The sequence below is a fragment of the Dromiciops gliroides genome, chromosome 4 (assembly GCF_019393635.1).
Source record: "Dromiciops gliroides isolate mDroGli1 chromosome 4, mDroGli1.pri, whole genome shotgun sequence".
Lineage (NCBI taxonomy): Eukaryota > Metazoa > Chordata > Mammalia > Microbiotheria > Microbiotheriidae > Dromiciops > Dromiciops gliroides.
The window spans coordinates 395,487,400-395,775,757 of NC_057864.1; the positions used below are offsets into that span (position 1 = coordinate 395,487,400).

Consider the following 288,358-nt stretch of genomic DNA (forward strand, 5'->3'; position numbering starts at 1 on the left):
ACATCATTGCTGGCAAAAAAATTAATTGGTAGTCATTGCTGAGATATTTTATATATTTAAAAGAAATAACAGAAGTCAAAGTAATTTTTATAGTAAAGATTGTTACCATCTTCTGGTTGGAGGTCTCTAATGATGGTGTAAGTGTTATGATCATGGGCCCTCAATTTTCCTTCCCTTAAACTAATACTTATGGTAAGCTAACACTTTTAAATGACAAAATATTGGTTAACCCCCTACCACCATCCCCCGCCGCCCACCACATCCAAGGTTTAGACACAAGGATAAGCCTTTTTGCTCCTTTAAAGAAATTTTATGAAGATGGTCATACAGAAGTGGAATGGGATGCCTCAAAAGATAGAGAGTTTCACTCTACTCAATGGACTTCTTCAAGCACAGGCTAGACTATATTGCCATTTTCCAAATACATTGTCATGGGAACTATTTTGGAAGTATGTATTAAACTAGATGACCATTGAAATCCTTTTCAGCTTTGAAATTCTGTGATCCAGTTATGTTCCCAGTAGGAGTTCAAACATAGTTGTTCTGCAATGTGAGACCTCATGAAGCCAGCTGGCTTTCTTCCCAGTGTCTTGTGAAACCAGAAGGTATCTGTATACATGACTGACCTAGTCAAGAAAGGACTTTTCAGAGACTAGTTCTGGCTCCTGATTGTACTTTGGAATTTGGCAGCTCTGATTTTGTCCTTCATTTTAGTGTGTCTTCATTGCAGAGCCCTGGAATAACTTTGCCAACTTGTATTTAGAATGATGACCTAATGCCTACTTTATTTTTATTTTTATTTTTTATTTTTTTGGCAAGGCAATGAGAGTTAAGTGACTTGCCCAAGGTCACACAGGTAGTAAGTGTCAAGTGTCTGAGACTGGATTTGAACTCAGGTCTTCCTGAATCCAGGGCTGGTGCTTTATGCACTGCGCCACCTAGCTGCCCCTGCCTACTTCATTTTTAATCAGTGACTGGGAACTGTTTATTCTCTGAGTTAATTCACTTATATTTTGAATGAATGGCCTCATCAAATGTGATATTTGTAAAGTGCTTAGCACAGTGCACAGCACATAGTAGGTGCTTAATAAATGCTTGTTTCCCTCCCCCTTCCCTACACGTCAGTTTTTTTGTTTGTTTTGTTTTGTTTTTACTGTAATAGTCTTTTATTATCATTCAACAGATAGATTTAGCTGTTCAGTAATGAGCCATTCTGGTTTTTCTCTCAGAAAGTTGGAGAATAGATGCTCTTGCTTGTTCAGGCTACCTTACTTCAACATTAGATTAAAGATACTTTGGGAAGCTGGTCTTAGAATCATGAAGACCTAGGTTCAAATCTTGCCTCTGACATATACTAATTGTATGACCTTGGGCACATCACTTAACCCCTCAGTGTCTTAGACAATTCAAGATGGTGAGTTGCCAATCTGTACCAGTGGAGGATATGTCCACATTAGGTGTTCCCTATACTTAGTAATTTGCACTAAAAAAAAAGAAGATATTTCGAAGAAGGAGGGAAAAGCATGCTTGGGCTGCCAACCCCAAATCCTGATCCCTACTTCTCAGACTGTAATGCAAATCAAATCCCCAAATGAATTTGTAACCATCTCTAAGCCTACGTGAAAGAAAACAAAAAAGCATTCAGTTTGTATTATCTCAGGAAAGAGATTTGGAGTCAAAATACATAGTTTCTAATCCTGGCTTCATTGCCTGCTATCTCTGTGACCTTGGACAAACCATATCATTTTTCTGAACTTCATTTCCCTCATGTGTTAAAGGAGGGTGTTAGAATAGATATCCTCCAAGGTCCCTTTTATAGCTCTAAATCCTATGATTCTGTGAACTAACTAAATTTCTCTTTTTGTCTCTGTTTCTTTCCCTCTCTGCCAAATAAAGTGTCGTCAGTAGCAAAGGGACCATCAAACTGTGTGACCTGTGTTTTGACATTTGGAAATGACATTAGAAAAAGCTGACCAATCAAAATAAGTTGAAGTCTTTTGGCACAAATATTTCCTATTTTTTCCTAAACTTACAAACAGGCTGATATAAAAGTGACATACATAGCATTTCCATCTCAGACTAACTACTGCTGACTCAAAAGGAAATAAGAGGTGAACACTGATGGATGGGGTCAGTGGCTGTAAACTCTGGTCTGGTGGTGGCTCCCTTGCTCTTAAAATTTCACATAGCTGCTTTATTTAAAATATGTATATTTACTTTCAGAAAATAGGGAAGCAAATCCCTGATCAAGAGCAGTAATGTAAACAGTATTGCACCTACTCTCAGCAGGAATCGTTTGCACACCTGTCTTTCTTGGAAATGTTTCAATGGTTGTTTTTTTTTTTCCTTGTCTATGTATGAACTCATTAGACTTTGGAAACATCTATTCTATGTCAATTTTGCCTGCTATTTAAAACTTTTTAAAAGCTTTTTAAAAAGTAGGGTGCTTCAAGCTGAGGTGGGGGCAAGTCAAACACTGAGTCTGAGGCTATAGTATTTGACTAATTATGGTTCTTTCTCAAAAGGCAATTGCTGAGTTTCTCTGATAAAGGCTTCATTTCTCAAATGTATAGAGAATTGAGTCAAATTTATAAAAGTAAGAGCCATTCACCTATAGATAAATGGTCAAAGGATATGAACTGGAAGTTTTCAAAGTAATAAAAGTTATCTATAATCATTTGAAAAAAGTTCTTAATCACTATTGATTAGAGAAATGCAAATTAAATCATCTCTAAGGTACCACTTATTAGATTGACTATGACAGAAAAGGAAAATGACAAATGTGGGAAAATTGAGACACTAATGCATGGTTGGTGGAATTAGTGGCACTGATCAAATCATTCTGGGGAGCAATTTGGAACTACGCCCAAAGGGCTACAAAGATGTGCATACCCATTGATCCAGCAATACCACTACTAAGTCTGAATCCCAAAGAGACAAAAAACAAAATGAAAAGGACCTATATGTAAAAAAAATATTTATAGCATCTCTTTTAATGGTGGCAAAGAGCTGGAAATTGAGGGGATGTCCCACAGTTGGGGAATGGCTGAACAATTTGTGGTTTATGATTGTGATAGAATACTACTGTGCTATAAGAAATGATGAGCAGGGGGGTAGCTAGGTGGCACAGTGGACAGAGCACTGGCCCTGGAGTCAGGAGAACCTGAGTTCAAATCCAGTTTCAGATACTTAACACTTACTAGCTGTGTGACCCTAGGCAAGTCACTTAACCCCAGTTGCCTAACCAAAAAAAAAAAAAAAGAAAAGAAAAAAAAAGAAAGAAAGAAAAGAAAAGAAATGTTGAGCAGGCAAATTTCAGAAAAACCTAGAACTTCTACCCTAAGTCATTTTGATCAGTGGTATGAGATATTGGCCATCACAAAAAGCATGAGTAGTGGGTGTTCGTTCTTGAATGGTACTCTATAACCTTTTATATCTGCTGTTTCTGTCTTTGTTCTCATTGCATTACTGCCGGCCTGCTTCAATTTGTGATGATGACCACCATGGGTATCCCACAAAATCATAGGAACTCAGAGTAGGAAGGGACTTCAGAAGTTACTCTGTCTAAACTGTACTTGAATAAAAATCCTCTCTCCAACATAACTAGCAGTCCAGGTTTTGCTTGAAGACCTCTAAGTGACAGAGAATCCACTACTTCCCAAAGCTGCCCATTCTACTTCTGAATACCTTTCATTGTTAAGAAGTTTCCCTTTACATTGAGGCTCCAAATGACTCTTTGCAACCTCCACCAATTGCTTTAAGTTCTGCCCTTTGGGATAAAGAAGAGTGAGACTAATCCTTCTTCCACAGGACAGTTCCTAACTAATAGGGTTCTTCCAGAAATTATAAAAAACAGTGTCCACTGGGGCACATATCTTACAGTAGATCTAATACTTAACACTACAGTAGGATGGTAGAATGAATTCCTGAGTGCCAACAATTTAATACTTATTAAAGTAGACTCAAGGTAGCTTACCTTACAAATTCAATTTACTTCTAAAATATCCCTGGAACACTTCTGCCTAGTATTTAATCTGAAAAGATTAAAGAATTTTGTCTATAGCAAAGCTTCTTAAACTGTGGGTTTTGACCCTTTATGGGGAGAGGTCGCATAACTGAATGTGGGGGTTACAAAAAATTTGGCAACAGTAAAAGGTTATGAAGGGGCAGCTAGGTGGCCCAGTGGATAAAGCACCGGCCCTGGATTCAGGAGGACCTGAGTTCAAATTTGACCTCAGACACTTTCTAGCTGTGTGACCTTGGGCAAGTCACTTAACACTCATTGCCTTGCCCCCCACAAAAGGTTATATATATCTATTTTATATACCTATATATATGGGGTCACATAAAATTTCCTCAGGTGAAAAGGGATCTCAAGTGGAAAAAGCTTTAGAAGCCCTGGTCTCTAGTGGAGAGTGAATAAGATGCTATTTTTGAAAAGAACCTCAAAGTTTTAGTTTTCATTGGACAAGTAAATCAAGAAATAATCATAAAATAGTATGGTCTATGGAAAAATCAGAATGAAATTGTGTACTTTTCTGGCTATATGGTGGAAAGAAAATAGAAATGTAGCAATAATCCTAAAGGATGTAATATGGAAAGTTGGAAGGGAGGGAAGGATTTCATATTGGAATATGGAAAAATAGAGAAGGGAAAAATTTTGATAGATGTCTTTCCTCCCTTTTTATGCTTGGATTTTTCTTTCTTCCATTCAGGTTCTTTATTTCTTAAAAATATTTAAGGGCTTCAAGATCACTCAATGTTGGGATGATCGAGGTAATAGTTTCTTTTCTCAACAATAATGAATGGAAAGTAAGGGAAAACAGTTCTGTGGCAATCTAACAAAGCCTTACTATTCAATAAAGGTGATTTATTATTATTAGTCACCTTTTCATCACATTTCCTGACTTTTTTCCTAACATTCCAAATATGCTTCCCTCTATTACATTATTTCCTACTTTTTTTTCAAGACCTATAAATTCAGAGCTAATAGCAAATTTGTCAAATATATAAGTAAAGTAAAATACCAAGCCAAAGGCTCTCCTTTCGTAGGTTGTCTCTCTATGCATATGTTAAGATCATGGAGGATTCCTTGAGAAACACAACCACAAAGATATATTGGTTTGACCCTTCTCTGATGATCATTATCAAGAAAGGTATAAAACAGGGAGACATGAACTCACCAAAGGTCTTAGCAACTCTCATGATAAATGTTTCTGTTTGTGGATGACAATTTTCTTAGTTTATTGAGGATCTTCTCAATTGGATCCATGACCACTTACTAGTGGGGGAAAATGGATAAAGAATGCATATTGTGTGCAGCTAGGTGGCGCAGTGGAGAAAGCACCAGCCCTGGATTCAGGAGTACCTGAGTTCAAATCCGGCCTCCGACACTTGACACTTACTAGCTGTGTGACCCTGGGCAAGTCACTTAACCCTCATTGCCCTGCAAAAAACAAAAAACAACAACAACAAAAAAAACAAAGAATGCATATTGCACAAATTAGCATGCAGTAGATAAGAACTGATTTATTTCATAAATTGATTTAGTCCAGTGATGTCAAACTCAAATAGAAACAGGAGCCACTAACTTGTTCATGTGGATCCCTGTGGACCACATATTGACTTTAAAAAACCACATATTAATATTACCTATATTCTATTGTATGTTTATTTATTTTGTTAAATATTTCCCAATTCCATTTTAGTCTGGTAGCAGCAGCTCTCAGGAGGGTTGTAGCTACTAGGCCACATGTTTGAAAATCTGTGGTTTAGACCAAAGCTTCTTAAACTGTGGGCCAAGGCCCTATAGGGGGTCATGTAACTGAATGTGGGGGCTGCAAAAAATTTGGTAACAGTAAAAGGTTATGTAGGGGCAGCTAGGTGGCGCAGTGGATAGAGCACCAGCCCTGGAGTCAGGAATACCTGAGTTTGAATCCGGCCTCAGACACTTAGGCATGTGACCCTGGGCAAGTCACTTAACCCCAATTGCCTTACCAAAACAACAACAACAACAACAACAAAGGTTATGTATACCCATTTTACATACCTATATGCCCAGGGTCTTATAAAAATTTCTCGGGTAAAAAGGGATGGCAAGTGGAAAAAGTTTAAGAACCCCTGATTTAGACTACCAGTGGATATATCTTGGATAGGCACTGAAAATAGCCAGTGAGCTAGGTTGATAATTGAATAGGAAGAAAAGAGAATGTTGAAGCCTCCTTAATGGCACCAAGGAATATCTTTTTAACATAGCTCCTTGGTGATGCAATATGGCTGCTTCAAAATGAGATAGCTGGCAAATAAATGAGGGACCACTCATTAGGGTATATACTGATTTGCCCTTCTTCAAGGGTTATACAGTTCATGCTCAATATTATCAGTCGGCTGTCAAGCCAACAAGTTGAATTTTGGAAGCCATTTTCAAGTTATAAGTGATAGTGTTTTGTGATGATGAAAAATCTTCAGGTTGACTGAAGAGTTGGAAGGGTTAGTGATTCAGTAGAGGCAGCTAGGTGGATAGAGCACTGGGCCTAGAGTTAGGAAGGTCTGAGTTTAAATCTGGCCCCAGATCTTTGTTAACTGCATGACACTGGAGTTGACCTCTGTCTCAGTTTCTTCAACTGTAAAATGAAGATGATAATAGCATATATCTTGCAAGGGTGTTATGAGAATCAATTGAGATATTATTTGTGAAGTACTTAATACAGTGTATGGTACATAGTAGGCCTTAAATAAATGTTGGAATGGAGCAGCATACAAAAGGTTTGAGCAGATAATGTCTTGCCTTTTTTCCCTGCAAACTTTTGAGTGAGGAAGGACTCCCAGGGCCAGAAGACTTGGGGTACCCCTTGGCCCCTACATGTTCCCTAAATTTATAATTTGTTCCTCAATATCTTTGTGTTTGAAGTTTGTATCCACTCTGCCCAGGGACTATGAGTATATAGAGAGGAGAGTATACTTCAGATTTGGGGTGATGTTTTTGTAACTTCTGTCCTTTTTAAACATTCTCAATAAATATCCCTTTGGAAAATCTAGTTGATGTCAATTGGTTTATAGATATAGGGGAACACACTGGAAGGGGACTTATAAGCAACAGCATTAGAAATTAAAACCTATCAGAGTTACCCTATGATAGGCAGTAGTGATATAGAGTAGTAAGCTGCCTTCTGCGGATCCAACTTCAATGCAAGTAGAGATTGAGAAAGTGAGTCCACCAGGAGGTGCTACATATGGAAAGTCATAATCTCAGAAGAATCAGGGTTACAAATGAATAAAGGGACAGAGGGAAGATTATGATGGGTATAAAATGAATAGAACGTTTTATCAACAATTGCTTGCATGCAGAAAACAGAGCAAGAAAGAGAGGCTCAGTATGAATAGAAAAAGATGTGGGCATGTCATGAGAACAAAGGATAATAGGATGTGTTATATTGGTAATCAAACATTTATTAAGTGCCTACTATGTACCAAGCACTGTGTTGAGTGCTGAGGTTGCCCATATAGAGGTAAGATAGTTCCTTTTTTTAAAGGACTTACTACTAATGTTCATGGTATACATGAAATATTAAAATCCCCAGAGGAAAATCTCAAGAGCATTTGGTAGATGTGCTATGGAGGATTTATGGAAGCTCTGGAAAATAATTGCCCAGGGTGAGAAGGCACAGATATGTCACAAATCTGCTTGAAGCATCGCTAATACCGGTGAGATCACACATGCCTTTATATAAGTACAGAATTATCCAAAACAAAAAGGGTATCTGATATAGTAGATGGGGGCAGATACAGTTTTTTGTCTCTTTTTGTCCAACACTTCATATAATGCCTGGCACATAGTGGGTACTTAATAAATGTTTATTGAGTGAACGAATGCTGGACTAGGAATTAAGAAGACAGGTTTAAATCCTATTTTGTGTACTTACTAGTCATAATTACATACACAATAAATAAATTAGACTTAGAGGGGAAGACAAGGGGTGGTTGAAGGAGGAAGGTTTCTAGGTATGTGATCTTCAACTTTGAATCATAATGAATTCTGTGTCTTCCTATTTCTTGTTCAAACTTACTCCTAACCTAATTTTTTGTTGTTTTTAAATTTTTTTTAAGTGAGACAATTGGGGTTAAGTGACTTGCCCAGGGTCACACAACTAGTAAGTGTTAAGTGTCTGAGGCCGGATTTGAACTCAGGTACTCCTGACTCCAGGGCTGGTGCTCTATCCACTGCACCACCTAGATGCCCCTGTTTTTTTAATTTTTAAAAATAAACTTAGGGGGCAGCTAGGTGGTGCAGTGGATAAAGCACTGGCCTTGTATTCAGGAAGACCTGAGTTCAAATCTGACCTCAGACACTTGACACTAGCTGTGTGACCCTGGGCAAGTCACTTAACTCCCATTGCCCTGCAAAAAAAATTAAAAAATTAAAATAAACTTGAACAATAATTCATATATTTCTTCCTTTCCTTTCCACCTCTTTTCCTACCAGGCCTATAATCTTCGGTATTAGCTCCCTTTCCTCCACCCCCACTCACAAACATAGAGGTCTCCAATTGAGAAAATGAAACTGTTCTAAGTCCAAGTGGACATGATGAATGGATGAGCCTGATTATGTAAAATAAAATAAAAATGAGCACATCTACATTCTCTAGACTCTAAGTAGGTTGTTTTTATTCCCCCTTCTTTTAGCCAAACTGGAAAAAGAATTTCTCTGGACCTAATGCTTCAAAACGAAACAATGAACAATGCCTCAAAGATAATGGCTCCAAAATTGCCTGTGTTCATGTCCTTCACATCTAGGCCTTGGCCACTGTCATATCAAGACTTTTTTTTCCTTGGGGTTGGAAAGAATAGTGAAGGCTTCACTAATGGTTTTGAATTTCTTCTCTTTCTTCAGCACTGGTCCCGTAGTTCCCATTTGAATGGTGCATCAAGGCCCTCTTCTGAAGGCATTTCATCTTCAGAGGCATTCTTGTCCACACCTGGGATCTTACTGTAATATCTCCTCTTGCTCTCCTTAAGCGCCAGCAATACATTTTTTCAGGAGCTGCTTGTGGTGGTGGTGTTTTTTTTTCTCTGCCTGATATATTTTCTCATTGTCTTGCATTGCTTCCTCATACTTTTCTGTATCCATGGAACATCAAGTTCTTCTCAGGTAGGCTTTGATGTGTCATCCCGTTTCACCCATTCATGCAGTTAACTCTTCTGGTTATAGTGGTGCTTGGCTTTTATTTTTATATTGTTGGCTTCTGTCCTCAGGACCTCTGTGTATACTACATATGCTAGTTTATAATTCCTTTCTTTAAATGCTTTGTTTCTTCCAACCTCCCCACCCATGCTTTAATGGAGCACAACAAACCTTCTCATGGTCTGGGACCATCCTGTGGGTCCATACAAAACAACAACAACAACAAACCTGCTTTCTCAAAACAGTCATCCTAATAAAGGCTGAGGCCTCTCACAGGTTGTATCTGCATTGGTAGACTCTAACATAACATATCACTATGTCTCTGGATAGTGACCCAACAATGCTAAACACTCTGTTTTGATGATTTTTGAAGTAATGATGGACAGGGGGCAAATACCAGGGCACTATTCAGTCAAAAGATCATCTTCCAATAGTTCTATTTTTCAAAACCCACTTCAGCTATTTTCTCATATTCTAAGGCAGTCCTAGAATTCTCAAACTCAAATTGCATCTGGATATTTTTGTGAGTCAGTTCTAGAGCTTTCTGGAAGCAATAACAGGCAATCCTAGAATTCAGCTAGAGGTAGCATTTGCCTTCTCATAGGAGTTATACAGCCTCATTAACTGGAAGGTATTTTTCAGTACTTACCAGAAGTTCCTTAGCATCATTAATATTGCAGCTTGATTATCATATTTTTAGGGCTCATGTTGGTCGCTTTGTTTAATAATTGTAAGCTTCATTGTAATCTCTCTTGGTGTCATAATCATTTCCTTGTTCTTTGAAAGACTCTGCTTCTAACCTATTCTTCATCCTCACCACAACCTCTTAAGCCTCCAACCTTCTTATTTCTCCAAGTTCATTTCTCCTGCTCTCTTCACTTTCCTCCTTTCAGTCTTTTTTTTTTTTTTTTGCGGGGCAATGGGGGTTAAGTGACTTGCCCAGGGTCACATAGCTAGTAAGTGTCAAGTGTCTGAGGCCGGACTTGAACTCAGGTACTCCTGAATCCAGGGCTGGTGCTTTATCCACTGCACCACCTAGCCGCCCCCAACCCTCCTTCTTTCAGTCTTGATCCTATGGTTAAGCAGTTCAACAATATACTATCCTCTCTCCTGGAATGACATTCCCTTGTCCTAACAATTATTTATAATTTTAAACCTTTCTCCAATCATCTCCCTTTGCTATTTCATTCCTTGAACTGCTGAACATTGCTAGAAAAAGTCAGGAATCTGATCGTTGGGTCCATTACAAATTCATATTATCTTAATTCCAACTGGGTCCTCAGTGTTCCGTGGAAATCCTTTTATTCTTTTCTATTTTATTCTCTGTTAGGCTCCTTAAAACAAAGCTTCTTAAACTGTGGGTTTTACCCTATATGGGGTCATGTAACTAGATATGGGGGTTGTGAGAAATTTGGCAGTAAATGTTTGATTTGTAAACCTATATTATATACCTAGATACCAGGGGTAGGATACAAATTTCTCCGTCGAAAGGGGTCACAAGTGGAAAAAGTTTAAGAAGCCCTGCCTTAAAGCACTTGTTCTGAATGCTTTCCTCTGTCTTCAAATGCCTGTATCTCCAACCCCACCACCATTTCTCCACTTCTAAACAGATAATATTGAAGCTATCCAGTCTTAGCTAAGTGGCCCAGCAGATAAAAGACTCTGAGAGAAGTCTGAGTTTTCTGAAAACCCTGAGTTCATATCCAGCCTCAGACATTTCCTAGTCATGTGAACCTGAGCAAGTCACCTGATATCAGTCCGCCTCAGATTCCTCAACTGTAAAATGAAAATAATAATAGCACCTAGCTCACAGAGTTATTGTAAGGATCAATCGAGATAGTTGTAAAATGCTTAACATAGTGAGTCTGCTGCATAGTAGGTGGTTTAATAAATGCTTGTTCCTTTCCATTCTCCCGTTAGCTCTCTCAGATCCTCTGCTCTTCTCAAAAAAACCCTCTGACACTATGACTTGTTATCTCTTCCTTTGCTCTGGTCTTAGAGGATGAGATTGCACTTCTTGCCAAGGCTAGCCTCTTGCCTTAGATTACAGCACCTCCCTTCTCTTTTTTAAGAATGTCCCATTGAGTTGAGGGATTCATGGGAAAGTTAGGACAGTAATGCATTGTTGGTGGAGTTGTGAACTGATACAACCATTCTGAAGAGCGATTTGGAACTATGTCCAAAAGGCTATAAAACTGTGCATCCCCTTTGATGCAGAGATACTACTAGTGGGTCTGTATACCAAAGAGATTTTTTAAAGGGGGGAGGGGAGAGAGAAGGACCTATTTGTATAAAGATATTTATAGCAACTCCTTTTTTGTGGTGGCAAAGAATTGGAAATCGATGGGATGTCCATTAATAAGGGAATGGCCAAATAAGTTGTGGTATATGATTGCAATAGAATATTATTGTGCTTTAAGAAATGACAAGCAAGATGATTTCAGAAAAACCTGGAAAGACTTACATGAAGTGATGCAAAATGAACTGAACAGAAGAACACAGTAACAGCAATATTATATGATGATCAACTACGAATGACTTAGCTATTTTCAGCAATACAATGATCCAAGACAATTCCAAAGGATTCATGATGAAAAATGCCTTCCATATCCAGAAAAAGAACTGACAGAGTCTAAATACAGATCAAAGCATGTTATTTTTAAACTTTTTTTATTCATTTTTTTGGTCTGCATTTTCTTTCACAACATGACTAATATGGAAATATGTTTTACATGATTGCACATGTATAACCTATATCAAATTGCTTGCCTTGTCAACGAGGGAGAGGGGAGGAAGAGAGGGAGAGAATTTGGAACTCAAAATTTTAAAAAACAAATGTTCAAAAGTGTTTTATGTGTAATTGGGGAAAATATTATTTTTTAAAAATACCTCATTGAACGTTTCTTTTCTCTCTTATCATTAGTCTCTTTCCCTACCTACTGGATCCTTTCTTGTGATGTACAAACATGCTCAGGTCTCCCCTAACCTTTAACCTGTCCCTATCAGGTATGAGGTATTTTGTCTCTTCAAGGTCATGCCCTGTCTACACTCTAGAAGAAGTTGTCTACACTCACTGCTTTTAATTCCTCACTAACCACTCCCTCATTTGGATCGAAGTGCCATGACTCCAAATTCAGTCCATTGTACATGACACCACTGCAACAGCTCTGCCTCCCCTCAGGGCACAAGTCAGGTGAAATTAGGCAGGTCACTTAACCTCTGAGCCTCTGTTTCCTCATCTGTCAAATGAGGGGATTGAACTAGATGGTCTCTAAGGACTCTTCATTTTAGTTCTATGTCTATGATCCTATGAGCTGTGAAATGAAGACCAGCAGGGACATTATTTATGAAATGTGGGGGGGTTTCCTTTTCAGGTGTAGGACCCATGATATCCATTCTAGTCTCCCCCTGTGAGGCAGAATTAACTAAAAACAGGGTCATAAGTCTTGAGGAACCATCCTGAAATATAAATTCAGGAGTGCCTCAGGGTTGTTGGGTTTCCATATTCCAGTATCTTTGAATCTTTTGCAGGTGGTTATTTGTAAACATTAATTTTGTTGATCTTTTATTTTTAGTTCACTTTTATTTACCCATATATCCTTCCCATTCACTTACCCAGAGAGCCATCCCTTATAGTGAAAAAAAATTTAAAAGACAAAAAAGCTGATCAATATGTCAATCAAGCCTGACAATACCTGTAGTATTCTACCTTTAGGATATATAAATGTGTGTATATTTATATATGTGGAGAGAGGGGGGGAGGGAGAGAGAGAGAGAGAGAGAGAGAGAGAGAGAGAAATGTTGTTGAGTCATTTCAGTCATGTCTGACATTTTGTGAACCCATTTGGAGTTTTCTTGGAAAACATACTGGACTGGTTAGCTCATTTTACAGATGAGGAACTGAGGCAAACAGGGTTAAGTGACCTGCCTAGCATCACATAGCTAATAAGCGTCTGAGGTCAGATTCGAATTCAGGTCTTTCTGACTACAGGCCCAGTGTTACCTAGCTGCTCACATACACATACGCATACACACACACATAGACACCCACGTATACGCCCCTTTTTCTTGGATATATGTATATGTGTATATACACATGTCTATGTATATGTGTATATACACACATATATGTATACACATATGTCTATGTGTATGTGTGTATACACATATTTACAAATGTGTACATAACATATATCCACACACTAGTTGATATAGTGGATAGAGTTCTAGACTTGGAGCTAGGAAGACCTGAATTCAAATATGGTCTGAGACACTTAGTAGCTTTGTGACCCTGGTCAAGTCACTTAATGTCTGTCAGCCTCAGTTATCTCATCTGTATGATGGGGGAAATAATAGCACCTAACCCTGAGGAGTGTTGTGAGAATCAAGGGAGTTAATATTTGTAAAGTGCTTTGCAAACCTTAAAGCACTGTATAAATTCTGGCCATTGCTATTATTATTATTATCCTCATTCATATTCCTCCCATCTGTCATAAATGATTTTGATAACTGTGATTTTGTTTGCTAAAAACAGCCATCAGAAAACCCACAAAACACATAAACAAGAATGACAACGCAAAGACTCTCTTTCATAGGGCTTTTTTGTCATTGTCACGAATTCCTGATGTTCTCATGTGCCTTGTTAATATAAAACACCATGCCTCATTTAACTGTCAGGCACCTGGCACACATTTAAAAAACAAGCCAAGAAAAAAACCCAAAACCCAAACATTCGAGAGAGTCAAGGATATTCTTGGCTTCTTGAACAGTCATAAGGGAAAATAATAAAAACTATTTGCTTTAGGTGATGTCAATTAAAAAGGCGTACTTTCCAATGGAAAAGAGAATGCCAGGAAGAGTCCCTGAAATTACCACTGTTGTTTTGTTCTGGGCTTCATGGAAAAGTACAGGAGTGCGAAAGGAAATGCCCATTCAGAAGTACTCCCTGTGTCAGTGGCAGGTGGTGCCATAGCTCTTGGCTCTCATAGATGTCAGTCCAGATCAAAGACTCCATTTCTCCCCTGTCTGCAAGAGGAGTGAGAAACTTTAACTGTGAAAAACCATTCCAACCTCATTCCTGTTCTGGGCAGTGTTTGCTCTGAAAACAGAAGATGAAAAGAGAGCTTTCAAAAATGTTCTAGTCCAGGAGACAGATTCACCTAAATTTAACTTGGGCTGGGGGAGTAGAGAAGTGTGAATTCGAGAAGCCAGATTACTGCTGACAGCTGCCTGAATGAGTGCTGGGGGGAACCAGAGGGAGGTCCTCTCCTCTCTGTTCTGAGGGGCACGTGTGTTTAACAAAGGCAGAACAGACCATTGCCTTCATTGTCATTGAACACACTGCAACCACTACCACCACCACCTATCAAGAGAAAAAATTCAGAAAGAAGAGAATACTACAAAAGACTTAGGTCCATTTCTGGGTCTGATCTGCCCTCACATGTGAGGGATGAGTGAGTTGTTAAAAGTGTGGATTCCTAAGAATTTAAAAGACTGGTGATGACATAAACTTCCCAGTTCTTGGATTAGAGGTGAATTGGAGATGATCAGACATAGTTTATGTGTTGATTTGTTTTCCTTGCATATGCATATTTCTTTTTTCTTTTTTTTCTTTTTTTGCAGGGCAATGGGTGTTAAGTGACTTGCCCAGGGTCACACAGGTAGTAAGTGTCAAGTGTCTGAGGCCAGATTTGAACTCAGGTACTCCTGAATCCAGGGCTGGTGCTTTATCTACTGCACCACCTAGCCACCCCCACATCTGCATATTTCTTATGAGGGGGAATCTTCTATTTAACAGGTAGTTATAAATATGAAGAAAGAAAATATCAAAGAAAGGAGAGGCAAAGTGTCAAAGTGGATAGAAAGCTGGCCTAAGAGCCTGGATGTCTAGGTTCAAAAGCCTTGCCTCTGTACCTGTGTGACTCTGTATAAATCACTTAACTTCTCAATGCTCTGGGCAGCTGTGTTGGTCAATAGCATTTAAATTTTTTTAAATTTTATTTTATTTTTAATATCTGGAATAAAACAAGAATTTCCATAACAGTATATAATTTTTTAAAAAAAATAGACAATTTATCGTTTGACCCAGTAATACCACTACTAGGTCTGTATCCCAAAGAGATCATAAAAAAGGGAAAAGGACCCACATGTACAAAAATATTTATAGCAGCTCTCTTCGTGGTGGCAAAGAATTGGAAATTGAGGGGACACAGGCAATTGGGGAATGACTAAACAAGTTGTGGTATATGAATATGATGGAATACTATTGTGCTGTAAGAAATGATGAGCAGGCAGATTTTAGGAAAACCTGGAAAGACTTAAGTGGACTGATTCTGAGTGAAGTTAGCAGAACCTGGAGAACACTGTACACAGTATCAACAACATTGTGTGATGATCAGCTGTGATAGACTTAGCTCTTCTCAGCAATACAATGATCCAAGATGATTCCAAAGGACTGATGGTGGAAAATGCTCTCCACATCCAGAAAAAGAACTGTGGAATCTGAATACTATTTTTACTTTATTGTTTTTTCTTTCTTGAGTTTTTTTCCTTTTGTTCTTATTCTTCTTTCATAACATGACTAATTTGGAAATGTGTTTAATGTGATTGTACATATATAACCCACATCAGGTTGCTTGCTGTCTTGGGGAGGGGGGAAGAAAGGGGGGAGGGAGAAAAATTTGGAAGTCAAAATCTTATAAAAAGAGATGTACTGGGGCAGCTAGGTGGTGCAGTGGATAGAGCACCGGCCATGGAGTCAGGAGTACCTGAGTTCAAATCCGGCCTCAGACCCTTAACACTTACTAGCTGTGTGACCCTGGGCAAGTCACTTAACCCCAATTGCTTCACTAAAAAAACAAAAACAAAAATAAACAGATATCCAAAACTATATTTGCATGTAACTGGAAAAAATAAAATACTATTAAGATTTGAAAAAAAAAGAGATGATTGCATATGAAACTTTAAGTCTTCTATGTAAACTGGCTATTCTTTTAAAGTATACAACATCATGCAAATTTCTTTTTCTTTTTTCTTCCCTCCTTCCCCTCTCCCTCCACCCTTGCCCTAGAGATAATCACCATTAGACACAAATACGTATGTAAAATTATTCTATATATACTTCTATTTATCAGTTCTTTTTCCAGATGCAGATAATGTCTCTTCATATGTGCATTATAGTTAATTTGAGTATCTATAATAGTTAAAATAACTTATTCACTCAAAGTCATTCTTAAAACAATATTGCTGTTACTATATACAATGTTCTTTTGCTTTTGCTCATTTTGTTCTTCACTATTTCTTTCAAGTCTTCCCATGTTTTTCTAAGATCATTGAGCTCATCATTTCTTAAAGCACAGTAGTATTCCATCGTAATCATATACCACAACCTGTTCATCCATTCCCCAACTGATGAGCATCCCTGCAATTTTCAGTTAAGCATTTACTATAAGCCAGGTACTACTCAAAGAATTCACATCTAATGAAGGAAACAACTTGAATAAAAGAATGAATGAATGAATAGGTATTTATGAAGTGCTTACTATGAACAAAGCCCTTGGCTCAGTACTAGGGATACGAACAGAAAAGGAAGACAGCAGATGCTCTCAAAGAGTCACATTCTAATGGACACAGAACATGAGGTACCAAGGGTCTCGAAGGTGCTGCAGTAATGCAAAAGATAATGCATATTCTTTACTTTCAACTGGTAAGAATCCATATCCATTTATGGTATGGAGCCATTTGAGAGGGTTTAGGACTTTGGTGGTGAGAGATTTCTTTCCCAAAATGAGGTTGCAGGACTTGCAGAAGCAAGTCCCAGATTCCATGTTCATAGATGTTGTTTCCTGGAGTGATGGAAGGGGGTGTCCTAGAAGCAGGACCTGGGATCTGGGAGACTGCCACTCCTGGAACTCTTGGGCTTATGTGTTGATAGTGACAGTTGGTCAGCAGTCAGAGGTGAAGAAGGGAGGTCCTTCTCCATAGTTGTTGCCTTCCTTGGTGATGGCTGTGGGGTTGGAAGCAAGACCAGTTATCTGAGGTGGTGGCAGAGGGAGAACTGCTATGTCCAGTGTTCTTGGACTCAGGGTCCTTGGTTATTATCATCTAAATCTGAGGGCATGTGGTGGTGGAGGTCATGGCAGTGATTTATTTTGCTTGGCACATGCTTCCTCCCTGCTCTCCCTCAGGGTGCATCATTACTTCAGCTACATGCAAATAGCCATTCATGTTAAAGATATAGACAGTGTGAATGGAAGGTAATCTCAGGGAGAAGGGACTTTGGGGTGGAGACTGAGAAAGTTCTATAGAAGGTGGGATTCTAAATAAGTCTAATAGGAATCCAGGGAAGCTAAGATGAGGGGGGAGAGAGGGAGAGCTTTCCCTTAATGCATGGAGGACAGCCAGTGCAAAGCTATTGATGTGGGAGGTGGAATATCTTGTGTGAGGAAAAGCAAGTCGATGTATCACAAAGTATATGGTGGGCAATAAAGTGAAAGAAATTTGGAAAGGCAAGAAGGGACCAGATTGTAAAGGGTTTTAAATACCAAACAAGTGATTTTATTTTTGATCCTGGAGGTAATAGGGAGCAGCTGGAGATTCTTGAGGGGGTTCTGGGGGAGACTTGTCCAGACCTTTATTTTTAAGAAGACCTTTGAAAACTGAGTAGAAGATGGATTAGTGTGAGGAGAAACTTGAAGTCAGAAGACTAATCAGAAGGCTATTTCAATAGTCCAGGAGAGAGGTGATGAAGGATTGTACAAGGAGGGTGGCTGTGTGAGAGATGTTGTGAAGGAAAACTTGCCAAGATTTGAGGAGGCATGAAGAATTTTGTAATAGCTGTTGCAGTGAGATAGGAAATCAATTAGGGAGGTGTAGAAAGAGTGCCCTGCTACAGTGAAAGTCTAATCAAATTGATGTAACAAATTTGTAGTGGACCCAATAAGAATGCTTTTGTGATTTTTCTCCATCTCCATTGGTAGCAGATGAATGAGAATGAAAGAAGTGTATGGTGAGAGTAATTCAAGGTTGAAGCTTGATAATGGATAGGGACAGGATAAGGGAGAATGGGATTTGAGTGTTGAGGACAGAGTAGCATTGAACTCAGTCATCAGGTAGCCGAGATATGGAAAAGAAGAGTGTGTAACTAGAGTAAGGGAAAGAACTGAGGGATGGAAGAATTGGAGGTCTTGGTAAGGATGAAGAAAATTGTTAGGGGTTTTAAGGCATAGAAGAAGATGGAATGATAAGTTGCAGAGAAGAGACCTACCTCTTTGATAGAGGGAGTTCCCTCATCTGGGAGTTTCTTATACCAATGAAATGACAGATGCAAAACAAAACAACAGGACTCCAGAAGGAGATAAAAATAAAACAATTTTGTTACTACATTTTAATTTTTTATGTAGTCTTTATATGTGTCCTTAACAAGCCAAACCAAATGTTAAGAGAGGTTCATATTTTCTTAAACAATTCTTTTCTGTTCTTTATATACCAAAATGTTTGTGATTATTGATCATTAAGACACAATAAAAAAGAAAAAAATTTTAAAAGTTGAGTATCCCAAAGAACGGATTGTCTGAACTGCCCATTTGGCATTTAGATTTGGTTTTGTAGTTATTTATGTTTAAACTAAAGTCCTGCTCTGATGTCTTATTGAGATGTGGAAATGGCCCTGTGTCCTTGGAAGACTATGCCAACATGGTACCTTTTTTTTTTTTGGCAAGTTCTTACCAAACTAGAAAGGTTTCAACTACCTTCTCAGTGACATAATGCTTACTTATCCTCTGGGAACCAGCCTAGCTATATACAGAGAGACCTAATGTGAAATGGTTGAATGATACTGATGATGATGATAACTTTATTCTTATAACTGGCATTTAAACAATGCTCTCAGGTGTCAAAAGCTCTTTGTACAGGGCAGCTAGGTGGCACAGTGGATAGAGCACCGGCCCTGGAGTCAGGAGGACCTGAGTTCAAATCCGGCCTCAGACACTTAACACTTACTAGCTGTGTGACCCTGGGCAAGTCACTTAACCCCGATTGCCTCACTTAAAACAAAAAAAAACAAAAAAAACAAAAAAAAGCTCTTTGTACACCGTATCTTTGATCCTCCCAACAACCATGCAAAGTATGTGCTACAGTTATTAACATCATATTAAAATGAAGAAACTGAGGCTGAGGTTAAGTAATTTTTCAGAGGTCACACAGCCAGTTTATGTTTGAAGTGGGATTTGAACCCAGATTTTTCTGATTTCCAGGCCTAACATTCTATATTATGCCCTAATGCCTACTCTAGATGATACTTTTATTTGACCACAGCAACCTGAGAAATGGATTAAATACAAAATGGCCCCCAAGTCTTGAGTGACTCTACTTTTTCCATAAGAGTGGCAGAATGATAGAAAAGGTAAAAAAGGGTGATAAAAACCAGTTCTTAGACAGTCTACAAACATTAATTTAACTATTAGTGTACAATTTCTATTCATTGATCAACAACTTGGCATGGGAGCAGAGGAGCTGAACTTGACCGTATGTTTTGATAGTCAAATCATATTATGACTAGTCTTCAATTTGTTGATATTGAGATTTTCACTACAAATGAAACTAGAGGATAATAAAGAATTCACAGCTAAATGGAAAGATAGCTCACAGACTCTTCTCAGCTCTGTGAGTAACAACCCTGGAGGAACATTATGTTCCCAGTGGCTACATTTCATGGGATACTTGGTGGTGTTGACAAGCAGTCCTCATGATGAGCATAAGGACAGAGAAACTCATGGATATAACTACAGACTAAATACCATCAGCTGCTGCAGAAGATGAAGTAATGAGATTCTATGAAGAAAGTGATAAGATCTTTCAAACTGCATCAACATAGACTTTGACACTCACCAAAATCAACACAAAAATGGGTATGAGGAAAATGGCAAAAATTACTTAGGAAATCATAGTTTGGAATCAAGAGATGAAGGAAGCCTGAAGCTTATACTATATGGTTTGTCATGCATATCTTATTAAAGAAGAAAATTGGAGGGCACTTTATATAACCAGCACTGAACAATATGATTTTTTAAAAGTGAAACTGACTATATTTGACTGGGAAAAAATGTACAACTTGTCTGTGCTCAAGTTGCGTCTTTTCTCAGCTTCTGTTCCTACTGTTCTTTGTTATTTTCAGAATCAGTTAGTTCTCCTACATAGAACTGCTAACTCGAAACACCCCTTTGCTGCTTATTAGCTGGGTGACATTGGGCAAATCAATTTCTGAATCTCAGTTTTCTTATATTCAAAATGGGGATGTTAATGCTTACTTGGATAGAGGTAGTGTGGTATAAAGACAGAGAGTCAGGAAGGCTCAGGTTCAAATTCTTTATCTTACACACACTTACTGTTTGATTGCCTGCAAGGCACTTAACCTCTGAGAGGTTAAGACAACCTTTTAATACCTTAAGTTCCTGGAATGTGCTGATCTTGTATTGATAGAGGAATTTCCTCACCAAGAGCTTCCTATACCAAAGAAACCACAGGGCTGGTTAGAACTAAACAAAACAAAAAACCCAGCTTGTCCTACATTCACAAGATCACTTGATATAATGGATGGGGAAGGGCTTTGTGACCAAGTGCTGTATGAATCTAAGCTATTTAATCCAATAAAGTTGATTTATGGTTTAAAAAAATACAAAATAACTATTGGAACACAGAGTCTTTCATTCAAAAAGAAACACTTTAATCTTTTTTTTTGTACTCCACACCAGTGATATCATTGGTGAGAAAAGTTCTTGGGGATGGAATTGTCTCTTTCCCTTCCTCCCTCCCTCTTTCCCTTCCTCCCTCCCTCTTTCCCTCCCTCCCTTTGTCTGTCTGTCTATCTCTGTCTCTCTCTATCTCTGTCTCTCTCTCTCCCTGTCTCTCTCTCTCATCTCTGCCTCTCCCTCTCTCTCCACTCATGCAGAAACTGGCTACTTGTCAATAATTTACAGCCTTAGAGCACTGCTGGGAAGATTGAAATATTAAGTGACTTACCTAGACAATATATGTCAAAGGCAGGACTGGATCTTCCTGGTTCTATCACCTACACCAGAGATTCTCCAACGTTTGGGTCTCAGGACACTTTAATACTCTTAAAAATTATTGAGGATTCCCCCCACAAAGAGCTTTGGTTTGTGTGGGTTATATCTATTAACATTTAACATATTAGAAATTAAACCATCTCAGTATTATAAAGAGAGTTTTGAATTTGTGAACCTGGGGAAAGGCTCCTAGGGACCCCCAAGGGTGCCCAGGTTACACTTTGAGAATCACTTTATTACACCATGCTATATCCCTATAGTTTATATACATCTGATAAAGAGACAGATTGTCAAACACGTGCTTTAAATGCATGTTGTATAAAAAAGGTCTTTGTATTGGAATATTCATGGGATACAAAAATAAACAATAGGAATAAATTCTTTTTTTTAAGGAAAGAAAAGATCTGAGAAGTTTCAAAAATTTCATTAAATTCACCAATCTGCTTGAGATCTTAAGGGTGGGTGGGGAGGGAAGGAGATAGAGAATTTGGAACACAAAGTTTTTAAAAATCGATGTTAAAATTTGTTTTTACATGTAATTTGGGAAAAAATAAGACTCTAAATAAAACAAAAAAAAATCGCCAATCTAAGGTTTTGTCAATTTTCTCTTTCAGCTATGTTTCTGCACACATGTTATTTCTCGAGAAACTGCCTTCTGTTTTAGGTTCTGGCATTCAGCTTTTTTTAAAGGTGGGAATTTGAGCAATTTAATTATACTTATCTCCAAGTATACAATGGCAGATGATCCGGATTAGGAAGATTTGGGCCCCTTGCTTCCCCTCCTAGTTGTTTCTGCTCCCCATGAACAGAGATTCACTAACACCTCTTAAGAGAGAGTAAAGAGGGGGCAGCTAGGTGGTGGCTAGGTGGCACAGTGGATAAAGCACCGGCCCTGGAGTCAGGAGGACTTGAGTTCAAATCTGGCCTTGGACACTTGACACTTACTAGTTGTGTGACAAGTCACTTAACCCTCATTTCCCTGGCCCCTCCCCCCCAAAAAAAGAGAGAGTAAAAAGGGAAAGTTGGGAAAGTGTTTGCATCATTGGTGTTTTTCATATTTTCTAATTCCTCCAATAGTACAAGACTCATCATTTCATAACTGAACTATTTAAACAGCTTAGTCTCCTTGTCTCCAATACCACCTGCACACAGTCACTAGATTAATTCTCCTAAAGCATCATTTTCATCGTATTTTGCTAAACTAAGAACCTACAATTACTTTCTATAAGATAACACCTTAATCTGGTACTCAAAACTGTCCAAAGTCTGACCCCAACTATATTACTCAAATAATCCCCCCATACCTCCTTAATGAACCTTCCTCTCCAGCCAGATTTGTTTACTCACTGTCTTCCCCAAAAATGTACCTTTTCACCTCTGTTCCATTGTTCTTATTAACCCCATTACCTGATTCGTTCTCATAAAGGACTGAGAAGTCAGTAGGCCAGTATGGTTAGAATGTAAAGTGCAAGGAAGGGAATAAAGTCTAACTAGATTTAAAAATAAAAGAAAGGGGCCAGGTTATGAAAAGCATTAAATGTTAGAGTTTATATTTTCTCCTGGAAGGAAGGAGGTGGGGAGAATGGCTGGAAAGAAGGAAGGAAAAAAGGAAAGAAGGAAATTAAGCATCTATATGCCACCTACTACATGCCAGTTATTGTGCTAAATACTTTACAAATATTCTCATTCTCACCCTTGGTGGAAGCTGCTATAATTATCCCATTTTACAATTAAGAAAGCTGAGGCAAACAGAGGTTCAGTGACTTGCTCAGGGTCACAATTGTAGTCCCTGGTGTGTGTTCAGTGTGACATGATTTGATCTGCATTTTAGGAAAATTACTTCTGCAACTGGGCCTAGGATGGATTACAGTAGGAAGAGGCAGGGGGTCCAGATAGAAGGTTCCTCCCAAATGGAAGACTTATGTAAAGGAATGACCAAGAATCACACAGTATAAGAAGGCATAAATGGTTTATGATCTGTAGTGGTGGTGGAATGGGGAACTCACAAAGATGAAATAATGAATTCGTCCATCCTCTAACACATATATTGGCATTGTAACCCCAGTCAAGTCACTTAATTTTTCATTGCCCAGGCACCTCTTTATGACTAGAAGATGCCTGCCTTCATTATTAGAGGAAGGTCCTTATTAGAAACCCTGCCTCCCCCATGATGAAATCATAGGTTCAATACAAATTTTTAAAAAGAGGGGTTATATTATTAAATAAAAACTAATATGGGGACAGCTAGGTGGCTCAGTGCATAGAGCACTGGCCCTGGATTCAGGAGGACCTGAGTTCAAATCCAGCCTCAGACACTTAACACTAGCTGTGTGACCCTGGGCAAGTCACTTAACCCCAATTGCCTCACAAACCCCCCCCCAAAACCAAAAAAACCTAATATGAAACCATTAAATCAGGTTTTTTAAATGATTTCCCCCAATTACATATAATAATAACTTTGAACAATAATTTTCTTTTAAATTTTGAGTTCCAAATTCTCTCCCTTTCTCCCTTCTCCCCTCCCGGAGGCAATAAGTAATCCGAGAGGTTATACATATACAATTATATAAAACATATTTTTATATTAGTCATGTGGTGAAAGAAAACACAGACCAAACACACACACACACACACACACACACACACACACACATACACAAGTAAAAAATAGCATGCTTCCATCTGTGTTCAGACTCCATGAATTCTTCCTCTGAAGGTGGATAGCATTTTTCATCAGGAGTCCTTTGGAATTGTCTTGGATCATTGTACTGCTGAAAAGCTAAGTCATTCAGTTGATCATGATAAAATTTTGCTATTACTGTGTACAGTGTTCTCCTGGTTCTGTTTACTTCACTTTGTATCAGTAAATTTAAGTCTTTCCAGGCTTTTCTGAAATCATCCCACTCATGCCACCACAAAAGAGCTGCTATGAATATTTTTGTATGAATAGGTCCTAATACAGACCTAGTAGTGGCATTGTTGGGTCAAAGGGTATGCATGGATTTATAGCCCTTTGGGCATAGTTCCAAATTGCTCCCCAGAATTGTTGAATCAATTCACAACTCCACCAACTATGCATCAGTGTCTCAATATTCTCATATCCTCTCCAAATTTATCATTTTCCTTTTCTTTCATATTAGCCAATCTGTATGTCAGGTCTTTAGCAACACAAAATAATTTCTATACACCCAGATACATTTTGGTCTGATCAATAATCTAGGGCATGCAAACCATCTGCCAAGTTTTAGCAGCACTAAAACTGACTGCTTGTGACACAACTGTCTCCCTGCTGACTTGGAGAGTAGCGCTGCTGCTACTGAATGGTACCCAATCATGCTGCCTTGCCTTCTCCTCTCACTTCTTTTTTTCTTCTTTTTTCCTCCTCACTTCTAATGAGATTCAATATGGTAACACCTGCTCTAATCTTCTATATGACCTATAACTAAAAAATACTGTTCTGCCCTCCCTCTTTGAAAGCTGGTGTTTGATTTCCAGTCCTACCCCACCCCCACTTCCAGTAGTCCCAGAACAAGAATCTGAATCTGAGCAAAGAACTTCTGAAAATTAGTAATCCCTAATATGAAGATCTCAGCCACATATCACATCCTTTCCTTTCAACTGTAGGACAAGAAATCAGATCCTAACGGGAGAACTTCTCCTAATGTTTTCTTTTTTTTTTCTCCCTATAAAGGTTGCGCTTCTAAATCAGATACATGCTTCTGTCCTTTGTAACCCAGCTGGGTTTGCAAATTTCCCTCTGTTGCCCTATCAGTTTCATGCCAACCAGTCAAGAAGGCCACAAGTGGGCTCCCTTTGCTGTCGGCTTAGATCTGTTTATTCTTAATCATTTGCCAGAGACATGTCGACCATACTGTGTGGAATCCAGACTCATCAAAGCAGCATTGCAAATATTTACATCAGTTTTCAAACTTAATTTCTTGGTGTGGAGGAGAAACCATGTAGTTACGGAATGTTTTCATTTCGTGAGCTCAGAATTTATATTTATATTATAATAGCTTTTTATTCTGGCTGTGGTGAAAGATGCCTCCCTGTTTTACCAGCCAAACAACAAATACCTCCTTTGACTTCCTGAATAAGAAGATAATTATGATCCCTAAAAAACGTCATGATCGTGCACTCTGTTTTCTAATATATCTGTAGACATTGGTTAGTACATTCAGCACCTGCCAACATGAAAGAATGCATTGAGGTGAATGGCTGTTTGCCCAACATTCCACTCCTGTATCCCAGAGATCAGTCTAACAGTTAAGCATCAGCAGGGGCAAAGGTATAACCTAGGCTGCTGGTGGAGGAGTAACTGAGGGTCTTGCCTAACTCTGGGTCATTATCCCTAGAACAAAACATTCCATTGAAACCAAGTCAGTTAAGAGACTGAATGAACACAAAGTAAAATCACAGTTGCCAGTTGCTAGTCAATAAGCAAGTATTTAATAAACACTTCATGCCAGGCACTATGCTAAACACTGCAGATACAAGGAAATACAAAATTAGTCCCTACCCTCCAGGAGTTTCTGGCATCAAAGCAGCACAGTGGCCAGGCCTAGAGTCAAGAAGATTCATCTTCCTGGGTTCAAATCTGGCCTTAGACACTTCCTAACTGTGTGACCCTGGGTAAGTCACTTCACTGTGTTTGTCTCAGTTTCTTCATCTGTAAAATGAGCTAGAGAAGGAAATGGCAAATCACTCCAGGATTTTTGCCAAGAAAACTGCAAATGGGGTTATGAAGAGTTGGACATAACTGAAAATCACTGAACAACTCAGGGAGCTTACAATCTAAAGGAGGAGATAACGTATATAAATAGGAACCTACAAAATGCATGCAGAATAAATGGATGGTAATTTTATTTATTTGTTTGTTTATTTGTTTATTTATCTATCTGTTTATCTAACTATCTATTTATTTATTTAGCAGGGCAATGAAGGTTAAGTGACTTGCCCAGGGTCACACAGCTAGTAAGTGTCAAGTATCTGAGGCCAGATTTGAACTCAGGTACTCCTGACTCCAGGGTCGGTGCTCTATCCACTGCGCCACCTAGCTGCCCCGCCTCATTGCCTTCTAATCCAAAATCTGAATCACCAGATTGGCCAGAATTGGGCCTGGTCCAGAATAGTCCCCACGATTGACCTTAATACTTATCAGCCCACAGCTGATCTTTTGGGATTGTCTTAGATTAATGTATTGTTCAGAATAGTCAAGTCATTCGCAGTTCTTCATCAAACAATATTGTTGTCTCTGTGTACAGTATTCTCTTGGTTCTGCTCACTTCCCAATACAGCATTTCAAACATGTCTTTCCAGGCTTTTCTGAAGTCATGCTATTTGTCATTTCTTACTGAACAGTAATATTCCATCACCATCATATACCACAGGTTGTTTAGCCATTTCCCAATTGATGGGCATACCTTTGATTTCTAATTTTTAGCCACTACAAAAAAGAGCTGCTATAAATATGTTTCTACAAGTACGTCTTTTTCTCTTTTGGGGGATGTCTTTGGGATATAAACCAAGTAATGGTATTGCTGGATCAAAGGGTATGCACAATTCTATAGCCCTTTGGGCATAAGTCCAAATTGCTCCAACCAGAATGGTTGGATCTTTTCACAATTCCATCAAGAGTGGATTAGCATCCCAGTTTTTCCACCATCCCTCCAACAACCAATATTTTCCATTTTTGTTGTATTTGCCACTCTAATAGGTGTAAGGTGATATCTCAGAGTTGTTTTAATTTGTATTTCTCTGATCAATAATGATCTAGAGCATTTTTCATATGATTATTGATCATTTTGATTTCTTTATCTGAAAACTGTCTGTTCAAATCCTTTGACCATTTATCAATTGGGGAATAACTTGCATTTTAAAAAATTTGATTCAGTTCTTTGCATATTTGAGAAATGAGGCCTTTATTAGAGATATTTGTTTCAAAATTCTTTCCCAGTTTTCTACTTGCTTGTAATCTTGGTTACATTAGTTCTGTTTTTGCAAAAGCTTTTTAATTTTATATAATCAAAATTATCTATTTTACACTTAATTTTATTCTCTATATCTTCTTTGGTTCTAAATTCTCCCCCCATTCATAAATCTGACATATAGACAATTCCAAGTCCTTTAATTTTCTTATGGTATTATCCTTTATGTATAAATCATGTACCCATTTTGACCTTATTTTAGTATATGGTGTGAGATGTTGGTCTATACCTAATTTCTTCCATACTGTTTTCCAGTTTCCCCAACAGTTTTTGTTAAATAATGAGTTTTTGTTCCAAAAACTTGAATCTTTGGGTATATCATATACTAGATTACTATAGTCATTTACTATAATATAGTTTTTATCTATTCTATTCCACTGATTTTCCTCTCTATTTCTTAGCCAGTACCAGATTGTTTTGATAATTACTGCTTTATAGTACAGTTTGAGATCTGGTACTGCTAGACCACCTTCTTTTGTATTTTTTTTTCCATTGATTCCCATGATATCCTTGAACTTTTGTTTTTCCAGATGAATTTTGTTACTACTTTTTCTAGCTCTATAAAATATTTTTGATAGTTTGATATAGCACTAAATAAATTAATTAATTTAGGTAGAATTGCTATTTTAATTATATTGACTCTGCCTACCCATGAGCAATTAATATTTTTCCAATTATTTAGACCTGACTTTATTTTTTTGAAAAGTGTTTTGTAGTTCTGGTCATATAGTTGCTGTGTTTGTCTTGGAAGGTAGACTCCCAAGTATTTTATGATGGCAGTAGTTATTTTAAATGGAATTTCTCTTTCTATCTGTTGTTGCTATACTTTATTAGTAATATATAGAAATGTTGATGATCCTTTACATTCTTAAAAAATTAACTCCAAAGAACTTTGTTTACCTAAATATGATGGTGATGGAATATTATTGTGCTATAAGACATAACAAGTAGGATGATTTCAGAAAGTCCTGGAAAGACTTGTATGAACTGATGCATAATGAAGTGAGTAGAACCAGGAGAATGTTGTGCACAGTGCAACAATATTGTTTGATGAAGAACTGTGAATGACTTGACTATTCTCAACAATACAATGATCCAAGACAATCCCAAAGGACTAATGATAAAGCATACTATGCACCTCCAAAGAAAGAACTGATATTGATGGAACACAGACTGAAGCATGCTCTTTTTCACTTTCTTTCATTTTTTCTTTTATTCAAGTTTTCTTATACAAAATGACTAATAAGGTAATGTTTTACATAATTGCACATATATAGCCTATATATGATTGCTTGCTGCCTTAGGGAGGGGTAGGGGGAAGGAGGGATAGAATTTGAAACTCAAAACTTTAAACAAAAATGTCTATTATGATTAAAAAATATTTACCTGACCCCTTCTTACATCTTATTCCCCACCCACCCTCCACTCCGAGATCTAGAGATACAACAGATCCAGAAGATAGTATTGGTCCCTTAGTTCAATATTGAAAATGCAAATGGGGCTCCTGGCTGTTCCTCAATCAAGAAATTCCATCTCCAGAATCTGGCCATTTTCACTGGCTGTTCCCCTGCCTGGAATTCTCTCTCTCCCTATCAATATCCCCGGCTTCCCTGACTTTCTTCAAGTCCCAACAGGACTTCCAACAGGAAGTCTTTCCCAACTCCCTTTAATGTTGGTGCCTTCTTTCTATTAATTCTCTCTAATTATCCTGTATATAGTTTGTACATCATTCTTTTACCCCATTAGACTATGAGTTCCTTGAGAGCAGTCACTGTCTTTTGCCTTTCTTTGTGCTCAGCACAGGGTGTAGCATGTGTTAGGCACTTAATGAATGTTTATTTAATAACTGACCAAAAATATTAGAAATTAAAACTGATCAAATATTAAAATGTTTATTAGTTAATTTAACACAACAAATCAATGTGATATTAATATGTTTTAATGAAAATAATTATATTTTACAAAACAAGAAAATAGTGAGAAGAGTAACATTGTTTTACAAATTTTTGCAAGTCTCTTTAGTGTCTCGCATAATGGAAGATCCCTGAAATTTCATGTCTGCTTCTGTATTGAATGTGTAGCTATATATTGATTGACTGAAGAATATGGCCTTATTCAGAGAAGTTATTGGAAAAGAGAGGAGCTTTTTAATAGGCAAATAGCATGTTAGTATTATTATGAAAATAGTTTTGGTCTCATAGACCACCTAAAAGGATCTTGGAGACCCCTGGGGGGGGTCTATGCCCCATACTTTGAGACCCTCTGGTGTTGAAAGACACAAAGCAAGAACCTAGGAGAGCTGGGATCAAATTCTTACTCTGTCTCTTACTAGCTATGTGACTTTAGACAAGTTACTTTCTATAAGACTCAGTTTCCTTATATGTAAAATGGAGAAAGTAATGTCTTCCCTTCCTACTTCAAAGGATTCTTGTGAGGATAAAATGGGATAATGAATATGAAAGTGCTTTTTACACTGTAAAGCATTATGCAAATAGAAGGTATTTTTATTATCCATTACAGAAAGTTTGATAGAAAAAAAGAATTCATAGTTTCACTTTTGTGCTAAGGGACCAATACTGTCTTCTGGATACATGATGGATTAGTCTTTGAAAATCAATAGATATTATAGTGTAATATGAGGCATTATGATTTCCCTTTCTTGATGGAGAAAGAAAAAAGGAAATGATAGTATGATTCAGGAATAATTTGGTTTAAAGGAAAGAATGCTAGATTTGGGGTCATGGGATTATTGACCTAGAGCTGGAACAGAGCTCAGATGTCTTCTAACCCAATCTTATTTTATAGATGAAGAAACTGAAGTCTATAGAGGTTAAGTGCTTTGTCTCACACCAGCCATCCACCTTCTCACAATAAACTGTATACTCCTGCTCACCCTTCTCCTTCCTCCCCCCACTGCTTTTTTTCAGGAAGCCATTATACAATCATTACTAGCACTGCTTCTGGAAAGGACATGATAATTAGTTCCTTTAAGACTCTACTCATAATCCCTGAGACTTCCCAGACCTATACACTCTTTCTTGGCCATCATTCTCCTATATGTTTTTTCTACCATTAGAATATGTTCTTAAGTTGTTCTTCAGTTACTTTTCAGTCATGTCTGACTCTTCACGATCCCATTTGAGGTGTTCTTGACAAAGATACTGGAGTGACTTGCCATTTCCTTCTATAGCTCATTTTACAGATGAAGAACTGAAGCAAACAGGCTGAAGTGATTTGCCCAGGGTCACACAGCTTAGTACCTTCTGAGACTAGATTTGAACTCAGGACTTCTCCAGGCTTGGCACTCTATCCACCACCTAACTGCCCCAGGAGCTCCTCTAGGGCTTTTGTATTTGTACCTGCAGAGTTTAAAACAGTAGTCAGAATATAATAAGCCTTTATTAAATGTTTCTCATTCATTCTTTCATTGCCTAATGCCCCATAGTTCATAAGTAGCAGAACTCAGATTTGAATTTGAGTCCCATGATTCCAAGTTTATTATTCTAAGTTCAGCAAACTTAACTATTCTTTCTCAGAGTACTAGGGTTCAAATCCTGGTTTTTCTACTTAACAAAAGCAACACCTGTGAGACCTTGCATAAATCACTTAACCTCTTGGTATCTTAGTTTCATCAAATGTGAAATGAGGTAGTTTTACCGAATGATCTGTAATGGCCCTTTTGCAGTAAAATCTATTCTTCTATGATCTATGAGCCTATGATACTAGGGTTAGTGGAAGAACAGGGGAGTTATCTTAGAAATTTGTCCTTCTGAGGGCACAGTGGATAAAGCACCAGCCCTGGATTCAGGAGGACCTGAATTCAAAGCCGGCCTCAGACACTTGACACTTACTAGCTGTGTGACCCTGGGCAAGTCAATTAACCCTCATTGCCCTGGAAAGAAAGAAAAGAAAGGGGAAGAGGGGGGAAGGAAGAGGGGAAGGAAGGGAGGAAGGGGGGGAGAGAGAGAGAAAGAGAAAGAAAGAGAGAAAGAGAGAGAAAGAGAGAGAGAGAGAAAGAGAGAAAGAGAGAGAGAGAAAGAGAAAGAGAGAAAGAGAGAAAGAAATTTGTCCTTCTTTCTTTCTCCTTAATTTAGTACTTTAAAGTATCCATTGAATAGGATTAGGAGGCAGATTGTCTCAGCCATCACTTGTTTTTTGTTTGTTTTTTTGGCAGTGCAATGAGGGTTAAGTGACTTGCCCAGGGTTACACAGCTAGTAAGTGTCAAGTGTCTGAGGTCAAATTTGAACTCAGGCCCTCCTGAATCCAAGGCTGGTGCTTTATCCATTATGCCACCTAGCTGCTCAAGCCATCACTTGTTGTTATAGCATTTGGGCCAAAACTTCCAGAAGAATATGTTATAATGGGACAATGCAATTCCATTGCTGTGTCCCCTAACTAGAAAAATCACTATACCATGATTTAACTGATTAAATTAACCCTAACCTTAAAACAGCTTTTATTAATTTTTAATAGGTTCCTTAAATTAAAAAAAAATTAACCACCTTGAAGCATGTAAAGGAAACGCATCTTGGACTGGCCTGGAAATAGCATCAGCCATATCCATGGCAGCTGTAAACACTATAGAATTCACCCTGTGGTCAGAGAATAAGGGTGAGGTGGTGTCAAAGGCCCCAAACTAAAAAACAAAATCAAGGTAGAATGTTGTTGTGTTTTTTGTTTTGTTTTGTTTTTTAAGGTAGAATGTTGTTAAAGAATTTCAATATAAGTTGGAATTCTGATGAGGTTGTTGTTTGTCTTTCATTTTCAAAGAGGGCCAATGACAGCACAAGTAATGTCTTGTCTTGACTTGTTCGTGGCTTGGATTTAAGTGAAACATATAGCCCAAAGCCATCAGACTCACACTCTCTTCCCGAGTCATGGAAGTCCAGTGACAAGACAAAAGCCAAGACTATTGATGATGACTTGGGATGCTGCGGATGACCATGGTATCTGAGATGCCCAACCAAACTAAGAACTCCACAGTGCTTTCCTCAGCTGACTTCCTGAAACAAATTATTCTCATCCATCCATTCTGCCTGGGAAGTCTTCATATGCTTGGGTAGACATCCCCCTAATTAACTTTTAGGTTTGGGGCCTGTCAGTTATCCTCAACCTGTTTTAGCCCATCTCCTGAGATCATTTTCCAGGGTGTGGCCACTGTATGTGCTATGGCTCCTTGGAGTCACAGGTGAGATTTGGATGAATCAGAATCAGGTGGACACTAAAAGTGGAATAGCAGCCCTGAAAAGGGCTGACCAAAGCCTCACATCAAAAGTGCTAGTCCTCCTGAACACCCCATCCATCTGATGAGGTAGTGGAAAGAACACTGGTATTAAGAGTCAGAAGATGGGGGTTTCTAATTCTAGAACCATCATATCATTTGTGTGATTATGAAAAAAAAGTGTTTCCTGTTTCTCTCATCAGCCTCAAGCTCCCCATTTGAAAAACAAGTCATAAGACCCCAGCAGGCTCTAAATACTATGATTCTATAATCTATGAATTGTCCTTCAGATCATTACATGTAACTTGTTCTTGTGCATACCCCCACAGGTGAATTGGGTGAGGATTGGCATGAGGAGGGCTGTTAAATTAAGGTAAAAGGAAAAGGGGAAGATAACCAATAATATGAGATATTTAATATGGGCATAACATGTTCTTTTCTATGTCTGGGCCTCTGTTCATGCTGATTCCTGAGGAATACCTTCCTTCCCCCTCTTCATCTGTTAAATTTGTATTTATCCTTTAAAGGATTATTCAGAAAGTTGTCCATTCCTAGAATCACCCTATACTTTTATAAACCAGCAATGACCTCTGTATAGTACCTGGAACATAGTGTTTAATAAATGCTCTGTCTGTCCATCCATCCTTCCATTCATCTACCTACCTACCTATCTATAGCCCTACTTAGATACCTATTTTTTTTTTTTGGTGAGGCAATTGGGGTTAAGTGACTTGCCCAGGATCACACAGCTAATAAGTGTTAAGTATCTGAGGCCAGATTTGAACTCAGGTCCTCCTGAATCCAGGGCCAGTGCTCTATCCACTGCGCCACTTAGCTACCCTGGATACCTATCTTTTTAATAAAAATTTCTTGATTCCTACCCATCTGAATTCACACAGCAATTCATTTTTTTTTTTTTGGTGAGGCAATTGGGGTTAAGTGACTTGCCCAGGGTCACACAGCTAGTAAGTGTTAAGTGTCTGAGGCCGGATTTGAACTCAGGTCCTTCTGAATCCAGGGCCAGTGCTGTATCCACTGCACCACCTAGCTGCCCCAGCAATTCATTTTAATGTACTTATTATATTAATTTTAGGAGTCAAGGATGGAGCAAATCTGTGATTTCATCAGCATAAGAAACTTCTGGTGTGGGAACTTCTTCTACTGATACATTGCAATCAATCAGTGAATAAACATTCATTAAGTACCTACTATATTCCAAGAACTGTGTTAAGCACTGGAGATACAAAAAGAAGTTTAAAACCCCTGCCCTCAAGGAGCTCACAATCTAATGGGAGAAACAATAAACAAATATGTCCAAACAAGCCATATAGGAGATAAATAGGAAATGATTAAGAGAAGGAAGACACTAGGATTAAGAGTGTTTGAGAAAGGCTTTTTTAAAAGTATGAAGTCAGAGAAGACAGGAAGTAGAGAGGGAAAAAAATCCCAGAGATGAAGGGTGGAATGTCTTGTTCTTCCAACAGTCAGGAGGCCAGTATCACTGGATCAGAGTATGTGGCAGGGTGTGAATATAAAGAGACTGGAAAGGTGGAGGTGGGATTGGTCATGAAAGACTTTAAATACCAAGTTGAGGACTTTATATTTAATCTTGAAGCCAATAGGAAGCCACTGGAGTTTACTGAGTAAGGAGTTGCACCTGTGCTTTAGTAATAACCCTTTGGTGGGCAAATGGAGGATGGATTAGAGTGGAAAGAGACCCTAAGCCAGCAGACCTAACAGCAGGCTATTGCAATAGCCTGGTATAACCAGGTGTGAGGTGATGAGGGCCTGCACTAGGGTGGTGACAGTGTCAGAGGAGAGAAAGGGAATATTCAGAGGTATCACAATGGTGAAATGGATAGGCATTGGCAGCGTATTGAGTTTGGTAAGGAAAGGCAGAGGAGAAGTGGAAAGCCAATAGCTTATGATGAGATGGGGGCATTTCAGAATTCTTGAACATGGAATGGAGTTGGTGGATTTGCAGGTGATGGTAAGATCAAGGATATGGCCATGTTGGTGTGTTGCTAAAATGGGGTCAGGGAATAGGTTATGGAAAAACAAGCAGGTTGAGGAACTGAGTGGTTATGCTGTTTAAGGGAGAGTCAAAATGTATGTTGAGGGACAGCTAGGTGGCACAGTAGATAAAGAACTGGCCCTGGAATCAGGAGGACCTGAGTTCAAATTTGACTTCAGACATTTACTAGCTGTGTGACCTTGGGCAAGTCACTTAACACCGATTGACTCCCCTCAAAATGTATGTTGAAATCCCTTTGTTTCAGGCAAGAGTTGAGGAGGAAAGAGAAGTAGTGAGCAAGATATTTATTGAGGAAGGAAGAGCAGTCTGCAGACAAGAGCTATCAGGATTTTGATTGGGTGGTAGGTACACATTTCATGAACCTCAAAGAAGGAGAGGCTACAGAGTGAATGGACATAGAGGGAAGTGTCAGTGGGGAGCAAGGAATACTCCAGCTTTCCTACTTCAACCGATGAGCTGAGGGGAATAAGTGAAAGTACATCCAGTACAGGAAAGGGTGGCCAGGAAAGCTGTGTCATCACAGGGGAACCAAGCTTCAGTTATTGCTAGAAGACAGGAGTGGGAGAGGAAAAGATTTAGGATGAAGGGAAGCATGTTGCCTATGAACAGGTATTCCAGAAGGTACAACGGAAGGGGTAGGCACTATTTGGTTGGAATTTTGAGGCAGGAAGATTGAAGAGGACTAGAATTAGGAATCAGGTGGTGGTGGAATGAGGAATGGAGTTTGGATGATGGTCTACAGGGGATCAGAACCACTGGGATGTGTGGGATTTGACCAGATGTGAGGATGCTCATCACTGATTGGAAGGTGCCCTTCCTATTCCCAGAGAATGCTGGAAACAATGTCTGTTATTTATCCTCTTGGAGAATTTCCTTAGCATACTAAGAAATTAAGTGACTTGCACATGGTGACACAGCTAGTATGTGTCAGAGGCAAAGTTTGATTTCCAGGTCTTCCTGCCTCTGAGGCAGGTGACCATTTGCACAAAAAGAGGTGATAGATGAGTCTAGGAAACAGGTCAGGAGCTTGACATAGAGGCATAATATAGTAGTGATGGGTGAGAGCAATTATTATTCAGACATCTGCTGGAGTTCTCTCTTCTGTTTACTAGCTGATACTACCTCTTTAACATGTAATATCATGAAATACAGTTTTCTCTGCTTACGTCTCATTCTTTGTTCTAGGCTTTAAGGTCCATGAGGGTCAGGATCATGTTATCTAAATTTTGTATCTCTCCCAGCACCTAGAACAGAGTAATACGTATTTGATAAATGCTTGTTTGATGAATAAAATACCTTATGGGATATTCATATAGAAAGATAATGCCACTGGCACATAATTTATAGAATTTGGACATCTTTTCAATAAAGATAGATAGAGGGGCAGCTAGGTGGTGCAGTGGATAAAGCACCGGCCCTGGATTCAGGAGGACCTGAGTTCAAATCCGGCCTCAGACACTTGACACTTACTAGCTGTGTGACCCTGGGCAAGTCATTTAACCCCAATTGCCTCACCAAAAAAAAAAAAAAAGATAGAGGCATTAGTCCATCTACAGATTCCTTTGAAGTCAATGTAAAAAAAAAAATGGTGGGGGGGACAATTCAAATTTCAATCCAGATACTAGCTGTGTGATCCTGGCAAGTTATTTGACTTCTTTCTGTGTCCCAGTTTTCTCATCTATAAAATGGGAGAATTGAGCTAGATCTCCTCTAAGATCACTTCCAGCTCTAAATCGATGCTCATATGATCCTTTAACATGAATTGAATTGAGCAATACTGAAATAGTAGTTAGAGTAGGAGGAGGGACATTGAAATCTGAGAATCAGAAACAACAGTATCAATCAACACTTATTATGTTCTATGCACTATCTATCTAGTCCAACTCTATCAACAAAATAACCCCTTCTAAGGGGAGTTAGGATTGGTAAGTAATCATTCATCTCTTATTTTTCCTAAATCAAGACTGCTTTTTACTTTTGTCAGGGTAAAGGATGGAAAAGAAACTAAATGAACCCACGGAAAGGAAATATGTAGAAAACGAAAAGGAAGATAGATGTTTAATCCCAAGTATAGATTATTTTCTTTTCTACCACTAAACTGGAGTCTTTGGAGTGAGTTGGTAGTGTGGATGGACTCATCTTTGGGGATAACCCTGTAAAAATATTTTTTAATTGACTGGGCCTGATTTGGGGAGAACTGATCTATGGATGACTAAACTGGGGTCTTTTGACTATTTGGCTATCTGACTTCGTTAATTTAATATGGGCCGTTTATAAAGTTCCACCACACTGCTCCCAAACTGATAGACTAAAGATTAAGAAGGCTTTTAACTAAATAATCAAAGCAGAATTTATGAGATACTATTTCAAATTAGGAATACAGGGAAATAAAGTGTACAACCTGACTGCTTTCCTGCGTCTCTTTCCCACCTGCTGTGCCTTAAACTTCTTGAATACAATAAGGGCCTTAGCCGCCTCTGGTCTCAGGGCACGTTACACTTTCCCTGGTTTGTATTGAGGCCTGTGACCTTGTCAGCCACTCTCCTTTTCCTAACCGAACTCTCCTCCGTCCTTGTCTGTGCTCCCCTCTAGTCAGCCCCTCTATCTAGTGCATCCTCACTCCTTCTTTATCTAGTCTGTCTCCTCCCTCCTGTCTCACTCCCAGGTCTATATACTCCTTTTCCTAACCAAACTCTCCTCCGTCCTTGTCTGTCCTCCCCTCTAGTCAGCCCCTCTATCTAGTGCATCCTCACTCCTTCTTTATCTAGTCTGTCTCCTCCCTCCTGTCTCACTCCCAGGTCTATATATACCTTTTCTTCTCTCCACTCAAATCTCGGGGCTTCCTTCGCCCCCACAGACCAAGCTAATCCGCCAGCCAGAGCTGCAGCTGGTGGGGGGGGGGTGCTCTTGAGCCTCATGCCTCACAGGCTATCTTTCAGATAGCTCCACTCGGGTCAGAGGGAGCTGGGGGCTTTTTCTTTTCCCCCAGCTATCTGACCTGGCATCTTGTATAGCCCATGGGGCTTTTTTGCTCAGCCAAAGCCGAGGAGGAGGGGGAGAGACCCCGAGGGCCCAAGGCTTTCCAATCTCAGCCTAAAGGGAGGGTCCACAAATCAAAACAAATTTCCACAACCCATTCCTCCTTTAAACTGTCAGTTTCCAGGAAGTTCTTCCTCACATCATCTTTGAAATCTCTACCCATTGTTCCAGATCTTTCCTCTGAGATCAAGCAGATCATTGTAGTTAGTCCTTCCCCCACATGACAGTACCTAAGTACTTAAAGACAGCTATAGTAAATACTACCTGCCCTGCCCAGTCTTCTCTCCTCTAGGCTAAATATCCTCATTTCCTGTTACTGATCCTGACATAGTTTTGAACTGATTATAATGATGACGATGATAACAATGATAGCTAATATTTATACAGCACCTCCTTTGTGCCAGGCACTGTGCTTTATAATTATTGTCTCATTTGATCCTCCACCACAACCCATGTGGGAAGTAGGTACTATTTTTACCTCCATTTTACAGTCAAGGAAATTAAGGCAAACAGAGGTTAAGCAATTTGCCCAGAGTCACACAGGTAGTAAGTGTCTAAGGGCAAATTGGAACTCAGGTTTCTCTGACTGCATATCTGACATTCTATCTACTGCACCATCTAGGCACAACCAAAGAACCAAAGTGACAAAAAAAACCACAAGAAGATCCAAAAGAAAGCTTTTTCCCCTCACAATTCTACCTAGAGACAGCACTGACTCACGACCATATGGACCATTGTCATTGATTATAATCCATTGTCATTTGAGTTTACTACAGCCATTTGCACAAAAAGAGGAGATAGATGAGTCTGGGAAACAGGTTAGGAGCTTGACAGAGGTATAATATTAGGAGCTTGACATAGAGGTATAATAGTGATGGGTGAGAGCAATTATTATTCAGACATCTGCTTGAATTCTCTCTCTACTGAAAGCAGAGCAGCTATAATTTCTTGACTTTGCCTTAAGCAATAATTTTTTCCTTCAAAAGGTGGAGGGAAATACTATTTTGGATCTTTGAATCTCACAAACAGGGTGGAACTGGTTGCTGTGGTAAAAATGAATGGAACCCTGCAGGAAGTGACCACTCCCTCCCAGACTTTGTGAGAGTATAAAGTCAGGGGAGGGTTCGGGTAGGAAATATAATGATATCTGCAATCCAGATCACAATCTATCCATGCCTGCTCATCCTGTATGATTCATTCTGTCCCGCCCAAATGCAAAGGGGGAAAGAGGGTTCTTATTTACCTGTTATGGCTTTTAAACATGGATTCAGTCCTCCAAGAGATGCTTGCTATAGCTACAAGGTGATCTATTGCAGGGCTTCTTTAATTTTTTCCACTCACAACCCCTTTTCACCTGAGAAATTTTTACATGACCCCAGGTATACAGGTACATAAAATAGGTACACATAACCTTTTACTGTTGCTAAATTTTTCACCACCCCCACATTCAGTTATGCAACCCCATATGGGGTCAACTCATGGTTTAAGAAGTTAGGATCTATTGGAGCAGGAATTTTCCCAAATGCATCCTGTGCAGCAGAAGCAGAAGGAGGGGACAGAGTTGGGGAACAATGGAGGATGAGGGTAAATAGATGTGGATATGTTGGAAACAAATCCTATAACTGGCTATTATATAGAGGATGGTATGTGTGACTGGGGGGGGGGCAGTTAGGTGGCACAGTAGATAGAGTGCTGAGCCTGGAGTCAGGAAAACTCACCTTCCCAAGTTCAAATCCAGCCTCAGACACATACCAGCTGTGGAACCTTAGGCAAGTCATTTAACCCTATTTGCCTCCATTTCCTCATCTGTAAAATGAGCTGGAGAAGGAAATGGCAAACCATTCCAGTATCTTTGCCAAGAAAAACCCAAATGGGGTCACAGAGAGTCGGACAAGACTGAAATGACCAAACAATATAGAGTAACCAGGAGAAACATTCTATGTTCCCAAGAGCCTCTTACTTCAGAGTAGGCTGATCTTTTCCACCTATTCTGCTCAGTAGCAATACAGTCGGTGGGTGTCTTTGAGTTAGCAGCTCTCAGTGACAGCAGGTCTGTCTCTACAGTGGGCTCATGACCTTGCTTACTCACCCAAACATGTAGGTGGATTCCCTCTGAATCAGCACAAAAATTCTTTCTCTACTAGATAGGGGCCCCACCCATTTAAATATCATGTAAGGAGGCTGAGCCCCAGAACAAAACCTGATTCCTGGGGTGACTTTCCATGGGTGACTTTCTATGATCACACCATCACCCTCTTTCAGTCAGAAGCTGTCTGTGAACCAGAAACAATGAACCTTACACTGTCAAACTACCCATTCTGGTGACAGGATATTAGTTTCGCCTGATCTTTGTTCTTACTCCCACTCCCAGCTAAAGCTTCCAAATCACCCTCCCTGATTTACCTCATCATCTCCGCCTCCCCACTTCCACCCCCTTACTACTGCAGCTGTGCTGGTGACAGAATAGGGAGTGGGCATAGGTGATTTCATTACATACACTGCTACCAATTGTGCCATGACCCCAACCCTAATCTATTATTCATGCTCCCTCTCTTCCTCCCTTCCCTTTTTAGAAAAGGGAAACTGTACCTCTCATTCAGAGAATTAAGAGAATCTGAAAGGAACCTTAGGGCTAACCTAAGCCCAACCTCTAGCTAAAGTATGAATTCTATCTACAACTTTCCCAACAAATCATCATGAAATTTCTCCTTGAGGACTTTCTATGATATGAAGCTTAATACTTTGCGAGGCTATAAATTCTATGGTGGTGGAAGTTTCTTTTTTAAAGTTTTTTTTAAAGCGTTGCAGTTGTTTTTCAATGTCTAATCAACATCATCTATATAGCACTTTAAGGTTTGCAAAGCATTTTACAAATATTACCTTATATTATGTCAGCATACTGCAAATATCTTATATCAAATATAAAATATTTTACATGTATTACAAATATGTTGTCCTCACAAGAACCCTGGAAGTGGTATTATCATTATTCTTCCCATTTTACAGACGATAAAACTGAGGAAGATAGAAGTTAAGTGACTTTACCCAGCTAGTAATCCTAGTAATGTACTGCTGGTTCAAAGGGGTTATGTGCAGCTCCATGATTCTTTAGATAGAGTTCCAAACTGCTTTTCAAAATGGTTGGATCACTTAGCTCCACCAACATCAAAGCAGCATGCCTGTCTTCCCACAAGCCCTCTAACTTTTTTTTTTTGGTCATTTTCCAATCTGATCCATATGAGATAGAACCCTGGAGTTGTTTTAATTTGCATTTTTCTTATTTTAGTGATTTGGAGCATTTTCTACATAGTAAAGCCTTGATTTTACATCACAGTCATATCTAATTATCTTTCCTCTTTCCCCTACCAATTGAGAATTTCCTCATAACAGAGTTAAAAAAAAAACAGCTAAGTAAAACCAACCAATTTATTAAGTGTGTCTAACAACATATATAACATTATACCCCAGTAGTCCTCTGCCTCTCAAACTCAAGGCAGGAAATAGATTTCCTCATCTCTTCTCAGGGACAAGTTTTTTTTTTTTAAATTGTAATTAAGTAGTAATTGGTTTCTTTCTTTCCGTTTCCATTATTGTCATTGTGGATAGCATTTTCCTGGTTTTGTTTACTTCAATAAATTTCCCCATGTTTTGTGGTATTCCTCATATTCATCATTTCTTACTGAGCAATAATAGTCTATTGATTCATGTACTGTGATTTGTTTAGCACATCTCTAATTGATAGACATTTATTGTTACCAGTTCTTTGCTACATAAAAGGTGCTGCTATTAAGATTTGGGGATTTGGGGGAGAGGGGGCTTTTTTTCTGTCATTGATCTCCTTGGGATATACACATGCCTAGCAGTGTGATCTCTGGATTAAAGGGTATGGCCATTTTATTGGCTTTATCTCAAATAATTCCAAATTGTTTTCCAGATTGGTTGGGTGGACTGATTCACAGATCTAGCAACAGTTCATCATTTGTCATTTTCACCAATTTGCTGGGTGTGAAAGTTACTTTAATTTACACTTCTCTCATCTTTAATGATATACAGTAATCTTGCATAAGGTTGTTCATAGTTTGCAGTTCTTCTTTTGAAAGCTAGTTATCCATGTCCTTTGACCACTTATCTATTGTGGAATGGCACTTGGTTTGCATTTCACTTCTGAATACAAATGATTGGCACACATACTCTGAGATCCAGTGACAAAGGCCTTCTTTCTGTTCCTCACACAAGATACTCCCTTCTCTAGATTCCGGACATTTTCATTAGCTGTCCTCCATGAATGAAATTCTTTCCCTGACCTCCCAGCTAAAATATCACTTTCCAAAGGAAGCCTTTCCTGATTCCCCTCAATGCTAGTGCCTTCCCCTGAGATTATCCCCAAGTTTTCCTATACATATCTTGCTTATACATGGTTATTTGCATCCCCTCCCCTTATTAGACTGTGAGCTCTTTGAGAACAAGGTTGCTGTCCTTCATCCCTCTCTAGCTGAACTTCCAACTGAAGAAGTTTTGAATTCCATTAGTCTCCTCTTGTGTGTGGCAAAGTACTGCTGCTGGTTCTGATTCTATTCTAGCTGAGATTTACAAGGCCAGCAGTCCGCTGCTCATACAAAGCTGACTGAAATCTTCTGGGTTATATGGCAAGACGAGGTTATCCCCCAGGAGTTCAAGGATGACTCCATTGTCCATCTCTATAAAGGAAAAGGAAATAGGCTGTCCTGTGACAATCACAGGAGGGATCTCTCTCTAAGTCATTGCTAGCAAGATTCTTGCCAGAGTCCTTCTTAATAGACTGATCCTTCACCAGGAAGGTGCTCATCTACCTGAGAGCCAGTTTGGCTTCAGAAAGGGCTGAGGAACAGTAGACATGGGGCGTGCTGCCCAACAACTCCAGGAGAAATTCCAGGAGCAGAACAGAGATCTGTATACAATGTTTGTCAATCTGACCAAGGCCTTTGATACTATTAGTCATGGGGGCTTATGGAGGAAGATCATTTCAAAATTTGGTTGCCCAGTGAAGTTCATGAGTATTAGGCAACTGTTTCACGATGGCATGTTTACATGGGTTCTGAATAATGGACAATGCTCTCATGCTTTCCCAGTAACCACTGGAGTGAAACAGGGCTAGGTGTTTGCTCCTACACTTTTTATCACGATGTTTTCAGCAATATTATCAAGGATGACAAGGATGAAAACAGCTCCAAGGTCAGCTACTGCACTGATGGTAAATTATTTAACTTGAAAGGACCACAAGTCAAGAATAAAGTGGAGAGTTGATGCATGACTTTTTGTTCACAGATGATTGTACACTCAATGAAGCCTCTGAGACCGAAATACAACACAATAGAGATTGCTTTGCCGCCATTTTGCTCATTTTAGCCTGACAATTAACACCAAGAAAACAGAGGTTCTCCACTAGCCAGCACCACACCACCCATATGTGGAACCATTGGTTACAGCAAATGGAGACATTTTGAATGCTGTGATTAAGAACACAGACCTTGGTGGTATACTTTTCAGGCATGTGCACATAGATGATGAAGTTGACACACATATTGCTTGAGCTAGCTCAGTGTTTGGAAGGCTTCTAAGAAAACTGTGGGAGAGAAGAGGTATTAGGCTGCCCACCAAGCTGAAGATCTACACAGCCATTGTTCCAACCTCATTGTTGTGTACCTGTGAAACCAGGACAGTATACCAGCACCATGCCAGAAAATGGAATCATTTCCATTTGAATTGTCTTAGGGAGATTCTGAAGATCACCTGGCAATATAAGATACCAGTCACTGAGGTCCATTCTCAAGCTGAAATGCCAAGTATTTAAACTCTACTGAAGAGAACACAATTCGGATGGGCTGGCCACATTGTTTGCATACCAAATATGTTTGCCTAAAAGACTATTTTACCAAAAACTCACACAAGGCAAATGCTCACATGGAAGTCAGAAGAAGCAATACAAAGACACTCTCAAGGTCTCTTTGACAAACTTTGGAATTGACTGTGAGACATACGAGACACTGACACAGGACCACCTAGCATGATGTGCCCATATCAAAGAAGGCTCTATGCTCTATGAGCAAAGCAGAATTGAGTACAGGACTATTTACGAATCCACATAACCACCAGCACACTTCAGTCACTCACCACCTCTTACCTGAACTATTACAATAGCTTTCTCATTGATCTCCCTGCTTCAGCTCTCTCCCTGTTCTATTCCATTGTCCATGCAGCTAACAAAATGATTTTCATAAAGTTCAGATGTGACCATGTCTCTCCCTCTGCTCTACAAACTCCTATGACTCCCTATTACCTCCAGGATAAAATGGAAATTCTATTGTTTGTCATAACCTAGCTCCTTCCAGCCTTTCCAGTCTTTTTTATACTTCCCTGTCTTCCACACATGGTATGATTCAGCTACACTGACCCACTTGCTGCTCCTTAGTCACCACAGCGGTCTTCCATGGCTTTGCATTAGCTGTCCTCCTGTGCCTGGAATTCTCAGCCTCCTTATCTCTGTCTTTTCATTTCCTTGTCTTCCTTCCGGACTCTGCTCAAATCCTACTATCTTCAGAAGACCTTCTCTGGCCCCCGCTCTCCCCGCAACTAGCACCTTCCCCTCTCGGAAGACCTTCCATCTTCTTCTTGTTCAGTCATTTTTCAGTTGTATCCTACTCTTTGTAGGACCCCATTTTGGGGTTTTCTTGCTGAAGGTACTGGCACAATTTGCCATTTACTTCTCCAGCTCATTTTACAGATGAGGAAACTGAGGCAGAGTGAAGTGACTTGCCCAGGGTCATACTGCTAGTGTCTGAGGTTGGATTTGAATTCAAGTTTTCCTGACTCGAGCACCAGCATGCCAGCTGGCTGTTCTGACCTATCTACCCTGTATATATCTTGTATGTACATAGTTATTTATAGAGTTTCTCCTCTATTAGAGTATGCCCAGCACTTAGCACAGTACCTGGAACTCAGTAAGCCCTTAATAAATTCTTGGTGACTGAGCAACATCTACCTGTTTTACCTATGTACTCTCTTAGTAAAGACATAGTATGTCGTAGTGGTTAGTGTGATAGCCCTGGTGCTAGGAAAACTTGTGTTCAAATAATGCTTCTGGTACTTACTAGCTTTATGATCGTGGAAGGGCAAATCACCTAACTTCTCTGAGCTTTAGTTCCTCATCTGTAAACTGGGTAAAATAATACCTAATGTATCACTCAATCAGTGTTTATTAAGCACTTTCCATGTGACAAGCACCTGTACTAAACAGCTAAGGATTCAAAGAAAAGGCCAAAACAGTCCCTGCCTATAAGGAGCTCACATTCTAATGTAGGAGATAACATGATTATAAATGGATATATATGGATAAATACAGAGTGAATGAGAGGTGACCTTAGAGTGGAAGGCATGTAGGGGCACCAGGAAAGACCTCTTGCTGAAGGAATTGTCGGAGCTGAGTCTTAAAGGAAGTCAAGGATTTTGAAATGGAGGAGTGGGCTGGGAAGTGAGATCATTGCAGGTATGAAGGAGACAGCCCATAGAAAAGCAGAAAGATGAGAAGTGAAGCATCATGGGTGGGTAACAGAAAGGAGGACAGTATGACTGGAAGATAGAATACATGAAAGAAAATAATGGGTAAGACTGAAAAGATATGAAGGAACCAGACTGTGGCTCCAAGGAGAGAATGTACATGAAGCACTCTGAAAACTTTAAAGTATTCTACAGATGTCAGGATTATGGTCTGAGACAGATTTCATCTCAGTCTAACAATGCAAACTCAAAAAATTTTAATATAGGCCCCTATGGACGAGAGACAGTGCTAGGTATCATGAGTAATACAAAGGAGAATCACATACAGCCCATGCCTTCTTGATCTCTCAATCTACATGGGGCCTCATATGCATTAACTGGTATTATAGTCATTTGTCTGGTCAGAGCTAGGAATAGGTAGTATTGAGGAATTTAGAATAAGCCTCAGGAAGAAAACAATTGTGAAAGATAAGTGGGAATTTGACAAGTGGAGTTGGTGATGGAAGAGGAAAAGAGGACAGCAAAACATTAGCTTTTTTGCCTAAGTGAGCCAAATGAGGCCTAGAAAAGCCAAGTCAGTGGTCACATAGCTAGTAACCGGTGAAAGAAGGATCCGGTCTCCTGCTGCTTAGTACAGGATTTTTTTTTTACTGCACCAATAAATAATAATAAATTCCAGTAACTCCCTATTGCCTCCAGGATCAAATACAAAATCCTCTGTTTTATGTTCAAAGCCTTTCATGCCCCTTGCTACCTTTTGAGTCGTCTTTTGCTTTATTCCTCTTCAGTCCAGTGACACTGGTCTCCTGGCTGTCGGCAAGAAGATACTTCATTCCTCGGCTCACAGCATTTTCTCTGGCTGGCTTCCATGCCTACAATACTCTCCCCGCTCATCTCCACCTACTTCTTGGCTTCCCTGTCATCCTTTCAATTCCAATTCATCTTCTACAAAAAGCATTTCCCCCCTTCTCAATTCTAATACCTTCTCCCTTTAAATTATTTCCTTTTTCCTGTATATACTTTGTATACACATATGTGTTTGTTTGTTGTCTCCCCTCCCCTCCCACTTAGATTATGAGCTCTTCCAGGGCTCTTTTCTTCTCATTTCCAGAATTTTGCACAGTACCTAGCACATAGTAGGTGCTTAATAAATGCTTATTGGTGGATTGTTTACCCCACACCGAAGCTCTGACTCTATAACCTGACTATTGGCAGGAATTCTTAACTTGGGGTTCTGAACTTTTTTTTTAAAGCATTTTTGATATCTATTACTTCAAAATAATTAGCTTCCTTTGTAATCTAAAATCTTTTATTTAATTTTTTAAAATTTAAAATATTATTCTGGCGAAACAAGCTGTGGTATATGATGGTGATAGAAATATTATTGTGCTATAAGAAATGACAAGCAGGATGATTTCAGAAAGGTCTGGAAAGACTTATATGAACTGATGTATAGTGAAGTGAGCAGAACCAGGAGACAGCAATATTGTTTGATGAAGAATTGTTAATGACTTAACTATTCTCAGTAATACAATGATCTAAGACAGTCCCAAATGACTTTTGATGAAACATACTATCTACCTCCAAAGAAAGAAGTGATACTGATTGAACAGACTGAAGCACACTATTCTTTACTTTCTTTCATTTTTTCTTTTATTCAAGTTTTCCTATACAAAATGACTAATAGGATAATGTTTTACATAATTGTACACGAATATCCTATATCTGCTTATCACCTCAGGGAGGGGAGCAAAGGGAAGGAGGGATAAAAATTGGAACCCAAAATTATAAATAAAAATGTTTATTACTTGAAAAATAAATAAATAAAGTCATGCTAGCTCTTTGAAAAAAAAAAGAACATTTACTTATACCGATATTCTTACTAAATTATAGAATTTAAACAAAATATATATGTAAAAACTATTATTCTGAGAAAGGGTCCATTGCTTACACCAGAAATCCATACAACATAAAAAGTTAAGATCCCCTGCTCTAGGAAGAATACAACAGGGTAACTTGGTAATGAGTCAGACTTTGCAGATAATGATAATGATACTAGTTAATATTTGTATAGTGCTTGGGCAGCTAGTTGGCACAGAGGATAGAGCGGTGGGCTTGGAATCAGGAAGACTCATTTTTCTGAGTTCAAATCTGGCCTTAGACTCTTAGTAGCTATGTGACCCTGGGCAAATCATTTAAGCCTGTTTGCCTCACTTCCTCATCTGTAAAATAAGCTGGTGAAAGAAATGGCAAATCATTCCAGTATCTTTGCCAAGAAAACCCCAAAATCAGGTCACAAAGAGTAGGACATGACTAAAATGACTAAACAACAAAAATATAGTGCTTACAACACATCAGGCATTGTGCTAAATACTTTACAATTATGATCTCATTTAATGCTCATAACAACCCTAGAAGGTAGATACTATTATGATAGTCATTTTACTGTTGAGGAAACTGAGGCAGATAGAAGTTAAGTGACTTGCCCATGGTCACACAGCTACTAAGAGTCACCTAAGTTTGAACTCAGGTCTTCCTGACTCCAGGACTTCCTGATGCGCCACTTAGCTGCTGCATCAGTTAGAACATTTTCAAAGAGTGACTTAAAACAGAAAGCAGAGGCATCTGTAATTGAAAAAGGAGGTCCTTTCTTCCTAGACAGATTTAGCAGCAAGGGACCAGAGAAGCAAAATTCCTTTGTTTTGGCTGCTTCCTCTACATCTTCTTCAGAGATATTCTTTTCAACTCTGTCTATTTGGGGGGGGGGGCGGGGCAATGGGGGTTAAGTGACTTGCCCAGGGTCACACAGCTAGTAAGTGCCAAGTGTCTCTGGCCGGATTTGAACTACTCCTGAATCCAGGGCCAGTGCTTTACCCACTGCGCCACCTTGCTGCCCCCCAACTCTGTCTATTTTGAGAAAGGAGAATCCCCAAAACAAAAGTCCAAAAGAGTTCGCATTAGTGCTTTCCTTTTAGTATTACCTGGACCTTTCAAGAAAATTCTGAAAGTTTGGTTTCTTTTCTCTCCCTTCTTTTCCACAGATTGCTCCCTTTTCCCCCAGAGAAAGCAGGTAAGGGAAGCAAGTGCCCACATTTATCTTTTATCCGTGCTTTCTTGTGACTGAATCTACTTCGAGTGGAGCAGAAGAATAGATTCCAAATCCTTTTGCTTTGTTTTTCTTTCCTGTTACTTTTTCCATATGTGGTGGTTTCTGTTAAATCAGTAAAGCAGCCATTTGCAGATGTCTTGACATTCTTTCCCCCATGTCATAAAATATTTTATGCTACTAACAAGCTTAACTTCATCCATTTGATACTTTCATTGGGCATATATATTTTAGTTCTGAGTCATCTGAAAATAATACAGCAGGCAAAAGGTACATTCCCTAAGGCAAATTATTAGTGAGTTTTGAAATTCCCAATTTATTTTGATTTGGGCAGTCCTACAATAGACGTTTATAATTCCCTTCTGTGGAATTTAAAAGCTTCTTTTCCCGATGACTATGTTGTTCTGCAATCATACTCTTGGGTACATAATTCTAGTTAGCTGCAAAATTTATTGGCAATAGGATCAACAATACATTTGGTTGGTGCACACAAACCTGATTCTTTCTGCCTAACTATGTCTTGGGGTGGGGTGGGGGGTGGGCAGGAAAAAGGGAAGGGAATAAGCATTTATTAAGCACTTACTATGTTCCAGGCACTATGCTAAACGCTTTTACATACATTATCTTATTGATCTTCACAACAACCCTGGGAGGCAGGTGCTATTATGACATCCATTTTACAGTTGAAGAAACTGAGGCAGACAGAGAAAAAGCAATTTGCCCAGGCTCACACAGTCATTAAGTGTCAGAGATCAGATATGAACTCAGGTCTTTCTGTCAGCAGATGTGAAGCTCCATCTACTGTGCCAGCTAGCCGTCTCCTTTAAGGAGATGGTGTAGTATTGTACAAAGTACTAGATTTGGACTGAGAGGGCTTGGGTTCAGATCCTCACTCTGCCACTTAATACTTGTGTGAAATTGGGCGAGTCACTTGGGCAAGCCTCTCTGCAATACCAATGCCTCCATCCTTCATTTACCTCCATAGAGGAAGTGGACAGAGCACTAGGCCTAGAGTTAGGAAGATCTGAGTTCAAATTCAGCTTCAGACACCACCTAGCTCTGTGACATAACATCTGTCTGCCTCATTTTCCTTAGTTATAAAATGGAGATCATAATATTAACTATCTCACAGGGCTGTCATAAAGATAGAATGAGATAATTTCTAAAAAGTATTTAGCACAATCCTTAGCATATAGTAGTAGGTTTTCGCCAGTTGTGGACAACCATGGATCAGTGCCTTGAAGAGCCACAGGCCACAGTGTGGCTGTGCAGTCCGATTTGGGAGCCTCAGTTCCTGCAGCAACGAAGACATCGGAAAACTGCACTCTCTGGTGCCTGTCGGTTCCTGCGTCTCATTTGTTATTCTTCCTCCTGAGCTTGAAGGCCCATCTCAGCTGCACACAAGCTGCTCCTGAGTACTGAACTCCATCGGGCTTGGTCCTTGGCCATCTCCTCCCAGCTGCCGATGTCAATTCCCAGAGCCCTCAAGTCTTGCTTGCATACATCTCTGTAGCGAAGCTGGGGTCTTTGGCCTGAGGCTAACTCACCATAGAGTAGGTCTTTAGGAATGTGGCCATCTTGCATGCGGTGCACATGACCAAGCCAGCGCAGCCGTCTTTGTCTCAGTAGTGTGTAGATGCTTGGAAGTGGCGTGTGTTGGAGCATTTCTGTGTTGGTGATCCTATCTAACCAAGATATGCCAAGGATGTGCCAAAGGCAGCACTACATAAATACATATTCTTTTCCCCCTTCCATTCCTTCATCTGTATGAGAAAAGAGTCTGACTAAAGGAGGTCTAAGGTCCCTTTCAGCTCCAATCCTATGATCTGTTTATCCTTCACATGATAGCTGAGAGCCTATTCATCTCCTTGAAACTTTCCTGGATATGGGAAGAGGAGTTAGTGAATTCAGTGTTCAGTTGATCATTGATTAGAGCAATATCCTTAGGAGCATATGTGTAGATTCTGTACACACCTGTCTCAATGTGTAGATACACACCTGCCTGCATACCCAGATTCACTATAAAGATCTGGCCACTAAGGGAGGAATGAAATACCGAGTCTAATTCAAGCATGATCAAGGGAGTAAAGTGACAAAAATAAATAAAAACCACAGAATGTACTCATCTAAAGGAGGATGATCACCTTTAAAAGCTATGTACTGGGGCAGCTAGGTGGCGCAGTGGATAAAGCACTGGCCCTGGATTCAGGACTCCCTGAGTTCAAATCCGGCCTCAGACACCTGACACTTAACTAGTTGTGTGACCCTGGGCAAGTCATTTAACCCTCATTGTCCTGCCCCCCCCCCCAAAAAAAGCTATGTACTTTTCTCCACATACACTGCCATTGGTTGGAACACCTAAGAGCTGATACCAGAATGTCTGGGCCACATAACAAAACCCAGTCTTATAACAGAAACAACACGTTGTTGTTCGTGGGATCTCAGATTTGGGGCTTCCCAAACTGCTACAATCCATCTATTACAAACTTCTACGTTTTTATTCAGTAGCATCAGACTTTTTGTGACTCTATTTGGGGTCTTCTTGGCAGAGATACTAGAACGGTTTGCCATTTCCTTCTCCAGCTCATTTTACAGATGAGGAAACTGAGTCAAATAAGGGTAAATGACTTGCCCAGGGTTACACAGCTAGGAAGCATCTTCTTCATTTTAGAGATGAGCAAACTGAGACCTAGAAAGTTGAAATGACTTGCCCAAGATAATATAGCCAGCAATCACTTAGTGAATGGCAGAGCCAGGATTTGAAACCAGGCAGATATTCTGACCCCAGATCTAGCTCTCTTTCCACTCTAACATGTTTCGTTTTGGTTTTTCTTAACCTAAAACCATATATGCACTTTGATCATCCATTTCTTATCTCAGACGTGGTTCCAAATGACTCCTGGTTATTTCTAAAAATAAAACCTACCCTGACAAGATGAAGGTTTGCCTTCATTAAGGACACTCGGGGAATGTGCCATGGGTTCTAATGATACAACCAAAATAGAAGGCCTAAATTGTACATATATGGTAGAACCACAGGATAATAATATATGTAATGTATGTGATATATACAAGTATATATAAAACCCTGATATATAGGCATGTGTGTGTATGTAAAACCCTATGATATGAATATAATTTACCCTGTGATCAATTTATAGATCTTGTATAATTCACCCTGTGACAGATACATAGATATAGACCTGGGTCTATAGAGATTAAGAACAAACCAGGACCATGAGGTAATAATTTCTCACACTGTCTTCTAACATGATGTCATGTTTCTTTCCCTCAATAATTTTTTATGTTCTTGTCTGAGAAGTTTATATGCTCTGGGATTTATTTTAAAATCAAGACATGGTCTGAAAACAATAATAAAATTAACCCCTAATGTTTACGTTTCTGCTATTTTTATTATTAATATTTTACATTAAACACCCATAATAAGTATAATAAGCCCAATTTTTCAAAGAGATAAAAAACTTCCAGAGTTCTCATTTTAAGGATAACCAAACGAAATATCAGAGAAGCAGAGTGTCTAAAACTGAACAATTTAAATGAATATTTAATCATCATCCACAACAAATGCTTCTAATACCTTTTATGTACTGGGCACAGAGAAGACAGCCTCTACCCTCGAGGTTCTTACAATCTAATCGGTAAAAAAAAAAGTAAGTAACAATATAAGTTGGTATTTGCTAGATCCCCAGTGAGCAACATAATGAATGTGTCACAGTAATTCAAAGGATGCTGTGACCGTGGAAGGTGAGAAAAGGAGAGGTAGTAAGGAAGAACTGGACTGTACTCTCTTATGGATGATCAGCTGCCTTTGTGGCCAGAGCTTGTGAGACTGGACCTTGGAGCTACTGTTTCCTTTCTGTTTCTGATCTTAACATATTCTTGACCTTGGCTGGGCAGGCTGACTCAGACTTTCTGTGTTCCTGATTTTATTTCCTTTTTGCTCCAAAGCCCAGATCAGTGACCTGATCCCAACAGTTGATGACTCCCTTTGTTTGGTTGCATGTTTTTGGCCTTCTCCACCCTGGACCATCCCCAGAGGTTAACAACCCATACACAGTGGCTCAGCAGGAAGAACCTGTGTTCCTGTTTCCAATATCTTCCCCTTTCTCTCCACCAAATGCTGACCACATACCCTTCAAGACCTTATTCAAACATTCCATCTTTCCAGAAAACTTCCCTAGCTCTATACCATTTCCTCATACCCCTTTATTTGTCAAGTTCAACCATTTTCCTACTTCCAGATGAGTTTACTTTTTTACCCCACCCCTAACCCAGAGCATTCCTTCCTCTCCCCCTCCTCTTCTACCCCTACTCTAGTCAAAGGAACAAGTATTGTAAATACTCCATAAATGCCTGTGATGAATGGGCATTGAGGGGCCTAATTAGTCTAGTAAAGCACTTTGAGCGCCTCAGATGAAAGGGGTCATAAAATTGCAAACCTTTATTATTAAAGAATGAATCACCCTTTAAAAATTCATTAAAAGGATTTTGATAAGAGGTCATCCCTCAACCCTTAAAGTGCCAAAGAATAACAGTCTTCAACCAACTTTATAGAGAACAACACCCTTCATTTAACTATCATTTTATTTAAGTAGGGCATGTGTTTAATTAGTCTCAATTTAAACACCAATGAGAAGGGTTTCAAACATTAGACAACACGATCAAGGTCAGTTTCACATTTCCTTGGCAATCGAGTCATCTCTGATGTTTCTGTTTTGATGGAATCTGCACTCTACTTGAACTTTTTTATAACCAACTACTGGAGTCTTTATAGGACCTGGTCCTGTTCCTCTCATCCACTGTATTTCATACTCTTCTCTTAGGTCTTAATTGCTTATTGCCCTCAAGAGACATGTCTAGGTAGACATTCAACTTCAATCAGTCAATTGATTCCATTTGTCTTACTCGATGACTGTGTTGGCAAGACAAAGCACCTGCATATTTCTGGTGATACGTAGATTAGCTTTAGGTACAGTGAAGCAATGAACTTTTTTTTTTTCTAAGATAATATATCTGTTCCTTAGAACACAGAGACTATATTGCCTTCAAGGGATCCTTCAGTTAGTTCTAAGATTCCAGGCTTCATAATGACTTCATAGATTCAAAATACTTTTCATACATAACTTCATTTGATCCTCCCAATAAATCTGGGAGGTAGGTAGTATGAAGATTATTACCCTACTTTTTCAGATAAGGAAACTGAAAAACATGGTGACTTCTGTGGATATTGGCTGGACTTGGAGTGAAGCTCTGGTTTTGAAGTCTACCTTAGATGCATGCTAGCTGTCTAACCTTGGGAAAGTCAGTCATTTGCTCTCAGTCTTCTTATCTTCAGTTTTCTTATCTAAAAAATCAAAGGGGAAAGGACACTTAATGGCCTCTGTCTCCATCCTTCCTTTTTTCTTTTCTTTCTTTCTCCCTCCCTCCCCTTCATCTCTCTCTCTCTCTTCTTTTCTCCCTCCTTCTCTTTTCCCTCTTTTTCTATCCCTCCCCCTTTCCCCTTTCTCCTGATGTAGTACTTTATCTACTACATTTCATTGTGTCTCTCATGTATGAAGAAGAATTTGGGAAGAAGTGAGATTATGATAGTTCTCTTCAAACATTTGAAGAACTGTCTTGTGGAAGAGGGATTAAACTTGTTCTTAGCTCCAGAGGGTAGTACAAAGTATGAATCCAAGCAAAATGTTATATGATATTTGTGGAGGGAGAGAAAACTTTCAGCAAGGACAGAGGCTCTCAACTTAAAGGGTTCAGAAAATTGGATAGGGAAAAAATTATATCTTTATTTCAATAGAAATGGTTTTCTTTCCAACCCTATGTATTTTATTTTATGCATTTAAAAACATTCTGAGAAGGGGTCTCTAGGTTTTCCTATGCTGCCAAAGGAGCCACAGAAAAGTTTAAGAGCTCCTGAGCTATGGAGAATTAAGGGAAGTAGATCAGTAAAGGCACCTACATGGAGCTTCAGATTTGTTCTGTTTGTCTGCTTGTTAATAAATGGTGTTTGAATGAAATACTTATTCACTCTCCCTGAGCTTATTACAAAGTTGCTCTGGATAAACAGTCATTTCTTTCTAGAAACATAAACAGTGCTTCTACACTAGAAGGCAAGTTCATTTCCCTTCTCCCTTTTTCCTCCATAGATCTTGCTTTGGATACTGCTTCCTTACTGTTTCTAGGTGCAACTTTCACATTTATGATACTGAGTTTACTTTTCCATTCTTTCTGTCATAGCAAGAGGCCAACTCTTGGCTCAGATTTCATTTCCAAGATAGGAAAAGTAGCAGGTCAATAAATATTTTATCATATAAACTGAGTGACTGGGAAAGTGATACTAATTCTCCTCTTGATGGACTCATCTCTCCAGTAGCTCTATGTTCTAAAGACTGGAAAGTAGGAAAGAGTGAGATTTGAAGAGCTTTAAATGCCAAAGGACTTTGTATATAATCCTGGAAGAAATAAGAAGCCATTCATAACATGGTTATACATGCTTTAGGAGAATCATTTTAACAGCTGAATGGAAAATGAAGTAGAGGCAGGAAGATCAGATAGAAGGCTATTTGAATAGTTTGGATGAGATGAACAAGGATCTGAATTAGAGTGGTGCCTTTTTGATTGGAAAGAAGGTATGTGAGGTGAATATGAGGAAGGAGTCAAAACTTATACTGAAATTGTGAGGGAGGTTTTGAAAATGAAAGAGTTGGGGAGTAGTGGATAATGAGTTCTGTTTTGGACATGTTGCATTTGAGATACTTATAAGACATTCAGTCTGAAGGCAGTTAGTGATATAGACCTGTAGCTAAGGAAAGAGACTAGAGTTGGATATAAAAATTCTGGAAATCATCTTCATAGAGAAAACTAGACCTGTGAGTGGATAAAAATCATCAAGTGAGAGAATATGGGGAGAAAAGAGAAGAAGGCCTAAGATACAGTCTTGGAGAACAGTTATGCATAGTGGGCATGACCTACAGACAGAACCAGCAAAGGGAGCTGAGGAGTATTCAGATAAATAAGAGAAAGAAGAGAGAATCACTTCACGAAAAGTGAGAGAGAAAAGAGTACCTAGAAGGTGATAAACAGTGTCAAATGCTGAAGAGAGGCCAAAAAGGATGAGGATTGAGAAAGGCCCATTATATCTGGCAATTTGGATATTTTTGGTATCTTTTAAAAAAAAGAATAAACACTTTTATTTATAGTTCTGGGTTCCAATTTTTATCCCTTTTTCCCTCCCTCCTGTTTCCCCTCCCTGAGGCGACAGTCATATATGGTTTATACATGTATGATTATGTAAAACATTACCATATTTGTCATTTTGTATAAGAAAACTTGATTGAAAGAAAAAAATGAAAGAAAGTGAAAAATAGCATGAGTCAGTCTGTTCCATCAATATCAGTTCTTTCTTTGGAGGTGGATAGTATGTTTCATCAATAGTCCTTTTGGATTGTCTTGGATTATTGTATTGTTGAGAATAGTCAAGTCATTCACTAGAACTCTTCATTATTTTTGGTATCTTTAAGTGATCTTTCAGTTGGAAGAGATTGGAAACCAGAATGCAGAGCATTTAGAAGAGAATGAAAGAAATGGAAGTCCTGATGCTTTTTTCTAGGAGCTTAGCCAAGAAAAGCAAGAGACACATAGGACAATAGCTAGCAGGAATGATCTGATCAAGTAGGGTTTTTTGCTTTTGTTTTTAGGGATGGGTGAGACATGGGTATGTTTCTAGGAAGCAGGGAAGGAGTCAGTAGATAAGGAGAGCCTAAAGAAAAGAGTGATTATAATGGGGACTATCTGCTGAACAATATGGGAGAGGATGGATCAGGTCACCTCTTTAACTGAGATCAGAGTGTAGAAGGAGATAATGGTGGAAAATGTTGGATTGATGTAAGATAAGATGTGAGAAGGGTGAACGTTCAGAGAATGGCCTCAATTTTTTGGTAAACTGCTGAGAGGAGGGGCAGCTAGGTGGCATTATGAACAGAATGATGGCCTGGAGACAATAAGACTCATATTCCTGAGTTCAAATCTGGCCTCAGACACTTACTAGCTATGAGACACTGGGTAAGTCACTTAACCCTGTTTGCCTCAGTTTCCTCATGTGTAAAATGAGCTGAAGAAGAAAATGTCAAACCATTCCTTGCCAAGAAAACCCTAAATGGAGTCAAACAACAACTGGGAGGTGTGTGGGGGGGGTGCCAATGGAGGATGTAGGAAAGAGGAGAGTAGGAATAATAATAATGCTGTTGTTTTTTTTACTCTGAGAGGTCTTTATTACCTAATAATAATGCTTTAAGGGTTGCAAAGTTCTTTACAAATGTTAACTTATTTTACCCTCACAATAACCCTGGGAGGTTTGTGCTATTATCATTCCCATTTTACAGATGAGGAAATTGATGGAGAGAGATTAAATGGCTTGCTCAAGGTCCAATAATAGCTAGTAAGTGTCTGAAGCAGGATTCAAAGTCAGGTCTTCCTCATTCAAAGGCTTGTACTAGCTATCTAATATCTCTACTATAGAGAGTGGAATAGAAACTTGCTTAGGAAGAAGTAAAATGATTCCCTTGCTTTAGTGAGATACAAATGAGATTATGTAACACAAATTTGTAGTGGACACAATAGCATGATTTTGTGATTTTCTCCTGCTCAATTTAGCAGCATATGAATGGGAACAAAGGAGATGAATGGTGAGAATAATGCAGGGTTGGGGCTTAACAAGCCATGACTGGTGAGAGGACAAGAGCACAAGGGATTTGAGAATAGATGTTAGAGTAGAGTTGAAACAGTTCACTAGATAGGTAATAGAGGAGAGTATAGTGACTTCAGGGGCATTTTCTTTGAATGAACTAAGGACTGGAAAGATTAGAGGCATGGTGAGGGTAAAGAAAAAGATTAAGGATCTCAAAGCATAGGAAAAGATGGATTGATGAAAGATTATGATTAGATAAGGGAATATTGATAAACATGGAAGTAAAACATTTGCAAGATGATGATAGCAAGATCATCATCTATTTCCATAGGCAGCTAAGGTGGAGTAGATCATAAGAATTGAATAGATTGAGGAACTTGGAAGCTAAGGTTGGTTGTGCCCTCAAACTGGTGGAAATTTGAGAGTATATAAGTTTGAATGTTGAAGTCCCTTTATATAAAGGTAAGAGTTTGGATAGAGACGAAGAATGTAAGTCAAGCCCTGATTTCATTGAGGAAGGAAAGAGCGTTGTTGTTTAGTCCTTTTCAGTTGTGTCTGACAATTTGTGACCCCATTTAGGGTTATCTTGGCAAAGATACTAGAGTGGTTTGCCCTTTCCTTCTCTACCTCATTTTACAGATGAGGAAACTGAGGCAAACAAGGTTAAGTGACTTACCCAGGGTCACACAACTAGTAAGTGTCTGAGTCCAGATTTGAACTCAAGAAGATGAGTTTTCCTGACTCCAGGCACAGCACTCTATCTACTGTACCACCTAGCTGTCTAAGAGTTTATTTATACTGGGGAGGGGCAGCTAGGTGGCACAGTGGATAAAGCACCAGCCCTGGATTCAGGAGTATCTGAGTTCAAATCTGACCTCAGACACTTGACACTTACTAGCTGTGTGACCCTGGGCAAGTCACTTAATCCCCATTGCCCCACAAAAAAAAAAAAAAGAGTTTATCCTAGGAGTCAAAAGATAATTGCCAGGAATCTCTATTGAGTGATAAATTTGGATAACATGAACCTCAAAGAAAGAATGACTCTGGGCCAAGCTTGATCTCTTCAACCTTCAGTTTCCTCTTCTTTAAAATAGGGAAGAGGGGGAGGGGTTGCACTAACTGATTTATATGGCCTTTTTAAGCTCTAAATCTATAATCCTAAAGAATATTGCTCGCATTTTACAGGAGGCAAAATAAAAGTTTGAAAAGGTTGTGACGTTTCCAATATCTCAGAGCAGGTAGTCAAATCCAGTGGTTCTGATTTCCCAATGTTCCTTCCTGAATATCACAGCCCACTGATTTAGATCATCTCTGAATTCCCTTCCAACTCTAAAAATTCTGTGACTTTGATGATCCTATGTATCAAATGATAAGCAAACACTGATTTGTTTTAAAGAGGGATGGAAACAATTTAAGCTGCAGCTAAAGTCAGTTTAAAAAAACACAAATAGCCTTCCAAAATAAGGGGTTTTTTTTGTTGTTGTTGTTTTTTTAATCCAATAACTTGGAGGATCTTTGATGGTACAAGGCTCTAAGCCCTGACCTTCTTTCTCTCAAGGGCATCAATTTCAAGATGCTGCTGTTTCTGTCTCTTACTTTGCCCTTGAGGCACATAGAACTTCTTCTTCCTTGACCATATCTTATATCCGGTGACCCTTCCTTCCACATCTTGCATCCCTGCTGTGAGGAATTCAGCTTTCTGATCACCTGCCAAATGAGACAATTCACCATCTCTCTATATAACTATAGTAGATTCCTGTTTGTAAGTGAACCCTTTAGCTCCTGTGTACTTGATTTGGGGCCAAAATCTGCCTTCACATCATATAAAGAAAGTACCAATTTCAGCCTGAAGAAAACAGCCAGGCTGTTGTTTTGTCTGTCAGGATGAAGACTCTGTGACACTGTGAGATTCAGGACAATTTTACCTAAAGTTATTTTTTTAAACCAAAATCTAGGGAAAGCATGAAAAACCACAGGGATGAAATTATTCAGCTCCCTTTCTTCTTTTTACTCATAAAACAACCTGGATACATATTTTGACTGTCCTTGGCCAATATTCACATAATGAAGAGACAACTGCATTTTTTTTAAAGCAGTCAATTTTGAGGTCTTGCCAAGACAGTTTCTCAATTCTGTGAGGCTAGTTATATTTTCTTTATCCAAAAATAGTTTCCTTGGCAGTGTATTCTGGGTAAAAGTACTCTTTGGAAATTCCCACGTGTTAAAAAACAATACTTGATATAATGGATTACTTGACTTGTTGAGGAGGGAATAGTGAGAGATCTATTTGGAAATGAATGTGATATATTTTTAAAAAAATCAGGGGGCAGCTAGGTGGCACAGTGGATAAAGCACTGGCCTTGGATTCAGGAGGACCTGAGTTCTTATCTGGCCTCAGACACTTGACACTTACTAACTGTGTGACTCTGGGCAAGTCACTTAACCCTCATTGCCTTGCCAAAAAAAAAAAAAATCAAATAAGTCGTATAAAAATTTTTTGAACTTTAGAAAACCCAAAATATTTTTCCTTCTCTACCACACCCATATATACTCTAAGGTATAATTAATCTCTATGTTTACATAATTCTGTTTTATGAGAAAATAGTTTGGGGTTGGTTTTTTTTTTTTGCAATGAAAAGAAAATTGGGTTGATTTTTTTTTTACCATGAAAAAGATAAAGCAGAATTGAAATATGCCTCTTACACCATACCAGGAGGAATATATTTAATTCTGGGTACTACATATGCTTGTGGGCTGATAGCCTGAAACATATCTAAAAGAGGGTGAACACGAAGGGAATGAATGTAAGCTTCTTGAGGGCATGACTTGTTTGTGATTTTTGTCTTTAGAGTTCTAGCTTCTACCAACTTACCTTCCATGTACATGGTAGGCATTTAATAAATACTTATTAAGTGAAAGAATGAATTTATGCCATGTTACAGGAGAATTGGTTGAAAGAACTTGATTTCCTCCCCTGAAAATAGGGAGGTATACTTGATAAAATCTAAGGTTCTTACCAGTTCTAAATTCTATGATCCATAATCCTATGAACTAGGCATGTTTTTCTTTAGAGAAAAGACAACTTTGGTGACATGTGATAGCCAAACTAAAGTATCTAAAAGGTTACCACATGCAATAAGAATACACTTACTTTGCTTGGATTCATATGGTAGAACTAGGAGCAAGTGGACGTTCCAGAGAGGGAGATAACAATTTATTATAAGAAGAAAAGAAAACTTGGTAGAAGTATAATGGACTTCCTTAACAGGTAGTGGATTCTCCTTCTATATAATTCTTAGTAAAAAGCTTGAATAAGCACTTGTTAGAGAGAGGTCCTGGTGAGGGGATTCCTATTTAAGAAAGTTATAGACTAGATGTCTCTTAAACTCCTCTCTACCTCTGAGAGTTTATGATTTTGTGAATTAAAAAAGAGATGGTAAGAGAGTACCTAGTTGGGTTCAATGAGTTAAACTAATTTGTACATCCACATGAGTATTCTGTCCTTCAGAAATAATCGTCATAGGCTATAGGTCACTTATTCCAAAGATACTGCCATCACTCAGATATATTTAAATCCATTTCTTTGTTCGTGACTATACATAATGGAGTCAGCTCAGTCAGAGAGGGGAAACTAGTCTATACCTAGACAACAAGGTAGGAGCAGGTGTATGTCCATATGGATACTACCAGTTGTACTCAGATGGTGCATTTGGTTAAATCACTCAAGAGTGAAGCACAAGTTATCTTGATTCTAGAGCCAATTCTCCTTGCTACTCCCTAGTCAGTATTGGGACAGGATTGAGCTCTAGAGATATATTAGTCTTTGAAAAGTGACCAGGTTTGTGACTCCTATAGTCCTCTGGTATAGTTAATTTTATCCTTATCTAGGTGGTACAGTGGATAGAATCACAACGTGGCTTTCGAGCAGGGAGGTCAACTATAGATATGATTTTTTTGCTTCGCCAACTGCAAGAAAAGTGCAGAGAACAAAGAAAATCCCTCTTCATTGCCTTCATAGACCTGACCAAAGCATTTGATATGGTTAACAGAGAAGGTCTTTTCAAAATTCTCTCGAGAATTGGTTGCCCTCCTAAACTCCATAGCCTCATTCGCTCCTTTCATTGCAACATGCAGGGTGTTGTACAGTTCGAAGGCAACACCTCTGAAGCATTCAGCATAAACAGTGGAGTCAAGCAAGGATGAGTGCTTGCTCCCACACTGTTTGGAATTTTCTTCTCCATGCTGTTGCGTCATGCTTTTGGTTCGTCAACTGATGGCATTTATCTGCATTGCTGGTTGGACGGAGGCCTGTTCAACGTTTCACATCTGAGATCCAAAACCAGTGAGAGGTAGCACCCTTAGAGACCTGCTTTTCACCGATGATGCTGCACTTGCCTGTCACTCAGAGCGTGAATTGCAGACCTTGATGGATCGCTTCTCCCAAACTTGCACAGACTTTGGCCTAACCATAAATCTTAAAAAGACGAAAGTCATGTGTCAGAATTCTATGTCGCCTCCATTGATACACATTGGTAGCTACCAGTTGGATGTTGTAAGCCAATTCTTGTATCTTGGCTCTATTGTCAATGACAATTTGTCACTTGATTCTGAGATCAATCAGAAGATTGGGAAAGCTACTTCAACCATGGCTAAGCTTGCCAAGCGTGTCTGGGCAAACAGTAAACTGACAAGACAAACCAAATTTGCCGTCTATAGAGCATGCATCCTGAGTACCTTACTGTATGGCAGCGAAACATGGACTATGTATACTAGACAAGAGAAGAAGCTTAACAGCTTCCACATGTGCTGCCTTCGGCGCATCCTTGACATATCTTGGTCAGATAGGATCACCAACACAGAAGTGCTCCAATGCGCGCAACTTCCCGAGCATCTACACGCTACTGAAACAAAGATGGCTGTGCTGGCTCAGTCATGTGCACCACATGCAAGACGGTCACATTCCTAAAGACCTACTCTATGGTGAGTTAGCCTCAGGCCAAAGACCTGCTGGACACCCCCAGCTTCGCTACAGAGATGTATGCAAGCAAGACTTGAGGGCTCTGGGAATAGACATCGGCAGCTGGGAGGAGATGGCCAAGGACCTCGCCTGATGGAGTTCAGTACTCAGGAGCAGCTTTTGTGCAGCTGAGATGGGCCTCCAAGCTCTGGAGGAAGAAAAATGAATGAGATGCAGGAACCAACAGGCAACAGAGAGCGCAGTTTTCCAATGTCCTCATTGTGGTAGGAACTGAGGCTCCTGTATCGGACTGCACAGCCACACTGTGGCCTGTGGCTCTTCAAGGCACTGATCCATGGTGGCCCACAACTGGTGGAGGCCTACTACTACCACTACTACAGTGGATAGAGCACTGGGCCTGGAATCAGGAAGACCAGAGTTCAAATCCAACCTTAGATAACTTATTAGCTATGTGATCCTAGGCAAGTCACTCTGTCTTACTTTTCTTATCTAGAAAAATGAGAATACCATCTACCTCCCAGGGTTGTTGTGAGGATCAAATGACTTAAATGAGATCAAATGAGATTTCTAAAGCACTTGGCACAGTGCCTGGCATGCAGTAGGTGCTTAATAAATGCCTGTTCTCTTATCTAGGTGGTAACTGGAGGTAAGACGCAGTGAGGCAGCTTTTGGAAGAGAAGTCCATGATCTAGCAGTTCTATGGCTTGCTAAAAGTGCTAGTGCTTGCTATATCAGGAAGGTATTCCTAGGATCCCTTTTTTAATGATCTCATGTGCATTTGGGTAGAGTATAGAATCCAAAAAGCTTTGCACAGAATAATGAATAGTAAGTGGTCAGCCACCTTCTGGGGACCTAATCTGTCAGGATTAGTAGGAGTTGGAAGAAAGACCTCAGAGGGAGACTTACATTCAAAAAAGGAAAAATGGTGATCTTTAAATTATAGGGCATGAAGCTTGACTTCAATTTCTGGTAAAACTCTGGAATGAATTGCTGGTTGGTTGGTGAGCAATTAGAAAGGGAAGCAAGGATGGGGGAGGTTTACATGATATATATCTTTAGGTATTAGAAGTGCAGTCATACAGGGGCAGCTAGGTGGCGCAGTGGATAGAGCACCAGCCCTGGAGTCAGGAGTACCTGAGTTCAAATCCGGCCTCAGACACTTAACACTTACTAGCTGTGTGACCCTGGGCAAGTCACTTAACCCCAATTGCCTCACTAAAAAAAAAAAAAAGTGCAATCATATGGAAAAGGAATTAAAAGTTCTCTACTTGGCTCTAGAGGGCAGACAAAAGAACAAAAGTTTAAAGAGAGGCAAGTTTCAGTGAAATGTAAGCCAAAAAAAACCCCTCCTAATAATCAGAACTGTTTAAATGTGGAAAGGACTATGTAAGGATGCAGTGAATTTTCCATCACTGAAGGCTCCCAGGGTGAAGCTTTGAGGGATATTATTTCTGAAAAGTCATACCTATTCATATGCATATTAAATTAGGACTATTAGAGACTCCTAATGTGAAGAACACTCTAACTTTTTTGGCTCATTGTCCCCACCCAGGTGTAACTCTGGAATTTTTTTTTTTTGCAGGGCAATGAGGGTTAAGTGACTTGCCCAGGGTCACATAGCTAGTGTCAAGTGTCTGAGGCCAGATTTGAACTCAGGTCCTCCTGAATCCAGGGCTGGTGTTTTATCCACTGTACCACCTAGCTGCCCCCTGGAATTTTAATTTTGGGCATTTTTCCAAGGGCAACCACAAGCTCCCCTTATAAGCAATGACACTCACAAGGTTCAAATCATAAAACAGGACTCAGAAAAGATTTGCTCTAATACCATAGTCAACCTCCCAGTTGGATCTGGTGGTGTATATCTGTACTCTTTACAATTGGGGGAGGCTGAAGCTAGTGATTTGCTTGTGATTGAGAACTCTGAGCTATAGTAGGGTAAAAGCTGATTTAATGTATGTAATAAGTCTAGTGTCAGTATGATGAGCTTCTAGGAATAGGGGAGGAAGGAATCAGGTTGCCTAAAGAGGGGTTAATTGGTCCAGGTTAGAAATATAGTGGGTCAAGGGGAAGCTAGGTGGCACAGTGGATAAAGCACCAGCCCTGGATTCAGGAGGACCTGAGTTCAAATCTAGCCTCAGACACTTGACACTTATTAGCTGTGTGACCCCATGGGCAAGTCACTTAACCCTCATTGTCCTCCAAAAAGAAAAGAAAAGAAAAGAAAAAAGAAATATAGTGGGTCAAAGCTTCCATGCTGATTAGCAGTGGACTCAGGATGGTAAGGAATTACTGTACTTCCAGACTATGCAAGATGGTGAGAAGCTGTCCTTCCCCCCACCCCAAGAAAAAAGAGTCAATCTTTCCCCACCACCTCTACCTTTGGAGGGTCACCTTACCTCTCATAAATATGTACTGTCCTTTTGACTTATAATCCTACCCTTTCCTTTAACCCTCATTGCCAGCAAAAAAACCCAAAAACCAAACCAAAACAAAACCAAACCCCAATACTACCCTTGGTAGGGCCCCAGCACAGAAGAAATCTGAACTTTCTATTCCATGTCAGTGACTCGCACCTTGCTATTTTAATAACACTTCTTTTATTGCTTCACCTCTCTCCTGTTGATCAATATGCTTTCAGCTCTTTTTTTCAGAAAAGCCTCAGCCATACCAGGCTGATAGCTAAAAGGGTCATTTGGATTATTGTCAAAGCTATTGACAATATTGACTATTGTCAACCTTTTCTACTTGACTCATTTCCCCTTCTTCTCATATCATGGAAAGTGTCCCAGTACTCTCTCCCAGATGGGCCAGTATGAGTAAACTCCTCTCCATTGTCCCTCATATCCTTGATAGTCACACAAATTAGCATGAAGCTTCAAGCGTTGCTAAATGCCTCCTTTATTTGAAAGATCACTGGACCGGGGAGGGAGATGCTGGCAAACTTTGCTAGCCTTACTGCTGCTCTAGAAAGTCCTTGTCTTCCTTCTGAGAATTACTATCCCTATTTTCTGGATGAGAAAACGGAAGCTCAGAGTAGGCCTGCATAGATTCCTCTTATGTATCTGAGGCTTCTGCAAACAGACCTCATAGACATTCAAGTGTATCAACAAGTCCTAAATGTTATGTCCCTGTTATATCCCATTTGTAATCATTTGTGTTTACACCCCTAACCATAATCAAGTTTGATCACTTCTTTGGAATGCCCAAACAGGAAGTACAGAGAGCATGGAGAAAAAGTCAGCCTTTTGGCAATCCCTTGCTATTTGATGCTATCAGTGTATCAGGGCTGGTTGGCTGGGGCAGGGGGTGGGGAGCGGATAAGCCAAGAAACATATACTGGCCTTCTATGTGTTTCAGTATTTCATAAGTGAAAGAAAGACACTTCCCTCACCCTCCCTTACTTTATTGGGCCTGTGAAAGGTTAGGTTTACAAGTGTGTGACAAATCTCCTATATAAAAATTGTCATTCAGTGCCACATCTTCAATTGGATTTGGAGACACTGATATATCAAGCCCTAATCATTTGAACAGAGTCCTGAATGTATTTGCTGCTTGTTTGTAGATGACAAGAGACTCATTTCAAATTGATTAGTTTCACAGTCCCCACCAGAACACTGCAGTATCAGTAGCTATGTATGGTTTAATATTATTTAAAGCTCTAGACTAGAGAAAACAGAATCTTATTCCTATGGGGCTTTTAAAAAAATACTACTTAGAAAAAAAACCACAGTTGAACTTATTACAAACATTCCCCTTGCCACCCCCCCCCTTTATTTTGTAGTTTAACTCTAGTATAGGTTACAATCCATTATAAGGAACTCCAGATGACTTTTCAAATTCCTTCACTGTCTGGGAATTTCTTTCAGATTGAAATATATAGGCCAGCAGGTGGGATTTAGAAATCTTAGAGTCACAGAATCATAGAATGTGAGAATTGGAAGAGACTTCAGAGATCATCTAGGCCAGGGAATTTGGATGGGGGAAAAATACATCATTATTTTCACTAACATCTAACTCGAATTAAGTATTTCCTTCAATTATTAATTTCTTTAAGAAATTATTCTGAGTAGTCCCTAGTCTGTACCAGGCTGCCAAAGGGGTCTATGACCAAAAAAAAAATGTTAAGAACCCTTGATTTAGCCCTCCTTTTACAAATGAGGAATCTAAAGTTGAGAAAGGAAGATGAAGAGATTTGTCCAAGATAACATGGCTAGCAGGTAGGCCTGTTTACCAACCCAATGTTCTTTTTCATTGTGGCAAAAATAGCATACCCCACCTTTCCCAACCACAGTGATTCAGCTGTATGGACTCCAGTCTCCTTGTAGTCCTTCAGTTAGAATAGCCCAAACTTCAGAAGGAACTTCTGGTTTAACCCTAGAGCATGGGTTCTTTTTTTTTTTTTAATCAAATGGGGCAATGAGGGTTAAGTGACTTGCCCAGGGTCACACAGCAAGTAAGTGTCAAATGTCTGAGGCTGGATTTGAACTCAGGATCTCCTGAATTCAGGGCCAGTGCGTTATCCAGTGTGCCACCTAGCTGCCCCTGTAGAGCATGGGTTGTTAAGCTGGGATCCATGAACTTATCTTGTTTTTCTTTTAGATTGTGACAATTTTTAAACATATAATTGATTACTTTTGTAATGCTATATATTTTACATGTATATGCATATAGAAACATTATTATAAGGAGGAGTCCATAGGAATCTCCAGACTTTCAAAGGTATCCATGATGCAAAAAGTATGTTAATAAAGTAAGTTAATAATAGGTAAGAGTTACTTGATGTTGCTCTTCTTCTGCTTTCCCTGTCAGGCTCCTTAATCATCCATTGAGCTGCGCCAATAGGATAAATAGGAGCTTCATCTTTATCTGACTTAGAGTATACCACTAATACTCTAGCCATAGGATTCCAGGGTCCTATATCCGGCCATCCAGTTACTCAAGGCTCCATTTCTTCTGTACCACCTTTCTCCTTTTTCAACAAAGAATTTAACTCAAAAGTCACTGAAAACATCCTCTAAAGATGTCAAACATTCTGGGAGGACCTAATTCAGGTCAGTCTAGTGATTCAGAGTCAGCATTTGAAAGCAGTTAGGCACTTGTCGACCCAAAAATGCATTAAAATTCTTTATGGATTCCATATTATTTACTGATAAGGATGTTAAAAAAGGATAAAATTCCTGTATAAAATAGAATATTACTTCTCTCTACCTCTGCATTCACCACAACAATATATAATAGTAGGAAGAGGTACTTATCCTATCATACAAGTATAAAGGGGGAATCATGGTGAGATTGCCATTGGGCTAAAAAAAATCAGGGAATTTTAATGAATTGTAAGGTCCATATAAGTATGATGTCAATTAAGGCTAAGGCAGTCTTGGGCTGCATTCATAAAGACATAGTGTTCAGCACTAGGGAGATAATAATTCTGTGGTACCCCAATCTTAGGTGGTACGGTAGATAGAGAGAGCATCAGGTCTGGAGTCAGGAGGACCTGAGTTCAAATCTGCTATTTGACCCTGAGCAAGTCACTTAACCCTGTTTTCCTCAATTCCTCATTTGTAAAATGAGCTCAAGAAAGAAATGGCAAACCATTCCAGTATCTTTGCCAAGAAAACTCCTAATGGGGGACAGCTAGGTAGCGCAGTAGATAAAGCACAGGCCCTGGACTCAGGAAGATCTGAGTTCAAATCCAGCCTTAGACACTTGACACTTACTAGCTGTGTGACCCTGGGCAAGTCACTTAACCCACGTTGCCCCGCCCAACCCAACCCCCCCCCTGAAAAAAAAAGAAAACTCCTAATGGAGTCACAGGGAGTCAGACATGACTAAAATGACTGAACAACTACACCCTTGTCAAACCAAACCACACCTGGAATATTGCATCTAGTTTTGGGAGTCACATTTTAGGGAGAACATTGATCCATATGTGTACAGAAGGGAGCAAACAGGATATTGAAAGGCTTTGAGTTCATGCCATAAGAGAACTGGTTGGAGGAATTTGGGGATTTTTAACCTCAAGATATTAAAAGTTGGTGGGGAGCAGGGAGAAAATGGGAAGGGACATGATTATTTTCTTCAAGTATTTAGGTACAAGAAGAATTTCATGTAATGCTTGGACCCCACTAGCAAAACCAGAAACATAGAGTGGAAGTTGCAAAAAAAGCCAATGTAGGCTTGAGATAAGGTTAAAACTGCCTGATAATTAGAGCTATCAAAAAATTAAATGAGCTGCCTTGGGGGGTAGGAAGCTATCCCTCACTGAAAGTCTTCAAGCAAAGATTAGATAATAATAATACTAATAGCGGGCATTTATATAAAACACTTCACAGATATCTCATTTTTTTCCCCTCACAACAACCCTGCAAGATCCCCACTTTACAGATGAGGAAGGCAAACTGAGGCAGACAAAAGTCAACTTACTTACCCAGAGTCACACAGATAGAAAGTTGTCTGAGGTGAGATTGGAATACAGTTCTTCCTGATTCCAAGGCCAGCTCTTTAATCCACTATGCCACCTACCTGCCTCTAATGATAGCTGAGGTAAGTTTTAAAGGGAATTCCTGTTCAGGTATTGATTTAAACTAGATAGCCACTGAGGGTTTTATACCTCTGCCATATCTTTGGTCTTTACCACAGATTCTTCTTATCACCAGTCATGCAAATCAATATCCTAAACAAGTTTCTTTATCTAAGATTGCCCTAATGGGAAGCTCTTGGTACTCTGTGAATTACCCTCCATTTTTAAGGTAACCACTTCTCAATTTTCCCTTATGCAATTGATAGTACCTTTAAAAGCATGCTTAAGTCTCCAAATGTTTATATGATTGCTCTTTTTTTTTAAAAAGATTTTTTTTAATTAAAAAAAAATTTTGCCCTCACTAGTCAAAAAATAGTTATATGCAAAAAGATCAAAAGGCTTCAAACTTGGCCTTTAATCACTTTTATGACCTTGAACTAGGTTTCTTTGCACTCACATTTTCTTCATTTTTTAATAAATAAAATTTTTCTCTCAGCCCCTTTAAACCAGGAGTTATTAATTTTTTTGTGTCATGGATTTCTTTGACAGTCTGGTGAAGAATAATACTACTGTGGTATAAATAATAATGTGGTCATAATTGAAGAAAATGCTATACTTTAGTTAGAGATTAGTGAAAATAAAGATGTATTTTTTTTCCTATCTCAGTTCACACACCCCATGAAATCTGTCAATCTTTGGGGGCGGGGGGATAGGGGAGTAGTATGTAAGGAACCCCGTTTGAACCATAAAACTGTTCATATATAAGTAAGTCATTATTCTACATTGTTCACAAGGTGATTTGAGACTTTATATTTCTGCCATGACTCATTTTTTATCCAAAAATCACTTTAAAAATACCTGAACGCTATATTTCTTCACCTATATATGTTAACAGTCTTTATTAAAACAAAATGCTTTTTCTAGTTTTGTTAGGCATCCTTCAAAGCTGTGGAAGTATTTTATATCTTTTCGCAGCTGATATAAATCTTTTGTTTTATGTAAAAATACTTTCCCTTTCCTTTCAGCACTAAGCTGCTCCATATGAATAGATCAGTATCTTAAATCTACCCCATACATGGCTGTGTGCCAGACTTGTGATATATTTTTTCACACAGCTAGTAAGTGTCAAGTATCTGAGGCCGGACTTGAACTCAGGTCCTCCTGAACCCAGGGCCGGGGTTTTATCCATTGCGCCACCTAGCTGCCCCTGTGATATATTTCTTGAACTCATTTATTTCATTCTTTTCTCCAGTTGGTCTATAATATACTCCAATGACAATATGTTTTTGTCTTCATTGACCTCTGCCCAAATCCTCTGCACTTCACGTCCTCACTCTGGACACTGCATTTTCTTGAATAAGTGTGCTTTTTTAATATAAATGCTACTACATACTCTTCTATCCCATTATTTCTATCTGATTTCTTTTGAATAATATATATCCACCCAGGTCCATAATCAAGTCTTGATTCTTATACCAGTAAGGTTCTGTGTTACCTATGAGTTCAAAATGTTCTAGTGTGCATTAGGAATTCTAGTTTATCTTACCCGTTATCTATAGTTCTTTGATTTTGTGTGCTAATCTAAAACTTTGTGCTTACTTATTGATTCCTTTCTTAGATTTTGTCTCCCACCAACTTCTGGGTGTCTCTACTACCTATAAATAAACTCATATTAGCAGCTCCTATTAAATTGCTGCATTTCACCTTCCTAAAAGGTTATAAGCTATCTAAAAAACACAAGGTACTTTTTAATTCAATAGCTAAAAATTGGTTCCTTGATTAAATTCTATCTGTTCCTGTTACTACCATTGTCTTGTCTCTCTCAAATCTCCCTATTCTTTTCCCCTGCTATTGGATGAAAATGGGACCAAGTAGATTCTTTCAGAGAGATTATGCATGGATAACAGAACAGAAGACTTGGCTAGAACTTGGACAGACTGTCTTTGTTTCTCAACACTGAATTATTTGGGTATCTTGCCCCACCTTGAACACCTGGAATAGTTCCTTCCTGTGTTTGCACAACTCAGGTGTTTCCTCACCTGAGGGGTACTGGGCAGACTGATACATCAGAGCATTGCATTGCATGCTTCTATCAATGGCATGCATAGAGGTTATCCAAGCTCAGTTTCTATCAATTAACAAACATTCACTAAGCACCTACTATATGCCAGGCACTGTGCTAAGTACTGGATGGTTAACTAGAATTAGACTTAGGTATTTAGATCACTCACTTTGGCTTTTTATTCCTAATTAGTAGCATCTACACTACATATCTGTAAGCCAAACATGTCATTTTAGAGAGCTATTGGTCCAAGTTCTCTTTCCATTTGCTGAGTGTGAGTGATAGATACAGTGTTAAGAACAAGAGGAACAAAGTCAGAAGATCTGAGTTCTAGTTCTGGAACCCTTCCTTAGTAGTTGCCTAATGTGGAACAAATCACAACGTCAGTGTTGTGTAGAGTATATATTTGACCATCTTTCTTTGCTTCCTTGTAGAACTGTTATGAAGATCAGATGTTAAATTGAAAGTGGTTTGAAAATTATTCAGGCTTTGTGTCAGGCACCAACATCTTCCAGAGGCTTGCCAAAATGATTAACACAAAAAGGAAAGCGAGAGACATGGTACCTGTTCTGTAGGCCCTTGTAGAAATCCAGAGTTGTCTTTTGAGCTACATATATTCAAATCAACAAGAAAAGTGACATTGTAGATATAAAGAGTATGGGGATAATTCAACAGGGAATATCCCCAAAATGTTATCATGGTAAGACTGGATGAGTCTAAAATGTTACTCAGCATATTGCAGCCATTGTTGTAAACAAACTTAAGGGCAAGATTTGAGTCAAGTGAATTAATGTGCATGCTAAGCATGTTAAGCCTTCTAAGGAGAAGAGAGAGCTTCCAGAATGATGTGAAGGAAAATGATCAGAATGAAGATAAAGGCACTTAGGTTCAGATGAAGTCTCAACCACCCTTACCCAGAGTAACTCTCCCTATGATGATGAATGGCAAGCAGACTGATCTGTTGGGACAAATCCCCTATGAATTCTTAGTTAAAATGACATAAAATAGGGGGCAGCTAGGTGGTGCAATGGACAAAGCACCAGCCCTGGGTTCAGGAGGACCTGAGTTCAAATCCTACCTCAGACACTTGACACTTACTAGCTGTGTGACCCTGGGCAAGTCACTCAACCCTCATTGCCCCCACAAAAAATGGCATAAAATAAATAATAAAGATTTGGGGATCGAGAGGGGGAAAAGAAAACTATTTCAATATCTTTGTCACCAACAATATCACCAAAAGGCTGGCCACCTGGTGATAAATTTGAGGGAGTCAAAGAACATCATGAAGACTGTATACTTAAGTGAAGAAGGATTGTGCCCTGTATTAGAAGAGAGAGTATCCCCTCTTATGACATCATAGATCTTTGAAGAAGTCACTGGCAAAAGTAACCAAACTTCATAATTTTTGACCCAATGATACCACTACTGGGCATTTACCAGAGTCCAAAAACAGAGAGAAAGGTTTTATACATGTATGCGTGCATGTATCTATATATGTTTATGTGTGTGGTGTCATCAAAGTCTTACTGTACGTTTAAGCTATTCAAGCTATCAAAACTTAAAACAGCACTAAGAATTTTGGGGACACCGTGTGTGTGTGTATGTGAACATATATCTACACACACATATGTAAACATAATAATAATTAGCATTTATATAGAACTTAAAGACTTTCAAAGTACTTTATAAAAAGTTCACTTTTCTCAAAACAACTCTGGGAGGTAAGTGCTATTATTATCCCCATTTATCAGACAAAGAAACTGAGACATACACAGATTAAGTGACTGGGCCAATGTTAGCTAGTAAATGTCTGAGAAGGAAATTAAACTCAAGTCTTCTTGAGACTAGTTCTAGGGCTCTATCCACTATACTACCTAGCTACCTCACCCCCTCTTAGTATATGTATATGTATACATATATAGACATATACATATGCACACATATAGACACACAACTTATCAATCCCTTTTTGTGGCAGCAACCGTGGCCCCTGTATTTAAAATTGTATCTTATTTTGGTTCTCTTGATCACACAGACACTCTCTGTCTCTGTGTCTCTGTCTCTCTCTGTGTCTCTGTCTCTGTCTCTCCTAATTAGTATAGTAAATATATAAGTAGCCCTTATAAAGTAACAGTAGCAAGAAGATTGCAAAGTCGAACCTAGAAGACATGTACAGATGGTCCCAAAGATCAAAGGAACATAATTTGCAAACTGTATCATATATTAACCAAAAATCACTTCCTAAGACTATAAACATTTTTTTTAAGTCCTTAACAACAAGGGGACCATAGGACTTCTAAGACTTCTACTAGGTAACCAGGTGGCACAGTGGATAGAGTGCAGCTCCTGGAGTCAGAAGAACTGAGTTCAAATCCCTTCTCAGACACTTACAAGCTCTGTGACCCTGTGCAAGTCACTTAACATTTGGTTGCCTCAACTATTAAATAGAGATCAGAATAGGACCAACCTTTCAGGATTTTTTGTGAAGATCAAATAACATAATATTCATAAAGCACCTGGCACATAGAAAGCACTATATAAATGCTTATTCCCTTCCCTCCTTCCCCCTACCCCCAGCCCTATTGGAAATACAGAAAGCTAGATACAAATTGTGAGGTAGAGAAAATTTGTCTTTACCTTCTTTTCACTCTTTTAGTACCTTGTTCTCTCTTATTGTTGCTTCTTCTCCCACCCTGTCAAGCGCCCAGTACTTGCATGATGATCAGTTCACCTCCCTAAAGAGCCCCACAAAGCCTATCCTCTCTAGATAGTGAGTCCCCTATGCTTTAAAACTTTACCTAGGAAAGAGATCTGGTGAATCTTATTAATTCAATGGTAACAATAACTGATAGATAAATGTCTTACTCCAACCCCAAGGGGGTATATCTGGTTTAAAAAAAAAGTCTTAACTGTTCCAAAGACTAACGATAAAAAATTCTATTCACTTCCAGAGAGAGAACTGATGAACTCTGAGTGCAGATTTAAACAATTTTTCCACTTTATTTATCTTGCCCTCCCCCTCCACCCATGGGTTAATGTGGAAACATGTTTTGCATAACTTCATATGTATAATAAGTATCATATTTCTTGCCTTCTCAATGGGTTGGGGTTGGGGTGAAGTGTATGTGGGGGGAGAGAGAATTTGGAACTAAAACCAAAAATGTTTTTTGTTTGTTTGTTTGTTTTTTTGTTTTTTTGGCGGGGCAGTGGGGGTTAAGTGACTTACCCAGGGTCACACAGCTAGTAATTGTCAAGTGTCTGAGGCCGGATTTGAACTCAGGTACTCCTGAATCCAGGGCCGGTGCTTATCCACTGCGCCACCTAGCCGCCCCCATCCAAAAATGTTTTTAATTTTTAAATAAAAAAAATTTAATTGTCTTAATTCAAAGGAATGAGTAGAATGATGAAAGACCCAGCTTCTTAATGAGTAGTAATTGGGACTGATTTTAAAACCTGCTCCAGTCAACACACATGACTTTTCTTCATTCAGGATAACTATGTAGATGTAAGAAATTAATTTGTAGACAGGAATAAATCTTGTCCAAATAGAAACATGCATCCAGTATCATCCAAGTTATAGTTCACACTCTCCACAAGTGCCTCAAAGAGTTTATATTCTTCTGGGAGCAGAGGGGAGAGAGGAAGCCAGGCACAGATACAACACACAAATAAGTAAATAGAAGTTAATTCAAAGAGAATTAGACTTAACTAGACCAATCAGGAACAGCTTCATAGAGGAGACAGCACCTCAGCCAAAGATGAATCTTGAAAGAAGAAAAGACTCAGAATGTGCATCCTAGGCATAGAAAGTAGGAGAAGAAATGCTAGGTTCGTAGAAATGCTTGTAGTATATAGTTTGTTTAGACAATAGTCCATAAGGGGAATAATGTGAAATAAAGGTAGGTTTGAAGAGCACTTGGAGAGGCTCTTCAATGTCAGGCCAAGGAGTTTATATTTTATCCTAAAGATAATACTTGAAGATACATACTAGAATACCATAATATATGAACATTTTTAAATTGTGGGTTACCCAAAGACCAGTGGAGCAATACATGATGGTTGGAATAGGCTGAAATGTATAATAAATGAGGAATTCTGTACCAAACACAGTATAAAAGATTATTTATGAACAAAAGGGAAGATGGGTCAGTGACCTTTAAAGAGTAAAAAAAAAGAATAGATAGACATGCCATGTTCTCCACTGGTATTTGTGTAATTTCAAGAGAGATAATGGAAGGTTCCCCAGCACATTGGGTAGACCACCTTGTGAAGTCTTTATGGGAAGACACAGAGAAGAGTAGCACAGGATAAAAAGGCACGGATATGTTGTGGTCTACACTATGGAGAGGAGGGTCGATATTGTTGATATCATTGATCTATTGCTTTTCGCCGATGATGCCACACTTGCCTGTCACTCAGAGCGTGAATTGCAGACCTTGATGGATCACTTTTCCCAAGCTTGCACAGATTTTGGCCTAACCATTAATCTTAAAAAGACAAAAGTCATGTGTCAGAGTGCTATGTCACCTCCATTGATACACATTGGTAGCTACCAGTTGGATGTCGTAAGCCAATTCTCGTATCTTGGCTCTATTGTCAATGACAATTTGTCACTTGATTCTGAGATCAATCAGAGGATTGGGAAAGCTACTTCAACCATGGCTAAGCTTGCCAAGTGTGTCTGGGCAAACAGTAAACTGACAAGACAAACCAAATTTGCCGTCTATAGAGCATGTATCCTGAGTACTTTACTGTATGGCAGCGAAACATGGACTACATATACTAGACAAGAGAAGAAGCTTAACAGCTTCCACATGCGCTGCCTTCAGCGCATCCTTGGCATATCTTGGTCAGATAGGATCACCAACACAGAAGTGTTCCAATGCGTACAACTTCCAAGCATCTACACACTACTGAAACAAAGACAGCTGCACTGGCTCGGTTATGTGCACCGCATGCAAGGCAGGCGCAATCCTAAAGACCTACTCTATGGTGAGTTAGCCTCAGGCCAAAGACCTGCTGGACACCCCCAGATTCGCTACAGAGATGTATGCAAGCGAGACTTGAGGGCTCTGGGAATAGACATCAGCAGCTGGGAGGAGATGGCCAAGGACCTCGCCTGATGGAGTTCAGTACTCAGGAGCAGCTTTTGTGCAGCTGAGATGGGCCTCCAAGCTCTGGAGGAAGAAAAACAAATGAGATGCAGGAACCAACAGGCAACAGAGAGTGCAGTTTTCCAATGTTCTCCTTGCGGCAGGAGCTGCGGCTCCCGTATCAGACTGCACAGCCACACTGTGGCCTGTGGCTCTTCAAGGTGCTGATCCATGGTGATCTGTGACTTGTGGAAGCCTACTACTACTACTATTGAATTATCAAGATATTAGTCTTTCTGTACATTTTCTACCATCATCTTTGATACTTCTGTATTTATGTTGACAAGCCCTTAAATAGACATCTTAACCACATAATTTACCAGTCTCTTCAACTCCAACAACCTTCTTCCCAAGCCCACTTCAGACCCATGTCTTTAAATGCCTTTCCCACCAGGATATGAAATTCAATATGTTCAAAGCTTAGTTTATCATTCATATTTCCCCTGAACCTTCTATTCCTTCTGGTTCTGCCTATTTCACTCTGCATTAGTTCATATGTCTTCTCATACTTCTCTGAATTCTACTTATTTATAGTTTCTTATAGGGAAATCATATTCTATTACATTTGTGTTTCACCATTTATTTAGCCATTCACCCATTTATGGGCATCTACTTTGTTTCCATTTCTTTACTACCACAAAAAGTGCTGCTAAGAATTTTAGTATATTACAGGACCTTCCTCTAGGTCAAATGGTATGACATGTTAAGTCTCTTTTAAAAACATTATTGCAATTTGCTTTCCATAGGGTTGGACCAATTTATAACTCTCCCAACAATACATTAGTATACTGGTTTTTCCACAACTTCCTTCAATAGAATATTCACATCTGTACTCTGCAAATTTTCTGAGTAAGAGGTAAAATCTCAGAATTGTTTAAATTTGCATTTCCCTTAGTAGTAGTGATTTGTAACATTATTCATCTTATTGCTAATAGTTTGCCATTCTCCCTTTGAGAGCTTTTGGTTCATGTTCTTTGATTCCTTATCCATTGGGGAATGGCCCATATCTATTTCTTTAGTTCCTGTATCTTGAGTATTTGACTTTTGGAGATATTTGATGCAAAGATTTGTTCCCCCAGTCAATGACTAACTGCCCTTCTTATTGTCCTTATATTAACTGCCCTGCTCCATTGATTTTTTTTTTCATGGGAACCCTTTTTCTATTTATATCTTTTGTTTTTCTATCATCTTCATTTTCAAATAGACCCTTCCCCATCCCTAAGAGAACCATTCTAAGTAACATAAAGTGTGAAAAGGAAAGAAACAGAGGAAAAAAGCAAGATAGATGAACGAAGAAACACAGCAACTACTTCTGACTGTATGTATAACGTTCCACACCGAAATCCCATATCTCTCCAAAAAAGGGAGAGATTTGCATTTTTTCCTTTCTTCTTTGGCAAAGCTTAATGATTATAATTATGTAGCATTTAATTCTGTTCTTTCCATTTATATTGTTGCTGTTATTATGTATATTGATCCATTGATTTACATTTCTATTTATTAACTAGTACCACATATTTTTAATGATCATTCTTTTATAATATAATTTGAAGCCTAGAAGAGCTATTTCTTCTTTATTCATAATTTCATCCTCATTCATATCTTGCCACTGGATCCAGATGGCTCCGGAGGAGAGAATGAGGCTGCTGACTTTGCACAGCCCTCCCTCACTTAAATCCAATTCACTGCAAGTCATGACATCACCTCTGGATGTCATGGTCCTCTTTGAGAACCAAGGACAAACAACAACAATTTTGACTATTTTCCTTGAAATTCTAAACCTTTTGATTCTTCAAATGAATTTTGTTATTGCTTTGTAGAGCTTTATAAAATGCCTACCTGGTAGTTTAATTGGTATGACATTATGTTTATAAATTAATTTAGGTAGTTTTATTATTTTTATAATATTATCTTGGACCAACCATGAGCAATGTCTATTCCTCCAGTTATTTAAATCATCTTTTATTTCTTTAAGGAGCATTTCATAATTGTAATTATATGAGCTTTGACTGCTTGCTTTTGGTTCCAGATATACTTCCTTATCACTTTAAAAATGTTCCTTCTATATCTATGCTTTGTAGTGTATTTGGTGTAACTTAATGTTATCTTTTGTCAACATTTTGGATGAATATATAAATGTAATTGTGTGGATTTGACTATTTTTGGTTTTTATATGATTGATTATGTTAACTGTTTTTCTAAGGTTGAATAATTTTGGGATGCCTGGTATAAATCTGAAATTTTTTTCTATAATTTTATTTAGAATTTTTACCTCAATTTTCATCAGTGATATTGGTCTGAATGTTGGTATCAAATATGGTATAAAATAGAAATATTTATACATCCAAGTTGCTCACTGGTATCACAGAAAATATCCAACAGAGAGTCCAAAAAAAAATCTACTTATAAGAAGGAGCTCCAAATGCTCTTTTTTGCATATAGTATTGTACTAATTGCATTATTACATATTACCTATAAGATCAAAAACAAAACTTAGCATTTAAAGCTCTTCATTACCCAGCCCTTTCCTACCTTTCCAGCCTTCTTATGTATTACTCCCTTCCCCTGATTCTACAATCTAGCTCCAGTTGCCTACTTGCAATAACTTTCGTACAATGCTCCATCTCTATCTCATCTATGCCTTTGTACTGGATGGCCCCCATCTCTGTCATTCTCTGCCCCTTCACCTCTACCTCTTCATTTCTCTGGCTTCCTTCAAGATGGTTCAAATTCCACCTTCTCTGGGAGGCCTGTCCCAGTCTTCTCAGTTGCTAATGCCTTCCTCTCTCATACTGCCTTCCACTTGCCTTTTAAATATCTAGTTATTTAAATGTTGTCTCCAGAATTAGAATGTGAGCTTCTTCAGGCCTAGGCCTATTTTTACCTCGCTTTTATTTATAGCCTTAGTGATTATCATGGTGCATGGCACATAGTAAACACTTCATAAATATTTGTTCATTGACTTCATTGAATCCTGAAATATTACAAAGCTTCTTCAGGGAAATTTGCAACAAGGTAAAACAGGGCAGGTCAGTGGCACAGTGGGTAGAGTGCTGGGCCTGAAGTCAGGAAGACTTCAAATATTATTCAAATTTGGTTTCAAACATTTACTAGCTGTGTTTTCCCGGCCAAGTCACTTAATTCTGTTTGCCTCAGTTTCCTCATCTGTAAAGTGAGGTGAAGGAATAGTATCTTTGCCAAGAAAATTCTCCAAAGGGATCATGAAGTCTGACACAACTGAAAAAGACTAAACAACAACCACAAACAGATTGGTATAGCAATTCATATTGACACATCAAAGCGGATGAAAAACATTTTTTGAAATTATGACTTTTAGTTGAACAAATAATAACACATATAACTTGGACAGGTAAGGAAGGTAAATTGTAAATCTTCATAACTAAGGAGATTGGGCTTGAACATATTTAGGAAATGTACATTACTTTCAATGAACTTAACCCTCTCATTGCCAAAAACAAAAACAAAAATTCTACCTCTTTTATGTAGATATTCTTAAAGTGATATTTTTGCATGGAACACCGAAATCCTCAAAGAATCAGAATTATAATTAATTGAAATGGCAATGGAAAATGCATGGGACAAATAGTGAGCTGCAACAAGATATTACCCTTAGTGACTTGAGTAGAAGAAGTGGTATATACAACATTATCAGTTACTTGTAAGATCAGAAGAAGAAATATATTAGTTAAGAAAAACAACAGCTAACCAGCCCAAGTTATACTGTGGTAGCTTAGAGATATGAAAGGACCTGAAAAGGGCTTCAGTATGCCTATGGGGAGATAGATATGCTGTGGGAAACATATGGAAAATGTGGACAAGAATTTCACAGATATGGAGAAGTTTTTATTTGTGTAGGTAGAGAAAGTTTCCACATGGGTGAAATAATGAATGCACCAAAGTAAGAAAATATTATTTGTATATATTTCACATTCCCCTATAAGACTATAAGGTCTATAAAAGTATAGACTGTATCTTATCTAAATTTTGTATCTATCTTGGCATAGTAAGGGTTTAATAAAACATGAATTCAATAAATGAATGAATATAAGAAAAGCTACAATTCTAGATACAAATATCCCTGGAAAGGGAGAAAATTTTCAAGGAAAAGTAAGAAAAGCAGTAATATATTTTCCTCCCCATAAAAGCATTTTATTATTTTCTAGTTACATGTAGAGATAGTTTTCAACATTCTGGGGGGGGGAGGCAATTGGGGTTAAGTGACTTGCCCAGGGTCACACAGCTAGTAAGTGTTAAGTATCTGAGGCCAGATTTGAACTCAGGTCCTCCTGACTCCAGGGCTGGTACTCTATCCACTGTGCCATCTAGCTGCCCCTCAACATTTGTTTTTATAAGATTTCTAGTTTCAAATTTTTCTCCCTCCCTCCCCTCTCCCCAAGACAGCAAGTAATCTGATATAGGTTATATTTGTGCAATCATATTACTAAACATATTTCTGCATTAGTCATGCTGTGAAAGAAGAATCAGAGCAAAAGGAAAAACCTCAAAAAAGAAAAACAACAACAACAAAAACAATAGAAATAGTATGGTTCAATGTGCATCTATATTCCACAGTTGTTTTTTTCTGGATTTGGAGAGCATTTTCCATCATGAGTCTTTTGGAACTATCTTGGACCATTGTATTGCTGAGAAAAATCAAGTCTATCACAGTATCAGCATATAATGTTGATACCGTGTACAATGTTCTCTTGGTTCTTCTCATCTCACTCAGTATCAGTTCATGTAAGTCCTTCCAGGTTTCTCTGAAATCTGCCTGCACATCATTTCATACAGCACAATAGTATTCCATTACATTCATATACTACAACTTGTTTAACCATTCCCCAGTTGATGGGCAACCCCTCAATTTCCAACTCCTTGCCGCCACAAAAAGAGCAGCTATAAATATTTTTGTACATGTGGGTCCTTTTCCCTTTTTTATGATCTCTCTTGGGGAAAAGACCTAATAGTGGTATTTCTGGGTCAAAGGGTATGTACAGCTTTATAGCCCTTTTGGCACAATTCCAAATTGCTCTCCAGAATGGTTGGATCAGTTCACAGCTCTACCAACAATGCATTAGTGTTCCATTTTTTCCACAGCTTCTCCAACACTTATTATTTTCCTTTTTTTGTCATATTAGCCAATCTGATAGGTGTCAGGTGGTACCTCAGAGTTGTTTTAATTTGCATTTCTCTAATCAATAGTGATTTAGAGCATTTTTTCATATGGCAAGTGTGAGATTTAAAATTGGATATTAGATCATAAATCTCCCCTACTTAACCTTTCCCTTAATTTATTACCAAAAGCTTCTTCCATTCCAGCCATCGTGACATTCACACAAGAGATAGCTTTGATTTCTTCATCAGAAAACTACCTGTTCATATCCTTTGACCATTTCTCAATTGGGGAATGACTTGGATTCTTATAAATTTGATTTAGTTCCCAATATATTTTAGAAATGAGGCCTTTATCAGAAATACTGGCTATAAAAATTGTTTCCTAGCTTTCTGTCTCCCTTCTAATTTTGGATGCATTGCTTCTGTTTGTACAAAAACTTTTTAATTTAATGTAATCAAAATCATCCATGTTGCATTTCATAATATTCTCTGTCTCTTGTTTGGTCATAAACTGTTCTCTTTTCTAAAGATCTGAGAGATAAACTATTCCTTCCTCTCCTAATTTACCTAGAGTATCACCTTTTATGTCTAAATCATGTACCCATTTTGACCTTATTTTAGTCTATGCATAGTTTCAAAGCAGTAATATCTTTTAAAAAATATTTAAGGAAACATAGTTCAGCAGAAAGGGCACTGGACTAAAAGTCAGGAGGCCTTGGTTCTAATCTTAGTCCTGCTTCTAACTAACACTATTTTCCTTTGGGCAAGTCATGAATTCAATTTCTTCAGCTGTAGAATGATCAACTAACTTAACTAACCTCATTTTCTTTTAGGAGAGTGGCATTAAGGGGAAAGTTCCTAAGAATTCAAGCTCTCCAAAAATGGAATGTATTGCCTTAGTGGGTAGGTTCTTCCTCATTTGAGGACTTCAAGAAAAAACTGGATGACCACTTCTCTGGAATACTTTAGAGAGGATTCTTCAGCTAAGTATAAGACAAAAATGGCTTCTTCAGCGACCTTCCAACTCTGAGATTTTGTGAAAGAACAAAGTTGAACAACATGATATCTAAAATTCCTTTTAGTGTCTAATTGCTCAAAATATTAGTTAGAACTTGACTTTTTTGCATCTATTTCCTCATATTCCTTTGGAAAGGAAGTGACTTAGCTAATACCAGCGAATTCCAGCTAATTCCTTATCTTTCAAAGCAAAACCTCTTCATTACAAACGCTATTTTTGTTTTTTAGAGTATTATTTTTGGAACACCAGCGCTGCTCAATTCATGCCAGTTATGTCTGAATATCTGAAAGATGCAAGCGATATGGCATGTGATACCCTATAAGCTATATTATTTGTCTGAATTGCCTCTAAATCCAAATCCTCCCTAACTTTGCCAAGAGACTTGGACACAGTCACTCTGGCTGCTCTCAGTAAAGTTGTGTGTGAAGAGAAACCATTCCTCCACCCCCAAACCCTCCAGGTCCAGGTCTTTGCACATTCCTGGTCTTAGTAAAGAGCACCTCCTTTCTGACATACAGCTTATTTTCAGTACTTACATTTGATTCACCCAGCTCTTTCTTTAATGAAAATGGAGGTCATTGCCAGAAGTTCCATTTCACTGATTTACTTTTTTAGTTAATGAGATTTGAGCAAGTCATAGAATAATATTGCTGCTGCTGATAATAATAATAACAATAATAATTGTAATAATAATAATACAGTTCCCTACAGTCACAGGCCACACATTTGAGAAAGACTAACACTCCAAACTTTATTAAATTCTGATTTTTGTTTTTTAAATCTTCTTCTCTTCCTTGCAATTTAACACCCCTAAAAGAAGGAAAAACACAGGAAGGTTTTCTGGCGGGTGATCAGTAATCTGAGTTGTTGGTTAGATAAAAGCCATCCAGAAGAACTCTGTCCAAGGATTTTCAGGGTGCTCTCAAATTCCTTACTCTATCTCAAGTCAAGTTGTTTTATAAAATATGTTTGGAAAAACTGGCTCAGGAGTCAAATTAAAAAACAACAACAACAGCAATTTCCTCATTTTCCAAAAGCAATCACTCACGCACATTGGACCTATATTCAATCCATGTTAATACATCTTTTCCTTAATCACAAGCTATTACAAATTCCTGAAATGAAGAACTCCTTTTCCCCAGATGTGCGGCACTAAGCCAGGGATTCTCAATCTATGATTGTTCATGAAGCATTTTTATAGTGCAAAAGGTTTCCCAGACCACCTATACTGACTTGAACTCCTTGAATTTAAGAGCCAGAAGAGTCTTGGAGATCTTTTCATTCAATGTCTTTTTTATACTAATGATTCTGGCTAAGGTAATGAAACTGGTTATTGGAAAGGTCCAAATTAATGTTCCAACGTCCTGACTCCAAGGCCCATGCACTTGCCACTACATAAGCCAGTCTCTCAAGACAGCGTTTTGCATCTCTTTTCAGCATTTCTTTTTTTGGGGGAAGGGGGGGGGGCAAAGCAATGAGGGTTAAGTGACTTGCCCAGAGTCACACAGCTAGTAAGCGTCAAGTGTCTGAGGCTGGATTTGAACTCAGGTCCTCTTGAATCCAGGGCCAGTGCTTTATCCACTGTGCCACCTAGCTGCCCCCTTGCATCTCTTTCCGATAAAAAATGAGACATTTTATCCTCACGACAACCCTGGGAGGTAGATGTTATTATTATTCCCATCTTACATGTGAGAAAAATGAGAAAGATAGGTCAAGTGACTTGTCCATGGTCCCATAATTTGTCTAAAGTCAGATTTGAATGCAGATCTTCTTAACCCCAGGTCCCACACTCTATCTACTGAACCAGTCGACTGCCTCTAAAGTGGGTCTTATCAGTGGTACTTTCATAAGTCTGATGAGTTGAGTTAGCTCCCCCATCCCTTCTCCTAACCCATAAGAGACAAAGGATCTTTATCTAAGAACTCTTCCATCTAGGGAAATAGCAACACAAGAACCAGCCCCAGGTGGTCAGATTCTTGCCAGGACAACATTGATTCATATGAATGAATGGAGAGCCAGTCTCCCAACAGTGTAGGTCTAGAGGTTTCTGAGTCACCTACCCTCTGGGCACTTCTGCAACTCAGCCCATCATATCTTTCTCAATATATTGCCTTGTGAGAATGGGATAAGGGCCAGGCCAGCTTTCTACCCTTGGTACCAGCCACAGCGGCCCTTTATGAGTTACTGGCTCAGGGCAAGGGAGGGAACTTCATTTGTTTGTAAATATTTGTTTGAATGTTGTTCCCCATATTGGACCTTGAGCTCCTGGAGAAAAGGATTGCTTTTCTTTGTAACCTCCAGTGCTTAGCAGAGTTCCTAGCATATAATAGGTGCTTAGTTTATTGCCTTACTGACTGAATTAGGACTCACAAAAGCCATTTGCCTGGATTTTTACCTCATCTGACTTGGGCCTTACTGTTTCCCTTTCAGCTCAGAGTTTAAGGGCAAACCCCTCTTTGGGTTCAGCCTCTATCCTTCAAGTCCTGCTTTTCCATATCCCTTACCATACCTCTTGTTGAACAGGACTAGACCCAGATGGTTCTGGGGGAGAGAGTGAGGCTGGTAACTTTGCACAGTCCTGCCTCACTTAAATCCAATTCTCTGCAAGTCATGACATCACCTCCCTGATGTCATGGTCCTCTTCAAGAACAAAGGACAAACAACCTCTTCTTGACCACAGTCAGGCATCCCCACTTCACTGTCAATACTAAGGCCACAATAGGGTTACAGGACGCCTTGGTGAGATGCCTTCAGTCTAGACCAGGGTTTCTCAACCTTCTTATGTCACAGACACTTCTGGCAATCTGGTAAAGTGTATGGATCTCTCCTCAGAATACAGGTACCCCTATACATTACAGGGTGGGAGGGATGGCTGTTAGGGGCATGGTGCCACTTCGATCTGGAAAATCCCCCTAACATTTTTTGGCCCTCCCTTCGTACCAGAGAAGAAATCTGAATTTTTAAAAAATTTTTTCTTTTATGGGGTATTTACAGTACTTTGTTATAAAATTTGGGTTGATATTATATAATGTTATATATATATATATATGTATGTATGTATTTTATTCATTTCCAAGTTTCTAAATTTTTTTCTCTATGTCATCTGCTGGCTTTTGAGTGTCATCCCCGGCTTCCACAAAACTCCCCCAAATTCCCATTTAATTTCTTATGCCAACTTACAATATATCAAAACCTCAATAAGGAAAGTCATGATGTAGAAGGGATAACTGTAGTGTTTTTAAATGCATAAAATAGAATACACAGGATTACAAAGGAAACTAATGATATTTAAATAGAGTTGTCTTTTTTTTTTGTAGGGCAATGAGGGTTAAGTGACTTGCCCAGGGTCACACAGCTAGTAAGTGTCTAGTGTCTGAGACCAGATTTGAACTCAGGTCCTCCTGAATCCAGGGCCAGTGCTTTATCCACTGCACCACCTAGCTGCCCCCAATTTTTTTAAAAACAAGTTCATAGATACCAGGTTAAGAACCCCATGTCTAGAATCATATAGGAGACCAGTTCCAGGTTTGTTTTTTTTAATTATTATTTCATTTTATTTTGAACTTCACAAATGTCACATGAGATAAGCATTAGAGGCAAATAGGGCAGTGGATAGAGTACTGGACCTGGAGTCAGGAAAACCTGAGTTCAAGTCCGGCTCCAGACATTTAACTAGCTATGTGATCCTAGCCAAGTAAATCATTTATTTGTCTTCCTCAACATCTTCATCTGTAAATTGCAACTACCTCCCAGGGTTGTTGTGAGGATTAAATGAGATATATTTATAAGGTGCTTTGCAAACCTTAAAGCACTGGATAAATGCTAGCTATTACTTTTATTGTTATTATTATTATTTCTATATGTAACAGTGTCTACCTCAGCCCCTACTGTCTGAAGGCCAGATGTGTTGCTCCTTCCCCCTAGGATTCTCCAATACTTTTTTTAATAAAGTATTTTATTTTATATTTTCCTGTTACATGTAAAGATAGTTCTCAACTTTTGTTTATACAAGCTTTCCAGTTTCAGATTTTTCTCCCTCCCTCCCCTCCCTCCCCCCCTCCCCTAGACAGCACATAATCTGATATAGGTTTTATATATATATACACATATACATATACATACACACATAATAACATCAAACATATTTCTGCATTAGTCATGTTATAAGAGAAAAGAGCAATGATGAAAAACCTCAAAATAGAAAAACAACAGTACCCAAAACAAAAGAAATAGTATGGTTCATTCAGCATCTATACTCCACAGTTCTTTTTTTTTTCCCTGGATTTGGAGATCCTCTTCTATCATGAGTTCCCCGGAACTCTTCTGTATCATTGCATTGGTGAGAAGAATATAGTCCATTACAGTAGATCAACACACAATGTTGATGATACTGTGTACAATGTTCTTCTGGTTCTGCTCATCTCACTCATCATCAGCCCATGCAAGACCCTCCAGGTTTCTCTGAGCTCCTCCTGCTCATCGTTTCTTACAGCACAATAGTATTCCATTGCATTCATATACCACAACTTGTCCAGCCATCCCCCAATTGATGGGCATCACCTCAACTTCCAATTCCTTGCCACCACATAAAGAGCAGCTATAAATATTTTTGTACATGTGGGTCCCTCTCCCCTTTCCATGATCTCTTTGGGAAAAAGACCCAAACGTTCTCCAATACTTTTAAGGGAGTTAGAGACTTACTGACCCCTCTGCTATTGGCCCCAGTCCCCACATCGTGTCTTCCCTCAATTTTAGGGGTCCCTTGCACCCCAGTTATAGTTAACCATCGGGCAGATAAATTAACTTTTCTATACAAAGGGACATTTTACTCCAAAGCTGTAACTAAAATAAACATACAAACACCCCTACCCCCCCAACCCCTCCACTGAGACAATATCTGGAGGGAATACTCTCTCCCTACACCATTCCAAGCTCTGGGGAGGGGAAGGGGATTAACTTCATCATTTAGCTCAATTCATACGTAGCACAATCCCAGCGAGGCCAAAGCTCACCTTCGGTTTGAGTCCTGGGCACTCTAGCTTCTTGGGGCTTCCCTGCTAGAGCTGGATGAAACATCTTGCTTGGAACCCTCCAAAGTCACCATGGCTTGATTCCAGGTTTGAGGATTCCAGCGCCCATTTCTTGGGGCTGTGGACCCTAAAAGAGAGGAGGGCGAGGTAGTCGTTCCCCTCACCAGCTCATGCTGAACATGAGCTATTTCTCACATACTGATATGAATATGAATCATATGCAACTTACTTCTTCCTCCAATTATACAACCAATTCAATGTTATCTTTAAAACTATCTTGCTTGTCTGTGTTTCCTATTGAACTTCCTTCTGTTCTAATCTGTTCATTTTTTTAAAAAATTCTTCAATGACCATCTTTCTGTCCTTTTTTGTAATCCTATCACTTGTTCAGTTCTCCCCCACAATTCCCACTACCTAAACTGAAAGAAAAACAAAATCCTCCTTATCAAATATGCATAGTCAAATAAAACAAATCCCCACATTTTCCACGTCTATAAATAAATGGCTTATTCTGCACTTCGAGTTCATCACCTCTCTGTCCAGAAGTGAGTAGAATGTTTCATCTCCAGTTCTCTGAAATGGTAATTGGTCATTGCATTGAGTAGAATTCTTAAGTTCTTCTAGTTGTTATTATATACATTCATCTTTGCATTCTGCTCACTTCATCTTGCATCAGTTCATACAAATCTCCCCAGGTTTATCTGAAACTGTGTTTCATAATTTCTTATAGTACAACAATATTCAGAGTCCAAATAAAAGAGGGAATCTCTGTAGGTGGTGAGGAGGTAATGCAGATGTTCTTTTTTGACTACAACATGGTGATGACTATAGCAAGCCACTTACTATGTACCAGGCACTGTGCTAGGCACTGTAAATATAAAAAGAAACATTTCGTACTTAGAAAGGGATCAGTATTTTAATAGAGAGTCTCAAGTAGATAAAGAATGCCCATAATCCAGACTATGATATGCAGTTAAATGGAAAGTCCATAGAGCTTATCAACTATTCTATATATCTTAAACAAGCACTATGAATAAACTATAAACTGGGCTCAGAATTGAAGAGAAAGAGGAAGAACAAACTGGATTACAACTGGGAAATTGCAGAGTGCATTTAATGAACCCAAGCTTATCCCTGAAACAAAGACCCATGTTTTAAATACCAGTATCATCCAATGACACCGTATGGCTATGAAACATATTAATAACAGTCTTTTCAAAGAATTAAAGTTGTGAGCAACCCAAAGGACATCTGAGAGGCCTGCAGTGAGTGTGAATGGGGTGCCACATTTTTCTAATAAAGAACTGCACAGGAGAAGTGGCATAAAGGATGCCATTTTGTAGATATATAACCAGAAAAAGAGATGGACTGGCCATGTAATGATAATCAGGCATACTTTTTAAAATTAATTTTTTTCAAATAACAAAAATTGATTTTCTCTTCCTCCCAACCCCCTCTACCATTGGGAGAAAAATAAAAACAAAATCCTCATAATAAATATGCACACTCAAGCCAAAAAATTTCCCTATTGGCTACATCCAACAAAAATAAGTCTCATTCTGCACCCTGAATCCATCACCTCTTTCAGGAGGTGGGTAGCATGCTTCATTATTAGTTCTCTGGAATTATGGTTTATCATTGTATTGATTAAAGTCTTTAAGGTTTTCAAAGTTGTTTGTTTTTATAGTGTTGTTTCTACTGTATAAATCATTTTCCTTGTTCTTCTCACTTCACTCTGCATTAAGTCATATGAGTCTTCCCTTATTTCACTATTTCTCCTATTTTACTGAAATCATCTTTTTCAACATTTCTTATGGCAATATAGTACCTTCATTTATCATAAAATGTGTTTAGCAGTTCCCCGACTGATGGGTACCCTCTTTGGTTTCTAGTTCTTTACTGTAACAAAAAGATCTGCTATAAATATTTTTTAATCTATGGGTCCTTTTCCTTTGATCTATTTGAGGTATAAGCCTAGTAATGGTATCTCTGGAGTCAAAGAGTAGGTATAGTTTAGTAAATTTGGGGGCATTGTTTCTAAATTACTTTCTAGAATGACTGGACCAAGTTGTATCTCCACAAAATTCATTAATGTACCTGTGTTCCCACAGACTCATTGAAATAATCTCTTTTTTCTATTTATTATTTTATTTTTTCCCAATTACATGTAAAAATAATTTTTAATATTTTTTTAACTTGGAGTTCCAAATTTTCTTTGTCTTTCCCCTTGCCCCTCCTTGAGAAGGCAAGCAAATTTGATATAGGTTATACATATGCAGTAATACAAAATATATTTCCATATTGGTCATGTTGTGAAAGAAAACACAGACAAGAGGGAGACATAGAGGGCATAAATGTGAGTTGACTATAATGGGATGCATTTTTTTTAATTAGGAGGAAATGAGAAAAATGAGAAAGGGATGCACAAGGAGAAGGGGGAACAGAGAGGCAGAATGGGGTAAATTATTTCACATTAAAAAGGTACAAAGGAGTTTTTACCATGGAGGGGAAGATGGGGGACATGGTGAGTAGGAGAAATAATTGAATATTACTCTCACCAGGATTGCCAAAGAAGAAATAACATACACATTCAGTTGGGCATAGAAATCTATCTAACTCTACAGGAAAGTAGAAGGGGAAGGGGATAAGAGAAGGTTCAGGGACCTGATAGAAGGAAGGGTGGATTGGGGAAAGTGGTAGTCAGAAGCAAAACACTTTTGAGGATAAAAGGAAATAAACAGTAATCATAACTTTGGGGAAAATATGCAGCAAGTTTCTCTGATAAAGGCCTCATTCTCAGATATATACAGAGATCTGAGTCAAATTTATAAAAATAAAAGCCATTCCCCTATTACTAAATGGTCAAAGGATATGAAAAGGCAGTTTTCAGATGAATTCATCAAAGCTATATATAGTCATATAAAAATATTCTAAATTGCTATTGATTAGAGAAATGCAAATTAAAACAACTCTGAAGTACCACACCACAACTATCAGATTGACTAATATGACAGGAAAAAAATGACAAATGTTGGAGGGGATGTGGGGAAAGTGAGACACTAATGCACTGTTGGTGGAGTTGTGAATTAATTCAGCTATTCTGGAGAGTAATTTGGAACTGTGACCCAGAAATACTACTGCTAGGTCTGTATCCCAAAGATATAAAAAAGTAAAAGGACCTATATGCATAAAATTATTTATAGAAGCTCTTTTTTTGTGGTAGCAAAGAATTGGAAATTGAAGGAATGCCCAGTAATTGGGGGATAGGTGAAGAAGTTGTGGTATATGATTGTGATGGAATACTATTGTGCTATAAGAAATGATGAGCAGGGTGCTCTCAGAAAAACCTAGAATGACTTACATGAACTTATTATACAAAGTGAAATGAGCAGAACCTGGAGAACATTATACATAGTAACAGTAATATTATATGATGATCAACTGTTAATGACTTATCTATTCTCAGCAATACAATGATCCAAGCCAATTCTGAAGGATTTATGATGAAAAATGCTCCAGAGAAAGAACTGATGGAGTCTGAATGCAGATCAAAGCATAATTCATCCCATCACAGTCAACTCACATCTGTGCCCTCTGTCTTTGTATACTCCTTCTAAATGCATTTAATAATGATAAAGTTCTCAGGAATTACAAGTATCATCTTCCCATGTAGGAATGTAAACAGTTTAACTTTATTGAATCCCTTATCATTTTTCTTTCCTGTTTACCTTTTTATACTTCTCTTCAGTCATGTATTTGAAAGTCAAATTTCCTATTCGGCTCAGGTCTTTTTATCAGGAATGCTTGAAAATCAACTTTTAATTAAATGTCTATTTTGCCCCCCGAAGGATTATCTTCTTTCCCTGGGACCATGATCCAGTACCGCAACCCAGATCCATGTTTAGGCAATGCAGTAGAGTCCTACATCCAGTGCCAGTAAAGAGACCCCTTCTGACCACTTGTTGAACCTCCTTACCATCTGTAGGTCAAAAGCTCTGGAAGCCGCGGCTGCTGATTCAGTTGCTCCACAAGGCCTACTGCTATCTTGCTGACCTGCGGTCTCCTCCTGCCTTCCCGGGGTGTTGCCTGTGCTATATTGTGCTCTACTTTCACCTGGGTGCAACAGAAGTTCCCTGCTTATCTTCTAAGTTGTCTTATGCCAGAAAAGTATTTTACTCTATCCTTTTGTGGGCTCTACCACTCCAGAATTCATTTTGACACATTTTTTTAAAGTTGTTTTGGGGGGAAATTTGGGAGAGCTCAGGTGCATCCCTGTCTTTTCTCAGTCATCTTAACTCCACCCCTCAAAAATCTATCTTTTTTAACACTATTTTCCTAGTGATGGTATATGAATTAGGAAACGCAATGATGAAAACACAAAGTGAAGGTGATAATAGAATTCAAAAGTACAGTGGGTACAAGGAGACTGCAGCATATTGCCAGGAATGACCTATGTATGGTTAGTAATGGAGAAGGAATTAACAAGGGTGTGTATGATCAGACAAGAAGGTAAACAAGAGTGAGGGGTAGCAGTTATATAGCTTGCCTGTTTTGCTTACACTTGCAAAGACCATCAATGGAAGGGGTATGAGAAGACACCCAATAAAAATAGCTCAGAATGAGGTGTGAAAGGATTTTGGTTTGCATAGTTTGAGGGAGCATTCATACAAATTGAATGAACAAAAGGACAAATAAAGGAAAGAAGGAAGGAAGCTTTTATTAAACACTTATTTTGTGCCAAGCTCTTTGAGGAGCATTAAAGATACAAATGCAAAGGTAAAAATGTTCCCTGCCTTCAAGGAGCTTACATTCTAACAATGGAAGATGAAACATACAGGGAATTGATGGTGAGGGATGGGTATCTTGGTTTGGAGAGTTTATAGTGATGTTCAATGTCAGACTGATTTAATTACAGTTCTAGAACTGAAAGTGGTGCAGGTTGTTTTCCTTTTTTTTAAATAACACATAGCATTTTTTTCTTAAATAACACACAGTATTTTGTCAGGCTTGCTAAATTGCACCAAATGAAAGACCTTTCTTTACCTCCATAACTTCCTGAAGCCTTTCCTTATTAGTGGCAAGCATCTTAATAGAGCAAAATCTTCACCCTACTTAATGGCCAATGATTTTGAATCATGGGCTTATGGACTTGGGCCTAAATTCTCTGCCATATTGTTACGGCATGTTCTATGTGCTTTTAAAGGCTGTAAGAAATCCTGGCTTACAGGATTTTCCTCAAAGCCATTCTTTCTACTTGAGCAGATCATATAATCTTCTTCCCTTTGAACTGTACCTAAATATAATAACCTTATTATTACAACCATATAATAATGATGATAATTTGGCCACAGCTAGTATATAAAATGCATCTGAGGTAAGTAGCCAATGTTGCAAGAGAGGATATTCATCAATTAAAAACAAAATCACTGTTGCAATTATTCTGTCCGAAGCCCTTACTGGGCATAAGTAACAGTGGCATCACAGAGTGAGAGTGGACATCAGGAAATTTTCCCTTCACTGTGGTGCAATGAGGACAAGACTGTGAGGTCTGTTTTTCTGGACACAAAGTTCACATTTCATTGGCCCTAAATACTTAGAGAAAGCTTTCCTTCAGTATTTCATCCACAGACATGGCTTGAGGGAATGGCAGCACTTCAGTCATTGGAAGCCTCTTTCAAATTTATCTAATAAATGAGTGACTAAGTATGAATAAATGAATGAATTAAGCATTTATTAAGCACTGTTCTAAGTTCTAGGGATACAAATAGAAATGTAAGATGGTCCCTGGTCTTAGGAAGCTCACATTCTCATGGGTGAGATAACATTTATGGAAGGTTTCAGCAGCAAGTCAGATGAAAGAGTCCCATCATTCTTAGGGCACAATGGCAATACAGATATCAGTACCTCTTTAATGCCATTGCCACTGACAAAATCATTTCTGTTTCTAATTCAGAACTGTTTGAAGTGCTAAGGATTTTGGTAGCAAGAACTTTCCTGTCTGGATTATGTGTCTATCTTTTCTGAGAGCACACGGCTTCATCTTTCCTAGCTAGGGGATTTAAATTGCCAGCTAGACTCCTGTACCTGAAGTATTCATTTGTTCCTTTGCTTCTAATTTTCCTCTGAATTCAAATAGCACAGATACAGCAGTCGATGTACTTTTACAGTTTATCTTGTATTAGAATTATCTGAGTGACTCCTCTCTCAATTATAAGCCCTGTAATGGTAGGGACCATATCTTCTTTTCTATCCCTTACGCAGCCCTAGCATACTAGCCTGAAATCAAAATGTTATGTTGGATTGAATTACTTCAAATATGAAGAAGGCATTAGAAGAAAATAAAAGAGAAGGGGCTTTTTGCCCTCCTGACTGAACTACTGATGAAACATAATTGAATAAAGTAGGGACCCTAAACATTTTTGGAAAAGGAATTACTTTAGATTTCCATGAAGTTGTAGCATGACAAAGGAAGTAGCTCTCCTCTCCCCACTGTAATTCCTCAATAGGCTTGGCACATAACCAGGTAAAGGTTCAAAAACCACTGGAGTTGAAAGAGTTAGGCTTCAAGGAAGCAGTCACTTTAACAAGTGATTGTTATTTTTTTTCTAAAAGTCTAATATGTTTCCCTTATTGTTTTTTGGTTTTTTTGCAGGGCAACGGGGGTTAAGTGACTTGCCCAGGGTCACACAGCTAGTAAGTGTCAAGTGTCTGAGGCCAAATTTGAACTCAGGTCCTCCTGAATCCAGGACTGGTGCTTTATCCACCGCATCACCTAGCAGCCCCCTCCCCTTTTTTTTTTTTTGCAGGGCAATGGGGGTTAAGTGACTTGCCCAGGGTCACACAGCTAGTAAGTGTCAAGTGTCTGAGGCTGGATTTGAACTCAGGAACTCCTGAGTCCAGGGCCGGTGCTTTATCCACTGCGCCACCTAGCTGCCCTAGCCCCCTCCCTTTTTGTTTTTAAAAGGAGATCCAGGGGGCGGCTAGGTGGCGCAGTGGATAAAGCACCGGCCCTGGATTCAGGAGTACCTGAGTTCAAATCCGGCCTCAGACACTTGACACTTACTAGCTGTGTGACCCTGGGCAAGTCACTTAACCCCCATTGCCCTGCAAAAAAAAAAAAAAAAAGGAGATCCATTTGAAGTTATTATTTATTAGGTATTCCTTTAAGTCTAATGATGCTTTTAGATATAGCATAGCCCACATACCCCCAATGTATTCTCCACAGGGATCTGGGATGCATTACTACATCATAGGTTAGATGGGCTGTTTTGGGTCAGCATATATTCATTTTCTTTCTTTCTTTCTTTTTTTGCAGGGCAATGAAGGTAAAGTGACTTGCCCAGGGTCACACAGCTAGTAAGTATAAAGTGTCTGAGACCAGATTCGAACTCAGGTCCTCCTGAATCCAGGGCCAGTGCTTTATCCACTGCACCACCTAGCTGCCCCTAGCATATATTCAAATCCACAATTATGAGCCCCCACTCAAGGACTTTTTGCCAGAACTAGACAGATGAAGCACGAATTCAAAACAAAAAAGGTTTGATGAAAGAATATTTAATGAAATAGTATAACAAAGAAATAAACTGAAAGTGAATCAGATATTAAATGTTCTTAACATCCTTAGATGGCGATCACTTCCCATTCCTCCAAGGGAAATTAAGAGTTAAATTACTTTCAATTCTTCTGTGTCCCCAACACAATAGGAAAGGGTGGCAGTTTGGAGGTTGAGCTATACTACCTGATCAATTCTCCTTAGTCTGGGTCTGTCGGGGTTGAGAGCCCTGTTTGTTTGAGCTTAGTAGACTGAATCCCCTGACTATCCCTTGTAGCAGCTATCAGGTTCCAGGTGGGATGTGAGATCTCAGGAATACGAGGTCAAATCTGTTTGAACTGTCTTCTAAACATAGCCATCATTTTCATCTCTACTGCTGCTCTTCCACTCTTATTAAACCATCAGTAGTGCTTCTTCCATTGGCTGCCTCTGTCATCGTGGCTCCCCCTATCAGCCTGACTCATAAGACTATTTCAAATGTTTTATAAATTTTACATGCTGAAAGCATCACATAACCAAGTGGGTGATTCACTGCTGTGAGTCTTACATAAAGTTTTCTGTGATGAGTTGGTTGTTCAAAAATTCCCTCTAAATAAAAACTTTCAGCTCCAAGTAGAGTAGGAACATAGATCTCACGTATACTAATTGTGAATTTAGACCAGTCCCTTCTCCTCTCTTCAGTTTTCTCATCCATAAAATTAAATGTCATAAATGTCCCCTGAGGTTCCTTCTAGTGCTGATCTATGATCTCATGAGCCTACTTTCACAGTCTCTCATCTCATTTAATCTTTAAATGAGATACATTATGGCATAGTGAATGGAGAGCCAACTTAAGAGTCAAGAAGATCTGAGTTCAAGTTCTGCCCTTGATGAAGATTGGTTATATGACCATAGGCAACTCTCTAAGACTATGGATTGGGGTTGAGTTGCACTGATAGAAAGAATTTCATTCTGGGAAATTTCCTATACCAATGACATGATAGATCCAGTCCAAAACAGCAACATAAAAAAATCTTTTAATTCTCAAAATTACCTGTGAAGTAAAATGAACAAGAATTTTAAATTCTACTTTAAAAATAAAGAAAACAGACTGTAAGAGGAAGCTTGATATGGTGGAAAGAGCACTGGATCTGGAGTTAAAAGACCTCAGTTCTAAAAGACCTAGCTCTGCTTCTTATTACCTGTGTAACCAAGTGTAAATTGTTTCTCCTGTCTGGGCCACAGTTTCTTCATCTATACAAATGGGGGCAATAGACTAGATAAAGTCTTAGATTCCTTTCCACTGAAAATCCTGTGATGGTTAAGTGATTTGCCTAAATAACACTGCAAGTTAGTAAAGGAAGAAGGTTTAGGACCCAAATCCCATTGCTCACTTTTCTTCCTTTCTTTCTCTTCTTCCCACTTCCTTCTCTCCTTCCTTCCCTCTTTTCTTCCTTCTTTCCTTCTTTTCTACCTTCCTTCTTCCTTTCTTTTTTCATATTCTTCAAACAACATATTGGTATGAGGATCTGATATTTCTCTAGAATTACTTATTCATCCTCCTCCCCAAAATACTGTATTCACTTTTGTTTGTTTGTTTGTATTTTGTTTGGCTGGTTGGTTTTTTGTTATATCCAGTTTTAATCCTTTAAAAATGCCTAAACAAATGCTTTGGAAAACATTCAGGTTAATGTACAAAACATTAAAGGATACCACAATGAAACTTTTAGTTCATGGATTAATTTTTAATAAACTAATCCTTGAATATTTTAAAAGCTTTGTCCTTCTAATTTACTCTATAACAATCTAGAACAAGAGGTGCCTTAGGCACAGGGTGTTGGACCAGCAAAAAACACATGCCATATTATCCATTTTGACTGGGAACAATGAACCAATTATATGTTGAAGAAGATCCAGAAAGTACCAAGTTCTCTTCTCTTTAGAAAGATTTGAAGAAACACAAGCCAGTTATAGATACCCTCATAACTTCTGCTACACAGTCTTTATTTATTGCACAAACCCGCAAGTATAAGGCTTTTAGCTGAGTGATGAAGAAGCATAGCTATAAGAGGTTGCTGGATTGGGTTGATTCTTCATGTGACACTGTATTTTTCCTTCTATGGTGTTTTTTTCTCATCCTACTTTATACAGAAGCCTCTCTCTCCTTCCACCCTTTTGCATCATACCTTTTTTGTCCTTCACTTATTACATCTTCCTTTCTAGTCTCTATTCCTATATGGACGTATTGCCTTTCTGGACATCTGAATCTGGCCTTGAAACCATTCACTAGTTCCATTCTTAGATCTCCAATTGGAAATGTTCACTTTCTGTAGGTCTGTTGACTGCTTTGTTGTTGTTCAGACATTTCAGTCATGTCTGACTCTTCATGACCTCATTTGGGGTTTTCTTGGCAAAGATACTGGAGTGGTTTGCCATTTCCATCTCCAGCTCATTTTATAGATGAGGAAACTCTGGCAAACAGGGTAAAGTGTTTTGCCCAGGGTCACACAGTAAGTGTCTGAGGCTGGATTTGAACTCAGGTTTTCCTGACTCCAGGCCCAATACTCTATCTACTTCATCACCTAGCTGCCCTGCTGACTCCCTACGGCCTGTTGATCACCCACTAAAGAAATGGGTGTATGCCTGGGTGTGGGGACACACAACAGTCTTGTTTCCCAGAGCAAAACAAAACAAGTCAAAAAACCAAATCCATACTTTGATTCCAGACAATGGTAGGTCTGAAAGCCACAGAGCTTCAGTTCTAGAGCAAAGCCAAATAACTGAGGCAAACCCTAGAATCAACCATGTTGTGGAGGCTTAAAAAAAACAAACACAAAAAACCCAACAAAAGAATAGTATTAGAGGTACACAGACTCAGCCATCTCACCCATCAGCAGCTCATTGAGTCCCTAGATCCACCAGCAAATATGCCTTTACAAAGCTCCACCTTCTTAGAGAGTATTAACTTGCTCTTTGTCACTCATTGACCCATTCACATTGAACTGAGGAGTCTCACTTGATGGTAGATGATCTGATTGGCTCAGACTGTTATAAGTAGGAACCTATCCTTTTTGCCAGGTTTATAAAAGAAATGGGGCAGAGGCAGGTGGGTGGTGCAGTGGATAAAGAACAGGCCTTGGATTCAGAAGGATCTGAGTTCAAATCCGGCCTCAGACACTTGACACTTACTAGCTGTGTGACCCTGGGCAAGTCACTTAACCCTCATTGCCCCACACCAAAAAAAAAGCAAACAAAAAAAAGTCATTTGGGGCAGCTAGGTGGCTCAGTGTATAGAGTACTGGCTCTAGAGTCAGGAGGACCTAAATTCAAATCCAGTCTCAGACATTTGATACTTACTAGCCTTGTGACCCTGGGCAAGTCACTTAACTCTGATTGCCTCATCAAAAAAGATAGAAAGAAAGAAAGAAATGGGGCAGCTTATGTGGGATAGTGGATAAAGTTCTGGGCCTCAGTTTCCTCATCTGTAAAATGAGCTAGGAAAAAAAAATGGCAAACCACTCCAGTATCTTTGCCAAAAAACCTCAATCGGGATCACAAAGAATCAGATATAACTGAACAAAAACAACACAGAAGAAAAAGGGAAGACTTGTATCAAGTCCTTTTCATATAGACCCAGAGGAAACTAAGAACAGGCATTGGTCCCTGGGGGAGAAGAGAAGAGGAAGGCAGTTTGACACATTGTCACCTCACTCATAAAGCAAGGGTCAATCTGTTTGTTGTTGTTTAGTCATGTCCAATTCTTTTTGATCCCACTTGGGATTTTCTTGGCAAAGATACTGGAGTGGTTTGCCATTTCCTTCTCCAGTTCATTTTACATATGGGGGAATTGAGACAAATAGGGTTAAGTGACTTGCCCACGGTCACACAGCTAGTCCGTGTCTTTGTCTACATTTGAACTCAGGTCTTCCTGACTCTCCAGGAATATTGTGTCCCTCGATTGAATGTGAGCTCCTTGCCAGCAGGGACTATTTTTTTCATTTCTTTGTATCCTCAGTGCTTAGCAATATGCCTAGGTCATGGTAAACTAGATAAATGCTTGTTGATTGACTGAAAGAAGGAAAAAAAGTGAGGGACAACTTGGAAAAAAAGAAAGAAATGGTAGTGAAGAGTAATAGTGAGGGCCTGGTGGTGAAAAATAAAGGAATAAAAGAAATTGGGCCACTGGAAAGGAGAGGAGCAAGAAGATGATAGATTGGGGAAGCAAGAGAGAGAAAGAAAAATGAGGAAGCAATAATACAAATCTGAAACATAGGGGAAAGACAAAGATTCTTTGAACTTGGGCTATAAGTCCAATATAAATTATTACTATATACCTTATATAACAATAGTCACTATTAATCAAATGTTAAAAATTAAATAATCCATGAAGGTTTGGGGGGTTTTTTAATGGAAATTTTTCCTTTAAGCATTAGTAAAAACAAATAAACAAACAAATGAATGAATGAATACATACATACATAAATAAAGCATTAGTAGAAAGAATGAGAATAGAGGATATGGCAAAGGACAATGGAAAGATGAGGAAGAAACACTAAAAGAAAACATAGCTGATGTTATTACCTTCCTTAAGAGCAAATAGACCTAAAGGCACTCTTCTGTCTATATTCCAAGTTCTCAACTCTTATAAGTACATTATTGCTCATTAGCATTTGTTTGTATAAGGAAATCCTCAAGGCCCCAGTGCAAATGAATTCAGCATTTAGCACCTTAGAAGACCAAGTTATATGAAAGATAATAAATGCCTCTCTTAATTGTGTTGTTTGACTCATACTTGAACAGGGAAGCTAAATACTGGGTGGCTGGATTTTTAATCTTTTTTCCAAGAACACTTAAGCTTGTCGTTACCATCTCTGAGAGGAATGGAGAAAAACAAACTCAAACCTTGCACTCACTCTGTTTTTCCTTTGCTTCATCTGTGCCTGTATATCTCTATTTGTCTGCTAAAAGGGAATGAGATCGATGCTACTTTACCATATTTCATCACTTTGCTAGCACAACCCAAAAGATCCCAGAGACATCACATGTACCAGAGACAGACAGATAGCAAGAAATGATTTTCCAAGGCTTACTATGTGCCAAGAATTGATCAAAGCTGTTGTTTAGTCATGTCTGACTCTTTGTGACCCCATCTGGGGTTTATTTGGCAAAGATCCTAAAATGATTTGCCATTTCCTTCTCCAGTTCATTTTACAGATGAGGAACAGAGGCAAACAGGGTTAAGTGACTTCCCCAGGGTCACACACCTAGTAAGTGTCTCGGGTCACATTTGAACTCAGGTCTTCTTGACTCCAGGCCCAGCACTCTATCCACTAAGCCACATAGCTGCCCTCATTGTACTAAGAGCTAGAGATATAAATATAAACAAGCAAGATATTTCCTCTTCTCAAAGAGTTTACATTCTAATGGACAAAGAAAACACGTAAACAGTACCTGGATAAAGAGGAAGGGTAGGTCTATGGCCAAGATGTGATGAAGGGTCACTAATCAGAGTCCTAGAACCCGAGGGTTCTGGTGGGAAGGTAGTGAGGATGATGGCCTGAGCGAAAGCAGCTTGATGCAATTCAGCTAATCAAAGTAAGTAATTTTTCTTGGAACATTATTGGAGTTGAATAGACAAAGCAATTCTCATTAGCTGTCATGACTATCAGGCATCTGAAGAAATACTTCTAAGGACACTCAAACTACCAGTTGACCTTAAAAGAGTCATTTCTACAGCCTTCTTGGCATAGAGCTAATACAGTGGTATAGTGAAATGAGAATTAGTTCTGGAGTCAGAGGATTTGAGTTCAAATTCTGCCCCTGGTAGTCATGAGCTGTGTGATCTTTAACCTTCCTGGGCCTCAGTTTCCTCTTCTGTAAAGTGAGGGGTTTGCACTAATTGGCCCTTGAGTTTCACTCCAGTTCTATGATCCCTTACTACCTTTGATCTTGATTATATATACAATATACATATGTATATTGTAAAAATGGGAACGACACTATTTACAATAGCAGAGCAAGCTGACATGGTGGAAAGAGAAGGGCTTGAAACCCTCCTCCATTCTTGTTTCCATTTTTACAATATACATATGTATATTGTATATATGTATACATGTGTTGGCTGCTTTTACTAGTGTACAGTTCATTGTACAACTTTTAAATTTTTTGTTGATTATATCTTTGATAGGCAATATATCATTTTTATATTAATAAAAGTTTGAACATGGTCACGTAATATAGTCAAATCAAAGTTATCATGCAAATACTAGAAATTGTCCAATCTCCCTATCCCAATCACTAATAAGGAAGTCACTAACACAATCCTCCCAGAAGGCTTTTGTGCCTCTGATATGCAGACAAGCTAACCATAGGAACAGGGAAAGATCATCAGCCTTAAAGTTATAGCTCGAGCACTTCTTTGCTATGTGAGTGTGGGTAGGCTCTTAATTAACTTCTCCCAGTTCCAGCTTCTTCATCTGTAAATTGAGGATAATAATACTTAGCCTCAGAGTGTTGTTATGAGGTTGTAAACCTTAAAGTTCCATATAAAAGCATGCTATGTACGAGAAGACTTCAAGAGACTCATGTACTATATTCAGTGAATCATAGTAAGTAGGATCATAGATTTTGAGTTTGAAGGGACCTCCAAGGCCCATCTACTTCAACCCCCTCATTATACAGATGAAGAACCCAAGGCTCTCAGAGAGGTGAAGTGATTTGAGACAACCCAACCTAAAATGCACCCCACGGGTCCTGATTCAATAGACTGGAGCGGGGAGAACTGCCAGTACATTGATTTGTGTCTTTTATTGCAAGGCTTATTTCAGCTCAGTTGCTTTTCCCATAACCCCTCTGAATTCTGAACAGAAAATGATTACAATTGGTCCAAGTGGGCAACAGAGACACATGTAGCTCGCTTGATACTTTGGAAGGATTCCCTGTGCCTTTGTCTGGAAAGTATGCCGCAATCAAAGCATTCCCTTAAACAATGGAAGCCAAGATAAATCTACTTATTCGGAGAAACAATGGAAATGAAACTTCCCCTGGGATTGAATCCTCAACTCATAAGCACTTCTTTAATAGACAAGCATTTGGCTTAGACTTTAGACTGAGCCTTGATGGGGAAGAGGGCACTGGCCCTTGACACCCAAAGATAATAAAATTGCAATTTTATTCCCCCCAAATGCCTTTGGTCTTTTTAAAATCAGCAATATTATAGACAAAACCAAGGAACTTTAGACTTCGTTTTATTTTCAAAATGAAAAACTGTAATAACAGAGGAGGTAGATGATACAACAGACAAGAGTCAGACCACCCAGAGAATCACAGACTGTTAAAGCTGGAAGGAACGTAGAGGTCATCTTAATCCACCCTTCTTTCCAATTTTTTAGTTAAGATGAGAGTGCCGCTGTGCTTCCAGTCAGCCAGGTTCACCAATACAGCCATCCTCGGCTCTTCTCCCTCCTTTGTCTTCTTCATGACAGCTTCTATTGATTCTGTTTCTATAGCATTTCCCCTTTCTGTCCCCTTTTCTCCACCCACAAAGGATCCACTCCAGGAACTCAGCACATCCCACCTGAATTATTATAGTGGTTCCCAAATTAGTATATCCACTATATCCACTCCAATCTATCCAGTCCCTACATCCTTTGTCCAACATGTTGCCAAAGTGACTTTCCTAATGCACAAATTGGACCCTAAAACTTTCTTTCTCAGGGCAGCAAGGGGGAGCAATGGCTAGAGCCCTCGCCCTGGAGTCAGGACAGACCTGAGTTCAAATCCAACCTCAGATACTGTCTCACTACATAACCCTGGGCAAGTCACTTAAGCCCATTTGCCACAGTTTCCTCATATATAAAATGAGCTGGAGAAGGAAATGGCAAACCACTCCAGGATCTTTGCCAAGAAAACTCCAAATGGGGTCATGAAGAGTCAGACATAACTGAAATGACTGAACAACAACAACAAAGTTACTTGTCTGCATTGGTGAAGGGAACATCCTCACCCTGAGTTTCTTATGCCAATTCAGTCGTGGTCCAGAAGAAAAAAAATGTAGTGATCCCACGATGTTCATAAAATCAGGATATAGATCCTTGGCTTCTCTGGCCTTCAAGATTTTGCTCAAGTCTCACTTTCTGCACTCTTACCCTAGTGTCTTTCCTGAGATTATTTCTCAATCCCAGTGTGTGTGTGTACCATATGTGTGTGTATAGATACGTCTATCTATATACACATCTTGTATGTGCACATAATGATTTACAAGTTCTCTCTTCCATTAGAGTATAAGTTCCTTGCTTTTGCCCATTGTTGTTTCTCCAGTGCTTAGTACAGTTCCTGGAACATAGTTAGCATTAATAAATGTTTGTTGACTGACTGATAGGTCACCAACTAGTAGTCTAAGTTGTAATTTGAAAGCAGACCTTCCTGGATACAAGTCCAGTGACCTACCCACTCTAAGACACTGTATGTAAAGTGTTTGCAAACCTGAAAGATTCATTACACCAATTTCCTCATTTCTGTAGGTCAGTATGGCATTCATCCTTGGTGTGTACTCATCTGGCCTATGTCCCAGACTTCTGTCCACCCACATCTAAAATGGGCCTTCTTTGCAACTTCCTTTTTAAAATCTTTCTTGATACAATTAATCATCCTCTTGCCATTTGGAATTCTATTGCTGATATACTATGGCACTTAAGCTTGGCCGGGAGCATACCGCAGTGGTCTTTTCAAAACATAACATAGTGCCTTCCACACAGTGAACTACACCTGGTTATCCACACCTCATTGTTGGTTCTTTCTGTAAGAGAATAATCTGAAGCAAGATACAAAAGTAGTTTACAGTCAATTTATGTTATAATTTTTAAAATATCTCCAGTTCTTTTGACTGGTGCTCATAAACATAATTTTCAAGCCCATTCACCATCAACCACAGAGCCTTGTTACGTGCACTGCTGACTAGCCACGCTTCCTATGTCCTGTACTTGAGCAGTTGATTCTTCTTCAAGCAAGTTTAGGAATGTGCTCCTTTTTAATTCCATCCTGTTTTTTCTATCCATTGCTATCTGTGAATAGGAACATAGGGAGAACTTCATCATCATTTGGAAATCCCTCCCAAACTTAGACTCTGTGCTGGATCTCCTCCGTGTCACCTTTGGAAAGTTTATCTCTTCTTGTTTTATGTCTTGCTTGATATTAATGAGCATTAAACAGATAAAAAACAAAGACTTATCTCTATTGTTACATTTATCAAGGAATATTGTATAATTTTGACATATACATGGGAGACAGCTCATTGGGAAGTTTTTTTAGCAGCATTTTCTTCTAACCAACCAAATACTTTTATTAGTCAACCAGCAAAAAGTATAGTGGGATTTGCATTCTCTATCTTTCAGTTAAATGTAGTCTACTGCAGAATAGTATTTATGAAAAGGTTTTTTGTTCTCTTCTAACATTCTCATCAAAGAGAAGTGTTCCAAATGATGTAATCAAAGATATATATATATATATATATATCAAAAAGAAGATGGACTTGTTAAATGGCTAAACTAGGGCTGACCAATGGACAGTTCATGTCATCTATTAATATCCTTGTGACATCAAGAGAAAGTGAAGAATGATTCTGGCAGAAAACTTATGAGAGAGGATGGACAAAAGTCACACAGGGTAATAAGTAGGCATGGCAGGGGTATAATCTGTATCATTGGAAGAAATACCCACACTAATGTGATCACAATCCATTTCTGTGTTTGAATAAATTCTGTTCATTATTCTGGCCTGTCAGTATTATTTGTTTTTTGTTTTTTTGGAGGCAATTGGGGTTAAGTGACTTGCCTAGGGTCACACAGCTAGTAAGTATAAAGTATCTGATGCCAGATTTGAACTCAGATCCTCCCGAATCCAGGGCCGGTGCTCTATCCACTGCGCCACCTAGCTGCCCCTGTCAGTATTATTTGGTTTCTGAATCTATTGTCTAATGTATTATCTATTCCTCTCAGTTTTGTATTATTTGCAAATTTTATAAGTGGGTCCTCTATGCCTTCATCCAAGTCAATGAGTAAAAATATTGAATAGCATAAGACCAAGGGCAGACTCTACTAGAGACTTCCTTGTAATTTGACAATGATCCTTTGATGACTATTCTTTGGTCATCGAATGAGTCTCTAAAACATCTATCATCTATCCTATATCTCTCAGTCTTGGCCACAAGCATGGCTGGAATGAGAAATTTGCTGAAATCTAGGTGTACTAGTCTATTTATTGTCCTAGTGTTTTGTTTTGGGGTTTGGTTTTGTTTTGTTTTGTTTTGTTTTTTGTGGGGCAATGAGGGTTAAGTGACTTGCCCAGGGTCACACAGCTAGTAAGTGTCAAGTGTCTGAAGCTGGATTTGAACTCAGGTCCTCCTGAATTCAGGGTCACTGCTTTATCCACTGTGCCACCTAGCTGCCCCTACATATTATTTTATCTCTCCTGTGCTTAGGTCTTGCATTTCCAGATACCTTCTAGACAATTCAACGTCTATGTCCCATAGACATTTCAAACTTGAAATGCTCAATATCAATGCTCTTTGATTTTCTCCCTAAACCCATTCCTCCTCCTAACTTCCCAACCGCTATTCACAGCACCGCCATTTCCCAGTCCCCCAGATTTGCAGGCTAAAGGTGCTAATCTCTCTTTCAGAGCCTCTTATCAGCTTCCTACAAGGCTGTCAATGCTCCCCAGAATATAGCCAGCGTTTTGTTGTTGTTCCAATTTTATTGATGCCTCTTACTTTTATGTCATAGCAATTTCTAGATGCTTCTCCTCACCTTCTGTAACCTACTGCCAGTGAGCCTTCCTTTGTAACAAAAAAAATCTTGTAACAAACAAACAAATATAATCAATTAAACCAAACCAACAACTGACAGAGACTTGGCAATGACTATATCTGACAGTGTGTCATAGACAGCTCTTCAGAGATCTGTTACATCTCTTAACACAGCTCAGACCACACCCAGAGTCCCTAGCTGAAGTTCTTCAGCATGGCCAGAAACTTGGCTCTGGTCTAAGTCAGGGGGTGGGTGGCGGTAATTTGTTTGGGAACTGGACACAATATTATTGAATCCAAAGCTCTGACAATTTCTGCCAGGGATTAGTAGCAAATCCCTGGGACCCCTGGTTAGAGCCCTCCTAAGTCCCCACAACCTCTCTGTCCAGGAAGTCAGTCTACAGACTGTATTAAGTACTTACAATGTGCCAGGCACAGTGCTGAGGATACAAAAAAAAAAAAAAAAAAAGGCAAAACACACTCCCTGACCTCAAGGAGTTTACGATTTAATAATTTAATAGGCAAAACAACTTGCAAACAAATACATACACAACAAGCTACCTACAGAAGAAGTAGGAAGTAAGAAAGAGGAGGCACTGGAAATAAGAGGAGTTGAGAAAGGATTCTTATAGAAGGTGCATTTTAGTTGGGGCTTAAAGGAAGCCAGGGAGGTCAGTAGGTGGTGCAGAGGACGAGTGTTCCAGACATAGGGGACAGCCAGAAAAAATACCCAGAGATGGAGTGAGTTTTTGTGGAACAGCCAGGAGGCCAGTGTCACTGGATCAAGAGTATATTTCAGAGAGTAAGGCATAGGAAGGTATAAGGTTGGAGAGAGCTAGGTTATGAAGGACCTAGAATACCAAACAGCATTTTGTCAGGGGTCAGTATGGAAGCCTCTTTGCTTTTCTGCGTTGGTAGCACAAGAAAAACATTCACTGGAAGACCGAGCACTATAGAAAGAGAGAAAATATTTATTAAGGACTTAATAAGTGTCAGGCACCATACGAGGGGCTAATGCTACAAATAACAAGAATGAGAGACAGGTCCTGCTCTCAAGGGGCATTCATTATTACATTCATTATTTTTGTCTTGACTCAGTTGAGGACAGAAGGAGCAAAAAGGACATTTAGGACTCCTCAGAATTCCTGAATTCCCTCTCGTAGACTGGTTAAGCAATCAAACAACATCGAAGCAAGCTAATTTCGTTTAATAAACAATTAAAACCTGTCCTGACTGAGCTACTGCTAAAAAATCACAGTCAGGGGCAGCTAGGTGGTGCAGTGGATAAAGTACTGGCCTTGGATCCAGGAGGACCTGAGTTCAAATCCAACCTCAGACACTTGACACTAGCTGTGTGACCCTGGGCAAGTCACTTAACCCTCATTGCCCCACAAAACAAAAAACAAAACAAAAATCACACAGTCATCTAATGACATTGGTGTGAAGTGAGAGTGTCAATGGTTTATTTAAAAAATTTTCTGTGCCGCACAGCTGTTAGCAAGGGATCTATTAGTACAAAATGTATGCATGCAGTCTTCATACAAAGTTATACTTCAGGCCAGGACATCTCAGTATGTGCACACATTTTAAATTCAAAGTCCAGGATAATGAGATTTTCTGGTACTAAAATGTCACATCCTCAGAGATATCTTATGGGCTCCTCCAAGTCTGAAATTGAAGATCTTCAGCCCTATGACCAAAAAGTGAACAAACTGCCGCAAACTGTCATAGATGCGATTTTCCAGTTATCTATCTTGTTGAAATAATCAGATTACCTCCCTGCCTAGGAAGCCCATTTACTTTCCTCATGAAGCAATTTAACCTGTCCTTAGTTTCAGGCCCAACCCAGACCGGGAAACCAACCTTCTCCTTATCAGAGGGGATTTAAGGGTCCATAAATCAGCAGTTTTGCTTACACCCCACTCTGACCAGGTACTCTATTTCTGGTAATGAGGCCCAACATGTTACTTGTGACCAAGTCCCTGGACTTATATCCTATTTTTAATATTTAGGTTTCCTGCTCCCTCCTTTAAAAGTGCATGAATTCAGGGGCAGCTGGGTGGCGCAGTGGATGGAGCACTGGCCCTGGAGTCAGGAGTACCTGAGTTCAAATCCAGCCTCAGACACTTAACACTTACTAGCTGAGTGACCCTGGGCAAATCACTTAACCCCAATTGCCTCACTTAAAAAAAAAAAAGTGCATGAATTCCCACCTTAGTTCTCTGCCTAAAACTCAAGGCTCTTATCCACTGTATCCCAGTCCCTGTGACTGAATCTTTATTGTCAATTTCTGGAGCTTCCAGACTGATTTCCTACCTTCATTTTACATTTGACGCTCCTTCCATCTATTGACTGCTGTAACCTACTCTTCCCTTCTTTCCCTTGCTTTTTTTCCTCTCAAAATATTTTTTAAATTCAATTTTATTCTCATATCTGAATCCCCCCATTTAGAAAGCTAGAAAAATAAAACAAATCTGTATAAAGACAAAAATTTCTTTGTTAATCATGTCCCACCCCCACCCCCACCCCAAATATGCTTCAATCCGTACTCTGAGTCTGTCACCTCTCTATCTGGAAGTGGATAGCACGTTTCATCACGAGTCCTCTGAAACTGTTCACCCCCTTGTTTTTCCTATCTGCTCATCTGTGTGTCTGCTGCTCAGTGCTGTATCTCTCTAATGCCTACTATTCACCAAAGGCCCTCTTTTTACTGTCCATTGTACATTCTCCCAATTGTCTGTCCTGAATCCTTCATTTAAATCTGCCTGGTCCCTAGGTCTCAGTCATATCTGTCTGTCTCGTTGTTAGTCTTATAATCATCTGAGAGAAGAATGGACCTGGAATCAAGAGACCTGAGTTCAAGGCTGCCAGTTATGAGCTGTGTGAGCATCTCATTTTTCTGAGCCTCATCCTCTTCTTCCCAATAAAAGAAGTGGATGAAACTTAAGGTCTCTTCCACCTCTCATATTCTGATATTCTTCCCTATAAGGATATTCTGATATTCTTCTAGGACCAAGGCCCACTTGAGATACTTACCACATTTTTAAATTATCCTGTGAATTTTGTTCTGGTCCTGTGATTTTCTTGGAGTAGAAAACTCTCAATATTGAAATTCCCTCTACCTATGGTAACTTCAAGCCTGTGTCACTGAGACGTTGTCACCTGCCCGTGGTTATACTGCTAAAATGGTATCAGAGGCAAGTCTGAAACCTGATTTTTTTTTTTTTACTCAAAGGTTAACCCTTTACCTACTATATCACGTTGCCCCTCTTCCTGTGAATTAACGGTAGAAATATGTGAAGTCAAGTGGGCCCTTATTCTACACTTCCTTCAAAAGGTCTGTTGCAGTTTGTGTCCATTAAAATGGACTAATTATAAAGAAGTTCAATTTAATACTTTTTTGTTCTTGAGTTTGAGACTTTCTAATAAGTGGAAATAGCCGGTGAACTGCTAAGACTCTAAACCTAGAGTTAAAACACATATTTAGTCTGACATTGGGCCACACACAATTGTTAAAGTTCCCAGAGATATTCTTACAAAACTTTAAAAGATCTTATTGATAAATATTGCATATATTAAAGCTTCTTTCTCTTTATTTTTTTGCCTTCTTTCCCCCCTCCACTTTTGAAGTGAATATATTTCTTGCAAGTGCCTACTTAGTGAAAAAACAGGGTAAAATTAGTTTTCCAATAACAACAGGATCTTTGCCTGCCTTGCTTGTGTCAGGAAGCTCAATTAACAGGAAAATGTGCTAATAACAAAACATAGGCTCAAAAAAAAAAAGCCACCAAAAAACCTGATGGTAAACGCTGCATAATGTATGTGCTAAATCTCTACAAGGCATAAATGCTCTGTAGAGTTGTGAACTCAGGGGCTTTCAATCTTGCAATATCTCTTGAATACACCCCCTTCTCTTCTTTGACACTATCCCGACTCTAGTGGAGACCCTCATTATCTCACACCTTGGTTATTACAATAGCCTGATGGTAGGTCTGCCTGCCTCTCTCTCTCCCCACTCCTATCCATCCTTCATTTAGCCACTAAAGTGATTTTCCTAAAGCACAGGTTCATTCATGTCATCCCCCACGCCCCCTACAGTCTATTCCTATTGCCTTCAGGAGCAAAGTTTTTTTGTTGTTGTTCAGTCATTTTTCAGTCATGTCTGACTCTTAGTGACCTCATTTGGTGTTTTCTTGTCAAAGACACTGGAGTGGTTTGCCATTTCCTTCTCCACCTCATTTTATAGATGAAGAACCGAGGCAAATAATGTTAATTGATTTGCCAAGGGTCATAGAGTTAGTAAGTGTGTGAGGCTGCATTTGAACTCAAATTTTCCTGACTCCAGCCCCACAGTTCAATCCACCATGCCACCTAGCTGCCCATAGCAGGTAAATAGTAAATAGTAGGCACTTAATAAATATTGATTGATTGATGGATGGAAAACTTTAAGCTTTACTAAAGCAATTTTCATATATTAACTAATTTGTCCTCACAACACCATTGTGCTGTAGGTATTATTATTATGCCCATTTTCCAGATGAGGAAATTCGGTCACAGAGTGGTTAAGTGACTTGGCCAAGGTAATGTAGCAGTTAGTAAGTGTCTGAGGCAGGATTCAAACTTAAGTTTTTCTGAGTCCAACTCCAGCTCGTTATCCACTAAACTACCTAGTTGCTATATTAGTTTCTCCCTTCTTTCAAATCCCATAGACATGTTGGAAAGGACTTTTGAGGTCATGCACATAGTTCAACATCCTCCCTGCTTCCTGACCCCCCCCCACTAGTTTAAAGAGCAGGAAATTGAGGCTTACAGAATTTAGGTAACTTGTCCAAGGTCACACAGATATAGTGGCAGTCAAGACTCCAATCTAGCTTCAAACTCCCAAACTGTTGTCCTTTCCATTATAACATACCATAGCACTTATTATCTATAACATTTATTTTTGTACATCTGTCCAACCAGACTAGAAATATCTCGAAGGTACAATCCATGTCTTCTATTTTTATTTCCTTTAAAATGGACAGCTAGGTGGTGCAGTGGATAAAGCACCAGCCCTGGATTCAGGAGGACCTGAGTTCTAATCTAACCTCAGACATTTGACACTTACTAGCTGTGTGACCCAGGGCAAGTCACTTAACCCTCATTGACTCACACCCCCCCCAAAAAAAGTGGGGGAGGAATGTTCCACAGTACCATGGTGGGCTCTTGGCAAATAGTTATAGGATTATAGGATCCTAGACCTGGATTACAAACTCAGAGCTAATGATGGCAAGTTCAGTATCCAAAGTTCAGAGCTCTTTATGCTGCCCCATGTTGAATTTAAATGAATTTATCTGAATTGAATTAGGTGTTTTTAGGTCTATTCTTCACACACACACACACACACACACACAAAGATGGAATGTAATGTTGTAATTAGAGAGACTATTTTGAGTCACAGAAAGAAAACACTGGGTGGAAACCCAGTGGGAATGTTTGCATCATTCAAAAATCAAAACAAAGAGAAAAATGAAAACAGATCATGGTAACTGATCTCTTTTGTTGCCCAAACTATCCATCCATGTTCTTATTCTCACTGGCAAAGTCAATGGTAATGAGTCACTACACACATGGATGTTAAAAAAAAAAACAAAAAACCTTGCAGGAGCTGGAAAGCAGGAGCTAAAGTTCCCATTCTGTGTTTTTGTGACCTGTGTTACACATCAAAAGAATGCAAGCTCTATTTCCTGAAAGGGCATTGCGAAGGTCTTGTTAACACTAAACCTCAATTTCAACTGGAATATGCAAGGAAGAAGATTCTAGCTAAAAATGAGACACCTCCAGTGTGATGAGAGGGGGATTAGAAATTTACTCGAAAGACTTAGAAGGAATCATGCTTCTCATTTTAGAAACTCTTCAGAGGGTCTGCATGCATATTTAAGAGATAACCTAATAGAAAGAATAATATCATCGTTCACTCTTTTCCCCATCTGGCTCCCAAATGCTGCACAGAGTGTCAAATCATAGGAACACAAGAATACAATCTTTAGATAGTGTGAGCCATTTATATGATCCAAAATTTCTGTTTTTATTCTGGGGGAACAATTGTTTTTACCTTTGTCTAAACTTCTGAACACAGGAGGAAGACTACTTATTGGTTTTCCAGGCAGTTAAGTGGCACAATGGAAAGATCACTTGACTTGCAATTAGGAAGATCTGAGTTCAAATCCTCATTTATACATTAGTTGTGTTACCACGGGCAAGTTGCTTAACCTGTATGAGCCTCAGTTTCTTCATCTGTCAAATGGGGATATTAAGAGCACCTGCTTCAAAGCCTTATGTGATAAAATAATGACATTTAGCAGATACTCAAAGACCCACCTGGAGATTAATCTAGACTGATTGAATCAAGTGAGAGTGATTAACTGCTGATTAGCCTACTTCAAGTTAACTGGATTGTAATCACACCTTGAGAACACCTTCAGAACCAATGGATTTGGATGATGCCAACCAATCAGCTTGAAGCAGTGTGTAAGGACTGCCTCTGTTCCAGACCTATAAAAAGCTTCCACAATCTAGTTTGCTGGAGAGAGTTCGTGATTGAAGCAGGCTTGTGGCAGAGGACTTGAGGAAGAACAAGACCAGGCTGGAACTCTAGGCTAAATAGGCTTTTTTCTTAACTTTCTGAACTCCATGGGAATATCTGTATGCTTTAATAAATGTTTAATGCCCAAGGACAGGTGCTAAATCTTCTAACTTAAGGTGACTACAATTTAGATTTTAAACATCACACTTATGAGGACCAGATAAGCTAACATGTGTAAAACACTTTGCAAAACTTAAAGTGGTATGTAAGTGGTAGCTATTGTAGCTAATAATAACTATCATTATTTCCATTTTGTAAGAGCTAATATTACTTTGGAGTAGGAGGGAGGAAGACACCTGAAGTCAGGAATGACAAAATCTATCAGAAGCAGTGACAGACCATATTAATAACAAAACAATAAAAATCACAAGATTATGTCAAGAGATGTTGCAAAAGCTTTTGGGGGGGGTGGAAAGCCAATATCTCTTTCTCTTAAAAACACCAGAAAGCATAGGAATAAATGGAGTTTTCCTTAATATGGGAAGTCATATCCATCTAAAACCAAGAGCCAGCATTCTATGTAATGGAATAAACTAGAGGCCTTTCCAATGCAAGTATTTTCATTGTTACTACTGTTGTCTAACATAATGCTAGAAATGTTAGCTATAGCAATAAGACAAAAAAGAAAAGAAAAAGAAAAAAGAGAAGAAGCAAAGGAAAAAGAAGAAACAAAACTCTTCTCTTTCTACAATCCACTTTATACAAAACAATCCTTTTTAATATCAGTGAACTATTCTATCACCTATATCACCTTACCCTCCCTTTCTCAACACAGCATCTTTCATACATCACTGAAAAAATTGAGACCATCTATACAAGTTCCCTCTTCTCCCTGATCATACACTTCAAATCAACTCAAAATCATCATCCATTTTTTTGCTCCAGTCCCAGAGGATAAGGTGACCTTTCTCCTTGCCAACTCCTCTTTTTTGGGCCCTTTCTGGGAAGATCTCCCCTCTCATCAACTCCTCTCCCTATTTTTAAACTTCTCCTTATCCACAGGCCTTTTCTTTGCTGCCTAATCATATGCCTAAATGCCTCTCATCCTTAAAAGCACTTTCCGTGATTCTGACAATCACTTCATCTATCATCTTATATCTTTCCTCCCTTTCACAATCAAATTTCCAGGGAGGAGTGTGGGGTGTGGGGAACAATCATCCACACTCCTTGCTCCCACTTTCTCACAATCCATTCACTTATCCACACTTTATAGTCTGGCTTCTGATCCTACTACTTGATTGAAACTGTTCTCTCCAGGGCCATATTCTTAGTCATCCTGTACTTTACTTTACACTGTTTGACACTGATCACCATCATCTCTTTTTGCACATTTTCTACTTCCTGGGTTTTCATAAAGCCTTTCCCTTCTGGGTGTCCTCCTACCCATCTGACCATTGCTTCCAAGTCTTTTTTGCAGGGCCATCATCCATGCCCCAACACTTTTGAAGCATGTACCTCAGGGCTCTGTGTTGGGCTCTCTTCTCTCTTCTCAATTCCTATGGTTTCAGCTATCATCTCTATACAGATTACTTTTATCTCTACATAGCCAGTTCTCATTTCTCTGATGAACACCAGTCTTCTGCCTTTGATGGCCTTCTAAATTCTATTTAGACTTTCCATAAGTATCTCAAATTAAACATATTCAAAGCTGAAATGAGTTTCTGCCTTAAACATACTTTTTCCCCCAATGGTGACACTACATTTCTAGTTATGTTGTTTTACGATCTCAAAGTCATCCTCAACTCTTCACTCTCCCTCATTCCATCATCTGTTGCCAAGTATTGTCCATTCTAGTTCTACAACATCTCTTGCATCCAGACTCTTTACTCTATTCATATGGTCACTACTCTATTCTACTTTTTTCAATTACATTCATTTACAAAATTTTTTGAATTTCAAATTCTCTCCCTCCTTTTCTCTCCTTCCCCTTCCTTGAGAAGGCAAGCAATTCCCTATAGATTTGCAGTCATGTAAAACACATTTCCACATTAGCTATGTTGTGAAAGAAAACACAGACCACAAAAAAAAAAGAAAAAGAAAATTTGAAAAGTATGCTTTGATCTGCATTCAGACTCTATCAGTTTTTTCTTTGGTATTTTTTCATCCTAAGTCCTTCAGAATTGTCTTGGATCATTGTATTGCTGAGAACAGCTAAGTCATTCATAGTTGGTCATTGTACAACATTGCAGTTATATAATATGGTTTCCTGGTTCTGCTCACTTCACTTTGCATCAGTTTATGTCTTTCCAAGTTTTCCTAAAAGCATCCTGGCTCATCATTTCTTATAAGTACAATATAGTATTACATCACAATCATATATCACATTTGTTCGGCCATTCCCCAGTTGATGGGCGTCCCCTCAATTTCCAATTCTTAGCCACTACAAAAAGAGCTGCTGTAAATAATTTTATGCCTACAGGTCCTTTTCCCTTTTTTTTTTGATCCCTTAGGGATACAGACCTACCACTACCCTATGATAAATCCACATCACCCCTCATCCTAACTATAGTAATAGGTTCCTAATCTATCTCCTTGCCTCCATTCTCCCTCCTCTCTAATCCACTCCCCACAAAACCTCCAAATTCATATTCATAAAATGCAGGTCTGAAGATGTTATTTCCCTGCTCAACATGTTTCAGCTTCCCATTGCCTCTGTGCTAAAATGCAAACTCCTTGCTTTCACATTTAAGGCCTTCATGATGTGGTTCCTGCTTACCCTTCAAAGCTGATTACATATTATAATCCTTTGCACACTCAACATGAAAGCCAAACCAGTCTACTTGCTATTCCCTGCACACGATATTCCATCTCCCAGTATCCTGTCTTTGTACAAGTTGTTCCTCATGTCTCATCACTTTTGCCTTTTGTAACCCCTTGGTCCCTTCAAGGTTCCAGTGAAGTGGCCCCTCCTTTAAGAGGCCTTTCCTGATCCCCTCGATTATTAGAGCTCCTTCTCTCCCCATTTCCTTGGTATTTATTCTATACATGTCTTTTATTTATCTTGTGTTTTTTATTGCATTGTCCATTAGAATGTAAGCTTCAAATCACTCTATAAATGTGAGCCATTATTACGAGTATTATAGTCAAGCATGTCATCTATGGTCTAAATAAGTTTTCTTCCTCTACTTTGTCTTTATGTTGGTTAGGTATCAAGACCATATTTGTATCATAGATAGCATTTGTAGAGATTTAAAAAAATATTTGCTGTTTATGTAATATTGGAATGAATTGTTTGTTTCCAGTTTTTCTACTATTGACCATGTGTGTGGCTTCCTTCCTGTTTGCTATAATAACAATAATGATAATAATAGTTAATTAGCTACTATTATCTATAAAATGAGTTGGAAGAAGGAAATGGCAGTCCATTCCGGTGTCTTTGCCAAGAAAATCCCAAAAGGAGTCACGAAAAGTCGAATGCAACCGAGCAACAACAAAAACATTTATGTAGCACTGACTTTGTGCCAGGCACTTTACAATTATCATCGTACTTGATTTACAATTATGATGTCACTTGATCTTCATTTGATCACAATAACTCTGGGAGGTAGGTGCTATTACTATCCCCATTTTACATATGAGGAAACTGAGGCACACAGAGGTTAAGTGACTTGCCCAGGGTCACAAAGCTAGTATCTGAGGCTGTATTTGAACTTAGCTCTTCCTGAAACCAGTTCTAACACTATATCTACCACACTACCTAGCAATCTCCATAATGATAAAAGATGAAAAGATTGAGATAATAATGATAATGACAATTAATATTTGTGTGACGTTTTATGCCACGAGACATTTGAACTTTCTGAGCCTGTTTTCTCAAATGTTAAATGAGGTTAGACTAGTTGTTTTCTAAAACTCATCCAGCTCAAAATCCAATTATTCTAAGTGTCCACATTATAAACTATATCTCTTTTGATACTAACAACAATCCTATGAAGAAATTAGTGCAAGTATTATTATATCCATATTATAGTTGCAGAAACTGAGGCCCAGAGTTTAAGTGACCTGTCCAAAATCACACAGCCAGTAAGTGGAGAGTTGGGACTGGAACCCAGATCTTTTGATTTTTAGCTACTAGCTAGCACACACAGAGAAATGTTGCTATAAAGAAATAGTCATTTGAAAAGGCTAAACATATTCATAAATTACAAGGAGATTTTGAAAGGGTACCAAACCCATAGGATGCTTACAGAATTCCTACATTTCCACTTGATTTTAATAATTATACTCAATACCAGACCTGGGGTATTTGGCCTGGGATTTCTGTGCTACCAGATAGCACCATCTGTTGGCTTGTTAAGGGAAAAAGAATGAGAACTTTCAATCACTAAGCTTCTCTGATAACCAATGTATAGAAAGTGGTTTCTTTAAGCAGGATAGATCCTGATGGAATCAGTAACAAGCTCAGTGAAATAAATGAAAAATTGTGTTTGAGCACCCGGCCTCTATCCTGTACTTAGCACAGTGCCTGACACCCAATAGATGCTTAATCAATGCTTGTTGAGTAAGTGAAAAACTCTAGAGAGAGCCTTGAGGGGGTGGAAAGAACTTTTAGAGTCTGTGAGACCTAGTGAGACCTAGTTCACAAGTCCTTGATCCTATGTGACCTAAATCATTTAACCTCCTTGAACCTCAGTTTCTTCATCTGCAAAATGGGGATAACTATTCACACCACCTACTTTACAAAGTTTGCCTGGGTTAGGATTAGGGTCAGGCAGCAATACCACTTTTGGGTCTTTTTCCCAAAGAAATCATGGAAAGGGGAAAGGGACCCACATGTATAAAAATATAGCTGCTCTTTATGTGGTGGCAAGGAATTGGAAGTTGAGGGGATGCCCATCAATTGGGGAATGGCTGGACAAGTTGTGGTATATGAATGCAATGGAATACTATTGTTCTGTAAGAAACGATGAGCAGGAGTTCAGAGAAACCTGGAGGGTCTTGCGTGAGCTGATGATGAGTGAGATGAGCAGAACCAGAAGGACATTGTACACAGTATCATCAACATTGAGTGTTGATCTATTGTGATGGACTATATTCTTCTCACCAATGCAATGGTACAGAAGAATTCTAGGGAACTCATGATGGAAGATGATTTCCAAATCCAGGGGAAAAAAAAAGAACTGTGGAGTATAGATGCTGAATGAACCATACTATTTCTTTTGGTTTTGGTGCTGTTGTTTTTCTATTTTGAGGTTTTTCGTCATTGCTCTGATTTTTCTCTTATAACATGACTAATGCAGAAATATGTTTAATGTAATTATATATATATATATAACCTATATTAGATTACCTGCTGTCTAGGGGAGGGGGGAGGGAGGGGAGGGAGGGAGAAAAATCTGAAATTGGAAAGCTTATATAAACAAAAGTTGAGAACTATCTTTACATGTAACGGGAAAAAAATTTAAAAAAATTTTTTAAAAAGGATTAGGGTCAGGGTCAAATGAAATTAAGCATGTGAAGTACTTTGTAATCATATCGTGTCATCTAAGTTATCACTTGAAGAGACTGAAAACAAGCGATTTCTATATTGTAACAATATAGGAATCACTTGATATTTGTAGTCCTGTAGATTTCTTTGAAACTGACACTTTTGAGGCTTCCTGTAGTTGGGTTTAAAGTGTAAGATTGTGCTCACTCAGGCTGTCCCAGACCTCTGACTTCCTGAAACTGCCTGTTCATGATATTTATTATACTCCTGGGGGTTATTGTCAGCTTTTTGCTGAACTGGAAAGAAACATTTGTTGGATATTCAAAATTATTTCCACAACCTGTTGTCCCCTTTTCTGATGCCATTGCTTACACAATATATTTTCATAGGTTCATATAACAAGAACTAGAAGGGACGTCAGGAGGCAATATAAGCCCAAACCCTTCATTTTCAAGAAGAGGAAACAGGCCAGTGGGGTTGTGTCACATAGATAATATCAGAAATGGGGTTTGAAATTGGGTCCTCTGACCCCAGAGCCAGTGGTCTTTCAGTAATACCATTAAAAAAAACAACAACTAACTCTTCTATAACATTTTAAGGTTTGCAAAGCACTTTACAAATATTATCTCATTTTATCCTTACAAACGCTCTGTGAAGAAGGTGCTATTATTGTCTTCATTTTAGAGATAAGGAAAATGAAGCTGACAGAAGTTAAATTACTTTCCTAGGGTTGCACAGCTAATACTGGTCTGAGGAAGGATTTGAATGCAGGTCTTCCTAATGCCAGGTCCAGCACTCTAACCATTGACATCTAGCTGCCTTGATATCTTTATGCAAAATATCTGACTTCCTATCCTTATGTGTCATCTAAGAATTTTCACTTTCTACTCCATTCTATTCGATCTCCAATGAAGAGTCTCTGATTTAATGCTCAAAAAAAAAAAAAAGATGCTTAAAACACAAAATGGGAAGTCCTTTATTCCTGCTCAATTGGAATCCAGGTGGACAATGCCTTCATCACTCCCACCCCACCCCCCAATTCCAAACCTAAGCTCCCTTCTGGCCTTAAGTCATCTAAGCTGTTTTATGTAAAACATTTTGCAAAAGGATAAACATAGTATTCTCAAAATAATTAACCTATATTTTAAAGAATCTTCTTTATAAGACTAGGAATCCAAAGAACCCATTTTTAGCTACATTTAAAGAATGATTATGTATGTATATTTACAGGAAAATATGTTTTGCTATTGGGTAAATGTTCTAGCGGTACCCATTAATTAGGGGTTTTTTTGTTTGTTTTTTTGGGGGTTTTTTGCGGGGCAATGGGGGTTAAGTGACTTGCCCAGAGTCACACAGCTAGTATGTGTTAAGTGTCTGAGGCCGGATTTGAACTCAGGTACTCCTAAATCCAGGGCCGATGCTTTATCCACTGCGCCACCTAGCTGCCCCATTAATTAGTTTTTGAAAGGAAATAAAATGTCAATGCTTTTTAAAAATTTATTTTTGCTGGTTTAAACAGAAAATTAAGTGGGTGGCAATAAAAAAATGTATAATTAATGAGAAACAAATTGGAAAGTTGTTGTTTTTTCTTCATTCTTGAAGAGGACCATGACATGGGGGTGATGTCATGACTTGTACTGAATTGGATTTAAGTGAGAGAGGGAGTGTGCAAGGACACCAATCTCACTCTCTCCTCCAGAGCATATGTGTGTGTGTGTGTGTATAGTGTATTTGCACACACACACACACACACATATATATGTGTGTGTATACATGTATGTATGCATATATTAGTGCCCAAACCCCACTATTTAGACAGGCAATTAAAAAGGGTAATTTACAGACTGCTTTTTTTCCAATGCCCTTACCAACATCCAAAACTCTTGTAGCGATAGTTTGCCACGTTTCCGCGACAGAGCACAGTTTGAGGGAAATTCTGAATTGCTTCTTCACAGAGAGGTGGATTGAAGTGGAGTATCGACCTGTCCAAAAGTTATCCCTCTCACCCTGTACTCTGTCACTTTCTAATTGGATATCAGTGGGTCAGCGACTTAATAGCTCCAAGCCTCAGCTTTCTCTTCTGTAAAATAAGGGTAATAATACCTGTACTTCTTACCTTCCAGACTTCCTAAGAAGAAAACTAAAAGCGCTAACTGTAAACATATGTCTACTGCTACTCATACCCTGTATTTCTATAGGCTTTAGAACTGAAAGAGACCTTAGAGATAATCTAGTATTTTTTTGAATTGATAAACATTTTTATTTAAAGTTTTGAGTTCCAAATTTTATCCCTCCTTCCTTCCCTCTCTTCCTACCTCCCTAAGAGGGTAAGAAATCAGATATAGGTTATACATGTACAATTATGTAAAACATTTCTATATTAGTCATTTTGCATGTGAAAATGAATAAAAAAAGAATGAGAGTGAAAAATAGCATGCTTCAGTCTATTCCATCAATATCAGTTTTTCTTTGGAGGTGAATAGTATGTTTCATCATTAGTACTTTAGGATTGTCTTGGATTGCTGTATTGCTTTTTTGTTTGTTTGTTTGTTTTTGTTTTTGTTTTTTTTTTAGTGAGGCAATAGGGATTAAGTGACTTGCCCAGGGTCACACAGCTAGTAAATGTGTGTTAAGTGTCTGCGGCCAGATTTGAACTCAGGTACTCCTGACTCCAGGGCTGGTGCTCTATCCACTGCACCACCTAGCTGCCCCAGGATCGCTGTATTGCTAAGAATTGTTAAGTCATTCACAGTTCTTCATCTAACACTATTGCTGTCACTGTGCATGACGTCCTCCTGGTTTTGCTCATTTCACTATACATCAGTTCATATAAGTCTTTTAAGGTCTTTCTGAAATTATCCTGCTTGTCATTTCTTAAATCACAATAATATTCCATCACAATCATATGCCACAGTTTGTTTAGCCATTCCCCAATTGATGGGCATTCCTCTGATTTCCATTTTATATAATCTAGTTCTTTCCAAGATGAAAATTAGCAAATCTAATCAAGAAACCCTATCTTGGTTTAAATCTAAGCTCTGCCACTTATTAGTTCTTTTTTTTTTTTTTTGGTGAGGTGATTGGGATTAAGTGACTTGCCCAGGGTCACACAGCTATTAAGTTTCAATCATCTGAGGCTGGATTTGAACTCAGGTCCTCCTGAATCCAGGGCTGGTGCTCTATCCACTGTGCCACCTAGCTGCCCCTCACTCATTAGTTCTATGATCATCAGCATCTTTCAGTTTTTGTTTCATATTTATTCATGGCTATGTTCTCTGTTCCTGATCCCTGCCCCATAAGAATATAAGTTTCTAGGGGCAGCTAGGTGGCACAGTGGATAGAGAACTGGCCCTGGAGTCAGGAGTATCTGAGTTCAAATTCAGCCTCAGATGATTGACACTTACTAGCTGTGTGACCTTGGGCAAGTCACTTAACCCCAGTTGCCTCACCAAAAAAACAAAACAAAACAAAGAATATAAGTTTCTTGAGGGCAAAGACTGTTTTATTTTTGTCTCTACAGAGCCTGGCACAGAGGAGGTGCTTAATAAATGCTTGTTAATCAAATGATTGATTGAAATCACACCCCCCACACCCCCTCACCCCCCATGCCCAAAGTCTCAGGTTCCTCATGAATGAAATGGGAATAAAAATGTTTGCAGTACCTACCTCTCAGGGTTGTTGTGAAGGAAGTATTTTTATCAAACTTAAAACATTATATAGTTTTATATGATAGCACATGTATAAACTATATGGGATTGTTTACTATCTCATGAAGGGGGGAGAGGATGAAGAGATAGAATTTGGAACTCAAAACTTAAAAAAAAGTTTTAAAAATTGTTTTAACATGTAATTGTGGGAAAATAAAATATTATTTTAAAAATTATATAAATGTGAATTATTATTATTATTATGACTCATGTACTAATAGCAGAAGGCTAAATGAGGGCATTCTGTCCTCTCTGATATAACATGCAATTTAACAGTGGCCTTCTGGAGACAATGCTCCAACCTGGGAGTGACTAATAGGTCAAATTTCTGAACAGCTACAGTGTAAAGGAAGACCAGAAGAGGAAAAACTTGGGAGCAGATGCCTTTCTATCTCATTCTGTTTTGTTTTGTTTTTGTTTTTGTTTTTGTTCTTTGTTTTTTTTTTTTCTGTCTCACTCTGTAGCTAGGCACCTATGCTAACTATACTCTATATGGGAGAGGCTGAAGTGTTCACCCAGGAATACAGTTTAGGGACAAGAGGAAAGTAGCTAAGCCATGGGAAAAGTAAGAGGCTAGGGTGGGAACCACATAGCCTGGGAACGCAAAAAATAACCCTGAATGAATAGATGAATGAACAAAAGAAAAATATTGTTTCTTGTTCTAAAACGCCAAGGGCAGGAACAACACAGCAGACCTGGCACTTTACCACAAAAGAAAAATTGAAGATTTCTTTTAGTAGCCTTGAGATTCATTGTGTTTTTAGAATGTAAAAGGAGTAAGGGGATGAGGTTTTGGGGTTTGCTGTTTGTTTTTTAGAGGTGGGGGGTGGAGTTGGCCGATGAAAACCATGCGGTGGTGGAAACTACTAAGATTTTCCCTTCAGGTTTTTGGTTTTGTTTTGTTTTAAACCGTATGGAAAACCTGTGACATTTTCTGGGAGAAAGGGCTGGTCAAGAGAAAGGATCAGGAAAAGGAATCAAAACAATGCTGGAAACTCCCCTAATGTGCAGGCATCCCACAGCACATGGAAAGGACAGATTGGCAGCTGTGGAATCGGGGGAGGCTTTCCTGTGACTGCTGAATCATCCATTCCGTTGTTATTGCAAAGAGGCTTCCTGGCAGCAAGTCAGTGGCACTTTCAGGGTGGGGATGAAAGGCCAGGTCCTACTTAGAAGGAAGCCATCAGTAGCCATGTGATACAAAGGGGCTTTTCACAGTTTTCATGGTTGAGCAACATACTGATAGAAGAAGGTATGTGCATGTGCAAAGCAAACCCTAGAATTTATATTCTTTCATACTGAATAGAGGAAAGGTTTACTGAAAGCCAAGGAGTATGCCAACAGATAAAGACCGGAAACACCTGATATAATGGAGAGAATGTTAGACTTAGAGTTAGAAAGACCTGGGTTCTGGGGGCAGCTAGGTGGCGCAGTGGATAAAGCGCCAGCCCTGGATTCAGGAGTACCTGAGTTCAAATCCAGCCTCAGACACTTGACACTTACTAGCTGTGTGACCCTGGGCAAGTCACTTAACCCCAATTGCCTCACCAAAAAAAAAAAAAAAAGTAAAGAGGATAGGGACTAGTCCAACTTCATAGTATGAGTGCTCCAGGAATTTTTAAGTATATAGCAGGCTTTAATATTTTTTGATCTTTAAGTACATATATATATATATATATATATATGACTACATACATAAACAGTACATATATAAACTGAGCTCAGGTTCAACTTGTGGATTTTAATAGTGGTTTATTCACATTATTTCCTTTTGCAATTTCTTTACTAGACCTATTTATATCAGTGGAATTTGTTTAGGAGGAAGCACATGGCTCACTGGATGCCAGACTAGAGTTATAGGGATACAGCATGGTATAGCGGAAAGAAGACTTCCTCTAGTATAGAGAAGGGCCTTCAACTCTTTAGGTGGCCCTCTCATAGAGTATTTGCTCAAGGACACAGACAAAGGTCAAACCCAGAGGACAAAGCATGTCTGAGATATGATCCACCCCAGAGATGTCAAACTCCTGTCATGATTGCAAAACTCCAGAGTTCAGTGCTGAACCATATTAAAATGTAATGGAGAATAACAAAGTAAATTAAAAATACAGTAAAACATAGATAATGTTCATTTGTGGTATTCTAAGTCAATATGTACCTTACAGGGATCAAAGTCTATTTGAGTTTGACCCTACTGATTTAGAACATTGAAAGGAGTATATTAGTAAATTCACATAGCTGTCAACCTGAAATAAAGAGGACTACCAAATTAGCAACAAGAAGGGCCTTTAATCAAGGCAAGAGAATTCCGATTTGGGGACACCACACTGCAAGTACAGGAGTGTCCTGTGGGGCAGAAGGGACAAGGTTTAAATAGACTTCAACAGGGAAGAGTGCTAGGGAGGGACAGCAAATAGCCAAAGGCTGGGGAGTGATAACATCTGGTCAGAACAGTGGACTCCGGGTCCAGGGAGTTTCCAGAGATATCACAAAACCTGTTCCAAGCTTGGGGTCAGTGAGGTCAAGGTAGTCTCTTCTGATGACTGCATTCAACGTAGCTATAAAAGTACTGAAATATCTTACTGTTGACTCAGATTGAGCTTGCAGCCCACCAAAGCACCAGATTTTTTTTTCAGATGAACTGCTCCATAGGCGTGCCTTCCCCAATATTCTTGAGTCTTAGTAAAGTTAATATAATTATATTCATCCCAGTGTTCTAGCCTGTCATATTTTGGGGTACAGTTTCTGTCTTCAATTATGTTAACTTTCGCTCCCAGTTTTGGGTGATGAGCCTGGTAAAGATGTCAGAGGACCATCAAGTTAAGAAACCTAGAAAATTGAGACTGTAGAAAATTAGTCAGGAGTGAGGGAGGAAACAAGATGATTGTTTCCAATTATCAGGTGGAAGAGGAATTAATCTTCTTGCTTGAAAATTCAAAGCAAATTTATTTAATGCATATTGCATATAAGGCCCAGAAGGCAGAACTAAAGGCACTACATATTAGTGTATTGTTTAAACTCTAAATTGTGGGTTCTAATCTGCCCCCCCCCAGTTTTGGGGGGAAACTGGCTAAAATCACTAATAAATTCAGCAAGAGTTTAGGCCTTTAAGGATTTATTAAAATATAGATTATAAGATAGTGAAGAGAGAGAAAGATTGAAAATAGATTCCCTATAGCATGGAAATCCTAGCTTTCCTAGCAGTGCACATGAAGTTCTGCCTCTAAGCCAATGTCTCCAACCAAAAGAGGAAACCCCAGTATACCAGCCTCAGCTTCCTATTTCCTGTCCTCCTCCCCACAATGGGAGGTTCTTCAAGTTTATTGGTTGAGAATGGTCTCCTGTTGATGTTGAAGTCCACAGCCTCTGAGAACACACTCTACTCAGGGTTGGCCACTTGTGGTCTCAAGTTGACTAGGATCAACTTCTGAGAACAACACCCTACTCAGGGCCGGCCAGGTGTGGTCCTGATTTAATCATCCTAAGTAGGTTCTCAGTATCACCCAATTCAATCAATTCCAAATCAATCTTCAGGTGGGGCTCCTGGGCGTTTGCCAAGTCCCATTATTATATCACATTAGTTGAATAGAGGTAGATCTGGTTTGATATAAGGGGGAAAAACTTCCTAACAATTAGAGCTAGAGGTAGGCTGGAGCCACTTCTCACAGTCTTGTGAGAGTTGGCTGTTAAATTGTCAGCATAAATATTTACATTTTAGAAATCAGCAAATGACACAAATTGGGCCTTGATTTATTGTTTTGTTGATTATTTAGGCTTGTTGTTGTTTGTCCTTCGTTCTCTAAGAGGACCATGACATCGGGATGATGTATGACTTGCACTGAATCGGATTAAATGAGGAAAGGCTGTTCAAGGTCACCAACAACTTTCCTCCAGAGTTATCTGGGTCCAGTGGCAAGATATACATCAGGAAGACTGGAGATGGCCCCTGACATCTCAGGCAATTGGGGTTAAGTGACTTGCCCAGGGTCACACAGTAAGTATCTGAGATGAGATTTGAACTCAGGTCCTCCTGACTCCAGGGCCAAGATTTTAGCCACTGAGCCACCCAGATGCCCCATTAGGCTTAAGAAAGTGATGAAAAAAATGTTAATAATGCAGATTAAATTTAAAAGTGTTAGTACTTCCCCTCTCCCACCTCCACCCCCAGGGATCCGGTTGTTAAACATTTACCAGCACAACCCTCATTAGACCTATTGAGAAGTAGAATAGTATGCCTTAAAAGGTAATTCCAGTCACTGTAGGTCTTGAAGCAGAGGCTGAATGACTTGTCAGATAATTTGTGGAAGGATTCTCATTCAGTATGGGTTAAATAACAAGGGTTTGGAGGTTCCTTCCAAATTCTATATTTCTTTGATTCTGTGACTAGCCAAATTGAACCAAGAGGGCTAATAGGGGATAACCAAAGGAAAGAAAGAGATTTTAAAACTCCAGTGTTTTTCCAGAGCATGATCTCTGTTGGGGGACTCAGAGCTACTGGAGAAAGTTATTTATTTATTCAATTTTGCAACTTCCCAAGACAGAGAGAATATCTTTACTAAAGTTTTTGTGGTCCAATATATCAGCATCAGTGGCTAGGACAGCAACAAGCTGGGTTGGCATTGGAGTGGTCATCTACCATTTTTTTGGTGAGCCTAGATTAAAAGGAAAGCTTTTCTCCTAAGGGGAAGTACTAAAAAAAGAAGTTGCTAGAAAGTGATACCCCCAAGGGGAGGATCAGCTTGACCCACAAAATACTGGGAGAGTGACTGACAACTACCTGCCTGCTCACCAGCCTAGCACACAACTAAAGGAGAAATTGACTTGAAAGCATGAGAACTATGCAAGTCCAAACCTGAAGCATCATATTCCCAGCCATCAATTGCTACAGGACCCAAGGGGCCACAACTGGGGAAATTAGACAGAGCTGGATAAGGGCTATTGTCAGTGAAAAGAATAGACTGATGTCACAATGAAGAGAGGCAGACCAGGGAGAAAAATGAATCAATTTGCCATGGTTTACTGCCTTAGACATCAACCCCAAATGACTAAATCATTACTGGTTGGGAACAACTGTGTACATAGTGACTCAAATTCAGTGGCATTGTGGAGGTGCAGCTAACTGCTAATTGCTTGTTCTCTTCCCTCTCAAAGAAAATCAAGCTATTACAAATCTTCCAACTGAGTACCATCATGACATGTTTGGAGACTGTCCCCAGCTGTTATTATAAGAGCTTCTTGAGAAAGTAATCTCACAGATGTAGTCTTCAAAAATGGGGTCTTATTAGATCTGAGGGAAAGGACTTTTAGCCTAGCAAAACACAAGCTAAAGGCAAGGCAGGGTAATCTGTGGAGGGGAAAGAGCCCTGTCCTAGGAGTGATAAGAACTAGGTTTGATCTTTAAGATCATTTCCAACTAACTACTTGTTCAAGTGATCCCATTTCATCCTGTCTCCTCCAACAGATTGTGTCCCCTACCCCCCATTCCTACTCTTTCACATTTTCAATCTTTCCTTTCTCTGCCTACAAATATGCCTGTCTCCTTCATTATGAAAAAAAATTTCTTCTCCAATCTTTTCATCCTCTCTCTCTTTCTCTCTGTCTCTGTCTCTGTCTTTGTCTCTCTGTCTCCCCTCCCTACAGCTAAACTCTTTGAAAAAGCCATTTACAATGGGTTACTCCACTTTCACTCCTCTATCTTCTTAACTCCTTATGATTCGACTTTTTTTTTTCTTTTTGAGGGGCAATGAGGGTAAAGTGACTTGCCCAGGGTCACCCAGGTAATAAGTGTCAAGTGTCTGAGGCTACATTTGAATTCAGGTCCTCCTGAATCCAGGGCTGGTGCTTTATCCATTGTGCCACGTAGCTGCCCCGTACAAATTGACTTCTAACCTTATCATTCCACCCAAACTTCTCTCTCCAGAGTTACTAATGATCTTTTAGTTGCCAAATTCCATCACCTTTTCTCTATTCTCATTCTCCTTCACCTTTCTCAAGCCTTTGACACTGTTGATCACCCTCTTACTCCTTGATACTTTCTTCTAAATTTTTGAGACACCTCCCTCTCCTGGTTCCCCTACCCTGACTACTCTTTCTCCATATCCTTTAATGGTTCCTCTTCTAGAAATGTCTTCTAAACCATAGGTGTCTCCCTGAGTTTGATCCTGGACCCTCTTGCCTTCTCCCCCTATACAACTTCACTTGGTAATCTCAACAGCTCCCATGGATTTAATCTATGCTGATGAATCTCCATTCTACCTATCCCATCCCATTCTCTCTGCTAACCTCCAGCCTCATATTTCCAACTGCATTTCAGACATCTGGAATTAGATGTCCAACAGACATCTTAAACTCAGTATGTCCAAAATGGAACTCAATATCCCTCCCCCAATGTCTATCCTGTTTCTACCTTCTCTATTACTATAGAGGGCAACACTATTCTCCAATCCCTCATGGTTACAACCTGGGAATCATCCTGGACTCCTCAATAACTCTCACCCCCCATAGCCAAACTGTTGCCAAGGCCTATTGTTTTCACCTTTGGAATATCTCAAAAATAATATAAACTAGGGCCCTCCAGTTTTATCTTGGAGGTTTTTAACAACTCTCTGCACCCCTGGGATGGGTGGGACTATTAAGCTATAGGATAGTTTTATAAATGACTCAATAATTCTCCCAACAAGAAGAATCATAAAACTTGAACTTGGGGGTAATTTAGCTTTCTCTTAAAAAAGTATTCTTAAAAAAACAACTCCCCCCCAAAAAAAAAGGGGTTCTTAATCTTCAATCCCTGAACTTTTATTCATATAATTGGTGTCCTTTGTAACTCATTTAATTTTGTTCATTTGGAAGAATTATTGTGAAAAGGGGTCCTTATGCTTTACCAGACTACCAAAGGGGTCCATGACAAAAAAAAATGGTTCAAAATCCCTGCTCTAAAAAAAAAATGAGGCCATTACTTGCATGGACCGATGATGAGCGAGATGAGCAGAACCAGGAGAACACTGTGCACAGTATCATCAACATTGTGTGTTGATCAACTGTGATAAACTAGATTCTTCTCACGAACCCAACAGTACAAGAAAGTTCCAAAGGACTCATGATGGAAAAGGCTCTCCAAATCCAGAAAAAAAAAAAAAAGGAACCGTGGAATATGGATGCTGATTGGACCATACTATTTCTTTTGTTTTTGGTGCTGTTGTTTTTCTTTTTTGAGGTTTTTCCTTTTTTGCTCTGATTCTTCTCATATAACCTGACTAATGCAGAAATATATTTAATGTTATTATATATATATATATATACACATATATAAGACCTGTAACGATTGGAATGACGCCAACTGCTGGAGACTTACTGTAGAAGAGTTCTGCCCATGAAGTGAAGGTCTTTGAGGGCAAGACCAGGAGTCTTTTCTTTGGTGTCAGGAAGTGACGCGGGCTAGTGGGAGGAGGAAGGAAGAGACTGGCGCTCAGTCTCATGCTCTTTCCTTTGGACTCTGGTGGAGAGCGGAGCTAGAAATGTGCTCTCCCTTTAATAGATAGGAATCTAGGCCTTTCTCTCTCTTTATCAAATTCTTATTCTCCTTAATAAACGCTTAAAAGTCTAACTCTTGCTAAAGCTTATAATTTATTGGCGACCACTCATTAAATAGTTTAGACAGTTTAGCTAGAATTTTAGCCCTTAACAGATGGCTGACCACGAAGAGGAAAGCTAAACCTCAGTCTTCTTCTGATCTTCCGGTTGGGTAAGAAATTTCCCCTACCCTTTAAACTGCTAAGTACTGGTGCACTGGCTGTGTTTTCCCTTTAAATTTTTTCAAATGGACCTTTTAAACTCCCTAATTACCCTATTTTTGATTTTAGTCTGTTTAACCAGACAAATGGGAGATAAGATCATGTTAATGCTTTGTTTTTGTGGATTTTCTATTTTTCTTTTTATTTTTGTTAAAAGAGCCAGCAACTTACTCACACAAGGAAATATCTCTCCCTCTCCCAACCATGCTTTTTCAGAGAAACCTGAAGAGATTCCTGCAGCTTTTCCCAGTTCTAACACTAATTGTTGCTCTAATTTTGCATGCCTGGAGGCAATGACCCACCCTCTAGAAGCTTTTAATCCCCTAGCACCTGGAGGCAAAGTGGGGGAAGAGGAATCCAGGCCTGAGTTCAAAATCAAGTCTGATTCAAATTGCGCTGGTCCCTCCCCTCCTCTCCAGACCCCACCCTCTACTCCTCCCATGGCTAAGCCCATTGCTTCCCCTGCCTGGGAAGTCCAGAGAACTGATGCGCATGCTCAACTTTCTCTAACTACATTTGCAGCTTCAGGCTCAGCCCTTCCCCAGCCTGGCTGTGCTTCTGAGACAACCTTAAAAAGCCCTTTAAATTCCACATATGCCCATTTTGTTCATAATTTTGCTAACCTGCTTTTGTCTTTAATTAGTAATCTTATAAAGCATTTGTATGGTGAAAAGACTGACAGACAATATAGAGGGGTTAAAGAAGAAAAACTTAAGCCGAATAAGAATGACAATCATCAACATAGTTCAAGACTCTGATTCTTTTGCCATGGAAGGGTATATATTTTACAGAAATGTAGAAGTAAGCAGCAAGGTATTGATATGAGTATTGGGGATTTTAGATACCGGAATCAAAAGTGTTCTGAATTCACTCAGAGTAATAGTATCAGTTCAGAGGTTACATAGGATTTCTATGCTATTACATATACATTTTGAAATTAATGGTATGGGTTTATTTTCATAGAGATTTTCATGCTTTTGATATTGTGTCTTATACTTAGTTTCTAAAACAAGGAGAATATTTGTAAAAGCTTTTTATAGTCATGTGATCAAGTTTATATTTTATAATACTCTTATTGATATTAAGTTCATATTCATTTAGATTTCCTTAGTTTGAATTTCATTGTCTTATTGTTCCATGTGTATTTTCTTCTATTTGTTTATCTAATTTTGAAACATTACAAGATGGTTTTGATTTCATAATACAATGTTAATTCTAGGAGTATTGTGCTCCCATATTCTGAGTTGTTTGTTTTTGTTATTTTTTCTCAACTGATTATTTGATCAAACTCTTTAAAGCATTTCCCTGGCAAATTGGTTGCCATGGCAAGTGTAAATTGATTCTAGAAGTATTATTTTTGATAAGCATATTTCAAAAAAAAAAAAAAGAGGGGAACATTTGTAAAAGTTTTCTTTTTTCAGAAAAAAGTTTTCTTTGAGATTCTGTTGTGCTTTAACTTATATTTAAATATGTTCTGATTTTTCACAAAAGTAATTGTATACTAAGTAAAAAAAAAGGGGGTATTTGAAATTGTTACATAATTATATATTATATTCTGAGTCAAGATGTATTCACATTTTTTGCAATCATTTATTATCCTCAATTTTTAAATCCATATGAGACTTGGATTATGGGAATTTATCATTTAAGACACTAATTGCCTTTATTCTGAGTTATCAGATGCCAGTTGGCCAAGATGCCATCCAATCACAAGAGGAATACATACAAGAGCAGACACTGAACTGTCACATGAGGGGAGACATGCATGAAGTCAAGGTATGGCCAAGAGAACGGCTTTTGACAAATGTTGAGGTTGGATTCTCTTGGTTTAATATTTTATTCTCTTTTTCCCCACAATATTGTACAGATGGCTGGAAGTATTCATCCCACCCATCTCACTTCTACACCTGGCTTCTATGTTCCCTCCTATATGCCTGATGCCATGGACATCTCAATCCCATGCATCTGATTAAGTCTGACTCAGTTTCTTCCAATATGTTCGGTGGCATGGACATATATTCCATCCACCTATTTTAAGCCTGGCATACTGTATGGGCAGTACATATTGCTCAAGTGTGGGAATGCGCATATCCCATCATTTCTCTGTTCTTTTATGGTAACCCCCATAATTATCTCAGGTGTCATGATAAATAACAGTGTTGAATTTGGCCTTGACACCTGTTACCAATTATATTAGATTTTCTAATTTCTCATAATGGCATGAGGATAATTAGGCAGATGATGCAAAAAGTGATGAAACAAAGATAAAAATTATTTTTAATAATTAATATTGCAGCAATTGTCTTCTCAATTACCCTCCATAAGGGGGACTATAGTAATAATATAATTTTAAAGAATGGTTCAATTTTTGTTTTATTGTATGTTTCACGTGTTAACAACTAAGATTCTGTATTCCCTTAGACATGTTTTTGAGAACTTTCATTGTTTGATTTGATTATTGACAAAGCTATTTTAAAGTTGTGTTAAGCTCAATTTTGTAGGAAATTTCCTGGCTGATTACCAGTATCCACACATCAACCCCTGAAAAGACTTCCATTCCACGACTACACCTAGAGGACATCTGAGAAAAGACTTTCAGAGACTTTAAATGAACAGTTTTGTTTTGTTTTTTCTCTTTTCTTTTTCTGTTATAATATACACCATCTGTAATATGTATTCTCTGCAGAGTCCCTCCCTTTGCAAGACCAATGTCAAAGCGTCGGTTCATGAGGACAAAAAATCACCCCTCTGGACAAAACTTTCCTCTCTTCCTTTTCTATATTGTTGTTCACATATTATTAGTTAGCAATAGTTATTATATTCTTTTTACTGTTCCGTCAAGGAAACATTTTGTTTCTTGAGGAACAACAGGGGGGACTGTAACGATTGGAATGACGCCAACTGCTGGAGACTTACTGTAGAAGAGTTCTGCCCATGAAGTGAAGGTCTTTGAGGGCAAGACCAGGAGTCTTTTCTTTGGTGTCAGGAAGTGACGCGGGCTAGTGGGAGGAGGAAGGAAGAGACTGGCGCTCAGTCTCACGCTCTTTCCTTTGGACTCTGGTGGAGAGCGGAGCTAGAAATGTGCTCTCCCTTTAATAGATAGGAATCTAGGCCTTTCTCTCTCTTTATCAAATTCTTATTCTCCTTAATAAACGCTTAAAAGTCCAACTCTTGCTAAAGCTTATAATTTATTGGCGACCACTCATTAAATAGTTTAGACAGTTTAGCTAGAATTTTAACCCTTAACAAACCTATATCAGATTACCTGCTGTCTAGGGGAGGATGGGAGGGAGGGGAGGGAGGGAGAAAAATTTGAAATTGGAAATCTTATCTAAACAAATGTTGAAAACTTAAATAAAGAAAGAAAGAAATAGATAGATAAATATATATATATATATTTTAAATGAGGCCATTGCCACTGTGAGTGTGTGGCTCTCCTGGAGAGCATGGTTCCTTGTACCCATTTATCCAGCTGGGTAAGACTCCTTCTATCCCCAGACCAAGGAAAAGGGAGGAAGATGAGAAGGAGGAACTAAAGAAGAAAGTCTCACTTATGAGCCTGCCGAGTAAGTAGAGTTGCTGTGATAAATAAAGGTCCTCATAAGAATCTTTATTCCAACCCTTTCAAGGAGAGACCGTTAAGGAGTAAGTTGTCTGCCAGCCTACCTTGGGCTCCATGATGACATCTAGTGGTCTCTTTTGTGTCATGCTTCCTGAAGAATTATTAAAGAAGGGCAGTACTGAAAAAATAGTGAACAAGGGACCAGGTTGAACCTACTTCTTCCTCAGTGAATTGTCTTTTCCTCATATGCAAGACAATAGATGGATAATCATTCCCATTCTGTGTGTGGGAGAAAGTGGAATGAAAATATATGGAACTTGGAAAACACTTGTTCAGCACAGTGATGACATTTAAGAATGAGATCAGTCTGTCACTTTAAAAATTCAATTGTGTATAAAAGATATCCACACCCTAAATCATATGGTAGAGAGGAACCACCGGCAATTAAAAAAGGTTCCTCTTATAATGGGGAACAGTGAAAGGAAGTGATGATGAGATAGGATTTCCTGTAAGGTGAATGAATAAACCCATAAAACATTGGATGACTTGGTAAACAGTCACTAGTAAATTCACACAAATGGCTGATGTGACCTTTTGTACTTTTCAGTAACTTTGGTTACAGGTGCATCAAAGACAAAGCTCTTGTCTATACACTATGAACCTTCTCCTGGGATGTCTGAAAAACTACCTTTTGTTGTGGTTTGGTTTATCATTTTTCTAAGTATCTGTTCATCATATTGTAACAATGCCACAGGGAGGGAAAATACACACATATGTGTACTTACACATGCACATATACATACATGTCTATATATAACATATAATATGTGTACATATACATATTACAAATAGTATATATCCCTTTACAAGGCTCATCTCATGATTTGCTTCAGTGAAAGGTCACCTGCAAATGCATGGGATGTATTAAATCAACTGGAAGCCTGTATAAGTACTCAGGAAGTGTGTGTTGAAATAAGCATCTCTGTTACACTTCAACAAAGTTTCTGCCAAACAGTTTATTTAACAGTTTCTCATTGTAATCTTTTCCTTGGAAGCTATGGATTCACGGAATCCTTAAACATACTCCTTAATTGTTATTTACATTTTAAATAAAAGCCAATATCTAATTCCAGATGGAATTTATTTATTTGCATAGTTTTTCACCCTATATCCCTTGCTCACATCTGGATCTCTATTGTTCTGTGTTCAAAGTTACTAAAAATTGTAGCTCCTTCAAAATACAATTTTTTCCTTTTCTTTTTGTGGGGCAATGAGGGTTAAGTGATTTGCTCAGGGTCACACAGCTAGTGTCAAGTGTCTAAGGCTGGATTTGAACTCAGGTCCTCCTGAATCCAGAGCTGGAGCTTGATCCACTGTGCCCAACCCCTTCATTTTAAAAATAAAGAGCAGTCATACAAAAGTATTTAAATGAGTTGCCCAAGGTCATAAGCTTAGTAAATAACAGAGTCTAAACCAGGTTTTCTGGCTTCAAATTCAGCGTACTTTCTAGTAAGGCTGAAAGATAGATGAGACTGAACTTTTTTTCTATTGTCCTCTTTCCTTGTCAAAACTTATTCTCAGGAAAGATTCCAGTATTAGTCATTTGTACCAGTGGTGCTAAACTTAAATAGAAACAGGAGTCACGAAATTGTACATAAGGACCCTAGGCCACATATTGACTTAGAAAACCACATATTAGCATTATGTATGTTTTGTTGTATTTGTAGTTATCTTGTTAATATTTTGCAATTACATTTTAATGTGGTTCCAACAGCACTTTATTAAGTGTCATGGGCTGCATCTGGCTGCTGGTCTCTTGCCTAACTCCTCTGATTTACATGTAATGTTACCACTTTGATGGATATTTTCCTTTTTCCTAATTGTAAAATGAAAAACATTGTCTCATATTAAAAGAAATCTCAGGTGTCAGAGATCTGTCAAGAGCAAATTTTCTTTGGGGGAAATAAGGCATATGGAGACCTTTGCCAGCCCTCTCAAAATCATACTGGTACCATATAAAGTCAGTCATGCAGGGAACCTTTTGAGAGAAAAGACTGAGATTTCAAAGCATGGAATTTAATTTAAGGGTTTACATATTAGATTTTGAGTTTTCTCAGTAGTCCTCTGGGGTTTTCATGGTGAACCTCAGAGCAAGGAAACACTAACAAAAGATAAGAGATTGTGGAACAGGAACTGAAGAGGCACTCTGAAGGAAATAAAGTAAGGATAGGCCAATAGACATATAAGAGAAGAACGAAAAATGAAATTCAATTCAGAAAGAGGAGAAATTTAGATAAATATTGTGGCAATGGAATTTTCATAGACATTGGATTGGAAGTGATAATGCCAAGTAGGCTCTTTATTCTATTGATCTTATTCTATTTAGCTCTATAGGGAAGAACTGGGAGCAATGAATAGAAAGCAGGGGGAAAAAAGAAGTAAATTTCAGCATGATTTCAGGAGAAACTTCCTAACAATTAGAGCCAGTCAAAAATGGAATTATCCACCTTGAGAAGAGGAGGGTGCCCCCTTATTGGAAGGTCATCAAGACTAGATACATTATAATGGGGATTCTTTGGGGTATGAGTTGGACTAGATAAATACTGATGCCCTTCCCAGTCATAGGATTTTGAAATGTTTCTAGAAGTGAGAAAGATTTTTATTAATTGCTCTTATTAGAAAATCATTTGCCTCTTTGTTTGAAGTATGCCTAGTTCATTATAGAATCAAAGAAGTAGACCCCAAATCTTATCCCTTGATGAACCAGTTTTCTGTACTTCAGAGCACACTATGTCCCAGAGAGTGATATTATTTTTTGGTCTAACTAGGCTAGCTGAGCAGGGTTTGATCTTTTTTTTGGGGGGGGGGGAATGGGGGTTAAGTGACTTGCCCAGCGTCACACAGCTAGTAAGTGTCAAGTGTCTGTGGCTGGATTTGAACTCAGGTCCTCCTGAATCCAGGGCCAGTGCTTTAACCACTTTGCCACCTAGCTGCTACGAGCACGTCAATTTACAATCAGAGTCAATAAATAAACACAGATACAACAATTAAATGTCAACTAGTGTATAAATTCATTTACAATTTGTGCCCATCTCTGGAAAAACAAATCTCAGTGGCATGCATTCTTGGGGGTGGGATTTAGCTTTGTAAGTGCAGTTTCTTAATAGGATACAAACCTGTAAATAACATCTGCCTCCATACATTTCTTTTGGATTGAATGATGAAATCTACTAAACATTGAAGGCTCTCAGTTAAAGGATGTACAGTGTTCGTGTTTCCAAGTCCAGTAATTCCTGGGTTCTAATTCAGTAATGTTTTGGATTCATTCAAAGGAGGAGCTAACTGAATTGATAAGCTAATTCACCACTTAGGTACCAAAATGAGATGCTGAGGAAGCCTTAGTTACAGAATTCAATTCAATCCAACTCAACGAGTATTTAAGTGCCTACCATACATCAAGAGCTGTGCTAGATAATGGGAATACAAAGACAACAGTAAAACCATCCTTGCTCTCAAGGAGCTTATATTCCTCTTGTAAGAAAACAACATTTTGGGGCAGCTAGGTGGCACAGTGGATAGAGCACCAGCCCTGGATTCAGGAGAACCTGAGTTCAAATTCGGCCTCTGACACTTAACAATTACTAGCTGTGTGACCCTGGGTAAGTCACTTAACCCCAAATGCCTCACCAAAAAAAAAAAAAGAAAAAGAAAAGAAAACAACATTTTAACAAATGAGTAAAAGTAGATAATTTGAGGAGGAAGAGAGATCACTGATAATTAGAGAAATCAAGAAAGACTTCCCACAATTGGAAGAATAGGGAAGGGAGGCCATTAGAAACTTCTACATGAAAGCTCGGATTCTGAAAAACAGAATGTATATAAGAGCAAGGTGGTGTTGGGAGCATTAAATAGATTATGAACTGAAGTTGTGGGAGATGTTGTTCTTGGGGATGATACAGTATTTAACACTGTGTTACTTCAGTCCTTGGCAAGGGATTTATAATAGTAGAAGCAGTGTGGTATGGTGGATCAAGGACCAGGCTGGGACCCTGGGAGACATGGGACACATGTAACCATGGAAAAGTAAAAAGGTCCTGTAACTATGGAAAAGTCACTTAACCCCTCAGTGCTATAGGGCACTAGTGCCCTGCATCACTGGAAGGAATTAATATATTGGGAATTCCCCAGGCTGATGAAATTACAGGTTTGTCCCCCACCCTTACCACCACCATCACCACACACCCCCAGAAAAAACCTAACAATTACAATATCCTTGGAAAATCTTTCTGTAGTTTTTAATGTAAATGGATGAACAAGATACTTTTAACTTTATGATAAAATATTGACTGTTTTCATTTTGTTATTTTTTTCCTTTTCTTTACAGGTAATTAATCTTCTGATTCATCCAGATAATGGTTCCCTTAAATAAAAACATGAAGGGGGTTTGTGTAGGAGGGATTTGGCTATTGTCCATAACAAGGGGAAAAGAAACCCGTTAATAAAATTTGCCCTAAAAGGAAATAGGATTTGGGGAATGTGCTATATGTGGCATAAAATAAAAAATTATTCTAATAAGGGCTTTGTTCACAGGAATATTAAAATCATTATTTTATTATACTTCAAAAGGATTTGTGATATAAAGAAACAGTGAGTCTTTCATTTTAGCTGTAACAATTCCAAATTAAGAACACTTCATTTCCTTTAAAAAATTTTTTTGCCTCCTAAACTTACCCTCAACTTTTCCATATCCTTCAGCTATTTCCCTGAACAGAGGGACCCACATACCTACAGATATCTCCCAATGGAGATTAGTGGGCTGTGTTCCTAATGATGTTGAATGATGGCCTACTACTTCAAAAATATATATATATAGTAAGAGGAGGTGAGGATAGGAAAGACTAAGCAAGCACACTAGAAGAGGTTGGGAAGTCCCAAGGGTAAAAGGAAATCTCCAGGTGTCCTAAAGATTAAGTCCTTTGTAGGTGCCCTGTTTTTGAGGGGGGTGGGAGAAACAGGATCAGGTTATGGTGATAAAGATTCAGTCCCTGAAATACAGGGAATTAAGAAACTGAGACCAGTTCAACTTTATACAGTCCTCAGTCCTTGAATACTTTGTCCCATGGTCCTATTACCCACCCATCCTTTTCCTCTTTTTAAAAAAATGCTTCAACATTTTTGTTGATATCTTTTAAAAATGTTTATAATTTTGTTTTTAATTTCTGAAATAAAACAAGCATTTCCATAACACAGACTTAAAAAAAAAGATGATTGTACACAAAAATGCAAATCTATGATGTATAATTTGCTATTCTTTTTAAATATATAATAAAGTTACCAGGTAAATTTCTTTTTTTTTTTCTTCACTCCCCTGCCCCTCAGATGGCTAACATTAGACACAAATACTAAGCCTGGATTATTCTTACCATACTCTTTTCCATTTCTGTTGATTTCTGCAGTGTCCAGAAGGAAATCACACAGTTGAGTTGACAATCCACTATGAATTTATGTGATCCAATCTCAATAGGGTCATCAGTGTTATCACCAATCCTCTTACCCTTTCTTGATCTACTCTCTATGGGGTTCCCCATAGAGTTTTGTTTTTTTTTAACCTTCTTCCTCTCATTCTCTGAAGAATCCTTTCTCATGTTTCTCCCCAACCTCCCCTCCTATACACACCCTTACTCCATTCTCAGATCATGGAGTGGCCCTTATCCTTGCTAATGTCAACCTCCTTTACTTGAATCCTTGATTCTAATTCTTCCCTCTCTCCCATAGCAACTGTGTTCTTCAATCATCCCTTATCTCTCCCTAATTTCCAATCTCTCCTTATCCACTGCTGACAAATATGCCCATTCCCCCCCCCCCCCCAGCCTTAGGAAAAAACTTCACTTGACTCTACTATTGACTCAAGCTATAACCCTATCTCCTCCCTTTCACAGTCTAACTCCTAGAAAAAAAAAAGATGTCTCCACTTGTTGATTCCATTTTCTCACCTCCTTCTCAAAACTGCACTTAACCTTACTATTGACTCAAGTTGTAATCCTATCTCTTCCTTTTCACAGTCTAACTCCAGTGTCTACTTGTGGATTCCATTTTCTCAGCTCCTGCTCAGTTTAACACCGTTGACCAACCATTTCATTTTGAATACTCATTTCTCCTTTGGTTTTGATGACACTACCCTCTGTCCTTTGCAGATTAATTATGTTTCTCTCCTTTTTATGCATAACCATACCTCAAGGCTCTTTCTTTCTACATATATATTCTTTCTTGGTGATCTCACTAGCTCCTATGGATTCAATTATTATATCTATGTAGATGATTACCCAAAGGTACATATCCAACCCTCATCTTTCTCCTTACTTGCAGTCATGTATCTCCAACCACCTACTTGAAATTTCCTTCTAGATGTTCCATAGGCATCTTGAAAACCATACATGTCTTCTCCAGACCCTGTTTCTGACTTCTGAACTTCAAAACTATGCCTCTGCTATAGTCTTATCATGGAACACTCTGGATCATCCAATCATCCTTGAGGCCTCTTCAATCTGGAATATTCCTTTACAAGGCCTGCCCTATTCTCCCATTGATGAGTTCTTCCCGAGATCTCTATTTTGTGGAGGGGCCCAAAGCAGGCTTCATTCTTCTCCTGGGCCTGTTCTTGACTTGCAGACTTCAAAACCATGGCCTCATGCCAGGTACCTTTATCTCCCTCACACTCCCTGTTTTTTCACTTACATTTGTGTGTTATCTTTCTCCTTGTGTGTTAGCTCCTTAGGGCAAGGCAAGCACTGTTTTTCTTTTTTTTTTTTTGCTTGTAATTGTATTTCCAGTGTAAGCACTGTGTTTATCACATGAGAAGTGCTTGATAAATGCATATTTACTTCTTTCGTTCCTTCTTTCCTTTCTTCCTTTTTGCCCCCAAACAACTTATTATATTTTCCCCAAAACTATCCCTTTTCTTAACTTGCCTATTTCTATGAAGGGTACCATACTCTTCTAAACACCTAAGTTTGCAACCGAGCAATCAACTTCAACGATTTATTTTCCTTCACCCCAAGTACCCAGTCAATTATCAAGTCTAGCTTATTCAATCATGCAAAATCTTTTTAATCTGTCCTCTTTTTTCTAATCACACCAATACCCCCACATAGTCCAGGCCCTTATTACCTCCTAATTATCATCCTCCCCCTCCTACACAACAAAAATCCAATATCTCCCCTCTCCAATCCATTTTCCACACAGCTGCAACATCACTAGTATTAGGAGTCTGGATAAGCAATCCTTGGGGAGAATCTTGAACTATCAAGAACTTGAGGTTAGCAGAGCTCAGAACTTGACCCCAGCATAACCAGGTTATAACTGAGTTCAGGAATTTCAATTATGACTCTTCTGAAAATGAGCTAAGACTCAGACAGGAAGCAAAAAGTAGGGACTCTGAAACAGGAAGGGACAGGCAATCTGTTCCTGACTTTTGAAAAAAGCTGATATGATACAGAAAGGTCACAGGGAAAGGATTCTACTAGAAATGGCACCTATCCCCTAGTAATACTAAACATAGATGCTAACTTGGAACAATAAGTGGCAGATGAGATCAAAGGAGAGAGTATATAAGAAGGCCAAAGACAGAGCCTTGAGTGACATCCAAATTTTGAAGGAGAGATCAAATAGATAAGAAAAGAACCAGAACAGATTAGTTTCAAGAAAGCCATGGGAAGAGAGTTTCCAGGAGAAAGGGGTATTCAACAATGTCAAGTGGGGGGGGGGGGGTTGGGGGAGAGTGTGAAGCAAAGGTGTATGAGTATTCTATTGAATGAATGAAGGGTCATTGCTGACCTTTGAGACAGCAATTTTTAGTCCAGTGGTGAGATCAGAAACCAGATTACAATGGAACTGAGGAATGAATTAGTTGGAAAGACGTGGGGGTAGTGATTGTAAATTATTCTTTCTGGGAGTTTACTAGTAAAGGGGATGAATGATAGCTTGAAGAGATGGTGGGGTCAAAGGAAAGTTTGGGGTTTTTTTGAGAATAAGGGATACATGAATCTGGTTGTAAATTGTAAGACAGAGATAGTAAACAGGGAGAGGTTAAAAATGAGAGAAGCACTGATCACTGGGGTAAGATCCTAAAAGAAATAGGAGGAAAAGGGATCATGGGGTCATGTCAAGGGATTAACCAGGGCAAGGACAAGCAGTACCTCATCCTCTGAGACTGGAGAAATGGTGAAGAGGATGAATAAAGTCAGAGGTTTGGAGGTCTGGAGGAGGTGAGATGTATCACAATGGGTATCTTCAGTAGTTTCTCTAAATCAAGAGGCACTGCTCAGATAGAGAGGGGTTAAATTCATATCCCCTAATATGTATCTCATTAATATATTTTGTTTCTCTATAAGCCTTGCAAATTTACCACCCCCCTCATTTTACAGGTAAGGAAATTTGGGCCATGAGAAGGGTTGTTTTGTTTTGGTTTGGTTTAGGTTTTTTGGGCAGTGAGGGTTAAGTGACCTGCCCAGGGTCACACAGCTAGTAAGTGTCAAGTGTCCTCCTGAATCCAGGGCTGGTGCTTTATCCACTCTGCCACCTAGCTGTCCCGAGGCCAAGAGAAGTTAAAGTTCTTGCCAAATCTCACAACTTTCTCTCTTTTCTCCTCATGCTGTTTCTCCTTGAACAAAATTCACATTGACTTGGTAAACCTAGCCCCTCATAATGTGACAGGAAGTTTGTGATATAATTACTAGCAGGTTGTGTCCCATACCCCAACTCAAATTAATGCAGCTATTGATGCTCTAAGCCCTGATACCTTTATCAAATGAGAATGCCTCTGAGTTACAGAACCAAAGACATGCCTATGGTATGAACAATTCCTAGGTATCCCTACTGAACCAATCAATTAAAGATATAAATTAAGTGTCAACAACCTAGCTAATCAAGTTGGGAAGGAGTAAAGTGCTTTGAGCCATTGGATAATGAAATGCATTAGGAATGGTTGAAAGAATTAGATATGCTTCTGGACCTGAGTATAGGAGAGAAAATTCTAGCAGAAACATTCTAGCAACTGCTTTGGGAGCCAAGCTTATGGAATGCTTTGAGAAGGCAGACTCTTTGAACCTTTATCAGAGGGCTGACAAGGTGTGGGGGTGGGAGAGGGAAAGGGGATTGATCCCTGAGAGAATGTATCACTCCTCCCTTCTAACCTCTTCACTGACCAGTCATCAAGGGAGACCAGACCAGTAACAAAAAAGGCATACAACAGGAACCAAGAAAGGACAGACTAAACATTTGGAGAGAAGTAGAGCTTCAAGACTCTACCAGGGATTTGACCCATTGGGCAGAGCTGGAAGCTTAGACACACCTTAGATGAACTTCATGAAGACTCTACAAAGAAAAATGGCTGGGGGGACTTCTATCCAACCAGGAGCTATTCCTTGGACATATGTTCTCTAAATTTGAGCCCACTTTTCCCTAGACTCTACACATTTATGCAAGGGTGTGTTACAAACTTTTTTAGGGATTTTTTTTTGTACCAACTCTACCACCATTAGAAATATCCCTTTCTAAAACAATTATTAAGTCTGACTAACTTTTATCAACTGATAAGCATGGTTGGAAGTATAATGCTCTTAAGCTGCATTTCAGGGCTACCCTGAAGTCTGAGGATTCCCTCAGAAGTAATAGCTGAGTCCTGGGGACCCAACCTGTCAATAGAAGTGGGAATTGGAAGAGTAAATCCAGAGTACTGTGACAATTAAAATGATGAGTCATAGTTTCTGGGTAACTTAATCATTTTATTAATATGCCAGCAGGATATTTTAAAAAAAGGAGGTCCTTTGGCCATCTCTCTCAGACCAAAGACCCTTCCTGGTAGTAGGGTCTTGGTTCATATACTCTTCCAACTGTAGGCAGTCCATCACACAGCAACCAAATCTAATTGGATAACATCATTCACATCTAATTGGTTGATGAAATCCAGGGATGACATTAGAAAGAAAAAACGTAAGACCCCTACTCAAGCTGATAGGATAAAATAGTTTCTCTCTAGATGTGCCTGAATCTCATCAGTAACTCCTTGGGCAATCTAGACAAGGATCTGTTTCTATGCAAGACTCCTTTGTGAGCCTGGGTCTGGTTTAACTCAGATGAATCTTACTTTCAAGGAGAACTTAGACCTTGAGTGGGGGAAGGAGAAAGGATTAAGAAAGAAGGTTATTTTGTTTCTCTTGGCTTAAGGGAGTGTTAATAATAATGCAGATTAAAGTGTATCAAGGATACGTCCCCCCCCACACCCCCACCCCCCCCCCAGGGAGAAAGTTGGTCAACATTTACCAGAATGACCCGGGAGACATCTATTTAATGGCTTTGGGGATTAATATTAGTAAGAAGCCATTTTGACATGAAAATTAGAACAAAAAAAAGAAATTGCCCAGTGTCTGGCCCTGCTCTTTGGCACTCTTCTTCTAATAACACCTTTAAACCCAGGGATAGAAAAATTACTGAATGAGAAAGAAAAATAATCACATCAAGAATATTGATTATACTTTCTTAATATTTCAATAAGCATTATATTTACTAGTTAATTATTTATATTTAATAGTAATAATAATTTAATAAATAATTTTAAACATTCTTAATATTTGTTGTAACATTTGCTATGTTTTAAAGTGAATACTTGGGGCAGCTAGGTGGCGCAGTGGATAGAGCACCGGCCCTGGAGTCAGGAGGACCTGAGTTCAAATCCGGCCTCAGACACTTAACATTTACTAGCTGTGTGACCCTGGGCAAGTCACTTAACCCCAATTGCCTCACTAAAATAAATAAATAAATAAAGTAAATACTTAAAGTATATCTACTTTTTATTTCAGTGATAAAAGAAATTGATGAAAAAAATTTTCTAAAAATTAGATGTTTATTAAAGAATGTAATCATGTTTTGGGGGAGCAGAGGTTTGGGGGTCTTTCCAATACAAATGGTTAGTAATTTACAATCTCAGAGAGTTTTTCTGGAGATTTGAGAGATTAAGTGATTTGCCCATGTTTGTGTCATAGGCAGAACTTCAACCCAGGTCTTTCTGAGATCCTCCAAGTTTCACCTTCTAGCTACCATGTTGTACTACATTGAAGAATTCAATAGCTATATTATTTACTTCCATAATTTCATCAGTCTATTGCAGGGGATTTCCATTTTTTAACAGTCTATAACATAGTTACTAGTGGGAAACACTGATCTAATCTATCTGCTAACTACAGACATAATTGATTCTAACTATACTCACATATGAGGAAAGATCTCTAAGAAATACTACAGTTTCTCTTATTATGATTATGATTATGATCTGCCCCAGAACTCTCGAACACATGAAATTTTTTTTCATATCATATCTTGCTCAAGTCTCTTTTGTTACATTTTGCTCGTTTATTCTTGTTTAAAAATATTGAGAACATCTGGCATGTTGTTTCTGTCTTATAACTTTTCAACTGTTTGAAGACAGTTACTAAATCATCACTTTTCTTTCCCTCTCTAGGCTAAATAATCCCATTTCTTTTAACCTATCCTCAAAAGTTCCAACTATTTAATCATTTTTATGGTTTCCTCTGAACTCTCTCCAACATTTTCCACATCCTGCTTGTGTTGTAGATCCCCAAACTGGACACAAAGTATTTAGAATTATTAGGTGAATAAATTTTTCATTCCCCCCTCCCCCACATGTTCCTTTTTTGCATATTCTATTAAACTTCTCAGAGAGAGGAAAAGAGACAGAGGCAGAAAGGAGGGAAATTTGATTTTCTATTACTGAACCATGTTCAGGATCTGGTCTATTAGGATTCCTGTTTTGTTTTTTTCTAAAATAGCCATCTTTTGCCATGTGCACAGTACTAGGTGCTATAGGGGAGTGCAAAAGAAGTAAGAGGCAGTTGTTGCCCTGAGAACTCTAAAATCTATTTGGGAAGAGAAGACATTAGTAAATGAAACTAAAGAACAAGGCAATATAGAAGAGCAGTGGGATATGATTCATACTACATCAAGAAGGAATTAAGGAATGCAAAGTAAGAGCAAGATCAGTGTAGAGTGGGCTTAATCAAGATGGTTTTGTTTTTGTTTTTGAAGAGGATGCAGCTTTATTTCAGCCTTATATGGAATTAGGATTGGCAGAGAGAAGAGGAAAAGCCATTCCAGAGAAGGGAAGGAAACAAATGAAGATACAGCAATAGGAACAAATTCTGCTGAATGAAGGTCCAAGTAGGCAAATAGTGAGAGATGATGAGCTGTTATGTACTTTGTATATTCTTAATTTTCATTTCAGATGCTGATACCACTTGCCTTTTACCTTTTGAAATGTCTTTTTTATTTTTCTATGCTCCGATGACTCCAACTTCCTTACTGTTCCTCCCACAAGACAATCCTTCTCCTCACTTCAGACATTTTCTTTTCTTTTCTTTTTTTTGCAGGGCAATGAGGGTTAAGTGACTTGCCCAGGGTCACACAGCTAGTAAGTGTCAAGGGTCTGAGGCCAGATTTGAACTCAGGTCCTCCTGAATCCAGGGCCGGTGCTCTATCCACTGAGCCACCTAGCTGCCCCCACTTCAGGCATCTTGCCTGGCATTCTTTCCCTCCTTACCTCCACCATTTCTGGCTTCCTTCATGTCTCAGCTAAAATCTCACCTTCAACAAGGCTCTCCCTGTCCTCCTTAATGTTATTGAATTCCTTCTGAGATTATCTCCAACATATCATATATAGATCTTGTTTGTACATAGTTGATGCCTGTTGTCTCCCCCATTAGATTGAGAGCTCCTGGGGAGTGGGGACTGTTTTTACCTTTCTTTGTATGGCTAGTATTTAACACATTGCCTAGCACATCACAGGCTTCTAATAAATGCTTGCTAACTTGACTCAACTTTTTTACTCAATATTTCTACAACTTGTCAGGTTTATTTCCTTGTTCTATAGAGCAGTGATTCTAAACCTGTGGGCTATGGATCCCTCAGGCTAGAAGGAATTATTATGAGGGATCCACAAATTCAAATTTATAATTAAACATATCTGCTTGTAGCCTAAATAAATAATGTCTTACAATATATTCATTTCTATTTTTGAAATATACCTAGATACTATTGTGATTAATAAAATACAGATTCACTCAAAAGCCTTATCAAATATGCATACTTCTCCAAAGTACTGAAGCTGAGAAAGACGCAAAGGGGAATGGAAAGATTTGTGGTAGGCATAAGAAAGGTAAAATACATTAGAAACAAAAAATAAAATAGAAGTAAAGGATGTTATACAAAAAAAAAGTCTAAGAGGGAAAAAATGGACTGGTTACTAAGCAAGAGGGAAGGATAACCAATTAATGCACAACTTGCATGCTAGAAGTAACTAGGTGATACAGAGGATAAAATTCTAGACAGAGAGGCCTGATTTCAAATCCAGCCCCAGGAACTTACTAGTTGTGTGACCCTGGGCAATTCATTTAACTGTCTGCCTCAATTTCCTCATCTATAAAATGACATCAATGATAGCACCTGTCAGAGGGAAGCTAGATGGCACAGTAGTTAAAGCACCAGCCCTGGAGTCAGGAGGACCTGAGTTCAAATCCAGCCTCAGACACTTGACACTTACTAGCTGTGTGACCCTAGGCAAGTCACTTAACCTCCATTTCCTGCAAAAAAAAAAAATAATAGCATCTGTCTCCTGGGGTTGTTGTGAAGATCAAAAGCAAATATATGTAAATCACTTTACAACCCTTAAAGTGATATATAAATACTATTGTTATGTTCCATTGCTATCCATAAAATGTGAAATAATACAAAGAAGACCTTGGCACATTGGGTGGACTCCTTGTGAAAAATTCATGAAAGGACATAGATAAGAGTTGTACAGAATAGGCAAATATGAATGGGCAGGATCTTGGGATGAGGATCTTCTATCCACTGGAATATCTTCTCAAACAGTGGAAGTACATGAAATTTTAAGGGAGAATGGCAAGAGAATTGCATGGATACCCTTGTAAACTGTGAAATGTTACATAAATGTTAGGGATTCTTATTGAGGGAATAAACTGTGTTTTCTCTCTTTTAGAATCTGCAGTACATATTACGTAGTATAGTACATATTAAGTACAGACATTTAATAAATGCTTAAAGATTGGTGGACAGCATATGGCAGTTAATTACCCTTACACTAAAGAAATAGATACTTACTAACTGTGTGACCCTGTGCAGGTCACTAACCCTGTTTATTTCAGTTTCCTGATCTGTAAAATGAGCTGGAGAAGGAAACGGAAAACCACTGCAGTGTCTTTGGCAAGACAATCCCAAATGGGGTCATGAAGGGCTGGAAATGACCAAATGACTCAACAACAACAACACCACACTCAAGAAAATCCTCTCTATGGTCATGCTTAAAGCATCTCTATAAAATAGGTGAGGGAAATTTCTATGTCACCAAGATACATCAAGTGCCAGGAATAAAAGGTCACTGCTATTCTCACTCCCTCTTAGAAAGTATCCAAAGCTACCAAAATAAAATTCCTAAAATCCAGGTCTGACCATGTCATTCTCCATCCTACCCCCATACCTTGATAGCCCTACTCAAAACTTTTCAAGGATTAAGTATTATCCTTGGAATAAAATAGGAGGCAGTTTGGTGGTTCAGTGGGCAGAGTGCTGGACCTGGAGACAGGAAGACCCAAGTTCAAATCCTACCTCAGACACTTACTAGCTGTGTGATCTTGGGCAAGTTATTTAACCTCTGTTTATCTAAATCCATTGAAGAAAGAAATGGCAAACCACTCCAGTATCTTTGCCAAGAAAACATGAACAGTATAGCCCACAGGGTTATGAAGAGCTTGACAGGACTGAACAACAGAAAATGTGCCAGGCACTGCACTGATACAAATAAGAGAAAGACAGACTGCCTTGCCTTCAAGGAGCATACAGTCTAATACAGGAAGATAACACAAAAAAGGAATCTGAGGAGGTAGGAAATAACAGGAGGGGGCTCAGGGACCACAAGGGAGTACCCAGCTCAAGGGTATAATGTTCCAGGGAGTCCAAACCAAGCAGAGCTGATAGAAAGTGGCGAGTTACCTGGAAAGTTCTAAAATTTTAGAGCCCTCTGTAGAGGAAGGCTTCAGGAGGGGGTTTAGTGCTCCACCCTTCAGCCCTTCAATCAGAGTAAATCAGAAAAGGAGCAGTTAATCCACTGTTGGTGGAATTATGAACTGATCCAACAACTCTGGAGAGCAATTTGGAACTATGCCCAAAGGGGCTATGGAACTGTGAAAACCCTTTTTGATCCAGCAACACCACTTCCAGACATCCCCAAAGAGAGAAAAAGACCTATCTGTACAAAAATATTTATAGCAGCTCTTTTTGTGGTGGCTAAGAAGTGGAAATCCAAGGAATGCCCATCAATTGGGGAATGGCTAAACAAATTGTGGTATATGATGGTGATGGTGATGGAACACTATTGTGCTCTAAGAAATGACCAGCAGGATGATTTCAGAAAGGCCTGGAAAGACTTGTATGAACTGATGTATAGTGAAGAGACCAGAACCAAGAGAACATTGTGCACGGAGACAGCAATATTGTTTGATGAAGAATTGTAAATGACTTAACTATTCTCAGCAATACAATGATCCAAGACAATCCCAAAGGACTAATGATGAAACACACTATCTACCTCCAAAGAAAGAACTGATATTGATGGAACACAGACTGAAGCAGGCTAATTTTTAATTTTCTTTCATTTTTCTTTTATTCAAGTTTTCATATACAAAATGACTAATATGGAAATGTTTTACATGAATTGTACATGATAACCTTTATCTGGTTGTTTACCACCTCAGAGAGGGGGAAAGGAGGGAGGGAAGGAGGGATAAAATTGGAACCTAAAACTATAAATAAAAATGTTTATTACTTTTTTTTTTAAAAGAAAGAAGTCCAAGTCATTCAAAGTTTAAACTTACATATCTAAGCAATAAACCACTACAAACATCTCTAGTGTGAATCAGATACTGCTACTGTCAATGAGATTGTGCTGAAGGTGAACTATATCCTGGAATCCAGAGCAAGCATTGCCTGGGCTGCACTTTGCTCAGAAATAAAAACAAAACAACAACAACAACAACAACAACTGAGTAGGAGAAGAAGCTTTAGTTTCCGAAGAAGAAGTCGGGACAGTAGGAACAAAAACACTGACGTGCCACCCTTCAAATCAACAGCAGCAACAGCCTCAGCAGGTCTCCACAGCCTTGGTGGGCACCAGCAAAGGGAGGTCCTAGGCTCTGTACAGCATCGCATGGTTGAAAGATCCTGAACACCATGTTAGGAATGGAATGGAACCCAGAATTTGGTGGGCTGCTCTTTGCCCTTTAACTGGAGTCCCTTCAATTGGAGCTAAGACACAAATGAGGATGGAATATATTTGAATTAGATGCCACACAAGATCACATGCTGGGTGAACTCCATTATGTAGCACATACAATTACAAAGAAGAAAAAAAAGAGTGTCTTCGACTATTTTTCACTGCCTGATTACAAAAACACTGATATGTAAAAGGGGTCACTCAACACGATCAAATGCCTTCAAGTTAATAATGAACAAAATGTATACTTTTCTTTAAAAAGAAGAAAAGAAAAAGAAAAGAAAGAGATGGAGAAAGAGTAGCATTAGTAAGAGGGTAAGATCAAAACCACCCCCATTTTCTCTGGTGCCTTGACTGGGTACAAAACACTCTTGTTCGACTGAATCAAATGATCAAAACTCAGTGTGAACTGGGCTTCTATACCTCATTATGAGCGACTGGGTCACCTCTAAGCACGCTGTATAAAAAGGAAAAAGCTATCTCAGAATCTGAGAATCTAGATTGCAGAGGCTGGAGTGAGCCTGGAGCAAAGAGAGGACTAAGCTGTGGTAGGAAGGTAGGTGTACTCCATTGTTATCAAGGAGAATCCAGGCTGATGGAAGTCCCAAGAAAAGGCCAGCTCTTATGTCAACTTCCCCTCCTGATGCCTTCCTTTCCACAGACACTGTAATATAATCTGCTGTTTGGTTACCCAACTGTTTCCAGTAAACCGAATTTTGCTTCAACCACAAAGAGTCTGGGGTTTGCTAGAGACATACAAATTGAGATGGAGAACCCAAACTCATATGGAGACTCAAAACGATTGTGACTAAACTCAGAATTTTTCACATAAATCAACACCCTAAAGTTGTAAAGAAGGAAATGCTTCAGGTAAAAGATGAAATAACTGAGGAAATAAAGGTTTGAGCTTCTGAGCCTATCGATTTATTAAGTAACACATAACAAGTTGGGACAAGTCACCTTCCTCAGCTTTGGCAGTGGACCCCAGATTTAAAGGGGAAATTTATTTTTATGCATTAAAAACAATTCATCAATAAGACCAATTAATTAAAAGAAAACAATTAACCAGGATATAAAATTAGGTGATTTGATATCTAATTAGAGGAAAGATTAAGGATTTTACAAGTTGGGAGGGAGAAAGGGAACAGGTACAATTATCTGAAATCAGAAAAGGAGGTGTCCCGTCCCCCCCACCAAGTATGTGCATTCAATCAAAGAAACATCGAAACAACTGATTGATCAGTATGGGGCCAATTTTCAGATAAGACATATGGGTTGCTTGAGATATATAATTGTGAGAAAACTCCTTGCTTGAAACTTCCGATCTCACTGGGTTTCTGGTCTGCATAACCTAGATCCTTGGTTAAGGGTCTCTAAGCAACAGGTAGAGGTGGTCCAGCTTCCCAGCCACACAGGGCTGGTTTCAAATAATGCAATAAATTTTTCTCTCAGTTCCCACAATTGAAGAGAGTTTTCTCACAAGACAGAAATTGGACCAGACCCATAAATGAATAGAAAGGGAACTGAGCTAGATCCAGAATTGAGTCACAAGATTTAATCAGTGTGGTTCACTCAATTTCCAGTACCACTTGCTGTTCTAATCCCTTCAATTCCCTCAGAAACCAAGTGGACTTTAGGGATCATTATGTTGCTGTCTTTGCTGAAACTAAAAATAAGTTAGTTTTTTTAACAGAATGTTAAACCAGGAATGCAGTGGCATTGAAATGGGGGGGGGGGCGGGGGCGGCTAGATAGCACAGTGGATAGAGCACCAGCCCTGGATTCAGGAGTACCTGAGTTCAAATCTGGCCTCAGACACTTGACACTTACTAGCTGTGTGACCCTGGGCAAGTCACTTAACCCCCATTGCCCCGCAAAAAAAAAAAAAAAGAAAAAAGAAATGGGGGGGGCAGCTAGGTGGCTCAGTGGAAAGAGCACCAGCCCTGGAGTCAGGAGGACCTGAGTTCAAATCCGGCCTCAGACATTTGACACTTACTAGCTGTGTGACCCTGGGCAAGTCACTTAACCCCAACTGCCTCACCCAAAAAAAGAAAGAAAGAAAGAAAGAAAGAAAGAAAGAAAGAAAGAAAGAAAGAAAGAAAGGAAGGAAGGAAGGAAGGAAGGAAGGAAGGAAGGAAGGAAGGAAGGAAGGAAGGAAGGAAGGAAGAAAGAAAGAAAGAAAGAAAGAAAGAAAGAAAGAAAGAAAGAAAAAGAAAGAAAGAAAGAAAGAAAGAAAGAAAGAAAGAAAGAAAGAAAAAGAAAGAAAGAAATAGAGGGAGAGGAAAATATAAAGGAAGGGGTATTTAAAATGTGAGATCCTACAGAGAAATGAAGGAAATTGAGACTTGGGAGAAAAACGTTATTAGATTTAACACTAAGGACATCATTTGGTAAATTTACTTTTAGTGGCAAGATAGAAAGGAAAGCCAAATTACATGAAATGTAGAAGGGTGTAGATAGAGAAAAGTCAATGAATATTGATTATCCCAAAATTATTTCTCCGTCCTTCTCCATATCCCTTCCAATCACCTTCACACTTTTCCCCTTCTTATGTCTCAAGTCTTTACTTTTCCCCAAGTTATGCCACAAAAAAATTCTTCAGAAGCTGGAAGCTAGAATATTTATTCCAGAAACTGGAATATTTATTTTGAAACAAATATTTAATGAAATATTGTCCTACAATCCCATATGCTAACCTTCTATTCATTTATTTTAGAAAAATAATAGATAAAAAACTATGTATTTTTATTCATTTACCTTTTTAAAGTCATACATATCAAAATAATAAAATACAAACTAAAGAATAGTCACAAATATGAAACTGTATTTGCTTTAAGTTGAAGGGGGAAAAAATGTTACCTAATAGCATACCTAAGGAGCTATGGCTTGTTCACTAGAGGTCACTATTTTCCTACCCATGGAGTACAGTTTTTCTTTAATATGTCATAAAGCTAGAACTGTAGCTAAATAACATCTACTATTCACACATGATTCCTGTAGATGTCACTATGATCCCACAGTCTATATGGGTACATAAACAAATCATGTACCTACATGCAGATCCTTTACAGGCATTTACTAAGTACTTAAAATGAGAAAAGCACTGTGCTAAGCGTTGAATACAAGGAGAAAAACAAAGACAGTCCCTGCTTCTCAAGGAGCTCACATCCTAATAGGAGAGACAACACATACTAAAGGTTTAGCAGCAAGCCATATGGAAAGGACAGCATCAGTAGGATGTAGGGCAAAGCTGATGGCGTCTATCTTCTCCAATGTTTCTTCCACTGATAAAACCATATCCTTTTCTGATATTGAATCATTTGACAGCTCTGAGGCTCATGGTGACAAGGACTTTTTTTCTGAGTCACTGTAGCTGCTGAGGACAAACCTTGTATAATGGTTGTTGGGGCTGGTCTGGAAGTAGGATTAGTGCTCTGGAAACTACTGTTCTCTATGCCCAGGGTTTCATCTGTCTAGACAAGATACACAGTCAATTGTTGTCATATAACACTCCTTGCTTATCAAGGTTTTCTGTCCCAATGAAGCATTACACCTGTCCCTATGTGTCATTATTGCTACCAAATTTATACTGTGACAATGTAAACATATGACAGGTATTCTGACATTGTGGATAGTTAGTCAGCCAATTAAGTTAGTCCATAAGCATTTATTAAGTACTTACTATGTGCCAGGCCCTGTGCTAAGCATGGAGATCCAAAGAAAAGTAAAAATAGTCCTTACCCTCAAGGAAATAACTTTCTGACATGAAAATAATTATGTACATGCAAGTTGTATATAGCATAAATGGAAGGAAATAGCTAAAGGACAAACTGGGCCAAGAGACAAGAAAAGGATTCCTACAGAAGGTAGAATTTGAGCCGAGCCTTGAAGGAAGCCAGAACTTGGAGAATGTTCCAAGCATGGGGGACAGAGAACCAACTGCTAATGCACAGGGTCAAAAGATTAAGTAGCACTTGTGAGGACCTTCAAGTAGGCCAGCATAGCTTGAATATCAAGAATGTATGGTGGGGAGTAAAGAATAAGAAGACTAGAAAAATAGGAAGGGACCAGGATGCAAAAAGCCTTAAATGCCAAACAGAGCATTTTATATTGACCCTGGAGGTGCTAGGGAATGAGTGGTGTTTATTGAGTAAGGAAGTAAAACTCAGGTGTCATACCTGAGCTTTAAGAAAATTACTAACAGCTGAGTGGAGAGAAGATTGGAATAGGAAAGACAGGAGGCAGGGAAACCAATTAGAAGGCTACTGCAATAATCCAAGTGAAAAGTGATAAATGGCTTTACAAGGGTGGTGGCTATAAGAGTGGAGAGAAGGGGAGATAGAGTAAAGATGATGTGAAGACAGAAACATCAAGACTTGACATCAGATTAGATAGCTGGGGTGAATGAGAGTAAGACATTGAGGATGATACCAAGATCGTGAGCCTGAGTTACTAGGAGGATGGTGGTATCCTCATTAGTGGAAAGGGGAGAGTTGGGGAAAGGAGGGAAGAAATCAGTTCTCTTTTGAATCTGTTAAGTTTGACCTACAGGACATCCAATCTGAGATATCCAAAAAGGCAAGACTGGCACTCAGGAGAGAGATTAGGTTGCATAAATCTGTGAATCATCTGAATAGAGACAATATTTGAACCTATAGAAACTGATCAAATCACCAAGCAAGCTAATAGAGAGTATAACATAATTACTTGGGCTCCCACTGCCCGAAGGCCAGGTGATACTTAGTTTCTGTAATTGCTTCAAGACGGAACTGATTGTCTTCCTCCATTTCCAGCAGTCCCTTTCATCCCAGTTCCATTTAACTACTTAATAGTTAAATTAGCTTTTACAAAGGAATATTTACTTCAAAGGTGTAGCAAACACACACACACACACACACACACACACACACACACACACACCCCAACACCTTGCCCTTCTTCAGTCTCTGGAGAAGCAAGGAGGATTAGGTACACAGATTAATTCAGTTCCTGTTTAACAAGGTCCCACCAACTTTCAAGTGTAAATTCCACTCCTGGGGCTCTTGTCCTGGCAGCCTGGCTTCTCAGGGCTTCCCTGTTGGAATTGTAGCAACATTCAGTCTGGAATCCTGCTTCCTAGGTTGTGATAGCTTTCGCCTATGACCCAGGGAACTCCATTACCTGGACCTAGAACTAAAAAGGACAAAGAAAGCAGACCAAATTCCCAAGCCTGATTTCAAGTCTAAAGCTGGAAAAGGAGAGGTAATCGGGTATGTGCTGGAGCCACTTCAGACCAGGCTTCAGGGGCTGATGGTTAAATTTTCAGAGTGACATTCATACCTCAAAAATTGGCAAATGCTACAAATCAAGGTTTGATTTATTATTTTGTTGATTATGCCTAGACTTAAGAAAGTAATGGATAAAATGTTTAATAATTCAGATTAAACACAAAAGTCTATTGTACTTCACCCCTGCCTCCCACTTTCCTCCCATTCCGCCTCCTCCCTCCAGACAGCAGATTGTTAAAACATCTACTATAACAGCCTAGGAAGCATACATGAGCCCCTTGCTGCGGGTGAACAGGACCATCGTCCCTTGGAAATTTTAAAGACAGCCTGTTCCATTTACACAGCCAAAAGAAAGAGGCTACTTCCACATGTGTGGTAAAAAGCATAATGTTTTCCAGCAGATCCCTGCTATCTCCTACGTGGGTACCTCCATCTTGGGTGATTTGGGCATTTGTGGCAAATCCTAGTTATAAGAGGGAAAAGAGAAGACAGGCCTTTGGGATATACTTATGGTTTGGAGCATGACTTGAATGAAATTACTAAGAGGAAAGATGAGAACCAAGAGAGAAACGTCGTAAAAACTTTGATGAGAGAGAGTTTCTAAGAGGAGCAAGTGATTTACATATCAAAGGCTACCAAGAGGTCAAGGACTGAGAAAAGAGCATTGAATTTGGCCATTAAGAGATCACTGGTAATTTTGGAAGGAGCAGTTTTGGCTGAATGATGAGTTCAAAGCAAGATTGCAGAGGGTGGAGGAAGCTAGGTGACACAGTGGATAAAGCACCAGCCCTGCATTCAGGAGGACCTGAGTTCAAATCCAGCCTCAGATACTTGACAATTACTAGCTATGTGACCCTAGGCAAGTCACTTAACCCTCATTGCCTGGCAAAAAAAAATTTTTTTTTAATTTTAAAAAACAAAAATAATATTCACAGCTTAACTCAGTTCCTACCTGGAATTACTATTACCAAGTTTAAGTGCATGCTCCCTGATCCCCTTACACCTCCTCTTTCTTGTATCCCTCCTCAAGCCTTCCTTTCTTAGGGCTTCCATGATGGTGCAAATAGAACATCCTGCCTGCAATCTTGGACTCCAAGGTTCCTGTGGCTTAGACTCGTGGGGGCAGAATTCAACTCTCCATACCTAGAAGTAACATGGATAAACAAGACCAAGCCAAACTCCAAACTCCTTTCAGGAGGACATTTGGCCTGGGAGTGATTCTTGGGTCCTTTCCCAGCTTACTGCATGGTGTCCCCTGAAATGTGTAAATGAATCCTTCAGCAGAAAGAGAGGCAAATAGTATTCTGACTCACCCACCATGGCCAGGGAATTGGGGGTATGTATGAGTGAAAGGGTAATGGATACTAAAAAGGGTGACTAAGGATGATACAGTGTCATTGAGAGGGATCTGGGTCTCATTGAGTGACAAAAGATAAAAACAATGACAGAGGTAAAGGTTTAAGATGGAAGCAATTTTTAAAAATTATAGAGCAGACATTCCAGAGAGCAGTGTTGGGTGGAATGGGCAAATCTGGAGTGGGGTGTGGGTTAGGAGGTAGGCTTGAGGGGCATAGGAATAGTGGTGTACTGGCAGCTCTCTGGGAAAAAAAAATGTCTGCTTGATACACTTTTAAGTCTAATCTCCATTATAAATATTTTCTCCATCATTTTCTTAAGTCCCTGGGGACAATGAACAAAGCAAGCCCAATTTACGGTGTTTCCAGCTTTCACGGGGTGCAAATGTTCTCACTGAAAATCGAACAATTAATTGGCTCTCACTCTGTCAGAGTTGGCTCCAGCACACACCCGCATGAGAGTGAGGGAATGGGGCAATTGGTATATTAACCACTGAGGAAAGAGTTCAGTCCAAGTATTAGTGGTTGGAAGGGTTTTCTTTTGTGTGTGTGTTTTTGTTTGTTTGTTTTTCTGAGGAAGGCACATGAGTAAGCTCTCTTATATCCCCCTCAATTGTTGGGTTCATGACAGGCGATGGCTCTATATCCTGTGAGACCTCAGGAGACCTCCTGTAGGGAGGAGCAGGTAGAGATGTAGCCTAAAGAAGTCCAATCAGGAGGAAGGAGGTAGCAGTGTGATGCTGAAGGAGTATGTGTGCAAAGGAAGGACGTAGTTCTGGTTGGAGGAAGGCCGCTAAAATGCTTGTAGTGACGACAGAGGCCTAAGTCTGGTGGTCAGAATCCAGGGCTTCTGCACAGGTACTGGGAAGACCACATAGGTTCTTAATTTGGCATCTGTGAACTTGGCATCTAAAAACTTGTTTTTTAAATATTTCAATAACTTTATCAACATGATTGCTTTCCTTTGTAATCGCATATATTTTATTTTAATTACTTAAAAACATTATTTTGAGAAGGGGTTCATAGACTTCATCAAACTGCCAGAGGGTTCACTGCTACAAAAACATCTTCTCTCCCTGCCCTGGAGAGAAGATTGAAGGCCAGCTGGCACAGGGCTTTGGGATGATACTACCTTGGAATTAGAAAGACCTGAGTTCAACTTTTGCCTCAGACACTAACTATGTGACCATGGGTAAGTTAACTATTCAGTACCATAAATAACTCTGCAAGACAGGATTTGTATTGGTGGAGAGTTTCAGTGCTGGGATTATCCTATATGTGTAGTCCTACTCCACCCCACCTTACCCTACCACCATCCCAAATGCTTACAAGAAATCAATTATAGAATTGTTATGATTTATTTAATTTTTAAATGTGTTGAGAATAAATGCAAGGGGCAGCTAGATGATGCAGTGGATAAAACACTGGCCCTGGATTCAAGAGAACCTGAGTTCAAATCTGGCCTCAGACACTTGACGTTTACTAGTTGTGTGACTCTGGGCAAGTCACTTAACACCCCCACCAAAAAAAAAAATGATGAAGGGGATAGTTTCAGGGAAACCTGAGAAGACTTACATAAATTGATGTAGAATACAGTAAATAGAACTAGAACAACATTTTATAAAATGACAACAATATTTGGGGCAGCTAGGTGGCACAGTGGATAAAGCACTGGCCCTGGATTCAGGAGGATCTGAATTCAAATCCAGCCTCAGACACTTGACACTTACTAGCTGTGTGATCCTGGGCAAGTCACTTAACCCTCATTGTCCCACAAAAAAGAAAGAAAGAAATAAACGAAAGAAAAAAAAGAGAATAAATGCAAACATTTTATTTTTTCTAAATATTCAATTTCTCATTTTCTTCTGTAACCTGTCAAAGCAAGAATCCCGGGGAAAGGTAATTTAGTCATAAAGATAGCTTATAAAAATGTCACAGTCTGCCAGGTCAATGAGACTTATATGTCCCAGTGACCTAAGTAGGTGAAAGCTTCAGTTTCTGGTGAGACCATTCATGCCAGATAGACTCAAACTGTGAATTTGTAGAAAATCTATACATATAAAAAATAAAATTATCTGAGTGTTTTCAGCTGTCACATAGAAACAAGAAGAACAACGATGTAAAAATGATAAATGAGTTGCAGTTAACCTGGGGTCACTTGGACTGTATCTAAATTTACAAAGTGAGATTTCAACAAACTTTCTAAGATTATAATTGCAGAGAAGTTGTTGATCTACATTGGTAGAGGGTGCTCCATTGATAGATAAAATCTTAAGTGTGGTTTAAAAAAAAAATCCTGGGGGCAGTGGATAAAGCTCTGGATTCAGGAGGACCTGAGTTCAAATGTGACCTCAGACACTTGACACTTACTAGCTGCGTGACCATGGGCATGTCACTTAACCCCCATTGCCCTGAAAAAAAAAATTAGGTCTTTCATCCCTTTCATTGCCATTCCCCATCCCATCCCCACCTCCAAGAAAAAAAAATTCCTGAATTATCCAGGACAATTTAGGGGAAAGTAGGATTTATCTGGGAATTAGCCTCAGAATCTTCACCTTATTTTGTGTAGCCAGATACAGCCTTAATGACAGTAGAGGTCTCTTGAAAATACTATACCATGTAAACTATTCCTTCAAAGTAAAAGTGCATTTCCAAGAAGGAAAGGATATCAAGTGAAGCTGATAGGTAAAATTTAAGTGAGTAGGGGAAATGAATATTAAAAATAAGTCACATCCAAAAAAGGAAAATAATAAATGTTGTAGAAACTGTGGAAAAATTGGAACACTAATGAATTGTTGATGGAGCTGTGAACTGATCCAACCATTCTGGAGAGCAATTTGGAACTGTGCCTAAAGGGGCTATATAGCTGTGCATACCCTATGACCCAGAAATACCACCATTGGGTCTTTTTCCCAAAGAGATCATAAAAAAGGGGAAAGGACCCACATGTACGAAAATATTTATAGCTGCTCTTTTTGTGGTGGCAAGAAATTGGAAATTGAGGGGATGCCCATCAATTGGGGAATGGCTGGACAAGTTGTGGTATATGAATGTATTGGAATACTATTGTGCTGTAAGAAACGATGAGCAGAAGGATTTCAGAGAACTGATGCCGAGTGAGATGAGCAGAACCAGGAGAACATTGTACACAGTATTGTTTGTTGATTAACTGTGATAGACTTGACTCTTCTCAGCAATACAATGGTCCAAGATAGTTCCAAAGGACTCATGATGGAAAATGCTCTCCAAATCCAGAAAAAAGAACTGTGGAATCTAGATCCAGACTGAACCATACTATTTCTACTTTTTTTTTGTTTTTCTTTTTTTTTTGTTTTTCCCTTTCTGCTTCTTTTTTTATAGCATAACTAATGCAGAAATATGTTTAATGTGATTGTACGTATATAACCTATATCAGATTGCTTGCTGTCTTGGGGAGAGGGGAGGGAGGGGAGAGAGGGAGAAAAATTTCAAACTAGAAATCTTATAAAAACAAATATTGAAAACTATCTCTACATGTAACTAGAAAATAATAAAATACTTTTATGATTAAAAAAAGTCACATCAATCTTATTATTTATCAGAAACAAAACTATTGGATTCCTACTTTCCAGCAAGCCAGTTCCTTTGAGATAGCAGAGGGAGTTTGACCAAGACACTAATAACTGGTCTAGTTCTTTTGATAAGCTATTTCAAGTTTATCCTCAAAAACAACACTTTGAAGGATTACTTAATTATTTATCTTTACTAAAAAGAGGAGCGTGGGCATGAAAGATTTATTTCAGTGCCTTTGAGAAAGAAAAAAATAAAATTCCAAAAATAATCCTGGGTTTTAAATGAGTAAGACTTTAAATAGGAAATGAGAATCAGAGGGTTGTTCAATGCATTGAAATTTGAGAAGCTGAAGGTCCAGTCCAGGGATCAATGGCTCCTGGACTGAATCCCAATCTACGAAGCATTGTTTTCACTAATCTTCTCAGAAACACCTGACTGACTCCAACGTAGTACCCAGAACGATCTGAGAAAGCTGTAAACACTCTGATGCCTTTTGCTACAACACAGGAGTTTCTGCAAGTACAGGGATACAAGGTAAATGCTAAAGCAAGCTAAACATGGAGCTAGACCTAAATGTGAAATTTTGCTCACTTGGACCAGACTTCCATACTCTCTCTTTTTCTTTATAACATTTTACTTTATTCCCCCATTACATGTTAAAACAATTTTTAAAATTAAATTAAAAATTTTTAAGTAATAAACATTTTTATTTATAGTTTGGGATTCCAACTTTTATCCCTCCTTCCCTCCCTCCCCTCCCCCTTCCCTGAGGTAGTAAGCAATCAGATATAGGTTATACATGTATGATTATGTAAAACATTACCATATTAGTTGTTTTAAAACAGTTTTTTAACATTTAACAATGTTCTACACTAAATGTAACTTTGTATATATTTTTTTCTTTTAATAATAAACATTTCTATTTAAAAGGTTGAGTTCCAAATTTTATCCCACCTTCCCTCCCTCCCCTCTCCCTCCCTAAGGCAGTAAGCAATTATATATAGGTTACTTGTACATCTTTTGTACTTATTTATTCCAGTAGTTGTCTCCCTATCTCTCCCCTCACCCTCACCGCACCCTAAACCCTCCAGTAGTATGTAAGCCTTTTGAGGGCATGAACTTGTATTTCTTCATATCCCTAGAACCTAGCATAATGTCTAGCATATTGTTGGTACTCCATAAATGTTTGTTGAATGAATGTTGAAAGAAAACTGTAAAAAATGTACTGGCACCTCATTAAAAGACTCAGCCTAACAAATAAGTAAACATTCCTTCTGTAGCTTAAATGAATAATGCCTCTTGAAGACATATGTATTGTCATTTTTCAAACATATGTGGATGCTGTTAGAATTAATAAAACGCATATTCATTTTAAAAGTGTTACTGAATTCATGTAGCTTTCTGTTATGCTCTCTCTTCCTCCTTACACTGCCAGACTCCTAGAAAGAAGCAACCTCATTGTCTCCACTTCCTCATCACCCACTCACTTCTTAATTCTTCACAGATTGGCTTCTGCTCTGCCTTTTGAGTGAAAGTGTTTTCTGTAAGGTTACTAACAAATTCTTGACTGCTAGAGCTGGTAATCCATTTTCCTGTAGCTTTTGATATTGCCAGCTCCCTTTTTATCTTGGACACTCTCTTCCTCCCTCCCTTGTCTTCCTTGGCATCACTCTCTGCATGTGGGTGCGTGCTCGCCCCCCCCCCCCCATCTTTGGCTCTTATGAGTTCATGGCCAATTCTACACAAATACCTCCCAAAGTTGTATCCTTAGTTCTAACCTCTCTCTTGAATTTCAGTGCTTGCAAAATAGCTCCTCCTGAGTGTCCTGTATATATCTCAAAATCAATATGATCAGAATGGAATTTGTTATCTTCCCCCTTAGGCCTGCCACTCCTTCCAACTTCCCTTTTTCTGTGGAGGACATCATGATTCTCTAGATAAGCCGGGTACCCTAAGCTCATAGTCATCCTTGACCATTCCTTTTCCCTCAGACCCCGATCACAGAATACAACGGTAGAATCCAATATTTACACCAGTAAAGAGCCTTTAAAGGCTATTCAGGCCAACACCCTCCTCTTACAGTTGTGGAAACTGAAGCCCAGAGAAGTATGTCTTGCCCAGAGTCACACAAGCAGTAAGTATAGGATTTGAGCCAGTATTTTGGCTCCTAATTCATTGTTCCACTTAATATTGTCAAGACTTGTTGATCCTACCTTTATAGCACTCCCAGGATGTTTCTGTCTCTCTGTGTCTCTATGCGTTCTGTCTCTGTCTCTCCACTCATATTGCTACCACTCTAGTGCAGGACCTCTTTGCATCTCCCAAGATAATCTTCATAAGGCAAAGATCTGCTCATGTCATTCAGAATTACAGAATTTTAGAGTAAGAAGTAAACTCAGCAGACATCTAGTTCAATCCCTTTCCTCAAAACAAAACAAAACAAAACAAAAACCAAACCCTCCATTGGCTCTGTATTGCTTACAGGATAAAATAAAAAATCCTTAGCATGACATTCAGCTCCCTCCACAAGCTGGCTCCCATCTCCCTTCCCAGCTTTATTTCATGCTACTACCCCATTACTTCCTTTGTTCCAGCCAAACTGGGCTACCAACATGCCACTGAGCATGATGCTGAGCCATCTTCCATCTCTGTGTATTTGGACAAACCATTCATTACCCATGCCGGGAGTGTGTGTGTGTGTGTGTGTGTGTGTGTGTGTGTGTGTTTCATCTTCACTTCTCAGTGTTAATGTCTTCCTTCAAGGCTTAACTAACTCATGTCCCACCTTATAAGGTAAACCTTCCTTCATCTTCCCCTCCCTCCCCCTCACTGATAATTCTCTTTTAGTCCTCTAATTTCTTATAGTATTACTTTTTTGTTCACATGTTCCCCTTGTTAAATATAGGAGACTTCATTTCTTATTTTTTTATCTCTGGTACCTAGCATAGTACCTTACATATTATAGGAACTCAATAAATGTTTCTCAAATTAAATCTAACTGGACAATTGCTAGCATAGAAGAGTATGAGAAATTTTTTAATATTAAAACTGGGTCCTTAAACTCAGAAAATTTGGGAAGTGGTCTTCAGATGACATTCTTTAGTCTTACTCCTGATTTCCTTTGGAAAGCCTCAGAAAGTTGGTTAGTTTCCCTAGCGTTTTGTTCCTGGAATTATTTTTAATGAGTGAAGCTTTTCAAAGAAATATGTAAAACGTAAACTATTATCATCATATATGGAGAAGGTAGATGTGTTCCAGTTATTAGAGAGAATCATGGGATCCTAAGGAATTTCACCAAGACTCTCCCTGTCTTCAAAGGGTATATTTATAAGAATTACTGAACTGCAATATACTTCAGACCATGGGTTCTCAAACTTCTTTTTTAATCTCAAAACCATTTTACATTCTTAAAAATCAAGGATTCCCAGGGACAGCTAGGTGGCGCAGTGGACAAAGCACCGGTCCTGGATTCAGGAGTACCTGAGTTCAAAGCCGGCCTCAGACACTTGACACTTACTAGCTGTGTGACCCTGGGCAAGTCACTTAACCCCGATGGCCCTGCCCCCCCCCCCCCCAAAAAAATCAAGGATTCCCAAAGAGCATTTGTTTAAGTTGTTGTTGTTCAGTTGTTTCAATCGTGTCTGACTCTTTGTAACCCCATCTGGGGTTTTGGGGGCAGAGATACTGGGGGGTGGTTTGCCACGTCCTTCCCCAGCTCATTTTACAGATGAGGAAATTGAGGTAAATTTAAGTGATTTGCCCAAGTCACACAGCTAGTGTCTGAGGCCAGATTTGAATTCAGGAAGATGAGTCTTCTGACTACAGGCCTGACGCTCTATCCACTGTGTTACTTAGCTGTCTTATATCTATTAATATTTACTGAATTAGAAATTAAAATATCTTAATATTACTGTTAAAATAGTTTTGACCTCTTGACCCTCAAAGGGTCTTGGGGTTCCCAGGAATCCTTGTACCCCCTTTTGAGAACTTTTGCTTTAGATTGTTTTATATCCTTCTAGCGACTTAAGATTTCCTTCTTCGGTTTTGCAAACTTCATGCCATGTTTTAGATGTTTTAGGCTGTTTCTGTATTTGTAAAAAAAAAAATTAATTAACTTCTAATCAGCATGCTAGTGCTTTTAATATGCCCTGAAGCTACTAAGTAATTTTAAAAGGCTATTGTTGAGAGTGGGGAAGGAAGAAAGTGATGAGAAAGATGCTTCTCTAAGAATGTTGGGATTCAGAGAAACACTTTTATAGAGAAGGGTAGTTGAATTCTGGCACAAAAGAGGGATTTTAACACAGGATTAAGTGAGCAAAGTGAATTAAGGATGTGCAAAGAAGGTATATGCTCTATAAACCAAATCCCACCCCTAAGGCAGTTTCTGGAACAAAGATGTCATTCAGAGCAATTATTTTTGCATAAAAGAACTTTGAGGGCCCTTGAAAAGTGAATGCTAGGGTAAGAGCTAGGAGCAGGCTTTGAAAATGGCAACTCCTCCCACCTCCGCACCAGCCACACACAAACATACACTGTGGAAAATTGTGAGCCCCGTGCATTCCTGGCCACCAAAGACTGAATTATTACTGAAACCCATTTGACTTAACTTTTTACACATAAGCCCCTAGGTGCTTAGTGATTTACAGCTACTATTTCATTTGATCCTCACAACAACCCTGAGAGAGAAGGGCTATTATTGTCCTCATTTTATAGTTGAGGAAACTGAGGTAGGAAATGATTTCCCCAGAGTCACAGAGCCAGTTAAGTGTCTGAAGCCAGATTTAAACCCTAGATCTCCCTGACTCCAGACCCTTAGTAATGTGCACTATGGCGCCACCTAGCTGACATAATACTTCATCTTCCATCTCCCTGCCTTTGCACAATCGACATGTCCCCTATGCCTAGAATGCTCTCCCCTTTTCCTTCTGCCTCTCAGTTTCCCTAACTTCCTTCAAGACTCAGCTGGAATCCTACCCACTCCAGGAGGCCTTTGTCAGACCCCTAACTACTAGCACCTTCCCTTCCCAGAGTATATTCCATCTATCCTGTATATATCTTGTATCTAACTAGTTGGAACATGGGATAGTTTGTTTTGTTTTGTTTTCCTGAAGGACAGCCCTATGATGCTGCATAGGTGGAGGGAGGTATGACTCTAAATTGGCTGAGAGAAGTTCAAGTGTGATATGGTGGATCTGTGGCAGCAACTAAGCAACACAGTGGACAGAGTATTAAGCCTGGTGCCTGGGAGAGCTGCGTTCAAATCTCACCTCAGACACTGTTGTGACCCTGGGCAAGTCATTTAACAGCTGACTGCCTCGGGTTCCTCAATTGTAAAATGGGGGCGATAATAATAGCACCTATGTCACAAGGTTGTGATGATCAAAAGAGATCATTTCTGTAAGTTGCCTCTGTAAGGTGCTAAATAAATACTTATTCCCTTTTCTTTCCCTAACTCTCTGTGTGAGGGAGATTGTTGAACAGCATGTTTTGAGAAAGACAAGTAGAGAGAGAGGTGAGATGTAAACTTTTTTTTTGAAATGTAAACTTTTGAGTGGCAGACTGCATCCCATTAGTCTCAGAGATACATGGGAAAGCTGCCCCCCCCCATCACATCCTTTGATTTCTAGCATTGGAAGCCCTAGAAAATGATGAGAATGAATTCTCATTAATAAGATTGTTCTCTCCTGGTTTGAGCTCAGATCTTATCTTACTCCCAGATTATGAGTGTATTTACTCCTCAATATCCTTTGGCATATTTTAATCGATATATTTTATCTGATTTCTAGTTGCTCTTTTCTTTGGTAAAGATATTTACTAGCAATCAATGATGGTCTTTTGTGTCACCAGCATTTGGTAAGAAGGGGCTAGGTAGGGCTACCTTATCCCTTGGGAGCAATCAGGGAAGGGGCTTTTGTTCTGAACCAGACTCTGAGAATAGAAACACTTTAGATATGGTAGATAAAATCTAGTTCATTGCCCCTCATGAAGAGAGTTCAACTTTGGTGGACCCAGATCCAGCCTGCGCCTTTACCCCACCCCAGCGAGGCTGCTGATGTCATCCTGTTGTTCTATATAAAGGTAGCCCAGAGCCCAGATTATATGCATCCTCGTCACCTGAATGCCATATCCTCTTTTTATTTAGATGGACAGCCACATATACCCATACATCTTATATCATGCTATCTCCCCATTAGAATGTAAGCTTTTCAAGTACAGGTACTGTGTTTTTGTCTTTCTTTGAATCCTTGTACTTAGTTCAGTACTTGGCAAGTAGCAAAAGCTTAACAAATGCTTTGTTGGTCTTTTGACTTTAAATAGAGGAATAGTAGAGTAACATTTCCTAGCAATAAAAGTGTGTTTTTATAAAAAGTAATATTAAAAAGTGTCCTTCCTGGCGGTGCCCAAGACATCTACTTCTACTTCTAATGTGTTAGCATTACCAAGGTTGTATATCACAAACTTTTGTATACTTTGGGGAGATTGGGGAGGGGGAGGGGGAGAGGAGCAGATGAGCAAAGAGTGGGAAGGATTAACAGCAAAAGTTGATTTCAGGACTCAGAATTCACATTACAAGAATGTCAATGACCATCAGCATCTGTGAAACCTGTATTTGGAGGGACTGAGAAAATCTGAAACGATGTATTATTTCATCTAGCACACTGCCCAACTTCAAAAGCTATATTCCAATAATCTCTTGACTTCTTCAATAAGGTTAGTGTTATTTTTGAAGGAGCAAAAAGTATATTGCTTCATGATACACTGTGGCTAATAAAAGCTAACTAGGTGTGAAGGGCATCTGCTGAATTGCCACTGTTCACTGAAAGAAACAACAAAACTCCTTTCTTCTGAAGAGACAAGAATAAAAAGCAGATTTCCCCCAAGAATTGAAAGAATGCCTTTGAGAACCACGAGGGATCTGAGAGGATTTTCACCTTACTGTGAAAAGGCTGGTGGGTCTATGAATTGTACAAAGTAAAAAAGATAAAGATTTTGATTGGGGATTTGAGAGATATTTTCTAGATAGCTTTTATCATGTGGCTGTCTTCTAGGGATTTTTGTATCTGCAAAGGGATAACGTTTTGAAAGCTCTTTTGATATTCTTGAACAATCTTTCATTTTATCCTTCCAGTTCAGGGCAGCTTGGGTTTAGCTAGTGCAACAGAAATTTGCCCAAGATTTCCCTCATAATCAATCAGAAAGCACTGTGATAGCTATTGTGTAGATTGAGGTAAACAGACAAGATCTAAGCACATGAGAGAAGCTTATAATTCCAACAATTGAGCCACAAATGGCTCTATTAACTCTGAACTCAGAAAGATTGCGTTAACTTCTTCTCAAGGCCATGTGCTTACACGACAATGTATATCAATCTTAATATGGAAGATTTAAATGCATAGTGTTGGAATAAAGAAATCTTACAAAAATCTCAAGCCAGATTTAAACACACACACACACACACACACACACACTGATAACTATATTTCCTCATCTACAAAATGAGTGGGTTGTCAGGAAATATTAGATGAACTCTAAGATCTCTTTTAGCTCTGGAGCCTATAAAGTTGGAGGAAGGAACAGAGGAAAAGGCACCCTCCCCCAACACTCCCTGAGTGGGGCAGAAGGCTCCAAAATAGAGCAGTTAGGGATTTCGAAATTCCCTAACTTTGCAATTTTACCTGGCCTTAGTCCTTTTTACCCTCAGTTGTATATAGAAAAAAAGGAAGCTGTTCACAGAGCTCTCGCTCACTTTCTCTCTGTCTTACTCTCTCTCACTCACTCATTCTGTCTTACTCTCACTCTCACTCTCTCTTACTCTCTCTCTCTCACTCTCACTCACTCATTCATTCTCTCTCTCACTCTCTCCCCCCTCTCTCCATGTTCTTTCCCCTTCTCCTTCTGTATGTGTGTATGTGTTAAGAACCATTTCCAACTGAAGGTTGCTTGTTGAAGGTCAATCAGAAATTGAGATAAAGTATACTAAAATAATAATGCAGACATAGGGAGGAAAAATAATTTGATTCATGAAAATTCAGACAATCAACTTTTCATAAATGCCCATTATGTTAAATGAAATACAGTTGTACACGTCAGTGGCAGAGAAATCAGGATTTGTTTCTTAAATGTGGCCGGTAGAACAGAATGTTCCCAACAAGCAAATTCAAGGAGCATGATTGAAACAATGATTCTATTCTGAGGCTCTATCACAAAATAGGAAACATTAGCTTTAAATTACATATTGGGTTGGCCAAAGTCACATCCTTTCAACTCATCTTAGAGCAAGTTCAAAGCAATAATAATGCTATAATAAACTGAATTATTATAAACAGTCACTATTTCTTTAAAAAACCCTAAGTTTATCTAGTATCTAATGTCATTAATGTATTTTTTACTAAATTATAACTGATATTTATAATGAGCTTTCGAAATTTTCAAGCCACTTTAAGGTAGTGAGAGAGCTAGATAGAATAGTGGACAGACTGTTGTATTTGGAGTTAGACCTGGGTTAAAAGCAATTCAGATGCTTACTAGCTGTGTGACCCTGGACACATCACTTAACTGCTGTCTGCCTTGATTTTACCATCTGTAAAACAGTAATAATAATGGCACTTAACTCCCAAGGATGTTGTAAGGATAACATGAGGTAATATTTATAAAATGATTTGCCAATCTTGAGGTTCTATAAAAATGCTTTCTATTGTTAACACATTATCTAATGTAATCCTCACAGTAGGTATGCACTGTGTAGATACTGCAGGTATCACATCCATTTTACAGATGAAGAAACTGAGATATAGAATGGGTGATTGATTTGTCCACAGTCAAATAGCTAATAAGTGCCAGGGGCAGGATTTAAGCCTGTCTTCCTGACTCCAAGTCCAGTACTCTCTCCACTAAACGATACTTTCATTCCTTTCAATGAACATTTTCAAGCATTTTTTTTCCCTGAAGGGCAATGCAGAAATTAATAAGATCCCCCGAGGAGCTTACAACTGAGTAGGTGAGATCCAGACCTTCATTATGGTCATGGAAGAATACAGAATTTGATGTTAAAGGATCTATGGCTATAGTATTTGCTATCCATGTGAGTTAGATAAGTCACTTCTATAGGCCTCAGTTTTTACATCTTCAAAATAGGTGTGTGTGTGTGTGTGTGTGTGTGTGTGTGTGTGTGTATGAGAGAGAGAGAGAGAGAGAGAGAGAGAGAGAGAGAGAGAAGCTAGATAGTAAATGTGTGAGATCAGTCCAAAGAAAGGTTATGTCAAGTCCAAGGAAGAAAGGCCATTTCTGATTAGAGAGGAAACATTTTCATAAAGAAGATAGCATTTGAGTTGGACCTTGAAGAATGGGTAGCATTTTCATTACAGTAGTTTTAGATAAACATTATTACTGAACCCCTTTCCCTCATTAGGGACTCATAAGGCAATGCTTTCCTAGACAAATATGAAAAATTTCAAAATACATCTAAATTTCAAAGGGTAAAACCATTTTCCCTATAGTAAACTATGATTGTACCTTGCAAAAGGGGATTCATAAATCAAAGTTTAAAAAATCAGTCTACCAGTTTGTCTATTATTTATATGTGTTTTTATAACAAACCTAAAAGATGATAAATCACCATCTGTGGCTTTAACAAAATGATTGGAAACAAAGCACACTATAATCCATTAGTAAAGTGTCACATGTAAATGTCTACTTTAAATGTTTACTAAATTAACAAGCACTATAACTTTGTAGTCATATATCCTAGCATTTTACATTTCCATAGAATGGAATGATCACTAAGTAACCATGTTTCATAACTGCCTATGTGGGGAGAATTTTACCTCTCTTGAAAATGTTATTATGTTGTTTTGTTTTGTTCACCAAAAGAATTATTTTCATTGAAATAAGAAAGACCTGATATGATCTACAACTTAGAAATATGTAAACAAATAAATACTATTTAAGGAACTACATTGCAATAGCTATTTCCCCTCAACTGCTTATCATGCCCAGTAAGTTAAAACGTGTTGGAAGTGATTGTTATACTATAATCAGATGAAACTAATTATGTTGCCAAAAAGAAATATGAGCACTTTTATGAAGTTTTGTTTTATTTCTCTCTGCCCCTTAGTCCTTTTCTTTTTTTTTTTTAAGCTCTTCTATCCTGCTCACCTAGGAAAGGAAGAGAAAAAGTATTGACAAATTCAAAGATTCCATATGCTGGTGTAGTGAAAAGAACCTGAATGTGGAGCCAGAGGACATGGGTTAAAATCCCAGCTCACTTTGCCCCTTAGATATTATCATCTGTAAAATGGCAAGATGCTATCTAAGGTCCCATTTGGTTCTAAATATTTTGATCCTATAAATGATCTTTAAATTTTATAAACTGTTGGCTAAGAGATCTCTCAACAAGAAGATATTTAAATAAGCACTGAGAGTGGAAAAAAGAGTTTGGGGGTAGGGAGGAAGATGTCCTTAAGTAAATATTTAAATGAGAAATTTAAAATGCAAAAGTGACATGTCTATTTTAGATTATGGATGATGACCCAGAAAAACTTTAAAAGTATTGACCCTTTATATGGTGTTATAACAAAACTATTAAATTTTATGATTCCCCAAATTAGGTTTGATCTTGGGGTAATATTAGTAGCCATTGTTAATTCTAATGTTCTCTTCAGCTGAGTGAAGGTAATCTTGATTTGACAATTACGTCTATTCAAAAGTTTGAGTCCTAATATATTTTGTATTTGTGCTTATTTTTATCCTGGAAAGTCTTCTATTCTCCTCTATGCCTTTTAGTCCATTTCCTTAACCTCGACAGAACCTTGAATGTGTTTCTTGTATGAGATAAGAGTACAGAAACAACTTCTAGTTTTCTTCAAGTTAGAAGGAAGCACATGACTAGCCTTTTCACCTTGAAAAATAGCCATCAAAATCACCTGCTCAGCTGTGTCTTGTTGGTCCAGGGGGAGTAATAAATGAAACTGCTGTCCAGAGCCATGTAAAAACAAATCTATGACTGGAGTAAAGAAATGATGTGAATATGAGATTAGTTGGAACACAAGCTTTCTTTCTCCTCCCTAAGAAAAGGAGAATCCTCTATTTCTACAAAGGTCAATCTTTCCCTGGTTTGTAAGGCCAAGGAGGAAGAGGAATGAAATGAGCTGAGTATTTAACCACAGTAATAAGGATAAGAAGTGATTATTTGACCTTGGGAAGAAAATTCTTATTTTCTGAATTATTTTTGATGAGTTTTCTGTATTCTTCATATACGAGCCTTTTTTACAAACACTTCTTATTATGGACCCACATTGTAGGTAATTCTGGAATAATGCTTACACGAGGTTCTACCACGTATCCGTTCTTGTAACAAACATTTAATGAGCATCTTCTAGATAATAGTCACACTATGCTAGGCACTCAGTCTGTTAGGTATTTTGTGCTATATACACAAGAAATGAAAGACATGGTCCTTATATTCTAAGGTCTTACAATCAAATTAAGTAGTCCAAACACACACAAAGAAAACAGTTAAATGCAGCAGTAATAATAGCCAACATTTATATTGCATTTTTAGGCTTTCAAAGTGCTTACAAATATCTTATTTTATCTTCATAACAACTGTAAAAGGGAGGTACTATGATTATCCCCATTTTACAACTGAGGAAACTGAAGCAGAGATTTAAGTGACTTGCCTAGGATCAATAGCTAGGCAATGTCCAAGTCTTCCAGACTCTAGGTTTAATACTTTATCCACTATTCCACCAAGTGGATTACTCAATACAAAATGAAAGCTCCTTCAGGGATAGAGGCTACTTTTTTGCCTTTTTATCCTCAATGACTGGCAGAGATCCTGACATACAAATGGTGCTTGAAGAATGCCTCACAATGAAAGGAAAACTTGAGTTGGGTATGGAGAGATGGATGAGTTTTGGATCAGTGGAGAAGGGAGGATTGATTAGGAATTATTATTCCAGGCAAAGTATAGCATGTTTGGGGATTTTTTCAGGTTGCGTCTTCTACCCAAGAATGCAGGTTAGGTCCTAAACCTCTGAAGATCATCCACAAGCCAAGGCAGAGGCTAATACGTAAAGAAAATATCATCTCACTGGCCCCCTGCCTATACAGATCCTTGATCAGCCCCTAAACTCTCTCCTGGTCTCTGAGCCAAGCACAGAGAGATATTGACAAAGAAACTAGAAGTGATGAAAATATGTTGTACAAAGAATTAAAAAAAAAGATTTAGATCCTTCCAAAGAAATGGTATACATGAGTATGTGCAAGTGTGCACACACGCAGAAACACAAACACAGATACAGGCATGCACATGTGCGGGCACACACATACACACACAGAAGGGATGGTTACCAAATAAGGCAGAATGATACTGTCCAGGAAGCTTGGCTTCTGCAGGAGCTCACTCATAGCACACATATTTTTCTGGGAAGCTATCAGCAAACATGGAACAAGGACTAACACCAAGATAATTCAAAGTAGGACCATGTGCCTAACTTGTTTTTATAGCGTTGATGGCACCACCTCTTCTGCAGGGGTTGGGGAGGTGGGGAAGGAGGAACGGCTCTCTTAATTAGCCACAGATAGGAAGGTAGTTTTGCCTCCCTGCCAGGAAGTTGTAAGTGATTTTACAACTCAACCAGTGCCTTCTGGCCGGGCCTGACTTGGCATGGCAGCTAGCCTCTGATTGCCGTCACATGGGGAACACCAAGAACAAATGCTGGATTTGAGATGTGCATGATGAGTTCAGAGAGAAAATGAGTAGATCTATTTGTAGCAAAGTGGAATAAGAATGCAGACCAAGGTGGGGCCTATTTAGAGTTCTGTGTGCCAGGATGAGGAGCTGTATCTTTTTCCTCTTTTCAATGGGAAGGCAGCCAAGGTAACTGAGTGTTGGAGTGACATGATAAATTCTGGGTGGTAGTGGGGTTTTTTTGTTGTTGTTGGATGGACAGATCATTGGCATGCTGAATTTTAAACAAATAGCAAATAATGGCCTAAGAAATAAAGGATGCTTGGTTAGATAAACTTTTTACAGGGGGGAAGGGAGGGGGGATTAGTGGACTTCAAAATCTGTATGAGTCAGTAAAAATGGCAGCGGCCGCCCCCCCCCCCCCGCCCCCGCAAAGTTTCATGCTCTCTTAGGCTGCCATTAGCCCTAGAGAAGCATAGCTTCCAAAAATAAAGATTTATTTTTATTATTTATTTATTAATACTCTGTCCTGGTTAGACTATATGTGGCATATTGCATTTAGTTCTGGGTATCAGAATTTTAAAAGTATATTGAGGGGGCAGCTAGGTGGCGCAGTGGATAGAGCACCGGCCTTGGATTCAGGAGTACCTGAGTTCAAATCCAGCCTCAGACACTTAACACTTACTAGCTGTGTGACCTTGGGCAAGTCACTTAACCCCAATTGCCTCACCAAAAAACAAACAAAAAAAAAGTATATTGATAGGGGGCAGCTAGGTGGTGCAGTAGATAAAGCACCAGCCCTGGATTCAGGAGGACCTGAGTTCAAATCCAGCCTCAGACACTTGACACTTACTAGCTGTGTGACCCCAGGCAAGTCACTTAACCCTCATTGTCCTGCCCCCCCCCCCAAAGTATATTGATAAGCAGGACAACACATACAGATGAGGGCAGCTGGGGTTTTGAGGGGCCTTGAATCTAAGTGAAATGAGGATATGTGGAAGAACTAGGGATGTCTAGGCTAGAGAAGAGAAGGCTAATAAGGCAGTAGTCTTCAAGTGTTTGAAGGGTTGTCCTTTGGAAGAGGGATAGAAGGCAGAACCAGGAACAATGAGTAGAAGTTTAATGCAAAGAAGCAAACCTAATAAAATTTTCCTGACAATTAGAGCTAGCCAAAAATAGAACGGACTGCCTCCAGAGGTAGTGGGTTCCTCCTCATTAGAAATCTTGAATCAGATTTTTGGATAACTTATCAGCTATAGTACAGTGGGGATTTCTTTTGGGTATGGGTTGTGCCACTGAGGTCCCTTCCAACTTTTAAATGCTGTAATAACAATTCTATAAATTGTGTGGATTTCAACTTTTTTTAATTTTTATTTTTGTTTGGTTTTGTTTTTTACTCTTAGCCTGATTGGCCTTCTTCCTTTTGAACCCTGTGTGTTAGGAGCTGGAAATAATGAATACTTTGCCCTCTTTGTCCTATTGCTCCTCATCCCTTGCCAAATCTCAGCTCTGAATTACTCCTACCACCCATATCCTCAATTCTTAGAGCTGCTGAAAGGAGCTGGATGAGGTCACAACAGAAATGACTGGGTCTACTTCAAATTTGCTATCTACCCTTAACTGGGCCTTCGAATGTAGGAAGACAATCCTTTTATTCCTCCCTAAACAGTTTTCTATCTCATTCTTTATTCTTATTATTCCATCAAATCTCCCATAATTCTCCTTCTCCCACACTCTCAGCTGGTGATCTACCTCATACTTTAACTTACTGAGAAAATGCCTGTGAGTATCCTTTTCACCTTTCTCTTCATTTCAAACCCCTTCAACTTTCTTCTCCTTTACTCCATCCGGTCTCTGACAATGACATGATTCCTCACTTTCCCCAAAACAATACCTCTACACAAGGGGTTGCCCTTAATCCCAACCCTTCCTGTCTTCTCCAACAAATTGGCCCCTTGGTCTTCCCCTTCCTCTTATCTTCAATATTCGTCTACCTACTAGTCCTTTCCTTGCTGCCTTTAAACATGCCTAAGTTTCTGCCATCCTTAAAAAGCCTTCACTAGATTCTGCCATCCCCTTAGGCTACTGTTCTTTATGCCTCCCTTTCTCAAACTCCTTGAAAAAGCTTCTTGCTTCATCTTTTCCTTTCATTTCTCAAACCTTCTCCAAAGCTATCAACCATCTCTTTATTGCCAAATTGAATGACTTTTTCTCAGGTCAGAGAATTTTCTTTGTCTAGTACAGCACTTGTCACTGTTGACCACCTTGTGAATCAATCAACATGCATTTATTAAGTATCTACTATGTGCTAGGTACTCAGGATACAATTACAAAGAAAGAAACAATCTCTGCTCAAAAGAACTTTGCATTCTGATGGACCAGACAAGAAATAAATACAAGATATATGTGGTATAAATATAAATATATATTATTAGTTAAATGCAAGATAGTTTGTGAGGGAGTGGGGAATCAGTTGCTGGGAATCAGAAAAATCCTGATGCAGAAATTGGTGCTTGAGCAACAGATGAAAGGAAAACAGGGACTTTATGAAGCAGAGGTAATAAAGGAGTGCATTCCAACTATGTGAGATGTTCAGTGAAAGGGCACAGAAAGGAAAGATGTTAAGAACAGAGAGAAGGCCAATTTGGCTGGATTTATAAGAGTAAGAGGCAGGATAATGTCCATTGATTCTGGAAGGATGGGTTGGGGTCAGAAAATAGGACTTTAAAAGCTAAACAGAGGAATTTATACTTTATCCTAGAACCAATATGAAACCAATGGAATTAAGTGAGTTGGGAATTTCAGGGTTAAATCTGTGCTTAAGGAAAATTATGTTGGCAGAGTACTGGAGTAGTGGAAAACTTAAGGTAGGGATATACCAAGGTAGGAGTATACTACAGTAATATAGATGAGAGGCAATGAGGGCCTGGATTAAGATAGTATCTCTGTGAGTAGAGAGAGTCAAATGCAAGAGACATTGGAAAAGTAGAAATGTAAAGATGGAGATTGAGAGTCGTTATTTGAGAGAGGTGAAGTAACAGACCTAGAAGTTGTAAGGATGGTGGCAACTTTGAGAGAATATGTAAGTTTGGAAAGAGGGAAGAATTTGGACTTCTATATTCTTTCTTCTCTGAGTTTTCACCTGTCTGACCATTACTCAGTCTTTTTTGTTGCATCATCATTTACATCACACTCCTTAAGTATGGGTGTACCCAAAGGTTCTGTCCTGGGTCTTCTCTCTACTCTCATTTGGCTACCTCCTCAACTTTCTTTTTTCTTTCTTTTTTTGTTTGTTTTGTGGGGTAATGAAGGTTAAGTGACTTGCCCAAGGTCACACAGCTACTAAGTATCAACTGTCTGAGGCCAGATTTGAACTCAGGTCCTCCTGAATCCAGGGCAGTGCTTTATCCACTGTACCACCTAGCTGCCCCCACCTCCTCAACTTTCAAGAAGACTTTGTTCCTCTAGCACCTAAGTAATTAGAACTGTTTCCCATGTGCACATATGGCCATGAAGCTAGGTCAGATCTTTTTCATTTGAACTGTTGTCACAACCTTCTCAATGGTTTCCATATTTCAAATGTCTCCTTTTTGCAATTCATCATCAAGACAGCTGTCAAAATGATATTACTAATATATAGGTCTGACTGTGTCACTCAGCTGACTGGTGGCTATCAATCATTTCTTTTAAAATTTTAATATTTTATTTTTCCAATTACATGAATAAACAATTTTTAACCTTTGTTGTTGTTTATAATTTTGAGTTCCAAATTCTTTCCTACCCTCACTTCCTTCCCCCTTCATTGAGAAGGCAAGCAATTTGATTAAATCTGTACATGTGCAATAATGCAATCCATATTAGTCACATTGTAAAAGCAAACACAAAGAAAGGGAAAAAAAAGTTTAAAAAAACTGGTATGCATCAATCTGTATTCATATTCCATCAGTTTGTTTCTCTGGAGGTAGATAGAATTTTTCGTCATAGGTCCTTCAGAATTGTCTTGGATCTTTGTATTACTGAGAATAGCTGAATTATTCAAAATTGATCATCATATAATATTGCTGTTACTGTGTACAATGTTCTTGTGGTTCTGCTCACTTTACTTTGCATCAGTTCATGTAAGTCTTTCCAGGGTTTTTTTGTTTGTTTGTTTGTTTTTGTTTGTTTGTGGGGCAATGGGGGTTAAGTGACTTGCCCAAGGTTACACAGCTAGTAAGTGTCAAGTGTCTGAGGCTGGATTTGAACTCAGGTACTCCTGAATCCAGGGCCGGTGCTTTATCCACTGCGCCACCTAGCTGCCCCCAGGTTTTTCTTAAAGCATCTTGCTTATCATTTCTTATTGCACAATAGTATTCCATTGCAGTCATATACCACAACTCATTCAGCCATTCCTTAATTGATGGACATCCCTTCAATTTCCAATTCTTTGCCACCACAAAAGAGCTGCTATCAATATTTTTGGACATATAGTCTTTTTCCTTTTTTGTTTTAATCTCTTTGAGGATACCTAGTAGTGGTGTTGCTGGGTCAAAGGGTTTTGCTCTCTAGAATGTTTGAATCGGTGCACAACTTCACCAATTGGGACATATTAGTGTCCCAATTTTCACACATTTGTCATTTTTCCTTTTCTGCCACATTAGTCAATCTGAGAGGTATGAAGTGGTAGCTCAGAGTTGTTTTAATTTGCATTTCTCTAATCAATAGTGATTTAGAGCCTTTATATATGACAATAAATAGCTTTAATTTCTTCATTTGAAAAGTGCCTGTTTATACATTCATCAATTGGGGAATGATTGATTCATATCGTTATAAATTTGATTCAGTTCTCTATATATTTGAGAGATGAGGCTTTTATCAAAGAAACTTGCTGTAAAAATTTCCTCCCAGTTTTCTTCTTTCCTTCTAATCTTGGCTGCATTGGGTTTGTTTGTGCAAAATTTTAAAAAATTAATGTAATCAAAATTATCCATTTTACACCCCATTATGCTGTCTATCTCTTGTTTGGTAATACATTCTTCCCTTATCCATATATCTGACAGGTACAACATTCTATACTCCCCTACTTTGTTTATGGTATCACCTTTTTATGTCTAAATCATGTACCCATTTTGACCTATCTTGGCATATGGTTTGAAGTATAGATCTATAACTAGTTTCTGCCAAACTGTTTTTCACTTTTCCCAACAGTTTTTGTCAAATAGTGAGTTCTTATTCCAAAGTCTGGGTATCTGCATTTATCAAGAACAAGATTAGTATGGCCGCTTCCTACTATATATTATGTATCTAATCTAGTTTGCTGATCCACCACTTTATTTCTTAGCCAGTACCTGATTGTTTTGATGATTACTACTGTGTAATGTAGTTTGAGATCTGTTATGGCTAGGCCACCTTCTTTCACATTTTTCCCATTAATTCCCTTCATGTTCTTGACCTTTTATTCTTCCAGATAATTGTTATTATTTTTTCTAGCTCTATCAGATATTTTTGGTAGTTTGATTGGTGTGACAATGAATAAGTATATGAATTTAGGTAGAATTGTCATTTTTATTAAATTGGATTAGCCTACCCTTGAGCAATTGATATTTTTCTAATTGCTTAGATCTTACTTATTTGTGTGAAAAGTATATTTTAATCGTATTCATATAGTTCCTGGCTTTGTCTTGGCAGGTAGACTCCCAAGTATTTTATATTGTTTATCATTATTTTAAATGGAATTTCCCTTTCTCTCTCTTGCTATTGGACTTTGTTGGTGGTGGTAGTGTTGTCCAGTCATTTTTTTCAGTTGTGTCTGACTCTTCATGACCACATCTGGGGTCTTCTTGGCAAAGATAGTTGAGTAGTTTGCCATTTCCTTCAACAATTCATTTTACAGATGAGGAACTGAGGCAAACAGAGTTAAGCGACTTGCTCAAGGTCACCCCAGCTATAAAATGTCTGGGGCCAGATTTGAACTCATAAAGATAGATCTTCCTGATTCCAAGCCCAGCACTCCATTCACTCTGCTACCTACCTGACCATAGTGTCTACAGTTATTATAAATGGAGTTCCTTTTTCTATCTTTTGCTGCTGGACTTTGTTGGTAATATATGCAAATGCTGATGCTTTATGTAGGTTTATTTTACATCCTGCAACTCTACTAAAGTTGTTAATAATTCCAATTATTTTTAGTTGATTCTCTGGGATTGTCCAATAATATTATACCATCATATTGTCTGCAAAGAATGATAGCTTTGTTTCCTCGTTGTCCATTAAAATTTCTTCGATCTCTTTTTCTTCTCTTATTGCTATAGCTAGCATTTTCTAATACAATACTGAAAAACGGTGTTAATAATGGGCATCCTTTTTTTCACCCCTGATCTTATTGGGAAGGCATCTAGCTTATCCCCATTACAGATAATACTTGCTATTGGTTTTAGATAAATATTACTTGATTTTTGTTGGTTTTATTATTGACATGGTCAGTTATGCTGATACTTTCCTTAATAACCACATACCCCTGCACTCTTGGTATTAATCTCACCTGCTCATAGTGTATGATCTTTGTGATATATTGCTGTAATTTCCTTGCTAGTATTTTATTTAACATTTTTGCATCAATATTCATTATTGAAATTGGTCTATAGTTTTCTTTCTGTTTTCATGCTTCCTGGTGTAGTTATTGGCACCATATTTTTGTTCTAAAAGGGATTTAGTAGGAATCCTCTCCTATTTTTGCAACTAGTTTCTATAGTATTGGAATTAATTGTTCTTTAAATATTTGGTAGAATTAATTTGTGAATTTATCTGGCTCTGGGGATTTTTTTTCTTAGGAAGACCATTGATAGCTTGTTCAATTTTTGTCTAAAATAGGGCTATTTAAGAATTTTGCCTGATTTTCTGTTAATCTGGGCGCTTTATTCATCCATTTCACTTAGATTGTCAAATTTATTGGTATATAATTAGTCAAAATCGCTCCTGATAATTGCTCTAATTTCTTCTTCATTGGTGGTCAATTCACCCTTTTTATTTTTGATACTGGTAATTTTTTTTATTGGGTTCTTTTTTCATAAAAGCTGTTCCTAGTTTAATATATTAGTTCAATGGTTTTCTTTTATTAATCTCTCCTTTGATTTTCAGGATTACCAATTTGGTATTTAATTGGGGATTTAAAATTTGTCCTCTTTCTATTTTTTTTAGTTGCATGTTCAATTCATTCTTCTATTCTTTCTCTATTTTATTGATGTAAGCATGTAGAGATATAAACTTTTCCCTAAGTACTGCTTTGGTTGTATCCCATAAATTTTGATATGTTATCTCATTGTTGTCATTCTCTAATGAAATTATTGATTGTTTCCATGATTTGTTCTTTGACCTACTCATTCTTTAGAATTAGATTATTTAGTTTCCAATTAATTTTCAATCTATTTTTCCATGACCCTTTATTGAATGGGGTGGGGTTTTTTTGTGCTATGATCTGAAAAAAGATGTATTTAATATTTCGATTTTTCTACATTTGGTTGAGTCTTTTTATGCCCCCAATATATGATCAATTTAGGTGTCATGTACCACAGAGAAAAAAGGTATATTCTTTTCTTTTACCATTTAATTTTCTCCAGAGGTCTATCATTCCTAACTTTTCTAAAAATTCTATTCACCTTCTTAACTTCTTTCTTGTTTATTTTTTGTTTAGATTCTTCTAGTTGAGAGGATTCAAATCTAGGTTTTTCTGATTCTAAGTCCAACACTCTAAAGACTATACTATACTTACTTTCTTTTGGCATTTGGCAATGACTTGGTACCCCGTGGTTCTTTAGCCTCGTTGCCTAGCCTTCTTAGCACCTCTGCAGCCACCGTCAGCCCTCAGTCTTCTTTGTTGCTTCTCTATCTGCCTGATCATGATGGAGGCAAGAGTCTCCCAGAGGAAAACCCATACTGGGGTTGGAGAAGCAGGCAGGAAACAATGGAGGAACTAAGATTAGAGCCCACTTTCCTTCCTATTAGCCTAATAAATATGTACAGAAAATAAAGCAGTTAAGACAAGACCTGTGATTTCATTGGAACTCCAGTGAGGACATTCACTCTACCAATGCAGGTAGATCCTAATCTGATATTTAAAGCCTTAGAGAGTGGCCTGGGGTCTTAAGAGGTTAAGTGACTTGTCCAGGGTGACACAATTAGTATTTGTCAGATGGGTATTGAACCAGCCAGTACTTAGTTCAAGATTGGCTTGGGGATGAGTATGGGGAAAAACAGAGAGTATTTGCAACAACTAATTTTACTTTGACCAAAAGTCAAATTATAAAACACAGAGCTGAGTTAAATCCTTTTTAATGCCGTGAGGCATTTCTTAAAGTGGTTCTAGGTGGTGCAATGGATAGAGCACTGAGCCTGGAGTCAGGAAAACCTGAGTTCAAATCTGGAATCAGAAACTTAGCAGTTGTGTGACCCTGGGAAAGTTGCTTCACCCTATTTTCTTCAGCTACCTCATCTATAAAATGATCTGGAGAAGGAAATGACAGATTGCTCAAGTATCTCTGCCAAGAAAACCTCAAATGGGGTTACAAAGTGTCAGACACAACTGAAATGACTGAAAAACAAGAGATATTCCTAATAAAGCATAGTATCAAAGATTCTAATAAGCAACATAAAGAGGAGTGAATTAGAATTATCCTTAGTCACTGATGGAGATCGTAAGAAGACTCCAGAAATATCTCACTAGTTTTATTTGAAGCAGTTTGGGACTTAAGATATGTGGAAATTTATTTTGATTTGGGGACCCTACCTTTGGGCTGAGATTAGAAAGCCTTAGGCCCTCAGGGTCTCTTCTGTGTGGGAGGTGCTGGTGCCCCTCCCCCTCCGCTTCAGCTGAGCCAAAAAGCCCTGTGAGCTGTACAAGACACCAGGTCAGACAGCTGGGGGAGGGAGGCCCGGCTCCCTCCACCTTGAGAGGATCTATCCCAGAGATCCTGGGCTCGTCCAGGCCAGGCTCTGGTGTAGCCCGTGCTGAGGTCCCAGGTGCACAGCAGGGGCACAGCCCCTGGAGCCCTGGGTGTGGTATGCATGGGAGGCTTGAGCGCGCCCCCCCCCCCCCAGCCCCGGCTATCTGACTGCTATTAATTTAATGTGGGCTGTTTATAAAGTTCCACAACACTTCTCCACTCCCAAATTGATAAGAAAAAGATTAAGAAGCCTCTTAACTAAATAATCAAAGCAGAGTTTATTTATGAGATACAATTTAAAATTATGAGTACAGGGAAATCAAATGTACAACCTGACTGTGTTCCTGTGGGTCTCTTTCTACCTGTTGCACCTGGGACTTTTTTAATACAATAAGGGCCATTGCTGCCTCTTGCCTTAGGGTAGGTTCCACTTTCACTTCTCAGCTCCTTTCACTAACTCTGCCTGTACCCTGTGCTGGCCGCTTCTGTGCCCTCCACTGCCTCCTGTTCTGTCTGTCTGCTCCATCAGTCTGCCCTCTGCCGCCTTTGCTGCCCCCAACCTTCTCCATTCTTCTACTCTTGTCAGCCTCCTTCCTGTTCTTCTAATCTTGTCCGTCCCCCTTGCTGTCTAACTCCCAGGTCTATATATATCTTCCTTCTCTCCGCTCAAATCTTGGGGCTTTTTGCACCCCCATACACACCAAGCTAATCCACCAGTTAAGAGGCTTCTTAATCTTTTTCTTATCAATTTGGGAGTGGAGAAGTGTTGTGGAACTTTATAAACAGCCCACATTAAATTAATAGCAGTCAGATAGCCAGTTAGTCAAAAGTTCACAGATTAGTCCCCCCAAATTAGCCCCAGTAGTTCAAAATATTATTCTCATATTTGAATGGCGACCATGAAGAGACTTAAGGCCCAATTATAATTTTTCTAAACTTATAATTTTTCATATAGTTATAATTTTTTGTAAGTCCAATTATATATTTTTTCAGACTAATTTTTCTAGTCAATAATTTTTACAGATAGGAGGAAGGGAGAGAAGGAATGAAATATCCAGAGAGGCAGTAACTGGGGCCTGGCTTCACTGTAAAAGAAACAGCTTCTAGGGTAGGTAATGTGGCAGAGTTAATTAGCCTAAATAGTAAGAAAAAAAGACAGCTCATGTTCATAATGCAAGCACTAGAAAGAAGTAGGTATAGAAGCTTTTAAACACAGAGGTCAGCCCTATAAGATTCTTACTCTAAAATTTGGATTAAGATTAAGTGAAAGTGACATTTTTTTGTTTGTTTTTGGTGAGGCAATTGGGGTTAAGTGACTTGCCCAGGGTCACACAGCCAGTAAGTGTTAAGTGTCTGAGACTGGATTTGAACTCAGGAGCTCCTGACTCCAGGGCCAGCGTTCTATCCACTGTGCCACCTAGCTGCCCCGCGGTAACATTTTTAAAAAGAAAAAACTATATACATAGACTAGATAATATAGTATAGTAGAAAGACTATTAAACAAGTGTTAGGAGACCTGGAATCTAGTCTCATTTGGCTTACTCCACAATGGAATACACAATTATCCCTTCCACATAGCAGGGATTAGGGAACTGTTATCTAGAAAATCCAAGTAAAATTTTTTTTGGCCTTCCCTTCATACCATAGGAAAAAAAAAACTGATTTTTAAAAATGTTATTGGATGTTTACAGTATTCAAAGATAAAATATCTCAATATTATACAATACTATACATATATTTTATGCATTTCTGAGTTTCTAAACTTCTAGCAGTTTGTCAGCTGCTAGCCTTTGCATGTTGTCTATGGCTTCCACAAAACACCCCCCAAATTCCCATTTAATTTCTTATGCCAACCCATGAAATATTGAAACCACAATAGGGAAAGTTGCACCGTGGAAGAGATAACTACATTCTAGACTTCAATCAAGAACTGAAGAGGTAGATACCACTTTTTGAGGGTGGGGTGTGGAAGGCTTCTTAATGATCGTAATAGATTGATTGGGGAATGTGGGGGGTGAGAGAGGAAGGGTAAGATAAGTGACCATTCCAGACATGTGATTTTATTGGTGTAGGTACTCTTGGTTAGAAAACTCCCTTCCCCAAGACAGATCTGTATGTTCTCTCCAATCCGTAATCTTAGAGAGTTTCTTCAGGACCCTGAGAGATTAAGCCATTTGTACCTATCAGATGACTTGTTCAAGTCAAAGGTTGGACATAAATCCAGATGCTGTGGCTACCTCTATCCATTATGTCATACTGCCTTTAGGTTGGATAAAATTTGGGTATGGGGATAATGTATGTTTGGTCTGCAAACCCCAATTCCTCTCCTCAAAAGAAATCCCTCATTAAATTTTAAGAAATGACTTTGCATAACTTGATAAAATACATAGATTTTAAAAATTAAAATTCTGAATTGTGCAGAAGAATAACACATAGAAATCTTCCAGTTTTAGACAAATGTAGTGTTAGCATCAGGAAAAACTTTCTAATAGAGATATCCAAAAGTAGACTAGAATCTCTCTGGAGACATGGTGGGGTCACCCTCCTGGAATGTTTTCAAGGAGATGCTGGACATCTATTCCATTGTCCAGTATGTTATGATAGTGATTCCTTTTATGAATGAATTGGACTACATGATTGCTGAGATCCCATCCAACTCTCAAATTCTGTAACTGATTATAAAAGTGGCCTATTGTCAAAAAATCTATTTGAATAATGTGGAAAAAAATACTATAACTATTAAACTGAACTGATGGGAAACTTTCAACCCTTTATACTAGTAGATAAAACCTTAAGCCCAAAGGTTATTATCAAAGAATTCAAAGACTTATTGGTACCTAAGGAAGCTTAATGGGTTTAATAGATGTCTTGACACTTTTTCATAGTTTCTGTTTAAGCCTTGGCTCCCTTTAAAAATCTTAACTCAATACTCTTTATTTTTATTATATGTGTTTATTAATTTCTATGTAAGAAACATATACCTTTTAATATACTTTAGTCTGATTTCTAACAATGCCTATTATTTTTTATTTAGTCAAGCTCTTTAAGGAACTCAAATCATTTCAAATAGCTACTCTCATAGCAGATGGATATACTGTGACTAAACTAGAAAATTTCAATCATATATTAGAAATTATTTTTAAAACTACTTCTATGAGCTATATTAGAATATAGCAAACATTAAATTTCCACGTTTCAGGGGAAATGTTTTTGTTCAGTTCAAGCCATATATTCTTTTTTCTTTCTTTTTTTTTTTTTTGCAGGGCAATGAGGGCTAAGTGGCTTTCCAAGAGTCACACAGCTAGGAAATGTCAAGTGTCTGAGGCTGGATTTGAACCCAGGTCCTCCTGAATTCAGGGCCAGTGTTTTATCCATTGTGCTACCCACCTGCCCCAAGCCATATATTCTTTTACTTAAATCCTACCACCATACACCTCTTATTAACATTCTCTGACACTTACTTGGACAAGATATATAACCTTTCTGAGGCTTGTTTTTCTCAGCTATAAAATGAGGGGGTTAGATGGTAGAGAAAGGCTCTCATGACATGGTCACTCCCCAAAACTCCAAATAATGCCATAGGACAATGCCTGGAGCAGCAAAACCCACAGAAGAATGTGCTGAAATCATCTTCTAACCAAGAACGGCTTGGAAGGTCAGAATGAGGGAGCTGCTGTGCTAATACAGGAGTGGAGCCCAACCCCACAGTCACCCTGACACAGATCCAGTCCCAGGAAGGCCTCCCCAGAGAAGGAGAACCCCAGAGCCTTTGAATCAGCTGAAGTGCCAATGTCATCTGGAACTAAGCTCACAGTCTGGTGAGAGGGCTGAGCCCTGGGCAGGGGGGAGACTACAGGGGTCTATGCTAGTGCTGAGGCAGAACTTGGGTTTTTCACCCCTGCTGGGAACCAGGAGATAGGCTTGAGTAGCAGTGGCCCAGGTGGGGGAGGGGCACAGGCTCGTCAGAGCTGACAACCACAACACACAAAGCTGCTTAATTAGCAAGTTGGTCTGGGACCATCTACAGACCAGGAAACAGGCCAGGTGACTGAAGAACCTGTTCCTCCTTAAATCATACCACCTGGGACTTCTGAAGCTTGGGATACTGCAGCCTGGAAACAGTGCCCCACTTTAAGGAGCTAAAAGTCAAGTAAAATGAGGGGGTTGGATAAGAAGGCTTGTTGGGCCTTTCCACCTCTAGATCTATGATTCTATAATAATGCCTTTTCTACTTGACATCATGAAGATGACTCTGGCTTTCTTTTTAAATTTAGTTTAATTTTACTTAAAAACAATCTTTAAATATTTGTCTCTCCCTCTCACTGAAACATTTAAAAAAGGGGAAGAGAAGGGGAAAAATATATTTTAAGTCTCTATTACGGCCCAGGAACTGTGCTAAGTGCTTTTAAAATAGTATCTCATTTAATATTCATAGAAACACTGTTTAGATAGGTGCTATTATTATTCTCATGTTATAGTTGAGGATTTTGAGATAGACAATGGCTAAGTGACTTGCTTAGGGTCACACAGCTAGTAAATGTCTAAGGCTGGATTGGAGCTCAGGTCTTCCTGACTTCAGGGCCATTCAATGTACGACTTAGCCCTCATAAATAAATATGAATAGTCCAGCAAAACAAATTCCCACATTGGCCACTGTACATTACATTCTGCCTTATAAATAAATCTGTTACCTCACTGTCAGGAGGTAGGTAGTATGCTTTAAGTGCTCTGGAATTGTGGTTTGTCATTGTATTTATCAGACTTGTCAAGTGTTACAAAGTTGCTTTTTCTCCATACTGTTGTCATTGTGTAAATTGTTCTGGTTCTTACTTTCCTTTAGATCAGTTCATAGAAGTCTTCAAAGTTTCCTCTGCAAATAGCCATTTTGTCATTTCTTATGATGCAATAGCCTTACAATACATTCATAGGCTATAATTGCTTAGTTCCTCCATAGATATGTTTTAGTTTCTAGGGTGTTTTTTTTCTTGCTACTATGAAAAGAGCTGATATATTTTGTACATATGTGACTTGATTCTTATAAGCTATGCCAGGATAAACCAAGCTTTGATGGTTCTCACTGAGATGGAAAGGCTTTGAGTATGGGCCAGGCAATGGTCTGTACATTAGTTATTAGCAAAGCATACTAGCTTAATCCAGGAAAACTAATCACCAGACATCTGATCACTGGGGAATAAGCATTTTTAACCCTGGCAATTCATGAAATGGTTTGCCAATACATGGAAGGATTGTGACCTAGACTGAGGAGGAAATATACATGCAAATCTTTTGAAGTTTTAATGTTATATCTAGATGCCAAGATGACTAATTTTTGAAATTTTTTGCAACACTGTTGATTCAACTTTAGTGTCTTTCAACTTTCCTGTTTCTGTTGATGGAATTATAGAATTCCCAAAAAAACAAGCTCAAGGGGGCAGCTAGGTGGCGCAGTGAATAGAGCACTGGCCCTGGAGTCAGGAGTACCTGAGTTCAAATCCGACCTCAGACACTTAACACTTACTAGCTGTGTGACCCTGGGCAAGTCACTTAACCCCAACTGCCTCACTAAAAAAAAAAATAAATAAAATAAAAAAAAAAACAAGCTCAAGATCTCAGGGTCACCTTTTACTATACCTTTCCCCTGATCCCCACATTTCATCAGTTATTAAATCTAGTCTACAATATCTCATATTCATTCCTTATTCATATTGCTCCATCCTACTTCAAAATCTTCATATTACCTCTTGCTTGAAGTACTGAAATATCCTCTTTAAAATAACTTCTCATTTCAGCCTCGCTTTTTTCAATCCATTTTTCACACAGCTGCCAAAAATATTTTTAATATATAGGTTTGACTATATCATTCCACTGTCCTCCCAACTCTCCTATTGCTTATAGGATGAAATACAAGCTCCTGAGGCAGCTAGGTGGTGCAGTGGATAGAGCACCGGCCCTGGAGTCAGGAGTACCTGAGTTCAAATCTGGCCTCAGACACTTAACACTTACTAGCTGTGTGACCCTGGGAAAGTCACTTAACCCCAATTGCCTTGCCCCCCCCCCAAAAAGAAAAAGAAATATAAGCTCCTTAGCCTTGGAATTAAAGGCCCTTTACACTTTGGCTCCAACTTACCTTTTCAGTCTTATTTCAAATTACTCCCCTCCAGGCCCTCTATGTTCCAGCCAAACTGTACTTGAATTTGACCTGGGATCAGCTCCTTCCATGCATTCTGGAAGACTGGAATGTATTTATCACTTCATCTATGCCAACAAAATCTTTCTTTTTTTCTTTGGAGCTCAACTTAGGTTTTACTTTCACTGTCACATTTCTCTGTTACCTTTAGCTAGAAATGTTCTCTCCCTCTTTGAATTTTCCTATAGTACTTTGTATTTCTCTCTTGTCCCCCTGCCATCCTGCCTCCTTATGCTTATCTGTGTATGTGTCATATGTTTGGCAGGGACTGTTTCATTCTCCATCTTTGTCTCCTTAACACTGTGGCAGAAGCTTAATAAATGTTTGTTGAATTCTGTATTCACTTTGCCTGATTTCTAGTTTTAAAACCTGGAGTAATCCTAGGGAAGCCTTTATCTCAATGCTTTGAATTCTCAACCTTGAGAATTATCAGGTGATATTATAACTTGGTTAAGAGAACTAATAGGATGATGAGTGTCATTTGTAAAAAACAAAACCAACCAAACAAAAAACTTTAAGCTACTAACAACATAATTATTGACTAATGAAAAGAGTAGTTCCTCTGCGGCATTTCTGCTGCGCAGTAGATAGAGCACTCACCTTGGAGTCGAGGACCTGAGTTCAAATCTCACCTCAGACATTTACTAGCTGTGTGACCCTGGGCAAGTCACTTAACCCCAATGGCCTTAAATATCCCAGGCCATCTCCAGTCATCCTGATATTTATATCTTGACACTGGACCCAGATGGCTCTGGAGGAGAGAGTGAGGTTAGTGACCTTGTACAGCCCTCCTTCACTTAAATTCAGTTCAATGAATGTCATATCTCCCAATGTCATGGTCCCCTTTAAGAATTAAGGACAAACGGGGCAGCTAGGTGGTGCAGTGGATAAAGCACTGGCTTTAGATTCAGGAGGACCTGAGTTCAAATCCAGCCTCAGACACTTGACACTTACTAGCTGTGTGACCCCAGGCAAGTCACTTAACCCTCATTGGCCTATAAAAAACAAAAAACAAAACAAAACAGAATTAAGGACAAACAACAACATGTGAAGTGGCATTCAAGGTGGGTGATTATGTAGATAACTCCTGTGAAAATGTCAGTTTTAGAGAAACCTCATCATGACTTCACCTCCCTGGGTTTCTTGGGATACTGCCAAGGAAAACAGGTTTTCAACTCTGCAAAGGTTGTAGGGTAGGCCTGGATGCTGATTGGTATATAAGGGCATTAAAAAGCCATCATTTGACCCCTGAAAGTGTTGCCAGTGTTCTTTAATGCACATACTGGTTTGATTTGCAAGTAATAGGGCTGGAGCCAGTGTTAAATCCAAGAGCCCTTTCTTTCCTCCTCTACGATCTTCTACTCCTTTACACAGATTAGAACTATGCACTGTCTCCAGATTCAATTTCTTCTTTGCTTTTCTTTTGATGCACACTCTGGATTTGGGAAGAGCAGATGTCAAGGGCTTCAAATGAAAGAGAGATATGTAGAATCCCATAGATTGGAAGTGTAAAGGGAAAATTACCTGAGAGAAATTAGAATCTCTCAAGAATGAAATTCTGAAGTCACAAACATAAGCAATTATGAAGATAAAGTAAAAAGGAAATTGTCCAAAGAAATCCAAAAGGTTCAAGGTGGACACTCAGAATGCAATCCTGGAGGAATTTTACCCTAAGAAAAGATCTAGAGTACAGTTAAGTAATTGACCATTATTATTGACAGTGAGAGAAATGTACCAAATTGTACTTAGGTCTTCTATTTCTTTTTAATCTTTTTCATTATTTTTCTATAGTCATTTCTTAAATAAAGTATTTTTGTTTGTTTGTTTTTGTTTTTTGTTTTTTTAAGTGAGGCAATTGGGGTTAAGTGACTTGCCCAGGGTCACACAGCTAGTAAGTGTTAAGTGTCTGAGGCCGGATTTGAACTCAGGTCCTCCTGACTCCAGGGCTGGTGCTCTATCCACTGCGCCACCTAGCTGCTCCTTAAATGAACTTTTTTGGTTTTTTTAAAAATTTATTTAGACTGTGGAAAATGGAAACAAAGGCAGGCAAAAGAAGATGAATTTTAAAGAGACAGTCTTAAAAGAATAGTGTTAAAAAACATTAAGCTCAGAATGAGTTTAGTCTTGTACTGAATACTAAACATGACACAAAGTGCTTTTTTAAGGTATATGAGGAACCCTATATTAAGAATCCCTGCTCTTAGGTATGATAATTACCTCACTGATTTTTTTCTCTTCATCAGACCACAAGTCAGCTGCTTTTACTGTCGTCAATAGTTCTCTATCTACAACTGTCCATTTTAGTCTCCAGTCCTCAAATGTATTGTTACAAACAAGAAGATCATTATCAAACTCTAACTTTGGTAAAATAAAACTGAACACTGTAGTGATTATGAGGATATTAACTTCGCTGACTATTTAGCTATTATAGCCCTTCATTTCAAAGGAATAGAAAACTATTAATGTAAAACTTTACATAACTTTCAAAGTTACATGCTAGCATTGATTGCCAGGTAATAGAATCAACAAGCTAACTTAAAATGACTAACACATAGTAAATAATGATCCAATTTTTTTTCCAAAATAGATTTTAAGAGAACAAGTAAAAATGTGAGGAAATCAGAGTGAGCCATAAATTATTACTAGGACCTGCCTCTCTAACTTCAAAGTAAACTGTATACAATACACCCAACCAGCTGAGACTAATAGATAAGAAAGACAATGAATACTAAGACATTTGGGTCAATAAATTATAGTGGTCCCAATGAGCCTAGGGTTTGATCCTAAGGGTCATTTTAGCTCCCTATAGAGCAAAAGTCTTCCATAGTCAAATACCGTTAAGCTCATCCATTAGTATACATCTCAGAAAGCCGCTAGAAATGGACAATAAATTGAACCCAGCATTAAATAGGAGAGCAGGCTCAATTGTCTTTAGAAAACTTCAAAGTTCTTTTAATCACTTCCAAATTTTGCTTGGAAACAAAAGCCCACGTTATTAATAACAATAATCTTCCAGTGATGTGTCACTTTCTGGTTAAGTTAAACCACCATCCAGGGAGTCAAGAGTCTTAGGATTTACCCTATCCTCCATCTAACTCTCTATCTCCAGTATGGATGCTCCACCATCTACATCATCTTTTTCTCTTATTGTCCTCTATACATTTTAATTACCTGTTTCATTTTTTAAAACTCATCTTCCTTATAACTATATTTTACTATCACCATTACTATATAATATAACAATATTATAATGATTGTACAAGTCCACTATGTGGGAAGAATAAAAGTTTTAAGAATGGCTTGAATTTATTAGAAAATAAGACAATATGCTGGATACATCTTCTATATTTGATAAAAGTACCACTTTATGTATCCTGGTTTGGCTACTCAATTCCTCATTGTTTGCTATGTCTAGTTGGCAATAAACTCCAAAAGAAAATACATTCTTTTCTATATGTGAAAATGTATATATTTATATGTCTAGTTCAATGCCATGAATAATGGATGCTCAGTGTTAGTGGTTGTTGAAACTGTTACCTTCCCTACTGACTTGTGTGATTGTGGGTAAATTACTTTGCTTTTTAGTTTTCTTCCTATGTATGAGATAAAGGAAATAGTTTCCATTTTCAGAGATGTTAAATATACTAAGAAAGTTCTATAAGCAACTTCCCCTTTCCCCTCATCTCCCTCCCTCCCCATAGGGAAGAAAAAAAAGGTGTGAAAATTATGTTGCAAATTTATCTTTTGATATTTTTATCTTGAAGATGTTAGTAGTGTTCAAAGTGATTCATTGTTCAAGTATGACTAACTGGAGAGGTTATAAAGGCAAAAGAGCCTTCTTTATTTTGAATGTTATTTGTACTTGTTCCTCTGTGGTTTTTTATTTTTTTTATTTTTATCATCTCCATTAACGTACATTTGAATGCATTTGCTTCAGCTTTGTTTCTGTTGTGAGGGAGCCTCCTGCAGTAGAAAGAAAACCGGAAGGAGGATGAGAACAAGGTTGTAGGCCCAGCTGTACCACTGACTTCTTGCATGACTCGAATCAAGTTACCTCACTTCAGTTTCCTATGTGTAACCTGAGGTAGTGGATTAGATGATATCTAATGATATGTAACATGGACCTTGTGTTACAGCCTCCCACTTTAAAAATATGTGATTGTCCATTAGGGAATAGTTTAATTGAATAAACATTTGTTATGTGGCTATTATGGAAAAGGCACTAGGGATATAGATTAAAAAAACCAACAGTTCCTGTCCTCAAGGGGTTTACAATCTAGCATGTAATGGGCTGTGTTGGGCATTGGTGGTGTGCAATACAAAAATGAATAAAAGATTTTCCTTAATCTCAAGGAATTTAAAATCTATTGGAAAAGATAATGTCTTGCTTTTCTACCTGTATCACCAGCACTTACCACAGTCACTTGAACATGGTAAGCAATTAATAAATGTTTTATTTATCCATTCATTCAAATGTGATAAAAGGTAAAATGTGATCAGAGCTACAAAGTACTTTGGGAGTACATAAGGGGAGGTGTGTGTGTGTGTGTGTGTGTGTGAGAGAGAGAGAGAGAGAGAGAGAGAGAGAGAGAGAGAGAGAGAGAAAAAGAGAGAGAGATCTTTAGTTTTAGTTTCTGGAAATAATACTAGTAGCTCAGGCTTTGGAGACCTCCAGTGAACCCATTATCAATGCATTAGATTCATTTATTAAGACTTTTTTTTTCCATACATAAAGCCTAAAACTGCTTTTCTCTGATGTTCTACCCTCTGGGGGCCAAGGAAACAAGTCTACTCCATCTTCCATGTAGCAGCCCTTTAAATATCTGAAGGTAGTTATTATGTCCCCTTTAAAATGTTTCTTGTTGGGGAAGCTAGGTGGCGCAGTGGATAAAGCACCAGCCCTGTATTCAGGAGTACCTGAGCTCAAATCTGGCCTCAGACACTTAACACTTACTAGCTGTGTGACCCTAGGCAAGTCACTTAACCCCAATTGCCCTGCAAAAAACCCCTCCAAAACAAAATGTTTCTTTTCCAAGCTTCTTTAACCAGTCTTCATCACTCTAAGTGACCTTTTGTGGATGCTCTACAGCTTATCAACATCTTTCCTAAAATGACACACAGAACTCAATACAATACTTCAGATGTTGTCTGACCAGGGAAGATTATAGCAGAATTAAATACCTTCCTAGTCTTGGATATTATACTTCTCTTAATATAGCCTAAGATCACATTAGCTTTTCTGGCTGCCATATTTCATTGTTATAAAGTACAGAGAGAAATCTTTTTGCAATCCTATTTCAGCAAAGAATTATGCTTTTTACCTCTCTTTTGTCTTTGCTTAAAAACACATATAATTTGCTGTGAAGAAGGAATTCTGATTTAAAAAAATACCTTCTCTACTTTTTTTTCACAGAAATATAAATCCTACTCATGCTTCAAGTTCACTTTCCTCAATTTCACTCATAAAGCCTTTTTTTTTCTTTGGACAACTATAACACCAAATAAATTTTTCTTTCTTAATTTCTTTTGTACTTAAAATCTATACCATACCACTTTTTGCAATACTAGGAGTACCTATGATCTTGTTAGAGAGGGACGTTTTCTACCTACTTTAACCACACCCTCTCTATAATAGAGTAGACAGTAAAATCAGCAGACATTTATTAGGAGCTTCCTATGGGGTAAGTACTGTGTTAAGCACTAGAAATCCAAAGAAAGGAAAAAACAAGGTCCCTACTCTCTCTGGGAGAGACAACATGCAAACAGCTATTTCCATACAAGATACATACAGCATAGATGGAAGGGAATATCAGAGGGTAGGGATAAGTAGCAGAAGGATCAGGAAAAGCTTTCTACAGAAAATTGGTTTTGAGTTGAGTTTTGAAGGAAGCCAAAAAAGTAAAAAACTGGAGGTAAGGAGGGAAAGTGTCCAAGAAGTATGAATTGACAAATGGGGAGGAATGTTCTGTGTGTGGAACACTAAATAGGCCAGTGTAGCTGGATTGTAAAGTGCATGGAGTGGAGCAAAGAGCCTAGAGACTGGAGATGTGGTAAGGGGCCAGGTTGTAAAGGGCTTTAAATGCCAGAGTATCTTCTATTTGATCCGGAAGCAATAGGGAACAAATGGAGTTTACTGAGCCAGAGGATGACATGGTCAGATGAGTGCTTCAGAAAAAATTACTTTGGCAACTAAATATAAGGTGGATTGGTATGGGAAGAGACTTGAGGCAGGGAAGCCAACTGGGAGACTACTGGAGGGTCTATACGAGGTGAGTCATTATGTGAATGGAGATAAGAGGGCATAAATGAGAGATGTTGTAAAAGTGAAAATTACAAGACTTAATACCAAATTAGACATGGAGTGTGGGTAAAAGTAAGGAATTAATGATATCACCGAAATTGTGAACCTGTGTGACTGAGAGAGTAGTGGTACACGCCACAATAATAGAAATATTGGGAAAAGTGAAAGGTTGGGGGTGGTGGGAGAAAATGAGTTCTGTTTTGGACATGTTGAGTTTGAAATGTCTGTGGAACATCCAGTTCAGTACATCAAAGAGACACAGCTGGTGCTGTGGGACTAGAGCTCAGGAGAGAGACTGGGACTGGATATATAGACTTGGGAATTGTCTGAATAGAGATGTCAGAAGACATTTCTTGAGGCCCTAAAGAAGTAGAGCTTGCAAATTACCATGATTGACTGGGTATGACATCATGTAGAAGAAAGATAAACTATGTTCCATTAAAGACAGTGAAAGCCTTTTGAGTTAAGACGAATAAAGAATTTTACAGAGACACTCTCACATGAAATGATATCTGCTCATTTCTTTGTCAGGACAATGCTAAAGACCAGGAAAAACAGGCCTTAAGTTTGAAAAACACACCAATCTCCTTTACAGGAGGGGGCTTAATAAATGTTTATTTGAATTCCTTTTTAGATCTTCCAGCAATTAGTTGTAGGAGTTAAGTCTAGATGCTTAACATAGTGAGCTCTCAGTTTCCTTATCTGTAAAATGAGTGGATTAAATTAGATGATCTTTAAAGTCCCTTATAGTTCTAAATGCTATTGTAGGGTCTATACTCTGGGCTAATTCCCCACAACCTGAACTCCAGAGAGTAGATACAAATCTTATAGGTTTTCTAGGATACCATGTGAGTTCACCTACTACTATAATTCATGAGCCTCAACTGGTATGCTTTCGTGTTAATAATCAGTACATTTTGCTCTAAGTAGATACGATTTGTTCTTAGCAAAGATATTTACTACAACAACACAGTAAAAACTGCAGCTATAAAATACTGTCCCCCTTAAATAATAATAAAAACAACAATAATGATAGCTAACATTTATACAGGGCTTACTATGTGCCAGGCACTGTGCTAAGTGCTTTACAATTTTTATCTTATTTGACCCCCACAACAACCCTGGGAGGTATGAGCTATTATTATTCCATTTTACACATGAGGGAACTGAAGCAAATAGAGGTTAAATGACTTGTCCAAGGTCATACAGCTAGTAGGTATCTGAAGCTAGATTTGAATTCAGGTCTTCTTGACTACAGGCCTGGCTCTGCCAAGGTAACACAATTTTGGTATCAACAATGCTATTTTCTCCTCATCGAGTCTATTGTAGACTCCACCCCTGACCCTACCCCAGGCTGAGTGGTTTGCTGAGTTGGGCTTCCAACATCTACTTATTTCTCCACAGCTCAACTCTGGATTGTCAGAGAATTGTCAGAGATTCTACTCCTTGAAACTGCTTGAACAATGCATTGCAGTATCCCTGTGTCGAGAGTGTATGTTTTTGCTACCTAATGGATGTGTTGTCTCCTTGTTGGTCAAGTAGTTTTGCTCTCAAGCAGGGCTTCTTAAACTTGTTCTACTCCTGACCCTTTTTCACCTGAGAAATTTTTATATGACCCTGGATATATAGGTATATAAAATAGGTATACATAATTTTTTACTGTTGCCAAATTTTTCGAGACCCCCCCACATTTAGTTAGGTGTCACCATGGCTGATGGGAAGGTAGAGGAGACAAAGAAATCCCCCTTTCCCTCTACAGGAATTGCACTTCTTCATTTTTCACCAGGCTGTACTCTGGACTTCTCCATCATGCCCTACAGGCTTCTGAATCTTGGAAGATCACTTCAGCCCTATAATGCACACCTTGAAAGTGTTTCCCTCCCCACTTCCCATTCCCCTCAGTAAGCCTTAAGAAATATTGCTGTTTGCCCTTTGCTTTTTTGGAGGGCAATGAGGGTTAAGTGACTTGCCCAAGGTCTTGCCCAGAGTCACACATTTAGTAAGTGTTGCGTCTGAGGCTGGATTTGAACTCAGGTCTTCCTAAATCCAGAGCTAGTGCTCTATCCACTGCACCACCTAGCTGCCCTCGTCCTTTGTTCTTAAAGAGGACCAATATCAGGGTGATGTCATGAATTGTAGTGAACTGGATTTAAGTAAGGGAGGACTTTACAAGATCACCAACCTCACTCTTTCCTCCAGAGTCATCTGGGTCCAGTGGCAAGATATATATCAGGATGACTGGAGATGGCCCTTGATGTTTAAGGCAATTGGGGTTAAGTCACTTGGCCAGGGTCACACAGCTAGTAAGTGTGTGAGGTGAGATTTGAACTCAGATTCTCCACTTCAGGGCCAGTGCTCTATCCACTATACTACCTAGCTGCCCCTATGCCTTCAGAAATAGTTGACAAAAATAATAATAATAAAGTAACACCATGAAATGTGCCAAAAGATGCTACCCTTTTTAGTCATGTATAATTTTCTGAAAAAGTTTATTTTTAGTGTCATTGTTTATTACTGGACTATATCCCAAAATACCCTTGCAAAGAAACTTTTGGTAGCATTATCTTTAAATGAAGAAAAATAAAAATAAGTGTACTTTCCCCTCCAAAAAAAAAAAAAAGAGAAAGAAATAGTTGTTGACTGACACTTCACAAAGCCTCCTAACAGACTGATTCTAACTCTTGAACTCTTGACTGCTAACTCTTTCTAGGGTTTAGCCTTAGAAGCCCCTAGGAGCCTAGTTAATTTGCTCATCCAAAGGCAAGGCTCTATTTGAATTTATTTCCTTCAAAAAGTAAATTAAGTTGGACCTTCTTCATGAAGTCTTTCCTAGTCTTCCCTGTTTTTATTGCAGCACCTCTCAAAACCATATTGTTTTCATTTTTGTATAAGTAATACCTTGTTCAGGAACTAGGTGGTACAGTGACTGGTAGTGCTCTGGGCTCGAAGTAAGAAAGACATATTCCTGAGTTCAAATCTGGCCTCAGATACTCACTAGCTGTGTGATCCTGGGCAAGTCACTTCACCCTGTTTGCTTCAGTGCGTCATCTGTAAAATGAGCTGGAGAAGGAAATGGTAAACCACTCTGGTATCTCTGCCAAGAAAACCCCAAATGGGGTTACAAAGAGCAGACATGACTGAACAACAAGGTTGCCAATACTTTGACTAGATGCAAACACTTTTGGATTAAATCAAACAATCAGAACCAGTTATGAATAGGATCTAGTTAAGGCACCAGAGGCAAATGAAGTGTTTTCAAACTTTATATATATAATCTGTATATACTTATATGTGTACACGTGGTTGTCTCATTAGAATATAAGCTTCTTGGAGGCTAAACTGATTCATTTTTGTTTTTCTATCCTCAGCTCAGAGCCGGCCTTCACTAATGATACAGCACTAGCCTCAGAGCCATGAACACTTGGGTTCAAGACCCACCTCTGACACTCACTGGCTGTATGACACTGGTCAAGGAATTTAACTGTCTGTTTTCTAGGCTAAGCAGTTCTTTGAGGAACCCTGGAGTCCCTGGGATCCTTTCCAGGGGTCCACGAGGTCAGGTCAAGACTATTTTCATAATAACACCAACATGTTATTTGCTTATTAAAATACTCTTCCATTTAACAATTACATATGTTTGAGGCCAGATTTTCTTTGTATATGTCAACCAAAATAACTTCCAAAGACTGAATGAAGAATTAGATATGAGAATCCAGCTGTCTTCTATGAAATCAGATATTAAAGAGATTTGCAAAAAAATATGTAAAACAATGCCACTCTTCGCACTAAATTTTTGTTTTGGAAAAAATAGCTATTTCTCATAAAATATATGGAAGTTAACATGTAATGGGTTTATTATTATTATTTTAAAACGAAATAGGTATTTTTAAACATTAACAATTTTCATTTCTAATACTTTAGATATATTTAAAATCTAATATCTAAAATATCTACTTTAGATCTAACTCATATAAAAGCTCTTTGGTTGTCCTCAATTTTTAAAAAAAGAGTCTAAAGGGGTCCTGAGACTCGCTCTAGGCTACTGCAGGACTAGGGAGCTGAGAAGTTGCCTAACCTGCCAGGAGTTTCTTTGTCACCCGGGAGTCACAGGTCCCAGTCACCATCCCCAGTTTTGCAAACGATTAAGAAATTGATCAGAAACTGGTGCTTTTGTCCCAGAAAAGGACCACAGAGGGTCAACACCAAGATAAAACATTAATGGCGAATTAACAGAGAAATAACTCATCACCTCTGTTGTTCCCGCTTCTCCTCGCCCCCCCCCCCCTCTTTCCCCCTAATCAGCTCGGGAGGAAATCAATTTTACAAAGACCAACTAACTCCCACCCCCACTTTCCAACTCCAGATTTCTTTGATCGAGGCGGTGTGGAAGCAACGCATCCTTTTATAAGCTGGTGTTTCTCAAGCTTGATCCTTAACTCTTAATAACTGATTAGCAATTCAAGAACAAACTATAACCAGATCAACTCCATCCCACTACAGGGACACTTGTAGAGACCAAGCCAAGAAGGCGTCGTTAGTTGTGCTTGTGCAGAGAAAGCGGCAGGTCTGCAGTTCTGCCCTTTGCCCTGCAGGGATCACCACTGCCCTGCTCCCAGGCTCGGAAAGGAGCGGAGACTACCTCCTGACAGTCAGCGCGGGACACTCTGGCCAGCCCGCGCAGACATCTATGATTCCTTACCCTCCCACCCCCCCCCCACCCCACCCCGCGACGCTCCCCCGCCCTCCCCCACCCACCACTTCTTCCCTCCACCTTCCCAGCCTTTCCGTGGCGGCGGCTGTCCCGCCGCCAGGGGGCGCGCTCCCCACTGCTGCTGCCGCCGCTCTCCGACCTGCGCTGCCAGATCGCGTCCGCCATATTGGCTGCCGCAGCCGCCACCGCCGCCACCACCACCGCCTTTGCCTCTTCCTCCTCCTCTACGGCCGCCGCCGTCGCCGCCCTTTGCCGGTTCCTGTGTCCTGAGCGGTGGGGAGGAGAAGCGGGAGCCTGTCGGAGAAGGAGGAGGAGGAGGTGGAAGGGGGTGGAGAGTGTGGGGAGAAGGAGGGAGCAGAGGGTGGAGAAGAGAGGCCGAGCGCGGGGCGGAGAAGAGCAGGAGCCGCGGCGGCTCGGCCCCTCCCCCGCCCGCCCCGGCTGCGCTTCTGTTCCCCAGCCCGGAGCTGTGCTCGTCCCAGCGGCCATGCCGAGGCCTCGCCGTCCCTGAGGGAGCCCGCCCCCCCCCGCCCCCCACCTTCCCTTCGATTCCCACTCCGGCCCGCCGCGCCTTCGACAGCTCCCCGGTTCCCCCGGGCGGCCCCTGGCCCAGTCCCCTCTCTTTAGGCCGCCGCCGCCTCTTCCGCCACCAGGCGCTGGGGCCTTCGCACCGACAACATGGAGGCCGTGAAAACCTTCAACAGCGAAGTACGTATGGCAGGCCGGCCCCCCAGCCTCCTCCCTCTCTTCCCGCGGGAAGGGCCAGCGGGTGGGGACCCGGGCAGTCGGGGTACGGGGAGGAAAGGGGGGGGTGCCTGGGCGGCCCCTCCCCCTCAGCCCACGGTGGGAGGAGGGACGCCTGGGCCCAGGGCCGGGGATGTGCATAGAGGGCTGGGGGGTGGGGGGTGGGGGGTAGGGGATGGAGGCTTTAGCGCGTCCACTTAAATGTCCTTGGGTTTGGAGGGGAGACCCAAGCACTCGACGCTCCCCTAAACCCGACGGGGTTCGTTTTTAGTAGTTAATTCTTCACCCCCACTCCCCTTCTCTCCTCCCCCCATTTAATCCCCCCCGCCCTTTCCCTAGGACCAGGCTCAGGGCCCCAGGGACCTTGGTGGCTCGAACTAGATAAAGGGACTGACTTTGGAGGGGGGTTACTTTAAGGGGCGAGATAATCTATCGGGGTAGTCATCGGTTGTGCTCCCATTACACATTGTGTTTATTACTGGGATGCTGTTGACTAGGTAACGTACCACCCAGAGAACCATGCAAAGGGCTTGGAGGAGAGGGGGAAGAGGTTATTCTGCAAGTCCTTCCATCTTTCTCTTCCTTCTCTACCCCTTACCCCAGCACACAGACCATGAAATAATACGGAAATGGTGAGAGAGGCCTCTGTATCTGTGTGCCTTGTAGGGAGGAGGATGCTAAGGTAGAAAGCAGAGGCATCACACAGGGGATGTCTCAGATAGGATGATACCTAAAGGTTATGTGACTGCTAACTGAGCAAGCCCCCTTGGATTGTGTTATTTTCATTATCTTTTTCACTGACTCTGCTCATCTGAAGAAAGGCTTGGTTAGATTCCTAAAGAAGAGTTGATTTTCTGTTATAATTAAACTTGAAACAAAATTAAATGCAAACATTTTGTTCAAGCACACGAGGAAATGTACCAGTTCAACTCAATATCTACATTAAATATCTACATAATTTAGGATGATTTTGCTTACATACACAGGAAAACCAAGTGCTTTATCAGGAGATCTGTGTATTTAAAGAAAATTGCACCTTGTCCACTTTTAATTGCCTGGTTTGGCATTTATTTTGCAAGGGGTAATGCCTATCACTACATGTAACTTTAGCAGTTATTTTACTAAAGTAAGGTCAACATTTTCCTTAATATTAATGCTAACCACTCATGTTACTATGATATTTTAAGTAAGAAGGAAATTAAAAGACCCTTAACAGCTTTAGTTTATTTTGTTTACATTTATTTATTTAGCTTATTTATTTTATTTTGTTTACATTTTTAAAACAATTTCCCATTTGATGGTGGGGAAATGTGCTTTTTGTCCATTTATGAAAATAGGCCAAAAATGAACTTGGACAACTCTTACAGAAACAGTCTTGCCATATTAGGACAGAATGTAATGGAATTATGGGGGGGGGAAGCTTTTCTTAATTTTTTTCAAGTCAATAAGTATTCATTAAGCACTGAATCAAGAATTGACAGTTTGACAGAATTTCTATTCACTGATTAGAGGAATTGAAAAATGTTATTGGGCACAGAAGACTTTAAAGATTTTCTTCCCAAATTCTTGGCTATCTAATGTGAACACAAATTTAGAAGGTTAGAACTGACACTGGGTGGTGTTATAAAAAGCCTTGAAAGCATAGATTGAAAAGTATTTTGCAGATACCATAAATTGTTACTAATAATTTAACATACCTCGTGGGAAAAAATAATAGCTTTAAACAGTTTCTCATTAATGTTCAGGATATGAAATATCTTAAGAATGAGGAAAAATGAAACCCTTTCACTTATTTTCTTCTTCTTCTTTTTTATTTTTTGTGGGGCAGTGAGGGTTAAGTGACTTGCCCAGGGTCACACAGCTAGTAAGTATCCTAGTGTCTGAGGTTGGATTTGAACTCAGGTACTCCTGAATCCAGGGTGGTGCTTTATCCACTGTACCACCTAGTTGCCCCCCTTTCACTTATTTTCACCCAGATATGATCAAACAGTTTTGAGAATGATCTTTATAACTAGATATACCTTTAGGTGTGTGGGGATTGCCAGTTTGTGCTCTTCAAATCATTTAAGTGACAGTTATACAGGTTGTGGGTTCCTTTACATAATAAGTTTAACAAAATGGTTTGTATTTCTTATGAACATAAGTCATAAATAGAGACCTTTAAAACATTAAAGGACACAGTTATATAGAGATACCATAAGTTTTTAGTGTAGCAGTAAAATAGCTATGGGACATTTGATCTTTATATAGCACTTTTCTTTCAGTGTGTTCAAAACATCTCTCATACAACCCAAAATGTAGTTATTTTGTAACAAGATATTTTAATATTTTTGCTTTCCAATTGAAAATGAGATAAAATTCAGTCTGGATGAATTTTTAAATCAAGCATAAAAATTGATCAGGCTCTGGAGTTGAAGGAGGCCTACTGTGAAAAATATTTATCTTTGATAGAAAATAATAGGTGTTGCTGCTGTTATACCTTGAATTTTAATGTAGTTTCTAGGAATTTTTCTTGACACATGATGTTTCATTGTAAAATGAAATTTGTCGTGTTGTTGAGTGAATTATTTTTTAAAGAATGTCAAGTAGTGATAATTACTCGATAATTAACATTTTCTCTTTATTTAAAAAATTATAAATTTAAAAATATCACTTGGGCATTTTCCTTTAAACTGAGACCTTGAGAAGTTTTCTTTAATCTACTAAATTTTACGGTCTCAGTCAAGTTTTGGTGAAAGAAATGTAGTTGAGCTCAGGCTTACAATTTTATTTCTAGCTATAGACTAGCATTTAACTTTGGTAGTTATTTTGAACTTCTGCTATTGTAGGTGAAATAAAATGAAAGTTAAAAATTAGAGAATCGTTGCATTGCTTCCCAACTTTTTCAGTGACTGACAGACAATGAGCTTTTTTTTTTTAAATAAGAAGAGTTAACTACTGTAACTAATGATAGGCTATCCATTCTTATTTTGAGTCACTTGGTAAACTCCTGTTTAGCTTGAATTTAAATGGGATTGAGGCCTAACATGTGATTGATCATTGCCTGTGATGCTAGCTAGGTTTGAGCATCCTGTAAAGGACAGTCTTCCCAACCCCTCTCTCCCAAATTGTTTTGAGGTAGGGTTAAAATACTTTAGGTAAGTCCGTGGACAAAATGATTTCTGTAAATCCACTATCCTACTGAGCCACTGTAACAGTTTTGTGTGTGTGTGTGTGTGTGTGTGTGTGTGTGTGTGTTTGTGTGTGTGTGTTTGTGTTTGTGTTGTGTGTGTTTTCAGGGGAGGTTGTTGTTGCAGTGGCATAAGAAAATCATCTGGGAGCCAGGCTTTTCTTACAAGGTGTTTCACATATGGTTTCTGAAGATCCTTGTTGATATGCTGATAATAAAACATAGCTATATGTGTGTGTATACATGTACACATCTATATATACATTCATGTACATATATATACACATGCATATGTATATACTTCTCTATGCAGATACACACAAACTATATGGTAGCACTAACTGGGTGCAAGTTATTGTGGTAGGAAGGTAAAAGAAAAAGGTATGCTCCTTACCTTTCATTTCTTAGGCTTCTGGGAGAATACTTATATGTATGAAACAACTTTGGCTATTTGAAGTGTTAGACATCAAAAATGAAATAATAGTCATTGAATTAGTTGAGTATGCTTAGTCAGGGCCTTGGCTTCCTAGAATATTAGCTAGCTAGTTGTTGAGTTTTTGTTCCAGGAGGATTTCCAAGATAGCATGTGCTCAATCTCATCTAGTTACATCTTTTTCTGTTTTTATTTGTTACTTGTTTCTCTCGTTGCTTTAAGTACAATGAGTTGTACAGTCTTTGTTGATAATAAGATATGTGGGTTTCCTTAACATAGGAAACATTTTATAAGAATTTGGAAGTTGCTTTTATATTTGCGTTTATTTTAATCAGAAAGACAAAACTAATGATCCTCCAGGTTCTTTGGATCCCTTGAGCTCTCAGGATTCTTTTCTTTTAGGACCTTTTAAGTTAGCAAGACAACTTAATATCATGGTTACTTCTAGGGCTAAGAACTCCAGAACTGGCATGCCATATGATATTTCCATTGCACTTCCCACTGTCCTGCTGTCTGTATCTTCACAGCTATCCCCAAAGTATAACCTATCTCCAGTTCCATAAACAGAGTCTGCACTGTAACTTTAATTTGGGTATTTTTCCAGGGCCCCACAGCATCTGGCTTTGGGGGAAGGTAATAGACATGAAATGAACTGATAGGAAAAAAGGCAACAACAGTGGACTACCTGCAAGGGAACATGAAATTTATATAACAGTTTATGCATTTAAATGGCATATATAAAGAAAATTCAGAGAAGAATTGAAATTTTGAAATCCATTTCATTTTTTCCTAATTTCATGGTAGTTTGAATCTACAGCATGCCCACCACCTTTTTTTTCTTGTTTATTAAAATGATATGGGAATGAAATGATTCTAGCATATGGATTTTGTAGTTTGCTGAAGGTTAAACAGAAACTCCTTTTTAAAAAATATTTCGCATTGTATTACAGTCTAAGAAGAATTAGATTTGGGGTCAGGAAACCATAATCCAATCCTAGCTCTGTAACTTAAATCACAGCCTCAGTTTCCTCATCTGCAAAATGAGAAATTGAATTAGATGCTCTGTTCCTTGTAATCATAAAACTCTTTGATTCGGAAATATACTTTATTTATTATTTCTTTGACTGTGAAAATTCTGCATCATCTTAGTCATTCTGATTTTTATTGAACAGTATAGTAGATGAAGAATGATATAGGGTATTGAAACTGGGAGTTAAAAGAATTCTTGATGTTAGATGGGAAAGAATTCCTGGGGTTAGATGATGATCTCCCTTTTCTGAAATTAGAATATATAAATTCCATTTCATCAATGGTTCCACAAAACAGGATTTTATTGTATTCCAGATTTTAATAAGTTATTTTGTTGGTCAGAACTTTTTCCTTGGTTGTTTTTTTCCCCAGCATAAAATTTGTGTGGAGTAAAAACTTTTTTATAATGTTCTGTCAACCAGAAATACTTAATCAATTCTGCCACTATATTTCCATTTATAATAAAATAATTAATGTTAGATAAAGATGCCAAAGTACTGTAAGATCCTTAAATGCTACCTTAATCATGAAAGAAAAATTAAACTGTTTGTTATTAAGTATTTTTTATTGCATTCTAAAATTCTGAAAAATGGTCATCTAAATATGGTACATGGTAATTTCTTACCAGAATGTTTGGTTAACTATACCATTCACTAATTGTTCCAGATCAGTCCAATTTTAGTCTCTTTGGGGGGGAGTTAAAGGGAGGACTTCAATATTGGTTGAAATGAGTGATGATGACTTTTGACAATTATAGATTTCTCTTTGTAGAGCTAATTTTAGGGCTATTGGGTTTATTTCTAGCTCATGTGGCTATGGCCTTGAACTTTGGCTGAGCCCCCTGAACTCCTAGGTGAGGTCATTTTGTAGGTTTATTTTCTCAACATCTCTCTCTGCTCCTCTCTCTCAGGATTGTGCCTCTACTCCTGCTTGTACAGACTGCTTTTTCCAGCAGCATGGACACGAGAAGCATAGTAAGACCAATGCAACCCACATAAGGCAGACCATATGGAAAATGTTGGGTTTAGAACTAGTAGTAAGATGGTATTTTACTTTTGTGGGCCACAGTTGGGAAATGGAAGACTTTAACTTGTATCACTTGAATATAACAAGTTGAGGGAAGGATATTTAGGAAATTTGTTGTGTAATTACTTTTTTAAAAAATGGGCTAAGTACAGGGAGAGTATTGCTACTTAACAGTGATATGTGAATACCTATAAATACTTGTTCTATCGGCTTGCATTCTGCTCTATAACAAAGCTTTGCTATTCATTTAAGTTGTTTGTTATTCAGTATTAATATATCTTTTGTGAAAATCTGCAAAGATGTCATAAAATTCTTATTGAACTTCATTTGAGTATTACATTTATCCTATCTTAGTAAAACTGTTTAAGAATTCAGTGAAGGGATGAGGAAATGTTTATTAATCCTAAAATTGCCTCTTTCCTGTTTTCTTTAAAGAGGTGTTTGAGGTATTGATTTTTTTTAAATTACAGAAAAGCAGATTGTAGCAGAAGTACTATATAATGAGACATGCTTATGAGAAAAATAGCCATAAACTACCATTTTTGTAGAGGTTTAATATTTTCATTGATAGCAAGATATTATGATTACATTTGTTATTTCTGTTGTTGACTTTGTTTTTGATCATTCTAATTTATTTTTTATATGTTTTGCCCAGGGAATGATCATAGATGTTCTGTGACATATGGCAGTATTATTACATAATTTTAAACTTAGGGAGTGAATTTGGTATGATACTTGAAAACATGGAATTAGAGAATTATGAGGAGTTTTCAGATTCACACATACCAAATTCATTCTTTGCTTTACTAATTCTTAATTTTAACATTTGGTTGGAAAGGGTGGTGATATTATTTGAGATTGGGCTCCCTTCATCCTTATTTGCTAGGGTTGTGTGAAGTTAACGAGTACTCTAGAGTCAGTGTGATTGTCAAACAAGAACTCTAATATAGGATAGGAGATATTTCATTATTTGGTTCTGATGTCATTATTTCTACTCTCCTGTGTTGGCATAAAGCTCTCTGTCTGACACTCTATATTAACATCCTGTGGTACTAACAGGTAGATGATACTAGACAGTAGATGTGAGTGTGGGGACACTATTTTGTTTTAAGGTACAGGTCATTGAAAAAAGGTAAATTATATATTTTATAGCCATCTTGTATAGTAAGAGATGGTTATATTTGATATTTCTGAAGCCTCACATTCATATACAATTATTGCTTCAGGATATATTTCGTATTTATGAATGATGAGAGTGGTGATATTTCCAATTAACATGTCAAATCAAGGTCAAATGAAATAACATGTGGCACTTTGCAAACCTTAAAGTGCTATGTAAATGCTAGATATTGTTAATAAATAACTAGATTATCCAAATTTTAAGGTGGGCTTGAAATTTAGAAGTTTGGAAGAGTGAAGTACTAGGTTAATTTTTAGTGTGGTTTAAAGGTTGTTTTAGTTTCTCCAAGTATATCAAGCAATTTGGTTGGCATCCTAATCTTTTAAAGAGGCACCTTGACATAGTGGATTGAAGGCTGATGTTGGGAGTCAGGAAGATCTGGTTTCAAGTCTTTAGATACTAGCTGTGCCTATAGGCAAATTACTTCTCAGTGCTTTAATTACTTAAAGTTATGGATGTGTCACCCATCTGTTTTGGTGGGGGGGACTTTTTCACACTGAGTTTCTCCACACAGATGAAATCATAGGTATAGGACTGGGTAAAAACAAACCTTGAAAATACTGTTTTTATTATAGTTGAGATGAATCCTAGTAACTGATTTTTTAACTGCAGTTTGAATGTGAAGACTGAAATTTTGGGGTAGCATTTATTATCTCTTGTCTACTACATATATTATGATTCCATAGTATTCATGTAATATTTAATTGAATGATCTCAGTGTTTCAAAATAAATTCAGCTCTTAATCAGTTGCCCACTTATTGAAATGGTGTTTCATATGACGAAATATCAACATGAACTCCAAAGTGTCTTTAAAATGTTAACTGTCCCTTTGGTTTCATTGTGATCTTATTTAATCTGACCTTATTGACTATAATAAGCCATCTATATTATTATCAGTAGTAATGATGGTTCAGTAATCCGGACCACTATGTAAGTCATAATAAGCATAACGATAATAGTAATAGGTTATTTCCATCCTTGTTTTGACAAATGTAAAAAATTTGTTCATTTATAAATATTTTTCATTTTCCATAGTTGCTTATTATTTTTTAAGTATCTCATTTTTCAGCTGTTTAAAAAGTATCTTTCATGTTGTCTAATTCACTATGTAAAGCAAATACCTTATATTTGTATGGTGCTTTGTAGTTTAAAAAAAAAAGGTTTTTTAATATATTTAATGTAATCCTTATAGTAACCCCTCCTTTACAGATGAGAACAGGGCAGCTAGATGGTACAGTGGATAGAGCACCAGGCCTGGAGTCAGGAAGCCTCAAGACACTAGCTGCATATCCTGGGCAAGTCACTTAACCCTGTTTGCCTCAGTTTCCTCATCTGGAAAACGAGTTGGAAAATGAAATGGCAAATTACTCCAGTATCTTTGTCAAGAAAACCCCAAATAGAGTCACAAAGACTCAGGCACAACTGAACTACTGAACAGATAGATGAGAATATTAAGGCATGTAGTGACATACCTAATCTTTTCATATACCTCATGAAAGAGGTAGGGGAAAAGCCTAGGTCTCTGCTTCATATCTCCCCATACTACTATTTTCATTATAACACAGCAAGCCCATAGAGACAATGTTATTAGGGAGAAATTATACTTTAATTATGTTTTCTACCATTTGGTGCATACATTGCTGGACTTGGGGTCAGGAAAACCTGAGTTCGAATCCTTCCTCAGACTCTTTATAGCTTTGTAACCCAGGACAAGTCACTTAACCTCCCTGAGCCTCAGTTTCTTTAAAATGGGAATAATAATAGCACCTGAGTTACAGGATTGTTGTATCAAGTGAGTTAACATATATAAAGGGCATTGCAAAACAAAGTGTTCTATAAATGCTGTTGTTATTGTTATTATTATTATCACTGTTATTATTCATGTAGTCTCTAGGCCCAACAGAATTAAGCTTTGACTTTTTTTTTGCAGGGCAATGAGGGTTAAATGACTTGCCCAGGGTCACACAGCTAGTAAGTGTTAAGTGTCTGAGGCTAGACTTGAACTCAGGTCCTCCTGAATCCAGGGCCAGTGCTCTATCCACTGCGCCAGCTAGCTGCCCCGGCTTTGACTTTTAACATGGTACTTTCTACAACAAAACTTGATTTCAGTGAAAACTATGGATCCCTAAGTAGAGATTATTATAATAAATTCAGTTTATAATGTGTTGTCCCTTCTCTTAGAATAGTGCTAATAATTTATGAGCTTTGAGTACTGTTTCCAGTAATACTCATGGTTTTGAATAGGAAGAACAATAATCAATCATCCAGTGATTACTTTGGGCAGATAACTGTTGAATGCTGGTAGAGATACAAAATTGGTTTTTGTCTTGATGGAGCTTTGTAGTTTTCTTGTTTTCTTTTTTTTTTTTTTTTTGGCGGGGCAATGGGGGTTAAGTGACTTGCCCAGGGTCACACCGCTAGCAAGTGTCAAGTGTCTAAGGCCGGATTTGAACTCAGGAACTCCTGAATCCAGGGCTGGTGCTTTATCCACTGCGCCACCTAGCTGCCCCTGTAGTTTTCTAAAGAAATAAGACCAAGTGCTCTGTGAAGTTGAGTTGGGGTAGGGATCAGGAAATGCTTTGTGGAAGATCTGACTTTCATTTTCAGCTTTAAAGGATGATTAGGTGAAAAGGGAGGAGAGCATAGGAAACGGCATACAAGGGCATGAACGCCAGAGAATATTGGAGTGCTGGAAGGGTAAAGGTTGGAGAGAACACTAGTTTGGCTGGAGTGGAGGATATTTTGATGAGAAGACAAGAAAAGCAGGGTGGTACCTGGTTGTGGAGAGCCTTCCTTTTCATTATCTTCATAACTCTAATCTGGCCTTTAACCTTATAATTCAGCCTAAACTGCTCTCTCCAAAGTTACTCTCAGTCTCTTAATTGCCAAATTTTACGGTCTTTTCTCAGTGTCATTTTTGACCTTTCTGCAGCTTTTGATGTTGTTGATCACCCTCTTGGTACTTCTCTCTAGGTTTTCATGACACTATTTTTCTGATTCTTTTCCTACTTGTTTGAGTGCTCTGTTTCCTTTGCTGTATCTCCATCCAGGAGGTGTCTACTAACCATGAATGTGCCTCAGGGCTTGGGCCTGTGCCCAAGTCCTTCTATACTGTTTCACTTGGTGATCTTGTCAGCTCTCATGGATTCAGTTATCTATCTATGATGCTGTTTGTCAATCTACATATTTAGTCCCAGTCTCTCTGCTGGCCTCTAAGTCTCACATCTCTAATTGTTTATTAAACATTTCCAACTAGATGTCCCTTAGATGTCTTAAATTCAGTGTCCAAAACAGGACTCATTATTTCTCCCCCAAAACCTTCTCCTCTGCCTAACTTCTCTGTGACTTTTGAGGCCACACCATCCTTCTAGTTCCTCAGGATGAAAACCTAGGTGTCATCCTTAATTCTTCGCTCACTGTCCCCCATATCCAATCTGTTGCCAAAGCCTGTTCATTTCACCTTTTTTTTTTCTTTCTTTCTTTCTTTTTTTTTTTTAGTGAGGCAATTGGGGTTAAGTGACTTGCCTAGGGTCACACAGCTAGTAAGTGTTAAGTGTCTGAGGCCAGATTTGAACTCAGGTACTCCTGACTCCAGGGCCAGTGCTCTATCCACTGCGCCACCTAGCTGCCCCTTCATTTCACCTTTGCAACATCTCTCCCTTATTTGCTCTGCTCTGTCACTGCCACCTTCCTGGTGTAGTCTCTTATTACTTCATTCCTGCACTTTTCCAATATCCTTCTGGTTGGTCTTCATGCTACAAGTCTCTTCCTATTATAGTCCATCCTCACCTCAGCTGTCACAGTGATCTTCTAGGCGCCCTTCCTTCCCCTAAACTGCATTGTCTCCCCATCACCTCAAGGTTTGAATATAAAAATTCTGTTTTTCAAAGACCTTCATAAGCTGCTCCCTCCCCCCACCCTTTATATCACCTCCACCACCCTCTCAGCATACTCTTCTGTTTATCAAGACTGGTCTTTTTGCTGTTCCTCCAGCAAGACACTTCGTCTCTATGCTCTGGACATTTTTACTTTCCTGCAAAGCTCTCCCTTCTCATCTCTGCCTACTGGCTTCTTTCAAGTCCTAGCTAAAATCCTACCATTTATAGAGGGTCTTTTCTGATCCCTCTTAATTCAAGTTCCTTTCTTCTGTTTATTCCCTCCCCCCCCAATTTATCCTGTACATAATTTGCACGTATTTATTTGCATGTTGTTGCAAAGCACCATTTGCATGGTGCTTAATAAATGCATATTTATTGACTGATTCTGAATTCAAGACAAGGAGTTTGAGCTTGGTTGACAAGCTGGATCCACTGACATTTATTGATCAGAAGACCGGGCAGCTAGATGGCGCAGTGGATAGAGCACCGGCCCTGTATTCAGGAGTACCTGAGTTCAAATCCGGCCTCAGACACTTCACACTTACTAGCTGTGTGACCCTGGGCAAGTCACTTAACCCCAATTGCCTTACTTAAAAAAAAAAAAAAGACCAACGAGACCATATCACATTGAGAAGTTTTTCTGGTGTCAGTATGAAGGATAGATTTGAAGTGATCAGATAATATCTGGAGTATTATTGTGTTTGATTCTGGGTGCTACATTTTGGAAGAACTTTAATTAGCTGGAGAGTGTCTGGAAAAAGATAGCTATGATGGTTAAAAGACTTGAATTCATGCCATACCATATCACTTGAAGAAACTGAGGATATTTAACCCAGAAATAAGACTTAGATGCTTCAAATTTGAAAGGCCTAACACATTAGGCAGAAGTTGCAAAGAAATAATTTTAGGTTTAGTTTATATTAATTAGAACTATCTCAAAGTGGAATGAGCTGCCCTGAGAGATAGAGTTCCTACTCATTGGATTTTTTTCAAGGAAAGTGTGAGTGTGTATGTGTGTGTGGGGGGGGAGCAATTGGGGTTAAGTGACTTGCCCAGGGTCACACAGTAAGTGTTAAGTGCCTGAGGCCGGATTTGAACTCTGGTACTCCTGAATCCAGGGCTGGTGCTCTATCTGCTGCACCACCTAGCTGCCCCTGAGTGACTACTTATTGAATATGTTTTAGAGGAATTATTTTTCAAGTATGGGTTGAACTAGATTGTCTTTAAGGTTCTTTCCAACTCTGAAAATCCCTGATATTGGCAGTAGGAGACTGCTGCCTTATTAGCATAGGTGTTTGGTAGTGAATGATTGTCTAAGACATTGAGAGAGAGAGAAGGAAGAGATGTTGTAGACTTGGACTCACCAAGGTTAGGTAAGCAGTTAGTGAATGGAGAAAAATTCATTCATTCATAAAGAGATTGAATCTCTGATGTTAGCTTTAGCATTGTCATGCTCTAGCAGTAGATCATGGCAACTGGTTCTATCCCCTTCTGGCAAATAGAGGGGAAAGAAATGGAAGCAGTGTCAGATTTTATAGTCTTGGGCTCATAGATCACTACAGATGCTAACTGCAGCCCTGAAATTAAAAGATGCTTGTTCCTTGGAAGGAAAGCTATGGCAAATCTGGACTGCATACTAAAAAGCAGAGACCTCACCTTGCCAACAAAGGTCAGTATAGGCAAAGCTGTGTTTTTTCCAGCAGTAACTATGGCTGTGAGAATTGGACTATAAGGAAAACTGAGTGCCACAGAATCAACCCTTTCAAATTGTCATGCTAGAAAAGACTTGAGAGTCCGTTGGACAGCAAGGAGATCAAATCAGTCAATACTTAAAGAAATTGACTTTGACTACTCATTGGAAGCAAAAATACTGAAGCTGAAATACTTTGGCCACTTACTGAAAAGACCGGATTCACTGGAAAAGACCCTGATATAGGGAAAGATTGAAGGCAAAAAAAGGAAAGGGATAGCAGAAGATGAGATGAATAGGTGGTGTCATGGAAGCAACATGTGAGCTTGAACAGACTTTGGGAGATAGGGGAGGATAGAACGGCCTGGCATACTATAGTATGTGGGATCACAAAGAATTGAACATGACTGAATGACTGAACAACAAATGAAAGCAGTAGGGCTAACTTATTTGAGGTAGTATAGTTATTGGTCACTTTGGGTGTGAAGGGAAGGAATTAAGATGCCCTGCATTTGATTTCCTTTTGCTTTTAAAAAAATTAACTTCCTAGGTATTTATCTCTGATCAGTTCACACTTTGAATAAATATAGATGAAAGTAGAGCTTTTTTTTTTGGTTTTTGTTTTTTTTTAGTGAGGCATTTGGGGCTAAGTGACTTGCCCAGGGTCACACAGCTAGTAAGTGTCAAGTGTCTCAGGCCGAATTTGAACTCAGGTACTCCTGAATCCAGGGCCGGTGCTCTATCCACTGTGCCACCTAGCTGCCCCGAAAGTAGAGCTTTTGATTATGTATGCTATGGGCACTATTTGAAAATGCTTACTAGTATAGGAGGGAAATGTAGTTTTTAATGTTGAATTTTTTCTAAATGGAAGAAGAAAATTGTCTTTAAGATGTTGTGACATTTCTAAAGCTCACTGAAATCACAAAATGGAATATGGCTAACAGGTGTCCTTATAAAGATTAAAGAAACATTTCAATTTCTGACAATATTCAGGGAAAAAATTGAGGCACAGTGGTGTAGAAGATAGAGAACTAGCTGGTTGAGGATCCAGGAAGACCTAGCTTCAACTCTTGTCTCTTACATCTATTGGCTGTGTGGCCCTGAGCAAGTCATTTAACCTCTCAATGCTCTTGGCAATTCTCTTAAGTTGCAGAGAAGGTGCCTACCTGCATTAGTAGAAAGAGGTCTCATGTTGAGTTCTCTATACTACTGAAGTATCAGGTCCAGGCTTTATCTCCATGAAAGAAAAAATAGCTTTGCTTTCCTTATCATATTGGAAATATATTTTTTTCTAATTTTCTGTTACTAGAACTGTACTACTGTGAATTGCTTTCTTAATTAAGCTTCTATGGTATATAGTGCTCATCATGAAATTTGATAGATTTATGGCAAAAATGTATGGTTTTATGTGAAATTTTTCCTGTATCCTTGTTTTTTTTAGAATTATATAGTTGGATGCTTTTCAAAATTTGGGGAAAAAAACTTAGTGACTTCAGAGACTAATCTTTGACCATATTCCCTAAATATGAAGACCAAACAGTAAAACCTAACTATGTAGATCTGTTGGGGATATGTGAGGGAGAATTGAGCAATAGAAGAGGGTTTTTTTTATTATTAAATAGGGAAAAGACTACATTTACAAATGTTTTTAGAGAAATGTAGTTTCAAACAAGTAGTGTTACTTCAGAAAGTTATTATTTTAATGACTAGAAGAGAATGATTTGTAATTGAAATGCAAAAGCAGCAGACTAAAGAGTTCTAATGTCTCTGATTTTTGACAATCCTCTACATTTTTACATTATTGGTTTTCTTAGCAAAAAAAAAATGTAATAGTTAATACTAAAGTCAATCAAACCAGTTAGACTAGTTACCTTTTCCTAATTATCACAAAATTTAAATTCGTGTAGTCATTCAAGATAAATGAGCTTTGACTATATCATAAATTTATAGTTATTGCTTAAGATTCAGTGATTGCTTTTGTTAAGGATTATAAATATCTTAAGTTATTTTCAGTATAGCTTTTAAATTACATGTGCCTTTGTTTTGGAGTACTAAGAAGTCCTTAAATCTTGGTTTTTTACTCTCCACTCAGCCCTAATATTCTTGATCCTCCTTTCTTAAATATTAATCTACTAATTTATCCAAATCTTTTATAGTGATATTTTTTAGGCCTCCTCTGTTGAAGGACAGAACCATGAAAGACAAAAACTGTTTGAGAAATCTTCTTAGTTTAGAGCATTAGTTCCCAAAGTCTAGGTCAAGGATGAGACTCTTAGGGGATCTATGAGATCAAAACTATTTTCATTATAGTACTAAGACTTCTAAGTTTGCACTCATGATTGTAGATTTAAGTTTTCTTGGACAGTAGACAGTACCAGTTAGCTATGTGCAAAATAAATACCTAAGGATTTTCCAACTTGGTGTCTGAAAATTTTGTTGGGTAATACTTAAAATGAATGTGCTATCAATTAAGACTTAGGGCAAGGTTATTTGCATTTATTATGAGATTTGTCTTTGTAATGGTTAAAAATCAGGTAGATAACCATGTATCTATAAATATAAATAGGCTATATAAAAAGAATATGCTAAAATCTAGAGCAAGTCAAGGCAGCAAAATTTAAGTTTTATTTCCCACCCAACTTTAACTTTTCTTTGGCATTAGAGCTTGCAGCTATTACTTGATTTACTACTGTTTCTGAAAAAGCACTCTCACTTATTTAGCCAACAGTAATTTCTGTAGCACCCTGTGTTTCAGTATGTAAATCTGGGAACCAACAGAGCACGACTCTGGTATTGTTTATCTTTTTCTGAGGTGAAGCTACTAACTTTTGCTTTCTCCCCTCAAGCCATCAGTAGCTTCTACTCCTCCTCTGTGCTCCCTGTGAAGATGAAGACCCCTCAGCTGGGAGGTTTATCTCTAAATTTCTTTTGGAAAATTAACTAGATGCTGTTCTAGTGTCCTATATTTGATCAATATAAGGATGTAATCATGGTCATTCATTTATTATGTGTGCATATCTATATACAGCTCATTTATCTGGGTGTATATCTTTATTTAAAAATTATAAATTCAATATTCTTATAATCTAATAATTTAAAATTTTCCTAATCCAAAATATTGCATTAAATTTTTTAAAAAATTAAGCAAATCATAACATTGTTGAGGAGCAGATTAAAATTTTGCTTAATATTTTAATAGGACAATTACATAAAATATGAACCCAATTCAGTAAACATTAAGCACCTACTATGAACCAGGTACTGTATACCCCACTATGAACCATCTATAACTGCTAGTTAACTATAATGCTAAAATTCTGGTAGGTTTAATGAAAGCCCATTTTGGAATAGAATCTAGATTTAAGATATGCTCTGGTTTATATAGTTTATATGATTAATTATATGATTATTATAAGCTCTTTTCATTTTGGCCATTTTTCTGTTAATACTATTATGTATGAATTAAGGAGAAAAGGAAAAGTGTGAATCAAGTCTGTAAATTTTGATACTCATCTTTTACAAAATACTTGTTATTGAGGAAAACAGAATTAGAGTATCACAGATTCACACTTAAAAGGGACTTTAGAGAGTCCAATCCCTATATTTGACATATTAGGAAATTGAGGCCCAGATAGATTTTCCAAAGTCACACAGGTTGTAAGGAGTGAATCTGAGATTTGAACCCATATATGTAAATTATATTTACTGATTTAACAAGGTAGTAGTTTGGCAACCTTCATTTCCTCCTAAAAGCAGCAAAGGACTAGGGTTAGATACTTGAAGCAGACATGAGAGTAGTAAAAAACCATAGCCAATAGCAATATAAGGTGCTATTAGAAAAGCACAACAATGTGTGACCACTTTATTATGGGATTGAACAACACTATTTCAATAGTTCCTGAATTATATTGTAGTATAAAGTAACATTTAATCATAGCAATTGCCTTGGCTCATCAATAAATTATGCCCAGTATACTGTATGTTGAATCCCATATTTATGCTGTTAGGAATTATGCAATCCATTTTAGAAAATTTCCATTCAAAGTGGGTTTTGTTTTGGGGGTTTTTTTTGCTGAGTTCGTAAAGGGATAAGTTTCAGTTATTTGGGAAATTCCCAGCATATTTTGTTCCTAGATAATGCTGGGTAAATGGAAACATCATAAGTATATTGTTAGGGAAGTCTTGAAATCTGCCTTCTCATTTTAGTCTAAGCTGTGACTCTCTCTTAAAACTTAATAACAGGGGCAGCTAGGTGGCGCAGTGGATAGAGCACCGGCCCTGGAGTCAGGAATACCTGAGTTCAAATCCAGCCTCAGACATTTGACACTTACTAGCTGTGTGACCCTGGGCAAGTCACTTAACCCCAATTGCCTCACACACACAAAAAAACCCCACAACTTAATAACAGATCACTTCCCTCCTCTGCTTACATGCTCTGTTCCCTCCACTGCCAAACCCCAAACATAATCCTTACAGTCTAAACACTTGGAGTTTGTAAAGTAGTAATTTATATGTATTTTTTTCCCATCGTGAAAATAGTATTTCTTAGTTTGATTCATAGGAAGGTTTGCCTAGCATGGAGAAAGTGCCTCTTAGTAACATTGAGCAGATGGTATAAATACATGTCCATGTTTTAGAAGTATGAGAATGGTAGGGTTAATGAGGTTTTGTGAGAGAATAAAATTTTTGAAGGATTGGTTTCTTTGATGTTTAATACTTTGAAAATACTCATTTCTTCTTAAAATCCTGTGTCCTTTGTCCTTATCTCAGAAGAAGAAATGACCTTCCTTTTTTTTTTCTTTTTTTGGTGTGAGGCAATTGGGGTTAAGTGACTTGCCCAGGGCCACACAGCTAGTAAGTGTCAGGTGTTTGAGGTTGCATTTGAACTCAGGTCCTCCTGACTCCAGGGCCAGTGCTCTATCCACTGCACCACCTAGCTGCCCCGACCTTCTTTTTCAAAGCTAACCAACCCCAATACTTCTATCTTAGATTCCGTAATCTTCTTTTTTTCTATGTATTAGTTTCATTATTTTTTTCTCATGAATATTTATTCTGTCATTTTTTTTCTTTAAGACTGGGTCTCTCATCTTCCCAGGCTGGAAGATCAGGGGCTACTCACCAACCTGAAACTACTATTGATCAGCATGGGGGAGCTTTGACCTACTCCATTTCTAACCTGGGCCGAGTCCCTCCATTGGCAACCTAACAACCCCAGACTCCCCATATTGTTGCTAAACTTAGTGTGCATAACCCACAGCAGCTCAGGACTCTTGAGCCTAAGAGATCTGACAGCCTCAGCATCCCTGGTGGAGCAGGGATCACATTTTTAAAAATTTATTTTATTTTTCCAATTACATGTAAAGCTAGTTGTCAACATTTTTGTAAAATTTTGAATTCCAGATTTTTCTCTCTCCCTTCCCAAAGCCAGCAAGCAATCTTATGGTATGTAGGTTATACATTACAATCATGTTGAACATTAGTCATGTTGTGAGAAAAGAACCAGAACAAAAGGGAAAAAACCACAAGAAAGAAGAAACAAACAAAAAAACCAACAAATCTGCATTTAGACTCCATAATTCTTTTTCTGGATGTGGAGAGCATTTTCCATCATGAGTCTTTTGGCATTGTCTTGGATCATTGTATTGCTGAGAAGAACAAAGTCTATCACAGTTGATCATCACACAGTGTTGTTACTGTGTACAATGTTCTCTTGGTTCTGCTCATTTTACTCAGCATCAGTTCATGTAAATCTGTCCAGGTTTTTCTGAAATCTGCCTGCTTATCATTTTTTACAGCACTGTAGCATTCCATTATATTCATATACCACAACTTGTTTAGCTATTCTCCAATTGCTTGGGCATCCTCTCAATTTCCAATTCTTTGCCACTATAAAAAGATTCATTGTAAATATTTTTGTACTTGTGGGTCCTTTTTCCTTTTTTATGATCTCTTTGCGGTATAGACCTAATAGTCATCTTGGTGGGTCAAACGGTATGCACACTTTTATAGCCTTTTGGACATGGTTCCAAATTGTTCTCCAGAATGATGGGATCATTTCACAACTCCACCAACAATGCATTCATGTTTCAATTTTCCCACATCTTCTCAGACATTTACAATTTTCCTTTTTTTGTCGTATTAGACAATTGGATAGGTGTGAGGTGGTACCCCAGATGTAGTTTTAATTTTCATTTCTCTAATTAGTAGAGGCATCACCTGCCTTCTTTATTTATTATTCTTTTATTATTACTGCAAACATGTAAAAGAACGTTTCCTAAAGCACCATGAGGTGCTGTCCTCTAATTATTTTTCCTTTCTCAACACATACTTTGCTGTAGTCTGCATATATCCTCTATTTTTTCTACCCTTGCATCCTTTTTATCTCAAAAGCCTAATTTCCAAGTGTAATGACTTTTTCCCAGTCTTCATTTTGCCTGACCTCTGGGCTTTGATCTGATGCTGATCAACTTCTCTTTGAAACTTTCTCCTCCTATGACTTTTTGACATTGAATCCTTCTGTTTCTATGATAGGTGGGGTAGTGGATAGAGCACTGGAACAAGATGAGTTGAGTTTAAATCTGTCCTCAGACACTTAGTAGCTGCATGACCTTGGGCAACTCACTTAACGTCTATTTGCCTCAGTTTTCTCATCTGTAAAATGGGGATTGTAATAACACTTAACTCTCAGGGTTATGCAGATAAAAATGAAATAATATTTATAAAGTGCTTTGTAAACCTTAAGCACTATATAAATGATAGCTATTATTTATGTACTTTTCTGGTTTTTTTTTTTTTTTTTTACCTTTGTTGATTCTTTTATACATCCTTTGACTTCTCTACCCGGGAGTTTTTCAGAGTTCTGCCCTTGATTTTTTTGAACACTCTCTTCCTTATTGAATTAATTGTCCTAAGGCTTTAACTTTCTCTGTATCCTGGAGTCCACAAATTTGTTTTTAATATTTTGATCATTGTATTTCAATGTACTATACCTGGTTTCCTTTGTAATCCTTTGTATTCTATGCATTTTAAAAAAAATTTTGAGAAAGGGTTCATAGACTTTCACCAGACCGCCAAATTGATTCATGACACACAAAGACACATGTCTTCCTAGAGCCTTCCCAGGTCTTCATTCCAGACGTCAGACCCAACTTTTTACCTGCCTGCTAGAAATCTGTACCTGAATGCCGCTCCTTAAACTCAGTATCAGAAACCAAACTTAGGAAACTGTAATTTTCATAGGTTCTGTAGTTGGAAGGGAACTTAGAATTTGTCTAATCTAACATCCCTTCATTTTGCTGATGAGGAAACTTGAGGCCCAGGGAAGTGCCTTGTCCAAAGTAACACTAAATAATCGGTCAACAGACTTTTATTAAATGCTTACTATATGCCAGGCACTGTGCTAATGAAGGAGAAAACGTGCAAATAGCCATATTACATATAAGATATACATTTCAATGGAAGGTAATCTCAGAGGAAAAGGCCTGGGAAGGGTAGGGTCTGAGAACGGCTTTCTCAAAGAGGTAGCATTTGTGCTGAGTCTTGAAGTCATTTCATCGTAATTGAATGTAGATAGTGGGGAGTAAAGTGAAAAAATACTGGAAAGGTGGTAAGGGGCCAAGTTGTGAAGAACTCTGGATACAAAATAGGATTTTAGGTTGGATCTTGGAGTTGTAGAGAACCTCTGGAGTTCATGGAGAAGGAGATCTGACATGGTCAGACTTGTGGTTTACAAAAATCTCTTTGGTAGAACTAACTGGCTTTAAAATTTATGTTGGTTATCCCACCCTGCTCCTTTTTCCTTTTCAAAGCTAATCAACCCCTCAGCTTGTACCATAGATGCTATCTTCTCTCTCATCTATATGTTTGCTTTATCACTTATTTTGTCTCATATGTCTTTAATATCTGAAATCTTCTAAGATGGAAATGTTGAGCCTCCTAACCTCTGGAAGCTTTCTACCTCTGATGTTTGGCAATGGAAACCAATCATATTTGCCTTATAAATGACCTCTTTTCCTGTAAAACCCTGAGTTTATCTTAATCCCCAAACTGCCCTTTTATATAGGATAATCTAGGTGTTTCAACGCCTAAAAAGGAGGAGTGACCAAAGTTTAGCATAAATTGGATGTCAGGAAGATGTTCATTATTTCTTTTCTTCCTTCTGTTATGGCCTAAAGATAATTTCACCTGAAGCCTCACAACTTTCCACTAGTTGCATGCATCCTGCCTCCTGTGGAGATTTTGTTGTTTCTCCATTTGCATCAAGACTTTTGGGATACCCTGTATACTGCATGGTATAAAGGGCCTATTGCTTTTACCATTTACTGACAGGTCTGCCTCTTTTGGAGAAACTTTTTTTGAGGAAACCCTAAAAGCAGGTTTAAAAGTTTGGGATATCAGGTCTTATAGCCCCAAATCCATTGTTCTTTTTACTATATTATGTTGTCTCATTTTATTCTCAAAATCTGTTTTTCTTTTGACTCTTGTTTTTTAGTCAGTGGCAACAGCATTATATTATCCATTTCTTTCTACAGCACAGCTTAAATAATTTCATCTTCCTACTCAAAAATTTTTATTCTCTATCTCCTAAAGGAAAATTTAAATGATTTTACCTGACTTTTACTTTTCAAGACTTGTCCTTAAGTTACATTTCTAGCCTCTTTTATTTTTCTCTTTAAACAATTAGGTGATTTTTTTGTTGTTCCCCAAATGTCTTTTTATTTTCTCTTTTAACCCTGACCCTAATTCTCTGTACTTTATGTAAATGCATGTATAATATCATTTTTGCATGTCACTTTCAAAGATTCATTTGGAGCAACATCACAAAAATATGAATTTATAAAGAATCACAGGGCAGGCACCTAGGTGGCACTGTTGATATATCATTTCATTATTTTTTATAAAAGTCTTCAAAATTGTTAATTTTTATAATGTGGTATTAGTATAAATTGCTCTTCTGATTTGGCATACTTTGCACTCGAGGAAGAGTGCAAAGACTCATCTTCCTGAATTAAAATCCAGACTTAACCACTTACTAGCAGTGTGACCCTAGGCAAGCAAGTCACAATACTGTTTACCTCTGTTTCCTCCTCTGTAAAATGAGCTGGAGAAGGAAATGGCAAACCACTCCAGTATCTTTGCCAAGAAAACCCTAAATAGGGTCACGGAGAGTCAGTCATAACTGAAACAACCCAACATCAAAAAGAATGTTTTGCTTTATGAATTTTTTAAAAAAATTAATTTTATTGATTTTTTTTAATATAACCTTTATTTCCCAATACTTCTCTTTCCGTCCTTCCCTCCCCATCCATCACATTAACCATGTCTGAAATTATATTCGGGTTTCACACATATACTTTCCCATCTCTTAGATTGAGGATGAGGAAGTACTTTTTATATCCTTTCTTTGGAGTGAAACTTTGTCATTATAATTTGACAGCATTCAGTTTTGTTGTAATCATTATACATTTATTTCATTTTCCTGGTTCTCCTTATTTCACTTTGCATAAGTTCATATAAGTTCCCATGCTTTTTATTTTTATTCATGGTTTCTTTAAAAAAACATACCCATTGATGAGTTTTATTTTATATTACAAACATTTACAGATTACTAACATTTTGTGAGAAGTGTCTTGTAACAAAGTAAAACAATTAAGTAAAACTAAAATAATTATTTCACTTGAGAGTTCATGCAACAGTTCAAGTCTGTACCAACCCCCCTCTCCCCATTCCTCTCTCTTTAGAGATTTATTTTCTCTCCCTTCTATTGATACTGAAAAGTTTCTTGTAGCACACGATTCAGTGTATATGAAAAATATCCTTAGTATCTGTATAGGAAATATATGTATATATAATTGTGTGTATACACATACATATACACATACGTATGTGTTTTTGAACCTAATTCTATCTTGTCTCTGAATTGGATAGCATATTATCATTGGTCCTCTGGAATCAAGCAGTCATTGTATTGATCATAGTTTTTAACTTTAAAGTTGTTTTTTTTTACAGTGTTGTATAAATTGTTCTGGTTCTTCCACTCATTTCATTATTTTTTTTATAAAAGTCTTCCAAATTATTTATTTTTATAATATGGTATTAGTATAAATTGTTCTTCTGATTTGGCATACTTTGCACTCTATTAGTTTATATAAGTATGCCTTTTTTTTTTTTGGGGGGGTGGGGCAATGAGGGTGTGTGACTTGCCCAGGGTCACACAGCTAGTAAGTGTCAAGTGTCTGAGGCCGGATTTGAACTCAGGTCCTCCTGAATCCAGGGCCGGTGCTTTATCCACTGCACCATCTAGCTGCCCCCATAATTATGTCTTTTAAAAAATCATCTATTTCCAGATTTCTTACAGCACAATAGTACTCTATCAGAAATATTAAAATAACCACAAGTTATTCAGCCTTTACTCAGTTTTTAGACATCCTCTTAGTTTTCAGGGTTTTTTTTGCCACCACAAAAAGAGCTGTTATAAATATTTTTGTACATAAAGGACCTTTTTCCTCTTCTCTTTATTCTGGGTATAACAGTGCTATGGTTGGATCAGAGGATATACTCTGTAACTTTTTGTGTGTAATTTCAAATTGTTTTCCAGAATGGTTGTATCTGTGAGTAGGAGAAAAATAACTGATCAAAGAATAGAGAATATTACAGAAGATAAAATGGATAATTTTGATTATATAAAATTAAAAGATTTTTTTTTTACAAATAGATCTTAATAAAACTAAGGTAAGCAATTAACTGCGGGGAAGGTTTTGAAGTAAGTTTTTCTGAAATCTCATTTCCAAGAAATATAAGGAACTGATTCAATTTTATATGAAAAAGAATCATTCCCTAATTGGTAAATGGTCTAGTGAAATATATGAACAGACAGTTCTTAGAACCCAGATTATCCGTAGAATTAAGGGCTATTAAAGGGCCCCCATAACTTATCTTTTTGAGTTGCCATATTTTCCAGAAACACTGGACCTAGAGCATGCAGGAGGCCCTCCCTGAATGTATCAAGGACGAAGCCCTCCCAACTGACATAATTTGCTGTTTGCACCCCAAGCTGGATTCCCTGTGTGTCCCTGGGAGGCAAGACAAGTGCCAGTCAGTCTGTGACAGACTGGGAAAATGCTTGTGCAGCTGGGGCCCTTTCAGATAAGCAGACCCTCCTATATTGATAGTCTAGCAGTTTTCAAGGGAAAAGAATGCCCCTTTTCAAGTGGTTTTTCTTACATTACCTGCTTCTGTACTTTTGTTCATGCTACCTCTTGCTGTTCTGTCTGGTTTTTTTAGTGTAGGTTCAGATTGTCATTTACTGCATGAAGCCTAATTCAGCCAATCAGAAGTAATTTGTTCATCCCTCTGAACTGCCATAGCACATTTTACCTCCCATTGTTTTTCATATTTACTTATTTGTGTTATGTCTTATTTTTTGGAGTGTATTGTTAGTCCCTTGGAAGCTTCATGTCTTATTTATATTCTCCACAGCACGTATCATAGTGCTCCACATAGCTTCAGTATATTAGGTACTCTAAGTAATGATTGTAATTGTTTTGTGTCTCCCCAAGTAGACTGTAGATTCTTTTATTTATACCTCCCCTCTCCCATAATATTATTGCTCTGTATATAATAGGATCTTAGTAAAAATAATTGGGATTTCTATTCAAATGGAAATACAATTTATGAACCAAATAGAATTTGTAAAACCAAAAATTGTAGCCCATTCACAATTATTAGTTTTATTATTGGTAATCCCTTTTGATCACTGGAATATGCAATGTGGTACACTGGAAAGAGTTTTTGATTTATTTGGGGTTAGAAGACTTGTGTTCAAATCCTGCTTACTTTATTCTACCTTCATGGCCTTGGATAAAACCCTTAACCCCTCTGGGCTTCTGGTTTTCATCTATAAATTAATTTGGTGGACTAAATGACCTCTAAAGTGCCTTCTAGCTATGCAATGGAATTAATGAAATTTTTCATATAATATCTTGTTGTCCTTAAGGTTTTTTTTCTGTGGTTTTTTTTTTCTGTTTTTTTTTTTTAGTGAGGCAATTGAGGTTAAGTGACTTGCCCAGGGTCACACAGTTAGTAAGTGTTAAGTGTCTGAGGCCAGATTTGAACTCAGGTACTCCTGACTCCAAGGGCTGGTGCTCTATCCACTGCGCCACCTAGCTGCCCTGTCCTTAAGTTTATTATATTTTGAAGGTATGATTTTTCTCCAAAATCATATGAATCCCTTGCTGTTTCTGTTTCTTAATTTGTGGAAGATACTGAACATTTAGGTTGAGAGGACATTTTTAAAAGTTCATTTGGTTTGCAGTCCTATTGAGGGGAGACAAAGTTAAAAATTCAGACTTAAAAGGAATTTAAGTAACTGAAACACAATTCTCAATCTCATGTGTACTTTTAAAAACAATTGAATCTGTAATTTTATTGATATGGAGAATATCCAATAAGGATACTTCCCCCATCAGCAACTACATTACCAACTACAGTTTTAGGCAGTTACTTGGATTGTTGAAAAGACTGAGTTACTTGCCACAAGTAACAAGGGTAGAAAAAGGGTCTTGAAACTAGATATTTGTGATTTCAAGGCTAGTTCTTTGATACTCTCTGTTGCTTATGTAAAATAATATTTTTTAAAACAGATTTTTGATTGATAAATCTAAATGTTTTATAGGTTTTGTGTGTGGGGGGGGATTGTTTTGGCTTGAAATTTTGCTTATATCGGTTGCTATTATATTTGGTTGGCCTACTAGAGGTCCTCTGACACTGTTATTCTGTGGTACAGTCGATTGGTATTGATAGGAGGACTTTTGTGTTTTGTTTTGTTTTTTAAATCATAAAAGTATTTTATTATTTTCCAGTTACATGTAGAGATAGTTTTCAACATTTGTTTTTATAAGATTTCTAGTTTCAGATTTTTCTCCCTCCCTCCCCCCCCTCCCCAAGACAGGAAGCAATCTGAAAAAAGAAACAAAAAGAAAATAGAAATAGTATGGTTCAATCTGCATCTAGATTCCGTAGTTCTTTTTTTCTGGATTTGGAGAGCATTTTCCATCATGAGTTCTTTGGAACTACCTTGGACCATTGTATTGCTGAGAAGGATCAAGTCTATCACAGTTGATCAACAAACAGTGTTGTCAATACTGTGTACAGTGTTCTCCTGGTTCTGCTCATCTCACCAGCATCAGTTCATGCAAGTCCTTCCAGGTTTCTCTGAAATCCTCCTGCTCATTGCTTCTTTGGGGGGGGGGGGCGGGCAATGAGGGTTAAGTGACTTGTCAAGGGTCACACAGCTAGTGTCAAATATTTGAGGCTGGATTTGAACTCAGGTCCTCCTGAATGCAGGGCCGATTCTTAATAGTATCTTGGAATGAATGTAGTTAAATCTATAATGTAATTCTTACCTGGTAGTTTGAATTTATCAGGTGCAGTCAGGTATATGTTCGTTTTCCTGTGCATTTCCTCTGCTTTTTGTTTTTACGTAACATTTATTTGTGAATAAATCATTCCTTCTGCTTAACCTAGTGAAATTTTCTTTAAAAAAAAAATTAAGCATAATAGTATAAATGGAAGGTAGTCTCAGACAGAAAGTACTAGTTATGAGTGAGGGTGGGAAGCTGACTTTAAGGGCTTACAAAAGGTGGCGTTTGAGCTGAGGCTTGAAGAAAGCTTCTATATCCAGTATTCCACACCCTTTGTCCTCCACCTTTGCAATGAAGAGGAGGTGCATTTTTCAAATACAAGGAAACCTGGAAATCTTTGTATATATAATTTCTTATGGTTTAGTAATAATCAGTTATGTTTATATATCAAATCCTTGCATCTTTGGATATCTAGGTCTTTTCTTATTGTTGTTCTCTAATTTTTCTTTCCTTTTTTACAGCACATCCACTTAGTTGCCAAATTTTATTGATTTTTCCTTTGTGGTATCTTTTGTATTTCTCCTTTCTTTACAGTCTTTGAGCCATCCTGCTAGTTCAGGTCTTTATCACCTTAAGCCAGGGTTATCACAGTATTCATTTATCTTGTCTCCCCATTCTGTGTGTGTGTGTGTGTGTGTGTGTGTGTGTACACATATACATATACATCCAGTATTTCAAGGATACTTAATCTTATCATTTGGGTATTCCTCCATTGTTCCAGATAGTAACTCATTCATGCCTTCTTGTTCTGTGACATTTTAACCATTGTGTCTCAAAAATTTCCTAAACATAGTCTGTACCCTCTGAATGGAAATAACTTCTTCCAAAACTTCCATTTGAGGAGAGCATGCAGGCCAGCTCTCTCTTCATTTCCTACTCAGTTGCATGATCATGCCAGGTACCACCTTCCCTCACACTGCCCCCCCAACCATCCAGCTTCCTTTTGTGTGTTGTTTTCCCTCATTAAATTATACACTTTTTGAAGGCAAGAACTGTGGGACTATCTTTTTTGGATTTGTATTCCCAGGGCATAGCATAGTATATGCTACACAGTAGGTACTTATTACTTTTTTTTTTTTTTACAGGGCAATGAGGGTTAAGTGATTTGCCCAGGGTCACACAGCTAGTAATTGTCAAGTGTTTGAGGCTGGATTTGAACTCAGGTACTCCTGAATCCAGGGCCAGTGCTTTATCCTCTGTGTTACCTAGCTGCCCCACTTAATACATTTTTGTTGATTGACTGCCAGAAGCATTACTCTAGATTAGGTGTTCTTAACCTTTTTTGTGTCATGGACAACTTAATGGTCTACTGAAGTGTATGAACACCTTAGAATAAACTTTTTAGATACATACAAAGAAAGCCAATTAAGTTAAAATGCACTTTAAAATATATATATTTTTTTAAAGTTCATATATTCAAGAAGAAGCCCCTTGCTGAAGGTCTTTTTATATTTCATTAACGGCACCATTGTGGAATTCTGGATCATCTATCAATATAAAACTAGCCTACCTCCTTTTCTGGTCATATATTTCTTGTATAATATCTTTTGTGCTACCACTTATTGGATGTAAGTTATTATTTGGAATATGCTGCAGCTTACTTGTGCCCACCAAGTGTCTCTCCACTCTCCATTCCATAGGTCACCTGGAGTTTGGGCATGTGTACAGCATTACCCAGAGATTTGAGGGGTATGATTGGATGGGGTGAGAGTTGGATTCACCTGTGTTTTCATTGGTGAAGGGATCTCTGAAGTTCAGACAATTTATAGCCTTAATTGCCTGAGGTGCTGAGAGATTAAGTAATTTCCCAGGATAACACAACCTCCTTATAGCTACCCAAGTGATTTTCCTTAAGCCCAGGTTTGGTACTGTCATTCCCCTACTCAATAAATTGTAGTAAGTCCTGTTGCCTCTATGTTAAAATAAAAATTTCCACGTTTAGCTTTTAAAGCCATGTACAACTTCGCCCCAGCCTATCTTTCCAGCTTCATTGAACATAAACTCCCCCTTCCATTCTCTGTAAGTCAGCCAAAATGGCCTTCTGTGTCTCAGACATAGCACTTCATTTCCGGTTTTCATACATTTGTTCTAGATATTCCTTGAGCCTGCACTGCCTCCTTACCACCATTTCATAGAAGCCTTCACTTGCTTCAAAACTATAAAACCTTTCCTTTCTCCCCCAAACAGTAGTCCTTGCCTTGCCTAACTTTCTGTTGACTTATATGCATGATTAATCATCTTTATAAAATTCTTTTGAGATTGATTTACACACATGATGGTATTGTTGATGAAAAATATGGGACAAGCAGGTTTTTGCAAATTTTCTTCAATAGACTCTAGATTAGTATTTGTAAAATCTTCATTGGCTCCCCATTTCTTACTGAAGAAAGTCTGAACTCTGTTGCCTAGCCTTAAGGTGTTCATGATCTGCCCTGACCTCCCTTTCCAGTACATTTTCCACAAATTCTTCACTCATTGTCATGTATGTGCTTGCTTCTCTAATACAATGTTAGGTGAAATTTATAATCTATGTTTTACAGATGAACAAATTGAGGCTCAAAGTAGTTTGCATTGATAGCTTAGACTTCACCTTAGAATGCTTTTAGTTCCATTTTAATAATCCACAAGATGGAGATGACACTACAAAATTGGATCTTGTAATCTTTTTTTCTCTTATACTTACCAAGAACCATAAATTGGATTTCTCACTCATTTGTGAATATTGAAATGATGGTTTTGTAAATATTTGTGCTTATCTCTCTCATTAGATTTTTAACATTTTATACAACAAAGTGTAGTACTGATCATGTTTTTAAAGTAGGTGATCTTATTTACAAGAATAATATAGATGACATTTATCTATCCCATATATAACATTTGTGAACTGCCCATTCTTGAATTGTACAGTTTGAATTTAGTTCAGTGGTTGCTTTTTTTAGTATGGTTTGAATAATGGAGAAGACAGGCACATGGGCTTTGAATTTTCTATGATTTAATTGCCTCAGGAATTGGATTATTCTGGACTTTATCATTGTACTAACATACTTCACATCCTTCAAAATGATTTCTGACTTTTTTTCATTTGTCTGAAGTCATAAGATGGATAGTTTTTGTACAAATCAAGATCTGGGATATTGAGCTTCCTTTAGAGTGATCGGGTTAGTGTCTTTAAAACCATATCATCTTGATCATATATTTCTCCCAAATTTCTCTGCCCTTAAAAAAAAATCTGTTTGATTGTCTGGTTGCTTCATTACCACATAATTAACTATGATTTTCATATTTATTATATGTATTTATTAAATACCTAATGTGTAGTAGGCACTGATAACAGATAACAGATAGAAAAGTGAGGAAGTTCATTCTCTAAAGAAGCCATTTTCTATTTATTGAAATAGGTGCTGCATCTCAATTTTTTTAAAAGGTTTAAGAATGAGAGATTGGGATAGCTAGTGGCACAGTGGATAGGAGTGTGGGGTCTACATTCAGGAAGACTCATCTTTCTGAGTTCAAATTTGGCCTCAGATGCTTACTACTATTGTGACCTTGGGCAAGTTACTTAACCCTGTTTGCCTCATTGCTCATTTGTAACATGAGCTGGAGAAAGAAGTGGCAAACCATTTCAGTGTCTTTGCTAGGGAAAGCCCCAAAGGGGGTCATAAGAGTCAGACACTACTGAACAACAAAGAACGAAAAAAAATGGAGATTGAGGACCTTAGGCCTAGAAAGCCTAAGTGACTTGTTAGTGTTATTGTACTCAGTAGTTGTTCATAATGTATAGAGGAGACTTGACTATAGGATACCAAGAGTATCCCCATTTGCCAAGTAGTGTAAGGTCTCCCAAGCTCTGGGGTAGAATGTTCACTTTATTAGCTTGCTTGTCTTTTTTTAAACTTTTGTTAAATTTAGAAAATTATACATGAAACTGTATAGTGTCTGATAAATCTTATCAACTCTTAACATACATGACATGTCCACTTGACAAAAAGAAATGCATTTTCTTTTAGTTCTTTTTTCTTTTGAATTTTCACATGAAAGATATTTGTCTTTCTATTTTGAAATGTTCTGAATCCACAGAAATAAACCTGTTTTGCACATTTCATAAAATAAGATATATTCTTTGAGTTCTTTCCTTCTTTCGGTTTATTTCTTTGTGTATTCTTTTGTGGGCTACAAACCCTAACTGTATTATTTGTTAAATTCATGAAATCATTTAAGTAAAATTTAGAAATCTGTATTGTTCCTTGAAAATATGCAAAATGCAATGTTGCTTTTTGTCAAACCTTTCAAATTTAGATGGCCTCAAAATAATAGGAGTTTTGGAAAGTGACAAAGTGGTTCCAGCTAGATGGGGCAGAATAAGTAGGATTGTTTTTTTCTATTTTTTAGGAAACAGAAAGATCAAAGTATTCATTAAACAGATATTAAATATTTTCTCATCTGGACCCCAGCATATTAAGACTTAAATGATAGTGGTTGTATATTCATTAATGCAGATGAAGAAAGGAAGGTGGGGCTTAGTGATAGTGTACCATCCTTTTAAATTGTCATTTTGGATAATGACTAACATTTATGTGAACTATTAGTTTTTGAATTTCTTATTTTTATTTTTTGGAGTGAAATTTATAACTTTCCATGTAGGGTCCTAATTTAAGGAGAAAGGAAATGAAATGCAAAGTTTGGGGAAGTCCTCAACTATTTTCTTTGACCCTTGGTTTCCCTCATAAACATTAGGAAGCAAGATAACTTGGAATCATTGGCACATGAAAGGGATATGTTGAACAAAATTATTTATGTGTTTTTAGTTAAATGTATAGCCCTTTTTTGTGTCTACAAAAGCTCTAATTTTTGTTTTTCAAGGAAAATGAGAATAAATGTAGCCCTCAAGCTACATTCTAGGTAAGAACTGACTGTTGTGATTGAGATAGATAGAAATACACAAAGTGGGAAGTAGCTTATAGTCTCTTGTTAAAATCCCAACAGCAAAACAAAAAAATTAGTCTTGTTTTGGTAAAGGAATAGAATTTGGTAAAATATAGAAAATAGCTTGGAATCCCTTCAGTCCTTAATTGAGGCACAGAAAGATTGACATAACCAAAGTAACATGTCCAGAAAGTAACAAGGCTCCTAAATTACAGTCCTTTAGCTCTTTGCACTACATGCTATTGTCATACAACCTCATTAGGCAGTTATTGATCAAAATTCCATTTATGTTAGGGAGACATTGATAAGCCAGGAGTTAGGTGGTGAGTTAATAAGTCAAGGCATGTGAATACCAGAAGTCTAAGTTAATAAACCAGAGTTCAGTCAGGTATATCTGGGAGGAGCAGATGATTATTGGATCTTTTATTGTATTTGGAGTCAGGACACTGTTTAAACAAATGCCAGCTCTACTACTTACTTTACTACCTGTGTAACATTAGACAGGGCACTGAATTTCTCAGGACCTCAGTTTTCTAATTTGTAAAATGAGGAGTAGATTTGATCATCTCTAAGCTCTTCAAGCTTTAAATCTGTGATGCTACTTCAGGTTAAGTCAGAATCTTAGAGAACAATTCAGGTTGGATTTCAGTTCCAAGTATGTAGATCATTATAAGTCTGAATGAACAGACCGGTAGCAATGTTCTAGGCAGGTCTAATTAATGTCTTGAATAATAGGCTGGAGGGATCAAGATACCAAGCTAGAAGTCTGGGGAAGCACGAAGACTTCAGAAGGGTAGGCAGAGGGAGGAGATCATAAACCTAAGGTAGACAGAGAAGGGATTAGGTGGTTGGTAGGTGCTGAAGACCCAACAGTAAGAATGACCTTGATCTTAAACCAGTGGCTTTTGAGGAAGGCCTAATTATAGGTTGTACTTAAGGCCAGAACTAGGATCAAATAGTGTGGTCTGAAACCCTAACTGCAGACAGCTGAGCTGAGGATCCAAACAATTTCTAACAACTATGCTACTGTGTTGCCATTGTAGTTGAGCCCTCTGTTGGATAGCCAACTTAATGAATGGTAGATAAAAAAGTGCCAAAATGTAGTCTCTCAACAAAGGAATTTTAATGTATATTGTAGAAGGATTTAGATTAAGATTGAGGTTTGATCAAGTGTTATATCACTATTCATTTAATTGTTAGAAAATTTATGGCCATATTTTTCAGAATAACCCAAAGGAAATATTCTACATGGGGAAATCAGTAAGTGAATTTTGAATGTCTAAAATAAGGCTACAGTTCAGAATTACCCGACTTAAGTTGAATTCTTCATCCATACACATTTTCGGTCAAATTTTTTTTAGAGGCACAATTTAGGTCTTGGACAATTTAATACTTACTAGATAAAAAGTCACCTTTGTGTTTGAGTTGAGGAATTTATCTTAATAAAAGCAGCATTTTAATTTAAGTAGGGTATTGTCAGTAGAAAGATGTCTGGCATTTTCATAAATGTTCTCACTTTTGCAGGATTAGTCTTGCTTTGTATTTAAAGACATGTTCTTTTTCTTTAGCTCTATTCCCTGAATGACTACAAGCCACCTATTTCCAAGGCTAAAATGACACAGATTACTAAGGCAGCCATCAAAGCTATTAAGGTGAGAAATCAGTAATTTTTCTTGAACTACTGTTGTGTTTTCAAAAGAAAAGATTAGTCTCTAATATTAAGAGACATTTTTGTTCCCTGCATGTGTACTTCATAGAGATATATACCAATGAGTTTATATGGTATCTTAGAAATTAACCTAGGTTTCTGGGAGGTGATACCTTTTTGGCCTGACTATAGACTGAATTCAGCAGTTTCTTTGAAAGGAAAAAAAAATACAAGTATTCACTTAAAAATGATAGTGATTTTAGACTGCTAGCCAGATTTGGGGAAAAGTACAGGTTTATATTCAGACCACCATGATTGTTAAGCTTGCTTTTAAACAGACCTCTGGCACAGCAAAATTCTGATGAACAGATCAAGAAAAACTCTAAATGGGAACTTGAGGGTTGTTGGGATTGGGGTGAACAGAACATAATAGTTATAATTCAGTAGATAAGTTATGGACATCTGATGTTTTTGTTAGTCTGCATTAGAACAATAATTATCTGAACAATAAATGTTTACATTGTTTTCTTTAAGATAGTTTACACATCAGATACAACATGTCCCAAAAATCTTAGTACAGGTCTAAGCTTTTTTTTTTAAACTCTTGAAACTATATATAAGAAGCTTCATTTATCTTGGTTTTTCAAAAAGCCCAAATAATTAGATTTTTATTTTATTTTTTGCATTGAGCTTGTACAAGAACAAGACAGCTGAACAAGCTGGTATCAAGATTTTTTTTCCCCCTGAAAAGTAACCTGTAGGGTATGCCATAAGTATAGTGGTATAGTGTCATAATAGCCTAAGAGCCCTTACGTTCAGTATTTAAAATGTAGTGGTCACTGATGTTGATAAAGAAACTCTACTCTGGAAGGAATCCAGAAGTGATTTTGGATTTATCAAACATATTTTCCATAATTTTAGTGTTGAGTGTATTTTTATTATATTTTAATTCTTTTAAATTGCAGTTTTTCCTCTCCTGCACAATAAGGGATTTGGAATAGATGGCCTTCTTCAGTAATTTTGTGGTTCTAATAATCATATATAGTTTATATGGAAACTTTTATTTAAAGAGCTTTAATCTGACTACTCCATTCCCCCAGTCATTCTACGTAAACAGAATTTTATTCTTTCTTTTTTCATGACTAAGTAAACTTTATTATTTTAATACAAGAAATCTGTGTTTGTTTTTTTTAACTTTTTTAATTACTTGTTTACCAACATTGGTTTGTCTCATACAATTATTGGTAAAAGGGAAGAAACTTTTGAGTGCCTTCCTTTTGTTAAGAGGATTGAGTCCTTTGTAAATGTTAATTATCTATATCTCCTTTAAGGAAGCTCTGTTAATATTTAGGTAATACAATTGATTATCTGTGATGCACATAAGGAATTGATAGTTTTGAATGGGTTCAAGCATAAAAAGTACCAGCACTATATGTATACACACACATATTTGACCTTTAAAAATTATATCTTATTTACAAAGTATATTATTTTTTGTTTTAGTTCTATAAACATGTGGTACAGAGTGTTGAGAAATTCATTCAAAAGGTAAGTATCTGATATATTATGCAAATAAATTATAAATATATTGAAACTAGCTATAAGTAATTTTTAGACATAAAGGATTAGTAAAAATTTAATTTATATGTAGATTATATAACAGTTTAATTATCTAGGCAGTGTTTAAAAGGGAGAAGTAAAATATCAGTTTTTTCTGAAACAGCTTAGTATAGTAGAAGAACATTGAATTGGTGTCAGGAAGTCTTGGGTTTGAATACTGCTTCTCATACTAGTTAGCTGATTGACTACAAGTAAGTATTCAGCATGCCCTAAATAGAACTCATCATCTTTCCTTCTAAACTCACTCTTTTCCCTCAGTTAGTTAGTCAACAATCATTTACCATGTACCAAGTACTCTGGTGAGTGCTGGGGATAGAAAGAAATGCATAAAGTTGCTATCCTCAGAGAGCTCACATTCTAATGGGGGGAGATAGCACACTTTCAATTATGTATAAACAAAATACATAGAGTGTAAATGGGAGATAATCTAAGAGGAGGGGCACTATCAAGGGAGGAGGATAAGGTAGACTGCAAAAAGTTCCTTGGAAGAAGGTGAGATTTGAGCCAATTTCTTTTCTGTTCTTTTCTTTTTTTCCTTTTTTTGGTGGGGCAATGAGGGTTAAGTGACTTGCCCAGGGTCACACAGCTAGTGTCAAGTGTCTGAGGTTGGATTTGAACTCAGGTCTTCCTGAATCCAGGGCCTGTGCTTTATCTACTGCGCCACCTAGCTTCCCCTTGAGCCAATTTCTTGAAGAAAGCCAGTGAAGCTAGGAGGCAGAGGTAAGGAGAGAGCATTTCAGGCATGAGAGATAGACACTGACAAGGTACAGGGTTGGGAGATAGAGTGCTGTGTTCAAGGAATAACAAGAAGGATAATATAACTGGATTATAGAGTATATACAGAGAGTAAAATGTAAGAAGAATGGAAAGGTAGGAAGGGCTCAGGTTGTCAAGGACTTTAAGAGCCAAGCAGAGGATTTTAATTTTTGATCTTGGAGGTAATAGAGAGCCCCTGGAGTTTATTAAGTAGAGGGGGAGGGTGACATGATCAGACCTCTGCTTAAGGAAGATCATTTTGACAGCTGAGTGAAGTATGGACTGTAGTGAGAAGAGATGAGGTAGGGAGACCAACCAGTAGACTATTGTACTACACCAGGCAAGAGCTGATGAAGTTCTCCATGCAAAGATGGTGTCTGTGGGTGTGGAGAGAAAGAAACAATTATGAAGGATGTGGTGAAACATTAAAACAACAAGATTTGACAATAAATTGGATATATGGAATGTGAATGAAGAGTTGAGGAGGATGGCATTGTGGTTGTGAGCTTGGGTGACAGGAGAGTAGGTAGTGTCACCTCCACAGTAATAGAAGAGTTAGAAGGAGAGGAAGATTTGGGGAAGAGATAACAAGTTCTGTTTTGGACAAACTGAGTTTGAGATGGCTATAGGACATGCAGTTTGAGATATTCGTTGGGAAGTTGGTAATGCCAAACTAGAGGTCAGGAGAGTGGTTAATGCTGGGAAAATACTTTAGAGAATCATCTGCATAGAGAAGATAATTGAATCCATGGAAACTGATGAGATCACCTAGCAAGATGGTATAAAGCAGGGGTTCTTAACTTTTTTTTTGTGGTATGGATCCCTTTAGTACTTTAGAGAAGCCCATGGAATCCTTCTAAAAAGTGTTTTTCATAAAAATTCATACTTGAAGGAAATGCTAAATTTCAATTAGTGGATACTGAAAATAATTATAATTTTTTTTCATGGACCCCCAAGTTAAAAAACCCTGGTATAGAGGGAAAAGAGGAGACAGCCAGAACAGACCCTTGGTATATATCCTGCAGGAAGTTCTAGCAAAGGATTCTGAGAAGAAGCAGACAGGTAGGAGGAAAAACCAGGAGAGAGCAGCATCACAAAAACCCAGACAGGGAGAGTCTTGAGGAGAGAGAGGGGTAATCAGCAGTGTCAAAGGTGGAGGAAGTTCAAGAAGAGTGAGGGTTGAGAATGGACTATTGCTTTGGTAATTGAGCTATCATTAGTAATTTTGGAGAACACATTTTTAGCTGAAAGATGAAGTCAGAAGTCACTGAAAAGGTTTTGGAAGAGAATGAGAGAGCAGAAATGGGAGATACCAACTGTAGTGGGCTCTTTTAGGAATTTAAGTATGAAAAAAGAAGAGATGTACACAATAGCTACTGGGGATGGTGTGATCAGTTGAAGAGATTTTTAAGGATGGAGAAGATAAGGGCATTTGTAGACAGCTTTGGAAGCAGCTAGTACATGATGAGAGATTAATATTAAGGAGTATGGAGATGATCTCTGGAGAAGGATGAGATAGAAAAATAAGGTCAAGGGTGAAAGTAATTTCTATCATTTTTCTTTACTTCATTACCATTCGAGTGGCCTAGGTTTCTAACCTCATAGTCCATCCTCATTTTCATTATCCATTACCAGCACATCTAATCAGTTTTCAAATCTTGTGATTCTTCACATAGCATTGCTAGTTTTCATCGCCTTTCTCTCCATTTGTACTGCAATCACCCCTAATTCATTGCCTTCTTCACCTTGCCTAACTATTGCCATACCCTCCTAAGTGGTTTCTCTGCCTTAAGTTTTTCCTCCTTTCTAGTCTGTCCTACATTAGCTGCCAAAGTGATATCCTAAATAACAGATCTGACCATGTCAGCTTCCCTGCTCAAAAGCTCCTGTATGCTTCTTATTGCTTCTAGGATAAAAGAACATTTCTCTGGCAGTTAAAACCCTTTAAGGAGCTACCCCTGCTTTACATTTCTAGGTTCATTGCACATTATTTCTCTTCTCAAACTGAATTATTTTAGACGTAATACTCTACCTGCTGTTACTTGTACTAGACCTTTTATCTAATGCACTTCAACTCCACATCTTAAGAGTTCCTGTTTTCCTTTCAAGCTCAGTTTGTCACCTCTCTTAGATGATTTTATGATCTTTCTAGTTGCTAGTTTTTGTCTATATGTTTATACATACATTATATACATACATACATCTGGGCTTTATCACATGAAATGTAAACCCAAAGATCTTTATTTGTTTTTGACTTTAGGTTCCCATTGCCAAGACAATGCCCTGGCATGTAGGTAGATGCTTAAAAAGTGCTTATTGATTGGGGATTTTTATTTTAATTCTGTAATCTGTTCTTAATCTCCATTAAATGGAGATAACTATCATCCCTGTTAAAGGTTACTATATGTGAATCTAATATATATGTAATATACGTTTCAAAGTGCTATAAATTGTCAACTATGGCAATTATTCTAGGTATGTATAAGAAAGAATTTATGCTTTGACGTGGTTTTTTTTTTGTTTTGGTGAGGCATTTGGGGTTAAGTTGACTTGCCCAGGGTCACACAGCTAGTAAGTGTTAAGTGTCTGAGGCCGAATTTGAACTCAGGTCCTCCTGACTCCAGGGCCGGTGCTCTATCCACTGCGCCACCTAGCTGCCCCTGTGCTTTGACTTTTGCTAGCACTTTTCGATTTACTAAGGCTGTATTAAAACATATCGGGTTGGTAATGAGTGTTGATCATTTGATAAAATATACTCGTATCGATGAGATCTGTATTTTCACCTTTTATCAAATATATTACAAGGGTTCTACAGTAGTACCCCTTTTGAATGCAGTTGAACATAACATAGCTTCAAGTGAAATCGGTTTTGCTAAGTCATTTTATCTGCTCCATTAGCCAAATAGAAACACTGTTGGCTGCTTATGATAGACTTAGCACTTTTGTCCCAGTGAAAACAAAATGAGAGGAATAGAATTAGAAATGATTCCATTTGCAAGGTTTCAGAAATGCTAATAGGGGTCTGGGTACAGTGACAACAGTATTCAGGTGGTTAGAGCTCTACCTCTGCTTTGGGTCACTTCCTGTGATGATATTTTGACAGGAAAAGTAATTGCAGCGTTTCTACCTCCTATCTTTTAGCTTTGAGATCCATAGTCACATTCTAGGTGTAATATTTAGTCCTATACATGCTACTCAGGTGCTGCCAAAGGTGAATCAAGTCGTGAATTAAGCAGTGATGTTAAAGATGTGGCAAATTCCCATTGTGGCCTTTATCTGAAACAGAATTGTTTTTGGACATAGTCTTAGTTATGATGTCAGAAGACATCTGATACTAACTACAGTTATCCCTTCCACATCTCGACTTTATCCAGTGTGGTTTCAATATATTGGCAGGTCAGCATAAGAAAATTCAATGGAATTGTTTGGGGAGTTTTGTAGAAGTCGCAGACAACAGGCAAAGCCATAGATAAAACAGATAAAAGTTTAGAAACTCAGAAATGCATAAAATATATATGGGATTGTATAGTATCAACATATTTTATCTTGTAATACCACAAAAGTCAGATCTTTCTGATATGGAGGGCCAAAAAAGTTTATGTGAATTTCAGATCCTGGGTGGGGGAGGTAGGGTTGTGCCTCTGACCCCCTTGATGGGGAAGAGGTAACTGAGTTCTGAGACCTTGGTCATGTAATTTGAAGCATTCTGTGCCTTAATTTCTTTATAGTAAAATTGAAGAAAGAAATAAACATTTGTTAAACCCTTATCATGTGCCGCATACTGTGGGAAGTGCTTACATATTACCTAATTAATCCTCACAACAATCCTAAGTAGAAAAGGGAGTGTCATTTTTAGTTGAGACTGAAGCAGGCAAAGGTTAAATGATGGTGATCAAATCACACAGTTACTAAGTGCTTGTCTGAGACTGCATTGAACTTGGTCGTTCTTACTTGAGGCCCAGTGCTTTTCCACTTACGTAGGTAAATTTACCCTAACTTTGTCTTCGAGTATAAAATGCCATGGTAGTAGATGTTTGAAATATTTACATACTGGAAATGTGTATATGACAGTTACTTTAAGCTATAAAAAAGTCATCAAGTTATAGGTTTTATGATAAGTTCACTTTAAATGATGTTTGTCTTAAGTATGTTTCTTTTTCATACTCATTAAAATATCTCATCTGAAATTTAATAAGTCCATGTAATTGTACTTCTAGTTCTAAATATATATTTAAAACTACAGGGGCAGCTAAGTGGTGCAGTGGATAAAGCACTGGCTGTGGAGTCAGGACGACCTGAGTTCAAAGCCGGCCCTCAGAACTCTTGACACGTACTAGCTGTGTGACCCTGGGCAAGTCACTTACCCTCATTGGCCCGGAAAAAAAGCAAACAAAAAAATAGTACCTAACGTATTTGGGGCAGCTAGATGGCGCAGTGGTTAAAGCACTGGCCCTGGATTCAGGAGTACCTGACTTCAATCTGGCCTCAGACACTTGACACTTAGTAGCTGTGTGACCCTGGGGCAAGTCACTTAACCCCACTTGCCTCACTAAAAAAAACCTAACAAACAAGCAAAAAAACTACATTGATATTTCCCATTCTTATGGGAGTCACTCATATACACAGCTATATGTATTTAAATTTTTTATTTCAGTCACGTTTAATCCTACAAATCATTGTCAGCAAGAACTTGTCATGTCAGATTCAAATTTTTTCTCATATTTTGGTCATTTCTTTCAGTTCAACAAACTATATATGTCTACTGTGTAGGGAGCTGTAAACTAGGTAATGAGGAGATACATGGTTTAGACACGGCATTAAAAGTGGCACGAGTCAAAAATCAAATTATAATACCATAAATTTCTTTTATAGTGGCCACAGACTGTTTCTTTAATTATTATATATATCTTGGCATTTCAGCGAATTTTAAATTACTCACAGAATCTGAGTTGGAAGGGACCTGCCTCAGAGTCGTATCTAGTCCAACCAATACCTGAACAAAAAAAACCCCTCTACAGCATACTTGAAAAGTGGTCATGCAACTTCTGTGTGAAGACAGCGGGGTAGGGTGGGGTGGGGGGCAGGTAAGAGAGCCACCATCATCTCAGGGCAGCCCATTTCATTTTTGTACATCTTTAATTGTTAGGAAATTTTCCCCTACATCAAGCCTAAGACTACTTCTTAGTGAATTTTGCTCATTGCTCCAAATTCTGTTCTAAAACCAACCGGAGTCAATCTCATCTCCATCTCAGGACAGCCCTTCATGTACTTTATTTTTTTTTTTTCTTTTTTTTTTGGTGAGGCAATTGGGGTTAAGTGACTTGCCCAGGGTCACACAGCCAGTAAGTGTTAAGTGTCTGAGGTTCAGATTGAACTCAGGTCCTCCTTACTCCAGGGCCAGTGCTCCGCTCCACTGCACCATCTAGGTGCCCTCTTCATGTACTTTAAAACATCTATACTAGCTTCCTTAAATTTTCCGTAGCTTTAATATGTCAAGTTCCTTCAGTTGATATTCATGTATCATGAGCTTGAGACCCTTTACCATCCTGGTTGCCTTATTCTGGACACTTCAATTAGGAGTGTCACAAAAATGTGGTGCTCAGAGTTATACTCAATTGTACAGATGTGGTCTGACCAGGATAAAGTGCAGAAAGACTCTCTCTCAGATATTACTGGCAGTTATGCTTCTCTTAATGCAGTCTTTATTTTTCCTTTTTGGCTTCCATAATAATACTGCTAACTTAGTGAAACAGTATCCTACTTAAACCCTCAGATCATTTTCAGACAATTGTTAAGCCAATATTCTTTCATCTTGTACTTGATAAGTTGTTTTTTGGATGCAAATGTAAGATTTTCCTTTTAGCAGTATGAAATTAAACTTTAAAAGGTTTGAGTCAGTGTTGTATCCTGTCCAAATCTTTTTGGATCCTAACTCATCTACTTTATTATTTAGCCCTTCTCTCATCTGAAAATTTGATAAAAATTTTTTCTCTATCTACCTTTATCCAGGTCTTTGGAAAAAATGTTAAATAAATACTACACAGGGACAATACAGATCACTGGGGAGTTCCACTAGAGACTTCCTTCCAAGTTAATCACTTCACCTTGGTTCTGGCCATTCAACTGGTTCTAAGTTTATCTAATCATACTTAAAATTGTGTAAGCCACCTTATCTACAAAAATAAATGAAAGACAATTCATTGTTTTACTAAAATATAGGTCAACTGTATCTGCTTCATTCTCTTTTTTACTGTTTTAATTGTTCTTTCAAAAAAAGGAAATGAGGTTAATCTGGTGTAACCAATTTTTTTTTTTTTGTAGGGCAGTGAGGGTTAAGTGACTTGCCCCGGGTCACACAGCTAGTAAGTGTCAAGTGTCTGGGGCTGGATTTGAACTCAGGTCCTCCGGAGTTCACCACCTAGCTGCCCCCACTGCTTCCTTTTGTAGGTGTTCACTGACCATCCCCTTAATAATACATTCTAGAATTTTGCTAGAATCAAGTGAGACTTCCTGGCTTAGTTTTTAGACTTATATTCTTTTGCTTTTGAAAATTCATTGTCAAAATCATAAAAGTATTTTCCCTCTCTTGTTCTGTATGACGCCTCCCGGATCATCGACTGGCTCAACAAAGCATATGCCATTTATTTCAGTACTTGGTATGTAATTTGTCCGAGATTGTGGCTTTAACTCATAAAAGTTATCTAGCACTATCTTATTTCTTGGTATTAGCTCTTTTTTTAATCCATTTTGTTTTCTCACTCTAGCCAAAATTTACTGTGTTTAAAAGACAGATTCTACTTTGCGCCTATTCCCATTTTTTTTATTCTCCTCTTGTTCCCAGTATAGCTAAAAACCTCTTTTTTTATGTCCTTGTTTCCTCACCAGCCGGAGGGCCATTTGTCAGTAGCATTCCAGTTCTTTCAGGACTATGACTTACTTTTATATTCATCCTCCTCTCCTTGCCTTTATTGTCATCTTTTGTGCTTTCTTTTTCTGGTCCAAGTTGGTAATTGGGTTCCCTGTGCATCAGCATTAGTCTCTCTTTTTTTTTTTTTTTTTTTTTTTTAGTGAGGCAATTGGGGTTAAGTGACTTGCCCAGGGTCACACAACTAGTAAGTGTTAAGTGTCTGAGGCCGGATTTGAACTCAGGTCCTCCTGACTCCAGGGCCGGTGCTCTATCCACTGCGCCACCTAGCTGCCCCTGCATTAGTCTCTTTTAGTAGTTTTAAAAATATGGTTCCAGGGACTCTGTTGGGTACCTCAAGACACTTTGAGGGGATCCTCTAGTTCAAAATTATTTTTCATAAGAACATTAATATGTTTTAATTTCAAATACAGTAAATATTGATAGATGTAACTAATATAAACAAAAGCTATTTGGCAGTCCTCAGAACATTTTAAGAGTATAAAAAAGTTTGAGAACCAGTGCCTCTTTTGCATCAGAATTCTTTCTGTCTTCAAAATTTCATTCAAGTGTCCAGTTTGGATTTCTACTTTAACCCACCTCTGAAATGTTGAAAATTTTCTTTGCCAAAACCTAGGATTATATATACTTGGCTTCTTCTTGTCTGTCACATGAAGATGAGAGTGCATCATTTCCACATTAGTAACCAGTTCTTCCTTGTTGGAAATGCTTTGGTCCAGAATGGAGGTTCTTCTCATTGCTTCCTTATTGTAACAAGGCAGAAAATTCTTAGTTGCTCTGCCGGTGGTAGGAGAGCTTCAGCAGTTACCTGCATAATTGAAGTAACCCTTCACTTCTGTGGCATGTTTTGTGCCATGAAGTGTTAATTCTATGGATTTTTTAAGATTTGAATTCCTCAAGTGTATTCTAGTTTCATCAGCATTAATATTCCACTGAAAGAATTCACAGATCCCCTATAGCTGTAATGTAGTTACTTTTGAGGTGGTTAGGCACAGAATGCATTGCTATTAACCACAGTGATTACACATTATATTTTTAGCAGTAAACTAAAACATTTTTCCAAGTTATTGAATGCCTTTAATACTTGAGGACAGTGTAAACATTGTTAGATTTCATCACATAAAAATCTCAAAGCAATCTAGTGTGTCTATTTTTAAAATAGCAGTACATTGTTTATTTGTTGAGCACTAAACAGCTTTTCATATAAGTAGTACATTTAAAACATTTTGCTTTAAGGGACATAAATTGTACTATATATCCATTTCTAAGTTTCCTAATTATTTATGTATGTTCTCTAGCTTAGGTTAGCCAGGAAGAATTACAGAAAATTTCTTAAAGCTCAGCATTAACATTATATGAATTATATGAATTGTCTTACGTGAACTGTAGCATCATGTTGTTTTTGTTGTTGTTATTCTAAAACTGAGACTCCCCAGCTCACCCGGGCTGGAAGTTCATTGACAATTCAAGGGGCTGTTCCCATTGCTAATGAGAGTGGAAGCTTGACCTGTTCCGTTTCTGACCTGAGCTGGTTTTCCCCTCCTTAGGTAACCTAGAGGCCTTATTGACACTAGACTTAGTGCAGCCACCTGATCTACTTTAGTCCTACTTCTGCTCAGAACTCTCAGCTTGAGTGATTGACTAGTCTATCTTTTACCTAAATTATCATATAATACCCACCAGGATCCCTTTGTTTTTAATATTGTATCTGAGCTACTTTTTAGAAGGGGAATAAATTAACTGAACATGTCAGCTACCAACTGGTAGCCTTTGAAATTACCCATTTTCAGGAAGACTTTATAATTACTAGAAAGAGATGAAAGTAACCTTTAATTTTAGCAAACATACATTGAATACCTGCTGTATATAAGGTACTTTAAGGGATGCATTGGTAATCAAGGGAGACAGGTGGGGGGATGGGGAGGCAGATACAAGATTTAAGAAAAACGGCCTTTGAGCACTTATTTAACAAATGGACGTAGAATCTTAGAATGTTAGATTTGAATGTGGGTACCAAAGGTCATCTTGTCTTCTTCCTTCCTGAAGCATTCTTTTTCTCTACAACATCTCGTGACAGGTCATCATCTATCTAGTCTGTCTGAAGACCTTCAGTAAAAAAATCTTGCCATCTCTGCAGTAGTCCATTACGTTTTGGGGCAGCTTTTGTCAGGAGTTTCTTTATATTAAGTTAGTTTCTCCTTCCTTTTGAATTCTGCTCATTGGTATTTAGTTCATCCTTTTAAGGCAAAAATAGGTCAGATGAAATAACCTATAAAGATTATTCAAAAGAGCACTGGAGGGTGAATCTGATGACTTTGGTTCAATTTGAAGGTTGTTATAAATTTTATGATCTTGTATAAGTTGGTTTACCTCCTTGCTTCTATATCTGTAAAATGAAGATTATTGTACTATATCATTCCCAGAGTTTTTGTGTAGAAAGCTTTGTAAAATGCTTTAAAATCTGAGGGACATACAGTGATTGGTTGGTTCTCTTGGGCAATCCCCCTGGGATTGTGAGCTCCTTGATGGCAGGACTATTTTTTGCCCTTCTTTGTATCCCCAGAACATAGCATGGTGCCTGGCAAATAGTAGGAGCTTAATAAATGTTTATGACTAGGGGCAGCTAGGTGGCGCAGTGGATAAAGCACCAGCCCTGGATTCAGGGGGACTTGAGTTCAAATTTGGCCTTAGACACTTGACACTTAATAGCTGTGTAACCCTAGGCAAGTCACTTAACCCTCATTGCCCCGCCCCCTCCCCCCCCCCCCCCCCAAAAGTTTATGACTGGTTGATTCCTAGCTTTTACACTACCTTTCCACTGGAGAGTGAATCTGTATGGAAGTTCTGACAGAAGTGTAAGAAAGAAGTTACTTAGGAAAGAGACAATCATTACTAGGGCCTTAAGAGGAAGGTTAGTATAGTAAAATTAAGTGCTGGATTTGGTATCAAGAGAGACCAGTTTTGACTTCTGCTACCTATGAGATTATGAGAAAATCACTTGATCTTTCTGAGCCTCATTTTTATCTTTTTTTTTTTTTTTTTTTTTGGCGGGGCAATGGGGGTTAAGTGACTTGCCCAAGGTCACACAGCTAGTAAGTGTCAAGTGTCTGAGGCCGGATTTGAACTCAGGAACTCCTGAATCCAGGGCCGGTGCTTTATCCACTGCGCCACCTAGCCGCCCCCATTTTTATCTTTTACAAAATGGGGGTAATGCTTCTTCTGTTATCCTCTTGAGGGTTATGAAAATTCAATAAAGTATATGATAACACTCTGCAAACCTTCAAGCACTGTATGCCTTGCAGCTATTGAAAAGAGTGCTGAATTTGGAGTTTGAGAGCATCTGTTCAAAGCCCAGCTCTTTGTTTATTCCTTGTGTGACCTTGGGCAAGTCCTTTAGTCTTTCTGTGTCTTGGAGAACTCTTTTTTTTTTTTTTTAAGAAAGGCAAGAAAAATTTTTTTAACATCACTGGTAGTTGATTGAACCTAATATAGTTTGGGAAAGATGTTTCCTCTGTGTTTCATAATGGAAGCTAGATATAATTGGCAAAAACCAGCAAATTTTGAAGTTGTAGAAAAATTTTTGTGATTTTTTTTTTATGAGAACTCATTTCAGAACATTGTTTATTTCCAGAAATTTTACAGTATGATGAAATTAGTGTATTTTTCATGCTGTTAAATTTTATTCTGACAGTGAATGAGGTTTTAAAAATAAAATAAAAATAAAAAACTTTGGAGATTTGAAAATTTTATCATCACAGAATTTTCAAAGATGTTACATATAAATGTCTTGCTCAAAGAGCAAGCAAATGTTTGGGCAAATAAATGTTTTCTGATGTGATAATTTTTATACATATATCGAAAGATCATTTCTGAACTATAGATTCATTTAAGCATAGCAAAGCGTTTTGCTGCTATAAAATTGTAGAACTCAGCCTGATGAAGTAGTGTTAGTGTTTGGAAATCGTTTTTCTTTTTGCTCCTAGATATTACTTCATTGTTTCAATCAGTGAATCAGATTCTTAGTGTGAAATATTATAGAAGCAGGTTCATGAAAAACTGATCTTGTGTTTTTAGTGTTGCTATGATACTAAAGCTGCAGTTTTATATGTTGATTAATTCTGGAATTTGAGGATTTAGAGAAGTAAAAGACCACAAATATTTGGGAGGAGAGAGATGCAGGAAAACTTTTGGAAGGTAGAATTTGACATGGTCTTTGAAGAATAGATTAGGATTTTCTACAGATGGAGATTGGGAGAAAGTTAAAAATAGAATGAAAAAATAATTTTATATGAGAGGAAAGGGTACAAGCATTTATAAAGTGCCTGGTATGTACAGGCACTTTACAAATATTATCTCATTTGATCTTCACACAGCCTAGGGAAGCAGGTGCTTTTTAATCCCCATTTCACAATTCAGGAAACTTAAAAGTTAAGTGACTTGTCCAAGGTCACACAGTAGTGTGAAACAGCAAGTATCTGAGGTTGGATTTGAACTCAGATCTTCCTGAAACCAGGCTCAGCAATCAAAGTAAGTTGTGTGGATTAGACAACTTGAAGTAGTCTAGTTTGGCTAAAATATAGGGTCTGTATGGATTGATAGTATTAGGTAAAGCTGAAAGATCAATTGTACCCATTTGTGCCTTAGGTGTATGTAAAGTACAAAAGAAGCCTAAGTTACTATTACTACCCATAATATTTAACTTCTGTCATATGTTGATTATGAAATAGACTATTTTTCCCATTGCAGGCAGATGGTAACTCCTGAGTTGGTATGATTGTGCAGAGATTCTTAAACTTCTTGTCTTGAGAGATTGTCATACTTAAACACATTGTCACAGTTGTAACACGTGTATCACACCTTGTTTATAAAATGAAAAAAAAATGTTAGTACCTCCTTTCATGCTCTCTATTTCTCCTTATATTTTTATATTTGAAATAGCTTCGGGTTTTTTTTCCTGGCCAAACCAAGAGCAGACCATTCTAGTATCTTTGACAAAAAAATCCCAAATGGGGTTACAAAGAGTCTGACATGATCGAAACAACTGAACAACAACAAAATATTCCATTACATTCATGTACCACAATTTGTTTAGCTATTCCCAAATCTTCTTAAAGAAAGGGACCGCTTTCCCCCATTTCTAATAAATAGTAATATAACAGCTAGTAATTTAAATGGTACAACTAGTAAGCATGTTTGAAAACATGAATCAAACTGATATAATTTCCAGGTAAAGTTTCATTTATTTTCACTTGTTTGAATTCCATTTGAGAAGTTGGAATTTTTTCAAAATTGTATTTAACTTTTATTATCTGTCTCCTTTAAAAAAAAAAACCTTAAAAATTTTAACTTTGAAGCTGTTTGTTATCCATTTAATATTACTGATGAAACAAGAAAGCTAAACACATTTCATCTCTTTAGTAAAAAGTACAGTATATTAATACTTAAATGTGGAACTTTCTTTTTCCCTCAGATGCCATGTCTTCCTTGTAATTCTTTTGAGATGGAGTTGTTTACAGTTTGGGAGAGAAGACTGCTACTACTATTTTTAGAAACATACTATTTGTATAGTATTTGAAAATAATTTTTGGACTATTGCTTAATAGCTTTAAAACCATCTTGATTATAAAGTATGTTACTTATCAATCAATAAATATTTATTAAGTGCCTACTCTGTTCCAAACACTTTGAAGTCACAATTCCTCTGTGGTTATCTGTCTTTATTTCTATCTTTTTTTTCCCCTCCTACCAGTATAGAAATCTGTGATCTTATTCATTTGAGAGTTTTGGTGAAATAGGACACATACTGGTGGTAGTTTTCTCAGAACTTCTCTCATTTATTTTCTTGATCTTATTCTTTCAATTTCATTGTATTGACTTCATTATCATAGTCTTGTCATTAAAACTATAAATAGAATTTAGAATCGTATTTAGGCTCTTTCACAATCTGTACAGTAGCCACCATTGATCCTTGTTGCTAAAACTATTAGAATTTAAATATTTTCTTTACATTTTTAGACTTTTCTTTGCATTTTCAGCTATTATAGTACATGACTAGTATGTAGCTAAGGTTCAAATGCTTTTTTTGCAGTATAGAAGAGCTATACACTAAGAACTCATACCCAAATTAAAATTTGTTTGTATAGGATTTACAATGGTTTGGTTGTCATGAGATTTACTTTAAAATTCTGCCTTTCTTTTTTCTAGTGTAAACCAGAATATAAGGTACCTGGACTTTATGTTATTGATTCCATTGTACGACAATCTCGACATCAGTTTGGTCAAGAAAAGGATGTGTTTGCACCCAGATTTAGTAATAACATCATTAGCACTTTTCAGAATTTATATCGTTGCCCTGGTGATGACAAGGTATGCTACTATCGTTTTTAGGGGATCCATAATCATAGATATTCTTAATGTGGGGACCCCTCTTTCAAGTGGTTAATGGGTAAATTTCATGGGGTCCAGGAACTTGGATGTGGGAAAAATCATATCTTTGTTTTGACTAACTTGTAATTGAAATTTAGCATTTCTTTTGATTGTGAATGTAGGCAGCAAACCACAGTAGTATTCTACTTTATGAGACTACCAGAAGGGTCACTGTCACAGAAAATGTTAAGAACCTTTGAACTAGAGCTTTATCATGAAATATATACATTCAACAGAATATTGATTACTTTTGGTTAAAGCACATGAGCATTTTTTTGGTAAAGTTTTGGTTTTTAAAGAGTTTTGACATAATATTTACTTGCCCAGATGGTCACCCAGACAACTTCCCTTTTTCAGGTACATTCACTTAAAAGTTAAAAGTAACAATTAGGTACAGCCTTTTTAGACTTTTGCCTCTTTCGAATGATTTTATGGTAAATTTGAACTAAAATACAAATAAATGCACTCTAAATATTAAAATTATACATTGATTTCAGGTTTACAAAATACTTTGCTTATCTTAACCCTGTGAGATAGGTAATACAGATAAATGGCATTATCCCTTTTTTACATGTGAACATCAAAATTCTTAGAGTGATTTGGTAGTGGCTACGAGATTTGGAGAGGGGCAAGGAGTACTTTGGTTAGAATCATATTTGAAAATATTTTTTGTCACAGTACAAAAAAATCTTGAAGATAAAGTTGTTAGCATGAGGCAACAGTCATGAATTGAGGGTTAGCAGCTAAAACCAGGGGAAAGCTGAGACAAGTCTTAAAGGATCCAACAGGTGTGAGAAGTTCATTATAGCCATTAAATTCAAAATATGTAGTTTCCCGGGCAGTAGTATCAGGAACTAAAATAAAGAGATTAGTCTCAAGGGATTACTACTGCAGAAAAATTTAGGTCAGAATTTAGGTAAGAAATCTGGGTAAGCCAACAATAAGAAAGAATTTTAAATGGAGCCATTGGAATTTCATAGAACTAAAGCTTTTCTTTATTTTTCATGAAGGATGAAGCAACTCTAGTATGACCTGATCAGGTTGATCTAGGTACAGGAAAAAAGTAATATCTGTCTGGAATGGAGTTATGGGGATGTCAGTAGTATAGGACTTAGACCACAGTTGTGGAAATTAAAATGAGGAAGAAGGTGTGACTCCGGAAATAATATGCAATGTAGGAAATTTGTACCAAGTGCTTATTCTATGGGAGGATTAAAAGTTTAGAGTAGACATCATTATGTCAACACAGTATTATTACATAACACATGCATTTGCTTTTTTAAGGTTTAATTACATGTGGTCTGATGAAGGAAAATCATTACTAATCATTAATAAGAAAGAATTAATGGATCTTGGGCAGATGGGATGTGTAGGAACTGTATATATAGAGAAGTCAAAATGACCTGAAGCAACACTAAAAGAATATGGTGATGGTGATAATGGAAGGAAAGGGATAATGGAAGGAATGGTGACGATGAAAGGGATAATAAGAGAGAATGTATAGACCTATTTAATAATAGTTTTTTGTATAGTGTCTAATTATAGATGTTCACTTGAGAACTAGATAGAAATGAAAGTGTTTATAGAGATGGAAATCTAGGTATCTTTTGCAGGGAAACTTTTGGCAAAATTGATTGTAAAGAGAAAACACTTAAGTTAAACCTAAGAATTACCTTAATTTCAAAGCAGGGGAAGGGGAAGCAGTCAGAGAATGTTAGGGAGAGAGAAGAGAACAATATTCCTTAGACTGAGATTTAGATATGGGAACAAGAAGAAAAAAATGGTAAACTTAAAAATGCTAGAAAAAAATGAAAATGAAGATAAAGTCATTAGATTTTGTTGAACCTGATACTATGTGAAAGAGTTTGGTCATGAAACAGGGAAGATATTGGTATTAGAATCCCATAAGAATTTTTTCTGAGCTTTAATTGTTGATTCAGAAATATGTGTGTGCCATAATGTGTTATTCAAATACCTGACCACAGCTAGCATGTCCCCTTTAAGACTTTTCTTCTCAAAGCCAAACATTTTAGCTCCCTCAAGTGATCCTTATATAACATTGTATTAAAGTACTTTACTATCCTGACTGCTTTTTCCTAGATTTTCTCTAGATTAAAAGTGTGCTTCCAAAAATGTGATGCCTTCAATTATACAGAATGCTCCAGATATGGTCTGATTAGGGCTCAGTACAGCATAGCTATTCCTTTTATAATACTGAACATTATGTCTCTGTCAGTGCGGCCTAAGATCAGATTTGTGGGTTGGGGGAGCGTGTTAGAGGGTTGCCGTATCACACCTTTGACTCATCAAACCTGCCATCCTCTAAAACTCCTATATTTTTTTCAGACAAAAGGTCATCTAGTCAAAGGTTCCCCTCTTTTGCACTACTGTTTTGAATATGAGTAGGAAATTTTACATTTATCAGTATGAAATTTCTTTTTAAGAGTATCATTTTAAGAGGATCAGTGTTCTAACCTTTTGAGACCTTTTGGATCCTGACTCTCATCTAACATATTATTCCTCCTATCCTTCTGTCATCTACAGTATTCATAAGGATACCATCTGTGCTTTTTTTTTTTGTCTGTCGTTAGTAAAAATGATGAATAGTACATGTTCATGTACACTTCCTTCCACTGGTGACTTCCTTTAAAGTTAACATTGTATCATTAATGCCTAATCCTTGGATTTGGAATTCAACCAGTTTTGAGTCTATCCTAAACTGTTCCTTTTTCCTAACTTGCTAATAAGAATAGGTTTCCTTAAAGGGTCAGCTATGTCTATACCGTTGACTCTCTGTGGACACTTTCTTTTTGTATTGTTGTTAACCATCCCTTTAATAGTACATTCTAGAATTTGGTTAACCCATAGTTTACAAGCTCTTTCTTTTCCCCTTTTGAAATTTGAACAGTGATTTTCAGTATTTGAAATACTCAATTTGGGTGTGGTGACCTGACCAGGGGGGGCATATAGATTTTATATTATTAAAACAGTTCCATATTAAGCCATTTTCACTGTGATTTTCAATCCATTCTCTCTCTTTTTTTTTTTTTTGGTGAGGCAGTTGGGGTTAAGTGACTTGCCCAAGGTCACACAGCTAGTAAGTGTTAAGTATCTGAGGTCAAATTTGAACTCAGGTCCTCCTGACTCCAGGGCCAGTACTCTTATCTACTACACCATCTAGTTGCCCCAGTCCATTCTCTTTTGCATGGAAATCAAGAGCAAAATATGAGTTCTGCTTCCTCTCTGTAGTTGGTTCTCATTGTCCTTTCCACCCCAAGCCATGAAGTGGCTTTAGTTGTTCCTACTCTTGTCCATTTTAAGATGGCAGAACTTTGGAAGTAATAAGACACCTGACACTAGCTGTGTGACCCTGAGCAAGTCACTTAACCTTGATTGCCTCAAACATCCGGGGCCATCTCTAGTCTTCCTGATGTATATCTTGCCGCTGGACCTGGATGGCTCTGGAGGAGAGAATAAGGTTTCTGACCTTGAATAGCCTTCCCTCACTTAAATCCAATTCAGTGCAAGTCGTGACTTCACCTCCCAATGTCATGGTCGTCTTTGAGAATGAAGGACAAACAACAGCAGCAGCTCCAATCAGACTACATCTGGAGTATTGTGTTCAATTTTGTGTGCCATATTTTAGGAATCAATAAATAAATATTTACTAAACATCTGCTTTATAACAGTTCAGTTTACAAATGCAAAGATGAAATAATCCCTACTCTTAAGAATTTGTTTTCTAACAGGGGAGGCAAAAGGTACATATGTTATAAAAATACAAATAAAGAGAATAAATATAGACAAATGCAAAGTACTTTGGGAGAGAAGATCCTACTAAGTTTAGGTATGAAGTAAGGAGAGGTTTCATATAAAAGTTGGTGCTTGAGCTGTGTCTTCAGTGATTCTGGAGACAGTAGGAAAGCACTGAAATTGATAATGTTGAGTACATATCTATGCTTAAGGAAGTTTATCAGCTATGTAGAGGATAAACTTTAGTGGGGAGAGACAAGGCAGAGAGACCAGTTTGGAAACTATTATAATAATCTATGTAAAGAGATAATTAGTGTCTGAACTAAGGTGGAGGCTGTGTGAGTTGAGAGAAGGCAGCAGATATGAGAGATCTTACGGTGGTGTAAATAAGATTTGGCAACTGGTTGGCTTTGTGGGATAGTGAAGAATTGACAAACCTGGGGAAAATGGAAGGAGATTTGGAAGAGGTTTGGGTTGTTGGGAAAAGGTAATGAGCTCTTTTGGGGGCATGTTGCATTTGAGATGTCTCTGAGACATCTACTTTGAAGTGTTCAGTATGCAATTGGTGTAGGACTGAAGCCCAGCACACATAACAGTGAAACCTATGAAAGATAATGGCTACCACTGGAGAGTTTATATAGAGAGGACATTAATAACTTCCAGAGTGAGCATGATAGTAAAGAGCTTTAATATCATGCCATATTTATTGAAAGTAACTTGGTACTTATAAAGAAATTGGAAGCAGGGTTTGTATTACAGCTGTGTTCTAGATTTTGAGGGGCTATGATGTAAAAGATAAGAATCTCCATGGTCCCAAAAAAGGTAAAGTAAGACTAATGAATAGAAGTTATAAAATGGCACATTTATAAATAAATAACGTTTAAAAAGTAGGATGGGCTATTTCAGAATATAATACTAAAATGAAGATTGACCTCTTTTTCTGAATGTTACACAGACTTTTTAGGAACTGGTTGGACTAAATGAGGTCCTTTCCAAATTTGAGATGTGTTTAGCATTTTGGGGGACAGTTTGATTAAGACATAGTTACTACCCATTGTCTTTTAGGTAAATTTGGATAAGCACAAAGGCAGAGTTAAAAATACCTTCCAAAGTTTCTTCTATACCCATAACTTGGGCACTGGGAGAATATAATTTAAGTCTTACAAAATATTCAGTACATAAATTCAAAAGCTACTTTAAATAAAGAGAGCAGTTAAGTTCATTTTGTTTTTACATAGTTTAAGATAAATATTCTCTATTTTTCCATAAGTAAAAGATGAGCAGATTCACATGATTATGATGAAGTTTCTAAATTTAAGTTATTATGTCTTACATTTTTTCTCTTTCCTAGAGTAAGATAGTCAGGGTCCTAAACTTATGGCAGAAGAATAATGTGTTTAAGAGTGAAATTATTCAGCCTCTTCTTGACATGGCAGCAGGAATTCCACCACCAGTTGTCACACCTGTTTTGCCAAGTACAGCAGCGTCTATGAGCAACAACACACCAGGTATTTTGTGAAATTATCTATTATGAATTTTTAAATAATTTTAAATAAAACCCCCTGTTTTTAGGTGTTTATTTATTGATGAAATAATGGTTTGTTATCTGTTGGAGAATTCATCCCAGTAGCATATTTGGGGACGGAAAAACTATTTCTAAGAGATGATACTTTAAAAATAAAACTTGGAAAAAAAAGATAAGGTATAAAATTTCTGTCTTTTTATTTTCTAAATGAGAAAGTTGTAATTTACTAAATTTTGGAGAATATTTTTTCATAAAATTTAAAGGTTTGGGGCAGCTAGGTGGTGCAGTGGATAAAAGCACCAGCCCTGGATTCAGGAGAACCTGAGTTCAAATGTGGCCTCAGACACTTGACAGTAGCTGTGTGACCCTGTGCAGGTCACTTAACCCTTATTGCCCCGCGGGGCCCCCCCCCCCCAATTTAAAGTTTGATCTTACATGTCCCATTAGGTTTTCCTTAATGTATGCGTTAAATGGTTTTTGGTTTTTTGTTTTTTTTTAGTGAGGCAATTGGGGTTAAGTGACTTGCCCAGGGTCACACAGCTAGTAAGGGTTAAGTGTCTGAGACCAGATTTGAACTCAGGTACTCCTGACTCCAGGGCTGGTGCTCCATCCACTGTGCCATCTAGCTGCCCCATTAAATGTATTTTTTAATTGTAGTAAGTTGAAAATTATAAAGCAAGTGCTGTTTTAAATAAATTAGAGGTACTCTCAGGAGCTCTAAGAAAGATATATCAGTGAAATAAAGTATGTTAATAAAGTAATTGGTCCAAATTCACTTTTTCATTTCTAGATGTTTATATATATATTTTTTCTAATTATGTGGCCTTCTTGTGTGTAATTTAAGGGATGGTTATAGTAAAAGTCTATTAAGTATATATTTTAGGATGGATTCCTCTTCATATATAACTTTTTTTTTTTAAAGGAACTCCTGTGACACCTGTTACTCCTGCCAATGTGGTACAAGGTTTGCCTGATCCTTGGGTATCTCAGATAGCAAATACAGATACACTAGCTGCTGTGGCACAGATTTTACAAAGTCCTCAAGGCCAACAGGTTAGTATTTTTTAGTTTGGTTTATAAAAATGAACACAAAGGATATTTAGTGATGTTAGATGTCTCATTGTTTATGTATATAATAAAATAATTTTCATTACTATTACTGTAGAATTGAGAATATAGAAAATAATAGAGAATAATTATGGAAAGTTTTTAAGTTTTAAAAAATATTTCTTTCAAGGACTTATTACTATAGTAAATATGACCCTATTAAGTTTTTTATATTTTGTTGTTTCCATGAGCTCCTTATGCGAGTATTACTTCTGTCAGTGAAAATCTCAAGATTTATTATTCTGTGTGACTTTATACACATCTTCCTATGAATCCTTCACAAGGGATCCACTCAGCATGTTATAGGTATTCTCTAGATATTTTCATATTGGAGCATGCAGACTGGTCATGGTATACCATTCCTCATCTTTTCCCATGATCTGCTAGCCTCCTTTTCTATTCATCTACTAGGCTTTTCCTCTATTATTTCTCACCCTTTAATGTGCTATAAGCTTTCACCATCCTTCTTTGTAAGATTTTAGAAGTAAGTTTGTCATATCTCTCCATGTGGCAAAATTAAGGTTTTTTCTGACTTAGTGTCTGAGTTTTTTTTGGAGGATGGGGGGGGGGAGTCTTTATTTTTGTGATAGATTTATCTTGATTAAAAATTGTGATTTTTTTTTTTGTCAAGTGTTTTTTCCTTTATCCATTTTCCATTTACTTTTTGGTATCAGTATCTCATTTAAATAGGTCTTCCTGGAGTTGTTTTAATTGCCTACTGTATCTTTTATTCCAATTTGATAATAATTTTTATTTTTGATATAATAAGTCAGTCTGATTTAGATTTGAGTCAGATTGGTAATTAAGCATTTCCTTTCTGTTAAGATATCAGTTAATCATTTTGTTGTCAGTTTTACATATTTCTGAATACAGATAATTGTGTACTTGTAAGGTGCTTTCACATATATTTTTGTTTCTCCTAAATTATCTCTGTGCAGAAAGTACTCAGGATTTTGCTATACTCTGACTTTATAGCTGAGGAAACTGGAGGCTAAAGAGTTCAATAACAGAACAAAAACTAGATTTCTGTTCTCATTCTCAGTCCAAGTCTCTACTCCCCCTCCAATCCTTTCCCTAATGTGCTGCTTCTCTGAAATGTAAACTTAGCATGCAAAAGTAAATTTCATCCCAGCCCTATTATGACGTTATAGGTTTTCTAAAACTGCCATATTTATTAATGTTATTTTACTTTGTTTATGAACTAATAGGTTTAGGTAATAAATGGATCCCATTTTAATAGTAACTTCAGTAGCAGTCCCTTGCACAGTGTATAAAAATGAATCTTTTTCATTGTCTTTACAGCCATGCTAGTCCATGCCCTCATCACATCACTATTGTATAATTGCAATATTCTGCTGACCTAGTGTACCTTCCTAGGCTTTGCTTTCTAATCTGTTCGGTATGCAGCAACAAATTTAGTCTCCCTCCAAATACTAGGTGTCACATTCTTAGCTTCTCTAAAAACCTTCAAAGGCTCCCCACTGATCCCATATAGTCGGGCATACAAGGTCCTTCATAATCTGACCCCTTCTTTTTCTCCCAGCCTTACCACCACAAAATGAAGCCTTAATTTCAGATGAACCAGTATATTCTGTCTCATTATTTTCTGTAACAACCTAATCTTTCAGGATAACCTTTAACATTAATTTAATATTAATCTCTTTCTGTATTAGGGTGAGCAGTCCTTAAGAGTGTGATAAAATAATGGGATTTAGCAGATACTCAAAGGCCCACCTGGAGGTCTAAACTGATTGAATTAAGTGAGAGTGATTGACTGCTGATTAGCCTACTTCAAGTTAACTAGATTGTAAGCACACCTGGCTAGCCCTTAAGAAGGTGGTGTTCTCAGAAGCTAAGGACTTTGAATTTAACAGGAGACCACCTTCAAGTCCAGTGAACCAATGGATTTGGATGATGCCTCTGTAAAGGCTAAAATTCTAGCTATACTATCTAAAATCTAATGAGTGGTCGCCAATAAATTATAAGCTTTAGCAAGAGTTTAGACTTTTAAACATTTATTAAGGAGAATAAGAATTTGGTAAAAAGAGAGAGAAAGACCTAGATTCATCTATCTATCTCGGGGAAGCTACAATTCTGCTCTACTCTCCATGAGAGTCCTGTCGAAAAAGAAACCAGAGTGTCAGCCTCACCCCCTCTTCCTCCCACAAGCAAATGTCACTTCCTGATGCCAAAGAAAAGCCATATGGCCATGGCCTCAGAGGCCTCCTCATGGTGGAGTTTTCCTACAGTAATTCTCCAGCAGGTGGTGTCATTCCAATCATTACACCTACCAATCAGCTTGGAGCAGTGTGTAAGGACCACCTATGCTCAGGACCTATAAAAAGCTTCCATACTCAGTTGGCTGGGGTGATCATGATTGAAGCTGGCTTGTGGTGGAGGACTTGAGGAAGAACCTGACCAGGCTGGAACTCTGGGCTAGATAGGCCTTTTCTTAACTCCACATATTCTCTTTTTTCTAATACCTGGTATGCTTTAATAAATGCTTATGCCCAAAGACTGGTGCTAAAACTTCTAATTTAAGGTGACCACACATTAAATTTTTTAGACAACACATTTAGATTTCAAACAACAGAAGAGCAAGGATTTTCTTTCTTTTATTGATATTTCCAGTCCATAGCACAGTGCTTTCCACATAGTAAACATTTGATAAATGTTTTTCATTCATTTATTCATTTCTTTGTATGTTCAGCAACCAGTACAATTTCCTCTACATCATATCAAATTATTGTTCTTTGATGATTAAAAGACTGAAAATTTCACTTTCATTACATCAGTATTTAGCCATCTTAGATAAACTAAAATGTTTTAAAATTTTGCTTTGAATAAAGTTTACCATTGAAAAGGAAATTATGATTAAAGGGGTATTGATTTCAATAGTATCAATAGTAAAATCTTTGCCAATGATTTTTTTTTTAAGTGAGGCAATTGGGGTTAAGTGACTTGCCCAGGGTCACACAGCTAGTAAGTGTTAAGTGTCTGAGGCCAGATTTGAACTCAGGTCCTCCTGACTCCAGGGCCAGTGCTCTATCCACTGTGCCACCTAGCTGCCCCTATGATTTTTACATTGAATGGTGGAATTTTTTGCAGCTTACACTTTGAATTAGGCCTCAATTATTAATTCATTCACCTCTTAATTTAACTGTGAAATGTGCTGAACACTTACAGTTAAGCTGTTAAAAAAATAAAGATGAAAGCTTTACTTTTACTTTTTCTGTTGCTATCTCTGCCTTTGTTTTTTCTTTTCCCCTTCCCTATTTTCAATTCACCTGCTTAAAAAGGCCTGTTAAATCTGGATTTTCCTTACTCTTAGAGAAGACAGGAGCTACACAGCAATTTTATGAAATGGGAATAGAAACTTAGGTGTATATTTTACATTCTCTGAGGTGGTATAAAGTTAGGGTAAAGATCAAACTGGTTAGAGTGAAGTGGAAGTAAAGTCAACCTCTTTTTGTCCTTTCTTGGTTTGAATATGAATATGACTTCATTAATTTAGTTTGAAGTGTATATTCTCAAAGAAATATATTCCTTTTAGATGTGTTCAAATTTAGATAGTTCATTAATTTAAAAATTCTGTAATGTCAGAGAACCTGAATTCTAATCCCACCTTTACCACTTACTGTTTTTGTAACCTTTGACAAGCCAATTAATATCCTTATCTGTAGAAATGAGGGGATTGAACTATATGACTTCTGAGGTTTCAGCTCCAAATATATGATTAGGTCCTACCTCCAGTGATGCCTTTACCTTTCTTTGCCTTAGTAGATGGTTTCATTAGTTACTCTGCCCAGAATACTTCATTATTTCACTAACTTTCTGGTGGTAATATTTTCCTGAAATTATCTTAGTCCACACACAAGATGGAAAATTTTGGGGGCAAATGTTTAAAACCTTTCCTATTTGATGTGGCCCTCCAAAACTTAGAGTACATTGGCATTGCCATAATGTGACATTGAAGTATGATTTTTTTTCCATTGGATATTTTTCTGGATAAATAGTCATAAAGACCCATATTTCTCAGACATGTCAATTTTGTATTTCTTCCTATTTCTTTCTCTTTCCTATATATTACATATTCAAATAAATATTTATTAACTGCCTGTTGAATGCAGGATACTGGGTTCAGTGCTAGGGATACATAGACAAAAATGAAATAATTTCTGCCTTCAAGAAGTTTGCGTTTTACTGGGGAAAAGGGAAATGTTAAAAACCTATAGCAAATTACAATATATTTTGAAGTAGGAAATAAGATTTTTTAGAGCTCTTCAATGGATGGTTAAGAATGCTTTGTTTAGGAATGGTATCTGAGCTGAACTTCAGGAGATGCTAATAACAGAGGCAAAGAGAATATATTTTAGGCATGGGGCAAACAGGAAATGGAATGTCCGATTTGGGACTGATCTTGTTTGGCTGGAATATTGAATGAGCAAAGGGATATAATCAAGTCAAGTCAGCAAGCATTTATTAAGCATCTACTGTGTGCCGGGCACTGTGCTAAGTTCTGGGGATACAAAGAAAAGCCAACAAAAAACAGTCCTTGCTCTTAAGGGGCTCACAGTCTAATAGAAGAGAGAACATTTAAACAACTTGAATAAATTAGAATAGAAAATAAATCTGAATGAGGGCCAGGTTGAGGGTGGTTTTAAATGCCAAGACTTTAGGAAGTTGTGTAATCAGATCTTTGTCTTGTAAGCATTTGTTCTTTGTGTTGAAGAGAGATTGAGTAGGAGAGTAACATAAAGTAATGAGATCTTTTAGTAAGCTGTTGCAGTGGTCCAGGCAAGAAGTGACAAGAGTTTTAACCAGGATTGTGGCCGTATGAGTGGAATAAAGGGTTGGAGATAAGAGATAGTCATCAGGTGATTAATCTAAAGCAGTATGGCCCAAGGAGATCATAAACTCCATCTCTCTTATTGTGAAGTTTACAAACTAAGACAGAGAATTAATGTGCCTAGCCCAGTGTCACATGTGAAGAGTAAAACTAAATGTGTGGTCGCCTTAAATTAGATGCTTTTAGCACCAGTCTTTGGGCAGTAAGCATTTATTAAAGCATAGTAAAGAGAGAACACGTGGAGTCTAGAAAGTTAAGAAGAAGCCTATCTACCTACCCTAGAGGAGATAGAAGGGTTTGGCCTGGCCTCCTCCCTCTGCCACCAACACGAGGTTCAGAACAGAAAAAGTGACAGGGCCAGGGAGCCAGCTGCACTTCTTACTTCTTTGCTTCTCTCTCCAGGAAGAGGCCTTCTTTCAAGCTGATTGGTTAGATTGGTTCAGTGGACTTGAGGGTGGTCTCCTTGTTGAGTTCAAAGTCCTTAGCTTCTATTGAGGGTGGCTAGATGTGGTTTTGATTTAATTAACTTTAAGTAGGTTAATCAGCAAAGTCAATCACTCTGTCAGTCTCACTTAATTCAGTCTAGATTAATCTCCTTTGACTGGGGCCTTTTGGTGTTGACAAAAACCCCATTATATCTTACACATAGTAAGTAAGTGTCTGAGATGAGACTTGAATCTATATCTTGCTTCCTCTCATAGCATGTTGTGGAGGTAGAATCCACTAGGTGAAAATCAGATAAGAAAGGAAAATTCAAGGGTGACAATGCTAACCAGTCTAGGTGGCTATAAGGATGATAGTGTCTTCCAAAGAACAGTATTGAAGGAGGAATGCTTGGGAGATGAATTATCTTTTGGACATGTTGAATTTGAAATGCCAACAGTACATCCAGGTGGTATTGTACATCAGGCCCAGGGGCAACAAAGAGGACTGTGACTGGGAAAAGGAATCTTGGGCAGTCAAGTTATGGGATTATAAAACAGATTATAAATGTTCAAGAAGTGACTGAATGGAGTATATATTCAGTCTCATAGTTTGTGAAAGGAAAAAAATAGAATGATAATTTGAACACATGGTCAAGTGAAGTTTTATGATGAGATATGTGTGTGTTTGTAGGTGCTCAGTGTAAGGATTCAGAGAAGTCACTTGCGATAAGGAGAGATGAAAGAAATTGGAAATGAATGAAGGGACAAGCTTTTAGAGGAGATTGAAGTCAATAGAGTCAAGTGCATAGCAAGTGGGGTTGGTAACTTCCACAAGTCACACACAATTGAATGTGACCTACTGGCATTTTTGTCTCGTTTTTGTTTCTTTACTCAGTCATTTTTCTCTTTTCCTAGCTTCAACAATTAATACAGACACTACAGATCCAACAACAGAAACCACAGCCTTCACTACTTCAAGCACTGGATGCTGGTCTTGTTGTTCAGCTGCAAGCCTTGACAGCACAACTCACAGCTGCAGCTGCAGCAGCCAATACTCTCAATCCACTAGAACAGGGAGTCTCTTTTAATAAGGTATACATTAGAGCAACAAACTTGATTTATTTTGTATTATTTATCAGTTAAAATCCTGCTTGATGATTTAAAAATTTCTTATTTTATTAGGTATTAAAATTAGAGCCATTTTAGAGCATTTTGAATGCGCTTTGCACTTAGAAGCAGATTCTCTTTTTAGAAGTGGTTTTGGACTTTTGAGCTTTAGGAAATATTTGTATATTTCAAAATGAAGCTTTTAAAAATATTTTTCCTAAAGTTAAAAATAATAAGTATTCCCCTGAATCAAACTATTATTTCTTGAAATGTGTTCCTTCTATTTAAATTTTGTCTTTTATTTATTTAAAATTGACTAATATGTTAGAATATAAAAGTAGAATGGACCATACCAATACTTACTGCACTATACAATTAATTTGACATCTAGGTATAAAATATAATCCAAGATTTTAATAATAGATCATATTTATGTAGCTCTTTAACATGTATAAAGTATTTTCCCCACAATAACATTGCAAAGTAGGAGTATAAGTAGTATTATTCCTATCTTACAGATTAGGAAACTAAGGCCCATTATAGTGAAATCACTTCATAACAAGAGTTGGAGTCAGGGTTTGAACTCGGGTCTCCTATCAGTTACTTTTTGTTATGCCATATTGCTTCTCTCAACAAGGCTCTTACATTTTACCATAAATTTATTTGGGTGATGTATTTTACTTCAGCACTTTTGTAATTTTGTACACAGATTGCTTCTTTAAACTACATAAGATCTGATTATGTTTGCAGTGATAGAGATGACTTGTTTTGGTCATTTTTAATGGGCTATTTTATTTTTTTAAAAGTGTGAAACTTGGGAACAGCTAGGTGGTGCAGTGGATAAATAAAGCATTAGCCCTGGATTCAGGAGGACCTGAATTCAAATTTGGCCTCAGACATTTACTAGCTGTGTGACCCTGGGCAAGTCACTTAACCCCCATTGCCCTGAAAAATAGGCAGATAGACAGCTAAATAAATAAACAAACAAACAAATAAATAGCATGAAGCTTGATGTATCATTTTAATCTTAAAGTCGGCATTAGCAAGAAGCCCAGTGATCTAATAATTTTTTCTTTCTCTTAGAAGTTGATGGATAGATTTGATTTTGGAGAAGATTCGGAGCGCAGTGAAGAATCTAAAAAGGAAACGTCATCTTCCCAGCTGTAAGATATCATGTTATTCTTTTAAATTTTGAGCAAAATCGTAGGTAAAATATATGTTTCAATTTTAGGTAACATTTGGTCACCTGAACTGGTTGAAAATAAATGTTTCCTGAGTCAGATTGAATTGGTAGGTCAGAGGGGGCTGTTTGACTTCAAGCTGAGGAACTTCAGCCTCACTAAATCTTGGGACAAGTAACTGTATCTCTGCTACTTTACCCGTTCTTTGTAAGGATCTAGGGACCTAGCCAAGATCCCTTAAAGAACAGTGATGAACATCAGCGCCAAAAGAGGCTAACATACTATTCTCCTGCCAAGTTAGAATCTTTAAGATATAAAACTGTTATGAGACCTTTTTGAACTATAGGAGAGGTAAAAAGGGGAATTTTTAGAAGATGGGTTTTATATTTTTAGTTAGAGTAGAAGAAGACCTTGCAGGTCAGTTTGTCCAGCTTCTCCTCACAGGGAAGAGCTTAATTCAGCATCTCTTGACAAATTGACCTCCAGTAACAGCCCATTCTATGCATGACGGCTTTTATTATTAGACATTTCTTTTTGTTAAACTGAATTCTTCTTTATTGGTTTTAGTTTTCCATTTTACTGAAACTGAGCTAGTTTTGGCATACCGTCAGATACTTTTTTTTGTTCGTTTGTTTGTTTTTTAGTGAGGCAATTGGGGTTAAGTGACTTGCCCAGGGTCATACAGCTAGTAAGTGTTAAGTGTCTGAGGCCGGATTTGAACTCAGGTACTCCTGACTCCAGGGCCGGTGCTCTATCCACTGCGCCACCTAGCTGCCCCTGTCAGATACTTTTGACAGCTGTAATGTCTCATAGACCTTTTCTCTTTTAGGCTATACATAACCAATTTCATTATCCGTTCCCTGTGTGACTTTTTGATATTCTTTCAACATTATCATTACCTTCCTTTTGGCAAATTTTAATTTAATATTCCTTTTATTGACCCAGTGTTTACTGCTTATGGCATAATACAGTAGAACTACTACCTCTCTTGAACTGGACACTGAATACTTCTATTAATTAGCCAAAAATTTCATTGCCTTTTTTTTTTTTTAATTAAATTTGTCAGCCACCACTGTTAGCTCATAATGAAACTTGTGGTCATTTGAAGTCATGAGCTAGGTCTCTTGTTATCCAGAAGATAGCCTAAATTTTGTCACTATTTTTGCAAAGCTTTAATAATCAAATATTACTATAAGCACGATTAAAATTGTTTCTAGACAGAAGTTCTAAACACATAACCCAGTACATGAAAATAACAATTCAGAATCCTGTTATTAGAATGCTATTCATGAAAAGTTTCCTTTAGATTTCAGACTAATGAGTCCATTTATAAGACAAATGTTTTACTGAATTGAACATGTGTTTTCTTTGAAATTTGAAAGGTTATATATTTTTCACCCAATTGTAAGAGAATTTATTGTCACATTATTTTTGGTTTCCTTTTTTTCTTTTTAGCCCTCATGTTTCAGAATCTGTAAACAACTCAATTTTTCATCAGTTAGCAGAACCAACTGCAACAGCAAAAATCTTGAGGCATCTTCGACAGCAACTCTTAGAACAACAGCAACCTCAAAAGAATTAACCCCCATCTTGTGTACTGAAGAGTTATTACCTCCTCTCCCACAAAAAAAATTAACTTCACACAGTAACTTAATTTTGGATAAAACGATTATAAACTGAGCTTTTTAGCATGTTTTCTTATCAGTTAAATGACCTAAAAGGGAACTCAGTCAAGGCAGAGAGTTGCTGAGACACTGAGATAAGTGACTTGCCCAATAGCCAAATAGGCAATATATCTCAAGGATGAACTCTTGAGGCTAGCTTTCTCTCCAGACTGTTCCATTCTGCTTCTCTAACATAATTTTGTTAGTTTATCCCCTTCCCAAACTGTAGAGGATTTGTCTCCCAACATTCTCAGTCATTCTCAAAAAACTTAATCTATTCTGGTAACTATTTGAAAGGCTCTCTGAAGTTTCCAGGTCAGGCCTAACAAACGAATCTTCTCCAAGAGGCATGCTGTCTAATATTTGAAACAAATTTCTATGCATTTAGCAGCAGTGTGAAGAAGAAAAATAACTTGTATTTTAATTATTACTTCACAGTTTTTGAAAGACTCACATTTGAATGATTTTCTCATTTGGAGGGGAAAAGACAAGCAGAAGTGTCAGAATTAATTATTACTTTCTGTCCTCTGCCCAGTCACCCTAACAGCTTAGGTGAAAAATCAGTCAACTTAGAATTGATGTTCCAGGCACTGTCCTGTGTTGGGGGGGGGGGGGAATCTTTCATCTAGTGGCAGAAACAATGCGTATAAAAATAGGTACATTTAAGTTATATATACATTTATCCCAAGGAAATCATTGATAAAAAGAAAGGCTCCCTAAACAGTTTTTGTGGTAGCAAACACTCGTAACAGTAGATAGCTATCAAATTGGGAAATGGCTAAACAAATTTTGATACAAGCATTTAATAGAACTTTGAGTCATGATCTGGATGATGAACGAGTACTGAAGACTGAGACAGGTTGATGAAGAACCAGGAGAGAGCAGTACCAGGACAAACCAGAGATAAGAGAGTATTCCAGAGAAGCGGGTAGTCAGCAATGTCAGATACAGCAAATCTAGGAATCATCTGCATAGAGTTAATAATTGAACTTTTAGAAGTTGATGAGATCAGCAAGTGGGAGTGTTTAGAGAGAAGAGGTCCCAGGACAAAGTCTTGAATGTCTGCCTCATTTAGCTGACATAAAATAACAGCCACTCACTGAAGTTGCAATCACACCAAATGCATCCACTCCAGATTTATGTTTTTTATTTTCAAGTGGTCCCTTGTTGATGTATGGCAGGCTTTTCATTTTCCTTGCTATTTCCCAATATATAATACTAAGCTGTAACAATATAATAATAATATGTCATATGCTAAAACAATATATGATAATCTCATACTGTTAAATCTAAAATAAACTTTAATAGCTTAAAAATGGCACTAAGATTTTTGGGACATCTTGTATCAGATACTAATTTAAATATTTATATCTGAAGTGAATGAGAATTTTTTGATAACATTATTATTTCCTTGATTTCTATTAAATAATGAAAATAATTAATAGGGAGCTATTTTTTCTCGGCCAGTTAGATATATTTCAGTCTATTTTTATGCCTTTCATAGCATTATTTTCTTATGTTAACCTTTAATTTAGTCCGTAGTAAAGGTCTACAGAATAGCATATTTTGTATATAGTCATTCTTTGAATTAATTATTACGTGGGGTTTTTTCCTGTCATGATCCAATTAAATACATAACTAGCCTATTCAAATTGTATTTTATGAAACGAGAATATCTACTATATATTAAACACTACTGAGGCATCTGGAGGATTATTAGGAAATTGGTAAGCATGTACCCTGTTCTTGACTGATTTTAGAATAAATGAGGGAGGAGAAAGAAACAAATAATGCCGTGGTTTTAAAAAAATAATTATATTCCCCATGGAGTCATATAATAGTCAGAATGTCACATCAGCACACAGTGTTTTAGAAATTATTTTTGAAGTAAAAACAAGATTAATGTCCATTCCCTTGGTAGACTCTCCTAATTACAATTAAGAATTCTTTTTTGTACACTTTGCATGTATTCTGTTTGTCCTGTATTAAGAGAGGAGAGATACTGGATGATTGCTTGAGGATGGAGAAATCTGTGTTGAAAGTTTTTAAGGGTTGGGGAGTGTGTTTGAAAGTAGCAGGGAAAGACATCAGTGAATAAGGAGAAATTAGAGATTTAGAGAGTAGAATGATAAAAGAAAAAGCCCCTACACAAGACTGGATTCCCCCCGCCCCAGAATGGGATTGCCTGCCTAGGAGAAAGGCCAACTCTTCATTAGAGAATGAAGCAAAGCAGAAAATGAAGGATGGTGTCAAGGGATTTTGAGAAGTTGAATGGGAAGAGTAGTAATCTCACAAAGGATGATTGCTCAGGAAAAACAGGAAGTATAATCTACTGAGCAAGGGTTATATAGGAGTCTTGAGGAAAGAAGAGAAAGTTCGGAATAGCCAGTGTAGGAAGTAAGGTAGGTAGTCATTCAGTCAAAAAAAGTTTATTAAGTGTTGACTGTGCTCAGGCATGTGCCAAGTGCTGGTAATACAAATTAAGGCAAAAGATGGTCTCTTGCCCTCAAGGAGCTTACACTATAATGGGAGACAACATGCAAACAACTAGTTACAAACAAGTTATATATAGGATAATAGGAAAATAATGAATAGAAGGAAAGCACAAGAATTAAGAGAGATTGGGAAAGGTTTCTGGTATGTAGAAGGTAGAATTTTAGCTTGAAGTTAAAGGAAGCCAACAAAAGCCAGTAGGTAGATATGAAGAGGAAGTGAATTCCAGGCAGGCGTGGAAGATATCAAGTAAAAATACCAGAGCTGAGGGAATGAAGTTTCTCATTTGAGGAGCTGCAAGCAGGCCAATCATTGGATTCAGAATCCTGTGAGGGGAGAAAGTGGTATAAATTGTAAGAAGACTAGCAAGATTGTGGTGGGGAAATATGCAGTAAAGGATTTTGAACACCAAAGAGGATTTTATATTTGATCATGGAGGGTGATAGGGTGCCACTGGAGTTGATTTGATTTGGCGGGGGGAATATGGTTGAACTTGCACTTTTAGGAAAATCACTTTTGACAGCTGAGTGGGAAGACATGTATGGCAGTGGATCAGCCAGCAGGCTATTGTAGTAATTACGGTATGAGGAGATGATTGCCTATGTAGAGGTATCAGTGGAGAGAAGCTGGGGGGCGGGGCATTGAGGGATACTACAAATGTAGAAATAACAGGTCTTGGTGATAGTTTGGACATGATGGGAGTGAAATAAAATGAAGAGTTGAGAATGGCACTTAGGTTGCAAGACTGAGGGACTGAGTGGATGGTGGTGCCTTTGATAGAGAAATTTGGAAGGGGAGAGGATTTTGGGAGAATGGTAATGAGTTCACTTTTGGATATGGTGAGTTTTTGAGATGTCTACAGGACTTTTCAGTTCAGGATATCTAATATGAAGTTGGAAATGTAAGACAGAAGATCAGGAGAGAGGTTAGAACTGGATAAGTAAATTTGAGAACCATCATCATAGAGATGATAATTGAGTCCTTGGGAGCTGGATGAAATCACTAAGTGAAATAGTCTGTAGATATGATTAGCAAACATGACATGAATAAAGATCTAGCAAAGGAGACTAAAAAGGAGTAGATAGATAGGAAGGAGAACAGGAAAGAACCTAGAGAGAAAATAGTCTCAAGGAAGAGGCAATCAACAGTGTCAAAGGCTACAGAGAGGTGAAGAAGGATGAGAATTGGACAAAAACTTTTGGATTCAGCAGTTAACAGATCACTGATAACTTTGGACAGAGAAGTTTCAGTTGATTGATGAGGTTGGAAGCCAAATTATAGCGTTAAGAAAAGAATGAGAGCGGGGGCAGCTAGGTGGTGCAGTGGATAAAGCAGCGGCCTTGGATTCAGGAGGACCTGAGTTCAAATCCAGCCTCAGACACTTGACACTTACTAGCTGTGTGACTCTGGGCAAATCACTTAACCCCTCATTGTCCCACCAAAAAAAAAAAATTAAGGTGACAAGAAAAGAATGAAAGCGGCAGAAGTGGAGGCAGCTATTGTAAATGCCTTCTCAAGGAGTTTAACCCCAAACAGGAAAGATATGGGACAGATATTTAGCAGGGATAGATGGATTGAGTGAGGGCTTTTTGAGGATATGGGAGACGAGGACATTTTTGTAGGTAACAGGGAATGAGTGAGTAGATTGGGAGAGATTGAAGATAAATGAAATAGTGGGGAATCACAAAGGGGTATTCTGCAGAAGAAGATGGGATGGAATGAGTTGATTATGCATGTAGAAGAGTTGGCCTTGGGAAAGGAGGACCACCTCAAAGTAGGAGATAGTGACAGAATGCATTTGAGTTGATAGGAAATAAGGGGAGAATGAAAAGGATGGCCATTTTCTCTCTCTCTCTCTCTCTCTCTCTCTCTCTCTCTCTCTCTCTCTCTCCCTCTCTCTCTCCCCCCCCCCTCTCCCTTCCTCCCTTCCCCCCCTTTATCTTCTTCTCCTTTGGTCCCCTCCCCCCAATTTTTTATTGTAATAAGTAGAATATCACAATGACAGATTTAGTTTAATATAGCAAGAATTCATTGAACATCTGCTGAGTGTGCTTTGACACAAGGAAATAGGATTTAAATCAACTGAGTTTTACGGGCAGAATTTTTGGAATCTTGTGTTACAGGAGATTTTTTTCTATAGGATAGAAAATTGTACTTAGCTGGTTTCAGTTATTCTCATCTAGAAGCATTGGCCTTTATTAGACAGTAGTCCAGTCATATATATTTCTCCATGAGGACAAGGGAAAGAATATATATCTCCTGAAGGAAAAAAATTGTTTAAAATTCTAGATAAAATCACTTTATATAATTAGGTGAATGGAAGATTACACAAGTATAAGGTAAACCAAAATATTTGAGATTTTTTAAAATCATAAAAGTATTATTTTCCAGTTACATGTAAAGATAGTTTTCATCATTTGTTTTCATAAGATTTAGTTCCAAATTTTTCTCCCTTCTTTCCCTCCTCTCTCCCCAAGAGAGCAAGCAATCTGACATAGGTTATATATATAAATCACATTAAACATATTTCTTCATTAGTCATGTTGTGAAAGAAAATTCAGAACACAAGGGAAAACCTCAAAAAAGAAAAAAAAAGCCAAAAAGTAGAAACAGTATGGTTCAATCTGCATTCAGAATCCACAGTGTTTTTTTCTGAATGTGGAGAATATTTTCCATCATGAGTTCTTTGGAATTGTCTTGTATCATTGCACTGCTGAGGAGATCCAAGTCCATCACAGTTGATCATCACACAGTGTTGCTGTTACTGTGTACAGTGTTCTCCTGGTTCTGCTCACTTCACTCAGCATCAGTCCACTTAAGTCTTTCCAGGTTTTTCTGAAATCTACTTGCTCATCATTTCTTACAGCACAATAGTATTCCTTTACATTCATATACCACAACTTGTTCAGCCATTCCCCAGTTGATGGGCATTCCCTTGATTTCCAATTCTTTGCCAACATTTAAGTTTAACAAAATATTAAGTGGCAACTTGTATTCACATATTGTTTTCTTTTCCTATGTTAGTGTATTTTATTGTACTTATATCCTTTGCCCTACCTTTCTATCTTTATTTCATACTATACCACTTTATGCACTATAATCTTGATGCAATCACTGTCTCATATACATTGAAATGTCACTACTGATGCTTACTTACCTGTGTGATCAGGGTGAATGAGGTGTTCAGACAGGACTGACATCTCTTGTGTGAGGGCTTTCCGAGTCCTTTTCAGGACTGATTATAAACATTTGATGTCCACCTGTCACTCAGCTCTCATCTGTAGCTCTAAGAAGCCATAAGCATGCAGAATGGCCACACCCTAGTAAAACCATCTCAGCAATTGGGCTAAACCTGAGGGATGTCTACCCCAAGCACAGGAAGACTTCCCCCGGGCAGAATGGACAGATGAGAGCAGTTTGTTCCAATGGGCCGTGAAGGTGGTTAGGAGGGGGTGCTGTGAAGTACTTAGAGCTTGGTCAGGTGCTACATCCCTGGTTATTACCAGTTGTCTTGATTTTTGTCTTGCCACTGAACTTCAATGACTCTGAAGAGAGAGTGAGGCTGATGACTGTACAACTCTTGCCTCACTTAATTCCAGTTCTTGCACAAGTCAAAACATCAACTATTTGTTATTTTACTATTATCTTCTTATTTAACTATTTTATTATTTTACTGTTATTAATTTACTATTTTACTCTCATACTGTTTTGTCTACCTTGAAGTCTTGTGGCAACAGACAAGTGACAAAGCAGCAGGTTCTGATACACTGTAGTCAAAACCTCGAATACAGAAGGCCCAGGACATAGGGTTATCTTCTGACTGGACTGAAATAACAGTGGGATTGGGCAGCTCTCTGGGTATCTGAGCAGCTTTTTTAAAGGACTGCATTGCTCACCTTCTGGCATGAGGATTAAGCTTAAAAAAAAAAAAAGTTACCTCCAAAATTGTCTGTTTCACCCAATCCTGGCATACTTACCATGCCAGGGATGCCACTGTAAGAACAAAACAAAAAATGGTACAGAAATTTTTGTGAAGATGATTTAACTCACTTTTGGTACATAGAAACATGTTTGCATACTCATGGGCAGCATGAAATCCAGTAGACTTGAAAGGTGAATAGCTCTTGTTGCAAGAGAATTCAGCAGATATCACATCCAGTTAGTAGCACGGAGTGAAACAAGTCTGGCAACTGAAGGCAAGCATACCAAAAGTCTGAGCTGGATACACATTTTTCTGAAGTGGCAGCTGCAATGAATCTGATCTAATCTGCAGCAAACTTGTAATGTCTTCCAAAAGGAGTGAACACCAGGCTCATGACAGTGACTGCCCACTTGCAGGAAAGTACCACATCACCCCATCATCAATGCCTATGCTCCCACCACGATGAACCCTGATGAGGTCAAAGAAAAATTTATGAAGACCCTTATCAGTGTGCTGAAAGTGGACAAGCTTCTAATTCTGGTGACTTTGATAACCAGAGTAGGCACAGTCTACCAGAGATGGTAGTGAACCTTTTGTGAGAAACAGGAATCAGAAACAGTAACAGCAATGGACATTTACTAGAAGACTTGTGCTTGATACTGTCAGTAATGAGGGCTTGTGGAAAGTTATGGTGAAATCTAATTGCCCAAAGAAGTTCATCAGTTTATTATACCAGTTCCATGATTGCATGCTTACACAGGTTTTGGATAAAAGATGATACTCATTCTTTCTGAGTCACCAAATCAAGCAAAGCAGAGCTGTGTGCTTGCTCCCATGCTTTTAGCATGATGTTTTCTGTGATGTTATCAGATGCCTTCAACAAGGATGAAACAGCATTGATTGTAAACTATTTAATTTGAAAAGGCCTCAAGATAATACTAAAATGGAAGGAGAGTTGGTGCATGACTTTTTGTTTGCAGATGATGATGGTGCAATCAATGCAACTTCTGAAGCTGACATGCAAAAGAGTATGGATCAGTTCTCTGCCACTTGTGTTAATTTTGGCCTGACAACACCAAGGAAACAGGATCTCTACCAACCAGCACCATACCATCCATACATGGAACCACTGGTTAGCAAATGGAGAAATTTTGAATGCTATCAGTAAGTTCACTTATCTTGGTAGCATGTACAAAGATGATAAAGTTGATACACTCATTGCCAGAGCTAGTTCAGTATTTGGGAGGCTTTGAAAAAAAAAGTGTTGAAGAAAAGAGATATTAGATTGCCTAACAAACTGAATGTCTATGGAGCCATTGTGTTGACTTCATTGTTGTATGCCTGTGAAACCTGGATAGTGTAACAGTGCCATGCCAGAAAATTTAAGTGCTTCCATTTGAATTGTGTTAGGAAGATTCTGAAGATTACTTGGCAAAATGAGGTATCAGACACTGAGATCTTTTCTTGAGCTGCCAAGCAAGCAAACTCTACTACAGAGAGCACACCTCTGATGGGCTGGCCACTTTGTTCAAACACCAAATCTACATTTGCCTAAAAGACTATTTTATGAAAAACTCACACAAGGCAGGTACTCACTTGAAGTTCAGAAAGAGAAATACAAGAACACTCTCAAGGTCTCTCAGAAGAATGTGGAATTGATTGTCAGACATGGGAGGCACTGGAATAGCACTGCCCAGCATGGCTTGATTACATCAAAGAAGGTGCTGTGATCTATGAATAAAAAGAATTGCTCAAAGGAAACATGAGATGTACAAATCTAGAGACATTTCTACCTGAAATGTTTTAACAGACTATTTGTGCCCAACCTGTGGTAGAGCCTTCCAAGCTTAATGGGACTGATCAGCCACAATTGAATACACTGTACCCTCACCCTAACGTAGTGACATCTTTGGTCCTCTTTGAGTGCAAAGGATGAACAGCATCATCTGTGTGACTTTGGGCACTGACGCTCTCTAAGACTCAGTTTCCTTATATGAGAAATGTTAGTCTATGTTAAGAGGTATTGTACACAAGGCCTGCGGCACTCGAGTTTTACCTGAACCAGATTAAATTGTTATTCAGAAATAGTTAACAAAATGTAATAAAACATGGATAATGTTACATTTGAAACTCAAGTCAGTCAATATGTAGTTTGTAGGGATCCTTACGTATGGATCAGTGGCTGCCATTTTCTATTTGAGTTTGACATCGCTAGACTAGATGATCTCTGAGGTCCCTTCCAGCTCTTAAATTTCTGATTATCCCACCTTCCACCCCAGAATCCATATGTATGTTCACACTCATCCACAGATAGTTTCCTGCTTCTGTTCACATCATTCTTGATGTGCAGAATGGACAAAGAATTTCTACTTAACTCTTCAAAAGTCAACCAAAATGTTACTTCATCTAGGAACCCTCCCTCATCAGCCCTGTTAGTGATGACTTTTCTCTTCATAGCCTTCAAACACTCTTTTGCTTCAACTTTAGCTGCCAATGTTTCACCCAGGGATGTACTGGTAAATGTTTAACAGTCAGCTTTCCAAAAATGCACATTATAAGTTCAATCTGTATTAACAGTTTTCTCAATCATGTTCTTTAGTCTAGACAGTCAACAAGACAATAAACTCCTGATTTTTAGATTTTCTTTTTCAGAGTTATAAATGCTCACACTGAAACTTTTAACCATCAACCCTTGCGTGCCTACTATGTAAGCCGGTTCTAGTATACCTGTGACCTCACCACTTTTACCTTTCTTCAAGGTTACCTTGTGTCTGTTTTTTGTATACTTTATGTGTGCATATTTTTTCATCTATTAGAATTATTCATTGAAAGCAAATACTGTTTGGCTTTTATCCTTTTATACCTAGTGACAAACATAGCACCTGGAGACTTAGTCTACCCTTAATAAATTCTTGCTAGATTGTACTAATTAATGTACATTGGGAAATATTTGGCTTGAAGATGAGAAGACTTTAGGGTACTTGTTGACAATTTTTAAGTGTTAGGAGAACTATCATATGGAATCAGTCAACAAGCATTTATTAAACACCAGTACAGTGTATTGGATTAGATTTATACTTTATTTATATTTATATTTATTTATATTTATATTTATATTTAGAGCTCCAAAAGGCAGCTACTGTAACATCTACTGTAAACTTCCCAACAGTTAGAGCTATTCAAAAGTACATTATGTTCTTTTGGGAAATAATTGGCTTCCCATCACTGGAGGTTCTCAAAAATATGCTGATTGCCAGTTAGTCAGTGATGTTATTCATGGAATTGATTAGAGAACACCATAGACTTCTTTTACTCTGGTTACCCCTTTACCTCACCCCTAACCCCCACAACAAAACAGAACAAAAGTAAACTATACACTGACGAAAAAGATACTGGGCCTACAGTCAGGGTCAGAAAAACAAGTTTAAATCCAGCATCTTACACTTTCTATCTGTGTGATGCTGGGTAAGTCATTTTACCTTTATCTTCCTCTGTTTTCTCACTTGTAAAATGGGGATGCTTAATCTAATGAAATAATATTTATGAAGTGCTTAGTACAGTGTCTGGCACATAAAAGGCACTTAGTAAATATTTGTTTCCCTCCTATTTAATCTATTTTATGTCATTAGATACACTGGACTATACCTTTATGTTCATATGTGAAGGTAGGAAATGATGAAATTTTCCATTATGCACTTTTCCATAGGTCACCACTCAAGAAAATCCAGAAAGTACATTTGGTTCAGAGCACTCTGCATCACCATCACAGGGAAGTAGCCAGCAGCAGTTCCTTGAACCTGAGACAAACTTGGATGATTCTATAGATATTCAGCAACAGGTAAAACTTATTTTATAGATCTAGAATTTCTACTATAAATTATAAATTTTAAAAAGCTGCCACTTTTATAGTATACTTTAAAAGGTAACTAAAAATAGCAATTGTTGAAATGCTCTGATAATTATTTCTTAAGGCTATCTTTGATATAAAATTTGCTTTTAATGTTGTCAGGATGTTTCTTTTGCTGACTATTTTGTTCTTTCCTTTGTCAAGGATATGGAGTTAGATGAAGGGCAAGATGTTGCTGAAGAAGAGATCTTTGAGCAAGAAGAAAAGAAAGTGCCTATTCGCTCTAGATCAAGAACACATTCAAGATCTCGTTCAAGGTTTTTTAATCCTCAATCTTTGGAAATGGACATTTTGTGATTTTATTGTAGTCTTTGTGCTTTTACCCAAGATGAAAGGATGTTACTGTGCTTGACATGATAACATCTTTTTCTTTGATTTGCAGTTCTTTCAGAATTAAGTAAGATGATGCAGAACTTTATAACTGATTTGAATAACATTTTCTGCTACTCCAAAAGTACTTTTATGAAAATGTATTTAAGGTTTTAAAAAATCAACTTATTGATTATATCATGTTACAAAGCAATATGTGACTTAGGATTTTACCTGATTTTGCATAATCATACTAAGTTATCTATGACCAATAGGGAATATAAGGAGTTATTTATGAGTGTAGCTAGGTGCACAGTGGAGAAAGTGCTGAGCCTAGAGTTTGCAAAGACTCATCTTTGTGAGTTCAGATCTAGGCCTCAGACATTTACTAGCTGTGTGGTCCAAGGTAGGTCATTTAACCCTGTTTGCCTTTGTTTCCTCATCTACAAAATGATCTGGAAAAGGAAATGATAAGCTATTCAAAGAAAACCTCAGATGCAGTCAGAAATAGTCAGATATGGCTGAAAAATGACTGAGTTTATTTGTGACATAATATTTAGCTGTCAGAACTACATTTGCCTTGCAAGCATAAATAGGTTAAAAGTTTGAGATAAATTATCCACTGGGGCTTTTCATGGTAATAAGATATCATTTTAGACCTCAGAGAAACAGCTTTCTTTGGTCCGTTAGTTGCATAGAATTTTGAGCCTGAATAAATGTTACTAATCCTCTACTCACTTTGCTGATTTTATGGATAAACAGCGATGAACCTCAGGCTCATGTCCTCTGACCCCTAATCTGGTGTCCTAACAGTTACCACATGGAGTAATGTCTTTATCATTGTTCCTTCTTCACTATTCCCTCATGCCAACAGTGTTGTCTTACCAGGAAAGATATAGTGGAGAGACACAAAAAAGGCAAACGGCTTCCTTGGAAAAGCATGTTTCACACTATGCCACCCATCCCACCTCATGAAATACAGCTTTGGGGTCTGTGGGTGTACAAACTAGCTGAACAAAGATAGGAGAAATAATTACTTTTGATATACAAATTTCATAATGAGGACTTTTGAGACTCACTTATAATAAAGTACAAGGACATTGTAATAGAGTCCTTATGCCCCCTTCTCCTGAAATCTGAGCCCCTTCCAATAAAACTTACTTATAAAATATTCTAAAACCTATAATGTGTGTGTATATTTCTTATAGATCCCCAAGAAAAAGAAGGTCCAGGTCACGTTCTGGTTCTCGAAAGCGCAAACACAGAAAGCGATCACGTTCTCGGTCAAGAGAAAGAAAAAGAAAAATCTTCCCGTTCCTACTCTAGTGAAAGAAGAGCTAGGGAAAGGGAGAAAGAAAGACAGAAAAAAGGATTGCCTCCAATCCGATCTAAAACATTAAGTGGTAAGTATCATCTACTCATATGTTCCTAGATCTTTTATCTTTAGGGAAAATGAGAAATACTTTAACACTGTGACTCCTGTTAGTGAGTATTCATTTGAATGGTAATTTGTGAAAAGTGTACAAATAATAGCTATTGTAATATAATACAGAAAAAGAGAAAGTACTAAGCAATGTCTTACAAGAATGTTAATTAGGATTAAATAAAGAAGTTGACTTTCTAACATCTCTGGTAATTGTAGCTGATTTCTTAGTGTTGCATAGTTTCTATTAAAATTAATAAATGCAATTTAGAAAACAGTTATAACTCATGACCAAAAGCAAATTATACATGGTCAGAATTTTAATGTATATTTTTAATTTCCAGTATATTCAATTTCAATTTCCTTTTTCACAGTTATAACTAATACTATACATACTATGATTCCTTTGTATCATTGTATAGCCTAGCCCCAAATTTGAATTTGATTCCTTTTACTTCAAACCTCAGGTGCCCTCTCCCCCTTCTCTCCCAGTCTTGGTTAAAGGACACTGCTTTTTGTTCCTGAAATATTAAGATAGAAGCACACCTCTCTCATAGAAAGACAGCACAAGCTATATTGATGACTAAATAATACAATTTATATAGCAGGTAAAAAGTTACTGTTGAACACATGCAATAAAAAATATTAAGAATATTATGCTAGAAGTGGTATAAACTTAGGGAATTAGGAATTAAAGGCAAAGTATGCAGCCTATTAACCCTCCTATTTATAACAAGGGCATCAAGTTCATGTTAACCTTGTTCAGCCTCTTTTGGCATACAAAGGGGGAAAAAGTTACATGTGTCAGTGTGTGTGTTTTAACAAGCTTTGAAAACATTTTAAATAGTTTTTTGGCCCTGGCATCTTTCTACTTCAATTCCTATGGCACTGAGAGGTTTCCTTCTCAGGGTCAGAGTTAATGGGTATTGAAGTGGGTTATGAACCCAAATCTCCCCGGCTCAGAGGCTCACCCTCTTATTCCTAAAGTCAGCACTTTCTTTTTGCCCGAACAGAGTTGCAATTCATTATAATTGAATTTTCAACTTTTGCCCAAATTAAGAAAAAGGCTCTTGTTGTGTAACAGATAAAGATTGTGTATAATAACAAATTTGCTTGGGACACATGCTCAGATACCTGGGTTTCGGATTAATCCTAAATATTACATGTATAAACAATAACTTTGGAAATTAAAAAAAATTTTTTTTTTCATTTTTCTACTGTGTGTGCCCTTTATGAAATTGTATGAACTTCTAAAAGCTATTGGTGTAGTGAATAGAGTGCTGGGCTTGTAGTTAGGGATATTTGGGCTTAAATCATTTAAGTTCTGTGTGCTCCAGGAAACTACTTTAGGACTTACCCATCAAGTCATAGCCCATTGGACTAGTGAGTTCTTACCAAGATCTCAACACTAATAAAATCATAGCTCATTCCTATAAACCACTGAAAAATAAAAATTATATACAAAAAGCTCAAGCTGGTTATCTGATCTTTTCACAGTCTGTAGTACTACTCTTTGGGTTGGTCAAGTAGATAAGAAAGCTACACAGCAAGATTTAACCAATCTTTTTGAAGAATTTGGACAGATTGAATCCATCAATGTAAGTATTTTCAAATAATTATTCATACTATGATCAAGATTTTTTGATAATAAGCATTTTTATTTGAAGTTTTGGGTTCCAAGTTCTGTCTCTTTCCCTACCTCCCCTGTCCCCTCCCTGAGGTAGTAAGCAATCCGATACAGGTTATACATGTGAAATTATGTAAAACATTACCATATTAGTTGTATGATCAAGATTTTTTAAAAATGCAAGCTGCCTCCACCTTTCCCATTTTGCATTGCTAGCTACTTATTTTTCAGCTTTCATTTCGATCTGTATCTAATAATATGAATGGCATTGTGACTGAGTTAATGTCCTAGCAATTCTGTGACAGATATTTTGAAGGTCCTTTTATGGCATTCTAATAAATTATAAAACATTCCAATTTTTGCTGTATACAAAATAAAGACAGCATTTGTTGTTAACTGTCAGGCTTTATTTAGTCTTATATAACTGGTCTTTCATAATAGCTATAACTGTTGATTCGATTAAAGTGAAAAGGTTGCAGAAATAGGAGGAAGAGGAACAATGTTGGGCCAACTTTTTCAAAAGTACTTATATATAAGTGAAAGACATAACTATTTTCAGCTGATCTGTATTGAGCACCTAAGGCTAAGGAAGCTCTGCTAAGAGCATAATAATGCTTAATGTCCTCTATTGTTTGATAAAGTATAATTTGATGAGATAAAAGAAAGCTGTCAGGTTAAACTTCCTTGTATAGTTTTAAAAATTATATTATTAGAATTTAACATTAAATATTGCTACAAAGAACAAAATTTGCTTATACAATTTAAATCAATTTCTCTGCATAAAGTACTATAGCACTTTTTCACTTCATCCTTTTTTGGTCTTCATGATTTTTTTTTCTCATTTACATTTCCTTTCCTTTGATTTAGGATTTATTCCATTTTTCTGGTTCTGATTTTTTGGGGGAGGGGGGCTTTGCATTATTACAGGAAGGCCTTTCCTTTCATTATTTTCTTCATATTTGTTTATCTTAATTTCTTTATAGTGTTCTAGTACATTTTTTGCATAACAACTTTTAATCATTCTATTCTAGTTTAAGCTTTTAAGATGCTTGCAATATTTTTTTTTTGTAATTATAATGTTGCAATGAAAATCTTGAACAGAGAGCTCTTGGAGATATCCCTGTTTTTGGATAGGTTTTTGTAGAGATTAGGATATCCATCTTTTCCTTTGATATTCTAAGTAAGCAGGCATAATTGTTGTTGAACTTATAGTGTTTATTGCAATTGTGTTATGTACTGTGTATATATTGCAGTAGAACATTGAGGGCTCTTTTATTTTATGATTTACCAGATATTTATACTCATTTAATACTATTTGGAAGATAATGGTGCCATCTTTATTTTAGAAGTTTATAGTTCTTTTATCTTTGTTGAGTCATATCTGATTCCTTTGTTATAGATAACTTGGTCAACCATATAACCACATTTATAATCATGCTATTAGGAAATGAGAAGAGTTCTATTTATGAGTAGTTCCTAAGACAAGCAGCATGATCTTAAGAATAGAGAGGTAGCCTGAGGACTGTAAAGACAGGTTCAAGTTCCACCTCTGATTCATGCTGGATTTATGATCCTGGACATATCATTTAATCTCTCAATTGTTTAGTCAACTCTATTAACACTATAAGTTGCAAATAGGATGTTTGCCTGCATTGGGAAAGGGAATTTCCTTTTCAGGAGCTCTCTATATCAATGAATTCTCAGGTCCCTGTCCATATCCACTTATTTAATATACTCTGATGATGTATGGGAACTGTCTAGATATATTGATACTAGAATTAATTTTTCTAAACTTTCTCTTGAATATGTACCTTTATGTACTTTTGGATTTCTCAGTTGTCAAATGTAAACTTTTAGGTTAAAAATAGATTAGTTAAAAATGGAAGTAGTTTGTGCTTTCTTTTTTTTTGTGCTGCTCATTTGATTTATTTTCCTAAATGAAGTATACTACTTTTTCTTTTAATATATTTTTTTTTGTTTTTTGGGTTTTTTTGGTGAGGCAATTGGGTTTAAGTGACTTGCCCAGGGTCACACAGCTAGAAGTGTTAAGTGTCTGAGGCTGGATTTGAACTCAGGTCCTCCTGAATCCAGGGCCAGTACTCTATCCACTGCACCACCTAGCTGCCCCTTCTTTTAATATATTTTTAATGCAAAAGTTAATTTCTAATAGGCATACAAACATCTTTCTACAAATAATATTGCCTGAAAGCTTAGTTTATTGTTCTTTAATAGAAAGGTGGGTTGTATAGTACTACCATTTACCATTATAATTGACCAGATTTCTGTTGCCCATCAGTGTTGAGTGTATCTGCTTTGTCATAATAAGTGTTCTTTTGACTTTTTTTTTTTGTTTAGTATTACTTCATGCAAGTCTTGGCATATTTCTCTAAATTTGTATTTCTTTTCAACACACTACTAATCCCATTTCCTGTACCATAGTTTGGTCATTATGCTATCATTTGGCAATTATTTTGTTTTCTACCTTTTGATTTCACAAATAATGCTGCAGTAAATATTTTTATACCTATCATTCTTGTCATCAATAATCTTGAAAAATATCAGTAATAGTAGACTCTACATCAAAGGGTATGCACAACTTAGAACTTTTCTTAAATTATACCAAATCATTTTCTATCATGCTTGAACAAATTCATTGTTCCATTAATATTGTTCCATGATTGTAAGAAATCTACTCTTTATAAAGCAATCTGGTTGGTAGCTATAACTTAATAGTTTTAAAAATTCAAGACTATGCTCTGTGTGTAAATGTATGTATATCCTGAGGATAATTACTTTTGAATGGTTATGTGGTTATTTTCTTAGTGATAGCAGAAAGGGCATTAGATTTAAAATCACAAGACCTGAATTTGAATTCTTTCTGTGTGACCCTGGCCAAGTCAGCTGCTGTGGGTTTCATTTTCCTCTTTTGTATAATGAGGGAGTTGAATTAGCTAATTCTTAAAGTCCCTTTTAACTCCAGAATTCCGTGAGCCTAAAACTAGAATACTGTGAAATAAATTATAATGTGGGAGTTACCTAATTGCAAAAGATATCTTATTGTTTCTTCCTTAGAATTCAGAAGCTAGAACAATTGTTTAGATTTTAGATTATAGGTTTTTTTTTACTATTATAAAATGTGTCTACATTTTTTTAAAATATAGGGAAAAAGAGAGTTTGTGACATTTTTTTCCTGTTTAAATTATGTATTTTAATTTTAACCAATTTTATGGTTTCTTTCCATTGCCTGAATTTTTATGTTCAACCAATTTCCAGTTTCCACCAATTTCCTTTGGGGGGGGCAGTGAGGGTTAAGTGACTTGCCCGAGGTCACACAGCTAGTCACCAATTTCCTTTAACTGAGGGATTTTTCTTTTTCTTTTGTTTTGTTTTGCCAGGCAACGAGGGTTGTGAGTTGCCCAGGGGGTCACACAGCTAGTAAGTGTTAAGTGTCTGAGGCCCGAATTTGAACTGAATCCAGGGCCAGTGCTTTATCCATTGTGCCACCTAGCTGCCCCTGAGAGATTTTTCATGATTTATATTGTTATATGTTCCATAGCCTTTCTTTTTGCATTGGGAATTAACAAATTGATATTGTTGAACAGTTCCCCTAATTTTGGAGTGAAGAGTTGACATTTAACAGCCAACAAATGAATTTTACCACTACTTATCAAATTGCTAAGAATCCATCTTTTTTGTCTTAAAGTCACATTTTAAGTATGTATGATAACCTGGATCTTGATTCATAATCTCTTTTACAGTTTAAATATAGGATCTCCCAAAATGAATTTCACAAAATGTATAATTGTGAAATGTGAATTCCTATGTAATAAATGCTATCAATGTCTTATTTGTTTGGTAATGCTTCTTTATGAAGATGTTGGCAAGCTATACAGTAGACGTTTATGATTTGCAGCCACAGAAAAACACCAGTAGAATATTGGCATTAAAAAGATTGATACTGTTTTAAGAATAAGTGCGGGGTCATTAAAATAACCTTGCAGTTTTTCAGAGGCATTCTAGCCTGCTATCTTCTTCCTGTTCTAATTCTGGGCCCTATTCATCATCCATTGCAGTGTCTGTCCAAGACATCTACTGATGAATAATATAGGTTCTACTTTATGGATCTTGTCCAGGAGTGTCAGTAGTGGTCTAGGCCTCGATGCAAGCAGCATGAAGTCACCCACAAACAGTAGCAGTTGCAAGACCTTCCCATCTATTAAAAAATCATTTTTCAACTGGGATTCTGTGCTGTATCCTCTTCGATTTTGGTGGTGAACACCTTTTGCAAGCATGCTTTTCCCTGTTTTATTCCTTTCCTGATATCATCAGAGCATCATCCAGAAATCTTATCTCTTATATATTTCACATACTTTTATATAATTTTAGAATATATAACAAGAGATACCTTTTTAGAGGGAAGCTTCTAAGGCAGTGTTTGGCTCAGATGGTTTTTTAGAATCAACATGCAATCATAATCTGATGTTGTATTCTTTGCTTTAGAGTAAAGCATGTCATTGAGGAAATGTGTGTTTGAAGATGTAGATAATCTGGTCATTTGGAAAGAAAAAGAGATAGACAACTCATGTGCCTCACTGTTATCTTTGCATTGCCAAGAAAACGTGAGGAATACCCCTAGAATGTTGGATAGAACTCTGCAATAAACTTATTGCAGGATATGGACAAGAGGTCACACATGGATGGACAGGCATGGATGGGTTACTATCTTCAATATTGGAGGGAATTTTCACATCAGTGAAATCTGGTTCATATGAATCTTTGAATATAATACCCTCTATACTGTTAAGTGAACTTAATTATTTTTTAAAATGAGATTTTGGGGGAATCTTTTTTGGTTTTGTTTCATTTTTTGCTCATCTTTTTTTTTGTGTGTAAATAGTATTTTATTTTTCCCAATTACATGTAAAGATAGTTTTCAACATTTAATCTTTTTAAGATTTTGAGTTTCAGAATTTTTCTACCTCCTCCCAAACCACCCCCCCCCATCCACGTAATAGGTGATACATGTATAATCATGTAAATATATTTTTGTTCATTTTTAAAAGTAAACTTCTCAGCTATTATTTGTTTTGGGGGAGTGGGAAATAATAAGGAAGTATCTAATGGGGTTTTTTCCTAGCTATTTTGAGAAAAAATAGTGCCTTTTCTGTTTTCATATTAAAGTTTATCTGGTGCTTGAATGTACTTTGAGTACCTTCTGAAATTTGTTTCCTGAGCCTCTGTGCATGAACACAAAACACTTCTGAAACACCTTGAAAAGTATAAATCATCTATGAAAATATTGTATTTTTAGAACAGTAGTCATTCTAATTTATTTGTTGTTACTATTAATAGATAACAAGGGATTTGCCAGAGATCCCCAGTCATTCAAAACATTTTGAAAAATGAATAAAAAATGCAACAATTTATGTTTCTTTAAAATAAAGAACGTATATGTATGGTCTTATCCTTGGGTATCTTATTAGGAAATGGCATTTTTTTTTTTTTTTACAGCATTTCCCAGGCTGTCAGTTTCACTAAGTGTTCCATTTTTTTTTGTTATGTATGATATTAATGGTTTTAGATTGTGAGAGAGATTCTCTTCCTTTGTCTATCTCTTTCACCCATAAATTCCTTTTGTAATTTTTAGCGTAATGATGGATTTGTTTTGTTTTTGTGCTATAGATGATTCCTCCAAGAGGCTGTGCCTATGTCTGTATGGTTCATCGACAGGATTCCTATCGGGCACTTCAGAAACTTAGTTCTGGATCTTACAAAATTGGGTCCAAAGTTATAAAGGTAAGACATTTTTGTGGTCTTGAAAGGAATTTGATATGATGGGTTTTGTTTTGTTTTTAATCCTTTATTAGCATTTAACAAAACATGGCTTTTCTTTTTAATAATTTTGGGCAGTATCTTTTATAGTGAGGATCACAAAGCGAATGCTAGTTACCTTTAGCTCATAGATGAAAAGGTTATCGCTATTCAGGATGTTTCCTTTAAAGAAGGATGGAATAAGGGAAAGAAAAAATAGAAGCCCTGGAAAAAATATGAATTAAAGAAGTTGAAAGTAAGAACTTAGCTTTTGTCTCTCTGAAGCAATTTTAAAGAACTTTTATAATGGTATTGAAATAGGCAGTTCTCCCTAAATGAGCTCTCTTTAAAAAGGAAAAAAGAAATACAGATAGTAGTGATTATAAGTGATATTCAGGTTTTATTCAAGCCAAATTTGGGGAAATTGTGCAAAACCATACAGTAATTTGCTCTTAGGCAAGTTGAGTACATTTTAATATTGGGAGCATTGAACTTAATTTTCGCAATATGTTTGCTGCATACAATAACACATAGGTTATTTGTTTTTGCAGATTGCTTGGGCTTTAAATAAAGGTGTAAAAACAGAGTATAAACAATTCTGGGATGTAGATCTTGGAGTTACTTATATACCTTGGGAGAAAGTAAAGGTGGATGACCTAGATGGCTTTGCTGAAGGAGGCATGATTGATCAAGAGACTGTAAATAGTGGTAAGAATTCTTCTTAATACTTTGGTTCAAAATAGCTTTAACAACTGAAATCAAATTGAGCAGGACACATTTGAAGTTGTATTTCTTTGCTATGATATAATGTGTAGGATATTCCAAAAGGATTAGTGCAGTGTTAAACTACCAAAGCTTAAAAGTTTTCCCAGCATTGTTATTTAAAGAATTTAAGATTTTGCAAAAATAGGAGAGTTGAAAGAATTCTTACCAGAATCTGGTATATGTTTAGCTCAAATCTCTTTCCCTATGACACAGCATAAGTTAAGATATTATTTTCATGGGGGCAGCTAGGTGGTGCAGTGGATAGAGCACGGGCCCTGGAGTTAGGAGGACCAGAGTTCAAATCCAGCTTCAGACACTTAACACTTACTAGCTGTGTGACCCTGGGCAAGTCGCTTAACCCTTATTGCCCAACCTCCCCTCCCAAAAGAAAACAAAACAATTCCCAGGTAAAATCCTCCCCACTCCTGGAAGCCTTTCCCAATTCCTCTTTAAAAAAAAAATGATATTATTTTCATTTACCTTTATGAGACAAATAGAATTTTAGAGTTGGAGAGCATCTCAGAAGTCATCAAGTACTACTTTTTTCCCATATAGGAATCTTCTTTTGCAAGGAATCTCCTAAGCAAAGATCATGAAACTTGCTTGAATAACTCTAGCTATTATTTCCTTCAGAGAGCTTACATCTCTTTTCCTGTAGTTTTCTAGAATTTGTCACAGCTGTGCCACACAAAGCAACATATGATAAATTGCAACCTTCCTCCATATGGAATATTTTTTTAAAAGCCCATGCAGGATAAAGATCCTCAGTTCTTTAAATATAGCTTTATAAAGTGTGATTTCTAGTAACTTGCACAGTATTGATGTCTTATCAGTATATACTCTATTTTTCATTATCCCCTTCAGATACTCTGAAATAGACACTACACATTCTAGATGTGTCTGATGAGCACAAGGGGCTTTTGTTAAATCTGCAGCAGACTTAAATATGCAAAGCACAAGCTTTAAAGTCAACTGTATACTTGATTCATAAAATTAATGTTAATTTATTTATTTAGAATGGGAATCTGTGAAGAGTTCAGAGCCTGTGAAAGAACCTGTCCAAGCTGTAGAGAGTCCAACAACAGTTGAAAAGACACCAGTGGTGACTACACAGGCTGAAGTTTATCCTCCCCCTGTTGCTATGTTGCCGGTTAGTATGATGATGGTTATCCGAAATGGTTTGGATTTAATCAGTAAGCATTTTTAGGTACTTAGCATAATAATTAGAAATGTTATTATTTTTAAAAATAAGTGTTTTTGAAATTATAGTAAATTCCTTATTATTCTATATCTTCAACTGTAAATTATCTTTTTCCTTTTTGATCAGAGGATAAAGCAGTGATTTTGTCACTTTTTTTTCCATTTAGTGAAAGAAGAGAGTAAGGCTATTGACCAACATGTAATTTTGGTATTATAAGTTCATAATAATTTAGACCATTTCAGAATTTATAATAAGTTGACCAGAGCTGTATAAATAAAGTCTCATAAACTGATTCCTAAGGATATCTGAATTATTTTTCTGGAGTAGAATTTTGGCATATTCCTACATACTACAATCCTAATGTTTAAGAGCTAAAAATGAAGTAGAGGAATGCCATGTTTTCCTGTAGTGAATAAGCAAATAAAAATACCGTTATGGGAAAGATAATTAAGGAGGTGACATGTATATTAAAACTATCTATATAAGAAGATTACTTTTTCTTTTCTCATACTCCTAGATCATTTTGTTCCATGTTTTCTTAAGTAGAAAAGTTTGGGTCTCGAGGTATGGTTTGCTTTGTTTAGTTAGAACTGTTAATTGGAGAATTAAACATTAAGTAAATAGTGAGGATAGTTGAAATTTAATTCTTACAAGAATATGGTATGTTGTTCAAATCCCTCCTTTTGAAACAGCACAAATTGAGGCATTTTTATTCATTATGATTATTAAATGGAACATTCATATTGCCATATTTTATAATTAGAAAGTTCTTTGTAACCTGAGTAATACTTTGCTGTTTTAGTGTTTGCAAAACAAGTATTTTGGAAATTAACTAGAGGAATTATAATCTGGGTTTCATGGACTCCCATGGGGTTCTGCAAACTTATATGGGGAAAAAAGACACCTTTATTTAAGAATAATTGGTTTCTTTTGTAAGCCTCTGTTTTGAATATAAAAGCATTATTTAGAAAAGGGTTGCATAGACTTGACTAGACTTTGAAGACTTTCGTGGCACCGAAAGTTTTAAGAATTTAGCATATGGGGGACGGCTAGGTGGTGCAGTGGGTAAAGCACCGGCCCTGGATTCAGGAGGACCTGAGTTCAAATTTGGCCCCAGACACTTGGCACTTACTAGTTGTGTGACCCTGGGCAAGTCACTTAACCCTCACTGCCCCACCAAAAAAGAAAGAAAGAAAGAATTAATTTAGCATATGCCAAATCCTCTGATACGCTCAGGGAGATACAGTGAAAATGTTTTTAAAATCCCTGCTCACAAGAGGAGCTTATAGTGCAATGAGAAACAAAGCAGATGCAAATTAATATGTAGAAGATAAAGACAGAATAGGCAGGACTGTAGTGTTAGACATTCAGACCTACACTTCAGGAAAATCATTTTGGCCGCTATGTGGAGGATTGATTAAAGTGAATCATTTAGTAAGTTCATACTGACTGTGCTAAGCAGCACTGAGAGGGAAATACAAAGAATTGCAAAAACAAAAACAAAACATTTGATATTCTGAAGTAGGAAGAGATTTAGAGTAGGATCACCATTTTATTGTGGAAGGAAAGCAACTTATGTGAGAAATTCTGTAGAGAAATAAATTACATATTTGTTGTATTTTTAAATATATCATACTTTCCAGATGACAATAAAATGTATTTAGTTACTCATTAGCAAATTTGTTTCCATCATATTTATAATAAACTAAAGTTAAAGCAGTAACCAAATTTAAAACTAATATATTAAAAATACTTGAGGGGCAGCTAGGTGGCACAGTGGATAAAGGACTGGCCCTGGATTCAAAAGGACCTGACTTCAAATCTGGCCTCAGACACTTGACACTTACTAGCTGTGTGACCCTGAGCAAGTCACTTAACCCTTATTACCACTCCCCCCCCCAAATAGTTGAAGGAGGCTTTTTTCCCCCCTGAATTCTTTAGTTTAAATGATTTTCCCCAAATTTCAATTTAGTCATGCGTTTTAGCTTTTGAAATATTTCTTTCTACAGAATGTGTTGTTAACTTTTAAATAATGTCCTGTCATTTCTATATTTAAGCTCAAAAATGAAGCCAGGATTATTAGTAACCTAAAGTAGTAGATATCGAATAGCTGTAAATTAAGCAAATTGAATAATTATAGGAACAGGTAAAGGATAGGGACTGCTTCAATGATTTCATTTTGTTTAGAGATCTCTCATATGAGGGAATTTACTCTGTCAATCCAATTTGACAAGAATAATAACATTATATAGTACTTGCTATGTATAGGCACTGTGTTAATAACTTTACAGATCTTATCTCATTTGGTCCTCATAACAACCCTAGGAAGTAGGTGCTATTATTACTTTAATTTTACAGATGAAACTAACTACTGTGCCATGTAGATGATCCATATCTATATGTTTAATCCCTGTCCCCTATCATTAGCTACTTAGCGGACATTTCAAACTGGATGTCTTCTAAACATCTCAAATTCAACTTGTCCTAAAAAACAAGTTGTTTTGCTTAGAGGTCATTTTTTTTTTTTAATAGTTTTAAAAATTCCGTGTTCTGACAAGGGTACCACTATCATTTCAATCACTCATGCATATCTAGGTATCACAGAATCATTCCTTTTTCTCGTATAGTCACTTTCTTAGTTTATCTACTCATAACCCTTTCTTGAAATTGTCTCCTGATTAATCTTCCTGCTTCAAGTCTCTCACCTCTCCAATCTCTCTTTCATACAGCTCTCAACATACCCAAAATGATATTCTGAAATACACTGCCTCTATCACATTGCTGGTAAAGTTTCAATGCTTCCTCATTATCTCTAGAATCAAATACATGGCATTTAAAGCCCTACACAACCCCATGCTAACCTATAAATTATTACTCTTCATACTCTTAAGTTTAAGACAAATTAGCCTTGCCATCCCTTTCACACAACAGTACATTCCTTACCTACATGCCTTTGCACTGGATTTTTGCAGTGCATGGAATATACTTTCTCCTCACCATAACTGTCTTTGAAACCCTAGTTTCTTTTTTTTTCTTTTGTAAATTTTTTTGTGTGTGTGGGTCAATGAGGATTAAGTGACTTGCCCAGGGTCACACAACCAGTAAGTGTCAAGTGTCTGCAGTCAGATTTGAACTCAGGTCCTCCTGAATCCAGGGTCAGTGTTTTATCCACTGCGCCACCAAGTTCCTCCCCCCCCCCCCCCCGGTTTCATTTAAAGAAAAGCTGAAGCACAGCTTTCTATATGAGACCTTTATTGATCCTCCTAGCTGTCCACTCCACACCCCCAAATACTTTGTATTTAGTTTGTATACATTTTGAACACACATTGTATTATATACAATCTTTATGGGCATCTACTGTTTTAACCTCTCTTTGTATCTCAAGTGCCTATTATAATGCCTGGCACATATTAGGCACTTTTTAAATGCTTGGTGACTGATTGGTATAGATATGTACATTCGTGTATATTTAATATATATACTCAGAAACCATTTAATATTTAATTCAGCAATCATTAAGCATCCCCTGTATACCAGGGTACTATACTAGTGCCAGCCATCTGAAGGTAAAAATAAAACTGGCCACACCCTACCCTCAGGAAACTTACTCTATTTGTAAGGATAAGAGTATGTGAAATTGGACGACTTGTATACAAGTAAACGTTAGGTGTATTTTATATGTAAAGTAATTCTAAGAGAGAATGTGTACTAATAATACAAGGATCAGGGAAAAGCCTCAAGTAAGAACTAAATGTATTAATATATACAAAATGTATAAATGAGTATAATTATAACTTCCACTGAATAAACACTCTATAGTGCTTGCTTTCCTACATGTTCTCTTGTCATCTTGGCTTAAGCGTTTAAAATAAAAGGTATAGTTACTGTTCCAACTATTGTAGTATTCAGGCTTACTGTTTTTAGGGTGACTAGGGTTCCTATTGCTGGTCTTCTAGGCTGTATGGTTCTTTATACTTTTCCAGTGCCTTCTGACTTCTTATGTAATTAAATGAAAATGTCAGTGATTGTGGACTTGGGATAGAGATATAATGGAGAATAAAGTTTCTGATGTAAAACAAAAAAGTGGTTAAACGGGGAAACAAGGATAAATTATGACCTTAGGTTATAGAATGTACTACTCTAAATTTCTGTATTGTAGAAAGACCCCTGTATTCTATTTCCAGGGTTTGTCCTAAGGTTATGCTATATGTCTGAATTTCTAGGAAGGTTGTAGCAAATCAAGAAGTATGTAAATGTATAGGAAGGGGAGATTTTAATTTAGTTAATTTTATTTAATTAATTTAGACATGAAAGAAGCAGAAAAATACAAAAAAACCCAAACCCACCCCTGAAATCTAAAAGTTTGTACTTTTAATATACTATTTTGAAAATGTTATAATTGCAGTTAAAGGACCTCACTTGGAGTCAGAGGCTTTGATTTTTACTTACAGGTCCTATTTTGTGAAGTAAATAATTCTCTGGGATACAGCCTTATCTCTGAACTCTGACTTCTCTGGATCATTTCCTAGCCTAGATTCAGTCTCTCTCAGATTCTACTCTCCATTATCCTTACTGTGCTTGGAAACATTCTTTAATGTACTTAATAAATGGCAGTAGAAAAATGAATGCAGCTTCAGTATGTTAGTAGCTTCATTAGGAGGGTTTCAGAACTGGGAGCAACTAAGCCTACCCACTGCAGGAGGAAATTGAATAAGGGAGGCATGTCAAGGCAACAAGCATTTATTAAATACCTACTACATGCCAGGTACTGCACTAAGTTCTAGAGATACAAAGACAAAATACCGATATAGTTACTACTCTGAAGGAGCTTACATTTTATTAGGGGAAGACAAACAGAGGAAAAGGAAG

General features: G+C 37.8%; 1 protein-coding gene and 1 pseudogene across 1 annotated transcript in view; one reads left to right on the plus strand and one right to left on the minus strand.

Annotated features, from left to right (window-relative positions):
* Window positions 1–8,678: 8,678 nt before the first annotated feature.
* LOC122755161 lies at window positions 8,679–161,426 on the minus strand (annotated as a pseudogene).
* Window positions 161,427–198,098: 36,672 nt separating this feature from the next.
* The window catches only part of SCAF8 (SR-related CTD associated factor 8), a 99,418-nt gene continuing 9,158 nt past the window's right edge, over window positions 198,099–288,358 (plus strand). Inside the window, 17 exon segments of the mRNA XM_044001916.1 lie at window positions 198,099–198,259; window positions 230,614–230,697; window positions 232,197–232,241; window positions 246,199–246,360; window positions 251,525–251,681; window positions 252,621–252,751; window positions 258,995–259,171; window positions 260,270–260,349; window positions 261,823–261,943; window positions 272,153–272,284; window positions 272,498–272,610; window positions 273,871–273,964; window positions 273,966–274,065; window positions 275,583–275,683; window positions 281,395–281,508; window positions 282,075–282,231; window positions 283,305–283,438. Of these exon segments, the coding sequence (XP_043857851.1) occupies window positions 198,230–198,259; window positions 230,614–230,697; window positions 232,197–232,241; window positions 246,199–246,360; window positions 251,525–251,681; window positions 252,621–252,751; window positions 258,995–259,171; window positions 260,270–260,349; window positions 261,823–261,943; window positions 272,153–272,284; window positions 272,498–272,610; window positions 273,871–273,964; window positions 273,966–274,065; window positions 275,583–275,683; window positions 281,395–281,508; window positions 282,075–282,231; window positions 283,305–283,438 (1,932 nt within the window). The 5' untranslated portion in view covers window positions 198,099–198,229.